Source organism: Liolophura sinensis, chromosome 3 (assembly GCF_032854445.1).
Source record: "Liolophura sinensis isolate JHLJ2023 chromosome 3, CUHK_Ljap_v2, whole genome shotgun sequence".
In the NCBI taxonomy this organism is placed as follows: Eukaryota; Metazoa; Mollusca; class Polyplacophora; order Chitonida; family Chitonidae; genus Liolophura; species Liolophura sinensis.
The window spans coordinates 23,101,296-23,334,604 of NC_088297.1; the positions used below are offsets into that span (position 1 = coordinate 23,101,296).

The 233,309-nt window shown below is 41.6% G+C and overlaps 11 protein-coding genes across 13 annotated transcripts; 5 read left to right on the forward strand and 6 right to left on the reverse strand.

The window, feature by feature from the left end:
- Positions 1–2,218: 2,218 nt before the first annotated feature.
- LOC135463475 (angiopoietin-4-like) lies at positions 2,219–10,131 on the reverse strand. The gene is made up of 9 exons (XM_064740733.1): positions 9,993–10,131; positions 6,599–6,832; positions 6,110–6,174; positions 5,662–5,799; positions 4,866–5,033; positions 4,004–4,357; positions 3,498–3,603; positions 2,945–3,109; positions 2,219–2,588 (listed from the first exon to the last, which is right to left on the reverse strand). The coding sequence occupies exons 1-9, from the start codon at positions 10,129–10,131 to the stop codon at positions 2,341–2,343; spliced, it is 1,617 nt and encodes a 538-aa protein (XP_064596803.1). The 3' UTR covers positions 2,219–2,340.
- A 4,037-nt stretch (positions 10,132–14,168) lies between these two features.
- LOC135464197 (uncharacterized) lies at positions 14,169–24,874 on the forward strand. Its single transcript, XM_064741702.1, has 5 exons — positions 14,169–14,289; positions 17,955–18,114; positions 22,558–22,688; positions 23,129–23,282; positions 24,359–24,874. Exons 1-5 carry the CDS (start codon positions 14,244–14,246, stop codon positions 24,597–24,599), a joined length of 732 nt encoding a protein of 243 aa, XP_064597772.1. The 5' UTR covers positions 14,169–14,243; the 3' UTR covers positions 24,600–24,874.
- Positions 24,875–41,110: 16,236 nt separating this feature from the next.
- On the forward strand, positions 41,111–42,169 carry LOC135463476 (RNA-binding protein 47-like). The gene is made up of 2 exons (XM_064740734.1): positions 41,111–41,512; positions 42,158–42,169. Exons 1-2 carry the CDS (start codon positions 41,111–41,113, stop codon positions 42,167–42,169), a joined length of 414 nt encoding a protein of 137 aa, XP_064596804.1.
- On the forward strand, positions 42,048–50,248 carry LOC135463747 (APOBEC1 complementation factor-like). 3 transcript variants are annotated; one of them, XM_064741168.1, is made up of 9 exons: positions 42,048–42,198; positions 43,202–43,257; positions 43,619–43,717; positions 44,755–44,828; positions 45,863–45,959; positions 46,473–46,580; positions 46,869–47,004; positions 47,496–47,719; positions 48,582–50,248. In XM_064741168.1, exons 1-9 carry the CDS (start codon positions 42,177–42,179, stop codon positions 48,633–48,635), a joined length of 870 nt encoding a protein of 289 aa, XP_064597238.1. In that variant the 5' UTR covers positions 42,048–42,176; the 3' UTR covers positions 48,636–50,248. The 3 variants fall into 3 exon arrangements, with proteins under 3 accessions (XP_064597238.1, XP_064597240.1, XP_064597239.1); XM_064741170.1 differs by having other exon boundaries at positions 47,496–47,601; XM_064741169.1 differs by having other exon boundaries at positions 46,869–46,989.
- Positions 50,249–84,445: 34,197 nt separating this feature from the next.
- LOC135464186 (fibrinogen-like protein 1) lies at positions 84,446–92,569 on the reverse strand. The gene is made up of 9 exons (XM_064741692.1): positions 92,438–92,569; positions 91,414–91,443; positions 89,104–89,352; positions 88,529–88,763; positions 87,664–87,901; positions 86,897–87,082; positions 86,185–86,290; positions 85,427–85,576; positions 84,446–84,767 (listed from the first exon to the last, which is right to left on the reverse strand). The coding sequence occupies exons 1-9, from the start codon at positions 92,454–92,456 to the stop codon at positions 84,517–84,519; spliced, it is 1,464 nt and encodes a 487-aa protein (XP_064597762.1). The 5' UTR covers positions 92,457–92,569; the 3' UTR covers positions 84,446–84,516.
- A 3,303-nt stretch (positions 92,570–95,872) lies between these two features.
- On the reverse strand, positions 95,873–109,151 carry LOC135463722 (DDB1- and CUL4-associated factor 13-like). Its single transcript, XM_064741133.1, has 12 exons — positions 108,683–109,151; positions 107,619–107,818; positions 107,178–107,285; positions 104,944–105,030; positions 104,380–104,535; positions 103,743–103,820; positions 102,933–103,015; positions 100,563–100,630; positions 99,809–99,905; positions 98,825–98,960; positions 97,574–97,738; positions 95,873–96,607 (listed from the first exon to the last, which is right to left on the reverse strand). Exons 1-12 carry the CDS (start codon positions 108,762–108,764, stop codon positions 96,521–96,523), a joined length of 1,347 nt encoding a protein of 448 aa, XP_064597203.1. The 5' UTR covers positions 108,765–109,151; the 3' UTR covers positions 95,873–96,520.
- Positions 109,152–132,397, forward strand: LOC135463721 (T-complex protein 1 subunit alpha-like). The gene is given in 15 exon segments (XM_064741132.1): positions 109,152–109,258; positions 111,481–111,566; positions 118,182–118,310; positions 120,852–120,949; positions 122,353–122,463; positions 123,196–123,377; positions 124,211–124,221; positions 126,171–126,286; positions 126,459–126,540; positions 126,543–126,608; positions 126,611–126,638; positions 127,149–127,272; positions 129,904–130,096; positions 130,478–130,641; positions 131,816–132,397. Coding segments are annotated over 15 exon segments (1,668 nt in total). The 5' UTR covers positions 109,152–109,185; the 3' UTR covers positions 132,021–132,397.
- A 3,074-nt stretch (positions 132,398–135,471) lies between these two features.
- On the reverse strand, positions 135,472–142,371 carry LOC135464152 (uncharacterized). The gene is made up of 6 exons (XM_064741649.1): positions 142,250–142,371; positions 141,110–141,450; positions 139,254–139,806; positions 138,616–138,777; positions 137,961–138,109; positions 135,472–136,041 (listed from the first exon to the last, which is right to left on the reverse strand). Exons 2-6 carry the CDS (start codon positions 141,431–141,433, stop codon positions 135,865–135,867), a joined length of 1,365 nt encoding a protein of 454 aa, XP_064597719.1. The 5' UTR covers positions 141,434–141,450; positions 142,250–142,371; the 3' UTR covers positions 135,472–135,864.
- A 486-nt stretch (positions 142,372–142,857) lies between these two features.
- On the forward strand, positions 142,858–154,512 carry LOC135463861 (peptidyl-prolyl cis-trans isomerase Fkbp12-like). Its single transcript, XM_064741318.1, has 6 exons — positions 142,858–142,986; positions 145,247–145,309; positions 145,988–146,081; positions 147,038–147,071; positions 150,807–150,877; positions 151,029–154,512. Exons 1-6 carry the CDS (start codon positions 142,876–142,878, stop codon positions 151,232–151,234), a joined length of 579 nt encoding a protein of 192 aa, XP_064597388.1. The 5' UTR covers positions 142,858–142,875; the 3' UTR covers positions 151,235–154,512.
- Positions 154,513–166,336: 11,824 nt separating this feature from the next.
- LOC135463996 (diacylglycerol kinase theta-like) lies at positions 166,337–223,142 on the reverse strand. Its single transcript, XM_064741469.1, is given in 25 exon segments — positions 166,337–167,315; positions 167,704–167,827; positions 168,686–168,784; positions 169,199–169,364; positions 174,397–174,552; positions 175,292–175,495; positions 178,756–178,864; positions 179,275–179,423; positions 180,107–180,233; positions 180,236–180,257; positions 182,642–182,799; positions 184,111–184,261; positions 185,371–185,484; positions 186,254–186,347; positions 187,049–187,199; positions 188,930–189,002; positions 189,700–189,797; positions 190,369–190,488; positions 192,958–192,966; positions 194,083–194,224; positions 195,050–195,181; positions 195,864–195,952; positions 196,637–196,739; positions 201,347–201,426; positions 222,732–223,142. Coding segments are annotated over 24 exon segments (2,844 nt in total). The 5' UTR covers positions 222,907–223,142; the 3' UTR covers positions 166,337–167,315; position 167,704.
- A 1,673-nt stretch (positions 223,143–224,815) lies between these two features.
- LOC135463477 (putative surface-exposed virulence protein BigA) lies at positions 224,816–225,187 on the reverse strand. Its single transcript, XM_064740735.1, has one exon. It carries the CDS (start codon positions 225,185–225,187, stop codon positions 224,816–224,818), a length of 372 nt encoding a protein of 123 aa, XP_064596805.1.
- Positions 225,188–233,309: the final 8,122 nt, after the last annotated feature.

The window sequence follows — 233,309 nt, forward strand, 5'->3', positions numbered from 1 at the left end:
AGACATAACCAACACAAAAGACCAGGGTGAAATTTTAACCTGAAAACTTTTTTTCGAACTCGAACAGTGAAGGCATGAACGAATCAACGAATGAATAAATGCATGCTGTATGTGTCCATTATTTTTTTCACGGTGAGATATGTCTCGTCATGACGGTTGAATCACCAAAATGATAGTCCCGACACTGGTCAATGTTTATAACGCACACCACCCTAGTCACCTCCCTGTAAAAACACATAGGTAAAAAAAAAACAAGAATGAATGAAGGGAGAGGGGAAAAAAAGAAACAAAACAAAAAGTGGGTAAAAGTGGGTAAGGGTGGTGCGGTTAAAAAAAAACACTCACTCAGTCATTGTCTGGGTGGCCTGGGCGGCCTGGGTGGCTTGGTTGTTAGGTAGGATTGTAGGCTTATCGTCAGGTACAGGGAGGTTGTTGGCTGTCATCAAATACTCCACGTACATCTGGGCGAATGCCGGGTCCGATCTGTTGATCGGCGTCTCATTTAAAAACTGCCGCAGTTGGTCTTTCAAACTCTTCTCCACAGCCCACGGGAGGGAGGCTGCCTTACGGGCCTGGCGCATGAACTTGACCAACACAGCTCCCTCTTTCAGGTAACGCATACGAGCCTCGTCCACGATACTCAGGGCCAGCTCTCGGTTCTCCAGCAAGGGAGGTCGGGGAGGAGATGGATCATTCGTGGTGTTGGTGGGTTGTTGACCGTACACATCGCGCTGTAACTTGAGGAGGTGGGGTTGGAGAGCCGCATCGTAAGTTTGCCATAGGAAGGCTGTTAGCGCCGTCTCAAGCTCTGGCTTTAACGGCTCCGCCTTTTCCACCTTTTCCACTGGGACGTCGGGGATGATGGGGGCAGTAGTAGCAGCAGCAGTCTCATCATCAGCAGTCACAGCAGCAGTCACAGCAGCAGTCAAAGCGGCACTCACAGCAACACTCACCTCTCCATTGTTCCCCTCCTCCTCCTCCTCCATCTCCATCCCCGGCTCTTGGTTGTCGTCGTTATCTCCAGCCTCTACCACCACCAGCAACAAGGCGTCGATGTCGGGGATGGCCTGGACCAGTTTTTGCCAGTAAGTCCGGTACTTGAGCGTGATAGAGTACTCGTCGGGTAGAGTGGACCGTTCGGACGGTAGGCTCGCCATTTCTTCACATAAACATACAGGACACCCTCCGAGGTCGTCAGCGTGGACAGAAAGTACCCGTTGGATAACGGCTCCCGCACTGGTAAACCCGCCTCAGGTAGATCACCAGCCAGGGTCTTGAGCCGGATCCACCCCTCCCCGTCAAGCCTGACTCGTTTGGGTGGAGCGTTCGGGTTTGTAGGTGATACAGAAGCTGAGCGTTTCATTCTGATGGCAGCATGCAGGGGGTTCACGGTCGTAGAGCGTTTCATCTCGGCAGGCAGGTAGGTAGTGTAGCAGACTCTCTCTTCTCTCTCTCTCCTCTCTCTCGGTAGGTCGGTAGGTCGGGTCGTCAGGAGGCTGGCAGGCAGGTAGGGCGTCAGGTAAATCTGAGGCTGCTGGTCGTCGTCTTCACCGGCTTTTATCCTATCCACGCGGAACTCAAGCACACGCTGATTGGTCCTTTTTTTCTTACATAACCCCCTTCTCGTCCGTTTTGGGGGTTATCCATTGGTCCGTGTTGGGGCAAATCCCGCTCACCCATCGGTCCGTTTTTGGCGACAAAGAGCTGTCCCACTCAACTTTACAAGCCGACGTTTTGCCTCTTTTTTCATTCCCACTACCACCACTACTATACTGTACTCTATTATACTACACTCCACTCTAGTATACACACCCCGTCGTGGAAAAAACCCACCATCACCACTACCTGACACACACTTGACACACCTCCGGGCTGGGTGTGACCCACACAAAAAACACGCTCCTGAAAACCACAAAAACTCACTCCTCAATGCGACACCAATCGCGCATACTCTACTACTTACCTCAAATTCAGCAATATTTCGTATTTATTTATTTGATTGGTGTTTTTATGCCATACTCAAGATATTTCGCTCATATCTCGGCGGCTGACATTAAGAGGAAGAGGAGAGGAAAGAGAAAGACCGTATACCTCGACTGATAAATATTAAACAAACAAAAAAACTCACACATAACCACCATAAACATTTGGTTTATTGAAGTTTTAATGAGCTGAAGTGAAACTTTTCCAGTTATTGATGGAAATTAAGGCATATCTCTCATCACCATCGACGTTAACAACTGATATACAAATCCACTCGCCAACGTTTCGCTTTTGACGAATGCGCCTTTAGCACTTGTCGATCAAAAGTAGTTCGGTATTCCCGCGCAGCGTAGCTGTTTACTGAGTGCGGATCCTCATGAGAGACCAGTTAGAGGCCTGGGACCAAGATGGCGTCCTGGCGTTCACGTTGGTGGTAGAACAGCTGTACTGATAGCGACTACAGGATCCCCACCAGCCAGATTTGGCGCAGTATCTCGTGGTCTTAAACCAAAAGCCGCCATTTTGTGTACTACTACATCTGTTGTTGTTGTTTTCTCTGTCCTTTGTGCCGAAGCTGTAGTTTCGCAGGTAAGTCAATTGATCGCCTGCAAATAAAATAAACCTTCATAAAGAACAGTTGTACTAAAAACAATTAGCACGTGAAGTTTTACATAGGTTTAGCATAGGTTAACAAAACCTACAGACATAGATCTATATAGGAAGTCAAAAATATAACGTCCCCGTTATGGAATATTTAGGGCAAAACTTACTCCCCTTAGCTAATAGCGAATGTACCATATTTCAGCTTGACGTTGTGACTTTTCAAAGAAACATAAATAATTATTAACACTGAACCTTTTCCTCAAACAGAGCTTTGTTTTTATAGTTTTGTTATGTGGTTGTTTTCTGTGAAAAGAATTTGCCACTATAGTGGCACACACTATGTTTGTTTATATCGCACCTGCATTTCCTGCGGTGTAGCGAACTGACTTCAGCTTAAAGTTGCGGCTGCTGGAATCCATCTGGAAATCCCTGTAATGCGAGTATCGGAGCTGACCAACACTCGTCTTGATGTACACCTTCAGTTCGGAGTGACGCGTCGTCAGGGAGGAAATGGCGTCATTACCTGAAAGAGAAGAGAGGGATAAATCACCATGTTAATACTTTAGGCCGAGTCAAGCCAAGGACATATGTGTAATCACTGACGTCATGACTGGAGAGAAAGAGAGAGACCAAAAATTACTCAGCGGAGTGGTTTAAAACTTCTTCTCTGTTTTCCTATTGGCAACTGTCTGCATGATAGAAACCAGTTATCACCTTATTTCTTAGTTCATGAGTCAAGTCACGCCTAGGACAAACATTGAACATTTTTAGAATACTTAGCGGCATGCCTTACCAGTGAGGCGGCACCATGACTTTCTAGTCTAGAATCATGTCTGCTCTTGTGAAATGGCCGAAATAATAGTTGGTACCTCGCATACAGAACAAGAAGACCGGCGACCAGAACAACTTACCCAGCCAATAATCGCTGCCGGCGTCTCCAAATCCGTTTTTGTATTCATTCCAAGATTTGTCGAATTTCTGGGCACATCCACTTGCTATGTCTCTGCGTTGAATAACCTGTGTGGAAAAACAATATGGAATCGAGGCATCCTTATTTGATTCATCATATGAAGCAGTTAGAGATCAACAAATATATCTTTGACTAAATTGATTATAATTACCACAGCAATATTTAACATGGAAATGTACAATGTATATTTATACTCTATTTGCTAAATCCTTTCATATGTTTTCCTGGTATGGTTGTTAAAAGAAATTCTGAGGGCATTTCTTTCCCGAAGTAGTAAACGTTATATTTTGTTGTTAAGCCAAGCAATGTTATTGCTATCATTACAAAAATAAAGTTTGATAAATTGCCATTTAACAGGTTCAGTTGACAGACGCAGTTTACCGTAAAAGACTGATTAGTGTTTGAAATCGAAAAATATTTGGATGGTAAGTATAACTGACGTCTTACCGTCCATCCACCGCCGTCACCCATGTAACAGAAAGCCTTCACAGACTTGCCGGTGAGGCCGAATGGATAGATGTCATAAACACCATCCTCCCTGACGCCATGAAGCTTGTACAACTCGTAACAGTCACGTGCAGTGTACACTTCCGGGTCGTCTGCGGCATCTAGCTCAGTCTCGAGACGTTGTATTTGCTGGTTCAAGCTCGTGACACGTGACTGCAGGATGCTGACCTCGCCATTGACCTCTGCAAGCTCGGCCTCAGTATCGGCCTTGGCTGCGTAGATCTTCCTCAGGGTATCGTCCTTGAACCCGACCGACTCGGTCAAGGACGAGGCAGAGGATTCCAAGTCGGTGATCTGACAACATAAAGTGTATATGTATGCTACTACATCGTAAAGTTTCATTTATAAAATTTGTCAGAATATTATCAACTGGAACAGCGCTGAATTTAGCCAGTCCACTCATTTACACTCAAACATATATGGATCTTTACTGAAGATGCAATGTAGCCCAGTTTTTAATCTTTCACCGGTGAATACTTCTTTTTTTTAAATACAGATGGTTTAAAAAATACAATTTCGCTCTCTCAGTATTTGCTGAGATGAAAAATAGCTGTCGCCGGTTTAACTGGCCGACCATTCACCGGGAGATTCTGATGAAAGGCTCAACGTGATAGGTGAGGCAAGTCAGATGAAACACGGGGGATTTCACATCATGCCCAATCACTGAGGCACTGACTTGCAAGTCGGACGACACCTCGTACTGACCAATCCCCGAGACAGCGTGATGGGAGATACTGATGAGAAGCTTGGCATGCCACACGAAACCACGTAGTGTCCAATCAGCGACACGAATGATTATTACCTGAGCCTCCTGTTGGCTGAGGGTCTCCTCCAAATCGTCACGTGCCTGGGTCAGTTCCTCGTAGGATGCCATCACCTCGGCGAGAGTGTCGTTAGAGGACTGGAGCAGAGCCACGAGGGTGTCCATATCCTGAGCCAACCCGTCCCGCTCGTCCATCATGGTGTCAACCTGAAAAACAGAGACGCCAGGACCATTATTCATCCAGGATTGGACTCGCCCTGCCACGTGTACAGTATATTTACACACACCTAATCACTCCCCGTCGCTAGATGACTGAAAAATTGTTAAGTGCCACGCAAAACCCTGAGCATGCATACATAAATGGTTCGCCCTATGCTGTGGACATTTTATAAACTCTGAACTTGTCTTCAGCTACTATATGGCGTCTATGTAAGCACGTCAGACGCTGAAATGTCTGTCAGTACGTTGCCAAAAGTATTTGGTTCACTTTACAGGCAGTCAGGTTTCCTCTAACCATTAAACTGACTGCCGCGAGGTGTGTTAAAAATCCTTGAGTATGGCGTTAAACAAAATCGAATAAATAAATAAATGAATAAAGAAAGAAATAAATAAATAAATAAATAAATAAAATATGATAGAAAATATGTCGTCACTTAAACCCACGATACAGAGTTCACCTTTTCGTTTTTTTATAAGCAATCCGATTTTAACACAGTCAAGCCTAGTGAAAAATATCATGAAACTGCGCAAATGTTTCATCGCCGCACAATAGCAGTGCAATATCTTACTTAACCATTTAACGTCATAAGCGGAAATAATTATATGACTTCCTAACCTGCGCAGTTGCGTTCTGAAGGAGGCGTTCCGTTTTCTTGATATCAGCTTGGACGCTTTCCAGGGCTGCCTGAAGTTCGGCAGTTTCACTGACGTGAGAATCGATGGTCTTTGGTGAGTTTGGCGACTTGAGCTCTGTCTAGGAATTTGAGAAACATGTCAGCTTTATACCTAGAATATAGTGTCAAAAATCTGCAATGTATTGTGAGACTGAAGTAAGGAAAGTGGCAAACTGTAAAGAAATATGGCGTATTCCAAACAATCCACAAAAACAACAGCAGATGGTTGGTTGTTTAGATCTGACCAACAAGATAAACTGCAACGTCCCAGATTATCCCACAAATTGTACAATAGACTTTCAACGACAAAAATACAAGGGAAGAGGTTGGTGACAAACGGAAACTCGAACATGCGCTATCAGCACATGATGAACCAAACACCATACCAACCTCCCAAACAACGCTGAAACCCTGTGAGATGTTCAAGTTCTCATGAAGAATAATGACAATTGTGTCTAAAGCACCCCTATGTTACAATTAACTTTTACTTCACTTTTAATCCCAAAATACACAGCGTGCTGAGAAATAATGACGTCATTTTGCAATCGATCTGGGAGCAGAAGTCTTATAGGGCCTACAAGTTGTACGTGATTTCATAAACTTTCGAAGCTGAAAACATGCATGTCCAGTCGTTCAACAAAGTCTTCAGGACAGCTTTAGTTTCGCATTAAGATGTCACTAGCATTAAGATTTAAATCCGCTTTTGATTTGCTTATGACAAAACTTGATTTCTCATTGAAATCTGCATGTGATGCGACTAATCAAATTTTGCTGTCATGGATGAAAAGGTGTTATTAGCATCATTTATACCTGCATTTTATTTATTGTTTTTTTATTAGAGATTCTTTTGTTATTATTTTATTTAACTTAATGGTTTACTTGGAAACATGGCGTAAATCTCCCAGCCGTGGACGCTGCGGATCAGCTCATTGTCCTCGATGCGAGCAGACGACAGGTCGTACTTCCGGTGCTCCGCCTTGTACTCAAATGATTGACAGGTGTCTAGTTCCAGACACCTAGCGGCGCAGTCTTCTGGCTCAGCGTCATTCACACGCCCAAGGTCGTTCTGGGCGTCAATCACCGAGTTCCGCACGACAAAAAACTTCTCCACGGCTACACAAAAAATGCATAAGGGAATGGTTACGCAGTCATAATACCAACGGACATACCTTACTCATTCTACAATGGGCAAAGTATGAAGTATGATGAGATAGGCTTATACCCATATGAGTATACATGGAGTGGTTATAGCTTAACGCCACTGCGGCAATAGATCTACATGTCGTTCAACTTGTAACTTAAAACTATAGAACAGGTAAGCTAGTTCTAGTTGGAAATTAGAAGTTACAAGTTGGAGTTCTAAATAAATTATTTCTCTATTATTTCAGCCATATCGTGGCGAGAACAAGTTAAAACCAGGAGATTGTAAACGATTTGATTTTTTTAGAACAAACAAAATCAAACAAAATCATGGCTGTTATGTTCCATAAAGCGATACCAGTGGCCAAGCATCAAGGCCCAGCTGACTGTCAAAAAAGAAAACCAACAGATGCTAACACACATAAAGACGAATAGCTTTGTTCAACTGCCGAAGTACATAGACAATGGAAAATTCGACACAATCAACCTGCATGTACAAATTGTAACAGTATTTACAAAAACAGGCAACATGGAGAAAAAGCATGACAAAAATGAAAGATGATCGACTGGATTTGAACCCCACCAGATATCATATCATATAAAATACGTCTAATGATGAAAATCACCACAGCATGTTTATTGAGTTAGGTCTTGTCGATCACCGCACCTGGTTCTGTGCGGCATTCTAAAGCCCGACTCTTCCTTACGAACGTGTAAGGTCTAGACCTGAATAGAAACTGGAATCCGCGATATTTCTTTAACGGTTGATTTTGGTCAAATAAGAGAACCATGTTTTCGGCTTGTCATGACACAAGGTATTGTGTGGATAGACATTTTTCCTATATTTCGCCTTGGCTTTGGAGTTATATTGGTGATAGCACGGGGTATGGGGGAATGCCGTCGGGATTGTTGCGGATTACCCATGATGCATTGCGAACTGGGCTGACTTTACGTGCAAACATTGAAAATTGTTCATTGATAACTGTAGAGACTGTAAGGAGAGTTGTTCAATTCTCGCTTTGAGTGACAGCCGGCCGATCTATGGTGTAGATTACCTACAGCATATGTTAAATGGACAGGCTTACATGTCTATGTCTGAAGTAGGGTGGTGTCATTTAAATATTTCTAGCGAGAAAACTATAGATCGTATGTAGTTTTGTCTGTGAAGTGGAACTGAAAATGTGCATAAATCGTGCTGAAAGTTGCTCTTTCATATGCGAAAAGGTTGAGGAATTAGAGTAGTGTTGGCAATTTCTCCTCTGACCTAGTTCCGAGAGTACACCATATGATGTCCAGTAGGTGTTTCACCTCTTGCAACTCTTTTAACCCAAGATCACCTTCATCATAAGGATGCAGGCATCATTGCTATAAAAATATTCCATCCAAAGATCAGAACTACGTTCTTTATAGCGAAATATTAACTTGACTGCTGCAATCTTCTTGTGTGAGGTCAACTTTACAAGGACTCCATGAGTCACTTGTGTTACAGCTGTCTTAGCAAAAGATCACCCATTGCTATATCCCCTATAGTCTAATGTTGCGTTTGCTACAACTCGCTTTATAGCCAAAGATCACCTTTGCGACAACACAACTTTTGCTACAACGCCTATCGTCCGACAACGTGTTTGCTACAATTGGCTTTTTGATACAACTTAACGTATCTTAGTCGAACTGCTCCTTAGTAAGTTTCTTTTGCTACAACCCCAGCACAGGGGTGCTTTTACATGTTTTACATGTCTTGCACGCATGAAGCTCTCAGGAGATCTTTAGCCGGCCACCATATGTATACTGTACTGTATGTCAGGTCGCTGGATACTTGAACAGAGCCAGGATTTTACTCCAGTCGCTGTGTTGTTATGCTTTGAACGGGATATGTGGCAATACAGATAGTATACTACTCCCTCAAGTCTTGCACCCGACCAATTCGTATTTGCGGAAAACAAATTAGTGCAATGATATTGTGTTTCCTGCATGTTGTAACTGGGCTAAGAAAAAAATAGATGATGCCATGGTAGTTAGAATCGACTCGGCCTTTGGTCGCCTTGTGCAGAAAACCCCTGAGTAGAACTCTGTAACAGGCCCTAGAGGAGTTTTGGAGGTATATCTTTGGGGGTTGGGGGAGATATTTAGTACTACTGGGTACCGGTACTTGACATGCTGTGCTGTTTTCATACCATACATACATCATCCTGCATCATGTAACGTCATTCTGCATCATGTCACGTCATTCTGCATCATGTAACATCATCCTGCATCATGTAACATCATCCTGCATCATGTAACGTCATTCTGCATCATGTAACATCATCCTGCATCATGTAACATCATCCTGCATCATGTAACATCATCCTGCATCATGTAACATCATCCTGCATCATGTAACATCATCCTGCATCATGTAACATCATCCTGCATCATGTAACATCATCCTGCATCATGTAACATCATCCTGCATCATGTAACGTCATTCATTTGGAGTGGTGCTTAAAATTTTATAAGCTTTTACACTGAGGTAGTGTGCGTAAACTCAGCCTCTGGCTTACAGACGACTCCGCACATTATAATGACCTCGATATCCGCTGGAACAGCTCCCAAAGTCAACCGGATGTATTTTTTTTTCCGCTGCGCAAGTCATGAAATTTGCATTACACTTCACTGAGGATTTCACCAGATTCTGTGACTGTAACATCCCAATTTTTGAGACCTGTTTTTATTATTTTGGTCTACATTATACGTTACATCTGAGAGACTGTAAATTCATCGCTATAATAATTTTTCCTGTGAGGCATTATGTAACTAGGGCTTCTGTTGGGTGAAACTTTCTGTAGCCTAGCAATACCGCTTTTTCTGTAAAAGTCCATCTGTAACAGGCCAATCACACAATCATAACGATTGAGACAAGAGAAACGAGGGGTTTGAACTGAAATTTAAAACAGAATTAAAATGAAGCGTTATCTAGACTACTGCGTTCTTTGTCCTGTGTCTTAAATTTTGAAATAATCATCTAAACCTTGTTTTAAATTTTAAATTGCGTTAGTTTTTTGTTTTTTGTTTGTTTGTTTTTTTTCACTTAGTCCCTTGGTGTGTCTCCAGAAACGAATTTTGAGCTTGAAATTCAGGCTTCCTGTCTTACGAAATGGATAGCGGGACGTGGCTCTGTGAATGGGACTCCCGTAACGACGAGGCACACGAGGGGAAGGTTCAATCCCGGCCTTGGACAAGTCCTTATTGTTCTTTAGGCCTTGGTGACAATAAAGGATCGACGACGGCATTTTTGCCCGGTCTTCTGTTCGCTGTAGACCGCTTGTCTTCCACCAGAGTATAGAAGGCATAGAAGTTTGTCGCACGTGGGAAACGTGTCGTCAGTTAGTTGCCATAGGTAAGTGGTTTACCACGTGGGCACTCCGTTTTCCTCAGACTCACGGCATCCGTGAAAAGTTGTTGATTGTTGCAGGTCATTGAATAATGTGGTAATTGTACTTTCTAAACAAATTCTCACTTTTAAACATCCAAAGCTTGTACATATTCTAGTCAGCAAAGATGTAGTGTGATAGTGAATTCCAACTCCTTTACATGTACGCAATGTATAATCACCAAAGATCCATTTGCTTGTACTTATCTATTCAATATATCATAGATTTTTAAAGGCAACGACAGAAGCATATGTCTGATGAAAGACCATTACAATAGTTAGATTTATATTTTTAAAAAAATGTTCAACCTAGGTATATGCATTTGAAACATTGGGCTCTATAGGGACATTTTCTGACCTTACTGGGGCCAGTGTTGTTTGCCACATAACACGCATGGCAGGCGTAAATTTCAATATTCAAGAAACAGCAAAAATATGCATATGATACCCTCTGGGTCATTACAGACCACTGTAGAATATAATGTTTTAAAGACACCCTATTGGGTTTGAAGAATTCTTAAAATATAAATCGAACTATTTCCCTGGGCACTGTTTAACGGTCCGTCATGTGATATACTTCATTTTAGTGTTTTCTTTGCCTTTATAATGTAACGTAGCTCCCATTTATTTTGGCCTATTTTATTGTCATCGTTTTGAATCTCATGTTTGTAAATACATGTACGTGTACACCAACGCTTGTGTATTTTGTGCATATATATACACATGTACTGTACATTTGTGTACGTGGAACCCAGTTGACTGGATTAGACACATATTAAATTTGGTTGTTGTTCCTTCAACACAAATGTCCGTGTCATTTACACAAACAGCTGTCATCGTTTATTATGCTTGGTCAAGGTTGTAATTGCTTGCCAATTTTGGTGTCAAATAAAACGATTTTTTTTCTTTTTTTTTTTTACATTGAGGTGTTGACAGGTGTTGTGAATGGCGTTGAGTATATAACCACATGTGCATGTATGCTGGGGATTTTTCGATCGTGCTTGACAATTTTGCTGTCATGTGACAACAATGAGGCATCCGATGTGTTTATATATACTGTGTCTTCTTGTGGCAGGGTGAGTCCATGCTGCCAAAGTGCTGCCGTCGGTGAAGTATCATACCGAAGACACCAGACATGACAGCAACAAGTCCCATTTTTTGAAATCTTTGGCATGACCCGACCTTGGTTTGATCCCGGGCCTCCGGACTTCGAGGCCAACCCTAATTTTCGTAGTTCTGCATTACTACCGTCAGCCATATTGTATTGGACTTGAGATAGTGTAAAAAGTCAGAAAGGTCTATATTATAGTTATGAATAGCAGATTGTGGCTTAAAAAGCTGTAAAAAAAAGTGATAGGGTAGGAGATATGGGTGGCGCATAGCTTTATGGGCAGTAAGAAAAGAAGAATAAATATTTAATTTAGGCAAAGGAAGGACCTTCAGAGGCTTTAAAAATGAGAAGTGTGTTCCAGCCTGTGCAAAAAGGGAACGACTCGCACCTTACGTTTTTGAGGCTGAGTAAGTGGCAGCAGGTGAGTTTGGTATCTATACTTCCCCAAAGTGCGTTGTCGTCGTTCAATCAGGAAAAGATCAAGAAAAGCGTAAAGTATTGATCTTCTTGTTAAAAGGCTTTCTCATGTGAAGGCTTTATCATCCCAATATTTTGAGATGCTTTCATGCACGTGAAATTTAAAAGAGCCACGAAAGTTTGTTGTTGAAAATAAGGCCAAGGAATTTGTGCTCGCTCACCACGGTCAGAAGAGCTCAGTCCAGCATGATATATTTATTTATTTATTTACTTATTTGTTTTACGCCATACTCCAGAATATTTCACTTGTGCGACGGCGGCCAGCACTGATTGTGGTGGGAGGAAAGCGGACAGGGCACGGGGGAAACTCACGACCATGTGAAAGACCTCACGTATGGCCGGAAAGAAAGTCAGCATCAGCTGGACTTGAACTCACAGCGGCCACATGGATGAGGGGTGTGCCTGCTAACCTTCCTTGGCCACGGACGCCCCGTCCAGGCTGATTGATTGTCCTGGAGGAAGTTTGAGGACAGTCCTAACAATCAAGACTTTCGGCTAATTCTGTGCAAATAGTTTTATTATTAAGAGGAAGATGGATGCTACACAGCAATTGTGAGATCTTGGCAAACTCTGACGTCTTCAGATGGAGCGGACGAACAGGCACTGGTCAGCGAGTAGGCTAATTTCAAAATACTGTATGAGCGCATGTCATTGGTGCATTAAAAAAAAATGAAGAAAACCCAATATTGAGCCCTTTGAGACACCGTATAATACCCTAAAAAAATTGTCTTAATTTTAATGGAAAGCCTGTTGTCTGAGTGATGCTAAAATGTACTCTGTTATTATAACACAATATACTGTCATATTCCACAAAACATTCTGTTAGTCTTGTAGAATCTTTATGTTGAATTAATGGAATGTGTGTGCTGTATCTAACAGAACAATCTGCTGCAATAGCAGATTACATTGTAGCATCACTCAGTAAACAGACTTTCCGTGAAAAGTAACAGGTAAAATTTTTTTAGTGTGTTGGTGTAAATGGAGACAGAAATCCTTCAAATTTGAATACTGATTCCTGGTTTTAAACATGTTCTCGACACGATATGGCTGAAATATTGCCGATGTGGCGTAAAGCCATAATCATTCATTCATTCATTCCTTCAAATTTGACAGTTTATTGTCTGCCAGCTAAGTAATCCGGCAGCAAATCATAAAATGCAGGGGCCTCCGAGGCCGAGGCAGTTGACACGCCAGCTCTGCACAATGACCCAGGAGCCTTTCACCAATGCTTTCGCTGTAAGTTCAAATCCAGTTAATTCTGGCTTCCTCTCCGGGTGTTCCCGGGAAGGTCTATCAGCCACCTCCCACCATGATGCTGGCCGCTGTCGTGTAAGTGAAATAAATGCTCTTGAGTACGTCGTAAAACACCAAACAAGTAAAACAATAAACATTAGACGCCACAATGAAGCCATTTTTACTTCTTTTCTGTAGGAACAAGGTGTGATTCACTGTATCAAAGGCTTCCGATAAATCAAAGAAGACAATAGCACTAACATGCGTAGATTCTCATGCAGAAAGAAGAAAGTTGTAAAGGAAACAAGCAGTATGTACACAGCTGAATGTTTTTATCCTGAAAACATGATTATCAGGATATCTGATATGATCATACATAATGAGTAAAAACTTTACTCGGTTGAAAAATTCTATAAAAGAAAATGAAGCGGACTCTTTCCCTTAACAGTACTTTATGGTCTTTAACCTGACATGTACTTCATGATAGTGTTTTCTTTGTCTTTATAACACGGACGCTAATTTCCTACACTTTGTGCTAATCCTTTATCCTTCTCGCGGATTAAGTGTATCCTTTCTCACAGAAATATAGACAAAAAACGACATACACTCAAAAACTTCATCTGTTAAGTTTGTCAGTGATGCTAAAATGTATTTGTTATTACAGGGGATTGCTCTGCTCAGTATAATACAAATATTTTAGTAATTCAACAAAAAGATGCTATTAATCTAACATAATATTATGTAGAATATGACAGTATATTGTGTTATAATAACAGAATAAATTCTAACATCACTCAAGACAACAGGCTTCCTGTTAAAATTAGCAGATGAATATTTTGAGTGTAAGAAAGTCACATGGGGCCTTCCACACGAAAAGATAGGCGGTGAGATCATACTTTTTGCTAACAACCAAAATATGACGCGGATATGATATCAGTACCGGTATCCCACAGCGACCGTGTTAAATCGATTTTTTTTTAACCTGAGCAAAACACCAAGCCCGCCACAGCACAGGTGAGAGGTACGGATATATGTAGGTCGTCAAGTCTGTAGAGTGAACAGAGAGAGTTTCGTGATCCGAGGCGGACTACAACACAGGGATTACCCATGATATATACGTGTATATATGTAGGGCTGTGGGTGCGAGAACCATGGCTGTGAGAGTCGGAAATATGCAACTGTTTGTCGGTATCACAGGTAAATGTAATATGAGTATATATAGTATAAGTCCATATTCTTCAAATGTTATGACCCGCACTTAACTATAACGCACATCCCTTTAATATTGTATGTCTTATAGGTCAAAAAGATATGGGATTTGGATAGGTAGATGTAGGCACAGTTCAAATATGAAAGATATCAATGAAGTTCTCCAGCTATTGCCCTATTTAAAACTGGATTATCCCGTTTAGTCCAAAATATGAAGAAAGAGCGATCAGAATCTGGCGCAGAAGAGTCGCATTTCTTCTCGCTAAAGTATGGCTGCAGACTTACATCATGGGGTTTGCAGGGTACCCTGCGGCGTGCAGCCTTCATCCCCTACACTTCCCCTCTCCCCCCCCCCCTACACACACACACCGTTCGGTTTATCAACACCCATTTATCTGATAGCCATCGTATAACTGAACCACGAGTAACACCGTCGAACGTATAAGTGGCTATCAATGTTTGGAAGATACTGGCTTTAGAAATATCGACATCTCCAGCAAAGCATCGATATTGACTTCAGTCTACTAGTTGTTTGGATAGCAATATTGCTGAAGATGTCCTTAGGCTGTCTTAGTAATGCCAAGACTTCACAATTAATCTAAGCACTAAATCCGAAGACCGTATACCACTAGTGGTACAATGCACAGGTGTTCCAACTCGCACGACTCATTCCATTTGCACGACCATCCTCTTTCCTGATATGACAAGATCTACCGAAAAATTGAACTGGACAATCCTGCATTTGATTGGTCAGCTCCTCACCTAAAGACATCATCTAGGATGAAATCGATACTGTACCTTTTTTCTATAATCCCGAATTCCCTTCTTGTTGTTGTTTGGGGGGGGGGGGTCACTACTGAAATAGTGAAAGGCATATATCGGTATGCCCTTTTTTATCGCGATGCCCATCAATTGGTAGGGGACCTTTAGAGGAAACTGATGGTTTCCCAAGGATGAAACCCCCGATATGGATATGCGGTGGTTAAATGTGGTGTAACATTCGATGTCTTCTCTAGGAAGTGTAATACAACTAACGCACCTTCCTTCTCCTTCAAACTACAGTTAGCCTGCTCAGTTCTCACAAAGCACACCTATGCTGTGTATTAACGGAAAATAGGACAGTTTACGCACTGTCCTGTGCGCTGCAAACATGATACGTTTAGCATTGACTAAATACCGTCATATCAGTATGGCCTATATACAAGCTTGTCTCGCGCAGATTATATTATCTGTTTTATGTTTCATGTGCGGTGTGCTGTCATAAATATCACATACAGGTTTTTAGCTCGCACCTGGGCGAGCTGACTCACAAAATGACGGGAAAACACATACTCCTCACAGCGCATGCACCTAAACCGAACGAATATCGATCGAGTGCTCGGCACATCAACTGTTTTAGCAATGATAGTTATAGACGAACAATCCACAGCTCTTTCTCACTAGCTGCGACTCTATGTCAAGGATTATTATTATTCTTATTAATTATACTGAAAAAACTGAAAATCATTAGCCCCTCTTTATTACTGGTTTACGTTTCGGGTGAGACACAATTTAACGATGGGGCGTCAGTGTTCTCAGTCAAGGTATGAAGGTCTCGTGGGTTAGGTTGAAGTGGAGCTGACATCAGTGTAATACGTTTTGATTTATTTATTTATTTATTTGATTGGCGTTTTACGAAATACTCAAGAAAAGCTCCCTAATATGACGGCCGCTAGCATTATGGTGAGAGGAAACCCACGACCATCCGCAGCTTGCTATTTACCTATCGGCACTAAATAGGTTATAAATGAATGACAACATGACAAATGATGGTTCATGTAGTCTCCTAGGTTTTGAAACACTCAATCACCCTATCAAGCATTCAATCAGTCAATCAAACAAGCAGTAAGTAAGACACGGCGGCGTTAATGAGTGCAATATCAATGAGACAGTCTGTCAATCGACGCAGACTTAGTTAGACAATTAATCAATCAGTGCGATAAGCCAAACAATCCACCGATCAGGGAGACAATCCGTCAATCAGTGTGATCAGTGAGACAATCCGTCAGTCAGTGCGATTCGTGAGACAATCCGTCAGTCAGCGCGATCAATGAAACAATCCGTCAGTCAGTGCGATCAGCCAGACAATCCGTCAATCAGTGCGAACACTCAGAAAATCCGTCAATCAGTGCAATCAGTCAGACAATCAGTGCGATCAGTGGGACAATCCGTCAATCAGTGCGATCAGCCAGACAATCCGTCAATCAGTGCGAACACTCAGAAAATCCGTCAATCAGTGCAGTCAGTCAGACAATCAGTGCGATCAGTGGGACAATCCGTCAATCAGTGCGACCAGTCAGACAATCTCTCAATCAGTGCGATCAGTCGAACAATCAGTCAGACAATCCGTCATTGCGAACAGTCAGACAATCCGTTAATCAGCGCGATCAGCCAGAAAATCCGTCAATCAGTGCATTCAGTGGGACAATCAGTGGGATCAGTGGGACAATGTCTCAATCAGTACGATCAGTCGAACAATCCGTCAATGGATAGGATCAGTCAGACAATCCGTCAGTCAGTGCGAGCAGTTAGACAATCTTTTATTCAGCTCGAACAACTAGAAAATCCGTCAATCAGTGCGATTTGTTAGACAATCCGTCAATCAGTGCGATCAGCGGAACAGTCCGTCAATCAGTGCGATCATCCAGACAATTGTCAATCAATAGGATCAATCAGACAATTCGTCAATCGGTAGGATCAGTGAGACAATGCCTCAACCAGTGCGATCAGTCAGACAATCCGTCAATCAGTGCAATGAGTCAGACAATCCGCCAATCAGTGTAATGAGTCACACTGTTTGTCAGTCATTGCAATCATTGAGACAATCCGCCAATCAATGCGATCAATCAGACAATCTATCGACCTGTGCGATCAGTTAGACAATCCGTCAGTCAGTGCAATGAATGAGACAATACACCAATCAGTGCGATGAATGAGACAATCCGTCAACCAGTGCGATCAGTTAGACAATCCGCCAATCAATGCAATGAATGAGACAATCCGCCAATCAGTGCGATGAATGAGACAATCCGCAAATCAATGCGATCAGTTAGGCAATCTATCAATCAGTATCATCCGTTAGACAATCCGTCAATCAGTACGATCAGTGAGATAATCCGTCAATCAGTACGGTCAGTGAGACAATCCGTCAATCCGACGCCTATGATTTTACCACGATCAATTTTCATTTAGGTTTAGTCTCTCATGAACCTCCCCCCCCCGACGCCCCCCCCCCCCCCACACACACACAGCTCTGTGTTATTCCATAAGCTTAGTTTGGCTTTAGTAAACTACTCCTGGGTACCAAATATCTTGTCTGTCCGAAGGCACAGTCGTCTTAGCTATCAATTCCAAGTACATGTTCCCAAGTGTGATCTCTAGTAAATGCACTCAAGCATGAAACTACTGGAATCTGGATAAATTCTAACTCCAACTAAAGCCAGTATACTAAAGCCAGCAAGGGAAACACAGAGGTGTTCAAGATATAATCAAGTATACGTAATCACAGCATTACAGAGCTAGTTAGAAACGTGTGTAGCTACGGCAGCAATCTCTTGACGGTCTAGTCTCTCATGAATTCATCCAATTCCCAATTTCGTCTTATTTCTTCACAGCCATACTGGTCTGTCTCTGTGACGGCCAGTTAGATAGTAAACCAGTGTGTACGTACGACATTAATCAAGCGGCCCAGGGATGCCAGCTCGACATACTTATAATGTCTGATATACTGAAGGACCCTTTGGACGGACAGACGAATAGAGAAGACTTTTGCAGGTAGGATTTCTTCATTTATAACACAAGTACTTCACCTATTACTCAGATGTATGGGCGTTTTAAAAAAAAACACATAATAAGCTTGAACATGTCCATTATTTGGCATGTAAACTATATCTTCGTTCTGCAGGAAACTATGTCTTCGTTCTGCAGGAAACTATATCTTCGTTCTGCAGGAAACTATATCTTCGTTCTGCAGGAGATTATGTCTTCGTTCTGCAGGAAACTATATCTTCGTTCTGCAGGAAACTATGTCTTCGTTCTGCAGGAAACTATATCTTCGTTCTGCAGGAAACTATGTCTTCGTTCTGCAGGAAACTATATCTTCGTTCTGCAGGAAACTATGTCTTCGTTCTGCAGGAAACTATGTCTTCGTTCTGCAGGAAACTATATCTTCGTTCTGCAGGAAACTGTATCTTCGTTCTGACAGATCAACTCCCAACCTAATTTAGTTCGAAGTGGTCCTCCCAGGTTCGAGATTTCTCTGACGTTAAGTTTGGCAAACTTTTGCTGGCCCAAGGATGGCCCCAAACCAACGTCAGAGCGCGCTGCGTTTAAAATCCTGATGCAGTTACCCGTCCTTTGTCAAATACGTCGAGGCTGTCAGTACAGTCGTTCGCTTTTAACATCACCAAGGAATCTCAGACCCATGCTTACGATAAATCGTCAAACGAGAAGATAAGGAACATGAGTGCAAATTTAAGGCTGTGGAAATTTGCTTGATAGATAATTGTTGTCTCAAACGCCGTTACACACTGCCATGGCAACAGCATCAGGTTTTGAAATGGAGCGCGTTCTGGGGTTGGTTTTCAGCCATCCTGGGCGGAACAAAATTTTGCCAAACCTAATATCAGAGAAATCTAGGACTAAACCTAATAGCCCTCACAGAATGTGGAAGGTAACCCTTAGTCTCTGCCAATATTTATAACTGTATGAAGTATTGGCCACGCATAATCTCTTATAATACCTAATAGAACATATCCTCAGAAAGCCTATTGTACGATTTGCAATTAAATGCTAACGAAAAACATTACAAGTCAACGGAAGTAAATGAGTATGTTTATTAACAACAGAAGGGTCGACTTTATGTGGTACTTAACATTTTTTCAGTCATATGACGATGGGGAGTAAAGTTTATTTCTTTTGGAGAGTGGCCTATATTCAGCTCTCTGTAAATTCAGTTATACTCGCTGCCAAAATTGTCTTTAGTCAGTAACACGTAACAACACAAGCTCTACACATGGTTATGTTGGAAATCTATATTATTGCAAAGAAAAGTGAAGCTAGAACATTTTTTCTAATCCATAAGTCCATAAGCTCGGTTTTGACTGCAAGAACCCATTGCCTCGGGTGACGTCATAATTATTTAAAAGAAAAACAATGGCATGCTGGATATTGGTCGGAGTTCAACGTGTTTTGACGGAGGGCGACACCACTTACCTCAACTGCTATGGACTTAACCGTAAACCCTGTCACTGATATAGCCATATTTGAAAATGTTTACACGTTTTAGGATAATATAACCGTAACAGATGAATTTTATTTTATCTCGTGTAGTATATGATCTCACGGCGGGTTTTTTTGGAGATGGAAGCTAGGAAATTAAAGCCATGTAGTCAATTCACAGAGACAGTGGTGTAGGCTGTGTTACTGCGTGGGGTTTGTTCTAACCGCTTGTTGGTTCAGCCATTGTAAAACAAATTACTCTCCACGCCCATTGTCCTGCATGTAATTTGCTTTTCAATTTTTATGACGTCACCCGAGACAATGTTTTTTTTGGTGTATGACTCATTCTACAGACAGCTGAATACAGGCAACTCTCTAAAAGAAACAGACTATAGGTGTGTGTACAAATACTCTGTCTGCTTGTACCAGGACGAGTTTGTTCCCTCATTGTAGACCACATTGGGCCATTCTAATCATTTTCGCCTTTTTGTCTTTTTAGACCACATTGGACCATCCTAATTATTTACACAATTTTGTCTTTGTAGACCACATTGGGCCATTCTAATTATTTACACCATTTTGTCCTTGTATACCACATTGGGCCATTCTAATTATTTACACCATTTTGCCTTTGTAGACCACATTGGGCCATTCTAATTATTTTCGCCTTTTTGTCTTTGTAGACCACATTGGGCCATTCTAATTATTTTCGCCTTCTTGTCTTTGTAGACCACATTGGACCATTCTAATTATTTACACCATTTTGCCTTTGTAGACCACATTGGGTCATTCTAATCATTTTCGCCTTTTTGTCTTTGTAGACCACACTGGACCATTCTAATTATTTTCGCCTTTTTGTCTTTGTAGACCACATTGGGCCATTCTAATTATTTTCCCGTTTTTGTCTTTGTAGACCACATTGGGCCATTCTAATCATTTTCACCTTTTTGTCTTTGTAGACCACATTGGGCCTTTCTAATCATTTTCGCCTTTTTGTCTTTGTAGACCACATTGGACCATTCTAATCATTTTCGCCTTTTTGTCTTTGTAGACCACATTGGGCCATTCTAATCATTTTCCTCTTTTTGTCTTTGTAGACCACATTGGGCCATTCTAATCATTTTCGCCTTTTTGTCTTTGTAGACCACATTGGGCCATTCGAATCATTTTCACCTTTTTGTCTTTGTAGACCACATTGGACCATTCTAATCATTTTCGCCTTTTTGTCTTTGTAGACCACATTGGACCATTCTAATTATTTACACCATTTTGCCTTTGTAGACCACACTGGACCATTCTAATTATTTTCGCTTTTTGCCTTTGTAGACCACATTGGGCCATTCTAATCATTTTCGCCTTTTTGTCTTTGTAGACCACATTGGGCCATTCTAATTATTTACACAATTTTGGCTTTATAGACCACACTGGACCATTCTAATTATTTTCGCTTTTTTGTCTTTGTAGACCACATTGGGCCATTCTAATTATTTTCGCCTTTTTGTCTTTGTAGACCACATTGGGCCATTATAATCATTTTCGCCTTTTTGTCTTTGTAGACCACATTGGGCCATTCTAATCATTTTCGCCTTTTTGTCTTTGTACACCACATTGGGCCATTCTAATTATTTACACCATTTTGCCTTTGTAGACCACACTGGACCATTCTAATTATTTTCGCTTTTTGTCTTTGTAGACCACACTGGACCATTCTAATCATTTTCGCTCTTTTTGCCTTTGTAGACCACATTGGGCCATTCTAATTATTTACACCATTTTGCCTTTGTAGACCACACTGGACCATTCTAATTATTTTCGCCTTTTTGTCTTTGTAGACCACATTGGGCCATTCTAATTATTTTCGCCTTTTTGTCTTTGTAGACCACATTGGGCCATTCTAATTATTTACACCATTTTGCCTTTGTAGACCACACTGGACCATTCTAATTATTTTCGCCTTTTTGTCTTTGTAGACCACATTGGGCCATTCTAATTATTTACACCATTTTGTCTTTGTAGACCACACTGGACCATTCTAATTATTTTCGCTTTTTGTCTTTGTAGACCACATTGGGCCATTCTAATCATTTTCGCCTGTTTGTCTTTGTATACCACATTGGGCCATTCTAATTATTTTCGCCTTTTTGTCTTTGTAGACCACACTGGGCCATTCTAATTATTTACACCATTTTGCCTTTGTAGACCACACTGGACCATTCTAATTATTTTCGCCTTTTTGTCTTTGTAGACAACATTGGGCCATTCTAATTATTTTCGCCTTTTTGTCTTTGTAGCCCACACTGGACCATTCTAATTATTTTCGCCTTTTGGGGGCCTCCGTGGCTCAGTCGGTTAGCGCGCTAGCGCAGCGTAGTGACCCAGAAGCCTCTCACGAATGCGGTCGCTGTGAGGTCAAGACCAGCTCATGCTGGCTTCCTCTCCGGCCGTACGTGGGAAGGTCTGCCAGCAACCTGCGGATGGTCGTGGGTTTCCGCCGGGCTCTGCCCGGTTTCCACCCACCATAATGTTGGCCGCCGTCGTATAAGTGAAATATTCTTGAGTACGACGTAAAACACCAATCAAAAAAAAAAAAAAAAAAAAAAAAAAATTTTCGCCTTTTTGTCTTTGTAGACCACATTGGGCCATTCTAATTATTTTCGCCTTTTTGTCTTTGTAGACCACACTGGACCATTCTAATTAGTTACGTCATTTTACCTTTGTAATAAATTATGCCATTTTGTCTTTGTTGAAAACATTAAGCGATTTCAATTAGTTATGCAATTGTGTCTTTGTAGAACACATTAGACTTTTGGAATTATTTAAGCCATTTTGTCTTTGTAGAGCGCATTAGATCATTACAGTCAGTTCGAACGTTCTTGTCTTTCTAGAAGATCATTTGAGATTCACAATACATTATCGCATTTCTCCATTCGTGAAAAAGTTTGAACTGTAGGATAAGTTATATGTCATGTAGAATCACGAATCCATTTTTGTCCTTAGGAATAGGTTTGAGCAGTGCGTAAAAGCCGTCCAGAGCGGAACGGATCACCAATGTGAGGGAGTCGATGTTAAAGAAGAGATGCACCATGCACGTGTGAACGCCCTCAGGGGGTTCTGTCGTGAAATAGACGGTATGGATGTAGTTTTATAGTAACTTTTTATTGTAGTTTTGCCACAATTTTCACATTTCATCGTTATTTTTTCACTGTAAATACTCAGCTTAAACAGAGCACATTTTGACATGCATTATGCAGATTTTTAGGTACGTTGGAAATTAATGCCTTTTGTGTTACTTACAACATTTGTGGTTACCATGACCACCGTGGCCTAGGTGGTTAGCACCTCAGCACGGCGCAATAACCAGGAGCGTCTCACCAATGCATTCGCTGGCTTCTCTGTTTACCTTTTTGTTTACCTTTTTTACATTTATTATTGGGTGGTGGATATTTGCGTCATTATTGTAGTTACCTTTCCCATTTGTATTATTTTTCATCACTGTTATAATTATCATGACCATCATGTTTATTATCATTATAATTATATTACATTGTATTATTATTGGCACCTTCAGTGTGGCAGAAATACAAAGACTGTTTGCAGGCTCAGCTGCTGGACGCCATCGCTGTTTGCCAACGGGAGCATTATCTCAACAAACAGAATTTCACTAGAACGGAGTTTTCCGGAATGTACAAATCGGAATTTGACAGGAGGAATGCGCGATGCGGGTAATTAAGTATTCTCTTAGAAAAACTTCCCAGAGGTGCATATAATTAAGTATCCTCGGCGGGACGCTTCCTGCAGGCAATTAAGTGTCCCAGGAAGGAGGTCCTGTGCAGGTACTTAGGTTTCTCCAGAGGAACGTTCCCTGTGGGTAATTACGTATCCCTGGAGGAATGCTCCCTGGGGCAATTAAGTATCCCAGGAAGGAGGTCCCCTGAGGGCACTTAGGTTTCTCCAGAGGAATGTTCCCTGTGGGTAATTACGTATCCCTGGAGGAACGCTCCCTGCGGGTAATTAAGTATCCCAGGAACTACCCCTGCAGTTACTTAGGTTTCCCCAGAAGAACGCTCTTTGCGGGTAATTAGTTATTCCTGGAGTAACGTGCCCTGTGGGTAATTAGGTATCCCCGGAGGAAGGCCCGTTGCATGTTACATGAGTTTCAGACTAACTGGAATGATTAAAACTTTCCCACTTAAAGTGCATTCGGGTCCAAGTTGTGTAGTCATGCTATTTATTCATGCCTTGGCGATGATTTGTCGGCAAACTGATAACGTTTATACATGCAGTACTCATGCTTTGCAGCTTGGAACCGAGTCACCATAGCGAGGGAACTTTCCTTAATTAGACTTACGAGTTGTATCTTTATTTGAGACCTATGTACTAGGTGAGGATGACCCATAGGTCAGACTAGTTAGCTATCATTACGTTGGTCGTCTTGGGCTCATTCCCTAACAGTGTTATAGCAAGGACTTCTTAAAATGGGTCAACTGACGTCCGAGGGAGACGATTTGAGATATACTAGAAAGGAACCATTCTCCTATTTTCATCTGCAGTTTTTTCCCTTACAATGCTGGCCGTCGTCGTATAAGTGAAATATTCGACATAAATCACCGACGATTTACATAAATGGTGACAATAAATGTTTCTCCGTTTTCTAAGTACTTTTGAATTGTTCTTTCCTAATATGAAATATTCAGTGAAAATGATATTGTATTTGCATGTACTACAATGTAAACCCTACAATGTTAATCGATGGATCGATCTCAGTAATGCATAAATTTTTGTCTTTTTTCGTCTCCAGTGTTCAGCGCTCCTTCCAAGTATGTACAGAAAACGTCATATACGCCAACTGTCGGGACTATTATTTTTACTTCAAAGACTACCAGGTGGCTCTGCTGACGCCCTATTGCCGCCAGTTATACGATCTGACGTCACGCTACGTCACGGATGACCCAAACAAGGGGGCTACTCCTGGTTCTTCCATTCTTCGAGTCGCATTGGTTGCTGTTGCTACTTGCATTACGTCAAAAATCGCACTTTAAAAAAATATCGTTCCATCCTAGGTAAATTGTTTCACACAAGTGGAAAGTCTTCATAGTATTCTGCGTTTTGGGTTCAAATGTTGATGCACGGAAATAATATGAGCTGTCAAAAGGCAGAATTAATCAGGGGCTCCGAATTCCAATGAGACATAGGGTTGACTTCAAGAAACTGAAGGTGTTTACAGCAATGTACGGGAAAATGTGAGCATATCTCATTCGTTGTGTGTTGTCTGAAATCTAGTAAATTTCTTGCCCAGACCTACGTATATATATATATATATATATATATATATATATATATATATATATATATATATATATATATATATATAACACCCCGTGAGGTAAACATCGTGACCAGGAAACAACCGACTTGCGGACAACGAAGATTAAGTGACACAATATGAATGGCTTAAAACAAACGTTTGGAAGGCAAATCTAATCTACTAATACGGAAAGATTGCTTCCAAAAGAATATACAGTCTACTTTTCACTGAAGTGTTATGTAGAGTTCATATTTCAATAATTTTCCATCTTATGCTCTTTTAAAAAATCCGAGTCGACTTCCATTAGCTCTAAATGCTATATGTTTTTACATCATGTCATGAATACTATCTACTTGAGAATAACATTAGAGATAGACTGATGCAGCGACTGTGTTATGTATTGATGTAGAATATGTTTTTTTTAATCATCACTCATATTTTTAAGGCAAGAGAAACAAAAAACACTAAAATAAAGTGTATATCAGATGAAAAACCATTTAAAACTTTCCAGGAAAATAGTTATTTTTCTTTCTTTAAAGATTTTCTTACAGATTAAAATTGTGTAATAAGATTAGATTCTATGGTAGTGTGAAAAAACTCGTTTCAAGGAATGTTCCGGACATGTATTCATAGATCTATATGTTATATATGCATTTTAAATGATGAAGGTCACCATAGAATCTAATGTTTAATAAGCATTTTACCATCTTGAACAAATTCAAACAAAATAAATCCAACATTTTCTATATCTATACATCATTTTAGTGTTGTCTTTGTTTATAATGTATTTTTGTTGGTTTTGTGACCTTCTGAAAATATTACAAAACTATTTGTGCATATATAGCCTTAAACGTCTTTACATGAGTGCAACTTCTGTACGATAAATTTATGTAGCATAACTTTTATTTGATTACATAATGTTTACTTTTGTACAAGGTGCTTTTGTTAGTTTTGTCATCTATTGAAATAAACTTTTGCTGAAAGGTAGAGAGGTTTAAAGTGCTATCTGCACTCGTGACTGTAAACTCGTGATCAGTGAGGCGTGAGATCAAATCCATCCCTGGCTGATTTGGCTGCAATGTATTGTTTGTAAAATTAATCAAGTACTAAACGCGTGTTCAATGATACCCTCAGACAGGCAATTTACACACTCCCCCTCTCTCCCCCCTTTAGACAATCTAACCATCGCTGATACCACTTATCTTCCATAAATACTGAAACAAGTCAGCTCGTCAAAGGTCGGAAAGTTCGTCAGTAACTTACAAAAGGTAGGTGGTTTAGCACGAGCACTCCGTTTTCCTGCACCATTAAATTTGAACGCCATCGTACAACTGAATTTCAGGCAGCCAAACTGAAAGCTGGAGCCTTTTGTTTTTGGTCGGATTATTATTCTTTTCAAAATTTGATTTTTGTCATCTTTGTGGAAAACTGTAGACCAGACCTGGTATTCATTTACACTGTTCATTACCAAATATCTTGCGCTATAGGCCATGGTATATGGAAGTTTTAAGTACCGTTGACCGCCATATTAAAGACATATAGGCCTACATAGAAATCCTTGGAGAAATTCTTCTCAAAAACCGCTTATCTGGTCGTCTTAAATATAATGTGCAAGTGCAAACCTAATCAAATGGTCTGAAAACTGTTGAAGCTTCGGCTTAAAAACGACCTATACATTTGAATCTTTACATAAAACTATGCAGCGGGGCGTGGTTTGGCATATTGAATACGAATCTGGTTTTTATTTTTGTGACCGCGATTTAGTTTTCTTGTTAATTTTAAATTTTCATTTTCATTTTTTTATTTCACTAGATATGCAGTCGACACAGGAAATCATTTTGCATCAGATGCATACATCAACAGTTATAATGATGTGCCGCTCCCTAATGGGCACAGAAACCCCAAAGGGGAAACTGTGCGGTTCTTCTTTTTTCGCGTTTTTGGAGGTCACGTGACTGAAAGAACGTGAGTTGTAACCCATTGCCTGTATGAAGCTGAAAGAATTAAACAGGAAAGAATTTTATGTTGTTCTCTGCAAACATTGTGGAGCTCTAATAATAAGTTCATAAGGTAGGGCCGTCCAAAATTAAAAGATTGACTTTTACCTCATATACACTCTACATCTTCGATGCATACGCTTTCTCCCTCTTTGTTTGTAGCAGTGGGTAGGAGAAACAGAAGTTCATCAAATCAGCCAGATTCCCCCAAGCTGACAACAATTATGCTTCAAAACCGACATGCTCTAGAGCAAGAGCTCTACCTCAGTAGTAGAGTATGCGTGTTTGGTGTCGCATTGAGGAGTGAGTTTTTGTGGTTTTGAGGAGGGTGTTTTTTGTGTGGGTCACACCTGTGACGTGTCAGGTGTGTGTCAGATAGTGGTGATGGTAGGTTTTTTCCACGACGGGGCGTGTATACTAGAGTGGAGTGTAGTATAATAGAGTACAGTATAGTAGTGGTGGTAGTGGGAGTGAAAAAAAGAGGCAAAACGTCGGCTTGTAAAGTTGAGTGGGACAGCTCTTTGTCGCCAAAAACGGACCAATGGGTGAGCGGGATTTGCCCCAAAACGGACCAATGGATGGCCCCCAAAACGGACCAATCACCGCGCGAGAAGAGGGTATGCAAGAAAAAATGGACGTGTGTCTCAGAGAAGTCAGTAAACAGTACCGAACAGCAGACGTTCATAAGGCCGGATGTACATCAACAACAGACGGAGCAGTTACGTCCCGTATTCCATATTATACTGATCGCAGAGGCCCACTGCATCCACACGTGAGCAAATACATATACATAGCAGTCAGAAAAGCAGAAATTGTAAGTGCATCTACTGAAGAGTAAGCCCAAACGCGGCGTCTTCAGGTCACTGATTCCTTACAGCCATGGTCGATCCCAGAATCAAGCCTGTAGTAATCAAGGCGGGTGTGGTCACCAGGTAAGTCTGACTTTTTCTCAGGCGTGTCATGTATACTTAACAGGTTCTGTATATTAAACCAGCAGTATAATTGATCGATACAGGTTACAAGCCGACGTTTTGCTCCTTGTCGCGCTCATTGGTCTGTCATGTCCCTCGCTCATTGGAGGTGCGAAGGTTTGCCTGGAACATGATAAGCTGTTCTAGAAGACAATGCAGAAGCTAGAACCACGCGAAAACAAAATTTGTTTTTTCTATTTTTGAATATTACACAGGACAATGCCTGTTGTCAAATCGATGTCAGCGATAGTAGATTGGATTTGGGTCATTTTCAACCACCCAGATAGCCTTGGTGTTTTTTGCAGAACTCATGTGATGTTTTTTTTTGTACAACATAACGCTAGACATGCAGGCCGTCGACTAAAACTGACATTTATCATACGAGCATGCAGTATAAAGACATGCCGTATTTCGTTCAGTAGTATACAGAATAGGAGTTCTGGCACACCCTCCCCCTGGGCCCTCCCCAGAACAAAATAGAGGCCCCCAGCCCCTTCTCGTGTTCTATTAGACATACCAATTGCACCAGGTATACGTCGATAAATTCAACAACAACATGCCAAAGGGTAGCAATAATTGCCAGTGGCTTCTCATCGGTTCCACGGAGCTCCGTGGTAAGAGTTGTCTGTGGGAGTACTGCGGGGTTCACCTAGCCCGTCTGCGGAAGAGTCCTGGCACCCAGCCATGTATTAGCTGTAGCCGGGGTGTTAAAAACCGATTTCGGCTTTGCGGGGACTGCGGATACAATTATGTCCAGACGTGTGAAAGGCAGCGGAGGCGCAAGGCTTTCTTGGACGAGTTCAAACGGCTGGCGGCTATCAAAATTCCCTATTAGCAGAGTTCGTACGCTGCCTTAATTTCCTTAAAAGTCTTTAATAGGCCTATTCGTTGTGTTTAATTAAGGACCTTAAAAACCTTAAAATTTGATAAAAGTGAGATCAGGGTCTTTAAAAGTCTTTAAAAATTATAAACTGCAACCAGTGAAAAAAATTATTGCTGAGTAATTAATATTACAAGCTAACAATTAAGAATCATCCACGAAAATCATACGGTTAGACACCATATTTCAGAAACCCCATTTGAGCCCCTTCACACGAAAATTGCCGAGTGTTGCAGATTGTAATATCGGAAACAGAACCACATCATAAGTAGTCATTGAAAAAGCTGGTTTCCGAAACCGGAAATTGCGCGGGTTCTCAGGAAAGTTTTCTGACGGGATTGGTTTGAATCGAGGAAGCCGTAGTATGTGAACTTGCTAACAATGTTAAACATGCCTGGCTATTGTTTGTTCCACGAAATATGGCTGGAAAACAGTGAATATGTCGGGTGGTTGGAAAAAGATCCAGATAAACACAAGGCGAGATGTAAAGTTTGTGTCAAATCATTTGGCCTGGGCACAATGGGGGAAGCAGCATTACGAGTCCACATGTCTGGCAAAAAGCACATTGCTCTGATGCGCAGTAAAATGTCCTTGCGGACCCCATCCATAACGGATTTTATTAGTTCCCAGAGGCCAACAGATGAGGCAGGTAGCAGTCAACCTCCTGCAGCTGCTGGTCCGTCACGGCCGATGCCACAACAACAACAACAAGGTAATGTGTGGTCCATGCTGGTTATATTTCGAATCATGGGGGACAACTTATGACAAACTTGATGTAAATACATGAGTAGTCCCCCCTTAATAATACAGTTTCACATAACAACTATACGTTAATATTATAAACAGTTCTGGGTTCTGCATGCCCTGTATTTGTGCACAGTAGCAAATTTGTTTTATTCAGGGAAGGCACCATCAAATTAAGTTTGTCAATAGTTGTTCCCTTCCTCTTTTTTGTTTTTCAGTATCTATCTAATATTTCAGATTTTAATGGAAGAGAAAGAAAATCATTAACAGGTTGTAATTATTTTTAAATTCATGTTTTTCAAATCGACCAATCAGCTCAACATTAACATCATTTGTGGAGAGAGAGGAGACTGTCAAAGCAGAGATCATATGCAGGGTTTTACCTGGCTGTAATTTTTGTGGGGTCCAATGGACCCCATTCAGAAAAAAAGTGGGGTCCCACATACCATAATGGGGGTCCAATGAATTTTTAATATATAAATGACCTATAAAAACACATATATATATATATTAATGACCTTTGTGCTCTGTTTATTTTTTTCAATGTTACAAAGACTTTTTCTCTATCATTAAAGTCAAACTCTCAATTTATGTTATGATTATCACTTATATAGTCACTGAGTGGCCTTGAGTGACAGTCTGACTAACTGTACACTGAGAGAACTTATTAATGAGGAAGTCTTTTTTTCATGTCAGTGAAAATTTTGGCTGCTCTGGCAAAGTCAAAGTGCTCCACACTGCCACCATTCAGTTTGATAAACATCAGCCTGTTTAGACGTTCTGGGGTTATCCGGTTCCTGGATTTGTTCTTGATTGCATTTTGGATGGAAAATCCCCTCTCACATGAGGCAGAGGAAACTAGAAGCACCAATGCAATTTTGCCAAGTAACACAAAGTTAGGAAACTCTTCATTAAACTCTCTGATCAACACTTTCACAAAAGCTTCAAATGAAAGCACTTGGTATGACTTAGCTAAGTGTTTGAACTGTAGAATGCTAGCTTCCATTCTCTCTTTGTTAACAAGCTCTTGGTAAAACTCTACTAACACACCAAACCGCCATAATCTAAGAGGTTAAGGTCACTAGGGTATCGCCCTGGGTTGAACAGGACATCAAAACATTCAAGCTTGTCTAACATGTCACTGGGAAACCTGTCATCAAGGTTACTGCTGAGCTTATCCAGGTAGGTATTTCTGATATCATTAAACCTTTGCCTGAGAATGTTATTATCTGTAACATTCACATCATGGTACTTGGCGGCCTCTCCTGTTGTTGGCATCTCACCCAAAGCATTGAGGACTTCCGTAACCTTGCTGGACCCTTTTCTCATGTCAGTCAATGTGTTCTTGGCAGAAGTAACACTGTGTTTGATATGAGAAAGGTTGACGGCATCTTTCTGGAACGTAAGACTTAGAATTCCAATGGCTGTTAAAATGTCAATGAGGAGGGCTGTGAACAACAGGAACAATGAATTGCCAATAAATTTCGATAGTCCTACTGCTTTCGGTGATTTTTCCACATCAAGGGAGAGCATAATGGCACAATAACTGTCTAGAATCATTTTCACAGCAGACTCAATAGAAAGCCAACGAACAGATGTGGGTTGCACGATTTGTTTTGCCTTGCCGTTAAGAACAGTTTGTAGCTGCCTTAGCTTATCGTATCTGACAGAAGAATCCCTGTAAAACTGATAGAGTGAGTGGATCATGGCGTGATAGTTCTTGCAATACTCAATCGACTTTCCTGCCTGGGATACAGCTAAATTCAAACGGTGAGCCACGCAGTGGATATGGACAATATTCTTATTTCGACGGCCCAGTTTTGCACCGAGTCCATTGTGACAACCAGTCATTACAGCCGCTCCGTCAGTTCCCAGACCAAGGACTTTCTGCATGTCATCCTGGCAAATGTTTTTCCTTTCCAAAACTAAGATAATGGCAGTTTCAATACCAGCAGCGGTACCGTCTGTTATACGTTCATTGCCTATAAACGACACATGCACTTCTCCATTGTCAATGTATCTAACATAAATGGCATTTTTTTTTCCACTGATACATCACAGGTCTCGTCCAACATTATGCCAGTGAAGTCACTTGCCTGTAATTTGTCAAGAATGCTTTCCTCCACGACTTGTTCTATACACTCCTCCAGTTCGGAGACAATTTGCGGCCGTTTGTAGTACTGCTTCACTTTTACACCATTCAAAACTTGCAAGTCCATTAGGTCTCGAAAATTATCAGCGGCAATGTTATTTTTGGCCATCACAAAAACAGTTCTTAGCTGAATCATTTCGCTGTTCATTTTTTCGTCGTACGTATTTTGGCTGACTTCGCGAACTTTTTTCATGGCCGCATCTGTGTGAGAGCGCATATGTAAAATCTTTACAGCCTCGATGTGTTGTTTAGAATCTTGATGGCGGGACAATGCGCTGAGTTGATAGTTACAACAGCCCTGGTTTGTTGTGAAGGAATAGTCAAAATTTGCACTTTTACAAGTGTTACATATCATACCCGAGGCCTGGGATTCGGAGTTGGCCCTACTCAACCATGGAAATTTCATTTGCCATTCGGTTTGAAACGATCGAGTGCGAGCCCGTTTAGGTGCCGATACCGCGTCTGTGTCAGTGTGTGAAGTTTTTTCAGCTTCAGCCGGCTCAGGTGATTCAGAATCACGCATGATAACAGTGTGGCTAGACTCGGATCCACCGCCGAAAAACTTTGACAACTTGGACTGTTTGCTCATGATTTGCTTTGAATGATAGCCCATTTGCTCAGCGGACCGCTTACACTTTGCAGCGCGTGCCGTGTGCATTGAAGCAGTGCGTCAATTCATTGATCCCCCTCTAGCAGCATACGTCACAATTGTAGGCCACGCATGCTATTTTTAGCGCTGGATGTGCCATGTTGCTACCGTAGAACACGTGGATGCTGGTTTATGAAAATAACTGGATACATGAATTATTTTAGTGACTAAATCAGCTTCCATGGGCACTTGGATGTGGTTGTAAATTTTGGGGGGGGTTTTTGTTGCGTCCCATGGGACCCCTGCCGATGCATTTTTTGCGTCCAAGTCAAAAAACACGCGTCAGAGACGCGTGTTTTTTGCGTCCGGTAAATCCCTGATATGGACGCTTCACACTGACAACATCACCATTCCTACAAATCCAACGAAGGGATTCAAGCTGTTTTCAAAACCATGTTTCCAGATAGTGAAATTGCGAAACGATTTACATGTGGTGAGAAGAAAACAGCATATTTGTGTTGTTTTGGACTTGCTCCACATTTCAAATCCTTGTTGGAAAGTCGTGTAAAACAAGAACAATTTGTGCTCTGCTTCGATGAAAGCCTCAATAAGGTAACAAAGAATGAGCAGCTTGACCTACATGTAAGATTTTGGGACACAAATTGTGTTTCCACTAGATATCTGGGATCACAGTTCTTGGGCCATACAAATGCTGAAGCCCTACTTGAGAGTGTGTGTGAAGATCTTGAGAGGATGAATCTTTCAAATTTACAACAGGTATCAATGGATGGGCCATCCGTAAATTGGAAACTTTTTGATATGCTCCAAGACAAGGTTGAAAAAGACACTGGAAACAAATTTCTGAACATTGGCAGTTGTGGACTTTATGTTATCCACGGTGCCCTGAAAGATGGGTTCTTTAAATCTGACAATGGTGTTCACAATTTCCTTTCATCTTTGTACTGGCTGTTTAAAGATTCCCCTGCACGACGAGAAGACTTCTCAAAACTGACAGGTTCCAACACATTTCCGTTGATGTTTTGTAAGCACAGGTGGGTGGAAAATGTCCCTGTTGCTGAAAGAGCATTGGAGATGTTCGACAATGTGAAAATGTTTGTTAAGGCAGATCAAGACAAAAAAGTGAAAGACCCTGGGACAAAGTCATTTCAAACTGTGCAGGAAGGATGTCAGAATGTTTTGCTTTATGCAAATATCCATATGTTCCTGACAGTAAGCAAACTGCTGACACCATTCCAGACCATGTATCAAGCAGAAAGACCACTGCTGCCCTTCATGTCAGATGACCTCTCCTACTTGCTAAAAAGCCTGCTTCAGTCAGTGATCAAAGCAGATGTTCTAAAAGAAATTGATACCCCACTTAAACTAATTAAGCTTGATGTAAGAGACAAAAAGCTGTGGAAAGAAGTATCAGCAGTAGATCTTGGGTTTTCAGCAGAAAATGAAGTAAAGCGGTTGCATTCAAAGAAGAAAATTTCAGATCGTCAACTCATTGAGCTGCGACAGGGTCACCGTGAAGCATTACTTTGCGTTGTCGAGAAACTTCAAAACAAATCACTATTGAGTTACACTCTTGTTCGTAACATGACGTGTTTAGATCCGAGACAGATGGTTCTGGACAAATCTGGCTGTGTAGCAAAGATGAAGAGACTGTTAAAGTGTCTGGTGGACAGTAAGAAAATCATTGAGTCAAATTGTGATGATGTGATTAGAGAGTACCAAGAGTTCTTGGATCAAGAAGTTCCAATGGCAGAGGCAAGCTTTAGTGAATTTAATCCAAAGCTTGATACCCAGAGAGGTGATGTTTTTTTGCATGACCATCTTGCCCACAAAGCCAAAAAGTTATGGCGAGTTGTCAAAAGCCTTCTTATTTTGTCACATGGCCAGGCAAGTGTGGAGCAGGGATTCTCTGTGAATAAAGAAGTTGCAACAGACAACTTGCAAGAAAGATCTTTCGTGGCTCAGAGAACAGTCCTTGATCACCTCTCAGCAGTTGGTGGTATTTCAGGTGTAAACCTTACAAAGCCTCTAGTGCTTGCTGTAGGTAGTGCAAGGCAGAAGTATATGGCCCACCTAGATGATGTGAAAAGACAGAAAGAATCACATAAACAAGCACAGAAAAGAAAGTCAACAATGGACCAGTTAGAGGAATTGAAAATGAAGAAAAGGAGAATCGAACAGAACATAGCAGGTTTATACAAGTCATCAGAAGAGTTTTCAGAGAGGGCAGAGGCAACAGGGGACATTACCTATGTGGCAAGAGCCAACAGCCTCAGGAGAAGTGCTAAGGAGAAATCCAACAGTATTACAGATATTGACAGAGAAATAGAGGAAATCCTGAAAAATCTTAAGAATTAGGCTACAGGCATCTGAAATTTTAGAGACTTTAGTGAGTTATCTAAACTGAGTGAGACCTAATGGACCTCATTAAAACTGTGCTCTAAACCATTATCTGAACACGTACTGTGTGATTGAACTTCTTGTTTTATTGCCTGTTACCTTAATGTGTGTTTGCCTGAATTGGCATTTGAGATTTGAAATGTGTTCAGTTATCTTAACTGACTCATTCAACATTAAAATCTGTGTCTGCTGGAATTTGTCCCAATTAAAAGTGTTACAATTTAACTCTCTGGCTTGCTTCGTATTCAGTATGGTCGCTGATGGTGTAGCTATCTCGAATATAGGTGCTTGTCCATCAACCTGAGGCTGCACGAGCGTGGTTTCAATACCTGTGTCAAGGGATTTTCATGATCCTCATGCTTTCACTGTGTGAGGCCTTGATCGCAATATGCAGTCGGTGTTGTTATTTATATGGCTTTACATGGATGTTGTGACTTCCGTTCGCATTAAGTTCATTACAGATCGCATGCAGTTCATCAATATGTCGAGTCAGTCATACAAGTTCAGCTGGTATAACTCACCAAAGGTCGCTGGTTTACCACGGGTACTCTGCCTTCCTCCAGCCGCAATACACTAGTCGCCATCATAGAAGTGAAAAATTCTTTGTGTGGTGTAAGACAAAGATTAAAGGAATAGATCTTTACACAAACAACTTGATGAAATTGGTCTTTAATTTTGGAGAATGACAGCCTTAAAAGTCTTTAAAAAGTCTTTAATTTTCATAATACCTAAGGTGTACGAACCCTGTATTAGAGAATCACTGTCAATAGGTATAACGATGATGTTGGTATAACAGTGCGTACAATGAAACATCATCAAAAAGCACAAGCACTACGGAAGGAGTTTGAGACGCTCATAGGTGTGTGGCCCGAGTACCCACGGTCCTGCAGTGCCTTGGAAGAACTGCAGGGGATCCTCGACAGGTATAAAACGGCTGTGGCTGAGTTGAAGCGGCTGCAAGACAGCAAGAACTCCCGAAGTAACGAGGAGTTGAAGCAAGACGTCAGTAACGAGGAGTTAAAGCAAGACGTTAAGAACCTCATCAGTAACGAGGAATTGGATGAATTGCTAGGCGAAAAGAAACTAGAATTCATTAACACCGGCAGGGTTATAAGGAATCTCCTCCGGGTCTGGCAGATGAATGTACTCGAAGGCGTTTGGACGGACTCACTAGCCTTCTTAGAAGAAGTTCGAGCTATTATTCGCCAGAAGCTAGAAGAAGAGATCCTGGCACTCAACGGGGTTCAATTCCAACTAGGCCTCAGGGTTCAGTTGCGAAAGAGCAACGCCGATGGCAGTGAAGAGTATACCAGCCCAGTACTACACAACAAACAGGAGGCCCTCTTAGAGGCCGGTGACATTGACGGGGCTCTAGAAAAGGCCTTCCCCACCATCCAGGAGGTGCTAGAAAAATGGACACAGCGAGGGTCAGGGTGGGTTGTCAATAGCGTGCAAACACTCTGGCTTGACATTGCAAGGTATCAGCCACTGAGAGGCGGGTCCTACATCCCCCTACCCGCAGCTGTGAGTAACAAGAAAGCAGTCATCGGTGTGAAGAACAAAGACGACGACTGCCTCCGATGGGCACTCCGGTCTACCTTATTTCCAGCCGCCGGGCACCCTCAGAGACCAACAAAGTACCCCACCAATGATGGTCTTGACTTTTGGGGGATCGACACCCCCACGCCCATCTCTCAGATCCCTAAAGTGGAGTAAAAGAACGACCTCGCCATCAACGTGTTCGGGTGGGACAAGGGCGTGATCGTGCACCGCCTCAGCAAGAAGCCCGGCGACATGCCGCGAATCAATCTGCTGCTGATTGATCATGCAGAAATGTGTCAACCAGTCAATGCCGTTTTAACTCTGTTGAGGTTGACGGCCGCTGCCAAACTCCTCACCTCGTTTTTTGACAGCATGATATCGGCTAAGCATCCGCGGGAGAATATTGACTATAAGTATTTTGTTCAGTCTTAACATTGAAGGCAGTTATACTGAATTTAGTGTCTTTAAAGATATAACTTTGAAGAAACTACTGGTTAACAAAACTTCGCCCTGTTTGTGCAGAAAAAATGTATCTTTGTATGGCAGAGGAATAGTTTGTTTTCTGTCGGACACTCACACGAGGGCCGAATGACTGTTTACAAAAATGGCGTCCCGTGGGAAATGCATATCGAAAAGGTCCATTGCTCTTTGGGAGGACGATTTAAAATCAAGTTTTGAATTTACGTTGGATGATGGAGGAGAGAAAGTAGTGGCTGTAACATGCAGTCTGCTTACATTTATGTTGTTATTTGAGTGCCTCTGTTCCTAATGAATAAATCTGTTGAAATTTTCAACACTGGTTTTAACATCAAACTAAAAAACGCAACTTTGTATCATCAGTTAATAAGGTTTTCTCATATGTTTATCATATGCTGAATTATGGTATTCATTTATTGTGTCCTGTTGCCTGATTGTTAGATGGCACTTGTGACAAGGGCTCGCCATCAATAAAAGTCGATTTAGGTTAATTTGTCACCAAACCGTTTGTGTTTAAAGTTTTGATAAATCTAAATATTAAAAGAGTTAAACTGAATTTTAGTTGTTTCTTACATGTATATACATTTATTTTGAGAATTTTCGTTTTGACTCTTTGGGCTCTCGCAAATGGCAGTAGTGGGAGTCCACCTGGACTCTCGCGTCTCCGCACGAAATTCTGACCCTGGAACGCCCCGTGGAATACAGAGGCCCTAACGCGACAGAACACTTCCTCAGAGCTCTCCAACAGGAGGAGCGGGAAATCAAAAATGTTCTAGCCAACCTTATACCCATGAATATGACTCCCCAGGACTGGCAGGCCCACAACAATGTGTGTGAGAAGCCTCTAGGCGCCGATTCTGTGCGCGATCACTGCCATATCACCGGCAAGTACAGAGGCGCGGCCCATAACGCATGCAACCTAAAGTTGCGGCTGGGTCCCAAGACAGCCATACCAGTAGTCTTCCACAACCTACGGGGCTACGACGGGCACCTCCTGATGCAGGCCATAAAGTAAGGCGGAGGGCCGCATCTCCTGCATCCCCAACAGCACGGAAAAGTACATCTCCTTCTCACTGGGGCAGCTCCGCTTCATCGACAGCATTCAATTCTTACCGACTTCCCTTGACAATCTGGTAGAGACCGGAGGCTTTCCACATCACAGCCCTGTATGAGCCCGCCGAAGAAAAATGAAAGCTACTCATGCGTAAGGGTGTCTACCCCTGTGAGTATATGGACTCCTGGGAGCGCTTCGACGAGTCAAGCCTCCCACCCAAAGAGGCTTTCTACAGTAATCTCAAAGTCAGAGGCATTAGCGATGAAGACTACATCCACGCTCAACAGGTATGGAAGGTATTTGACTGCACCAATCTGGGAGACTACACAGGCCTTTACTGCTGCACAGACGTGCTCCTGTAGGCCGATGTGTTTGAGGCCTTCCGGAAGACGGCAGTATGGATTGGACCCTGCACACTACTTTACGAGCCCAGGTCTCTCGTGGGATGTGCTGTTCAAGAAGACCGGGGTAGAGCTGGAGCTGTTGACAGACTACAACCAACATCTCTTCATTGAGAAGGGGTTGCGCGGAGGTATCTTCATGGTAAGTAAGCGATACGCCAAAGCCAATAATCCGCAGGTGGAGGGATACAACCCAGAAAGTCCAAACAGCTACATCCAATACCTAGACGCCAATACCTTCCAATGGGCGGCTTCCAGTGGGTAGATGACGCACGGCGTCTCGGCGAAACGATTGCTACCCACCCCCACGACAGTCCTTCAGGTTACATCCTCGAGGTCGACCTAGAGTATCCGGCCGGCCTACATAACGCACATAACTGGTGGTCCAGAAGGAGTGGATGTCAGGCTATCAGCACGGCCTTCTCGGTAGGTCTACCGAGGTCGAAAAGCTGGTCCCCAACCTCCGCAACAAGGAACGGTACGTCCTGCACTACCGGAACCTACAGCTGTATCTATCTCTGGGAATGTTCACCGGGCCCTGAGATTCGCCCAGAGCCCTTGGATGGAACCCTATATCAGGATGAACACCAAGCTCCGAAAAACGGCAACGAGTAAATTCGAGAAGGACCTGTACAAGGTAATGAACAACTCGGTCTTCGGAAAAATCATGGAGAACCTTCGGAAGCGTGTGGACGTCAAGCTGGTATGCTCTGGAGAAGACGATAAGATCCGGCGCTTGATAGCCAGCCCGAGCTTCGCACGGGCGAACATATTTGATGATGACCTCGCAGCGTTTCAGATGCACAAGACCCGTCTAGTCCTAAACCGACCTATCTACGTGGGCATGAGCATTCTAGATCTCTCCAAGCACCTGATGTACGACTTCTACTACAACCACATGAAGGCCCAGTACGGAGAGCGCTGCCAGCTCCTCTACGCTGACACGAATAGTTTGCTACTCGAGATTCAGACTGAGGATGTTTATAGGGATATGGCTGAGAATGCAAACCTGTACGACACCTCAGATTACCCACAAGACCACCCCCTGCACAGCGTAGCAAATATGAAGGACAAGTGCGCGGGGCGGCAGATCGCCGAATGCATGAATCGTCTGCGCCCCAAGATGTACTCCATTCTGGAGGCAGGTGGAGCCAACATTAAGAAGGCCAAGGGCGTGAAAAAGGGAGTTGTGGAAAAGCGCACCCGCCATAAGCAGTACAAAGAGGCCCTCTTCGAGAAAAAGATCTTCCAACGCAGTATGGACGTGCTGCGATCAGAGCGCCACCATATCTATGGGCAGCACCTGAATAAGGTCTCACTGTCCCCCTTCGATAGTAAGCGCTGGATAGCCGAAGATTGTGTCCACACTTTGGCTCACGGCCATGCGCCTCCTTGACGGCAGGATGGGACTTCGAGGAACTACCGTAGAAGCCCATCCGGGGAAAGTTGAGTATCAGGAGGCACTATAAGCAACTCCTCACGAACGAATCCCCGTCGCGAACCATCTGACGTATCGTCTAGATAGTACAGCACGGGTTCATTAGGCTTTGTGACAGAGCGCCCAAGCCGATATATCTCTAGAGACCAGACATGGTCAGTCGCGCGACGGCGGTCGCCCTCCAACTCTCCAGGCTGATAGAGATAACGAGCGCCAACACCCTCAGGGATCTTCCGCTCATTAAGTACCAGCGCAGTGTCTTAGCCGCCGAGGCCCTTGATTCGGCCATGCTTACGGCCGGTTTGGGACTAGGGGTTGCAGGTGTGGGACTACTCACAACAATAATTGCAGCCCCTGCTGTCTTGGCTATGGAAGCTGCGGCCATAGCTTGCGGTGTCTTAAATACCGCCGTAAAATTCGTTAGCCGCCGACTTCACGCAAAGGCCAAGAAACATAACGATATACGGCTGAGGCTAAACTTAACAGCATCTGTGCGCAGGTATCTACGGCATTATCTGATGGTGTTATTTCGGACGTAGAGTACACGCAAGTCGTTCAGGAACACCAGAACTACTCTGATCCAAAGCAGGAGACAGTGGTAAGTCTCGTAAGACATTCACCGCCGTAGAGATCGATGAAAGCTCGAAAAACAGCTTATAGATCTTGGCCGAAAACTAGCTCGGCAAGAGCTGAAAAACGCTCTTTCCGAATGATGTTCTAAGGGTTAGGGTTGTTGCCTCATTAGCTCGGGCAACAGCCCGTTTTCATAATACTGCCGGATTGGCTCGGGGTGATCCACCGAAGCGCACACGTCGTTGGTGAAGAGCTTCAGCACGAGCAGCCGGCCCGCATTGACGCGTCTGTCTTCAAACATGCTGTGGGTGACTTTTTTGTAGCCTCGCAAGTCTTGCACTGTGCCGACTAACTTCGCCCAAATAGGCTGGCTGGTCGTTTCCATCGCGGGAGATCCCATGATTATTCATTGTATTCGCTGTATACCTAATAAGAAATTTCTATAGCGGCCAGACCCTCCGCTGGGGGGGCTGGGGGCCTCTATTTTGTTCTGGGGAGGGCCCAGGGGGAGGGTGTGCCAGAACTCCTATTCTGTATACTACTCGTTCAGCGAATTTCAGGGGGAATAACTCTGGGCCGCTTGTTGACACGACTATAGACGGGGAACAGCCTTTGGCACTGCATGGCTAAACGAAGCCAACCTGTTTAAGTTGGTATAACCGAACACTCACTGAAGTATAAACACATGCCATATTTCGTACTATGAATGGTTCAATTTTCGATACATGAGACCCCTAGGTGAACTGCTTTCGCAGTGGCACAGCGAGTGCTACATAACCGTATGCCTCCAAGTTATCAGCTTATTTTTTGACCTATATGTTGCCTTACACGATTCTGCGGTCATATTCTCTGGATTTGGTGCCTTTTCTATGTAAATTGGAATAAAACAATAATTATTGGACATCATAGATGGCACTGTATTGCTCTTCTAAGCCCACTCACGTGTGTGGTAAAGTCCAGTTTTCCTACTTTTATTTTGCAGCAGTGAGACCAGCAACAAGGCGTAAGTATGGCATCCGCGGAGAAGGCTTTGCCGTATCATGTGACCTGGGCGCCAAACGAAGCCTTGCTGAAACTTATGGAAAGAACAGGATACACCATATGGCATAAAAAAGGGCAAAGAAAGTACGGCGGTCCACCTCCCGACTGGGAAAGCCCGCCTCCTTTAAAGGGTTGCGAACTTTACATCGGAGGTATTCCAAGAGACTGTTATGAAGACGAGCTTGTTCCAGTATTTGAGAAGATAGGGAAGATTTACGAACTGAAACTCATAATGAGCTACCTCTCTGGATCCCATAGAGGATATGGATTTGTTATATACACTAATGAAGAACACGCGAATCAAGCGGTAAAGGAGCTTAACAACTACGAAATTCGTAAAGGCCAGCTCTTGGGTGTTTGCAAATCTGCCGTAAGTCATGTAATTTCCACTATAGAAGCTTTATTGGTTGTCTCTTCGTTGCAAATTAAAACACATTTAATTGCCAATGTAGACAGCACCAGACGTCGGAAATATTGGTTGGTTAGTTGTAAAATTCACGAGTAGGTATCACAGTCCAAACAAATTTGACCAAATTTGAATTTATGTAAGCCGTTATTTGAAAAGTTATAATTGAACTAAAGTTTTTTGTATCAAAGGGGTATTTTGTGAGGGTGGATATGTGTAAAATGTTGCGTAACTTCTTGAAATTTCTTATCGTCTGCTCTTTCATTTTCTGTCACGAGAAGGTGGTGTGTGCGCGCGCGCGCGCAACATTTCTTACAACAAGTGATTTCTTTTGTGTGGGATGCTGCGGTAATAATTAATATGGTCACTTATGGCTTAAAAGCACTGATGCATCGTCATCTTGTCCATTAATATTGTGCATATTTGTATGACTGGAATAATATTTATGTTGTGCATATTTGTATTACAGAGGAGAGTTTTGTACGTGGGGAACCTTACGTCGAGAATTACAGAAGACAAAATTAGAGAGCTGTGCAGTCAAGTTGTGGGAAGAGACAATGTTGTGGAAAGAGTAAAGAAGATAAGAGGTTTTGCATTCATTCATTTTAGAGACAGAGATGATGCTATTATGGCCATGACTAAACTTAATGGTGAGAAAAATTATTTATTTTGGAGTTGTGTTGATTGGTTTTGGATAAATACAAAATGCATTAATGGAAGTATATTTCTTCTATCGGTAGGCGAATGTAGTTTTTGTGTGCATTTATAGAGTGTGATATATTTCCATTCTGATAGTTCTGTTTCTGATAAGTAAAAGTTCATTTTCGTTTGTCAGTCGCATGTGGCACATTATTATTTTTTAACTAGTTTTTCACTTGATTGATGTTTACAGAAAATTACATGATAGAATATCCACCAACATCTAAGGGAGAGTATTTGGAAAACATGCTAACTCGAGTAATTAAGATGAAACAGTGAATAACTGACACATCGCTTGCCTATAGGATGTTTAATACTCCAACTACGTACAGGAAGTGGCTCACAATTATGGGACAGACTTGCATATATTTACAGAAGAGCACATACAGTATAAATTCACACTTCAAAGCATAAGGTGTGGGCATTCTCTAGAATATTTGTTTGGATAAATTTCTGTATAAATTGGATTTTATGTTAGCATATTATTAACTTAATATCATCCCTCATTCAACATGGATGGGAAGGTCTGCCAGCAACCTGTGAATGGTTGTGGGTTTCCACCAGGCTCTGCCTGGTTTCCTCATGCTATAATGCTGTGATATATAAGTGATATATTCTTGAGTACAGCGTAAAAACGGGCCAATCAATAAATCATTCAGCATGAAAAGAAGCTGTTGAACATTAAATGATCAAATGTTTAAAAGAGGGGAGTTGTTTCAACAGTTACATGTAATAGGCTGAATATTGAACCCGAGCTCCCAGGACCATTTTGCCAGGAATTTTTTGAGAAAATAAGAAGTTTTCTTGGGAAAAACTCTAGGTAGACTGTATCTGGAACACTTTTTAACTGATGTGTAGCATTTGTACTACGTCCTCATTCTTTCAAGAAATAAAACTAAAGGAAGATCAAGGTGAGAAGGCATTATATAATAAGTCATATATATTTCTCTCTAGGAATGAATGTTGAAGGCACTTGCATTGAGGTTGTATGGGCAAAAGGAAGAAATCAGGTAAGAAATGATTTGGTCAATGTTACTGCCACATCGTGAAAGTCATCTCAAATGTGTAATTCAGGACAGCCCAGCGATCATCCTCTCCCATAGGTTAAGTTTGTCTGTAACATAGTATGTGAAGTAAACTGTGTTAAGTTGGAAGGGTTCAAATGTTTTCATATTGAGAGTTTGTGGAAGGTATTTGGTCGGGAACCGGGACCTGTCCACATTTTTCCCCCATCAGCTTTCTTTCACCATTGTAAACTCATCTGTCGTGTATGTGTGAAGTAAGCTTTGCATATAAACACCAAATTATTTATATATATTTATATCTGGTAAATAATTGAATTTTACTACTGATGAAAATTCTTTATTGCAGGCTAATCAGGACTGTCACTTGGATGAGGTTGATAGAGCATACAACAGAGGCCAGGAAGCATTGGAATCTTGGAAGCAGAAAGAAGTATCATATGTCAGGGTAAGAGTTCCTCATATGGTAGGACAGGGGGCTCTGTTATGTCAGGGTAAGAGTTCCTCGTATGTTAAGGTAGGGGGTTCTCATATATCTGTAGGGGGTTCTCATATATGTGGGTAGGAGGTTCTCATATGTCAGGGTAAGAGTTCCTCATATGTCAGGGTAGTGGGCTCTGTTATATCAGGGTAAGAGTTCCTCGTATGTCAGGGTAGTTGGCTCTTTTATGTCAGGGTAAGAGTTCCTCATATGTTAAGGTAGGGGGTTCTCATATATCTGGGTAGGAGGTTCTCATATGTCAGGGTAAGAGTTCCTCATATGTCAGGGTAGTGGGCTCTGTTATGTCAGGGTAAGAGTTCCTCATATGTTAAGGTAGGGGGTTCTCATATATCTGGGTAGGAGGTTCTCATATGTCAGGGTAAGAGTTCCTCATATGTCAGGGTAGTGGGCTCTGTTATATCAGGGTAAGAGTTCCTCGTATGTCAGGGTAGTGGGCTCTGTTATGTCAGGGTAAGAGTTCCTCGTATGTTAAGGTAGGGGGTTCTCGTATACCTGGGTAGGGGGTTCCCATATGTCAGGGTAAGAGTTCCTCATATGTTAGGGTAAGGGGTTCTCATATGTCAGCATAAGAGTTTCTGGTATGTAAGCATAGGGGTTTCAGATCCGGTATGCAAGGGTAGGGAATGCCACTGATGGCTTATGATGTTGAAATTTTCCAGTGTGTAGTAATATTGAAGGCTCATATGTGTAGTATAGTGCCTTAGCCTTTCGGGCAGTTGATTCAAAAATGATTAGAACTACATGCTAAAAATCTTTAATAATAACTTTTTTAATCGGTGTATAATACTATATTCAAGAATTGTCACATTATTCCACCACAATCAGGTTTATGGATGGAGGAAATTGGAGTAAGACCTGGATTTGTACATGAATTTATAGGTCAAGTGGAAGCAAGTCAGCTGTTCAACCGTTTGAGCGAATCTGCTTTTATGCATGCTTTGGTTGTATGACAAGTGTACTTGATACTGTGACAAATTTTTCAGGGCTATGGCTATGATTTTGATCCTAGTTACTCTCCACCATCGTTTTACAACCCGATGTCTCCACCACCCGCAAGGTAAGAACTATTTTGGCCTGAAATCCACAACTCTGTTCACCCAATATAAGAATACAGATGAGAATCCAGCACAGCAGATGATCTTGCAGTCAGAAAAGAGTTGTATTCTTGGAATTTTTATAAAAAATCGGTTAGCTTAGAACAATTTTTGAAGAATTAGGAGCATAGGTTGTCATATTCCACCGTGTGTGTCCAGTTTGTCTTTTTAATATCAGGGTTCTCAGAACTGTCAGATGCTCCGTCATTTGTGTGCTTCAGACCAGGGACAGGATATTTGTCTTTGGTTTTAAATCATTTCAGTTATGATCATCTAAGATGAAATCTTAGATAACCTAAGATTATATTTTACCTTATGATTTGTCTGTAATAACTGTAACTGTAAATAAGCATATGTAAGTGGGTTTTACAAAGTACAGTATTGTAGCTCTCCTGCTGATATGTTAATGGATACAGAGTACAGAGTGAGAACTAGAAAAATGACATGGGCAAGTCTACTTTGGAAACTGAAATCCAAAATGAGGTAATGACGGATTTCAGTTGGAAGGTGCTTCACATGGAGCAGAAATATTTGCAAGACTGTGCAAGGCATAGCTTTATTGAAAACAGGCGATTTTATTGAATGGTAGGGGCTTGCTTTTTGCCAAGAATTAATGTGAACTTCGTACCACCTGTGACCTGTATTCTTTAATTGTCACTCTGTAGCTTTCCATTCATCAGCATACATGTAGGAAAGGTACACTACCATATTTAGTGGTTTTGCCATTGTGGCTGATAGAGTCATTTGACGTGAAAGAAGTTGCATTTATGTGTTATCCATGCAATGTCCTAAAAAAAAAAAAACGTTCTATGAACTTCTTACATGTAAGTATACAAAGAAGCATTAAGTTTCATCAACCGAACCTTAATAGCTCAATATATTTGATTTTATGTGAACATCTCAGGAGGAAAAGCAGGAAGAAGAAACTTTAAGAAGGCTCAGTCACATAATTTTTACCATGAAATAGCTTGAATATTTGTGCTTTTTGTACTGTTAGCAGGGGGTTGGCAGAGCAAGGTCCCATGGGCATCAGAAGCCCTGTGGGAGGCCAAGGGATGATGAGTGGGTGGGGCTTTAGGAAACATCCAGCAGAGGTGTGTATCGTTGTCAATGCAGAAGGTTTCTGGTCCCATATCCCATTAAAAAGTTGCGCATTGCAACATATTCTGAAGCATGCTTAAAGGACTATGCAGTCATAAAATCTACAATCTGCCTACGCCGTACTAAAACACATGAACCGATTGTGCAATTAACCAGAAGGTGAGTTAGTTCAGTTTTGTTGAAGATGGGTGTTTGTTTAAACTTTGAAGTAACAGGTAACATACTTAGAAACTAATTCTTATCTAATATTTCCTATACATGTAATGAGTTTTGAATTAAATTTCGTTAATCAGGTGTGTTAATAGCCAAAAAAAAATTGGCTGTCTTGTTATCAATGAAAGTTGTCATAATGCAAGGCTCTGTGGTTAACCTTTGACCATGATTTTGTTTTGTGGAAGAATTTTTGTTTTACTAATTACCTTTAATTTATAGCCTGATTGCCCGAGTGAGGCTTCAGTAAATCAAGAGTGTCAAAAAGTGTATGCATGTAACGATGTTCACTATAGGTGCTCGATGACCTTTGCCAGAAGAATGGATGGGGAAGTCCTGTATACGAGCTTCAGTCTCCCATGGTAAGGGATGGAAGTGGTGCCCAACAGCTCTTTTTGTACAAGGTACTACCATAGGTTTCAACAAAATGTTGATAAGAAACTTGTTTGAAGAGATAAGAATCAAGTTTTTTTGCTGGAATGTAACTTTTTTTATACACTTAATCATGTCCATGTGTACCAGAAAGAATAAGAAGTAAATTATCTTATAAAAATAAATAAAAATAATTGATCTGAAGTAAATCGAAAAAAAAGAATTTCGTGGTTGTGATTTATACATGTATGAGTGTCATGTAGAAGTTGATGTTAGACATTTACATTGGTAATCTATGGTAAAGTACATTTGTCTTTCAGATCACCATACCAGCTCTCGGTACTCGGTTTCCAAATCCTAACCCATTTACCCCAATTAAACTGTGTTCTACTGTTGAGGAGGCAAAGGTTTTTGCAGCAGAGTACACTTTGATGCAGTTAGGTGTGCCTCTTGAAGGTAAAGTTAGTGTCCAGAGAAAAAAGGAAAGACAAACAAATGCTTCACAGCCCAAGCTCTACCCTTTTTCACTTATGATACATCATTTTATAAGTGGCCATTGTATGCTTTGATTTCTTCTTTCTTTCCTGAACCAGCTTTGCTTCTTGAAAGTTAATTTAAGAAAGTAAGAGCTATCTCATTTTACATGTTTGTAACAGTATATGAAAAGTATAAAAAAACTTCTTTACTGGATAATATGTAATAAGACATGCTGCAAAAACTTAATTGCTGAAAATTGCTATTCATAGCTGAGCTGTTTGCCGTTATGTAAGCACTTGTGACATGCATCAGGTATTCTGTGTCTTAGCAACTCGTTTGAAGAATGAATGGTTAAATACTCACATACATACATGCATGTGGTTACCCAAGTATATTTTGAATGAATATTAGCCAGGAAAGTAACTATTTGCATAACTAGAATTGTCAGAGTTTATTGTTTTGTGCTGCAGCCCTAGAGTACATTGGCCCACCATATCCTTACACCCAGCCCAGCTATGTCACCCACCCCGACCCACCTTCCAACAGATCATGTGAAAAGCCATGGATGGACCTAAGGTACATGTATATTGATCCGGCACTTCAATCTCTAAGACAATGGATATACATGTATAACTTGTACTTGATTAGGGCCTGGACACTAAACACCTGCCTAAACACGGCTCGCGTGAGAAAGGTTTGTATTATAATGTGCCATAATAAAGACCGCATATTGACCGGTCATGTTTTGTGCTATTAATTGAATGGCTGAAGTATTTGCGTCTTATAATATTGTTATTGATCGCCAAAAGTTTTCAAAACCAAGGTGCGTAAAAGCGGCCTTGCAGGAAAGTCAAAGCGCCGGAGCGACATCAGTGAGTCGCCAAACTTGGGGTTTAAGAAGCAAATTCGGAGCGAAGCTGTTGTTTCTTCACACACAGAAAAGTTATCATTTTGTCCAAGTATGTACCGAATAGTTTTGTTTGGTCGATTACATCTTGTGATCCCTGATCATCTGAACTACTGTGTGTAACTGACAGCCGTGTACATGGGCTTGACAGGCAAACATGACTTTTCACAAGGGTTTAATTCACCCGGCACAGAGAGTCATGTTTCACCAGATTGCTTCTATCTCCTGAAGTCTCAAAATGGCCGCCGTCGTATAAGTGAAATATTCTTGAGTACAGCGTAAAACACCAATCAAATAAATAAATAAATAAATAAATAAATCTCAGAATGGTTTGGATATAATGTTCTAGCCATTCTCTTGGTCCGCAGTTGTTTTGCTATGTGGTTTGAATCTTAAAGCATTGATGATAAGGCTCAAACATGTTTAGTATGGAGCGAAACATTTAGGACAGTTTTAACAAGGGGAATAAATCTGGGGGTGTAGTATCATGGTATAATGAGTTACTTCCCTTTGAATCTTATGGAGCAAAACATAGGAATGTCAGAGCTTTAATTCAATCAGGCGTTACTATATCACTGTAAAATGTTGAACATCTGGACATTGCTTTGGTTACTTAACCAGCTTCAATTTATGTTCTTTCTTATTTCAGTTTAAACATGGCAACTTCAAGATATCACTTGTTCGATCAGCCAGAAGAAATTGACTTCCTAGCCGTGTTCCTTGGAGCAGGAGGCGGAACCTGTGAGGACAATGGAAAATAAAAGAATCAAGAGAAAGGTCAATCCTACAAAACACACCTTTTGTGTGTTATGCAAGAATAATGGCGAGATGCTGTCGGTGTATGGTATGCACGTTTTGCAGGATGACTCCGGTCGTGTGACATGTCCAATCCTTTGGCGTTACACCTGTCCTATATGTGGGGCAGTCGGGGATAACGCACACACCGTCAAATACTGTCCCAACAACGTGAACCGAGAAAGGCAACTAAGGAATTACTTGAAACAAAGCTTCTTGGAATTAAAAGACGCAGTTCCAGCGCTCATACAACAGGAAAGGGTACCAAGAGTGGTTATATTGAAAAAAGCCACAGACCACATTCATGATTTAACTACGAAGCAAAATGTTATGTTGACAGAACTGCAAATACAGAGAGAGCGAATTAGCAGCTTATTGGAAAGCTGCGGTTACTACAGTGTTGAAAGCTTGTACATTACCTGTCGTCGTGCCCTTGTGTTCATGTGATTGTCATTGCAAGACGGAGAGGCGTGAAGCGATCACAGTTTGATACTTGGTTACCATTATTACCATGCCTTGCTGCCCAGCTTACCACAAGTGGTAGGGGTTTTACCACTAACAGGACTGACTGATTGTTTCATTATGTTGTGAACTCGTTTTGATTTTCATTTTGCAGAGGTATATATTTCCATTATTGAAGAGAAGTTGTTCTTTATGGTGCAATTTCATACATGCCCTACTTGGGTATTAGTGCTAACATTAACTGTATGGGACTTCGCTGCTCGCATTGATTTAACTGGAACTCTTTATCATCAAGCATTTGAAAGTTGTTGTTTTTGTTTGTTTCCATTTTCTTGCTGTTAAAAGATTCATCTTTTTTTTTACTATTTTTAATCCATTTAAGAAAACAGCTTGCATGACGTTTTCATTTTGCAAGAAGACTAGTTTTTGTGTAGCATTTTATTTTTTTTTCTTACGACAAACAGTGGCTGTGACTTTTTTTGAGTGCGAGACCCATGTACTGTGTACAGTTGACGTTTGTGTTGGAAAACCATTGTTGTATTTTAAATGGCTTGCTGTGAGCATTTCATTCCATTTTTGTCTCATGTTGAGGGTCTGTCCCTGTGAGTGTACATATCCAGGCAGCGAAATTTGGCGCGAACGAAACCGTCGGTCGCGCAACGGTTACGTGCGGTTCAATTTGGCTAACCGGAAAATCGGTTAGGCCAACTGTCCAACGAGAACGTCCTTAGAGTCAGTGTGCATTAGGTAACTACAGATAAACTGGACTGAACAGCTTTCATAATCACAACGCGGCCAGTATGGCAACGCGTCTAAAAATAGAAACATCGATTTCAGCCACAGCCAGCTGCCTGTGCTGGTCACATGGAAATGTAATCATTCATATATGCTTTACAGGCTTTGAGATAATACTCAAATTATTTATTTTGACTTATCTTTTCACGATCACGCAAGTAAATAAAACAAGGTTACCTTTTCATGTACATGTAGTTTAACTGCTACTCCAGCCCAAATTAGTCGAGTCTACCGTACAGATTGATGGAACCCTTACGGGACCTCACCGGCTGCGTTCTGATTTAGAGCACAGGCCTGTGACGCATAGGCCTGTGACGTCAAGGTCTCTCTTGGCCCTGTAGCGAGTATATATATATATATATATATATATATATATATATATATATATATATATATATATTACTGTGGTAAGACTCACACCACGTGCGTTGGAAACTGCGTTAATTATCAGTAATCAGGGATACCAAACTCACTCCCCAATACCGTAATGACACTTACTGGAAGTACTTAATGTTGGACTGGGCATATTGCAAACATATAAGCCTGTATAACGGAATTTCACGTAAAAATGTGCCACAGGAGTCAAGTACCAACCAGGCAACACACAACGTTGAAACACCGTGTGAGTGTAAAATTTCTCTTTCTTTTGTTCACCAACCTTACGGTATGAGCTGCTAGATATAGAAAAGAAAAACAAATATAACATTGAGCTGAATACTTCTATTAATGATCCAGAATGATGCCTGAAACATAAACCACGTAAACAATTAGCGTAACTGATCGGGTTGATAAACATACGTGGCGTAACCGAATGATCGGTTAGGCGAGGCGGAAAAGACGTAACCGATTTCTGGGTTTCGCCGGCAGGCGAAATTTCGCTGCCTGCATATCTGTGCATTTATCACCATTACTGGCCTCTGATTACAGATGTTTAGGAAACCACATCTGTACTAATAGAGCCAGACATTTTGACACCTGCTTTGACCTGTCTTTTCAAAGTCTAATTAGCTGTTCAGTGCAACCATTTATCATTTATTTTCAATATCATGTATTTATCATTTACACGTATGGGTTCTGTTAGGTTCCCCATAGCAAGTACTGCAAGTTTCTGTTGAAGATATTAGTATGTTTCGGTATATCCTTTCGTATTTCAGATTTTTGATAGAAAAGAATAAAACATTGAAAAAAAAAAAAAAAAAGAAATCTTTAATATAACCTGGTAGTTGTTTTCTCCTTCATGGTCATTTGGTTGTCTTGTATATATGTGTTAAGATTAGTTGATAAAGAGTGAGTGAGTGAGTGCTTGGGGTTTAACGTCGTACTCAACAATTTTTCAGTCATATGACGACGAAGGAATCATTAGGGTGCATGCACGTGTAATGTGCCTCCTTGTTGCAGGACGGATTTCCACCGCTCTTTTATTTAGTGCTGCATCACTGAGACGACGTACCGAAGGCAAGTAAGCCGCCCCGCCCGAGCCATTATACTGATACGGGTCAACCAGTCGTTGCACTATCCCCTTCATGCTGAACGCCAAGCGAGGAAGTTACAACTTCCTCTTTTAAAGTCTTAGGTGTGACTCGACCAAGGATTGATCCTGGATCTACCGGTCCCGAAGCGGACGCTCTAAGTTGATAAAGAATAATTGGATTTAACCGTTTAAGAAATGGCTGTTACATATCTTGCTTAAATATGTGGATGTTGGTGAAAATACAGATGCTGAAAATATGTGCGAAATACCATCACATTGATCTCCTCCAAGTTTCTTATAAGCTTCGAGATTTTCTGATCCAAGAGTAGACAACTGGGTCGTCAGTGGACCCTTGAGTTCATTCCAGCCTATTATCCAACCTTTTGACGTAGCCGGTCAGCCAGCCTGACAAACCACATACTACAGTACACAAGGCAATGCCCTACTCTGCTCTGTTCTGCTCAGTGTTGGCGCGAACGGAGACAGAGCGCGGACTCAACGACACCCCAGACTCTGCTCCTCAAAACGACAAGTTCGCAACGCTCTATATTACTGGGGTTTTTGATCGAGAGTGCACTTTTGGCGGGGTGTTACTAAAAACCATTTCTTTTATGGCCATATAAGTTCTATTTGTGCTTCGACCGAGATTTATACTTCTGATCTGGAAATTCACAGAATTGTGCTGGGCTGAAATTTGCACTTTCTTATCGTACCTTTCTGGGACCGATTCTCCGCCTTACTGTACCGGGTGCTTTATCTGCTTAACAATTCGGGGAATCAGCTTCCGGCCAGCTTTCGATTTTCTGACAAAGTAAAATAAACAAATTTCGGTCTAGCAATTGTTCCCCGTTCAAATCCTCCAGTGTGTACACAGCAGGCTGTCGAGGGTGGGAACGAACAATGCGGAACATTTCCGTGCTCCAATTCGGGAGGTATGATTTTTCGAATTTCCCTTTCACTTTACTGATACGCACTAGATCACCGGCCCGATAACGGTGGACCGAGCGTTTGGTTGTGGGTGAACCGTACAAGACTTGCCGGACTTCCTTCTGGTTCTGGGAGGTGACGTCGATAGGGGCTCGTCGTATGCTTCGGTGGTAGGCTTGATTGTAACCGCGGACCAGCGCCGGTAAGGCGTCCAGGTATCGCCGAGTGTTGTGAGCGGTGAAATATTTGTACATGCGACCTTTCAAAGTGCGGTTGAACCGTTCTACCACGCAGGCTTTGGTTTCGTTAAACGTGTGAAAGAAAAACACCCCGTTGTCCTTTAAAAAGGCTTGAAACGGTCTGTTCAGAAACTCTTCCCCCTCGTCCGTTTGCAGGTACAACGGTCGGCGACCCGTCTTGAAAATCTGTTGAAACGCCTCGATCAAACGAGCCCCGGTTTTGGCCCGGAGTGGCATCACCCAGGCGTACTTGGAGAGGACATCGATGCAGGTCAGTAGGTAACGGCTGTTGTCATTCTCTTTGGCGAACGCTGCCATGTCGACCGGGTCCGCCTGCCACTGACTGTCAATATCCCCAACCACCACTTGCTACGCGGGTAATGGCGGCGTGCAGGTCGGTGGAGTGTGTACGTGCCCTGCTGAGCCAGCCAAGCCGACACACGGGTTCGACTCACTTTGAGTCCCCGTTGTCGAGCTGCCTTGAGCAAGGGTTGAACCCCGCTGTAAACCGCTGGACTGTCCGGGTTATAATACAAAGCATGGAGAGCAGTATCGATCGGGTTTAAACCACAACCCGGCGTCACTGATTTTTTTTTCGCCGTCCGTTGATGCGATTGACGCGAGTGGTGCGAGTGAGGCGAGGCATAGTCCGACACGTCGTCCTTGCTGCTTGGTGTCTGTGAGTAATGAGTGAACCCGCCCCAGACCGCCTACATATAGTATAGTAGAGTATAGTATAGTATCCATGTTTGGGTGTAGTAGTATACAGAATAGGAGTTCTGGACCACCCTCCCCCTGGGGCCCTCCCCAGAACAAAATAGAGGCCCCAGCCCCCAGCGGAGGGTCTGATGGCTATCGAAATTTCTTATTAGAGAGACACCGCCACTAGGCATACGGTAATATTGCACAACGGCGCGTACAATGAGGAATCACCAAAAAAAGCACGAGCACTACGGGAGGAGTATGAGGCGCTCTTAGGCGTGCGGCCTAGGTACCCACGGTCACGCATTGTCTTGGAAGAATTGCAGGGGTTCCTCGACAGGTATAAAACGACAGGGAAGGAAGACAACATGCCAAAGAGTCTCAATAATTGCCGGTGGCTTCTCATCGGCTCTACAGAGCTCTGTGGTAAGAGTTGTCTGGGGGAGTACTGCGGCTTCCACCTATACCGTCTGCGGAAGGGTCCTAGCACCCAGCCATGTATTGGCTGTGGTCGGGGAGTTAAAACCTGATTTCAGCTTTGCGGGGCCTGCGGATATAATAATGTCCAGACGCGTGAAAGGCAGCAGAGGTACAAGGCTTTCTTGGACAAGTTCAAACAGCTGGTGGCTATCGAAATTTCATATTAGAGAGACACCACCACAAGGCATGTGATGATATTGCACAACGACGAATACAAACGGCTATCGAAATTTCATATTGGATAGGCACCGCCACTAGGCATACAATGAAACATCATCAAAAAGCACAAGCACTACGGGAGGAGTTTGAGACGCTCCTAGGTGTGCGGCCCAAGTACCCACGGTCCCGCATTGCCTTGAAAGAACTGCAGGGGATCCTCTACAGGTATAAAACGGCTGTGGCTGAGTTGAAGCGGCTGCAAGACAGCAAGAACTCCCGAAGTAACGAGGAGTTGAAGTAAGACGTCAAGAACCCCCTCAGTAACGAGGAGTTGAAGCAAGACGTCAAGAACCTCCTCAGTAACGAGGAGTTGGATGAATTGCTAGGCGAAAAGAAACTAGAATTCATTAACACCGGCAGGGCTATAAGGAATCTCCTCCGGGCCTGGCATATGGGCGTACCCGAAGGCATTTGGACGGACCCAGTAGCCTTCTTAGAAGAAATTCGACCTATTATTCGCCAGAAGCTAGAAGAAGAGATCCTAGCACTCAACGGGGTTCAATTCCAACTAGGCCTCAGGGTTCAGTTGCGAAAGAGCAACGCCGATGGCAGTGAAGAGTTTACCAGCCCAGTACTTCACAACTAACAGGAGGCCCTCTTAGAGGCCGGTGACATTGACGGGGCTCTAGAAAATGCGTTCCCCACCATCCAGGAGGTGCTAGAAAAATGGACACAGCGAGGGTCAGGGTGGGTTGTCAATAACGTGCAAACACTCTGGCTTGACATTGCAAGGTATCAGCCACTGAGAGGCGGGTCCTACATCCCCCTACCCGCAGCTGTGAGTAACAAGAAAGCAGTCATCGGTGTGAAGAACAAAGACGACGACTGCCTCCGATGGGCACTCCGGTCTGCCTTATTTCCAGCCGCCGGGCACCCTCATAGACCAACAAAGTACCCCACCAATGATGGTCTTGACTTTGGGGGAATCGACACCCCCACGCCCATCTCCTAAAGTGGAGGAAAAGAACGACCTCGCCATCAACGTGTTCGGGTGGGACAAGGGCGTGATCGTGCACCGCCTCAGCAAGAAGCTCGGCGACATGCCGCGAATCAATCTGCTGCTGATTGGGAAGGCAGGCAATTTCCATTATACGTGGATAAAAGACCTCAACCGTCTCCTGTTCCAAGAAAGTAAGGCACACCATTGCAAACACCTCTGCGAGCGCTGCCTACACGGTTACACAAGGGAGGATCTTCTCAAGGCGCATAAGCCGGAAGGTGGAAATCCCCCAGGAGGGGAAAAACAAGTTCACCTTTCAGAACCACCACAAACAGCTACCGGCTCCGTTCATCATATATGCCGACTTCGAGGCTCTGACCAGAAAGGTTGAAGGCCCGCCGCCGTCACCTACAGAGAGCAGCACTCAAAAGACTCAGCACCACGAGCCCTGCAGTTACTGCTATGTTGTGGTGCGTTGCGACGGCCGCACAAAACGCCCCGTGGAATACAGAGGCCCTAACGCGACGGAACACTTCCTCAGAGCTCTCCAACAGGAGGAGCGGGAAATCAAAAATGTCCTAGCCAACCCTATAGCCATGAATGCGCGGGGCGGCAGATCGCCGAATGCATGAATCGTCTGCGCCCCAAGATGTACTCCATTCTGGAGGCAGGTGGAGCCAACATTAAGAAGGCCAAGGGCGTGAAAAAGGGAGTTGTGGCCCTCTTCGAGAAAAAGATCTTCCGACACGGTATGGACGTGCTGCGATCAGAGCGCCACCATATCTATGGGCAGCACTTGAATAAGTTCTCACTGTCCCCCTTCGATAGTAAGCGCTGGATCGCCGAATATGGTTTCCACACCTTGGCTTATGGCTATGCGCCTCCTTGACGGCAGGATGGGACTTCGAGGAACTACCGTGGAACGCCATCCGGGGGAAGTTGAGTATCAGGGGGCACTATAAGCAACTCCTCACGAACGAATCCCCATCGTGGACCATCCGACGTATCGTCCAGATAGAACAGCAGTCCAATAGGCCTTGTGACAGAGCGCCCAAGCCGATATATCTCTAGAGACCAGACAGGATCGGTCGCGCGACGGCGGTCGCCCTCCAACTCTCCAGGCTGATAGAGATAACGAACGCCAACACCCTCAGGGATCTTCCGCTCATTAAGTCCAACAGAACGACCTGGAACCGTCGAGAAAGGCCTATGGGGCACCCCTTTTGCCTTGATGGCGTCTTTTTGCTTTTTACCGATCAGTCTCGTTGTCTCGTTATTCAGAGCGGCCACAACAGATGGCAGCCGAGCCACCCATTCAATAGACCGGTGTTTGGGAGGAAGGCGCATCTCCTTGGCGTACTGATGTCCAAAGAGCCGCTCAGCCAGAGTACGGTTGAAACGCTCCACTATGCCTTGGTCTCGGTAGATATCCACGCGGCCTCGGCGGACTGTGACATCGTGTTTGGCCAGCAGTTGGCTCACCGCACCCATAAACTCGCGCCCAGGGTCAACTTATAGAAGCTTCGGCCATCGAAGGGGAGCCCTCTTGTAAATGCAAGAGAGAGCATCAGCGACTTCTTTGGAATCTTTAGTAGCCAGAGGTTCCGCCTCCTTGTAGCAAGAAGCGACCTCAGGGTTAGACAGTATCCATCGCCGTCGGTACGCCTCGTTATGCTTAAGAGTGGGGCACAGGATCACAATGTGATGAAAGAAACCGCGGAAAGGACCCTCAAGCAGGTCCAGCACGAAGACTGTTTTGCCGCAGTTCGTCTGCCCACAGATAATTGCGCAGTGGGCGTCATCAATAAAGCGCGTTAACGAATCTACCATTCTGGATGTGCAGCATTGCGTCCATAATCACATAGAGATATAGTCTACCCACAGATAATCGCGCAGTGGGCGTCATCAATAAAGCGCGTTAACGAATCTACCATTCTGGATGTGCAGCATTGCGTCCATAATAACATAGAGATATACGTTCAACACGCCGGGATCTTCTCTCTCTTTTGTCACCTGTATCGTAATCCCCTCGCTGGCGTTCTGAACGCGCCTCCCACTGCCATGCAGCTCGTCATCGTCGCTTGGCCGAAGGTCAAGACAGAAGGCGTGCTTGTGGGTCAAGAACTCTTCATGGGAGACGTCTGCCAGGCCTAAGTCTTTTACGACCCGGCCACCTCAGGGTCCCGCTTCTTAAGGGGTGAGCTGGCGAAGAACCTCTGGACCTCGCCCCATTGCTGGTACGCCCGCATGCCCTGGCTGTACAGCTGATTGTGGATCCCTTCTATTGTGAATTCTACTTTGGTGATCTTCGGGTTGTAGAAGGATTCCGACCTCCTCCCCCACGGGGTTCTTTTAGCCTCGAACAGCATGAGGATGCCCTTCATTGCTCTCGCTGGAGTGTTCAGGTTTATGTTCCAGAGAGTATCAGACTTGTCCTTAACAAACTTTCGGTGGCGGAGGACGCGATCATACAGAATAGAGACGCCCCCTGAAAACTGGGTGCGGATCTGTCTAGCGAGCTCCTCATCGTTGACCATATCGAACTCCAGGCTGATGTTGTCGATGGTGTAAGTCGTGGTAGAATGGCATGTGGCCATCTAGAAGCTCAAAGTCTAGCGGGATGTGGAACCGGCTGGCAAAGGCGCGAGCGATGGCTTTTTCTCCAGCATTGTCGTCACTTGCGTCCTCCGCTCCGACTCGAAGTTTAGGCATGTTTTCGCTGCCGATGCCTTGGTAGGCCGCATTCCTCCGTTCGTTTTTGGTCAGCCAGAAGTCGCCGTAGCAATGAAACACATCATAGTCGTCGATAGACATTACCTCATTCCCGCTTATTCTGATCGTGGTTTTCTTGACTACTGGGCGTCCGAGATTCCCGACCACTGTGGCGTTCGGGTGGGATGAATTGATCGTGATCGAGAAGGCCAAGCGCACGGTGCTGGGCACAATGACGTCATTTGGGCCGAGGTTGGGGAAGCGGACCAAGAGTTGTTGATTCTGGTCGATCGTACTCGGGTTGTTGGCGACGACTAAGGACTGCCGTACACTTGTGTCCGTATGCATCCATTGTGTGTATTGAAGGTATACCTTGCAATGCTCAATACGAGGATTATGGTATACTTTGACGTTGATGATCCGTTCGAAGCCCAAGAGGACAATGCCCAAGAGGACTACGCCAAAGACGACGTCGTCGAACAGACCCCTCTCTTTACAGGTGATGTTGTTCCCAAGGCAGCAATATTGGGTACGATCTACGAAGCCCAAAAACCAAGGTTGGTCCAGAACGCCGTGATGTCTTATTACAAAATCATGGCGAAGGATGCTTGGTATCCCGACTCCCCCCCCCCCCCCCCCTCACTCCGTTTTAGCGAAGAAAATAAGTTTATACTTGTCAATGGGCGTCTGCGACTCGTGAATTACCCAGAACTGGAACTCACCAACGAAAAGAATGGCGAACCGCTAGCCCTCACAACAATCGCCCGGAGAGGAGGAGGGAGAAGGACTGTTACGAGTGTGGATGGGCTGGGTTTTGTAGACTGGAATGGAAAAAGCAGAGTAAAAAACAGAAAACAGCTATCGTTGCATCCGCAGCAGTTGCAGCCCTGGAGACAGCGAGTTCAGAACTCTGTGCCGCGGCCGCCGAGGCAGATACCTTGGAGCTGAAGGATTTAAACCAAGCAGCAAAAAAGGTCGCTGATGCAGTCCACACACTGGAAACAAGCTTGACGGATAGTGAGGTCGGGCGGGTTATTGAAACGATGAACAACACTCCTCTTCCCATACAAGAGATGAACGACCCTCCTCTTCCCATGGGAGAACTTCTGGGGCTTAACAAGGCACTGCAGACCTTGGAAGGCGAACACGCGTATAACAACGCCAGGCTGTCAAAATTAGATATGGAAATCGCAGAAGAAAAACAGAAGTTGGGAGAGGCCCCTAATGATGATAATAATAAAGACTTGCGGAGGCGGATCGAAGCCCGGATAAAACATCTCGAGGACGATAGGGTGAACCGCCTCGAAGCAACCTCTTTAACGGCTGAAGCCCTGCGTACGCAAATACACGCATCAAGCAGACGATCGATCGCATCCTACACAAGGATACCACTCTGGCCGAGCGCGTCCGCACCCTCTTCCGGGAGCAGGGAATAACAGTGGTCTCCATTCTCACGGCATTTGGGATGGCGATCTCGACACTGGGGCTAGCGATAAAGTTGGCGCTGACTGGCGGGTCCGGCGGGGGCATCCAGCCAACACCACCTCCACCCGACGGGCGTGGTCTCAAAGAATGGGTGAAAAACCATCTCCAGTCCCTGGCGCGCGGCCTTGGCAAGCTGGCTGGGAAGGCTGCCGCTGCGATTCCGGGTATTATTGGCAGTATCGTGTCCTGGCTACTGAACCTTCTCGGGAAAGCAGCTGGGTGGCTGGCCGATAATGTCTGGGCTCTAGTCATCGCAGTAGGTAGCCTAATGCTCGTGGCTGTTCGCAATTATTTAACGCATAGTCGCAGAAGCAGTAAGCCGATACCAACCCCAGCGACGACGATGGCTGTCTTCTCCGCATCGTGATTCTTTAGGGGTTCGGCGGCGGTGGGTGGTGGGACGCTTTCTTGTGGCTCAACGAGGGAAGGTGGTGGGACGCGTTCTTGCAGCTTAACGTGGGAAGGTGGTGGGATGCTTTCTTGTGGCTTAACGATTCCGTGGAAAGGTGCGCGCTTGTGCAAAGTGGGCGGTACTTTAGCGTTCACACCCTCATTGGCGCCTAGCTTCTGGTCCTCTGTGGCCACGACGATTTTGTTGTTGTAGTTCGCCACATGGCCGATCTGCAGAAGCATGTCGCTGGGGGCCATACATAGGCCTATGCCATACAGAAAGTCTACAGCGCTCCCGGCATACTGTAGCACGTTCTGGTAGCGTTTGATAGCAGACGGAAGGTCGATCGAAGAGGAAATAGCGTCTTCAACGTTCGCGGCAAACTGTTTTTGCGCGTCGAAGGCTGTGCCCGTGCCTAGAATACGCGCCCTTGTTTGCGCTTGGGCGCCTAGAAAAGCCCACACGTATGTCCGGATGGAATCGTTTAGGCGCTCTACGCCCGGCTGCGTGAATCCTTGGGATTTGTCGGCAATGAGCGACGCCCAAGCCTCCTCGGCGTCCTGCTAGATGTAGTCGACGTGGAGCGCTGTAGGCTTTCTAGAGAACGACATCCTGCTCTGATCGAAGGTCCCATCGCCAACGGGGCTGTAACCCGTTCTCGTGATATAGCAATATGCCACTCCGAGGCCGTGATTCACCCCCCTGCGCCTCCAGTCTGTGTGCTTATCTACGCGGAATTCCCTACAAATCCTCTCATAGGCCCTCTCGTCGTGGGGGTTTTTGAATGCCGCCCACGCTCTGTCTTGCGGCAGTTGGGCCTGGATCTCTTCCAAGATCCGCCTAACTTGGTAATACACATGGAACGTGTACAGAGCCCTTATTTGTTTGTCGGGGGCGAGAAGATGGTCTTTTACAGAGACGCCGCAGCCCGTGGTTGCGCACCAGACCGCGAAGTTCACTTGGTTCTGCCAGAATTGCATAGGATTGGTGTTCCAGGCCCGAACAATGTCATTGCTGGTTATCTGTGGCAGCCGGTACTTGGCCAACATATCTGTGAACTGGACTGGAAAGGCCTTCTTTTCATCGATGTAGATGTCAACTCGCGTGAGCTGCTCTGCGTGGGTTTGGACACTATGAAATGCCCCGGCCTTGTAAGTGGCCTCTCCATTGAACCTGTAAGCCTCGCTGTTCATCGTGGCTAAAATGTTCATCACATTGTCTGACATTCTAAACGGGGCACAGCACACGCTGCCTCATGCCCTTAACAACCTCGACGGCCGTCTTAAAACCGCCCTTCGCGCGATAACCTTCTACCAGGCCTGGGTGAATAGCCCCACCGGAGTGGGCTTCTTGCTTGAGGGCAAACGTGTGGAAGTGCCGACGGACTACTACAATGTCTGTACGCTGGACAAGGACATATTCCGCCCGCATGGGGTTTCTTTGGGATTGAATGAAGCCACGGGCCGCTTAGTCCTTACCCTCCCTAAAAATTCCATCATAACGCTCCAAGAGCTTGCCCCCATCTTAGGGTTCTCCGACGGGATTGCGCCCATAGGGGGGGCGATGGAGGGTGAAAATCTACCTAGCTTGGTTACATACAAAGAAGTCTTCGTGCATTTAGATGAACTGAGCACCTCAGAAAACGTGAGAATAACCTCAGATTTCGGTGGCGGTTCAACACTACATCAGGCTAACGCCGTGACTGGTGAAGGGATAAACTGCGGGAAGACGGTTTCATTTCCCAACTCACCTTACAAAGCCTTGCGCGCCGAAACTATAAAGCACTTGACCTTATCACTTAGAGATAAAAGCGGCAAGCTTATGCATATAGAGAAGCTTAGTGCTGTCCTAGAAATACAATAAGTATGGAGGACGCAGCCGGTCCCAGGTCTGTGTGCCTGTCTTTAAGCGACTAGGCTGATGTGTCGAAGTTCGAACTTCAAGGTCACGAAGGTAAAATCTAGGCCTTCGAGTTTAAAAGTGGCAATTACATCCGCAAAAAGATTCCGGGGCAGGCAGAACCTGCCACGTTTGCTTCCCTTCAAGATGTTTCATCCTCTGTAGAGCAAGATCGCAGGTCGCCGTCTGAGGTAATTGAAGAACAAAAACTCTCTTTAATTCGCTTTCAAGACCGCTTTGTTCTTGCCAGAGCTCACGACCCCGATTGGTTGATAGATGTAAAGGTGACCCCGATGACGGTCCAGGCCGCTAGTTGCGTGGTGAAAAAAGTTTTCAACTCCGGAGCCTCTTTCATATCGTGGGTACCAGCCAGTGCCTGTCATATATCTTTGGGTGTAAGAGGTTACTTCACACTAGCTGCGGCGCCTGGTGTAGATCCCTTGCGTCTTGCCGCGCAAACCGATTTTAAACCCTCACTACTACTATCCCCTGGATATATACTTATCTTCAACCTCATACTTGGCGCGGCCGAACAACGCCGTTGCACTTTAATTATCGGGGTTAAAAAAAGGTGGCCTGCGAAGCACGATACAAAGGATCTCAGACTCATGATCAAATTACAGGCCCAGGGCGAACCAATCATCCGGAGCTCTCTCGAGGATATACGAGTCGTCATAGGGGGCGTTTTAAATCTCGATGCAATCAATTTAGAGTGCGGTATACGCCTTTGCCGCTTTCGTGTTAGTATTCCCGATGACGATTTAGAGCTTACCGACGTTGTTGATTCATAGGACGGACAATATGGGACGACTGTACCCGGCGATCTCGGATGAAGACCCGGCAATTACTGATGACCACCCCTTGACCCCGACCGCGCCGATGGTTGAAAACCTCCCGGAGGGCGTGGCGCACGCCCATCGCCTGCAGTATATCAGCGAAATACAGAGGCAGCTTGAATCTGAGCGAGATCTCCGCCGGGCCTTGTACAAAAAGTACCGGCGCGGTGTCTTAGCCGCCGAGGCCCTTGATTCGGCCATGCTCACATCTGGTTTGGGACTAGGGGTTGCAGGTGTGGGACTACTCACAACAATAATTGCAGCCCCTGCTGTCTTGGCTATAATACCGCCGTAAAATTCGTTAGCCGCCGACTTCACGCAAAGGCCAAGAAACATAACGATATACGGCTGTTGGCTGAGGCCAAACTTAACAGCATCCATGCGCAGGTATCTACGGCATTATCTGATGGTGTTATTTCGGACGTAGAGCACAGGCAAGTCGTTCAGGAGCTCCAGAACTACTCTGATCTGAAGCAGGAGATACGCGCTAAGTCTCGTAAGACATTCACCGCCGTAGAGATCGATGAAAGCTCGAAAAAACAGCTTATAGATCGCGGCCGAAAACTAGCTCGGCAAGAGCTGAAAAACGCTCTTTCCGAATGATGTTCTGAGGGTTAGGGTTGTTGCCTCATTAGCTCGGGCAACAGCCCGTTTTCATAATACTGCCGGATTGGCTTGGGGTGATCCACCGAAGCGCACACGTCGTTGGTGAAGAGCTTCAGCACGAGCAGCCGGCCCGCGTTGACGCGTCCGTCTTCAAACGTGCTGTGGGTGACTTCTTTGGAGCCTCGCAAGTCTTGCACTGTGCCGACTAACTTCGCCCAAATAGGCTGGCTGGTCGTTTCCATCGTGGGAGATCCATTGATTATTCATTGTATTCGCTGTATACCTAATAAGAAATTTCCATAGCCATCAGACCCTCCGCTGGGGGCTGGGGGCCTCTATTTTGTTCTGGGGAGGGCCCCAGGGGGAGGGTGGTCCAGAACTCCTATTCTGTATACTACTGGTGTGGTGTACAGCTTAGTCGATCCATCCATCGCTACCACAACCAGCAGGTGGACAGACAGGCAGGTCACCCAAAAAATTCCACCGACAGTCTCTACGGTTCATAACACCGACCCTGTGCCTGCAGCAGTGAGCCTTCCTGAGCGAACAGTGTTGCAAAGACACGCTGAGCGATCCTACCCACCAGCCGGCCCGCAGTCAGGCCAACAATGTTGTCAGCTGTACTTTGTTTTGACACGTGGTTTTTGTTTTCATCGGCTGCGCCTTGTATACATTGTTGCCAGCCAGCCAGCCGGTGCACCAGCCAGCCAGCTGGGAAATAGACCCTTATACAGGTCACCTACATGGAGTGGAAACCATATCTACACACCATCTACATGTGATAGAAAACACATCTACATACCACCTACATGGAGTAGACCCTATCCCCTGCGCCTTGTATACATTGTTGCCAGCCAGCCAGCCAGCCAGCCGGTGCACCAGCCAGCCAGCCAGCCAGCTGGGAAGTAGACCCTTATACATGTCACCTACATGGAGTGGAAACCATATCTACACACCATCTACATGTGATAGAAAACACATCTACATACCACCTACATGGAGTAGACCCTATCCCCTCAATGAGGAGCCGATGGGCGAACCTAAATTTTTTTAATACATAATACATATGAGCTATCTGGATAGATATCAGCGCTAGCATGACACACCGACACACTGACCCAGTCCATAAAAAAAAGAAACACAAAAACCGGGGTTGACTCCATAGTAAAAAAAAACGGTATTATTATTTTACAGCAATGTACAGGTATGTAACACGGAGCGTTGATATACCTCTGTGTGGTTGGGAGGGAGTCGGACTTCGTACATTAAACGTGGGACGAACAATCTCTACCTAATACGCTCGAATGGGTCGGGAATCCTTGACATGTTGACAGACGTCTTCAGTGTACGCTCGCAGCACCTGCAGTCGCCCCTCAATTGACCCTACCATCCGCAAACATACTACGAAGTACACCCGTGTAGCTTTGTAGGTCGGTGACGACAGCTACCCAGTCTTTCCATTGAGGCGTTGTACGGAGCTTCGCCAGGCTAGAAAAGACATAAAGAAGACACCGTCGTCATTCTAATGCCGTCACCGACCTAACCCTATCCACATCAATCAAACTATAGATAGATAGATATCACTTAACAACAGGTAAGACATAACCAACACAAAAGACCAGAGTGAAATTTCAACCTGAAAACTTTTTTTCGAACTCGAACAGTGAAGGCGATGAACGAATCAACGAATGAATTAAATGCATGCTGTATGTGTCCATTATTTTTTTCACGGTGAGATATGTCTCGTCATGACGGTTGAATCACCAAAAATGATGGTGCCGACACTGGTCAATGTTATAACGCACACCACCCTAGTCACCTCCCTGTGAAAACACATAGGTAAAAAAAAACGAGAATGAATGAAGGGAGAGGGGAAAAAAAGAAACAAAAACAAAAGTGGGTAAGGGTGGTGCGGTTAAAAAAAAAACACCCACTCAGTCATCGTCTGGGTGGCCTGGGTGGCCTGGGCGGCCTGCGTGGCTTGGTTGTTAGGTAGGATTGTAGGCTTATCGTCCAGGTACAGGGAGGTTGTTGGCTGTCATCAATACTCCACGCACATCTGGGCGAATGCCGGGTTCCAATCTGTTGATCGACGTCTCATTTAAAAACTGCCGCAGTTGGTCTTTCACACTCTTCTCCACAGCCCACGGGAGGGAGGCTGCCTTACGGGCCTGGCGCATGAACTTGACCAACACAGCTCCCTCTTTCAGGTAACGCATACGAGCCTCGTCCACGATACTCAGGGCCAGCTCTCGGTTCTCCAGCAAGGGAGGTCGGGGAGGAGATGGATCATTCGTGGTGTTGGTGGGTTGTTGACCGTACACATCGCGCTGTAACTTGAGGAATTGGGGTTGGAGAGCCGCATCGTAAGCTTACCATAGCAAGGCTGTTAGCGCCGTCTCAAGGTCTGGCTTTAACGGCTCCGCCTTTTCCACCTTTTCCACTGGGACGTCGGGGATGATGGGGGCAGTAGTAGCAGCAGCAGTCTCATCATCAGCAGTCACAGCAGCAGTCACAGCAGCAGTCAAAGCGGCACTCACCGCAACACTCACCTCTCCATTGTTCCCTCCTCCTCTCCTCCATCTCCATCCCCGGCTCTTGGATGTCGTCGTTATCTCCAGCCTCTACGCACCACCCAGCAACAAGGCGTCGATGTCGGGGATGGCCTGGACCAGTTTTTGCCAGTAAGTCCGGTACTTGAGCGTGATACCCTCACTCGTCGGGTAGAGTGGACCGTTCGGACGGTAGGCTCGCCATTTCTTCACATGAACATACAGGACACCCTCCGAGGTCGTCAGCGTGGACCAGAAGTACCCGTTGAATAACGGCTCCCGCACTGGTAAACCCGCCTCAGGTAGATCACCAGCCAGGGTCTTGAGCCGGATCCACCCCTCCCCGTCAAGCCTGACGCGTTTTGGGTGGAGCGTTCGGGTTTGTAGTGATACAGAAGCTGAGCGTTTCATCCTGATGGCAGCATGCAGGGGGTTCACGGTCGTAGAGCGTTTCATCTCGGCAGGCAGGTAGGTAGTGTAGCAGTCTCTCTCTTCTCTCTCCTCTCTCTCGGTAGGTCGGTAGGTCGGGTCGTCAGCAGGCTGGCAGGCAGGTAGGGCGTCAGGTAAATCTGAGGCTGCTGGTCGTCGTCTTCTCCGGCTTTTATCCTATCCACGCGGAACTCTACCACACGCTGATTGGCCCTTTTTTTCTTACATAACCCCTTCTCGGGGGCTATCCATTGGTCCGTGTTGGGGCAAATCCCGCTCACCCATTGGTCCGTTTTTGGCGACAAGAGCTGTCCCACTCAACTTTACAAGCCGACGTTTTGCCTCTTTTTTTCACTCCCACTACCACCACTACTATACTGTACTCTATTATACTACACTCCACTCTAGTATACACACCCCGTCGTGGAAAAAACCACCATCACCACTACCTGACACATACTTGACACACCTCCGGGCTGGGTGTGACCCACGCAAAAAAACACCCTCCTCAAAACCACAAAAACCCACTCCTCAATGCGACACCAATCGCGCATACTCTACTACTTACCTCAAATTCAGCAATAGTTCGTATTTATTTATTTTGATTGGTGTTTTTATGCCATACTTAAGATATTTCGCTCATATCTCGGCGGCTGGCATTAAGAGGAAGAGGAGAGGAAAGAGAAAGACCGTATACCTCGACTGATAAATATTAAACAAACAAAAAAACTCACACATAACCACCATAAACATTTGGTTATTGAAGTTTTATGAGCTGAAGTGAAACTTTTCCAGTTATTGATGGAAATTAAGGCATATCTCTCATCACCATCGACGTTAACAACTGATATACAAATCCACTCGCCAACGTTTCGCTTTTGACGAATGCGCCTTTAGCACTTGTCGATCAAAAGTAGTTCGGTATTCCCGCGCAGCGTAGCTGTTTACTGAGTGCGGATCCTCATGAGAGACCAGTTAGAGGCCTGGGACCAAGATGGCGTCCTGGCGTTCACGTTGGTGGTAGAACAGCTGTACTGATAGCGACTACAGGATCCCCACCAGCCAGATTTGGCGCAGTATCTCGTGGTCTTAACCAAAAGCCGCCATTTTGTGTACTACTACATCTGTTGTTGTTGTTTTCTCTGTCCTTTGTGCCGAAGCTGTAGTTTCGCAGGTAGTCAATTGATCGCCTGCAAATAAAATAAACCTTCATAAAGAACAGTTGTACTAAAAACAATTAGCACGTGAAGTTTTACATAGGTTTAGCATAGGTTAACAAACCTACAGACATAGATCTATATAGGAAGTCAAAAATATAACGTCCCCGTTTATGGAATATTTAGGGCAAAACTTACTCCCTTAGCTAATAGCGAATGTACCATATTTCAGCTTGACGTTTGTGACTTTTCAAAGAAACATAAATAGTTTTTAACACTGAACCTTTTCCTCAAACAGAGCTTTGTTTTTTATAGTTTTTGTTATGTGGTTGTTTTCTGTGAAAAGAATTTGCCACTATAGTGGCACACACTGTGTTTGTTTATATCGCACCTGCATTTCCTGCGGTGTAGCGAACTGACTTCAGCTTAAAGTTGCGGCTGCTGGAATCCATCTGGAAATCCCTGTAATGCGAGTATCGTGAGCTGACCAACACTCGTCCTTGATGTACACCTTCAGTTCGGAGTGACGCGTCGTCAGGAGGAAATGGCGTCATTACCTGAAAAGAGAAGAGAGGGATAAATCACCGATGTTAATACTTTAGCCGAGTCAAGCCAAGGACATATGTGTAATCACTGACGTCATGACTGGAGAGAAAGAGAGAGACCAAAAATTACTCAGCGGAGTGGTTTAAAACTTCTTCTCTGTTTTTCCTATTGGCAACTGTCTGCATGATAGAAACCAGTTATCACCTTATTTCTTAGTTCATGAGTCAAGTCACGCCTAGGACAAACATTGAACATTTTAGAATACTTAGCGGCATGCCTTACCAGTGAGGCGGCACCATGACTTCTAGTCTAGAATCATGGTCTGCTCTTGTGAAATGGCCGAAATAATAGTTGGTAACCTCGCATACAGAACAAGAAGACCGGCGACCAGAACAACTTACCCAGCCAATAATCGCTGCCGGCGTCTCCAATCCGTTTTTGTATTCATTCCAAGATTTGTCGAATTTCTGGGCACATCCACTTGCTATGTCTCTGCGTTGAATAACCTGTGTGGAAAAACAATATGGAATCGAGGCATCCTTATTTGATTCATCATATGAAGCAGTTAGAGATCAACAAATATATCTTTGACTAAATTGATTATAATTACCACAGGCAATATTTAACATGGAAATGTACAATGTATATTTATACTCTATTTGCTAAATCCTTTCATATGTTTTCCTGGTATGGTTGTTAAAAGAAATTCTGAGGGCATTTCTTTCCCGAAGTGGTAAACGTTATATTTTGTTGTTAAGCCCAGCAAAGTTATTGCCATCATTACAAAAATAAAGTTTGATAAATTGCCATTTAACAGGTTCAGTTGACACGACGCAGTTTACCGTAAAAGACTGATTAGTGTTTGAAATCGAAAAATATTTGGATGGTAAGTATAACTGACGGTCTTACCGTCCATCCACCGCCGTCACCCATGTAACAGAAAGCCTTCACAGACTTGCCGGTGAGGCCGAATGGATAGATGTCATAAACACCATCCTCCCTGACGCCATGAAGCTTGTACAACTCGTAACAGTCACGTGCAGTGTACACTTCCGGGTCGTCTGCGGCGTCTAGCTCAGTCTCGAGACGTTGTATTTGCTGGTTCAAGCTCGTGACACGTGACTGCAGGATGCTGACCTCGCCATTGACCTCTGCAAGCTCGGCCTCAGTATCGGCCTTGGCTGCGTAGATCTTCCTCAGGGTATCGTCCTTGAACCCGACCGATTCGGTCAAGGACGAGGCAGAGGATTCCAAGTCGGTGATCTGACAACATAAAGTGTATATGTATGCTACTACTCGTAAAGTTTCATTTTATAAAATTTGTCAGAATATTATCAACTGGAACAGCGCTGAATTTAGCCAGTCCACTCATTTACACTCAAACATATATGGATCTTTACTGAAGATGAAATGTAGCCCAGTTTTTAATCTTTCACCGGTGAATACTTCTTTTTTTTAAATACAGATGGTTTAAAAAATACAATTTCGCTCTCTCAGTATTTGCTGAGATGAAAAATAGCTGTCGCCGGTTTAACTGGCCGACCATTCACCGGGAGATTCTGATGAAAGGCTCAACGTGATAGGTGAGGCAAGTCAGATGAAACACGGGGGATTTCACATCATGCCCAATCACTGAGGCACTGACTTGCAAGTCGGACGACACCTCGTACTGACCAATCCCCGAGACAGCGTGATGGGAGATACTGATGAGAAGTTTGGCATGCCACACGAAACCACGTAGTGTCCAATCAGCGACACGAATGAGTATTACCTGAGCCTCCTGTTGGCTGAGGGTCTCCTCCAAATCGTCACGTGCCTGGGTCAGTTCCTCGTAGGATGCCATCACCTCGGCAAGAGTGTCGTTAGAGGACTGGAGCAGAGCCACGAGGGTGTCCATATCCTGAGCCAACCCGTCCCGCTCGTCCATCATGGTGTCAACCTGAAAAACAGAGACGCCAGGGCCATTATTCATCCAGGATTGGACTCGCCCTGCCACGTGTACAGTATATTTACACACACCTAATCACTCCCCGTCGCTAGATGACTGAAAAATTGTTAAGTGCCACGCAAAACCCTGAGCATGCATACATAAATGGTTCGCCCTATGCTGTGGACATTTTATAAACTCTGAACTTGTCTTCAGCTACTATATGGCGTCTATGTAAGCACGTCAGACGCTGAAATGTCTGTCAGTACGTTGCCAAAAGTATTTGGTTCACTTTACAGGCAGTCAGGTTTCCTCTAATCATTAAACTGACTGCCGCGAGGTGTGTTAAAAATCCTTGAGTATGGCGTTAAACAAAATCGAATAAATAAATAAATAAAGCAATAAAGAAATAAATAAATAAATAAAATATGATAGAAAATATGTCGTCACATAAACCCACGATACAGAGTTCACCTTTTCGTGCGTTTTTATAAGCAATCCGATTTTAACACAGTCAAGCCTAGTGAAAAATATCATGAAACTGCGCAAATGTTTCATCGCCGCACAATAGCAGTGCAATATCTTACTTAACCCTTTAACGTCATAAGCGGAAATAATTATATGACTTCCTGACCTGCGCAGTTGCGTTTTGAAGGAGGCGTTCCGTTTTCTTGATATCAGCTTGGACGCTTTCCAGGGCTGCCTGAAGTTCGGCAGTTTCACTGACGTGAGACTCGATGGTCTTTGTGAGTTTGGCGACTTGAGCTCTGTCTAGGAATTTGAGAAACATGTCAGCTTTATACCTAGAATATAGTGTCAAAAATCTGCAATGTATTGTGAGACTGAAGTAAGGAAAGTGGCAAACTGTAAAGAAATATGGCGTATTCCAAACAATCCACAAAAACAACAGCAGATGGTTGGTAGTTTAGATCTGACCAACAAGATAAACTGCAACGTCCCAGATTGTCCCACAAATTGTACAATAGACTTTCAACGACAAAAACACAAGGGAAGAGGTTGGTGACAAACGGAAACTCGAACATGCGCTATCAGCACATGATGAACCAAACATCATACCAACCTCCCAAACAACGCTGAAACCCCTGTGAGATGTTCAAGTTCTCATGAAGAATAATGACAATTGTGTCTAAAGCACCCCTATGTTACAATCAACTTTTACTTCACTTTTAATCCCAAAATACACAGCGTGCTGAGAAATAATGACGTCATTTTGCAATCGATCTGGGAGCAGAAGTCTTATAGGGCCTACAAGTTGTACATGATTTCATAAACTTTCGAAGCTGAAAACATGCATGCCCAGTCGTTCAACAAAGTCTTCAGGACAGCTTTAGTTTCGCATTAAGGTGTCACTAGCATTAAGATTTAAATACGCTTTTGATTTGTTTATGACAAAACTTGATTTCTCATTGAAATCTGCATGTGATGCGACTAATCAAATTTTGCTGTCATGGATGAAAAGGTGTTATTAGCATCATTTATACCTGCATTTTATTTATTGTTTTTTTATTAGAGATTCTTTTGTTATTATTTTATTTAACTTAATGGTTTACTTGGAAACATGGCGTAAATCTCCCAGCCGTGGACGCTGCGGATCAGCTCATTGTCCTCGATGCGAGCAGACGACAGGTCGCACTTCCGGTGTTCCGCCTTGTACTCAAATGATTGACAGGTGTCAAGTTCCAGACACCTAGCGGCGCAGTCTTCTGGCTCAGCGTTATTCACACGCCCAAGGTCGTTCTGGGCGTCAATCACCGAGTTCCGCACGACAAAGAACTTCTCCACGGCTACACAAAAAATGCATAAGGGAATGGTCACGCAGTCATAATACCAACGGACATACCTTACTCATTCTACAATGGGCAAAGTATGAAGTATGATGAGATAGGCTTATACCCATATGAGTATACATGGAGTGGTTATAGCTTAACGCCACTGCGGCAATAGATCTACATGTCGTTCAACTTGTAACTTAAAATTATAGAACAGGTAAGCTAGTTCTAGTTGGAAATTAGAAGTTACAAGTTGGAGTTCTAAATAAATTATTTCTCTATTATTTCAGCCATATCGTGGCGAGAACAAGTTAAAACCAGGAGATTGTAAACGATTTGATTTTTTTAGAACAAACAAAATCAAACAAAATCATGGCTGTTATGTTCCATAAAGCGATACCAGTGGCCAAGCATCAAGGCCCAGCTGACTGTCAAAAAAGAAAACCAACAGATGCTAACACACATAAAGACGAATAGCTTTGTTCAACTGCCGAAGTACATAGACAATGAAAAATTCAACACAGTCAACCTGCATGTACAAATTGTAACAGTATTTACAAAAACAGGCAACATGGAGAAAAAGCATGACAAAAATGAAAAGTGAATTTGAACCCCACCAGATATCATATAAAATACGTCTAATGATGAAAATCACCACAGCGTGTTTATTGAGTTAGGTCTTGTCGATCACCGCACCTGGTTCTGTGCGGCATTCTAAAGCCCGACTCTTCCTTACGAACGTGTAAGGTCTAGACCTGAATAGAAACTGGAATCCGCGATATTTCTTTAACAGTTGATTTTGGTCAAATAAGAGAACCATGTTTTCGGCTTGTCATGACGCAAGGTATTGTGTGGATAGACATTTTTCCTATATTTCGCCTTGGCTTTGGAGTTATATTGGTGATAGCACGGGGTATGGGGGAATGCCGTCGGGATTGTTGCGGATTACCCATGATGCATTGCGAACTGGGCTGACTTTACGTGCAAACATTGAAATTTGTTCATTGATAACTGTGGAGACTGAAGGGAGAGTTGTTCAATTCTCGCTTTGAGTGACAGCCGGTCGATCTATGGTGCAGATTACCTACAGCATGTGTTAAATGCACAGGCTTACATGTCTATGTCTGAAGTAGGGTGGTGTCATTTAAATATTTCTAGCGAGAAAACTATAGATCGTAGCTCAGATCTGTTGACATGCATCAGAAACTACATGTCTTGGGCTACAATTTGGTGCAAGTCTCAGATTTTCGTAGCTTTCCTAGTTCTCGAGTTAGAGGCCATTTAAATTAAGTGAATGAAACAAGTTAGACCAAATTTCGCGACCTGAGAATAACAGGGTTCTAACTGACATTTTTGTGAAAAATGAGTTTGATGGTGGGTATTGTTTGTGTAACAAAGTTCTATCTACTGAAAGAACTTGATGACCTGAAACCTAATAGTAATGCTGTCTACAACACAATTACAGAGTTCTAATTCACGATTGGACACACTGGTCAGAATAACATGGTTCTATCTGTCGCCTTTGTCCAGTAAGAGTGGGTGTCTTATCTTCCTGAATCGACAACCAACCAGATTCCAGGTTACATTCACAGTAGGTGAACCTCCATCTAGCAGAATAGCTGAAAGCATGGATTTGGCTCGTCTTTTAGCCCAACTTGATCGTCCCAGTGACGAAGAACATGGTGACACCGACACAAGTAGTATGCAGGACAGGTAAGGAAGTGTTTTGGGGTGGATTTGCACATGTAAAGTAACTTAATCTCTCGTGATATATTACTTAATGTAAGTTTCAATGTAGTGTGGACATCATACCATCACCAGATCAACCACATAGAGTCAAATAGAACCTTGTAACTCTAAACTGAACAAAAAGACAAGTCCGTTTTCAGGGTGTCTCCAAACAGAGCTTCCAGCTTAGTTGATGTGTATATAATGCATGAAAGTCATGTAAATAAAAAATACCAATTTTACGATGCAAAAATTATAAAAAAATAAAAATAAAAATAAACATGAACTGTGTTAAAAATGTAAATATATATTGAAATATGTATATAATTATTTCCAAGCTGAAGCAATCGATTTCCGTAAAAAATGTTTTTTTTGTTTTTTTTTTTGTTACAGTGATTCTGCTGAATACGTGACGGTTGACCCTGTTATAACCTTTGATGGAGACCCTTCCTCTGCAACAACAGAATCTCTTGGGGAAGGATGTTCCAGTAACAATACCACAGATGAAGATATTGCTCGTCCATATCCGATGGAGGCCTCTACGATTGCTGACGACTCTCAGAAAGATCCAGATGTTGCTGACTCCTGCGTGGACGATGACTCCTCCACTGATGAATCTGCGTCCCTGGGTGAACATCTTAAAAAGGGACGGTCTCGTAAACGAGCACGAGATCCAAGTCAATGGAAAGCTAATGTACGGAAGAGGCTATGCCAGGAAGGGAAACCCTACCTTTCTGTTAGGAAAAAGATGGTAACAGGGAGAGAAATAAAGAATTTGAAAAACTGTCATACGTCTTGCAGGTTTAAATGCATGGAAAACATTAGCCAGGAAGATAGGGTTCAGATTCATGATGCTTATTACCAGTTGAATCAAAACCGTAAATATGATTTCATTGCTACAACTACAAGTTACGGTAAGACAGACAGGCCCACTGGAAAGGGCCCCTCCCGGAGGAAGAAATCAATTAGATATTTCTTCTTCCTTTCCGAGAAGAAAATGCGTGTTTGCAAGCCATACTATCTGGGCACATTATGTATTAGTCAAAAGGTCATATACAATGTCCATGAGAAAAAAGACAAAACTGGTACACCAAAAGCAGACGGAAGAGGCAAGCATGCCAAGAAAGTCACACATGAAGAGGTTGTTCAGGGAGTAAAAAATCATATCCTGTCTTTTCCGGCTGTTGAGTCGCACTATTGTCGTGCAAAAACAGAAAAACGCTACTTGGAATCGAACTTGAATGTAACAAAAATGTACGACCTCTATGTGGAAAAGTGTAATGTAGACAAAACGGCTGCTGTAAAGCTCTCTTTCTATCGTCATACTTTCAATTCAATGATTCCAGCTCTTGATTTCCATAAGCCTAAGTCTGACAGATGCGACAAATGTGAGATATATGACACTGCCAAAAACAACAACCTCTTAACTGACACGCTACAGCAATCTCACCAAGCCCATGTGAACGAAAAGGAAGCCATGCGTGAAGAAAGGCGAACTGATCGCAACAACAAAGATAAGCTCGTTGTTTCCTTTGACCTGCAAAATGTGATCACATGCCCAAAGGCTGAAATAAGCTCGTTCTTCTACAGGAGAAAGTTAAACATGTACAACTTAACAGGATATGATTCCATTTCTAAAACTGGTTACTGTGCTGTTTGGTGTGAGACAGTAAGTGGGCGTTCTGCCAATGACATAGCGAGTGCGCTGATTCAAATACTTGAAAGAGTCGTTGTTAATCACAAAGGGATGGTCAAACACATCACCACATGGAGTGATAGCTGTGTGCCGCAGAACAGAAACAGTGTGATTGCGTTTGCTGTCGCAGAGTTTCTCAACAGACATCCAGATATTGAAACAGTGACCATGAAATATTGCACACCCAGTCATTCTGCAGTGCAAGAGATTGACAACATCCATAGTGTCTTGGAAAAGGTGATGTCTGTAGCTGAATTTTACTCACCAGTGTCAGCTATTCGAATCATGCTAAAGGCTAGGAGAAAATGTCCATACACTGTCATTCAGATGAGGGGTGACCACTTTAAGGACTACCAAACTTGTGCCAAATCTCTTTCCTACACTAAGATCCCTTTCTCGAAAGTAACCTCATTGAAGCTGTCGTTTGAAACACCATTTCAGGTCCAGTACAAAACCTCCCAGCAATCTGAGAGATTTGAAGTTGGGGATCTAAATCATTTAAGGAGGGGAAGGCAAAACCGGGTAATGAGTTTTGATAATCTGCGGCCAAAAGCTCTGGATAGTGGGCAGTTTCATAAAATCCCCCAAGCCAAAGTAGCTGATCTCAAGGAAATGATGAAATTCATGCCCCTGGTAGACAGAGAATATTACAAAGCAACATTCCGTATCTGATATGTAATATGGAACTTTAATACTGAACTGGTGAACTTGCGTGGTTACGCAATTGCCATTTGCATGTATTTTGTTTGTTCTGGGAGTCTGTTTCTTAATGACACTATCACACAGTGAATGTTCTCAGTAATTACAAGTAAAGCCGATTTGTTTCATAAAATGTTGTTCAGTTACTGCTTTTTTAAAAATTTCTTGACATCAGATAGAACCTTGTAACTTTTAGTGGTACTTTGGCTTTTAAAGTAACAAGGTTCTATTTGTAGCATTTGAATTGCTAACTTCCTAAGTTTTACAGAAAACCCGGAGATCATCGGGCGTGAAAAAGTACACACTACAATGAAACAATATAGGCTCATACTTAAATCGTTCATTTATGACTCAGTGGACGGTGAGCACTTGTACTTTACAAGTCATTTCATCGAAATGACCTTCATGTTAGTTAGAACCCTGTTATTCTCAGGTCGCGCAATGGCGAGCTTCAAAACTTATCAATGCATGTACAAGATATTTTAAAACTTGTTCTAACTGGGATCACTCTGCAAAGTACATCAAATTTCAAAAGAATCCGTTCGTTCCTTCTTGAGAAGACCATTTTTAAAGGTTTTGATCCTTGTTTCTAAAATCACAAAATTTCAACAACACCCAATAAAAACTTTTCTTTTTACAGCTCATAAAGCTCCCCCACCCCCACCCAACAAATAATAAAAATCCGAACCATTTCAATAGGTGTTCCAGCACGGAGTGCTAGGCCAACTAATTAGACGCACATTTCAGAAACCTATATTTCTGCACATGCAGATGTAGCGACATCGTGAAAGCCTGGCTATGACAAGAGTTATTTGTATTATCAAGAAATGAATATGTTCCGTTTGAACCCCAATTTCTACAGTAATAGATGTAGTGAACAGGCTCAGTGTGAAGTCATGCTTCTACAATAACAGCAATAACGACACCAGCGATACCAGTCTATCAAGTACGGAATTGTATGTGTAAACAGTAGAGATCAACAGGTTCATGGTGAACTCATACGGTTGCAGTAACAGCAGTATATACTATACTATATGCTATACTGGTATATCAGAAGAATTGTATATAGAAAACGGAGATGACTAGATTTAATGTAAACCTGTTTAATTCTGTAGTTTCGAGTACACGTGAATGGACTATAGATAAACACAGATGCCATGTCCTAGTCAGGGGAAGAAACCAGTGGTAATAAAAGCAAAAACTCACCCGCCTGGCTAGAAATGACAAAGAGACCTGCAAAATAATTAATGGTAGGGCTTGAGTTTTGAAATGAAACCGCGCCATGAGAAAATCTGGCTAATTTTAATTTTTCCTTGCCTGATCAGTGAGATCGTTTTTTTCAATGTTTTATCATGAACAAGAAATATAGCTGCTTTGCCGTGGATGTTCGATAAATGCGACCAGACTACATGTAGAGGTAAGAGAAGGTGGAGGACCTACAGACTTCAGAACAAGCATCGTCTTCATGTTCATTTTTAATTGAATGATATTTTATGTTGAGGTGAAGAATATTTTTACTTAAACAATGGTTATAAACATTTGTCATATTTCAATCGGAACATCAGATGGAAACTTCTTGCGTACTCGTTACAGCACGTCCGCCGCTTTCTGTTCGTTCGATTTTCATCGCCAGGAGCACATTTTGCATAAAATTCCTGAACCACTCTAAGGTCACTGGGGTCACGGTGATGAGACAGGAAGTGATACCAGAAAGCACAAAACCGTCACTTTAACCTTTGTTTCTTATAATACTTCATATATATGTATTCCCTTTATCTAAAGTATGCACAACGTGATTCTTACCAGCACGTGTAATAATTTCATTACTGAATACTGATTAAATAGTTCCGCGCGAGGACACCGGTAGTGAAGCTTAGCATAAACATGCCTACTTGCGTCGTACAGGTTCCAAAGATCAAGCTTGTCTGGTGGTGACATCGATGTAAAGCGTGCATAGAGAGCGGCATATGCGCTGAAAGAAGTATGAACTTTTTGACGTAAGACGAAAAATACCCGCGTTAACTAGATTCAAACATGCCTACGTGCGTCGTACAGGCTCCAAAGATCAAGCTTGTCTGGTGGTGACATCGATGTAAAGCGTGCATAGAGAGCGGCATATGCGCTGAAAGAAGTATGAACTTTTTGACGTAAGACGAAAAATACCCGCGTTAACTAGATTCGAACATGCCTACGTGCGTCGTACAGGCTCCAAAGATCAAGCTTGTCTGGTGGTGACATCGATGTAAAGCGTGCATAGAGAGCGGCACATGCGCTGAAAGAAGTATGAACTTTTTGACGTAAGACGAAAAATACCCGCGTTAACTAGATTCAAACATGCCTACGTGCGTCGTACAGGCTCCAAAGATCAAGCTTGTCTGGTGGTGACATCGATGTAAAGCGTGCATAGAGAGCGGCGCGTGCGCTGTAAGAAGTATGAACTTCTTGACGTAAGGCGAAAAATACCCGCGTTAACTAGATTCGAACGGGCGACCCAACACAGTGACTATGACTGAGTATGTTATATGCATACATGTACAGAGAACACGGTTCGTTTAGCGACAGATACAACCGGCACACTGAAGAATTAAAAGTTTTAGTCGCATACTCACAGAGGCAGATGAACGTCTTCATCGTGACTGTAGTGGGTCGTCTTATGCTCAAACACACACATCTCAGCCTTATTTATACCTCGATGAGGAGCCGTCCGAAACAAGCAGCTGTAAACTTCTGCCAATTCATAGTCTTTATTGCAATAATCTCTGATTACGGGCTGAAACCTGATCTCTGATGACATGTGCTTTTGACGGTTGTCTGATAATTGCTTTATCTCTGTTGTCGAAGCAGGGTAATTGGTCATTGAAGGCTTTTAACTTCAGAAGCAGCTGCCCAGGTATATCATGTCTAGAGGATATTTAAGATCGAAGACATATTTTAGACGAGCAATAATCTAATCAATAACAGTAAATTCATTTGGCAAAGTTTTCGGTAAGGTTTTTCACAGAGCGGCACACACTCACACACACCCAATATGACGGCCATGTGCATCACTTCTTAATTTACTTAGTGGCTTATTTACAACAGTTTACTTGTTCTGGTTTACAATATTTGTGGGCACGTTTTATTACACCTGTTTTTCCTTAAACAGACTAATTTTTTGATGATTATGAATAAACCACTGGATAACGGACGCATGCTGGTGTGTTTATATTGATGGTTACCCAATTAAAATTTCTCTCAAAAGAAAAATCAGCAAAAGATCATAACAAATTTCATTTGTCCATGTCGAGGAAACCAGTCATTTATACGTTTCAGGTCTGGCCATTGACAAAATGTTAATGTTAAGCCACTGTATATTTTACTCTGGTTAAGAGCCAACTTATATGTTCAATATCTTCAAATTTGACTCGCACTGTCCTAAAACAGCTTATATTCTGAAGGAATCGTTTGTCTAGTATTTTTATACCCTATCTTTTAACATTCTCCATACATTTTAGTTACGAATGCCCTTGTCGAGTATTAGACATGACCTTTTTTGCAGGGTATTACAGCTATCATAGAATTTGTTCATTCTATCACCATAGATTTTTCTCCATCTAATCTTCAACATGCTAAAGCAAAAGCCCGGTGACTATGAATGTATCACAAGATATTGTTGCTATGTGTAGGCGCTGCGATAACAATTCACTAAGCACATCGCTTCTACAAACTGACAAGAGTCAAAAAGTTTGATTTGTCTGAGTACATTTCCGATATATGTAGAGCTGTGATTGGGAAAGGACAGATTTTATTCACCACCCATAAAGGCCAAGTTATATTTGGACGCATAACATTAGCGTTAAACAAGGAGAAATGATGAACTTTGGTATCAGGTTGTGAGAGGTAGGCCTACGATGTACACAGAGCTGGGCCCAGTTTCAGACAGATGTCGCACAGGTACTATAATCCAACATACGACATTAGTGCGAGATGTCGTACAGCTACTATAATCGCATATAGGACAGGGGTGCGAGATGTCGTACAGCTACTATAATCGCACATATAGGACAGTGGTGCGAGATGTCGTACAGGTACTATAATCGCACATATAGGACAGTGGTGCGAGATGTCGTACAGGTACTGTAATCGCACATATAGGACAGTGGTGCGAGATGTCGTACAGGTACTGTAATCGCACATATAGGACAGTGGTGCGAGATGTCGTACAGGTACTGTAATCGCACATATAGGGCAGTGGTGCGAGATGTCGTACAGCTACTGTAATCGCACATATAGGACAGTGGTGCGACATGTCGTACAGGTACTGTAATCGCACATATAGGACAGTGGTGCGAAATGTCGTACAGGTACTGTAATCGCACATATAGGACAGTGGTGCGAGATGTCGTACAGGTACTGTAATCGCACATATAGGACAGTGGTGCCAGATGTCGTACAGGTACTATAATCGCACATATAGGACAGTGGTGCGAGATGTCGTACAGGTACTATAATCGCATATATAGGACAGTGGTGCATTGTGAAACTGGGCCCTGATGAACAGAAAATGGTAAGCTAATTCCAGCACAGGAAGGTTATGCAAGAAAATGGTCAAAACGGGTAAAGGTACACGTTGATCGTTCAGTACTTTACGGTTAGGTGGTTTGTGCAATGAACGATGTACTATAGACCTATTTACTGACCTTCAACTGGCCTTTAGACAAAATGCATCATTGTTTCAGCGGGTAGAGCTCCTATAACAATATCATCTTTATATGTGAGATTTTCTTGATTTTTCTGTGTTTTGTTTATTACTATACTCAATTTTTCACTTATAATTTATTTGATTTATTTGATTTATTTGATTGGTATTTTACGACGTACTCAAGAATATTTCACTTATACGACAGACACCAGCATTATGGTGGGTGGAATCCGGGCAGAGCCTAAGGCAAACCTACGACCATCCGCAGGTTGCTTAAACACCTCCCCACGTACGGCCGGAGAGGAAGCCAGCATGAGCTGGACCTGAACTCACAGCGACCGCAATGGTGAGACACTCCTGGGTCATTACGCTGCGCTAGCGCGCTAACCAACTGAGCCACGGGGGCCCTTTCTTCACTTATAAGATGGTGGTCATTTTTTACAGGTGTAGAAAACCGGAGTGTCCTGTGTGAACCAAGACCATTTGCAAGTTGGTGACGGAATGCCCCACACGTACAGGCATGCATCGCGTCGAACGTAAATGGTCGCGGGATCGATCGCTTATTGTCACCAAGACACTATCAACAGCGAGATTGGAGGGTTCTACAAATTCCCTTAACAACTGCGTAGGTTCGAATCCGCACCCCGTCTGTCCTCGCTATTGAAAGGCAAACCAGGGCCGGCTTACCATGCCTATACAATCTGACGGGATGTACTTAAAAAAAAAAGCGATGGGATGTACTTAAAAAAAAAATAGCAATCGTTACAAAAAAGAGAACACCAAAGCAAGTGTACACATGCACGGAGAAAATATACAGCATAAAAAAACAAGGCTTTTGAAAGGCTTACCAAGCCTATACAATGTGAAGGGATGTACTTAAAAAAAACAAAAAAAAAAACAGCAAAACACAAGAGCAAGCGTATACATACACCGATGAAATATAATGTCTATTATATAATAGTTTCTAACAAAAATCGCAACGTGTGACGGCGGTATAAAGAAATGCAGCAGTTCTATTTCATTCGGCTGGTACAAATCGATAGGCAGCCCCATGTGAACGAGCCTTGAACTGTTTATTATTGTATTTTAATTGAGACGACTAAATTCAAACATGTCCTTCGATCACAGTATTTTTTGGATCTTAATTTACATTCAGGGTAATCACGTGAATTATCATGGTAAACGATTTGAATAATGATTTCATTCATTCGCCTAGAACAGTTGTTGCGTCTTTCCAACATCATTGAAAACTGCTGATTGCTTTTTTTGCATGATTCCATACTTTATTTGCGTACTTTATGTACTTTCTTAGTTTTGGATGGTTCGTGTTAAACGTCGTTTGGAAATTGGCCTCCCCATTCTTGATCCGAAATGCATTTTCGGCTATATATGAATATCTACATTGACATAAAGATAATCACAGCCATGTGACGAAATAGTTACAGCCATGTGACGAGATAGTTACAGCCATGTGACGAAATAGTTCGGCCAATACGTTGGTTGTCAGAACTTGGGCAGGTGTAGAATATAAAATAGCCGATGTGACTGGTACAAAATCAACGAACAGACCTGGGTTCACGTCTTTTCACTATGTCGAGCGCCGAACGAGGGAATGTGAAAAAGACTCAAGTTTGAGGTCGCAGAATGATGAAGATGTGAAATTAAGAGATGCCACAGTTGATGAACCTTACGAGGCGGACACCACAACAACTCGGTCATGGCACCAAGGTCGCAGAGTGATGTAGGTGTGGAATTAAGAGATGCCACAGTTGATGAACCTTACGAGGGGGACGCCACAACAACTCGGTCATGGCACCAAGGTCACAGAGTGATGTAGGAGTGGAATTAAGAGATGCCACAGTTGATGAACCTTACGAGGGGAACACCACAACAACTCGGTCATGGCACCAAGGTCACAGAGTGATGTAGGAGTGGGATTAAGAGATGCCACAGTTGATGAACCTTACGAGGGGGACGCCACAACAACTCGGTCATGGCACCAAGGTCGCAGAGTGATGTAGGCGTGGAATTAAGAGATGCCACAGTTGATGAACATTACGAGGGGGACGCCACAACAACTCGGTCATGACACCAAGGTCACAGAGTGATGTAGGAGTGGAATTAAGAGATGCCATAGTTGATGAACATTACGAGGGGGACGCCACAACAACTCGGTCATGGCATTAAGGTCACAGTGTGATGTAGGTGTGGAAGTAAGAGATGCCACAGTTGATGAACCTTACGAGGGGGACGTCACAACAACTCGGTCATGGCACCAAGGTCGCAGAGTGATGTAGGTGTGGAATTAAGAGATGCCACAGTTGATGAACCTTACGAGGGGGGCGCCACAACAACTCGGTCATGGCACCAAGGTCACAGAGTGATGTAGGTGTGGAATTAAGAGATGCCACAGTTGATGAACCTTACGAGGGGGACGCCACAACAACTCGGTCATAGCACCAAGGTCACAGAGTGATGTAGGAGTGGAATTAAGAGATGCCATAGTTGATGAACATTACGAGGGGGACGCCACAACAACTCGGTCATGGCACCAAGGTCACAGAGTGATGTAGGTGTGGAATTAAGAGATGCCATAGTTGATGAACATTACGAGGGGGACGCCACAACAACTCGGTCATGGCACCAAGGTCACAGAGTGATGTAGGTGTGGAATTAAGAGATGCCATAGTTGATGAACCTTACGAGGGGGACGCCACAACAACTCGGTCATGGCACCAAGGTCGCAGAGTGATGTAGGTGTGGAATTAAGAGATGCCACAGTTGATGAACCTTACGAGGGGGACGCCACAACAACTCGGTCATGGCACCAAGGTCACAGAGTGATGTAGGAGTGGAATTAAGAGATGCCATAGTTGATGAACCTTACGAGGGGGGCGCCACAACAACTCGGTCATGGCACCAAGGTCACAGAGTGATGTAGGTGTGGAATTAAGAGATGCCATAGTTGATGAACCTTACGAGGGGGACGCCACAACAACTCGGTCATGGTACCAAGGTCACAGAGTGATGTAGGTGTGGAATTAAGAGATGCCACAGTTGATGAACCTTACGAGGGGGGACGCCACAACAACTCGGTCATAGCACCAAGGTCACAGAGTGATGTAGGAGTGGAATTAAGAGATGCCATAGTTGATGAACATTACGAGGGGGACGCCACAACAACTCGGTCATGGCACCAAGGTCACAGAGTGATGTAGGTGTGGAATTAAGAGATGCCATAGTTGATGAACCTTACGAGGGGGACTCCAAAACAACTCGGTCATGGCACCAAGGTCGCAGAGTGATGTAGGAGTGGAATTAAGAGATGCCATAGTTGATGAACCTTACGAGGGGGGCGCCACAACAACTCGGTCATGGCACCAAGGTCGCAGAGTGATGTAGGTGTGGAATTAAGAGATGCCATAGTTGATGAACCTTACGAGGGGGGCGCCACAACAACTCGGTCATAGCACCAAGGTCTTAGAATCACTGGGCCATAGCAGCGAGTGTGCGAAATTGTGCGTGTGAGGGCAAATAATTTCCTGTATGAATTTTTGCCATGCAGATTGTCCCAAATCTGCCATGTTTTGTCGACGGGATGAGTTTTGATCTGGATTTCACAAAACAAACTGCAGTTTAACCAAGAGATGAAAACTCAGTTTCCTCCATACAGAGTCAGAACAGTATCTCAGAACGGAGTTGCTTGACCATATTTGGAAGAAGTTAACTTTTGTCGGTCTTTCAAAGTTATGTCAACTTCGAGACATCGGGCTGAAGCCGCACACGGTTAATATTTTTGATGAGGTTTTAATAAGATTTGGTCAGCATTTTAATTCTTCGAAATACCGTATTAACATTTTGATCAAATAGTCAATTGAATCTAGCTTCCCTAGAAATGGCCATGAAGCAAAATTCTTGTCTGAATGTCGCATGATTTTTTATGAACTCAACTCAACTCAAACATGATTCTATTATCCTACGTAGGAAAAGAATTTCTGTTCTCTCACACTCAAAAATGTTTCATATCTATGATGACTATCAGAGAACTGGCATTGAAAGCAAACCAGCCTAAGACATCACGAACGGTTTGACTTATATATAGGTAGTCAGAAGTAGGCAACAAGCACGTCAGGGTAAAACCACGGAACCTAGGCAACTACAATGTATATACAGACATCCGTACAAAAAGTCGTGGTCGAACCAGGGAGGACTTGGTTCGAACGTAAAACTTTATTGAACCGTATTAAAAGGTTACACTGAACCCCTTTTTTTCAACTGGTCCAAAAGAGTCCATGTAACACAATATAAAAACAAGAACGTAAAATGAGCATATATTTCAACAGTCCTGTATTTATTCCTTCATTTACATTATTTGCACGATGTATTGTTTCACAACTCTTTCCCTCGCACGAGATCTCGCTTAAAAGCCACGTGGTCTGATCTTCATGGCGGTTGATCTGGCTTGACTGGACCAGTATGGAGTGCGAGCGTTCAGGTTGGCGGTCGTGCACCTGTTTCTGTAAGAGGAGCACCAGAAGATTATCCTCCTGCTGCAGTACCGGCTGGTCTTGAACCAGAACCCTCCCTGATTTGAACCACTGCAGGCTCCAGAGTTGTTCTCGTGATCTCTCGTTCCAAACTTCATCTCACGCAAACCCGTCAGTTGATTGCCTGTATAATGCGGAATCATTTACATTGATACTTCTTTATTTCATTTTTTACATTATATTTTGTTAATTTATTACTAATATTCAGAAGTAACACCAACTTGTTAGAGTTCTGGGAGACCTCTCACCCCTTACCAAGTTTCATTAACCCCTGCATAAAATATTTCAACATAAAGCTAAAATTGATTCAGATAATTGAAGTTCCATGAGTCACGTGACTGTCAGTAAGCCGTTATACAAGCATCTCACGATTTCACGAAATAAGCATAAGTTCCAGCAACTCTTAAAGTTTCTTCTGTAAATTGCCAAAAACAAGCGTCAAAACTACTGAGTTTATTACGGAAAAAAATCCGTTTCTCCGAGGTTCGTTTTGTAGAAAACGAGACCGGGGCTCGTATTTATCAAGCAACTTAAGGCTGAGGCCATATATTGCAAGTCCCTAAAAGTCCAAACTCAGAACAGGAAAGAACTCATCTTGTGGTTAGTATATTGTTCTGTAGTAAAAAAGAAAAACAGCGTACAAATTTTAAACACTCTAGAACAAAACATTTCCATTCTAGCGGTGTTTGAATTTATCTTAAGATGTTTGATAAATACCAGTAATGGTCTTACTTCAAGGTTTTTAAGTCATATGTATAAGTATAAATTCGCGAAGATAATAACCTGCGTTCCCACTGCTGTAGACGGCCTGCTTCAGTTTGTAGCCTTCTCTCTCGGAGCCCACCTGGAACGAACTGTACGTGGACACTTTAGAATCGACCTCCACGCGCAGGGTCACTGGCGATGATGTCAGAGAGTTGATGATGTCATTTCCTGTAACAAATGTTACTTACGATGACTGACATATACGCTAGCTTTAACTATTGCTGAAAACGAAATTAAAAATCATTTAATGGCTCAATATATCTACGCGTTGTTATAAATAAACGTTAGGGTGCTGATATTTTCCTGCTAAAAATCTCATCAAACTTCACATAAAACTCTTAACTGGCACTATAAGTTAATAAATGATTCAGAATCAAGCAACATGTGTCACTAAAAAAGGCTGAATTTAGTTGAATTACAGTGCAGTTTCTTCTGCGGCCAATCCACTGCTATGTGTACAATGACATTTGCAACTGAAATTAAAATTAGTCACCCTTGCCGCTAAAGTTTGCGACACATTTAGTATGATAAGAGTGTGTTATTCTAGATTTGGCTTTTGTTGCGTTCATTGTTTGTGTGAGCACATCTATATAGGTATATAGAATGTAATTAGATACAATGTGTCTATATACATTCAAGGATAAAGTTGGACTACCGGTAGTGGTGGGGGTGGGTGAAGTGGGTGGGGGGAAAGTTAATAGTACTAACATTAGACAGTGATGAGGAAATGGATAGTAACCAAAGACAACCAACAAGATAAAATCAGCCACGCATACCGATCCAGTAGTCGGAGTCTGGTTTACCAAAGCCAGCTTTATATTCGGCCCAGGCCCGGTTGAAGTCGTATCGGCAAGATTTGGTGGTGTCCCGTTTCTGGATGACCTATTAGAAAAGCGGAAATAGAATATCGCGTAAAAGGATTTTTCGTTTTTTATATAGGTTATTCAGAGCTTTTGTGACACGCGGCAATACATTTTGAAAAGAAATGTTAGGGTTGCTCCCAAGAGATCTAAAAATAATAAACTAACAAATCCTGCGCTTTTCTGCTTTTCAGGCTCCACAAGGCAATATTTGATGCGGAGTCAAAGAAATGCATTCTGTTGTAGAGTGGAATTTCGTGTATGAGGTCTTCGGCATCATAGATTATTTATTTATATCAATCAATTATTTGTCGATCAACGACGTGTTGGAGCAATTTTCACTTAAATGTCCGAGTAGCGATGGTGTTTTAGTGTAGTACAATGTGCTTCAATCAAAATGTGAAAAGACCTCGCTGATACAACTGAATAAAAAGTTGCTCTTGTTAGCAGCTGACTGGTCACTCACCAAGGCGGGAGTCGGAAGCTCGAATCCAGCTCTCGCTATCGTCTTCATGCGACTAAATGAACAATTCTTTACGGCGTTTAAGGAAATACAAACTAAATACATATATAAAATCTGTGAATACAAGGTGATATCTTCAAGGGAGAAAATACGATGCCAACTCACTGTCCATCCACCACCATTGCCCATGTCACAGTAAACTTTGACCCCACTTCTGGTTGGTCCATTGGGGTAGATTGTGTAAGACCCACTCTGGCGGTTATCGTACTTCTTGTAGAGCTCAGCACAGTCGCGTGCCTTGATGACTTCCGGTTCCTGTACCGCAGCAATGTTGTCTTTGAGTTCTTGTACCTGAAGATTGATAATGACATTTAATGAAATCAACAGTTCTTGGGCAAGAGGAGTATTGCTCGACCGTTATCAACTTCCACACTCACAGATACCTCGAATCCTCTCTCTACCAACCATAATATAACTAGTATCAGGAAGACGGATGTACTACAAGTAGTTGTTAGTAAAGACAGAGAGTTTAGAATGTAGCCAGAAATACACAAGTATAACTATGAGTCCAGCCAAAATTGATATAATTAAGACCTACAGCATACAGAGTAAAACCAGAACAGCGACGACAGTATGATAGCTGGCAAATGGTCACACGTAATCAGTGAAATATGGGCTTTTTTTTTCAATTTACCTCAGTCAGAAGTTTATTCTAACTGTTCTGGTAAATGCATAAGTAGTAGCAATTTACATACCCCATAGCACCACGGCTTAAGCACAAAAAGTGCAGTGATGTTAATTACAGTTTATTACACGTCACTGATCTAGAATTACTCGACTTACTCAATTAGATCCCCAAGCCGCTGGTGAGTTGATAGCATCAATTACTCAGATCCCCAAGCCGCTGTGAGCTGATAGCATCAATTACGTACCTTAGCGTTGAGCTGAGTGATGACCTGATTCTTCTCGTGGTGTGAGGCTCTGGTAGTCTTCAGTCTCTCCTCCAGATGGCTTTTCTCCTGGTTGGCCTCACTGATCAGAGTCTCCTTCTCCTTGACTGACTCCCTGAGGGACGCAATCAGCTCCTGAACTTCGGCAATACTCTTGGCTTTCGCCTCGATGTTACTCTGAGTCTGTCCATGACTGGCCTCTGCCTTCTTCAACATGCTCCTGTACAGTAATGATAACAATGATGATAATGATAATAATAATGATGGTGGTGGTGATGAGGTGCATAATGATGATTATGATGTTGATGACGACGACGACAATGATGACGACAATCATGCTGATGACGACTATGATGATAATGATGCTTACTGGTTTATTCTACCCTTACGCTAACGGCCTTAATCCTTATACTGCTTGTTCAACTCTGCATGTATCCCTAATCCCTAATCTCAGCAGCTTATCACTTTACTACGTGTACCCATATGAACTGATACCATCCACAATTCAGCATTCCCAACTAGTCATACCCCTAGTGCCAGTAACAAACATGCTTACACAATAACTGCCTCTAACCGTATTCCGTACACACTAGCTGATTACGCCCCAACTCCTTATAGCAGGACCGTGTCAGTTAGAATTAAACCTTAAATCTGCTAAACTGACAAGAGGCCCAATTACGTGTGATTTGTCAACCATCGCATTGTCGTGACTGCTCTGGTTTTACTCTACATATACTGCCATACCCCCAATTGCTGGTAACCATGATAGTCTATACCGGTGTGCAGTCTGATGCTGACAAGTTTAAATGTACACGTGGTTGTTTACAGAAGAAATCAAACGTCTTACTCGTAGCGGGCAACCATTTCCTCCAAAGTCTGTTTCCGCTCCTCATACTCGGCTTTAGTCTCGGCCATTGCCGTTAGTGATTCGTGCATGTCCGCCAGCTCTTCGGTGGCTTCCGTCATTAGGCTGTGAAGCTGATCGGACACGTTCACGGCGGATGTATGCTGAGCCTCTACTTTGGTCTTCTCTGCTAACTTCTCAGCTACAGTGACCTCCAACTCGGCCAATTCTCTCGCGTCTGCCAACATATAAATTCCAGGCGATGATTTGACATTAGCTCATTGAGTTTCAACGAATTAAGCACTCCGCAATTTTGGTAAAAATGAGATTTTTTATCAGCTGCTTTGTGTTATTTCTTGCATATTAGTTATATAAAATCTGAACCTAGGAGTAAACCCATGGAATGGCGAACCTTCCAACAGGCATATATATATATATATATATATATATATATATATATATATATATATATATATATATATATATATATATATATATATATATATATATATGTATGTATGTATTCCTCGAGTAAAAACGTTTACAGGACGCTTTCTGAGTTGCATTTTCTCTCTCACCTGGGTAGAGGGCGTAGGTTTCCCAGCCGTACGGACTTGTGATGATGGTGTGGTTGGGGTTTTGGTAATCTGCAGTGGAGAGATCACATTTGTGGTGCTCCTCTTTGTACTCTACCGTCTTACAGCGGACATTCTCCCAGCACAGCTTTGCACAATCCTCAGGTTCCACGTTCTCAATCCTCTTGATCCTCATGGAATCGGTGGGATCCCGGATCACTGAATTCACGATCCGGAAAAACCGATCCAGCTCTGCAGGAAAAGATGAGAAAACAGTTCCAAAATATAGGACGCGTTTTCCTAATGTCTTAAATTTTGATTATTCTTTTTTTTTTGGGATAAAGTTAAGCTTTTGGTCGCAAATTTGCAATTGCTCATACATTCAATAAAATTTATTTATTAGTTTGATTGGTGTTTTACGACCTATTTAAGAATAGTTCACTTATACGACGGCGACCAGCATTATGGTGGGAGGAAACCGGGCAGAGCCTAAGGCAAAGCTACGACCATCCGCAAGTTGCTAAAAGGCCTTCCCAAGTACGGCCGGAGAGGAAGCCAGCATGAGCTGGACTTGAACTCAAAGCTACCGCATTGGTGGGGGGCTTCTGGGTCATTGACGTGCTAGCCCCCTTAGCCACGGACGTCCCCCCATTCCGTAAAAAGCCGAAGCCGTAAAGGTTCCTCATGGAGTGCGTAAATGTTTCTCATGGAGTACGTATATCGCGCAAAACCGAATTCATCATCCTAAAAAAGCTACCCACACCTGCTGAAAGAAAGAGAAAATATTCACCATAGAATATTTTCTTAAACTTTCATTCATTCTATTTCTTTTGGAATAAGAAGCACAAAATTGGCCGAGGTCATAAATATCTTTCTCGTGGAGCCCGAATCAACAGTCCTGAAAAGCCGATCTAGCCCCGGGGGAAAAGTGAAAACTCAGTTTCAAGATGTGGAATGTGTTTTTGTCCTTGCATTCAAGCGATTCCTAATTACCATCGTAAATTCATAGTTTTGTCGTGATGTCATAGCTCCTCTCAACCCATCATCAGCAAACTCTTTGGTCACGTGACTACAGAACTGACGGTACAAACAAAGCCAATTTAACACACGTGAGATAGGCACTGAAGAAGTTTTAGAAAACAAAAATGAAAATTGTAGCCTTTAGGTAAGAAATCCTTTCCGGTAACGTAATCAGAATGTTTCTAGCCTTCAGATATGATAGTTTAAATGTCCTGTACAGCTGCTGTTATTTCAGGATCATATTCTTCATCACAACCCTGCTCCTAGCGAAGAACGCTGATGCTCGAAACTATGAATATAATTGCACTCTTATGACTAGAGCTGCCTCTCTGGAAGAAAGATCAGAGACAGCCATGACCGATTCTACAAATTCATTTCTAAGTCATAATTTGAATAACGATTTTAGAGCTTATTTTGAGGCCTTAAGGAATGACAATATTGACAAACATCTGATCTAAAGACAAAGTGCCATACGTGGGAAGGTCTTCCAGCAACCTGCGGATGGTCGTGGGTTTCCCCCGGGCACTGCCCAGTTTCCTCTCACCATAATGCTGGCCGCCGTTGTATAAGTGAAATATTCTGGAGTACGGCGTAAAACATCAATTAAATAAAAGAATAAATCAATAAATAAAGACAACGTGTAAATATTTCAAGTTGAAGACCCGTACAAAGAACTAAACTTTTGTGACGAGGTTTCTAATAGTAATGTGGAATTGTCCTCTGGTCGTTTTGACACTGCACGGAATATTTAATGGCGGCCCGGAACATGGATACCAGATAAACCCCATTGCGTGAAGGTCTTCTCAGCCACAGAAGATTAATTCAACGAGCGAGCTGCTTTGTCAGTGGTTTGTTGTCTCAAACTCGTACTGCTCTATTCACTTATTAAGTTTTTTTGTTTTTTTTTGCTGAGGAAAATATTTGACACATATTGATTTGCGACGTTTTTTTCACAACGCTGCCGTGGCTGAGGTTGTTGGCGAGTCAGCCAGTCGCAATGACCCTGAGCCTCTCAACAATGCCATCGCTGTGAGTTCAGCTCATGCTGGCTTCCTCTCTGGTCGTTCGTGGGAAGGCTTACCATCAACCCCTGATGGGAGTGGGTTTCCCCCAGGCTCTGTCCGGTTTTCTACCACCACAATGCTGGCCGCCGCCATGTGAGTGAAATATTGTTGAGTACGCCCTAAAACACTAATCAAATCAAATAAATCCACAACGCTGCCTAATGTCCTAAGACAAAATGTTCAAGAAATGTTCTACAAGTCATGTATAAACTACCAAAGAAGTACTCACCGGCCGCATGGCTCAAGCCTAGGGCAATGCCTGCAAAGGAAATAGACAAAAATTGATGAAGCTAAAACGATACACTAAAATAAAATAACTTTAATTTGGCTAAATTTTTTAGATACCGCTACGCAATTAGAAATATACTTCGTAAATGTCATCGCCCTAACCGCACAGCATGAGGAGCACTTATACAGGGCATTTTTCTTACTGTATTTGCCATTTAAAGCTTCTACTGGGCAAAAACCAATATGTGCCGGTGCGCATGTACCTTCATTGGTCGGGACTTCACCCCTCGGTTAAGAATATTTCACTTACAGTGTATGGAGGTCGTTAGTTTTATACGTTGCCACAGCAGAGCTCAATCAGAGACAATCTTCGCCAGATCCATTCACTGCCAGGTAAGTGTACTTTCATCATGAAATCTCCTGACTCAAAGCAGATGGAACCAGTTTTAGCCGGATTTCGAACAAGAGATCTCATTGGTGAATGGGTATAGTTGTCTGAACTGAACGAGTATGTAGCGTCATCGTAAAGTGAGAAGTCACAAACATGGAATCGAACTTGGGACCATTCTTGCAAGATTTTTTTTTTTTTTGTTTGATTATTGCTTGACGCCAAACTCAAGAATTTTTCGCTTCTGAGAAGGTTGCCAGTTTTCGCAGGGATGGAAGAAACAAGTTTCCGACGTTTGACAAGTTCCGACAGATTTCCCGAAATGTGTAGATTTGCAAACGACATTGGCGGAAGACAAGTGGAAACTGAGTCACACCAGGGTCCTGGACCGCTTATTATCACAAAGGCTTCACGATTAATGGTGAAATCAGATTTATCCTTCCAAGACAATGGCGGTCTCAACCAGCAGTGCCATCATAACGGTGTCATACAACTTCACATACATCCTTAACGTGTGTATGGTGCTGTTTCTCCCGGACTCTGCCCGGTTTCCTCTCACCATAATGTTGGCAGAAGTGAAATATACTTGAGTACGGAGTAAAACACCAATCAAATAAATAAATGTGTGTATACTTACAGAATACCAAGATCTTCATCACAGACGGTACCTCGAAGACCAAGAAAACAGAGGAGTTTACTTCAGTCTCTATTCATCGGCTTTTATACCCATCTAATCGATGGCTTTGCACTTTTATTAATACGCCATATGGTTAGCGGATTGAATTACATGTACATCAATTTCGTCTAATTGTCCCTAGTTTGAATTTTTTATAGCCCCACGCAAAATTAAATTCTCACTATTTACGCGTGTCAAACAGCTCTGGATCGCTATCAAATAAAAATTCATTGTTTGCTGACCTGGGTTTGTCTTTGATATCGGTTCAGTATTAGATTACGTCGTTTATCTACTCTTATATGATAAGTAATATATATAGCGAGTAAATTCAGGTAAATGTCAGAGAAAATAACATCTGACATTTGTTGACACATCTGCACGATCTTTGATTTTGCTGTATGGTATCGTAGTAAAGGTGGTACCGATTTTTATGTAGTTGCACGTCACAGCAGAATTTTAGACAAAAAATCCTGTACCGTAGCGATTAATCACAGAAGCATTGCGCGTGCGTAGGTGTGGTACCGGACGACAGAAACTAATCACAGCTGCCTGAATCGTCCGAATGATGTTCATACCTAATATATAACAAGCGCCAACTTTATATAACTGGACACAAAAGATGAAAAAAAAGTCCAATCTCAACCAAACGACATTCATTCGAAAGCTGACACACCAAGCTTTACGTTGGTGTGTGACTCGGCAAACAAACATGTTTTCACTTGGCTACACGAAGCCGGAAACCCGCAAGTTGGTAGGTGTTCTTTTGTTTAGTCGAACAAATCGGGTGACGGGGGGAAAAGGCCGTCAAGCGACGAGTCTGGTTTGCTTTCCCGCTGGAGCCACCATATTTCTACCATCAACCAATAGAAATGTTCTTTCATAAAGCAAAACAGCGACCAATGAGAGCGACAAATCGCCCCGAGGGGTTACAGTGATGGCTACAGTTAAGCTGACAGCATACATTCACAGAGTAAGACAGAGGAAGCCGCATCATTTCTGCAGAGCGTAACCATCAATGATATTTCAAAGTGTTTTATTTAAAGAACATTCCAGTTGGTCGATAGTAGAACTATAGTGGCTCCAGCGGTTTTCATCGCTTAGAAATCAAGCTGGAATAGTCGTTAGACGGCCTTTTCCATGTTACCGAATTGTCCTACTAAACAAAAAACCTACAAACTTACGGGTTTCCAGCTACGTGTAGCCAAGTGTGTTTGCGATTCATACACCAATGTAAAATTTAATGCGTCAGCGTTGGAACGATTGTCACTTGTTGAGACTGGACTATTTTTCAAGTGTTTTGTCCAGTTAGGTAAAGTTAGGGCTGCCCTAGGAATTGAAGTTAAGTACTTTGTTATACAGACCTATATTAGCATTCTGACGATTCAGCCATCTATGCTAGGCCCTATATATATATATATATATATATACAAACCAAAGCTGTGGAAGGTCTGCCAGCAACCTGCGGATGGTCGTATGTTTCTCCCGGTTTCCTCCCACCATAATGCTGACCGGCGTCGTATAAGTGAAATATTCTTGAGTACGGCGTAAAACACCAATCAAATAAATAAATAAATAAACAAATCAAAGCCGAATGCTCTAATGATCTGTTTTACATATTTACCCCAAAACGAGAACAGCGATATTCAGATGACCCTGCGACATGCAGTTTAGATTAGAGCAACAAAGTGACATTGTGACGTTAGTGAAGAAATTAAGCGACATTCAGCCGAGAACCTAGTGTTAATCTCGCGCTGTGGTCTGGTGTCGCCTTGTTGACTGAATCTCGTGCTGTTGACTGAATCTCGCGCATGTCTTCTTTGAAACCTGTCTTCCTCGTTCAATTCTCGCCCAATTCTCGCTTATTATGCACTGATTCTACACGTAATCTGCCAGAACGATACCTTCTCCACAAAATAAGTAATTTGGCATATATAAATCAAAGACTATGTTCTGTATTGCACATGGAGACATTCGAACGCCAACGCGATATCGACCAGATGCAAGAATAGCACAACTTTTTGCCTATACATGAGCACAAGGAATGATGGGGTTTTTGAAGCATATAATATCACGTGGTATATTAAATTTCCACCGAATCTCTGACAAGACTTTGAAGACAGTGCGAAATTAGAAAACACCAACTTAAATCTAGCATTGTAAGCTAAATGGTGCCCTAATGTAGGCAGAATGCGGCGCTTGTACGCTTGTTAAATCTCCTACTCTTCTCACGTTGTCGTGCAAGTGTCGCTCTGTCTGACCCGAGTTGCCGATAAGGCTTGGAGAGGGCCCTACGGGTATTAGATCAATCATATCAGACGGGTATTAGATCAATCATATCAGAGTTCAGAAAAACAAAAGAATATTTTGACAAGATTAAGCTGAAAATGAATCCACTCTGCACGAGATTTTTACAAGAATTGAATAACGTTCCAAGACACAACGCGAGAATCAGTCCGCAACGCGAGATTCACATGACAGCGCGTGGTTCAGAAAGAGTACGAGATTGAGTACGCGCCCGCACGTCGTTGATCTTGTCAGGATGTCGCGTTGATGTTCTGATCTCGCCGAAATGTCGCTCACATATCGCTGGTGAGTCTCCTGGGTCATTGCACCGCGCTGGCACGCTGATCACCTCGGTCACATTAACCAAGCCCACCCACCCCACCCCCACCCCCTTCGCTGTACTAACAGAGTTTCAGCCAAGGACGACGATTGATCATCCAGCTGCAGATATTTTTATTTCGTAATGAAGATTGAAGTTTTGCGTTTTAGCCTAAAATGGCTTCGTGAAACAGGCCCAATCTTCCAGTAATCAACCCAATGGTGCGAACAGCCAGGGAATCCTATTGAACTCAGGCATTTTCATGTCCGATGTTAATTAAATCTATTCGCTTTTATAGTGGTCATTAAAGAGTTCACGGTTGCATTCATCGCCGATTTCAACATTAATTACGAATTCTTCCTGTACCAATGTTATACGTACACTGACATGATTGCATTGCTGATACCTTGAAACACTGACGCTTTCTTTATTGTAGTAACGTTTACGGCTGAAGGCGACTTCGCACAGAATGAATTAAACCACCGGCCTGATATACGTACATGACAAACCTCCAGACTTCAAAGTGCACACTGAGAGTAGAGCCAGATGTGTGTTGGGAGGAAAAAAAATGAGGGGAAATTGAAACAAAACCCAATATCATATTTACAATTAATTCCTTTATTGCATTGATAATACACAATTTCCATACATTAATATACAAGTGCATACAATGTACAAGCAATGTAAAAATAACAATTGAACATGTTTGTCAACATAGTTGAACTTCCTCGACAAGTGCACATTAACCAGTCTGTACTGTACCTTCTCAATAATTACAGGACACTCGCCTAAGCGAGACACACTGAAAGTAAGTCCGAAAGTAGATCACAGAAGTCTCCCGCGAAGCGCTCGCAGGGGATGAAATCGGCATGCAGTTGGAGCATAGGTCTACACTGATATGAAAAAAAAGCCTACCTTTCTTGACAGTCTTCACTTCAGATGTATAGATCTGAGGGCTCCTACGGTCCCATTCCTTTAAGTTGACAATCGTCATTTCATTTGTTTTTGTTTTGTTGTTGTTGACTTTCATTTTTTTTTAACAGATCCGTGATCAGGGTGGAAAGTAATGCCACTGTCAAGCCAGCAGAAACTTTAAAGCTTTGGCAGCTGCAAGAGTGAGGTCACCAAATGCTGATATAAATGCATTTTAAGATACACACTCCAGAATCACTGGTCCTCTTTCTGTCACTCCAGGCAAGTGCAAGTAGAAAATCTTTGCGAATGAACGGAATCTTTGACAGTTGTCTTTAAAATCTAGTCTGCAAGTAAGCGGATAATTGCTTATCTGAAACACAACAGTGTTTTTCTCTTCACACTTACTGACCAACAGACCTTACATGGACAGCAAGATGTCCCCTGCCATCAACTTTAGGTGGTGGAGTACAATAGCACCTTCCCCTGGGAGGGAAGCAAAGCCTGACCCGACACACTTTGGTATCTCCTCACTGCTCCTCCCCAACCACAGACTTCTCTCTCTCTGACACAAATGGCACCGCACCCGGCTTACTGTGAGCCCTTCTGTTGGCCTCCTGTAACGGAATGGTTCGTTCATGTCAGTTTGTGAAATAGTCACCCCTGTCTTTTGTCGACACTGGACATCAAAAATATTTCACACTATGTGACCAGGCTCCGGGTTTACACATGGAGGAAACCCGAGTGTCAAAACCGAACTACTCTCAACCGGTAGGAGACAACCTCCTGACTTTGTCACGCTTGAATAAATCTGCATCTTCTTAAAATTCTTATTTGCCTAAGCATAGCCTATCTCTCATTCCAGCCAATCAGCTACGATTTCTGTAGTCCATTAAAAAGGTTGCAGCCAGACTAACGAATAATTGATTGTTTTTTGTTGAATTGACTTCAATAAATTCACGAAAACGATACAAATATATATATAACTGATGCATACAAAACGTTATTTTGACATAAAATGTTGGGAAAGTCTGATGTATCAAAAGACAAACATATTTTACAGCATTTAAGTCAGACAAAAAGAAAAAGATACTTGTAGAAAATATTTAAAACGGTATTTTTAGACAATATTTTTCAGAGATAGTTTATCAGAGTTAACTATTTTCAGAATTTGATGAACTGGGATAAATAACAAAAGTACAGTTACATGTACATGGGGGAGTTTATTGAAGGAGATAACAATTTATGTATTTATATATATATATGCTAACAGAATGATGAAAAATGGCAGCACTACTTGTTATCTACTTTATTTCCTCATCTTTTTAGCGTATGAAGGAGCAAATTCAGTGCAATTTATGCACATTTTTAAATTGATTTTGAAGACAAATGTACATTGGTTGGGTTGGCGATTTCAGGGCTTCACAAAAGTATAATTTTATCGGCCTACAATAGAATAATGCCTTTAGAATATGCTTATATATACACCTTTGCAATCACACGAACAAGTTGAAATATCACAGTAGTCACAGAAAAAGTGGTATTTATCCATGAAGTATAATAATCCAGCCCTAAATACATTACTTTCTCTTCTGAGACTGCCGTATGGTCTGAAGCTCTTTCTTTGCGTTGTAGATCAACTTCGGCACGTGTCTGTGTCGTGCTATTCGTCGGAACTTCGGGTGATGCTGGAACTTTTCCTTTAGTTTCTCATTGTAGTTGAAAGCGGATTTCTCTCGTGGTCGAAGCTGTGGCAGAAATCATCAGTGACTCTTTGTATTAATATATGTATTTCCATCAAAATGCACACATGACAATACTAATGTAAACTCTTCTGAAAAATTCAAATAACTTCATTTTCCTCCCAGTAATCTAAAAACATCCAAGGTGAATATCTTGAAGAAGCTAACACAAAATTTCCAAATGCACTAAATGCAAAACAACAATTCCATCAGAAATAGCTTCAGACAGTTGTAACTTGATGCACCATTAAATTATCTTTGGTTTCCATATGTGGTGTCAATTTCCACTTAACAGTACCCAAGCCATTATGACGTCTTGACTTTCCATATATGTCAGAGCATGTGGAATATTTTGTCAAAATTCATGCCATTTCATCCACTTGGTTTACACACGTGATGACGCTTTCATACTTTACAGCTTAATGGATTATCACATTAATTCCTCTTATCTTTCCAACCATGACAAGTTTTATATTTACAAATCTTCATGCCATGAAATACTCATGGCTTTTAATACATGATGAGATTCACATTTACAAATCTTCATGGCATGAAATACTCATGGCTTTCAATACGTGATGAGATTCACATTTACAAATTTTCATGCCATGAAATACTCATGGCTTTCAATACATGGTGAGATTCACATTTACAAATCTTCATGCCATTAAATACTCATGGCTTTCAATACATGATGAGATTCACATTTACAAATATTCATGCCATGAAATACTCATGGCTTTCAATACATGGTGAGATTCACATTTACAAATCTTCATGCCATGAAATACTCATGGCTTTCAATACGTGATGAGATTCACATTTACAAATCTTCATGGGATTAAATCCTCTTTGGTTTCCAAGAATGGCGAGTTTTACATTTACAATTTTTATGCCATTAAATTCACTTAGCTGTCCATTCACAATGAGTTTTACATTTACAATCTTTATGCCATTAAATTCACTTAGCTTTCCATTCACAATGAGTTTTACATTTACAATCTTCATGGGATTAAATCGGCTTAACTTATACGGCGTCTGTTTTTCACATAATCTTTAGGCCTATATTAAAATCATCTACAACCGACTCACCACGCCAAGTTTGTCCGAGGCCTTAGCTTTCCACACCCTGATGTTCATCTCTGCTGAGCCAGACAGAATATATTTGTTGTCTAGAGACCACTTGACCACCTGCACTCTCTGCATCCTCTTAGTTTGATAAACCTCCCTATCAAACACAAACAGCTTGTCAGTACTCACAATTTTCTCTGCATACTTATATGTTATCACTTATGCCCATGAGTTCAGCACCTGCAGAAGTAGGGGTGATATTTTAGTGAAGTAGATGAGGGTCCAGAGTGGGGGGGGGAGGGGGGTATGCGAGGGGCACCTATATGTAGGTTCAATCCCACTCTGACCCTCTGGGCAATGTGGTAAGCTGCACTATCAAAACAGTTTGGACCAGAATATTATTTAACAGCTAAGGCTCAAAAATTCCTTTTTCAATGTCGAAGAAGTGTATGAAACTAAAAACAGAACTTGAAAATCATCCAATTTGTGAAAAATGTAGAGTGTCCCTGCAAATGTTCCTGCTGAAGACATATTTACATAACTGGAAAGAAAAAACAGAAATTAAAATCATAAAAACATCAAGCCTGAACAAAATGAATAGGTGAATTTTCAGTTTTATATTTATTCCACATCAGGATTTTTTGCGTCGCCTCACTTGTAAAACACAAAATAAAATGGGTATTGTCTTACAGTGACAATAGTAGACTGCAACGGCAACAACAGTACTGTATTACTTTTGATGTTCTGGTCAATTTGAACCCGCTGTGGTTTTGCCACTGACAGCTGCCGAAAATTGCTGCCTGCCAGCTACCAATTAACACCTTGTATGTATTACGAGTTTGATTTATTTATTTGATTGGTTTTTTACGCCGCATGAGAGTTTGTGAATACAGAATTCACATAGTATTCACAGAGAGCAGTTCTGACATAAACAGTTTGTAGGTAAACGTAAGCTCTACTTCTGCGTGCACTACATCTAACAAATATATCACGTAACCTACATACCGGCTTCGGCCTTTTTCAATTGGAAAAATGCGGAGTGTTTTGTCGTAACTAGCTGAAACCAGCTCTTTTCCAGTTGGAGAGAAATCAACATCTGTCACTACAAAGAAAAACATTTTTACCTGAATTTCACCTTTCTACTGTATTTTGTTTGTTTGTCATATAAGCAAACTGTTCAGAGACGAATTTTGATTCGACAACAAACTTTTCAGCATTGAAGTAAACTCATTCTCAACCATTAATTCACAACCCTTTTTCTTAACACTGAAAGTGTATAGTAATATCGAATCTTTGCAATAAGCAATCACTGTAAGTATTTCTGAAAAACATGAACCTGAATCAAGATACTTTATTTTTAATCTCTGTTGGTGAAGTAAATTGGACTTTCAGAAGTGAATAAAGGCCTTAAATGATACTTTTATGTCAACACTTGACATTCTGGTAAGAAATTAATCAAACTTCACATAAAAACTCTTGAAGTGGCCCTATAAGATCGATGCATCAATCAGAATTAAGCAAATGTGTCACTCGAAAAAGGTTAAACTTCAGGTGAATTACCGAAAACAGTAATAATACTGTCCTGATGAGAGTTGTTTTCAACGGTCAATCAAGATCTGTTCACTCAGAGGCTGATACCCTGTGGTGTTGAAAATGCTTAATGCAATATTTCAGTGAGCCACAAATTGTTTTCAGAAGTAAACAATCTTTCTAAAGGGGCCAGCAAAACGAACCAAGAAGAAAAAGTGTCCGTATTTACCTGCTGACACATGGTCCATGTGAATGTTTGCTGGGATCTTGAGATTCCTCACGTCAAAGGTGTACAAACTGAAACAAAACAACAGGAGGACATTGTACGAGCTGAAACAAGACAACAGGAGGACATTGTACAAACTGAAACAAGACAACAGGAGGACATTGTACGAGCTGAAACAAGACAACAGGAGGACATTGTACGAGCTGAAACAAGACAACAGGAGGACATTGTACAAACTGAAACAAAACAACAGGAGGACATTGTACGAGCTGAAACAAGACAACAGGAGGACATTGTACGAGCTGAAACAAGACAACAGGAGGACATTGTACAAACTGAAACAAGACAACAGGAGGACACTGTATGAGCTGAAACAAGACAACAGGAGGACATTGTACAAACTGAAACAAAACAACAGGAGGACATTGTACGAGCTGAAACAAGACAACAGGAGGACATTGTACGAGCTGAAACAAAACAACAGGACGACATTGTACAAACTGAAACAAAACAACAGGAGGACATTGTATGAGCTGAAACAAGACAACATGAGGACATTGTACAAACTGAAACAAGACAACAGGTGGACATTGTACGAGCTGAAACAAGACAACAGGAGGACATTGTACAAGCTGAAACATGACAACAGGAGGACATTGTACCAACTGAAACAAGACAACAGGAGGACATTGTACGAGCTGAAACAAGACAACTGGAGGACATTGTACAAACTGAAACATGACAACAGGAGGACATTGTACAAACTGAAACAAGACAACAGGAGGACATTGTACGAGCTGAAACAAGAGAACACGAGGACATTGTACGAGCAGAAACAAAACAACAGGAGGACATTGTACGAGCTGAAACAAGAGAACAGGAGGACATTGTACGAGCTGAAACAAAACAACTGGAGGACATTGTACGAGCTGAAACAAGACAACAGGAGGACAATGTATGAGCTGAAACAAGACTGCATGAGGACATTGTACGAGCTGAAACAAGACTGCAGAAGGACATTGTACCAACTGAAACAAGACTGCAGGAGGACATTGTACCAACTGAAACAAGACACCAGGACATTGTACGAGCTGAAACAAGACAACAGGAGGACATTGTACAAACTGAAACAAGAGAACAGGAGGGCATTATACGGATTGAAACAAGACAACAGGAGGACATTGTACGAACTGAAACAAGACAGTAGGACATTGTACGAACTAAAACAAGAGAACAGGTATAAGGTATACTTATACTGAAAGTCCTTGTTTGCTCAGTAACAGTGGTGGTATACTTATACTAAAGTCCTTGTTTGCTCAGTAACAGTGGTGGTATACTTATACTGAAGTGCTTGTTTGCTCAGTAACAGTGGTGGTATACTTATACTGAAGTCCTTGTTTGCCACTTTATACTTACTTATAGTCTTCATTGGCCACAGTGAACACAAATGCTTCCATTGGGTTCCAGACGATAGCGTTTGACTTCAACTTTAAGATCACCTTATAAAAATGACATTGTACAAACTGAAACAAGACAACAGGTGGACATTGTACGAGCTGAAACAAGACAACAGGAGGACATTGTACAAGCTGAAACATGACAACAGGAGGACATTGTACCAACTGAAACAAGACAACAGGAGGACATTGTACGAGCTGAAACAAGACAACTGGAGGACATTGTACAAACTGAAACATGACAACAGGAGGACATTGTACAAACTGAAACAAGACAACAGGAGGACATTGTACGAGCTGAAACAAGAGAACACGAGGACATTGTACGAGCAGAAACAAAACAACAGGAGGACATTGTACGAGCTGAAACAAGAGAACAGGAGGACATTGTACGAGCTGAAACAAAACAACTGGAGGACATTGTACGAGCTGAAACAAGACAACAGGAGGACAATGTATGAGCTGAAACAAGACTGCATGAGGACATTGTACGAGCTGAAACAAGACTGCAGAAGGACATTGTACCAACTGAAACAAGACTGCAGGAGGACATTGTACCAACTGAAACAAGACACCAGGACATTGTACGAGCTGAAACAAGACAACAGGAGGACATTGTACAAACTGAAACAAGAGAACAGGAGGGCATTATACGGATTGAAACAAGACAACAGGAGGACATTGTACGAACTGAAACAAGACAGTAGGACATTGTACGAACTAAAACAAGAGAACAGGTATAAGGTATACTTATACTGAAAGTCCTTGTTTGCTCAGTAACAGTGGTGGTATACTTATACTAAAGTCCTTGTTTGCTCAGTAACAGTGGTGGTATACTTATACTGAAGTGCTTGTTTGCTCAGTAACAGTGGTGGTATACTTATACTGAAGTCCTTGTTTGCCACTTTATACTTACTTATAGTCTTCATTGGCCACAGTGAACACAAATGCTTCCATTGGGTTCCAGACGATAGCGTTTGACTTCAACTTTAAGATCACCTTATAAAAATGACAAAACGTGAGTGTCAAACCATACATCATCCCCTGTTTTCAGACCAATAAATTGATTTTTGAAACAAATCAATCTGCCAATACCGTAAATGCCTTTATATTCGAGGGCATAAACTTTCGTGGATTTGGTAAGAAGACACATTCGTGGCAATCAACTTTCGCGGATCTTAACAGAATTATTGGACCACTGATAAACGAAAATCTAACTTCAAAACGTCAAGTAATAAAACGTAATAAAAGCATTCAAGTAACAACATTATCATAAAACTTGTTTGCACGTGTAAGACGTGACAAAAACTCTATACAATACAGTAACTTGATCAGACAAAGGAAGTTAATCGTCCTCAGCTTTTAATCTTTTGAAGACTGTTAATCTTTATAAGACGAAGCCCTTACCTGCCGTGTGAGCAAATATTCATGCCACTCACTCTGGCAGACAACGAAGGATTAAATGTGATATAAATAAATCCCACTGTTTAATTCCCATGCAGGGAATTTATTTGATAGGTGTTTTACACCGTGCTCCAGAATATTTCACTTATAGGACGGCAGCCAGCATTATGGTTGGTGGAAAGCGGGCACAGAGGGAAAGATATGGGTGGGGGAGGGCACATAAAAAACCCACTGTACCTCGCCAGGTCCCTTTAAACACTGACCCTTCTCAACTTGCAGACCACTGAGCCAACTGAATATTTCCTATTTATGAACATCTCACCTTCCGTAATGGAGTTGAGCCTCTCATGTCATAAAGCAGAATACTGCGGTCAGAGGCTGTTGCTCCCAACAGGTGTGTCTGAAACATTCCATCAGAAAAGTCCACCATAAAATCCAGTTTGAAATGCATTTTGCTAGCTTGAAAACAATTCTAAAAAAAAAACCAATCAAACTATTTTTCCAGACAGTGTTTAACAGTCTTTCACCTGACATATACTAAAACTTGGTGTTTTATATTTGACCTGATTACAGCTCTCTTTCTTTAGATGAACTGACAGCCAAAACTTTGGTGCAACTTCTGAGGAACATTTCAACGCATTGTCTGATACCTCTAAACTGGGTCTGTGGCCACTCTGAGAGACCCATAAAAGGCCTGTTTTGCATGAATGAATGAATGAATGAATGAATGGTTGAGGTTTAAATCCACCTTGGCAATACATTGTATTTCAGCCATATTGTGACCAACATATTCTGAAAAAAACAAAACATCTTTTGAACAAAAACATTGTTCTTTTTTCTTTCTGATGCAAAGTAAAAATAGTTTTTAAATTGCACACATTTAACCCTTTCAACACAGTTATAAACCCTCAAACAATCCTGTCACCTATTTTTTGTGGCCATGTTTATTGTGACAGTACCTCTATAGGGTTAAACTTAACGGTGTTGACACTGTCCACTCCCCAGGCAAAACTACGCACAGGCTCTGCTCGCTCCTCATCCCAGATATCCACCTGATCGCCACACGTAGCGAACACAGACTCCTGCCAGTGATGGTCCATGGAGTAGAAAGTAGTCTGTGGAACGAACATGAAACTGTGCCATCAGCAAAACAAGTCGGAGTGAATAAGATATTCATATCTAACTCCTGATGTACAAGTCATATTTTCTCTTAAAACATGTTGTTACCTGGTGGCAAATTGCAACTTGAGCATTACATGCAGTTTTTTTTTTGTGAGTGTATTTTTTAAGATACATAACCATGACTGAAAACAAACCTTTACATTTCTTTTAGAATTTTGAAACAAATGTCTACTTCTAAAAAACACTTAAGTTTATCATTAGCATAATTATCTTTACCTGCAAACACATATAAATACTTCAGTCAGCTGGCGTAAAAATTAAATTAAACTTGAAGGGTAACACTTCACATACATTATACATGTATACACTTTCAAGCTTATTCTGATGAACCTGGTATTGACCTTTCCTAGGACAGTGTTGATTGGCTCAGCCTCCACCTCACCCTCCAATGACATGCTCCACTGTTTTATGGTCTTGTCTGCACCACACTTATAAATCAAACAGTAAAGAAACAAATTACGCATACTGAATTAGGTCATATTCAATTACAAGGAAGGCAAATGTGCAAACTTTGGTGATCTCTACTCAGTCTTCTGAGGACCACAGAGACAGGATATTCAGAGTTAAAACAGGAGCTACAACACGCTGATACTGACTGAAGAACAAAATAAAAACAGGACCTACAACGTGCTGATACTGACTGAAGAAGAAAATAAAAACAGGAGCTACAACATGCTGATACTGACTGAAGAGGAAAATAAAAACAGGAGCTACAACACGCTGATACTGACTGAAGAACAAATTAAAAACAGGAGCTACAACATGCTGATACTGACTGAAGAACAAAATAAAAACAGGAGTTACAACACGCTGATACTGACTGAAGAACAAAATAAAAACAGGAGCTACAACACGCTGATACTGACTGAAGATGAAAATTAAAACAGGAGCTACAACACGCTGATACTGACTGAAGAAGAAAATAAAAACAGGAGCTACAACACGCTGATACTGACTGAAGAACAAAATAAAAACAGGAGCTACAACACGCTGATACTGACTGAAGATGAAAATTAAAACAGGAGCTACAACACGCTGATACTGACTGAAGAACAAATTAAAAACAGGAGCTACAACATGCTGATACTGACTGAAGAACAAAATAAAAACAGGAGTTACAACACACTGATACTGACTGAAGAACAAAATAAAAACAGGAGTTACAACACGCTGATACTGATTGAAGAACAAAATAAAACAGGAGCTACAACACGCTGATACTGACTGAAGATGAAAATTAAAACAGGAGCTACAACACGCTGATACTGACTGAAGAACAAAATAAAAACAGGAGCTACAACATGCTCATACTGACTGAAGAACAAAATAAAAACAGGAGTTACAACACACTGATACTGACTGAAGAACAAAATAAAAACAGGAGTTACAACACACTGATACTGACTGAAGAACAAAATAAAAACAGGAGCTACAACATGCTGATACTGACTGAAGATGAAAATTAAAACAGGAGCTACAACACGTTGATACTGACTGAAGAAGAAAATAAAAACAGGAGCTACAACATGCTGATACTGACTGAAGAACAAAATAAAAACAGGAGCTACAACATGCTCATACTGACTGAAGAACAAAATAAAAACAGGAGCTACAACACACTGATACTGACTGAAGAACAAAATAAAAACAGGAGCTACAACACGCTGATACTGACTGAAGAACAAAATAAAAACAGGAGCTACAACATGCTGATACTGACTGAAGAACAAAATAAAAACAGGAGCTACAACACGCTGATACTGACTGAAGAACAAAATAAAAACAGGAGCTACAACATGCTGATACTGACTGAAGATGAAAATAAAAACAGGAGCTACAACACGCTGATACTGACTGAAGAAGAAAATTAAAACAGGAGCTACAACACGCTGATACTGACTGAAGAAGAAAATAAGAACAGGAGCTACAACACGCTGATACTGACTGAAGAAGAAAATAAAAACAGGAGCTACAACATGCTGATACTGATTTATGTATTTATTTATTTGACTGGTGTTATACGCCATACTCAAGAATATTTCACTTATAGGACAGCAGCCAACATTATGGTGGGAGGAAACTGGGCAGAGCATGGGGGAAACCCACAACCATCTGCAGGTTTATGGCAAACCTTCCAACTACAACAGGAGAGGAAGCCAGCATGAACTCACAGCGACCACAGTGGTGAGAGGCTCTTGGGTCATGACGCTGAGCTAGCGCGCTAACGATTTAAGAAGAAAATAAAACAGCAGCTACAACATTCTGACACTGATTGAAGAAGAAAATAAAAACCACAGTAAATCAGGTGTCATTTCATCAAATTTCCTTAAAATGTAGAGAATGTGTGGTATACTAGAACAGAAATAAACTATCTCTTGCTGTGATATACATCAGTTAAAAAATAATACTTATAAGGGCAGTGCCCATAATTTTAGCACACGTCCTGCAAACTCGTGCTCAAATAGTGGAGAGCTCTAGTTGATGTGTGGTTTATTCTAATTTATGTCATTGAAAGATATGGTTAATTTGTGAACTACATCAGCTCATGGGACAAATAGTGTAGGAACAGACTCACTGTGAAGAAGTAGTTGTTGCTGGGATGGTAACACATGCCGTTGACGAAGCCTTGGTGCGCCTGCACCGTGGACACACAGGTCCTCTGCGCCAGGTTCCAAACCCTAACCTGTCACACACAAAAGCAGACATACATCACTTTAATAATTCATTTGTTTTGGGCTCATTTTTGTTTGTCTTTGCCGATGACTACGAAGAGAATTTTGCATTCAGTTTTGGATTGGCTACAGCTTTATGTTAGGATTTGATTTTATTTCATTGGTGTTTTACAAAGTACTCAAGAATATTTCACTTACGCGACAGACACCAGCATTATGGTAGGAGAAAACCAGGCTCTCCCTGGGGGGAATTTGAAAAGGTGCAGTTCTCAATGATTACTAAAACTCTTAACATCAGATTTTAATTTTCTACCTCCTATCTGGCTGGCCTTAGCCCTACAAACCTCTCCATCACAGGCACCTGACAACAGAAGGGACAGACTACTCGGGTGTTTCAACAGAGAGTGAACGCCGTCTTTATGACCGTCAAGAGAACCCAGAAACGGCTTAGCGAACACACGTTCCAGTTTTGTGGCATTCAGGGCTCTCATGTACTCTCGGGGAGCCTCGAAAGGGTGAAGAGCAGGGTCATAGTTCCTTGGAACTACAAATATAAACCCAAGGGATAATAAAATATTATATTTTCATTAATATTAACGAATATTAAAATATATTTCATTTTAATCCATTGTCAAGCAGTTGTCAGTTTGACAGTGCTGTTTATTTCACTGAATCTTAGCATGCATTCATTTCATGCAAAACAGCTGAAGATGTTACGGCCATTTATGTGTAGCAGACCTCTCTCAAATCCAATGTTTATGCCTGTCCTGTAAGGTTGTAAAAGTATTGGATACTCTAGAATGATGACAAGCGTGTCAACAACAGACACAGGTACCACCTAATACATTAACTCCTGTGGCGGTGAATGACAACACACACACGCAGAACCCTCAACTTCACAACTCCCCACTGAAGTCTTCCAAAATAAAAATATTTGGCAGTTGTAAAGACTACATGTTGGGGTATCCGTGGCTGAGGTGGTTAGCGTGCCAGTGAGGAGCAATGACCCAGAAGCCTCTCATGCGGTTGCATACCGGGTATGTGGGAAGATCTTCCCACAACCTGTGGATGGTTGTTGGTTTTTGCCGGACTCAGCCTGGTTTCCTCCCACCATAATGCTGGCCGCCATCGTATAAGTGAAATATTCTTGAGTACGCCATGAAACAAGAATCAAATAAATAAACTATATGACTATGACTAATGACTTGATGCTTTTGTTACACACAGTGTTAGTCACGTGGTTCCCCAATTAATTGACGTCACTCTACCACCGTCACATCACAGCAGCCTGAGCTTAAAATCTCACAAATATTCAGTTTATCCCTCGCAGTGTCACAAGTATTCAGCACAGTGTGACCGTTGACATGATGTTGTTGTTTTCAGATAGCTGAACTGTGACAAGTCTCACCTTTATGAATATCTCGCTTGGTTTCACGCAGGTAATCGTCTGGGTTTCGAGACAGCAGTTTGACTCTAAACTTGGCAGCCATATTCTGATTATCAGATGCAAAACGTAGTGAAAATTACATAGTTACTTGGTGTTTACATTATGAACATCGACATGCTCTCTGTCCTACAACAAACCCACGTGTTCAGCAGGATAATCCCAGCTTCTTTTAAAATCCAAAAGTACTTAGTGTATGACCTAATTTTTTTAGGTGATTTCTCCTTTCTGTAATACACATATTAACAAAACCACAATGTATATTGTTCCATTTGAACATATGAACCAAAAACAAATTTATGACCGCTTTTGAGTAAAAAATACAAGGAAAGCAGATCGCAAATTTTCTTCGACAATTTTCATGGGTGCGACATGGATGGATCATTTACGGTACTTTGATGAGTTAGACGAAGGGAGGTAACTTTAGGAGACTCAAGTGAAATTCTTCCATTCTTGAAAGGCGTGAAATGGCAGACACAAGCTCAGCCCTTACCGTTGGCGGTGACAGGACAACTGGACAATCCGTGCGGACACAAAATGGTAATTTAGTATACGCGTAAACTCTATTTGATTGCTGCCGTTCGATACTTTTGTGATCTTTGTGGAAAAAAACTGAAATCTTACTTTGCTGGAAAGAGCATGACTCGACGCACATGGTCAAACAAAATGGCCGACATACTTATCGTTCGGAAAACTCCAATGTGAGCTCAATAGCTTACTCTAAAACGACACAGTTTTAAAGGTTTTAATAAAGTCTGTCGAAACAGCGTGTGCTCAAACAAACAATTTCTGTATTGTTATGTCCCACATGGTTACAGGTGAACGGGAAAGATTCTTTTTCAAGCAACCCATCTTTATAAAGCGCCTTGCTGTTGTTGTTTCACATGCTACTAGTGTTGCTGTGGTGACGAAATTTTCTCCTGCTTCATTTTGTCGCACGTGGGGGCTTTGTCTTCTTACCCTTGTGGCTTTCAGATAATGGCTTGTTAATCAAATAATTGTACTGTTATGGCTGTTTTGAAATGATATTGATTTTTTTACAGTCCCGGTTATGCGAAATGTGTATTCAGTCTAGCAAGCACCGTAAAATGAAGTTTTTTTTAGCAGCGTTAGTTAGGAAGAGCTCCCACTCTGTCTTGTCTAAACTTGCGTGAACTTAGGACACTCCTGAAATGACTCGTGGAGGTGACGCTTTTCAGATGTAGTCCACATGACAAAAGCATGTGAGGCATGCGCATTCAACACTTATTATATCCATTTGCCTTAAACAAGTGTAAAAAACAAATTCTGTCACAGAAACTCAAATGGTCTAGTTATCTAAACGCTGGGATGCAGACTTGACATGCTGTCTGATGGAAGTTCAAATCCTGAGCTTTTCACAATGTACAAAAGTTACTACAATGACGGTGTATGAACCGCAACCAGGTGATCTCTGAATACTCGTGGATGACAGTATCACCTAACAGAAAATACCATGAAAAACTTTGTACTTACACTGTATTTTTGTTTTAAATTCTCCCCATGCATTTTTAATAGTCATTTTTTTCCACGACGAAGAGGACCTACGGCTGGATCTCAGCGGACGGAAGTCCTGTCAAGCACACATTTCCATGTTCAGTCTTTGAACAAAAAAAAACCATTTGTAGCAAACCTCAGTCACTAGATAATGTTCAGATCTGACAAATAACGTTTTAATTTTTGCTGCCATTTATCAAAATTCAGTCTCCAAAAAACCTGGAGGCAAACTGCGTGCTTGGCTTCGCAGAAGCTGAAGATATTATTGCACCTGGGAAGGAAACCAGACAGACCGCAGGCGATCACATGCAGTCACTCGCGCTACGCTAATGTCGAAAACAGAACGATCGGAAGCCAAAATAGGTCAGATTATTTGTCAGGACCATTGTGGCAGCGAACAAAGAAGGTTACTAGTGTCATGTTTCATTTCATGACTTCTAATAATTGCCTCCTTAAATCCAATCAATGCTAACGGTCATACATCTTTCTGTAAAAGGGAGACAACTCATTTCGCAAACAGGTTGCTTCGCAGAACTTTGGATATGTTCAAATTGAGTTTATGAAAAATTTTGAGAGAAAGACACCCTCAAATTGAATAAATATAACCAGTTATTGAGTTTTTATTCAATGGACTGACCAAATACTGGCCTGTCCAGACAACTTCTATGAACCTCTGGGCATGCACCCAGGATATTGCCCAAAACACCATAAATTTGGTACCGAGATTGAGTGAATAACTAGGAGCAAAAGCGATGGCTATGATCTTCAGTGCAGCTCCTGCTGGCTTCCCCTCTGGCCGTATGTGAGAAGGTTTGCCAGCAGGCTGCAGATGGTAGTGGGTTTCTGGAGGAATGCCTGTTTTCCTCCCACAATGGTGCTGGCTGCCATCGTATAAGTGAAATATTCTTGAGTATGGCGTATAAAACCAATGAAATAAATAAATATAAGTGAAATATTCTTGGGTATGGCGTAGAACACCAATGAAATAAATAAATAAATAGATCATAAGACTTGTACACCACCTGTAGTTTCAGTACTTTTGGATGACCACTTCCATTATGACTTACAACAGATCACTGGTTCAGCATGGTGGGAGTATTCCAGATGAACAACGGTCTACTCTAGTTGTTTAGACATATTTGTGGGATTTGCTCAAAACATGCAACCCATTACTGTGAACACTTTCAGATCTGTTGGGGGTTATAGTTGCTCCTTCTTTTGTTTTTACAATGTTCTTCATTTTCCAGTGTTGGCGGCCAGCTCCATTGCTAACATCGTCAAGAGCAGCCTTGGACCTGTAGGCCTGGACAAGATGCTGGTGGATGATGTCGGGGTGAGATGAGTGTTCTGTGTAAACTACATTGGACGGGTTGGCCAGTTTCAGGGCTTCACAAAAAGTATAATTTTATCAGTCTAAACAGAACAATGTCTTAAGAATGTAGTAGAATAACCACCTTGCAAACATGGGAAAAGGTTGAAGAATTACAGTTGTCCTCAGTCATACTATCAGTGTAAGGGGTCTCCATGGCTGAGTGACCAAAGTGATCATACTATCAGTGTAAGGGGTCTCCATGGCTGAGTGACCAAAGTGATCATACTATCAGTGTAAGGGGTCTCCATGGCCGAGTGACCTAAGTGATCATACTATCAGTGTAAGGGGTCTCCATGGCCAAGTGACCAAAGTGATCATACTATCAGTGTAAGGGGTCTCCATGGCTGAGTGACCAAAGTGATCATACTATCAGTGTAAGGGGTCTCCATGGCTGAGTGACCAAAGTGATCATACTATCAGTGTAAGGGGTCTCCATGGCCGAGTGACCTAAGTGATCATACTATCAGTGTAAGGGGTCTCCATGGCCAAGTGACCAAAGTGATCATACTGTCAGTGTAAGGGGTCTCCATGGCCAAGTGACCAAAGTGATCATACTATCAGTGTAAGGGGTCTCCATGGCCAAGTGACCAAAGTGATCATACTGTCAGTGTAAGGGGTCTCCATGGCTGATTGACCAAGGGGATCACACTATCAGTGTAAGGGGTCTCCATGGCTGAGTGACCAAGGTGATCACACTGTCAGTGTAAGGGGTCTCCATGGCTGAGTGACCATAGTGATCATACTATCAGTGAAAGGGGTCTCCATGGCTGAGTGACCAAAGTGATCATACTATCAGTGTAAGGGGTCCCCATGGCCAAGTGACCAAAGTGATCATACTATCAGTGGAAGGGGTCTCCATGGCTGAGTGACCAAAGTGATCATACTATCAGTGGAAGGGGTCTCCATGGCCAAATGACCAAAGTGATCATACTATCAATGTTAGGGGTCTCCATGGCCGAGTGACCAAGGGGATCATACTATCAGTGTAAAGGGTCTCCATGGCCGAGTGACCAAAGTGATCACACTATCAGTGGAAGGGGTCTCCATGGCTCAGTGACCAAAGTGATCACACTATCAGTGTAAGAGGTCTCCATGGCTCAGTGACCAAAGTGATCACACTACCAGTGTAAGGGGTCTCCGTGGCTGAGTGACCAAAGTGATCACACTACCAGTGTAAGGGGTCTCCATGGCTGATTGACCAAGGTGATCACACTGTCAGTGTAAGGGGTCTTCATGGCTGAGTGACCAAGGTGATCACACTATCAGTGTAAGGGCTCTACCTTGCTGAGTGACCATAGTGATCATACTATCAGTGTAAGTGGTCTCCATGGCCAAGTGACTAAGGTGATCACACTATCAGTGTAAGGGGTCTCCATGGCCGAGTGACCAAGGGGATCACACTATCAGTGTAAGGGGTCTCCATGGCCGAGTGACCAAAGTGATCACACTATCAGTGTAAGGGGTTTCCATGGCTGAGTGACCAAAGTGATCATACTGTCAGTGTAAGGGGTCTCCATGGCCAAGTGACCAAAGTGATCATGCTATCATTGTAAGGGGTCTCCATGGCTGAGTGACCAAGGTGATCATACTGTCATTGTAAGGGGTCTCCATGGCCAAGTGACCAAGGTGATCACACTATCAGTGTAAGGGGTCTCCATGGCCGAGTGACCAGAGTGATCACACTATCAGTGTAAGGGGTCTCCATGGCTGAGTGACCAAGGTGATCATACTGTCAGTGTAAGGGGTCTCCATGGCTGAGTGACCAAGGGGATCACACTATCAGTGTAAGGGGTCTCCATGGCTGAGTGACCAAGGTGATCATACTATCAGTGGAAGGGGTCTCCATGGCTGAGTGACCAAGGGGATCACACTATCAGTGTAAGGGGTCTCCATGGCCAAGTGACCAAAGTGACCATACCATCATTGTAAGGGGTCTTCATGGCTGAGTGACCAAGGTGATCATACTGTCATTGTAAGGGGTCTCCATGGCTGAGTGACCAAGGTGATCATACTATCAGTGGAAGGGGTCTCCATGGCTGAGTGACCAAGGGGATCACACTATCAGTGTAAGGGGTCTCCATGGCCAAGTGACCAAAGTGACCATACCATCATTGTAAGGGGTCTTCATGGCTGAGTGACCAAGGGGATCACACTATCAGTGTAAGGGGTCTCCATGGCCAAGTGACCAAAGTGACCATACCATCATTGTAAGGTGTCTTCATGGCTGAGTGACCAAGGTGGTCATACTATCAGTGTAAGTGGTCTCCATGGCCAAGTGACCAAGGTGATCACACTATCAGTGGAAGGGGTCTCCATGGCTGAGTGACCAAGGGGATCACACTATCAGTGTAAGGGGTCTCCATGGCCAAGTGACCAAGGTGGTCATACTATCAGTGTAAGTGGTCTCCATGGCCAAGTGACCAAAGTGATCACACTACCAGTGTAAGGGGTCTCCGTGGCTGAGTGACCAAAGTGATCACACTACCAGTGTAAGGGGTCTCCATGGCTGATTGACCAAGGTGATCACACTGTCAGTGTAAGGGGTCTTCATGGCTGAGTGACCAAGGTGATCACACTATCAGTGTAAGGGCTCTACCTTGCTGAGTGACCATAGTGATCATACTATCAGTGTAAGTGGTCTCCATGGCCAAGTGACTAAGGTGATCACACTATCAGTGTAAGGGGTCTCCATGGCCGAGTGACCAAGGGGATCACACTATCAGTGTAAGGGGTCTCCATGGCCGAGTGACCAAAGTGATCACACTATCAGTGTAAGGGGTTTCCATGGCTGAGTGACCAAAGTGATCATACTGTCAGTGTAAGGGGTCTCCATGGCCAAGTGACCAAAGTGATCATGCTATCATTGTAAGGGGTCTCCATGGCTGAGTGACCAAGGTGATCATACTGTCATTGTAAGGGGTCTCCATGGCCAAGTGACCAAGGTGATCACACTATCAGTGTAAGGGGTCTCCATGGCCGAGTGACCAGAGTGATCACACTATCAGTGTAAGGGGTCTCCATGGCTGAGTGACCAAGGTGATCATACTGTCAGTGTAAGGGGTCTCCATGGCTGAGTGACCAAGGGGATCACACTATCAGTGTAAGGGGTCTCCATGGCTGAGTGACCAAGGTGATCATACTATCAGTGGAAGGGGTCTCCATGGCTGAGTGACCAAGGGGATCACACTATCAGTGTAAGGGGTCTCCATGGCCAAGTGACCAAAGTGACCATACCATCATTGTAAGGGGTCTTCATGGCTGAGTGACCAAGGTGATCATACTATCAGTGTAAGGGGTCTCCATGGCTGAGTGACCAAGGTGATCATACTGTCAGTGTAAGGGGTCTCCATGGCTGAGTGACCAAGGTGATCACACTATCAGTGTAACGGGTCTCCATGGCTGATTGACCAAGGTGATCACACTATCAGTGTAAGGGGTCTCCATGGCCAAGTGACCAGAGTGATCATACTGTCAGTGTAAGGGGTCTCCATGGCCAAGTGACCAAAGTGATCATACTATCAGTGTAAGGGGTCTTCATGGCTGAGTGACCAAAGTGATCATACTGTCAGTGTAAGGGGTCTCCATGGCTGAGTGGCCAAGGGGATCACACTATTAGTGTAAGGGGTCTCCATGGCTGAGTGACCAAGGTGATCATACTGTCATTGTAAGGGGTCTCCATGGCTGAGTGACCAAAGTGATCACACTCTCAGTGTAAGGGGTCTCCATGGCCAAGTGACCAAAGTGATCATACTGTCAGTGTAAGGGGTCTCCATGGCTGAGTGACCAAGGTGATCATACTATCAGTGTAAGGGGTCTCCATGGCTGAGTGACCAAGGTGATCACACTATCAGTGTAAGGGGTCTCCATGGCTGAGTGACCAAGGTGATCAAACTATCAGTGGAAGGGGTCTCCATGGCTGAGTGACCAAGGGGATCACACTATCAGTGTAAGGGGTCTCCATGGCCAAGTGACCAAAGTGACCATACCATCATTGTAAGGTGTCTTCATGGCTGAGTGACCAAGGTGGTCATACTATCAGTGTAAGTGGTCTCCATGGCCAAGTGACCAAGGTGATCACACTATCAGTGGAAGGGGTCTCCATGGCTGAGTGACCAAGGGGATCACACTATCAGTGTAAGGGGTCTCCATGGCCAAGTGACCAAGGTGACCATACCATCATTGTAAGGGGTCTTCATGGCTGAGTGACCAAGGTGATCATACTATCAGTGTAAGAGGTCTCCATGGCCAAGTGACCAAGGTGATCACACTATCAGTGTAAGGGGTCTCCATGGCCGAGTGACCAAAGTGATCACACTATCAGTGTAAGGGGTCTCCATGGCTGAGTGACCAAGGTGATCACACTGTCAGTGTAAGGGGTCTCCATGGCTGAGTGACCAAGGGGATCACACTATCAGTGTAAGGGGCCTCCATGGCCAAGTGACCAAAGTGACCATACCATCATTGTAAGGGGTCTTCATGGCTGAGTGACCAAGGTGATCATACTGTCAGTGTAAGGGGTCTCCATGGCCAAGTGACCAAAGTGATCATACTATCAGTGTAAGGGGTCTCCATGGCTGAGTGACCAAGGTGATCACACTATCAGTGTAAGGGGTCTCCATGGCTGAGTGACCAAGGTGATCATACTGTCAGTGGAAGGGGTCTCCATGGCCGAGGGACCAAAGTGATCACGCTATCAGTGTAAGGGGTCTCCATGGCCGAGTGACCAAGGGGATCACACTATCAGTGTAAGGGGTCTCCATGGCTGAGTGACCAAAGTGATCATACTATCAGTGTAAGAGGTCACCATGGCTGAGTGACCAAGGTGATCATACTACCAGTGTAAGGGGTCTCCATGGCTGAGTGACCAAGATGATAGCACAATGAATCACAAGCCTCTCACCAGTGCCATCAATGCGAGTTTCAAGTCCAGCCCATACTGGCATGGGAAGGTCTGCCAACAGCAGCAGGTTCTGCTTAGTTTCCTCCCACCATAATGCTGGTCGCCATCATATAAATGAAATGCTCTTGAGTACGGCGTGTAACACCAATCAGATACATAAACAAAGTGAGATATTCTTGAGTAACCATAATACGCTCATCAAATTAATAGATGCAGGCAGCGAAATTTGGCGCGAACGAAACCGTCGGTCGCGCAACGGTTACGTGCGGTTCAATTTGGCTAACCGGAAAATCGGTTAGGCCAACTGCCCAACGAGAACGTCCTTAGAGTCAGTGTGCATTAGGTAACTACAGATAAACTGGACTGAACAGCTTTCATAATCACAACACGGCCAGTATGGCAACGCGTCTAAAAATAGAAACATCGATTTCCGCCACAGCCAGCTGCCTGTGCTGGTCACATGGAAATGTAATCATTCATGTATGCTTTACAGGCTTTGAGATAATACTCAAATTATTTATTTTGACTTATCTTTTCACGATCACGCAAGTAAATAAAACAAGGTTACCTTTTCATGTACATGTAGTTTAACTGCTACTCCAGCCCAAATTAGTCGAGTCTACCGTACAGATTGATGGAACCCTTACGGGACCTCACCGGCTGCGTTCTGATTTAGAGCACAGGCCTGTGACGTCAAGGTCTCTCCCGGCCCTGTAGCGAGTATATATATATATATATATATATATCACTGTGGTAAGACTCACACCACATGCGTTGGAAACTGCGTTAATTATCAGTAATCAGGGATACCAAACTCGCTCCCCAATACCGTAATGACACTTACTGGAAGTACTTAATGTTGGACTGGGCATATTGCAAACATATAAGCCTGTATAACGGAATTTCACGTAAAAATGTGCCACAGGAGTCAAGTACCAACCAGGCAACACACAACGTTGAAACACCGTGTGAGTGTAAAATTTCTCTTTCTTTTGTTCACCAACCTTACGGTATGAGCTGCTAGATATAGAAAAGAAAAACAAACATAACATTGAGCTGAATACTTTTATTAATGATCCAGAATGATGCCTGAAACATAAACCACGTAAACAATTAGCGTAACCGATCGGGTTGATAAACATACGTGGCGTAACCAAATGATCGGTTAGGCGAGGCGGAAAAGACGTAACCGATTTCTGGGTTTCGCCGGCAGGCCAAATTTCGCTGCCTGTAGATGGATACAGTAGCGTTGATATAGGCTGGACTAATTTTGATAGGGAGATTACTTCCCAAGCACATGAACAGAATATTGTAAGTATTCATGTGCACAGGAAAAGCTGAGACCTCAGAGTACCATGCTCCTCAGAGTTGATCCAAAACTGGGCAGTATGATTTAAAACTCTGGTATTCTGCTGAGAGCTGAAACTTTCACTGTGTGTATTTATTGTTCTAAATCATTCAATGTATCAAATTATGATGTAATTTTGATGGCTCTCGCAGGCTTTTTTTAGCTCAAGCGTTACTAATAATGCCTCAGCTTTTTGTCCGTTGATCATAGAGGGCACAGACTGAATTCCAGTTGACAGTTAGCAAATGGGTTCAGTATCTGGCTCGGGGACATAAACTGGACCATGGTCATATAAATGAGATATTAATGGTTGTGATTTCCCTTACAGGATGTGACAATCACCAATGACGGAGCGACGATACTGAAGCTTCTGGAGGTGGAGCACCCAGCGGCCAAGGTTCTTGTGGAGCTGGCTGACCTTCAGGATCAAGAGGTCGGAGATGGCACCACGTCTGTTGTAAGTCCTCTCCAGAATATCAGACGCTTGTCTGAAAGGGAACTCCCAATGTTCTGACTGTTGTATTGCCAGTAACATAAAGCTGTTATCATTCCCCACAGTATCGTTGCAATGTTGCCAAGTGTGGTGAGTGTGTAACCATTCATCACATTGTAAATGCTTAATGATTCATCACATTGCTGCAATGTTGCCAAAGTGTTGTGAATGTGTAGTTATTCATCACATTATCGCTGCAATGTTGCCAAAGTGCTGTGAGTGTGTACCCATTCATCATGTTATCGCTGCAATGTTGCCAAAGTGCCGTGAATGCGTAACCATTCATGGCAGTTGTGAATGCATAATCATTCATCACATTATCACTGCAATGTTGCCAAAGTGTTGTGAATGTGTAATCATTCATCACATTGCTGCAATGCTGCCAAAGTGTTGTGAATGTGTAATCATTCATCACATCGCTGCAATGTTGCCAAAGTGTTGTGAATGCGTAATTATTCATCACATTATCACTGCAATGCTGCCAAAGTGTTGTGAATGTGTAATCATTCATCACATCGCTGCAATGCTGCCAAAGTGTTGTGAATGCGTAATTATTCATCACATTATCACTGCAATGCTGCCAAAGTGTTGTGAATGTGTAATCATTCATCACATCGCTGCAATGCTGCCAAAGTGTTGTGAATGCGTAATTATTCATCACATTATCACTGCAATGCTGCCAAAGTGTTGTGAATGTGTAATCATTCATCACATCGCTGCAATGCTGCCAAAGTGTTGTGAATGCATAATCATTCATCACATTATCACTGCAATGTTGCCAAAGTGTTGTGAATGTGTAATCATTCATCACATCGCTGCAATGCTGCCAAAGTGTTGTGAATGCGTAATTATTCATCACATCGCTGCAATGTTGCCAAAGTGTTGTGAATGCGTAATCATTCATCACATCGCTGCAATGTTGCCACAGTGTTGTGAATGCGTAATCATTCATCACATTGCTGCAATGCTGCCAAAGTGTTGTGAATGTGTAATCATTCATCACATTGCTGCAATGTTGCCAAAGTGTTGTGAATGCTTAATCATTCATCACATCGCTGCAATGTTGCCAAAGTGTTGTGAATGCGTAATTATTCATCACATCGCTGCAATGCTGCCAAAGTGTTGTGAATGCGTAATCATTCATCACATCGCTGCAATGTTGCCAAAGTGTTGTGAATGTGTAATCATTCATCACATTGCTGCAATGCTGCCAAAGTGTTGTGAATGTGTAATCATTCATCACATTGCTGCAATGTTGCCAAAGTGTTGTGAATGTGTAATCATTCATCACATTGCTGCAATGCTGCCAAAGTGTTGTGAATGCGTAATCATTCATCACATCGCTGCAATGTTGCCAAAGTGTTGTGAATGCGTAATCATTCATCACATTGCTGCAATGCTGCCAAAGTGTTGTGAATGTGTAATCATTCATCACATTGCTGCAATGTTGCCAAAGTGTTGTGAATGCTTAATCATTCATCACATTGCTGCAATGCTGCCAAAGTGTTGTGAATGTGTAATCATTCATCACATCGCTGCAATGTTGCCAAAGTGTTGTGAATGCGTAATCATTCATCACATCGCTGCAATGTTGCTAAAGTGTTGTGAATGCGTAATTATTCATCACATCGCTGCAATGCTGCCAAAGTGTTGTGAATGCGTAATCATTCATCACATCGCTGCAATGTTGCCAAAGTGTTGTGAATGTGTAATCATTCATCACATTGCTGCAATGCTGCCAAAGTGTTGTGAATGTGTAATCATTCATCACATCGCTGCAATGTTGCCAAAGTGTTGTGAATGCTTAATCATTCATCACATCGCTGCAATGTTGCCAAAGTGTTGTGAATGTGTAATCATTCATCACATCGCTGCAATGTTGCCAAAGTGTTGTGAATGTGTAAGGGGCCTCCGTGGCTCAGTCGGTTAGCGTGCTAGCGCAGCGTAATGACCCAGGAACCTCTCACCAATGCGGTCGATGTGAGTTCAAGTCCAGCTCATGCTGGCTTCCTCTCTGGCTGTAAGTGGGAAGGTCTGCCAGCTACTTGCGGATGGTCATGGGTTTCCCCCGGGCTGTGCCCGGTTTCCACCCACCATAATGCTGGCCGCCGTCGTATAAGTGAAATATTCTTGAGTATGGCGTAAAACACCAATCAAATAAATAAAATAAATAAATTGTGAATGTGTAATCATTCATCACATCGCTGCAATGTTGCCAAAGTGTTGTGAATGCGTAATCATTCATCACATCGCTGCAATGTTGCCAAAGTGTCGTGAATGTGTGGTTATTCATCACATTATCGCTGCATGATTTTTCCTATTTGTTTTGTGTATGGTAAGTGACAGATATACAACAAGGATTTTTTTTGCTATATCTTCTTTCTTGGTATACAGAAGTATAAACAGTGTTTTTGTTCATGGACAGTTATCAAAGAATCTCAGTCCACAGACTGGGGAGTTGTGAAAGGTTGACAATCATTCAGTGTTCTGTTCCTTTGTTTTTAGGTAATAATTGCTGCAGAGTTGCTGAAGAATGCTGATGAGCTGGTGAAGTGTAAGATACATCCCACGTCAATCATCAGTGGATACAGGCTGGCCTGCAAGTAAGACCACACGAACATGTCGTTAGCATGAACCCCATATACCCCCCCCCCCCCCCATAAAGCACATAAGGAAGACCACATGGCTTTGGTCTGCTCTTAATATATGCGCATGTACATGTTGTTCATTCATACCTAAAAGGCTTTCATCAGACACCTTGTGCTGTTTTACAGAAATAGAACATTGACATGTAGGCAACTTCACATAATTTGATGAAAAGGAGAGACATTATTTACCTCTCATGTGGCATCCTAATGTCTGTGTGTTCCCTGTGATGGGTGTCATGTCTGTTCCCTTTGATGGGTGTCATGTCTGTTCCCTTTGATGGGTGCTCTGTCTGTTCCCTGTGGTGGGTGCCCTGTCTGTTCCTTGTGATGGGTGCCCTGTCTGTTCCCTGTGATGGTCTGTTCCCTGTGATGGTCTGTTCCCTGTGATGGGTGCCCTGTCTGTTCCTTGTGATGGGTGCCCTATCTGTTCCATGTGATGGGTGCCCTGTCTGTTCCTTGTGATGGGTGCCCTGTCTGTTCCTTGTGATGGGTGCCCTGTCTCTTCCCTGTGATGGGTGCCCTGTCTGCTCCTTGTGGTGGGTGTCTGGTCTGTTCCCTGTGATTGGTGTCATATCTGTTCCCTTGATGGGTGCTCTGTCTGTTCTTTTGATGGGTGCTCTGTCTGTTCCCTTTGACGGGTGCTCTGTCTGTTCCCTTTGACGGGTGCTCTGTCTGTTCCCTTTGATGGGTGCCCTGTCTGTTCCTTGTGATGGGTGCCCTGTCTGTTCCTTGTGATGGGTGTCTGGTCTGTTCCTTGTGATGGGTGCCCTGTCTGTTCCCTGTGATGGGTGCCCTGTCTGTTCCCTGTGATGGGTGCCCTGTCTGTTCCCTGTGATGGGTGCCCTGTCTGTTCCCTCTGATCAGTGACATATCTCTTCCCTGTGATGGGTGCTCTGTCTGTTCCTTGTGATCGGTGTCTGTTCCCTGTGATGGGTGTCTTGTCTGTTCCCTGTGATGGATGTACTGTCTGGTGTCTCTGGCATCATGTTTGTGTTGGTCTGTATTCTGAACAGAACACTGTTAAACACCTTCTGCTGCCACCATTGTAAAAATTCGACTAAAAAAAGTGAATGCAAGAATAAAGACCAGCAGCTTTAAAGACCATTCAGTGCTCTCAAGGAAGCTAGTTTTAAATTATTTTTCAATTTTTCTTTTCTTTTCAGGTGAATTACATGCATTTGAAAGGTTGGATTAACATAGTTTATTTTAGTGAGGTTTTTTTTTAGTGTGTGTTTTATCTTTGTGCCCAATCTTAACCTTGATGAGCTTAGGGCTGGGGATAATTGGTATGTAGATGTTGATTTCATGATATTGCACTGCACAAATCTTAAGTTAACACACTGTTGTTGTTGTTTCAGGGAAGCATGTAAGTACATCCAGGAGCACCTGTTGATCAACACTGACGAATTGGGCAGAGAGTGTATTGTGAACGCAGCCAAAACAAGCATGGCCAGTAAAATCATTGGACCGTATCCTTTCCTCTGTAGTGTACACGCAGACACGTGTAGGTGTTGGATTTTACCCTGACTTTTTACGGTGGCAAGCGTTGTCATTCACATGTGCAGACCCAGTTCCAGGTTGTTTTACAGTGTGAATATATGGAATCTGATACATTTAAAACCTTTAAACTCATTGGATGACCATAGTTTTATCATCTTGTAGAACATGAAGTATAAGGAATTTTTACCCTGGGATTGGCCAGTATTATTGCTCTTTATTCTTTCAGTCATTCATTCATTCACCCAACGGTAATTATGTGCAGATATCTTTTATAGCCAAATAGAATTGTGTCATTGAACAAAAGTGTTTATTTAGTCAGTAAATTCAGTATTTATTGATCAAGTTTAGGATCCTCGCCCGTCCTAGGTTGTAAAGAAATTGGCCAGAGCAGGATTTGAACTCGCGCAGAATCCAAAAAGTAATGGTATCATGGTCTGTTTCAGTTTATTATCAAGAGTTTAACATAAATGTCAATATTATCTTTGCAATGAGTGCAAAATTATTTCTTCGGTTAAACAGTTGCATAAAACGAATGATAAGGCTGCGTAAAACATTGAACTGAAATCCACTTAAATGGCTGTTTGTTATACGCATCAGATGTAGGATAATCTCACCCAGATCGTGGTAAGAAGATCTGATTGTCTATAAGGTGTTTACAAAATCCATATTACCTCTTAGAAACCATCTTAACACACTGACAGGGATTCCGAATTCTTCTCCAACATGGTGGTTGATGCTGCCAATGCTGTGAAGATGTCCGATGGCAAGGGAGGCCACCGGTACCCTGTGAAGGCCGTGAATGTGTTGAAGGCTCATGGGAAGAGTTCACGAGAAAGCGTATTGGTGCCAGGATATGCGCTGAACTGCACGGTTGCATCTCAAGGTGAGTGGGTCACGGTCAAAAAAGTGTCACTGACGTTTCCCGCCAGTTAGAGCATATGCACTCAGCCAGCTGCATATGGTCATTTGAAATATACTCTAGATATGGTGTGTATAGACCTCTTTGGTTATGTTCAAGGTGAAGAAAACACTAAAATGAAGTACATATCAAATAAAAGATCGTTAAAAACTGTCCAGGAAAATAGTTTGATTTATTTTGTGTAGAATTTTTTCCGAGGAGTAAAATGGTTGTAAAACCTCATATTCTGCAGTGGTCGGAGGCAACGTCACATCTATATTAATGGCTTGAAATAGTTTCCAGGTTCATTTGATGAATGCATTTATTCCTCTTGTTTTCATGGGTTTTAATGGAAAAAAAACCTGAAGTGATGGTTACTGCATAATCCAAAGTTTCAAATGCATTTCAGTAGCATGAAAACAATTCTAACTTAGCCAGTACTGTTCAGTTTTGTTGGCCAGGGTAAGGTTTTATGTTTGGGTTAGATATTCCATCAGTTTTCACGTCATCTTTATGAAACTTGGTGGGAATGATGAACAGGATTTGGGGATTTACTCATTTTGATTAGGGATGTTTCCATTTTTATTCAGATTATCAGGTTTTTGCCTTGGCCATTTTATCTTAGCCAGCACTGTTCAGTTTTGTTGGCCAGGGTAAGGCTTTATGTTTGGGTCAGATATCCCAACAGTTTTTACATCAGCTTTATGAAACTTGGTGGCAATGATGAACAGGATTTGGGGATTTACTCATTGTGAATGATTAGGAATATTTGCATTTTTAGCTTTCCATTACAATGTAAGTTTTTTTGTTAGGGTCAGCTGTTGTCAAAGTTGTCAATTGTTCATGAAACTTCTTGGGCTTGATGAACATGCTTTGAGGATGTTGACATTATACTTAAAATTTCTGTTTTGATAAAAACTACCATGTTTTGGACTTGCCGTGTTCACTTCACAGATGTCTATGTAACCTCAGAGTAAGGTTTCATGTTTGGATCAGCTGTTAACAGTTTTCAACATATCTTCCTGAAACTAAAGCTGGCATTTGAACTGAAACGATTACCGGCAAGATGGCAGGTTTCTCTTAACCCTTGTTTTAGACAGTGTTTAACGAGCTTTCATATACTTGTAAATGTTAGCATTTTCTTGTTTTGTTTTTTTGAAGGATTACTTATATTGGGTAAGGCATTTAAAACAAAACAAGGTCATGTGACTGACATCACTAAGTCAATCAGTTAAGTTACTTGTAAATTCTTACCATTAGAATCAAGTGTTCTTTTTTTTAAAGTGACTAAAAAATAGAATTCATTTTCTTGGTCTGCTTAAGGAGAACTTAGTATAATGATTTTCCTATGCTATAAGATTGACTCATGAGTATGAGGCTGCATGTTGTTGTTGCTTTGACAGTTGTGTTCATCGTGTTCGCAAAAAAAAAAAAAATTGAATAGACTTGTTCTGTGCGGCTAGTCTTTTGTGGGTGAACTGACGCTTCCTCTCCAACCAACCCAAACTCGTCTGCCTGTGAAGCGGTGTTGGGTATTTGAAGGCTGGAATGATGTTTTGGTGATGCAGCAGTATAAATATGACAGTATTTCGACTGTATGGCTGAAAGAAGCCATTGTCATTATGTGATCAAAGTAATTGTAAAACCAGTTACACTTGTGTGCAAGGTTCAAGTTTTTACTGTTATTCTTCGTTTTCGCATGTTTGCAGGTGTTTATTCAAACATATTCTGAAGGCATGGTTCTTTGTTTACGGACATAATTATAGTTTTTGTGAAGCCCTGAAACTGGCCAATCCAAGCAATGAAGTTTTGTGTCCAAGATCAAATTAAAAGTGTGAATAAAAAGTTGCTCTTTCATGTGTGAAAAGGTTGGGGAATTAAGGTACTGGTAGCTCTTTTTAGCTGTCAGTTTTGGATAAATGCCCATTTTTTTAAACTCCAAACCGTAATGTCCCCAGTCAACTTGCCTGCAGACTGCGTAAAGTCTGGGGGTATATACACTGGGGTATAGGAAGAGCCCTGGTCAGATCATAACTGCCTGAGGGCTGATGATCTCAGGCTCGTATACAGACCAGGGACACAATAGTGTGGCAGGAACAGCTAGAACACTGCATTCCATATGCATTAAAAGCTGATAATCAAATCATGATTGACATTTAATACTTGGTTATACACCCAACATGTTGATAAGTGCAAGGGAAAATTAACAAAAAAAAGGTAAACGGTTAAAAAAAAAACCTGCAGGCTAAAAACTGCTCTACCCTAATTTTCACTGGCATCAGTTAGTTGCCAGAGGTCAGTGGTTTATGACGGGCAAACTGATTTCCTCCTCTGGTAAAGCTGTCCGCCATTGTACGAGAGAAAAAGTCTGGAGTATCGTTTTAAACAATAATGAAATAAATATAAATTGCAGAGTAAAGGCTGAATATCAAATGTATTCAAGTGAGAGGCTAGTGTCTCGTGGATTATCATTTCATGTGAAAAATTTTTTTGATGTTCAACTTTCACTGTGCTATATTTCGTTAATTATTTAAGTTCTGATAATATCATGATTTTGTGTATTGAACAAGTTAAAGCAATGTGTATTATGACGTCATTCCGTTGAGCTCGGATTGGAACGTCCTAAAACAAAATTGTTTCATTTTTGGCATCTGGGTGTGTAATAAGAAAAGTGATATCCAACTGAGCCAGTGAGATTTCACTTGTATCTGTAAAGGATATTTATTTACATTTCACCTTCATATAAATAATGAAATGCTGTTTTATAGCTATGCCGAGAAGATCACAGGAGCAAAGGTTGCCTGTCTGGACTTCAGTCTGAACAAAGCGAAAATGCACCTAGGTGTGCAGGTGTTGGTGGAGGACCCGGCCAAACTGGATGCCATCAGGCAAAGGTAAGTGGACAGCACATGAAATAATCAGTTCATTCTTGATGAGTTTTTTTGTCATAGTAGTCATAGGCAAACATTTGAGCAGACAAAACTTGTGTACTTTGCCTGATCTTTATGGGCTGATTTGATCTCCTCCTCTCCACCTGTCTCCTCTCATGTAAGCTATGGTTCACAGAGAGGCCGACATAACAAAGGAACGAATCCAGAAGATCCTGGCTTCCGGAGCGAACGTCATCCTCACAACAGGAGGGATTGAATGATCTCTGTCCTGAAGTATTTTGTGGAGGCCGGTGCGATGGCCGTCAGACGGTGCAAGAAGACTGACCCTGGAAACGCATCGCCAAGGCAACCGGAGGTAAGTCTGTTTCAGTTTTAACTTTTCAGCCTTTTGCCAGAAGACGGTTGATCCCAAAAATCAGGCTAATCACTGCATCTTAGGTTATAATTTGCAACCCCTTGTTCTGACTCACAAACATTTTCCCTGCATGGGGGCCTCCCTTTCCGAGGAGGCTAGCATGCCATCATGGCACAATGAGCCTCCCACCAATGTGGTCCCTATGAATTCCAGTCCAGCTGATACTGGCTTCTTTCTCCAGCCGTGGAGTGGGAAGGTTGCCAGCAGTGTACGAATGGTCGAGGGTTTCTCTGAGCATTGCCCTGTTTCCTCCCGCCATAATGCTGGCCGCCGTCATATAAGTAAAATATTCTCGAGTATGGCGTAAAACACCAATCAAATAAATCAGTTGCTGTGTCAGGGAATTGAGAACATATTGCATTATAGTTAATTGTATGTCTAGATACCTTTTCACTTTATCCAGTCCTTCATTGTTATGAGTTTTAACCCTGAGCTTCCACACTATTTCAGGTACGCTGGTGATGACACTGGCAAACCTAGAAGGGGAGGAGTCTTTTGACGCTACAATGCTGGGCGCCGCAGAGGAGGTTGTACAGGAGCGTATTTGTGACGATGAACTTCTGCTCATCAAAGGGTATGTAAACCAAATTTCGGATTTACTTTACCGTGACCTCTAGCAAGCCAGTATTGAGCAACATCAAGGTCAGATGATGAAGGTTTACAGGCTTTGCACTGGGCCTGGAAAAGCCTGGGATTTGAATGCAACCACCCCAGGCCTTGAAAAAGCCTGGGGTTTGAATGTAACTATTCCACACCTTGAAAAAGCCTGGAACTTGAATGTAACTATTCCACACCTTGAAAAGCCTGGATTTTGAATGTAACTATTCCACACCTTGAAAAAGCCTGGAATTTGAATGTAACTATTCCACACCTTAAAAACGCCTGGAATTTGAATGTAACTATTCCGCACCTTGAAAAAGCGAGGATTTGAATGCAACTATTCCACACCTTGAAAAGCCTGGAATTTGATTGCAACTATTTCACACCTTGAAAAAACCTGGAATTTGAATGTAACTATTCCACACCTTGAAAAAGCCTGGAATTTGAATGTAACTATTCCACACCTTGAAAAAGCCTGGAATTTGAATGTAACTATTCCGCACCTTGAAAAAGCCTGGAATTTGAATGTAACTATTCCACACCTTGAAAAAAGCCTGGAATTTGAATGCAATTATTCCACACCTTGAAAAAGCCTGGAATTTGAATGTAACTATTCCGCACCTTGAAAAAGCCTGGAATTTGAATGTAACTATTCCACACCTTGAAAAAGCCTGGAATTTGAATGTAACTATTCCGCACCTTGAAAAAGCCTGGAATTTGAATGTAACTATTCCACACCTTGAAAAAGCCTGGAATTTGAATGCAATTATTCCACACCTTGAAAAAGTCCTGGAATTTGAATGCAACTATTCCACACTTTGAAAAAGCCTGTTATTTCAATGCAACTATTCCATGCCTTGAAAAAGCCTGGGATTTGAGTGCAACTATTCCACACTTTGAAAAAGCCTGGGATTTGAATGCAACTATTCCATGCCTTGAAAAAGCCTGGGATTTGAGTGCAACTATTCCACACTTTGAAAAAGCCTGGTATTTCAATGCAACTATTCCACGCCTTGAAAAGCCTGGAATTTGAATGCAACTATTCCACACATTGAAAAAGCCTGGGATTTCAATGCAACTATTCCACACCTTGAAAAAGCCAGGAATTTGAATGCAACTATTCCACACCTTGAAAAAGCCTGGAATTTTGAATGCAACTATTCCACACCTTGAAAAGCCAGGAACTTCAAAGTAACTATCCACACATTGAAAAAGCCTGGGATTTGAATGTAGCTATTCCACACCTTGAAAGCCTGGAATTTGATTGCAACTATTCCACACCTTGAAAAAACCTGGAATTTAAATGTAACTTATTCCACACCTTGAAAAAGCCAGGAATTTGAATGTAACTATTCTGCACCTTGAAAAAACATGGAATTTGAATGCAACTATTCCACACCTTGAAAAAGCCTGGGATTTGAATGTAACTATTCCACACCTTGAAAAAAGCCTGGAATTTGAATGTAACTATTCCACACCTTGAAAAAGCCTGGATTTGAATGTAACTATTCCACGCCTTGAAAAACCTGGGATTTGAATGTAACCATTCCACACCTTGAAAAAGCCTGGGATTTGAATGCAACTATTCCACGCCTTGAAAAAGCCTGGAATTTGAATGTAACTATTCCACACCATGAAAAAGCCTGGAATTTGAATGTAACTATTCCACACCTTGAAAAAGCCTGGAATTTGAATGTAACTATTCCGCACCTTGAAAAAGCCAGGAATTTGAATGTAACTAATCCGCACCTTGAAAAAGCCTGGAACTTGAATGTAAACTATTCACACCTTGAAAAAGCCTGGAATTTGATTGCAACTATTCCGCACCTTGAAAAGCCTGGAATTTGAATGCAACTATTCCACGCCTTGAAAAACCTGGAATTTGAATGCAACTATTCGACACCTTCAAAAAGCCTGGGATTTGAATGCAACTATTCCACACCTTGAAAAGCCTGGAATTTGAATGTAACTATTCCACACCTTGAAAAAGCCAGGAACGTGAAAGTAACTTTCAGGCCTGGAAAAGTCTTTCCCTCCATTTCCATTATTGCTTGATATGTATATTTTGAGCATTCCCTTTTTTCGGAACTAAGGGGAGGAAGCTTTCGACACTTGAGACATTGTGTATCATGCATGTACCTGTGTCAATGAAGGACTGAACAGTGCATGTCCCATAAGGTGGGAATTCTTCAGGCAGTCACATAGGTGTTAAACCAGTGCAGGATTCATAGCAAACCTTGTGAAGAATGGCTAAACACACCACAAGGATAGGTGGGAGTGGTTTTGTCCGTTACGTCTGGAACCAATCTGACAATGGCAGTTTTGACCATAGACAAGACTAAATTTGAAGTGTGGTAATGAATTACATTAATGAATCAGAGAAATTAAGGTAAGTGGTATCATGTTACAACAAAAGTATCACAATTTGAACAGCCAGTGCCAAAAGAAAAAATAACCACTATCCCTGAAAAATAACACAATTGGTCTTATAACCCTGGATGTCATTTACATAGCCAGCAGTTACAAAAACCATAAAAGTCACTGTGGTCTTAAGAAGACTATCAAATCATCTTGGTTATCCATCATATCAAATTTGGTGTTTCAGACCAAAAGCTCGTACAGCTGCCTCGGTAATTCTGCGCGGTGCTAACGACTTCATGGTGGACGAGATGGAGCGCTCGCTGCACGACGCCCTCTGCGTGGTAAAGCGGGTCCTGGAGTCCAAGACAGTGGTACCTGGGGGTGGGGCAGTGGAGGCAGCACTCTCCATCTACCTGGAGAACTTTGCCACGTCATTAGTAAGTTCCAGTTTCAGTTTTTTAATGATTTGGGTCAGATAAGCCTAGTAGTGGCTTCTTGTGGCCACGATACTTCTGGATCTTTAGGCAGGATTAACAGTGACAGGTGTCCTTACGGTAAAGCGGTGAAACCCTCAGCTGTCGCGGTGATCCAGGAACCTCTGACCAGTGCAGTCGCTGTGAGTTCAAGTCCAGCTTGGTTTTCTCTCTGGTTGTATGTGTAAGGTCTGTCTGCAACCTGCAGATGATCATGGGCAGTGTGGCTGCACACCCAAAGCCCTGAGGTAGTATTTTCACTGGTTATTTCAGTGTCTGAAATTCAATATTGATGAGTTCACTGATGATGATGGAAGCCGATGCATTTTTTGTTTTATCACACAGGGTTCTCGTGAGCAGTTGGCGATTGCCGAGTTTGCACGGGCTCTACTGGTCATCCCCAAACAGCTGGCGGTGAACGCTGCGCAGGATTCCACCGACCTTGTGGCTAAACTGCGGGCCTACCATAACATGTCACAGACCAAGACCGAGCATGCAGAACTTAGATGGTGAGTCCTCAACATTCGGACTACGTGGTAAACGAATTCCATTCTTAACCTCGTTGGTCGACTTCTTTACAGAAGGATATAGGATATTGCAAAGAAATGATTGCATACTATAAATATTTGTTAGTTGAGAGTTGCAAGAAAAACAGTTTAGCTTAGTTGATGTCTTCTATTAAAACTTTTATGGCGATATGGCTACATTGGAGGTATAATCAGCCCTCCATTCTACAACTTCTTACTGAAGTGACTGTTAATTTGAGGGGTAAGTACCATCTATCATGTCACGTCATGGAATTTATCAACAGCTGCATTTAATTGCCATGCTGTACGAACAGTGCAGAAAGGTGAGGCCTTGATGAAAAATCAGGTGAATTTGTCTCATTTACTGAAAAATCACAAAAAGATTTTTCATAAACTATCTACAGAAGGGTGATTAGTTGGTTAATAAAACTTGTTGATTTACCGTAATTAGAATACACATTACTGGTTGAGGAATTACACTCTCTGATTAATGTTTTGAGTGATGATACACTTAATTGAAAACAAACAGTATGTGTACCCTGTTTCGAGGCAGCAAGTTGGGGGTGGCCGGCCGAGGTGGTTAGTGTGCTAACACAGCACGATGACCCAAGAGCCTTTCACCAATGCGGTCTCCCTAACTTCGAGTCCAACCTATGCTTGCTTCTTCTCTGGTTGTATCTGAGAACGCCTGCCAGCAACCAGATGATGGCCATGTGTTTCCTGCCACTATAATGATGGCCGCCATCGTAGGAGAGAAAAAACCATTAGCTACATGGTTCCTCATTGATAAGATAATTAAATATATGGTTTCAGCAATCCTCATATTGGACGAGGTGCCAGGTTACTGACGCCATATATTTTTGTATCATGTCACTGATTAACCATGTAACGAATTTAACCTGTAAAAGACCCATCAATTCAGTGCAGAGGACCGATGTATAGGCGAATCACTTCAGAGATGTGACTTTTGTACTTAGAACACAACAAAGGGAGATAACCTACTCAGCAGGCACATTTGATTCAAGAATATATCTGTACCCCACATGACTGTTGTTGTAGAACGAAAAGTGGAGTATTTTGTCTGATGCAGGATAATTTTGAGAACAACACCGCATAAAACTTTAAATCAAATAACAAGTCTGTTTCTGTCTTCAAGGGTGGGTCTTGACCTCCACGAGGGTGCTGTCAGGGACAACAAGAAAGAAGGTGTTTTTGAACCCGCCATTTCCAAGATTAAGTCGCTCAAATTTGCCACAGAGGCAGCCATCACAATCCTGAGGATCGATGACTTGATTAAGCTGGCACCAGAACAAAAGGAAGGCAGATCCTACCAGGATGCTATGAGGAGAGGAGAGTTGTGATTGGTCCGACACACAGAATAGTATGATTATGATTGGAGAGACTTTCACAACAGCTGATTGGTGGGATAATTTCAAAAGGCTCTGATCTATTCTCTGATTGCAGAGTTGATTCCTTCTACTGATGTGCTAAAGGCTTTGATTGGTCAGATGTGCTGAAGACTCTTATTGGTCATTCTGATTTTGATTAGTCAGGCTTAAATTCTGTTTGTGCCATTTATGATTTTTTTGCATCTGAAGTGCTATTAAGTTATTCCGACATTACATTACGTGCCCACTTCTCCAAGTAGGCTCTGTCGTACTCTGAGATGCACAAATGTAAGTTGGCTACTGCATTCATGTTCATCAGTTTTGGCCAATACATTATGTGTAAACCTGGACCTGAGTGTGCTGTCTTTAGAGTGGCTCCACATGCCATTTTTCATGTGGATCTCTGTATCAAATCTACCATCACTGCAAACCTGTCAGAGCATTGTGTAAGTCTGTTCACCATAATGAATTAAACTTCGTAAATTTTCCTACATCCATTTTCCGTTGGTGCATGATTATGATTATTGGAAAAATGCTGCCACCACCAGCAGTTCTGGTCAGTCTTAAAGGTTTTCTGGTCAATCTTAAAGGTTTTGGACAGTTGCTCACGTAGTGATTGTCTAAAACTATACACTAATGAAGGCCCTGAATCTCATCGAAGCCAGGGCACAGTAATTAACCTGTATGAACAAACATGCCTGAAATACCCTGGATGACTTCAAATTTCACCCACTAAAGTGCATTTTCAGAGGCAAATAAAATGTCACAAAAGATTTTTGGGGGGTTGAAACTTACGATTGTTCAGTAGAATATCATCCCATATCGTCTTATGTTCCTAACAAACCTCAAAACACCTTTCTGAAATAAATAGAACTGTCGGAATCAGGAAAAATGAGCAAGTTAGTCATGGACAACATTTACGGCCATTTAGGGTATGTAATCTACACATCTCCCAGCAATGAATTTGTGGTAACATTTTTATGAGAAAGAAGTTGAAGTTTATAAGTTTAAATAGTATTCCTTTTACGAAGATCTGGATTTTCCCAACAATATAAAAACCTGTGTATATGTCCTATATGAATTACACTTGATTACTTGCTGCTACAAATCCAAGATTAGCCCTAATGCTTACAACAAGTGTTTCACATACCCTGATTCTTTTAAAATTTGGGACAGATATTAGTAGTGTTGAAAGTAGAATATTACATTTATTTACCTGCCGTTTGGAAAAGTGAAGACATGAGTATGTTGTTCATTTATAGATGGTTTAACCATGTGAGAGAAAAGAAACTCAATATTCCTGCTACAATTACACATATATTGGCTAAAATGAGCAGTCAAGGTGTCCCAAATTTTAGAATAGGGATATGCATATTCAGAGAAGGCATGTAGGGGTTTAAGTTTTTCTAGTTTACTTGTACAAGATAATGGTCTGCAGAACTTAGTTCAGCTCATGCTAACCACTCGGACAAAGAGGCGCTGAAGGCAGTCAGGAGAAACTGCTCTACATGGGCTAGTTTGTATGCTTTCTGCCAAGCACAATGACTTAGAACTTCTCACCATTGCAGTCGCTGCGAGTTCAACTCCAGCTCATGGTGGCTTCCTCTCTGGCCCGTACATGGGAAGGTTTACCAGTAATCCTTAGTTGAGGGTATGCTCCTTCACAGATAGGGTTCATACACCAGGACACTTTCCACGGCCGCATGAACCAGGCACAGAGATCCTTCCCTTATTCCCTTTCTCGATCCTAACGATTCACGATTCTTAAACTAGAAAGCATGGGATTTCATGCACTGCGGACTTGATCATCAAGTGCTGCCTCAACAGCGAGTGATCCAAATGTATGCGGACTTGATCATCCAAGTGCTGCCTCAACCGCGAGTGATCCAAAATGTATGCGGACTTGATCATCCAAGTGCTGCCTCAACCGCGAGTGATCCAAATGTATGCGGACTTGATCATCCAAGTGCTGCCTCAACAGCGAGCGATCCAAATGTATGCGGACTTGATCATCCAAGTGCTGCCTCAACAGCGAGTGATCCAAATGATCAAGATTCTGTATTACTTTCGTCTGATCTTCTGAGGGAAAAGGCCTACTTTGAATTACCTCCCTTGTTACATGACCTAAACCTAAAGTGAGATAACCTTTTGAGACAAACTATGAGAAGTGGGACCTTGCCTATTAAAGCAAGTGGTATGTAGGTTACGTCACGACCATGACTATTCCTAGGCTTATCAGCCTTTGAGAGTTGTAGAAATGTCGAGAGATCTTAAATGAAGTAACGTGTTTTTATTTTTTTTTTTATTTTTTTTTTGATTGGTGTTTTACGCCGTACTCAAGAATATTTCACTTATACGACGGCGGCCAGCATTATGGTGGGTGGAAACCGGGCAGAGCCCGGCGGAAACCCACGACCATCCGCAGGTTGCTGGCAGACCTTCCCACGTACACGTGTTTTTTAGTTAAGGTAGAATATACATATCCGATGAAGTTCGCCTAAGCTGTCTGTTGTATCTAAGGGCCAGGATTTTTAAATTACCTTAGGATGGATTGAAACATTTAACCTGGGCTTTCTAAATCAGTTTACAAAATTAAAATCTGTCTTAAGGGTAGATCAGCTAGCTTTACCTCCTCACTGCGAAATCTCCCATTTTCTGAGGTCCCACCTAACCACAGCTTACTCCTAGAAACGCACCTTTTAAACGCTAGTGACAACAAGGGAGGTAATTTGGCGTGGCTCTGTTACTGTTAACTCTTCCTTTAACCTGGAGACCTTAATCTTGACTGTCAAGATGTCGCAGCCAAACTGGAACTTCCAGTGTGCTTCATGTGGATTGCTTTTGTGTGAGATGTGGAAAAAATGGGAAGAAATTTGTACAATGTGTTGAAGAACACTTATCTTCGGACAGTCTTGTGCGCATATCTTTATGTCACTTGGAGTTTGGCAGTAACTTGCCACAGGTTGAGGGTTTATGTCTGCCACTCCGTTTTCCTCTGACCATAAAGGTTTGGTTAGTCTTTATTTATTTATTTGATTGGCATTTACGCCAAACTCCAGTGTATTTCACCTATAGGACGGCTACCAGCGTTATGGTGGGAGAAGGCCCGGCAGAGCCCGGGGCAAATCCATGATCATGCGCAGGTTGCTGGTAGACTTCTCCACATGCGCAGGAAGAAAAAAACCAGCATGAGCTGGACTTGAACTGCACAGGAACGGGCATTGTTGACACTGTGCCAACGCTGGCACATCAACCACCAGACCACGGCGGTCCTTCTATAGTCAGTAATATCAGACACAACACCTTTATGCCAAATGGGAGAGTACCCAATTCACTTTTCCAAACTGGACAATTTCAGAGGATCTCCAGTGAAGACAGTCAATTCATTATTTCCAAATGACACAAAGAAGTTAAGGAGAAAAAGTTTAGATTGTATTTCCTTTATAAAAGTTAAGAATATTTAAACAAGTATAAAATTTACCTGCATTTACCTGGACTTGGTCCACACATTTTGCCATTATAAAAAAAGTTTTACATATAAGACAAAATCAGAAAGAGTTTGTAGGGGTGTAAAATTTCCCTAATTTACTTGTACATAAGAAAGCTGCACATTCTTATGACACAAGTACTATTACATTTACACAAATAAAAACCTTCAAAGTTAGTTTTATAAATAAAATATGGATAGCTACATATAGCATTTCTTTGTCACATTCACAATACAGGACAATGTGTTAACAAACATGACCAGCACTAGATGTAACGGTGTGAAATTACGCAGGACAACTTAAGATGCCACCCCATCTTCTTCGTCGTGTCACAAAATGGAGCAGGCCCTGGATTTGTGAAGACGCCGATTCTGAAGGTGCTGTACTTGCTGAAGCAGTCTGTCCTGTTCATCTCTAAGCTCTGCCTCCCTCTGGCGATAGCTGTCTATCTCCTCCTGAAGGCGGTGCAGTTCTCCACGCCGACCCTTCTCCTCCTGGCGGTGCACCTGGAAAACAAACAAGGGATGTAACTCTGGTAGTGCTACTTGCTGCTATCCAAGCAGACCTGGTCAGTTTCGTGTCCACAAGTGGCCATTTAGTCCCATCAGTATCATCAGTTCATATATGTTCATCAGCAAGGCTAGCTTAAAAAGTCAAATGCCACCATATTTTGCATATGTTCATTGCAAGGAGAATATACATATTTGATTCAAGAAAGAGTTTGTTCATGACATCCCTTTTTGACAAGCTTTCTGTCCTTGTGTGGGGTGGCAAGTAATGTCTAAATTTCTGGGCTCTTACAGACTCGCATCTCAACATTTCCTAGGCTCGAATTCTTTGTAAAAATATAAATAAACTCAGTAAATGTCTATGGAAAGGTGCCTGTTTTATCCACAAAATTGCATGTGATTTCAATTTCTGAAATTATGAGGACGTCAAAAATCAGTCTTTAGATTCACATATCCAAATCAGTGACTGCTGAAACGGACATTAAACCAAAATCAAAGTGTCTCAATTATTTATTGATTATTTGATTGGTGTTTTACGTAGTACTCAAGAATATTTCACTTATACGACGGCATTATGGTGGGAGGAAATCGTGCAGAGCCCGGTGGAAACTCAACCATTCACAGGTTCCTGGCAGTCCTTCCCACGTACGACCAGAGAGGAACCCAGCATGAGCTGGACTTGAACTCACAGCGACCGCATTAGTGAGGGGCTGCTGGGTCATTACGCTGCACCAGCGTGCTAACCAGCTGAGCCATGGAGGCCCCCTGTCTCAATTACACATTTGTTTATTTCACCTACAGTTTAACTTTTTTCAGGTGCCATTTTTTGTTTTATCCCATAAATATTCATTTTTCCAGGGTAATAAAGGCATGACATATCGTTGTGATATGCAGTACGTGTAATGTAAACTCCGACATTTTAATTGGTCCATGTATCTTTTCATTCACTAAACTGACAAATTAAAAGTTACAACTCGGCTGTACAGGCACTACTTTTTTTCACAACTTTTTCATCTCCACTCCACCTTTCCAAAATAAATTCTTGACAGCCATCGCATGTGATGTCTAGTTCCAGTCCTTCCACGTCCCATGTGATAGTCACTTCTTCAACTTCTGAAATGGCGCCGATATTTGGCGGTTCCATATCGGGTGGTGTCTTTCACGTGCATGTTCATTACAATCATGAAGCACCCAAACGACGTGTTTGTGTTATTGAAACGTCACTGGAATCTTCAAGAGAACACTAGTTGATGCCTAAATTCCAGTTAGCCGTTACAACTATGTAGACTCTTCGCTTATTCAATCTTCACTGAATTAAACTGTCAGTTGTTTTTTCAGAGTTGTACAGCGTGTACTCAGCGCACATGAAATCTATCTATTTTTAAACAGTAATTTTTTCCATAGTAAAATGTAATATTCTTGTTATAAATATTAACGTATATGCATGTATATATTGTATAAAGCAAACTTTTGACATATCTATGGTAAAAAACAAGTCGTTATGTAAATAAATATTATCTGTACTATATTATACTCTACTGATCACTTACTGATGACGCTACATTTGACCTTTATATGTGATATCACCACACGGTTAGACGTCGACGCAGTTTCTCAAAAGTTTAAATCGTAATGACTTTTCCGCTTTAAATTTACAATAAATCATTTGTGGGATAAATAGGATATGAAATTCGTGACCCTCAATATCAAATTAATTAAACTCGAGTAATAGTTAGCATTTGTTCCGAGCCTCCAGCGAGGAACAAATGAAAACTACTACTCTCGTTAAATAAATCTGATGTCTTCGGGTCACTTATGACATATCCTCTATTTATTATTAGACAAAACGAAAGTATATACATCAAAAGTATTTCTTAAGGCCTCGTACTTGCTTCTAAAAGTGTCTTACGCCTCACCATTCTGGTCCACTCCTGGATATCGCTTGCTCGCAGTGGGCCCTGCACGGACCCGTCACGCCGGATGTAGACTTCCCCACGCTGTGTCTCGTACAGACGATCTGGCTTACCCACAGCCTCCACATGGATCTCAATCACCTGGACATTTGCTGTGGGCACGACAGAAAAAGCGAAAGTCTAGCATAGTAACGTGTGATATAGGAAAGAGAAAGTAAAAGTCTGCCTTAACAAAATAACATACAGGAAAAGGAAGTCTGTGAAAACAAAATATCATACAGGAAAGAGCTGTCTGCTTTACCAGAATATTATACAGGAAAGGAAAGGTGAAAGTCAGCTATAACAATACATCATGTAGGAAAAGGAAAGCGAAAGTCAGTTTTAACAACACATCAAATGGAAGTCTGTTACAACAAAATATCAACATATCAAATATGTGCTGTAACTGAAATGAAGACGCTAAAAAGGCACTTATTTGAATTCAAGTCAATTAAAATGTTTCAAAAGTTACAATAATTTAAGTTTCATGCCACTTCAACTTTCTCAATGTTTTCGATAAGGCCATGAAAATGTGTCCTGGCAGTAATATGCATGAATTTTGTGATGAATTTGTCCTGGTTTTCTGTATGTGAGACTTACATGTGAGTGTGAAGCTTACCTATAGGTGTCAGGTGCTCCTGCTGTAGTTCCAAGACCGGCACAAAGCTGACGGTGTACTGCTGGGGAAATACCTGAGGCACCATCCCCTTAATGATGCTGTCAATCAAAAGTCTTAGGTCATTTTCCTGTCGGAAGTTACATTCCACGCCCTGCACCGCCCCTGAAACACACGGCCAAGTCTGCATCAGTCACACACTGACTGACATCACACCCAAGATCTTTTCAACTTTATATGAATCATCTCATCAGTGTATAAATTGTAAATATGCGTTTTCCAAGGATGAATAATTCCAAGGGATAAAGCTAAACAGTTAAGTTCAACCTGAAACACTACTTGTCAAAGAGCTCTTAACTTTTTAATTTTTTTTTTACTTTATTGGTGTTTGTTTATATGCCCAGGAATTCTTCCCTTACATGTATACATGTCTTAGAATGGCCTGTTTCGTTGGTAAAGAAAACCAGGTGTAAACCACCTCCCTTTGCCAGGTACCAGACAAACCTTCTGAATTAAAGCCACAGTCGAAACATTGAATCCGAACTTTTTCGTTCCATGCTGTATCATAATCAAGTTCAGGACTAATAGTCAAGGCGAATACTACCGCATATTTTCCCGTTGACAAACTGATCCCAGCATACCATTGTCATCGACGCCTATAAACAGAGACCCTCCCTCTCCGGCATTGAGGAAACAGCACACGTACTTGGCCACATGATCCTTCAACTGTTTCTTCATGTACTGACCCCCGCCCCTCTTGAATTCCACATTTCTCGTCTCGTTGCCCAGGTACTGGCCCATGATCAGGTATTTATCTGGCAGGGAGTGGTTACTTGATCCTGGGGCGATCAGACCTGTTGTTGAGGTCCCAGCATTTCCGAAAATCTTCCGTTTGGCCTTCTGTTTCCGGAAAAGACCTGTGGTGGAGGTGTTAGCATGTCTGAATCCCGTCTGATCGTGGGGTGAAGAGTCCACGTCAACCTCCATAACAGCATGAGTGCTCAGCACGACGGAGGTTTGAGTGCCCAGGTCCTTGTTCTCCTTTGTCTCTGTAGAATCCTCCACGGAATGATTTGCAAGATGGTTCCCAAAAGGCCGCTTCAAAGGTTCCAGCTGTAAAGGCCGTAAAGCCTTGTAGTCTCGGATATCCTGGCTCAGCTTCACAGACGGGTGGGTGGCTTCTGACAGGAGCATCTGAATCATCATCATCATCCTCATCATCATCACAATCATCTCACACACACACACAATAAAAATGAAATCAGGGCCTGTATTTATCAAGTAACTTAAGACTTAAGTCATAAACTGCACCTCCTTAAAAAGTCAAACTCAGAACAGGAAAAAACAGAAATTGTGGTTAGTTCACTGATCTACTGTAAAGAATCAGTGTACAAGTTTTTAAATTCCTAGTGCAATGCATTTTAACTGAAGCAGTGTTCCAATTTCTTACTTAAGTCCTCAGATGTCTGATAAATACTGGAACCCGAGAGCAAGTACACAAAGCACAACTGACACTTAAATAAAAGGAATTTCCGACACTGAAATGACTGTGCAAAGCAATGAAAATGCTAGCTTGGGTGAGATGAACACTCACAATTCGCTGTCTAGCCCCTCTGCTCTACTGACTGAGCTGCCAAGCCAGATGTCAACAGCTTACTTGTATCCTATTCATAGAGCCAAAAATTTAAACCGAATCAAATCTGAATTGGTTTAAACTGAAGCCAGCTGTAAAAATGCATGCGTTCACACGACCATATGGCCAAGCCGTTTTTTTTTTTGTAATTACCACGTCATCCTGACCTTCACGTACCCAGGGCATTTAATCCAGTTATCATTCACATGGCACGGATAAACCCGCTCACGCCCTGAAACTGGCTTAAAGCCAAGTCGATAGCTGGGGCAAATAAACCAGACTAAATGCGCTCACTTTGCGTTCACACAAGCAACGTCAAACTGGCTTAAAGCCACTTTCACAAGTTAAATCAGCTTTACTTTGCCAGTGTGAATGGTGTATTGTTAATGAGTCCAGTGTCTGAAATTCAATACATGCTGTAAATCTTCAACCTTTTCGACCTCCAAAGCATTTCTGTCGGTGCATTTTATGGGTACAGTTATTATGAAAATGACACCAAAGACAATTTGTTTGTGTCATTTAAGATGCAAGCTTTCTAAAATTGTGCAGATGAGTTCTCTACACCCCATAGTTCTCTCAGAATGTTTCAAAATATTGGTGGTGGTTGAAAACCACAGCGGTGATTGAAAACGTTAAAGAATTAAACTGGCTGGTATCGACCAGTCAAATCTGATTAGTCAAACAACAATAGGACAAATATTATTTTATACAATTTGTAGAATTCAGCATGTTGTTCTGTATGTATGCCATTTAAGAAATAGCATTTGTCCTATTTTTGTTGAACTGGTCAAATCTGACGAGTTGATATGACATGTCAGTCTTAGAATAACCCTCGTTTAATTTATGTATTATCATCCTACCCACCTCGTTCCTACTCAACTTGATTTGGACTGACAGACCGTGTGACTGATTCTGTATCTCGTCAAAGTCAAACTCCAGCTTGGCACGATTCTCTGGACTACCAAGGCACTCCAGGGCCATGTCCATTTCCTCGGCAGAGACCAGATAGACAAAAGCAAAACGCTTTCCCGGTGGGGCGATGATGTTGACATGAGAGGAGACTAGGCTGATCCCCAGGCCCATGTTAAACAGCTCAATCAACTTTCGTTTGAGAAAGCTGATTTTCCTGTCACACCTCAGTCCGCCAATGAATAGAGCAAATTCCTCCCCGCCATGATGGTGAGGCATGCTGCACGTTGCCTAACCTGTAAAAAAGAGAACCCTTGTAGAGTAATTTTATGGCAGATTTCAAGGCTGCACCTCATTATTGACCCTTACATATTTTTTTTACTTTGTATTTAACCTTTTATTTACAGGCCAATATTTGCTTTTTTTACTGTATGGTCCCAAAATCCACCGATCAAGTTACAAATATATGTAGCCCCGAAAGACTCCAATTCTTTTTCTTATACTGGCCTAGTGTTGTTGGAGTCTCAGCGCTTAGAATGTTAATTACGTACTCAATGAGGGTCCAGGATTATTCTCTTTGTTATCGAACAAGTCTTGCGCAAATAAAAGACACCAACCTGAAGACCTGCTTTCCGCCCCCATCACACTGCCACCATACATCCCTACTCGATTTAGAATAGATTTATTATAGCCATTAAGGCTTCCACAGTATACACTCTTCGGTGAATGCCGCCATCTTCCCACTGCTCCATTATGAAGCAGGACATGTGCGTAGCTGCTCAACATGGCGGCAGTCGCCGAGGAGCGTATACCGTGGAAGCCTTCATTGCTATAATAAATCTATTCTAAATCAAACAGGGACGTATGGTGGCAGTGTGATGGGAGTGTGACTTTATTTGTGCCAGACCTGTTCCATAACAAAAACAATCGGCCAGGGCCTTCGTTGTGCACGAAATTAACATTGTAAGCGTCGAGACTCCAACGACGCTAGGCCAGTACAACAAAAGGAGTTTGAGTCTTTCGGGGCTAAAATGGAGCATCGTACTTGCATCATTTAGCCAACATTTGAAACTAAACCAGATAAATAACACTTACACGTGGCTTTCCGAACTTCCATGCCGCTATCACTGGCTCGCTCTTGCCCACTACAAGGGCTCACAAAACCGAAGCGCCGGCGAAATCATGGCTGGTCGATCGCATCATACGCCATGTTTGACGACGCTGTCAGTACTGTCCAGTTCGGGCTGGTCATCAGGATGCTCATCTGATTAGTTGATTTTGGTGCAAAATTGCATTATCATTTATTTCAAAACAATTAGCTGTTTATATTCCTAATAAAATGTGACATTAATTTTATATATATATATTTTTATTTACTGGCAATTTGGGCATTGGGAAATTTATATTACGAAGGAGACGCGAATACGGACTTGGCCAAATTTGAAATGGACAGTTTAAGGAAGCCTGAAACTAGATTATTTGTTATAACAGTACAAACAGTTCTGTATGTTTCTGAAACATGGTATATTTTGAGAAATCACAAAGTAATAACCCCATTACATCAGGGGTTAAAGATTACTTTTAGAAGAAACTTTTACATATTTACGGTACACGTGTGGACTTTGTTCCTGACCAACCACACTTCAGCCGAAGCCAGCAACTTCCGCTTTCATATTTCACCCTCGTTTGGTTGTTGTTGTCGTTGCAGTGTCCTTTCAGTCATGCTGGGTGTCAATTTTGAGCATTGTTTGCTTGTCGCTTTAGCGATAACGTTATCGTTGTTGCAGTACATAGATTGTAAGAAGCAGAAGGAGCTTGAAATCATTGTGCAGGTTTGTATGAAGTTGGTGCGATCATTGCAGATAGAATAAAAGCAAAAAGAGGAAAAATGAATAGTTTTATCAGGCCTGCGAGCCGGCTAGACATCCCCGTTGTGCGTTTCTACTCTGAATGCAACCTGTGTGATCCGCGCTTCATAGCGCGTACACGAGCACGTCTGGCGCGAAAAGGATCCCATCATGCGCACACAGTTTGAGTAAAAAGAACAACTAATTGAGAAATTCTGCACACAGCAGAGATGTTGCAGCTGAGTGGAAGGCAGTATTTGTTATTCCTGTAAAGTCGGCACTTTAATCACATAGACAGGACTGTAGCATCGGGAGATATTGTCTCTAGAGGAATTGCTCATGACATCATTACCCTTACAGAATCCTAGACAGTCAGCCATATTGAATCTTGTTCGAATGGGCTGATATAGCCATAGTACTCCAATATGGCTGCCAGAGGTAAGTCATGCAACCGTTTACATCGATCAGCAATATTTATTTAACAATCGAACGTCCTACACCGAACCGAACACCTGAAGAGCCAGAGTTTTTCCTCCTTCTGTGCATCCTCCATGATGTGATCGAGTTTTGTTTTCTTCATGCCGATCTTGGAGTTCTTCCTGATGTGAAACTCTGTTGAATTTGCCTAGCTGTTACTCATGTATAGGTGAAATACAAAATTTCTCTGGCAGTTTCCCCCAGCATTTACCAAAAATTACCAATCAAATATGTCTCCACAGCCTGAAGTTTGCAGATACATATGTTCTTTGTCTTTTCATCTGTCGATGTATCATGCTTGGTCAGTTATTTCGAAGGTCACATGGGGTCGAGAGTCCTTTGCTGATGCTCAAAGTGACATATTTGAAAATGGCAGGTACATGTAACTGCATCAGGTTTTCAAATTGAGTGCGCTCTGACGTTGGTTTGGGGCCATCCATGGCCGAATAAAATTTTGCCAAACTTATTGTCAGAGCAATCTTGGAGTAGTATGGGTGTGGTGGACAAGCATGACAAGTGTTTTGACATGATGTTAATGCTTTCTTCCACATATCATATCCCATGGCCTATTCCAGGTTTCAAATTGATTTATGGAGTAATACCAAGCAAGCAAGAAAAACATGACTGAGACCATTTTGGTCACTTTCCACTCTTTGACTGAAATATCTAAAGTTGTATTATTTGTTATCTTTCTTTCAAGAAGCTTAACTCTTCATCACTTTCTGATGTTATGCTGTCATCATGCAATGACACCAAACTGTTTTCCATAATGTGGATTTTTTCTGTGTCTTGCACAACAGACAATTTTTATCTGTGAACAACCATCAGTGTGGTGAAATGTCTCCATATTGGAGAACACTTGGCAAAGCTTTGAGAAGGCAAACATTTCTGGCTAAAGGACATGTATTATTATAAGCCTTTGTGTGCATCCACAAATGTATTTTCACACACCAAACTTCATGTGAAACCCATGTATGTATTTTTAGGGCACCCAACTTCAGGTGAAACACATGTATGTATTTTTAGGGCACCCAACTTCAGGTGAAACACATGTATGTATTTTTAGGGCACCCAACTTCAGGTGAAACACATGTATGTATTTTTAGGGCACCCAACTTCAGGTGAAACACATGTATGTATTTTTAGGGCACCCAACTTCAGGTGAAACACATGTATGTATTTTTAGAGCACCCAACTTCAGGTGAAATACATGTATGTATTTTTAGGGCACCCAACTTCAGGTGAAACACATGTATGTATTTTTAGGGCACCCAACTTCAGGTGAAATACATGTATGTGTTTTTAGGGCACCCAACTTCAGGTGAAATACATGTATGTGTTTTTAGGGCACCCAAGTTCAGGTGAAACACATGTATGTATTTTTAGGGCACCCAAATTTAGGCGAAATACACTAGTTTTCTTTGCAGCACAAAACGCAGATTGTCATTAACAGGTGACACAGCACAAAACGCAGATCATCATTAACAGGTGACACAGCACAAAACACAGATCATCATTAACAGGTGACACAGCACAAAACACAGATCATCATTAACAGGTGACACCAGACTCATCAGATGATTACGCTATGAGGCACTTAGTTGATTACAGGCATTTAGAAGCCTTACAGATTGATAAAATCTAATTTTTGACACAGTTCGTTTCTTGTTGAAACTTTCTTGTTCTTCAAATTATACCTGGTAATATGTTTGAAATTGAAATATTTTGTTGTGTGACATAAAACACCATCTTCCTTTTCTGTTTCCAGCACAAACCAGACGACTGCTCGACAGTAGCTGATAATGGAGATGAAGTGGCAGTTCATTATACAGTGAGTCACTAACACTAAAAATGTGGCTTTCTAATTTCTACACCCTTGTAGTTTAAAGTTAATTTGGGCTAAAATATTTGCAAAAGAATCTGAAAATAAATGTCTTATATACTAAATTTTAGTGTAAAAATTACAGATATATCCTTGTTTAATCAGTACACGTGAATATATGGAGTTTTTAACAAGTACTCAGGTTACATTTGTCGGGCAGTATTCCCCATGATTTGGGCATTTTTATGTGGTAAGCTGATATTTGGTCCCCTCTATAGTGTTTCAAAATAACCTGACATTTGGTCCTGTAACTTTAACCACAATCTTTTTCCTTTATCAGATAACAGTTTTGATTCGTTCCCATAATGGCCTACATTACAGTAACATATGGTTGTTCAGTGTACAACAAGGTCGTTCAGTGTACAAGGTCGTTCAGTGTACAACAAGGTCGTTCAGTGTACAACAAGGTCGTTCAGTGTACAACAAGGTTGTTCAGTGTACAAGGTCGTTCAGTGTACAACAAGGTCGTTCAGTGTACAACAAGGTTTGACCAGTGAGGATGTATGCTTGAACCCTGCTCTTGCTGCTTTAAATCAGGAGATTATATCAGGTACCTAGAGAAGGTGAATGGCTGGTTTCCTTTTGGCACTTCGGTTTCTTCACTGATAAACATCATACATGTTTCAGGGCTACCTGGATACAGGGGCTGTCTTTGATTCATCGGTCCAACAACAACGTGAGCCTCTAAAGTTTGTTCTTGGACAGAAAAAAGTCATACAAGGTGGGTACAGGTTGAAAAGTGGCCCTCACAACAGTTTCCTCCACCCATAACTACATCATTGTGTAAGGTACACTGTTTTTTTTTTTTTTTTTTTAGACCTGCCAGTTTCATTCTGTAAGGAACAATGGCTTCCTCACCCTTGAATTCTGACAATCATGTAAGGTACAGTGGTTTCCTCACCCTTGAATTCTGACTATCGTGTAAGGCACAGTGGTTTCCTCACCCTTGAATTCTGACAATCGTGTAAGGTACAGTGGTTTCCTCACCCTTGAATTCTGACTATCGTGTAAGGCACAGTGGTTTCCTCACCCTTGAATTCTGAATATCGTGTAAGGTACAGTGGTTTCCTTCAACCTCCACAAGTTTCTCCATCCTGTAATGTGCTGTGTTTCTTCCAAGGTTTCTCCTGTTTCTTCCATCCGTAAACTTGTTCTTTGAGCATAGGACTCACACATGTAAGATTCTGTCCATTGATAAGCATGAAGGGCCTCCGTGGCTGAGTTGGTTAATAAGCCAGCGCAGCGTAATGACCCAGGAGCCTCTCACCAATGCGGTCGCTGTGAGTTCAAGTCCAACACATGCTGGCTTCCTCTCCTGCCGTACATGGTCTTCCAGCAACCTGCGCGTGGTGACGGGTTTTCCCTGGACTGTGCCTGGTTTCCTTTGTACTATCCACCATAATGTTGGCCGTCGTCGTATAAGTGAAATATTCGTGAGTACGGCGTAAAACACCAATCAAATAAATAAATAAATTGATAAGCATCATCATCCCTCAGTTGGCTCCAGGATGACGTGTTGGTTTTATAATGTTTGTATAAATGTGTGACAACTTTGAAGATGTCACAAAAATTGATTGCTGTCTCAGAATAAATTTGTTTGTCTCACAGCAGGTGAAAAGTAAGATTTCATTGTGTCTGTGCACTCGTTTATTTCTCTTCTTTTCTTCGTCATGACAGGATGGGAACAAGGTATTAAAGGGATGTGTGTTGGGTGAGTGTGTGTTTGTTTCTTTGGTTGCGCCTTAAACTTGAAATAAAAGTTTGAATCATCCTGTAAGTATGTGAAAAAACTATGCTCACATATATCTATTTATTAATTTATTTGATTGGTGTTTTTATGCCGTCATCAAGACTATTTCACTTCACAGCGGTCATCATTATGGTGGGAGGAAAGCGGGCAGAGCCATGGCCGTCCTCTTGTTGGTGGCAGACCTTCTCCCATACGGCCAGAGAGGAAGCCAGCATGAGCTGGACTTGAACTTACAGCACCCGCATTGCTGGGAGGCTCCTGGGTCATTGCGCTGCGCTGGCATGCTAACCCCCTCAGCCACAGGGGACCCCGCTCACATATAATACAATGTTTGTGTGAAAAATAAAAGTACAATTAACGCTTCCTTTGCAAAAGTCTCCAGAACGAGTGGTTTACAGGTTATATCGACAAAGAGTAGTCGGAAGTTAATGAAAGTTCAGAGGCAGTGTTTATTCACACACGTAAACCTCCTGATAACAATTTAATTCTCCTAATTAGCGGGGACTACACATGCCTGCCTATGTCCACCAGCAGTGCTTTTGAGAAATGTTGGAATGTAGTGTTCAGAAAAATCAAACTTGGTTAGAAACTGCTTATGGGGACCTGAATTGCCACGTGTGCACATTCAGTTAAGTATTTCCGCGATCTTATTTTTATAAACAGTACATCGTTAGTTGTGCAGACATGTGACTTTATGGAACTCAAACATGATCAGTTTTGGATATTTTTGAAAAAAGCCCATGTATTTCAAATTTTCAATCATCATTTTAAAAGCAATGAGATCCAGGGCCCATAACCCGTCAGCACCAGGTAAATCGCACAAACTAGCCCTAACTGGAAAACATAATTTTATCGTACTAAGCCTGCCGGAAAGTAGCGAAAAAGTACAAAATGTTCCCCATAGCTGAGTAAATATCATTGTACAAACTCTATCTTCTGATGCAGTAGTCCTGTAGACGTGATTAAAATGATCACTTAGACCCAAAAATATGATCATGTTACCTCTTCGTTATGCGCAGTATTCGGAATTGACTCTTTTTACTCAAAGATAATGGGCATGATGGAATACTTTTCCTGGCAGTTCACCCTAAGCCTGGCTGGGGTACGCACAGTGAGGCATGGGATCTTACATTTGAACATCAAAGACTGCATGGCCACGGGAGATTTCATACAGCTGGTATGTCTGTCCGGCTTGCTGGGCTGACTGGGCGAGTTGTTCCTCCTTCTGTATATACCCCCATGCCCCAACAATATTTATCAAATAAACAGGCCTCGTGTTGAGGTGAGCTGTGAAAAGTCATTTAAGCCATGTCGACTGCAGATAGTGCTGATATGGTGCCATCAAGTCACCAGGACAATCATGTCGACTGCAGACAGTGCTGATATGGTGGCATGACGTCAGCAGGACAAGCCATGTCGACTGCAGACAGTGCTGATATGGTGGCATCAAGTCATCAGGACAAGCCATGTTGACTGCAGACAGTGCTGATATGGTGGCATCAAGTCTTTAGGACAAGCCATGTCGACTGCAGACGGTGCTGATATGGTGGTATGACGTCACCTGGACAAACCATGTGGACTGCAGACAGTGCTAATATAGTGGCATCAAGTCACCAGGACAAGCCATGTCGACTGCAGACGGTGCTGATATGGTGGCATGACGTCACCTGGGCAAACCATGTCGACTGCAGACATTGCTAATATAGTGGCATCAAGTCACCAGGACAAGCCATGTCGACTGCAGACGGTGCTGATATGGTGGTATGACGTCACCTGGACAAACCATGTGGACTGCAGACAGTGCTAATATAGTGGCATCAAGTCACCAGGACAAGCCATGTCGACTGCAGACGGTGCTGATATGGTGGCATGACGTCACCTGGACAAACCATGTGGACTGCAGACAGTGCTGATATGGTGCCATCAAGTCACCAGGACAAGCCATGTCGACTGCAGACAGTGCTGATATGGTGGCATGACGTCAGCAGGACAAGTCATGTGGACTGCAGACAGTGCTGATATGGTGCCATCAAGTCACCAGGACAAGCCATGTCGACTGCAGACAGTGCTGATATGGTGCCATCAAGTCACCAGGACAACCATGTCGACTGCAGACAGTGCTGATATGGTGGCATGACATCACCAGGACAAGCCATGTCGACTGCAGACAGTGCTAATATGGTGGCATGACGTCACCTGGACAAGCCATGTCGACTGCAGACAGTGCTGATATGGTGGCATGAAGTCAGCAGGATAAGCCATGTCGACTGCAGACAGTGCTGATATGGTGGCATGAAGTCACCAGGATAAGCCATGTCGACTGCAGACAGTGCTGATATGGTGGCATGACGTCAGCAGGACAAGCCATGTCGACTGCAGACAGTGCTGATATGGTGGCATGAAGTCAGCAGGATAAGCCATGTCGACTGCAGACAGTGCTGATATGGTGCCATCAAGTCACCAGGACAAGCCATGTCGACTGCAGACAGTGCTGATATGGTGACATGACGTCACTAGGACAAGCCATGTCGACTGCAGACAGTGCTGATATGGTGGCATGAAGTCAGCAAGATAAGCCATGTCGACTGCAGACAGTGCTGATATGGTGACATGACGTCACCAGGACAAGCCATGTCGACTGCAGACAGTGCTGATATGGTGCCATCAAGTCACCACGACAAGCCATGTCGACTGCAGACAGTGCTGATATGGTGGCATCAAGTCACCAGGACAAGCCATGTCGACTGCAGACAGTGCTGATATGGTGGCATGACGTCACCAGGACAACCATGTCGACTGCAGACAGTGCTGATATGGTGGCATGACGTCACCTGGACAAGCCATGTCGACTGCAGACAGTGCTGATATGGTGGCATGACGTCACCTGGACAAGCCATGTCGACTGCAGACAGTGCTGATATGGTGCCATCAAGTCACCAGGACAAGCCATGTCGACTGCAGACAGTGCTGATATGGTGGCATGACGTCAGCAGGACAAGCCATGTCGACTGCAGACAGTGCTGATATGGTGCCATCAAGTCACCAGGACAACCATGTCGACTGCAGACAGTGCTAATATAGTGACATCAAGTCACCAGGACAACCATGTCGACTGCAGACAGTGCTAATATAGTGACATCAAGTCACCAGGACAAGCCATGTCGACTGCAGACAGTGCTGATATGGTGCCATCAAGTCACCAGGACAAGCAATGTCGACTGCAGACAGTGCTGTTATGGTGGCATCAAGTCACCAGGACAAGCCATGTCGACTGCAGACAGTGCTGATATGGTGGCATCAAATCACCAGGACAACCAATGCAGTCACAAACAAAACTCACATCAGGAGAACTAGCCATTCTTATTCTTGTGCAGAAATTCAGCTGCACAGGGTTTAAATTATTTAAACCCCAAGTTTGAATCATACGCTGTGTGTGGGCATGGCCTGCAGCTCTGGCAAGTGTATGTCAAGATGTTAACCCATCTAATCAGCCAATGGCATCAAGAATGACTGATCATGTAGAGAAAAAAACTTGTTGTTGTTATTACTTCCATTTCTACTGATTTTATGACAGACCCCTTGTCAATGGGCTAAATGTTCATGTATTTAAACAGTTTTGTTAATTTGACAACAGCATGTTCTTGTGTAGGTCGTGTATCCAATCTTGAAGAACTGTGTGTAAACTTTTGTTTTCAGTGAGAAGCGTAGGTTGATTATACCTCCTCATTTAGCATACGGCAAACAAGGTCACCCACCTGTCATTCCAGGTGAGTACATCAGCCTTCCGATAACAACTACCTTTTTTTTAACACATTACATGTTAAAATTTGTGACAAACAGCTTTGTAACTGGCTCTGTCTGTAATCTCCGTATTCAGAAATACACATGACTTAAGTTGCTATGTTTTATCCTCCACAGCTTCAGCGACCTTGACCTTTGAAACCGAGCTGATAGAGTTGAAACAACCTGGTTTTGAACAGATGGAGAGAACAATATTTCAAACAATACAGTTCTTGGCTTTCCCAGCAATGGCTCTTTATGTGATCTACTATCTGTACAACAGGTATCGGCAAGAGTCCATTGAAGACAAGGCCAAAGATGGACGCAGAAAAAAGAGGAGATAAGCGTACAGTCAATGAGCCCTGTAGCAATTTTGTCCATAATATTATTTCCTGGTACCTTTTTTTTTTGGACCATCCATGTTGATTTTAAATTAAGAAAGCTAAAAAATCAAGAAAAGTTCACCAGAAGAGCAACTGAAAACTGTTCATAAATTTTTTTTCAGATTAATTAATTTATTTGATTGGTGTTTTACACAAGAGTACTTTCACTTATACACCGGCGGTCAGCACTATGGTGGGAGGAAACCGGGCAGAGCGTGGGGAAATCCAAGACCATCCGCAGGTTGCTGGCAGACCTTCCCATGTAGGGCCGGAGAGGAAGTCAGCTTGAGCTGGATGTGAACTCACAGCGACTGTATTTTTAAGATTAAGGAGAGTTAAATGCATTCAGATGTACAAATTATATGGTGCATTTTAAAAATCTTATATCTGGTGAGTCAGAACTCTGATGTCACAAGTAGTTTTCCCACTCCAAACACAGGTGAAAAATTGTTTAAATAATGCTTGCAAAATTTGTAAGAAAAAAAAAGAAGAAAAACAGGATGATATGATGTCAAAGCAGGTTGCCACGGTCCGCATGCTGCATAAAGCCCACCTTAGAATTCAAAACGGTTAAATTCAATTAATTCCATTTTTCTGTTTTTAAATCTAAAACATATCAATAAAAGTTTTGGTAGCCTGTCTGGTGAATCTTACTTCATTTTTGAGCTGTCTTTTCCATTTTATGCCATCACTTTTTCCTGGTTTTGTACATTTTCTTGAACTTTTTCTTTTCCAACCCAAACAATTGTAGTGCTCAACAGGGTTTTCCCAGTATTGTTGTTGTGTACATTTAAATGTGATTGTTCATTTTCCTGATTTTCATGTGGGTTTTTAAAAGGTTTGTGCCCTTCATCAAAGTGCTGTTTAATAGCACCTGGTTCATCTTAGCTACGGTGTATAATTGTAGACAAGATTGTATTTGCTGTAAAATAACCTTTTGCAGTTAACTCAGGTTTGTAACTGTTTTATAAACTTAGATGAATATGTGTTGTCAGGGGTTTATTGTAAAGGGTATAACAAAGTGCTATCAAGTCCATGTCAACTTACATGGAATTCAGAAATAATGTTTGTAGTGAGGATATTTTCTGTTGATTGCAAATTTTTGAAGTTGTTTCTCTCTTCTTCCAAAGACATATCTAGATTACAATATTTTTAAGATGACCTGGTTGTCATTAACAACCAACTGTTACAAAGTACACTGTAGCTCAGAATGACTTTTGCTATAACATTAGGTTACTATAGTCAAATTTTATTCAGAGAAACATAGCTCACGTACGACTTTGGTATGACTTTTAAGTATTGAATTTTGATCCACAATATTTCACACTTTTGACACCAATTTTACATCTCCAAAGTCTAACTCCAGTGGAACATTTTCCATTTCTGACTGTATAGAACATCTTCCACTTCCTACCTCAGTGGAACATTTTCCATTTCTGACTGTATAGAACATCTTCCACTTCCTACCCCAGTGGAACATTTTCCATTTCTGACTGTATAGAACATCTTCCACTTCCTACCCCAGTGGAACATTTTCCATTTCTGACTGCATAGAACATCTTCCACTTCCTACCCCAGTTGAACATCTTCCACTTCTGATACCAGTTGGGCATCCTGCACATCTGGCACTAGTAGAACATCTACCACTTAACACCAGTTGATTAACTCCCACTTCTGACGCCAGTTCACAGCATCTTCCATGTCTTGACACCAGCAATCTTGTATCTGACATATTCTTGTAACCTTTCATGTCTTGATACAAGTACAATATATCACACTTTTGGGATTGTTATGGCATTTTTAGTTTAACATCATGGTAATTTTTTTTCCACATATCTATCCTCAGTCTTTTTTCTCCCATTTCTGATATCAATTTACATTGTTCTTCTGTTACATGTACATCAGTTAATCATCTCATACATCTGAGGACACCTTTGTCATGTCTATACAAATGTAACCGACACAAAGAAGATGCTTTGCTCCAATTTTAGACCAGATCAGATCTTCTCAATGTATTGTTGCCTTTAAATTGAAAACCATGTGCGTTGCAATCAAGTGAATACATGAGGGCTAACTCCATAAGGTAATCTGCTTAAATCAAAAAATTCACAATACATTTTAATACTTTAGCTTGTCTTACTAGCAGTTCAATTTTGACATTTTTATTTTATTATTTTTTCCAGGATCCCAAAACAAGAGCTCAAAATTATGTTTCGATATTGACATAAACCAAAGTCTTGTTAAAAAAAATTGTACTTGCTGCGTGCTGCCTCGCTTGGCGCTCAACACTGAGAGGTTAGAGCAAGGAAACAAGGCTGATAGGTCCGGTGTCAGTATAATGTGACTGGTTGGGGTGACATGTCTGGTGTCTTCGGTATTATACTGGCGGCAGAACTTTGGGGGCATAGACTCGCCCTGACACAACAAGACACAGAATATGTACACGCCGTCGACTCCTTGTAGTCATATGACTGAAAAATTGTTTTTGACCGAAAGGATTAGTGTCCAGATTTAGCTACTGGCCCTAATTATAAAATTATAACCTGTTTAAGCAGTATTATACCAGGTGAGCTTTTAAGAAACGTAATGATGGCTTTAAATCCATCAAAAAAAAAAAACAACAGATTTTCTGCCCTAGCCGATCTCCAGCCGGCCTCGTGGTCTGGCTGCGCGGATGACGTCACAGATGGCCGACTCTAAGTCTAGCTGGCCAAAACAACATGGGAATTCCTTTCAAAACGATGTCATTTTTAGTTGGATTGAAATCACACAAACGTAAGTATACTGCAGCATCAGTTTGAACCCATAGTGGATGATGTTGAAGTTCCGATTTATGATACTGAATTCTCTGGCCAGACCTCAGATAACGATTTTTCAGAAGTTGAATTCGATCTATGCCCAGGCATTTCCAATAGCACTGACAATACGGGCTGGTAACCAATAGCTTCACCCAGTGTTTCACTGAACATTTCGTGTGTTTATTTACTATTCTTTCCCCTGTGTCCGCTTCACAATAAATATGATTTCTATTCCCCGATGGGTTCTAAATTCATAACTCTATGTGACGACAATTACCTGTACGTGTTATTGTCGACATTCCGGATAGAGTCGTGTACTTTAGAAGGTACAGAAATTTAGGCTACTGTCTATCAGGTTTCGTTTAAGTTAATATTATTTTATAAGTTAAAAGGGGGGCAGGTACCATTTTGTGGAAATTCGGCTGTATTCCTGTCGAAAGTTGAAAATCAGTTGAAAAATGGCGAGAGCGGACACGACTGTTGTGTCGTGGGCACAAAACCATTTTTTCTTATGTTATAAATGCAAACCTTCCTGAGAGCCAAATCGTCTGGAAACTTGAAAAAAACAAACTCCAGGGTTCTTCGACGACCTATTTTTACAAACTGATGTAGAACAACAAACCATTTCGGGGAGAAATTCGATATGCTTGTTGTCAGACTTGTAGGTTGCTTCGACACTGAACTAAATGGCGAAGTTCTGACAGCTTCTTATGTTTGGATTTGTATGACATACATCGGCGGAGACAACCGAGTGTAGGCGGAAAGAATGCATAAAACCTGCCTCATCATGTATTGATTTTAAGTGCCCTGTTAGTCGGATTAATGTATTGATCTTGTTTGTTTTACACTCAGCTTAACAAGATATACAAGGGTAGCTAATGATGAATAAATAATGAATCTGGACACTAATCCTTCCGTTAAACCCCAAGTACTCATTCACTCACTAATCCTTTAAGCACAACGTAAAAGCCCCAAGCATGCAAATATACGTACATACACATTGTACTGGATATACAGTTATACATATTTATGTAATAGTATGAGTCACATGGCAGTTTGATATGTATATGATTGACAGGCTGAAATTTTTCTTTTACACATAATGTGAATTTACAACTAAATGCACACATAAATCAGAGCTTTAAATTATTGATTATATGTGTTGTGTTGTAAGGTAGGTTAAGCAAGTATATGTACTGTTTTTTTTTTGTTGTTGATATAAATGCACATTTGCAGTAATGCTCATGTGTATTCAGCACAGACATATGGTGCCAGTATCATTGTGAATGAAGTGCATATTGATCCATGTGACAGCTTACAGGATTTTATACATCATTTTCTTCTGTAAAGAAATTCCTGTGAAGGATTGTGCAAAATTTTTGTTTGAATTTCCTACTTTCAGTAATAGAAATGCAAATTAAGTCAGATTTTTTTTTTCATAATTTGGGATACTTCTTTTCAGTTACAAAATCAAAAATGGTTATAGTTATTAAAGAAAATAGATTTTTCACATGCAACATTTTGAAGCTGATGTGAATTGTTTATATTTAATCCCATATTACAAGAGCACAGTTCTGTCCAGACCACAAACAGTTTGTCTTTGAACCAAAATGATCAAGTCATGCTAACACAACTTTAATTTTGTATGAATGGAATGTTTATAATGTGAGAGAATGTTAAGTCACATGTACTTACATTTGATGAATACTTTTGATATTATTAGGGAAAATGGCCTTGAAGGTTTTATTCTCAATGTATTCATTTTACTCTGTGTGGCATACATGCTATGTCATAGCTTGGTACATTGACTCTCTACCAATACCTGTTTTTCTTTTAAAATAGACAAACTGTAGAATAAATAATATATTGAATTGGAATGTATGAAAACTAATAATGCTGTTCTTGTGAAAGATTAATATGGTAACCATGGCAACAGATATCTGCCAGATTTATGTTTAATTGTATTTTTTGAAAATCACTATGCAATTTTCACTTTAATCTGGTGTCAGGTGTTTTTTTTTTTTAATCACAACTTTGAACCTAATTATCTGAGAGTTCAATTTTAAACATTCATCTATGGCGGCCAAATATTTTCCCTTTTAAATATGTTTGTTATCAGCTAAAGTGTAAGATAAATCAGTTGTGTTGGAATATTTACTGGCCATAATGTTGCCTGTGTGAAGGTTGCCATGGAAACAAGAACGTTTTGTCAAACAATTATTGTTGTTGTGATATCAAAGTAGTAAATAAGTAATGTAAAATTATTTCTCAGTGAATTTCCTGTAAGAAAGTTGTCATATCATATGCGTTAAATGTTGCTTGATTTTGTTGTCATTTGTGATTTTATTATTGTCTTGCAATATGTCTGGTGTATAAGTGGAAATAATTACAGAAATAATGGGTTAATTCATTTATCTGATTGTTGCTTTACACCTTACTCCAGAAAACTTCACTTATATGACAGCAACCACAAAAATAATTGAAAGAATCACACGTGTTTGTATGGGCTATTTCAGCTTTGCCAGTGGGAGTTCTTGCCACTTTTGTGGTTCTGCTGGGTGTACATTTGTGCCTGAATTTATATAGAGGAATTGGAATGTGTGGGGATTTTCCCCCTTTAGCTTACTGTAGTGTATGTACATGGAGATGGGATAACAATGGACATGTATTGTAAGGCAGGGGTAGTGTGATATGAATTGTATTACAGAAGTGTGGTATTGAGACAAGTATTGTACTGCAGAAGTGTGGTATTGAGACAAGTATTGTACTGCAGAAGTGTGGCATTGAGAGAAGTATTGTACTGCAGAAGTGTGGTATTGAGACAAGTATTGTACTGCAGAAGTGTGGTATTGAGGCATGTACTGTACTGCAGAAGTGTGGTATTTGATATGTGACAAGCATTGTTACAGAAATGTGGTATTGAGACAGGTATTGTACTGCAGAAGTGTGGTATTGAGACAAGTATTGTACTGCAGAAGTGTGGTATTGAGACAAGTATTGTACTGCAGAAGTGTGGTATTGAGACAGGTGTTGTACTGCAGAAGTGTGGTATTGGATATGTGACAAGCATTGTTACAGAAGTGTGGTATTGAGACAAGTATTGTACTGCAGAAGTGTGGTATTGAGACAAGTATTGTACTGCAGAAGTGGTATTGAGGCATGTACTGTACTGCAGAAGTGTGGTATTGAGACAGGTGTTGTACTGCAGAAGTGTGGTATTGGATATGTGACAAGCATTGTTACAGAAATGTGGTATTGAGACAGGTGTTGTACTGCAGAAGTGTGGTATTGAGACAAGTATTGTACTGCAGAAGTGGTATTGAGACAGGTGTTGTACTGCAGAAGTGTGGTATTGGATATGTGACAAGCATTGTTACAGAAATGTGGTATTGAGACAGGTATTGTACTGCAGAAGTGTGGAATTGAGACAGGTATTGTACTGCAGAAGTGTGGTATTGAGACAAGTGACAAGTATTGTACTGCAGAAATGTGGTATTGAGACAGGTGTTGTACTGCAGAAGTGTGGTATTGAGACAGGTGTTGTACTGCAGAAGTGTGGTATTGAGACCGGTATTGTACTGCAGAAGCGTGGTATTGAGACAGGTATTGTACTGCAGAAGTTTGGTATTGGATATGTGGCAAGCATTGTTACAGAACTGTGGTATTGATACATTTATTGTAGTGCAGAAGTGTGGTATTGAGGCGTATTGTAGTGCAGAAGTGTGGTATTTAGACGTGACAAGTATTGTACTGCAGAAGTGTGGTATTGGATATGTGACAAGCATTGTGTTACAGAAGTGTGGTTTTGAGACATGTGACCAGTATTGTACTGCAGATGTGTGGTATTGACACGTGACCAATATTGTGACGGGACTAGTATTGTACTGCAGAAGTGTAGTATTGAGACGTATTGTAGTGCAGAAGTGTGGTATTGAGACAGGTGTTGTACTGCAGAAGTGTGGTATTGAGACAAGTATTGTACTGCAGAAGTGTGGTATTGAGGCATGTACTGTACTGCAGAAGTGTGGTATTGGATATGTGACAAGCATTGTTACAGAAATGTGGTATTGAGACAGGTATTGTACTGCAGAAGTGTGGTATTGAGACAAGTATTGTACTGCAGAAGTGTGGTATTGAGACAAGTATTGTACTGCAGAAGTGTGGTATTGAGACAAGTATTGTACTGCAGAAGTGTGGCATTGAGAGAAGTATTGTACTGCAGAAGTGTGGCATTGAGAGAAGTATTGTACTGCAGAAGTGTGGTATTGAGACAAGTATTGTACTGCAGAAGTGTGGTATTGAGGCATGTACTGTACTGCAGAAGTGTGGTATTGGATATGTGACAAGCATTGTTACAGAAATGTGGTATTGAGACAGGTATTGTACTGCAGAAGTGTGGTATTGAGACAAGTATTGTACTGCAGAAGTGTAGTATTGAGACAAGTATTGTAAGGCAGAAGTGTGGTATTGAGACAGGTGTTGTACTGCAGAAGTGTGGTATTGGATATGTGACAAGCATTGTTACAGAAGTGTGGTATTGAGACAAGTATTGTACTGCAGAAGTGTGGTATTGAGACAAGTATTGTACTGCAGAAGTGGTATTGAGGCATGTACTGTACTGCAAAAGTGTGGTATTGAGACAGGTGTTGTACTGCAGAAGTGTGGTATTGGATATGTGACAAGCATTGTTACAGAAATGTGGTATTGAGACAGGTGTTGTACTGCAGAAGTGTGGTATTGAGACAAGTATTGTACTGCAGAAGTGGTATTGAGACAGGTGTTGTACTGCAGAAGTGTGGTATTGGATATGTGACAAGCATTGTTACAGAAATGTGGTATTGAGACAGGTATTGTACTGCAGAAGTGTGGAATTGAGACAGGTATTGTACTGCAGAAGTGTGGTATTGAGACAAGTGACAAGTATTGTACTGCAGAAATGTGGTATTGAGACAGGTGTTGTACTGCAGAAGTGTGGTATTGAGACAGGTGTTGTACTGCAGAAGTGTGGTATTGAGACCAGTATTGTACTGCAGAAGCGTGGTATTGAGACCGGTATTGTACTGCAGAAGTTTGGTATTGGATATGTGGCAAGCATTGTTACAGAACTGTGGTATTGATACATTTATTGTAGTGCAGAAGTGTGGTATTGAGGCGTATTGTAGTGCAGAAGTGTGGTATTTAGACGTGACAAGTATTGTACTGCAGAAGTGTGGTATTGGATATGTGACAAGCATTGTGTTACAGAAGTGTGGTTTTGAGACGTGTGACCAGTATTGTACTGCAGATGTGTGGTATTGACACGTGACCAATATTGTGACGGGACTAGTATTGTACTGCAGAAGTGTAGTATTGAGACGTATTGTAGTGCAGAAGTGTGGTATTGAGACAGGTGTTGTACTGCAGAAGTGTGGTATTGAGATGTGACAAGTATTGTACTGCAGAAGTGTGGTATTGAGTCATGTTGCAAGTGATGTGGAAATGAAATATTTAGATATTTAACAAGTATTGTACTGAAGAAACCTGGTATTGAGACATGTGACCAGTATTGTACTGCAGAAGTGTGGTATTGAGACATGTGACCAGTATTGTACTTCAGACGTGGTATTGGACGTTACCAGAATAATACTGCAGAATCGTAGCATTGAGTTGACTGGTTAGTGGTGTACTGCTGAAATGTTGTATAGAGTCATGTGATCGTACAGGTAGTATTATGTCATTAGACATGCTGTATTGAGAAAAATCCTTCAAAACACCTGTTGATCTGATAAATAAAACTCAGCAGCTAAACACAGTTGTTACTTTTTGTAATTTAAGCACATAATTAGATTTGGGGGCTTCCATAGCAGAGTTGCTTGCATGCTAGTGCAGCATAGGGACTTAAATCTCTCATCAGTGTGGTCACAGTGAGTTTCAGTCCAACTCAGGCTGGCTTAATCACCAATCGTTCGTGGAAATGTCTGTCAGCAACCTGCAGATGGTTGTGGGATTCCTCTGGCTTCCTCCCACCACAATGCTGGCCACCGTGTAATGAAACGTTGTTCCGTACGGCATAAAACTTCAATTTAATGAATAAATAAATGAATTAGACTTGAGCCATAAAGGGAAGTAATGGGACATTTTGATCTGTATTTATGACAGTTTTTACCGGTCTGCTGTGAAACCTTTAAGAGAACCTGCTACAGTAAGGCAGAGAATCGGCCCCTAAGAGGTTCGATAAAGTGCAAATTTCAAAATCCCAGCACAATTCTATAAATTTCCTAATCAGAAGAATAACAGTTGGTCTAAGCACCCGCAAAAGAGGTTGCTAAGTAATAACCCTCCAAAATTATACTGTCTATAAAAATAAAAAAAACACTGATTTTTTGTTTAAACAAGGCAGTTTTTTTTTATTTATACTATGAAGATTGCCGTTAACCAGAAAAATCTATACTGAAATTTGGTTAACCTTTATCTTCGTATGTGAAACAAACTTTATAGCGATCAATTTTGTCACAATTAAAATTTGTACCTCTGCAATAGTGTCTCATGAATTAGAATGAATAATGGTGTTAAGGTTTTGTACATGCCTGTGTAACATGGTAGAAGGCAACTGACGAAATCCTACGTGAATCCTGGCCGAGAGCGCCTATAGACGACCTATAGACGAAATCATACATGAATCCTGGCGGAGAGCACCTGTGGTCGTCTATGATTAACATGTGACACGTAGCTGAATGATAACACTGAAAGTTACATTTGTCATATATTTAACTGATTGGTGCCATCTCTCGCTGATGAATGAAACAACAGATGTAAAATTTGTAGCCTGGACCAGACTCCTTTGAGAGGAATTCTTCATATACAGGTGTATTGTTATACGTCTGAAGGAGACTTCAGAATTGGGTTTTCCAGCCCCCTTCAAAGAGAAACAAATCTAAATCTAAAACAGCGGCGTCCTCCACCCACTTCAATAGTAATGCCAGCTATGTATGTATGTGTGTATGTATGTATGCTTGGCGTTGAACATGGTGCTTAACAATTTTTCAGTCATGACGAGGAGGAGTCATTAGGTGTGTGTGTACATACGTATACACGCTACCCACCAGCCCACCTAAAGGTTGATTAACAATTTCTACAATACAATAAGAACAGGAACTCCATGTACATTTGACATTGTCTAGTTTATTCACATATACAGATCAGTTACAATCAATTAACCTTTGTTGTTGTTGTTGTTGCCAAGAACAATCTCAGCCAACAAAGACGAGAAATTTGGAACCATGATGTGCAATAACTACGTCAGTTGGGGGTTGGGGGCAGAAAATACATACAGATCTACGGATTGGTCGAAATCAAGAATATTACTAAAAGAGACTCGACATGTAACCGATATGCTGTTGTACAATAGTACTGAGGGGATTGGGGGGGGAACAGTTGTGCATGGTTAAAACGACCAAGATTAAGACTCAATGAGGGCCAAATACAGAGAAAAAGCAGTGAAATGCACGAGACATCATTGGGGCTACAAGTGAATGTGCATCAATAAATAAACAAAAAAGTCCAGTGTTCCAACATTTTTGCACGATTTTGGTAACGGCAACGTGCTTATAAAACTGGGCAAAAATGGCAGTTATAGAGACTTTTTTAACAGCAGGGAAGGTATAACAACTGGATAGAAATCATCACAAGAGCACTGGAAGTGGGAGAGACAGCTGGTTGTGGCAGAAGACTGTTCACATGTTTTTCCATATACAGGCTTAGATGAGTGGGAAATCCCACACCTGCTGCATGGATGTCAAATGTTATACCCATGTACCCCATCAGAGAATCAAGAAAAGTCTGGAAATGGCCAACTTAAATGCAGAATTTACAAAACTTTCTATAATTTCCCTGGGTTAATTTTAAGACTTGTATTCAGAACAAAAAAATCTTGAATTCTGATAAATCTGGAAAATTTAATCTCTGATAAATTCTTAATCCTTAAAATGGAATTGTTGCTTGCAAAGAACACCAACTTTTTTTTTTTCTCACTGTATTTTTGACGTCTACATGGCATTGAATGGGTTGGTTTACTTTTAAACTCCAGAAGTATTTATTTGATTAGGTTTATAGAGCACTCAAGAAAAGAGAACTTACATTTGTAAACCGAGTACACATCATGCAAACCGTTGGAGTTGATCATCATTCATCCATGAAATTAGTTAAATTCACCAAAATGTGCTAATATCCGTGACGAAATTGTATACATATTTTATCTGGTTCAGGGAGGTTCTGAATTGGTTAATCTTTTGCCACAAACAGGTCATGGTTAAGTCTGAAACTGGTCTTGTCTTTCCTACAGAAATTTATCTGGTTTAGATTTTCACTACAAGTAACCCAAACATGGAGAATAAAGCTGTAGAGAGAGAAATTGTTTTAAAAAAAAAGAACGAAAAAAAAAAAAAGAAAGGCAGCAAATGCATTTTGTGAGGGGTGGAGGTGCACTATTAATTTCAGGTAACAGACGGAGCTTTCTAAATGACACATAAAATCCACGTGTGCACCAAGAAAACTTGGCTCAGAAAATAATGTCTGAAAAATGCAAAAAACACTGCACATGGTTGGTGTTATAAATATGCCTCAGAGCCGAGGACTAACAGTGAAATGTTCAAAGAGTTAGGAAATGTACACAGCTGATTTTCCCCCCGAGGCTCTATTGGGGGGGGGGGGGGGAGCCCCCTCCATGGCGGGCAGGTGGGCGGTCCAGCCAGGGCACTCAGCCTCACACACCCTGTAGAGCCTCTTCAAAACTGGAGGAATAGATTGGAAACCTCGAAAAAAAACTACAACTTGTAACACTTTGTCAGAAAGATCCTATAGTCGGAACGTTACTGCTTATATGAAAATTGCAACAAATGAAATAATATATTTATATTATATATATTTTTTTTTTCTTCATTATCATCATCATCATCATCATCGATCAACATGTGTATAAACAAATACAATACAGAGATTTATATGTGAATGTTATGTAGTATAACATAAATACGAACACGCTGCACCAGGCTATTGCACACTTCAACCTAGCTACCACTGAGCTCCTGCCTCAAATACAGGACAATATACAATGGAGTACCAACACTGTGTACCAGATGAATAAATTAGTCCCCCTGTCCCCGACAATTCTCCCTGGTCAAGGGAGTGGCCATATACACAGGAAAGCTTAGCCAGTCCACCCAAAACGTTGGGTAACATAAATACGACGACGACATTCCTGTCTGCATCATTCAGCCTGCAGGATGCTGCTTGAAACCACATTCAGCAACAAACTAATCTTGGGGGGAGGGGGGAAGGGGGTGGAGTAGGAGAGGGGAGGGGGATAAATAAATAAATAAATAAATAAATATTATATTAAATCCTGACTCACCATGGATCTTAGCCAGCCAGACACACAGACGGACATACAGACATGTGGACTGGGAACACAGGGGTAATGCCGTGTTCACAGATGACCTCTGCACTCTTTTTCTCAATCACCTCGAACAGGAAAACAAACAAGTTGTATGAAATCAGTCAACCTATATAGGGACATACAAGTATCTCCAGTGGCTGGTTTATCAGGAGCATTTGAATATATATATATATATATATATATATATATATATACATATATATATCTTTTCTGTATACCACTTCATGGATCAAAATTCCATCCCTAAACTGGATCAACGTTTTACCATATCAGAAGAACATTTCCCATCCTGGTTTGGGCAGTTTTTCTCCCTCCCCATGGGACAGTCTGCTGACAGGGGAAGAGGGTGGGAGGGGTACTGTGTAATGTTACCAGACTGATGTGTAGCAGTGGTCCCTTAATACCTGGTTACAAGCTATAGCTATTCCAGGACAATACCAGTCAACATAAAATGCTTCATACATACTGCAATATAATAAAAAAAATAATAATAAAAACAATGACAAATAAAAACAAATGAAAGAGTTGGATGGACAAAATTAAAGTTTTTCAACAAACAGGATTTTTTAAAAAATCTGAATAAAGCGTTATTTGGTGTAATTAGTGTTTTGAGTTTTTAGCCTATGTAGAGTAAATTTTTAGTACGAGGATAACACATACAAACTATCTATGTTCATCAGCCTTTTTCATCTTATTTTTTTAAAGACATCTGTTTGTGCTTAAAGCATTCACAGCTGAAGAATCTGTCATGCTGTCAAGTTTCATACTGTATCATTTGCAGTGTCTCTCTTTTCATGCACATGATACATACATATCTGTAGATAGGCACATATCTAATCCATTAAACAACACAAATGTCACCTTTATACCAAGATTTTATGACTGAAGCCCAATAGAGGGTCAGTTAACACAGAGAAATATCACTCCATATAACAAGTTTGTAATGCACAGACTTCAGCCTCTCCCGCCGAAGGTCTGCAGCACCCTAAGCCGTCGTGAAGGTGAAATGTTGTTGAGTACGGCGTATAACACCAATCAAACAAATAAATAAATCCTACCTCACAGGACACCACACTGTATGATTGTCGCCAAAGTTTCAAACCCTGAAATTAAGCTAGTATTAACCTCCTACGAAATCAGTTCCAACTCTGTGGTCTTACTGCCCAAAATCGTCCTACAGCCCCAGCCTAGGCTGAGGGCATCAAGCCAGCCATTCTGCAAAGATTGCAAGAAATGTTTATCTGAACTAAAAGAAATCTGGCCTACCAAACTACATCTAAGTGATCCTAGCAAAATCAGGCCTGATAAGACTCCACTGACTATTAGAGCAACTGTCGTTCCTTCCGTATGAAACTCAGGAGACAAAGAAAAATTGTCACATGATGGAGTATGGGTAAATTTGGAGACCAACCAACCAACCCAAACACCTGCCCACCATCACAACTAGTACCAATTCACACGATCTGAGAAATCTTTTCCTTGGCATCGCATCAATATTTCAGTCCATAAAGCAGTCTCACTGATTATTCAAGTGATCATTCATTAACATGTACAGTCTTGTCACCGCTCCATTATTTCAAAGCTAGAGTTACATCCTTTTGTCACTTTCTGCCTTCTTCGGGTAGGATTGCCAAATGTCATCTTCAGGAGGTATATGTTTTAAACAAGCACAAATTCGCTACAGCTGAGATATCTCGCAAAAAAACTCAAGCTCTTGTACTGAGGACTCTCGTTCAGTGAAGGACCATTGCTATAGTAGCAATACCAATCAAAAATCAGACCAACAGACAGACTTCCACAATCAAAAAAATTCATTTGGAAATTCTGTCATGACATCCTTTAAGCACGATCAATTTTTAAAGAAACAGGCAAAAGCAGTAAAAATTTTTGCAGATCATATCCAAGAATTATCAATGAATTTCAAATTATTGAAAAGTGAAACCTTTTCACACTTCACTCGCCTTTCGAAGAAAATTTAAATTTCCCTAACCTTACAAATTTGGGCTATTGTTAAACTGTCCAGAGTAAAACAATTTAAAAACCTAACAGCACGTTGTCTTTCATGGTACCTTTTACATTTGTGAAAATAGTAATTAGGGAGCTAAAGGAAATAAATACATATTAATACCATCAGTTGAATATCTGCTATCTTTAGTTCGTACACAAGCCAGCAAGGAACTAAAAATACTAACCTTAAGGCAGATTAATGACTGGAACAATTGTCTGGTTGTCATCTATTGATAAAACGAATGAACAGTTAGGGAGTTGGGAATACTTCAGCCGTATCATCGCAAATGATAGAACAGATGTTAACTTAGAACAAGTATAAATCTATATAGTATAAATATAAAGTAGACAATATATCTTTATCATTCTTGTGCACAGTGAGTCTAAAACGACTTGCACAAAAGAAAATCTTTCCTACTTAAAGAAATTATCTAACTTGAAACTTGAGGAATCAATAAATGCCCATATAAATACCAACACCAACACACACATACATATATATATACATATATATATATCTATATATATATATATATATATATATATATATATATATATATATCAAGATCACATACTGAGCTGGGCCATAGTGTATTGAGTTTTTCCTACAGCGCCCTCATCCAAATAGCTTGAATGCACTAATGTCTGGAACATGGCCAGAAGAAATAGAACTGTGACCCATAATGGGAGGGGGGAGACAAGACTTTACTAACGGCTATCACATCCAACTGTGTTCTGTGCAAGTACATAACAGTATGATCACAGCTAGGTCATCTTACCAGATAAAACTTTATTCGCTTAAGTTGATCCATGAAAAAAAAACAAACAAACAAACAAAAATTAAAAACAAAACAAAAAAAATATGAATAGAACAAATAAATAACAACAACAAATAAACACCAAAAAAATGTATAGAGAATAAATTAATTTTTCTTCTTTTTTAAAAATAAGTTATAAACCAATGTAAACTTTCTGGTTTACCTCATCCATTCGGGTTCAACGAAACAGCCAACAAACTGGTAATAATTCAGAGAGGAGATCAAAGGGTGTAAGGGGGTGACAGTTTGTAGTGCACTCTGAAATGGCAAAAGCACAATGTTTGAATCTGCTATAAAACAGGGGTAGGGAGTAAAGGGAGAGAGGGAGGGGTCAGGCAACATTTACACACTTTTCCGTTTTCCCATGCCTACATACAGCACAGCCTCCACATATACCCGAAATACACCACAATTTAGGCCCCCTGGGGTGACCTGCCCAGGCCTCAAGCCTGGAGATGCATCCAGTCAAAGACCAGACCTCTGTGTATGTATGTGAAGCTTGCAGAGCAGCCTCGACCCACAACATACAATGCCGGCTCCAAGGTCAAACAAAGGGTGACCACATAAGGCTTGATAATCGTCTAACTTCTCCCACACTGCCCACAAATACATCACTTTGCCTCGACGCGCCATGCGGCACCTGCCAGGCCAGCAGCTCAATCCAAACCCATATCAAAGATCACACAAGGCTGTGAAGATAAAAACTGACGATAGGAAATGCTTCCCTGGAGGGTGAATCTCCGTGGGTTTTCCCCCCAAAAGCCTGCCTAATTTCTCCTTCTGCCAGTGTCAGACCAGGTTCGTGAGGCCGTCAGCCGGTCCACTAAGTTCCGCTGACCACTGCCCTGGTCAGCGCAACGGGCAGATTAGGTGTGTGTGGATGGTCGGTGCTGTTCCTTATCCCAGTCCCACAGCCCGCCCTAAATAATTCTGTGTCTAATGACAGCTTAGCTATGTACAGACAGTGTAAAGCTAGCCGGCCGTACCTGTAAGAACAACAACAACCTGCATCACATAACCTGGCTTTTCTGCAGAGTGACTGTTTACTTATGCATGGCAGTATCAAGCTGTTTCTTTTAAATCATTATTAGATTTTAAGGCATAACATTTTTATGGCAACATCTTAGGCAAAAAGACAGACTGTAAAAGTTGTCTAAATAGGATCTAAGTGAATCGCCCTCAGGATGCAAAAAAATCTAATCTTATTGGAATTGTCTGTTTGATTTTAAGAGTTTTCAATAATTCTCAAGAAACTCTGAACCTAGTAAAAGTGCTAAAAAATGACGTAATAGTCCAAAAGAATTTGTCGGAAGTGGGAGGGCACACTGGAGGCTGAGGCATGGCCGAAGCTGGCCTGTTCACTGGGGAACTCACCTTATAGAGGTCCGCTCTCCTTGTTCGGGGACTGGGCTATTAGGGGTTCATTTTCAGGGAAGAAGATACTTGGCTCTGTGTTTCTCCTTTTGATTTTGTTTTTACTTTTCTTTAACATAGTGGCCTGAAATACACATTTCAAACCAATCATAACATCTTGCAGGAACACAGTCTTGACTGACATTGGACTGAGTTTTCAGCTAATGACTTTTAGTCAAGTTTATCTACCTGATTCTAGTTATTTATTTATTTGATTGGTTTTTACGCCCTTTTGATTCATGTTCAGCCCTATACTTTAGAACTTTTTGGTCACAAGAGGGAGGTCAATTCCACTGGAGGAGACAACAAGGAGTTGCTGGGATACACCCACTGCCGTCCACCAGGTACTCCAACCGAATCAGCAAAAGCTGGATCCAAACACACAAACCCATTTGTCAGCGCTTTATCTTCAGTATCAGCCGACTCAAACCAATGTAAGCCCTTACTGCTTCTCATTGAAATAGGGTTTATATGTGCGAGCAGAATGTAATCATCTCTTAGCATAAGTAGAAAGAGCGTAATTATTTTATTGCCAATTGTACGATGGCAGCCAGCATATTAACAGATGACATGTGACAAAATGTCACATAATTATAAGGCAAGTGATCTCTTACAAACTTCATACCAGACTGCACGAAACAGCCAAGGCTCAGAGAAGACTGGAAGCACCAAAATCGTTGAAGGAACACCTCATGTGATCTAACAGTTGAAAGGTAATGCACCTTAACCACTCAGCCACGACTCATTCAAAGTTTAAAAATAATTTTTCAGTGATCCTGACATGATTGTAACTTTTTTTTACTAATATGGATAGCTGGAATATTGGCCAATGTTATTTTGTCATGTACCAAACAGCTGTCCCATGTCCAAATACTTATACTTTTGTCAATAGCTGCTCTTCCAGTCAGAGGAAGGAGTGTGCACGTAGGAAAATGCAAAATACCTTAAGAGCTGAGCGGAGAACAACAACCTGGCCTGAGGGTTGGATCCATGGCTCCCCATCCACCTGTACCGGGACATCCTGCAGCAGTGTGATCCGCAGCTGTAAGAAAACACACCCGGCCAGGTATTAGCAGAAACAAACATTAGCCACAACTCAAACACTATCGGGGGAGAAATTAACAGTCAGGCCAAAATAAGACGATTTACGTTTGCTAAGGAGCATACTGATATGGTGAATGGCCTAAAATTTTTATCCAAGCACCTCAATACTTTTTCAATTAAAGTTCAGGTAAAATGTCCAACTTAGTGTTGAGCAAAATTTTCGGTCATTTATGGAACATGCACATAAAACATATATTCTTTTTTTTTTGTTTTCACAATTTTTTTTTCCCTCCGTTTAATTTTAATACATTTTTTTCCTAAATTCTGTAAGCCTGGAAACCTGTTTTAGCTGCCTTTTGACTGCCAACTGAGTATCTCTGAACATTGTTACTAGCTGAGTGAACACGCTTACATGTCCTCCCTGAGCAAGCCTCATGCCGGTGCGTAGCCCACTGAAGATCTGACCCATGTGCACCACGCCCGTCACCCCCACCACCTCCAGCATACCGTCGTAGTGGGTGGGCTTGTTGAACTGGTCCTCCTTCTCAGGACCCCACGGATTGGCCCCAGAACCCCAGCTATAACAACAACAACATGTATCATAAGGCATTCAGCTTTTCAGGACTGACTGCTTGACAACAAATTCCTAGCTACAACTAGCTGCGACAACAACAACAACATGAACAAAAGGCAGTCATGCCGGATTGACTACAAATCCGTAGCTTCAACAAACAGTCACTCCAAAGCAAGTCTAGTTGATGATAACATTTTAGTTTTCTATGAAGAACCTGGGAACGCCTCACACTTTAAGGAAACCAACTAAGTTTGGTGCCTAGACAGTGTGTAGATTTTAGCAAGGCAACATAAGAATATTTAATACTGAGGAATTCAGAAACTATGCCACACATGCACTTCATAGTCGAGCAGACTTACATGAGAATATTGACTATGATACCCTCCACAGGAGAACTTACCTGAGAAAGTTGAGTATAATGATACCCTCCACAGGAGAACTTACCTGAGAATGTTCAGTATAATGATACCCTCCACAGGAGAACTTACCTGAGAATGTTCAGTATAATGATGCCCTCCACAGAAGAACTTACCTGAGAATGTTGAGTATAATGATACCCTCTACAGGAGAACTTACCTGAGAATGATAAGTATAATGATGCCCTCCACAGAAGAACTTACCTGAGAATGTTCAGTATAATGATGCCCTCCACAGAAGAACTTACCTGAGAATGTTGAGTATAATGATACCCTCTACAGGAGAACTTACCTGAGAATGATAAGTATAATGATGCCCTCCACAGGAGAACTTACCTGAGAATGTTCAGTATAATGATGCCCTCCACAGAAGAACTTACCTGAGAATGTTGAGTATAATGATGCCCTCCACAGGAGAACTTACCTGAGAATGTTCAGTATAATGATACCCTCCACAGGAGAACTTACCTGAGAATGTTCAGTATAATGATACCCTCCACAGGAGAACTTACCTGAGAATGTTCAGTATAATGATACCCTCCACAGGAGAACTTACCTGAGAATGTTCAGTATAATGATGCCCTCCACAGGAGAACTTACCTGAGAATGTTCAGTATAATGATACCCTCCACAGAAGAACTTACCTGAGAATGTTCAGTATAATGATGCCCTCCACAGAAGAACTTACCTGAGAATGTTGAGTATAATGATACCCTCCACAGGAGAACTTACCTGAGAATGTTGAGTATAATGATACCCTCCACAGGAGAACTTACCTGAGAATGTTCAGTATAATGATACCCTCCACAGGAGAACTTACCTGAGAATGATAAGTATAATGATGCCCTCCACAGGAGAACTTACCTGAGAATGTTCAGTATAATGATGCCCTCCACAGAAGAACTTACCTGAGAATGTTGAGTATAATGATACCCTCCACAGGAGAACTTACCTGAGAATGATAAGTATAATGATACCCTCCACAGGAGAACTTACCTGAGAATGTTCAGTATAATGATACCCTCCACAGGAGAACTTACCTGAGAATGTTCAGTATAATGATACCCTCCACAGGAGAACTTACCTGAGAATGTTGAGTATAATGATACCCTCCACAGGAGAACTTACCTGAGAAAGTTGAGTATAATGATACCCTCCACAGGAGAACTTACCTGAGAATGTTGAGTATTATGATACCCTCCACAGGAGAACTTACCTGAGAATGTTCAGTATAATGATACCCTCCACAGGAGAACTTACCTGAGAATGATAAGTATAATGATGCCCTCCACAGGAGAACTTACCTGAGAATGTTCAGTATAATGATACCCTCCACAGGAGAACTTACCTGAGAATGTTCAGTATAATGATACCCTCCACAGGAGAACTTACCTGAGAAAGTTGAGTATAATGATACCCTCCACAGGAGAACTTACCTGAGAATGTTCAGTATAATGATGCCCTCCACAGGAGAACTTACCTGAGAATGTTCAGTATAATGATACCCTCCACAGGAGAACTTACCTGAGAATGTTCAGTATAATGATACCCTCCACAGAAGAACTTACCTGAGAATGTTCAGTATAATGATGCCCTCCACAGAAGAACTTACCTGAGAATGTTGAGTATAATGATACCCTCCACAGGAGAACTTACCTGAGAATGTTGAGTATAATGATACCCTCCACAGGAGAACTTACCTGAGAAAGTTGAGTATAATGATACCCTCCACAGGAGAACTTACCTGAGAATGTTCAGTATAATGATGCCCTCCACAGGAGAACTTACCTGAGAAAGTTGAGTATAATGATGCCCTCCACAGGAGAACTTACCTGAGAATGTTCAGTATAATGATACCCTCCACAGAAGAACTTACCTGAGAATGTTCAGTATAATGATGCCCTCCACAGAAGAACTTACCTGAGAATGTTGAGTATAATGATACCCTCCACAGGAGAACTTACCTGAGAATGTTGAGTATAATGATACCCTCCACAGGAGAACTTACCTGAGAATGATAAGTATAATGATGCCCTCCACAGGAGAACTTACCTGAGAATGTTCAGTATAATGATGCCCTCCACAGAAGAACTTACCTGAGAATGTTCAGTATAATGATACCCTCCACAGGAGAACTTACCTGAGAATGATAAGTATAATGATACCCTCCACAGGAGAACTTACCTGAGAATGTTCAGTATAATGATACCCTCCACAGGAGAACTTACCTGAGAATGTTGAGTATAATGATACCCTCCACAGGAGAACTTACCTGAGAATGTTGAGTATAATGATACCCTCCACAGGAGAACTTACCTGAGAAAGTTGAGTATAATGATACCCTCCACAGGAGAACTTACCTGAGAATGTTGAGTATAATGATACCCTCCACAGGAGAACTTACCTGAGAATGTTGAGTATTATGATACCCTCCACAGGAGAACTTACCTGAGAATGTTCAGTATAATGATACCCTCCACAGGAGAACTTACCTGAGAATGATAAGTATAATGATGCCCTCCACAGGAGAACTTACCTGAGAATGTTCAGTATAATGATACCCTCCACAGGAGAACTTACCTGAGAATGTTCAGTATAATGATACCCTCCACAGGAGAACTTACCTGAGAAAGTTGAGTATAATGATGCCCTCCACAGGAGAACTTACCTGAGAATGTTCAGTATAATGATGCCCTCCACAGGAGAACTTACCTGAGAATGTTGAGTATAATGATACCCTCCACAGGAGAACTTACCTGAGAATGTTCAGTATAATGATACCCTCCACAGGAGAATTTACCTGAGAATGTTCAGTATAATGATACCCTCCACAGGAGAACTTACCTGAGAATGTTCAGTATAATGATACCCTCCACAGGAGAACGTACCTGAGAATGTTGAGTATAATGATGCCCTCCACAGGAGAACTTACCTGAGAATGTTCAGTATAATGATACCCTCCACAGGAGAACTTACCTGAGAATGTTCAGTATAATGATGCCCTCCACAGGAGAACTTACCTGAGAATGTTGAGTATAATGATACCCTCCACAGAAGAACTTACCTGAGAATGTTCAGTATAATGATGCCCTCCACAGAAGAACTTACCTGAGAATGTTGAGTATAATGATACCCTCTACAGGAGAACTTACCTGAGAATGATAAGTATAATGATGCCCTCCACAGGAGAACTTACCTGAGAATGTTCAGTATAATGATGCCCTCCACAGAAGAACTTACCTGAGAATGTTCAGTATAATGATACCCTCCACAGGAGAACTTACCTGAGAATGTTGAGTATAATGATACCCTCCACAGGAGAACTTACCTGAGAATGTTCAGTATAATGATACCCTCCACAGAAGAACTTACCTGAGAATGTTCAGTATAATGATACCCTCTACAGGAGAACTTACCTGAGAATGTTGAGTATAATGATACCCTCCACAGGAGAACTTACCTGAGAATGATAAGTATAATGATGCCCTCCACAGGAGAACTTACCTGAGAATGTTGAGTATAATGATGCCCTCCACAGGAGAACTTACCTGAGAATGTTCAGTATAATGATACCCTCCACAGGAGAATTTACCTGAGAATGTTCAGTATAATGATACCCTCCACAGGAGAACTTACCTGAGAAAGTTGAGTATAAGGAGAACTTACCTGAGAAAGTTGAGTATAATGATGCCCTCCACAGGAGAACTTACCTGAGAATGTTCAGTATAATGATGCCCTCCACAGAAGAACTTACCTGAGAATGTTCAGTATAATGATACCCTCTACAGGAGAACTTACCTGAGAATGTTGAGTATAATGATACCCTCCACAGGAGAACTTACCTGAGAATGTTCAGTATAATGATACCCTCCACAGAAGAACTTACCTGAGAATGTTCAGTATAATGATACCCTCTACAGGAGAACTTACCTGAGAATGTTGAGTATAATGATACCCTCCACAGGAGAACTTACCTGAGAATGATAAGTATAATGATGCCCTCCACAGGAGAACTTACCTGAGAATGTTGAGTATAATGATGCCCTCCACAGGAGAACTTACCTGAGAATGTTCAGTATAATGATACCCTCCACAGGAGAATTTACCTGAGAATGTTCAGTATAATGATACCCTCCACAGGAGAACTTACCTGAGAAAGTTGAGTATAAGGAGAACTTACCTGAGAAAGTTGAGTATAATGATACCCTCCACAGGAGAACTTACCTGAGAATGTTGAGTATAATGATACCCTCCACAGGAGAACTTACCTGAGAATGTTGAGTATAATGATGCCCTCCACAGGAGAACTTACCTGAGAATGTTCAGTATAATGATACCCTCCACAGGAGAACTTACCTGAGAATGTTGAGTATAATGATGCCCTCCACAGGAGAACTTACCTGAGAATGTTGAGTATTATGATACCCTCCACAGGAGAACTTACCTGAGAATGTTGAGTATAATGATACCCTCCACAGGAGAACTTACCTGAGGATGTTGAGTATAATGATGCCCTCCACAGCAGAACTTACCTGAGAATGTTGAGTATAATGATACCCTCCACAGGAGAACTTACCTGAGAATGTTCAGTATAATGATACCCTCCACAGGAGAACTTACCTGAGAATGTTGAGTATAATGATACCCTCCACAGGAGGAAGGTCAATCTGTTTGCCGTCCACTTCAATGCGAACTACTTTGTGAAGGTCCTTACACAGACGCCGATTTACCATCTTACGAATTCCCATTCTTAAATACACACTTTTATTATGTAGTCTGAAACACAAAATCATTTCAACACGGTTTAGTCAGACAGAAAGGATGGCCATATTGAATAGCAGACTGTTCATACAGACTTCAAGAATGGAAAATAAAAAAAGTTTCAACTTTAAATTTCCTCAAATGTGTTGTTTTCCAAATCCTGTTTTCATTTATTTATTTGATTGGTGTTTCACGCCTTACTCAAGAATATTGCACTTATACGATGGCGGCCAACATTATGGTGGGTGGAAACTGGGCAGAGCCCGGGGGAAACCCACGACCATCCACAGGTTGCTGGCAGACCTTCTGTTTTCATTTATTACCAGATTTACTGATGGAAAACTGTTATCCCACCACCGTCTGCAAAGGCTGTAGTATTATCACTCATAGCCATAGCTAAATAGATTCCCTATAGATTCATGTTATGGAATCTACACGAATGATCTAGTACCACCAAGCAGTTACTTCATGTGAATGTTCAGATACCCAGAACAGTAAATGATTTGGGGGATTCCCGGTTTATTACCGATACTTCACTTTGATACGAATCCATGTGTATTCTACTGCAATCTCTCTAGTTATGGATTAAGACATAATATGCAAATCCAGCTCTGCTATTCTTGTCAATAGCCCTGTCTGAGTTTTGAGAGACTGTATATAAGCAGTAGTAATAAGCTTACAACAACCTACATAAGCCAAAATTTCAACCCTTCGGTTGATCCTCTGTGCTGTACACTGCTACTGAAGTACTCACCTGCTATTAAATTTGTCTGGATTCTCTTCTCGTGCCATATGAAAATCTCGCGAGAGTTCCGCATCAATGCCAAGCCCAAAGTAATTGTTCATGACAAAGATGCTTGTAGTATCTTCATTGGTGTTCGCTGAGTTTGTGGCGTTGGCAATTTCCAGTCTGGCCTCATTAGGTTTCTCTTCATTCGGATGAAATATCACTGTCCATCTGGTGAAACAAGAGAAACTACATTTAGTGCCTTGTAACCGATTGGTCGTTCCTATATTCTGTTTTCTGATTTATTTATTTATTAACTCACTGGTGTTTGTTTACTCGTCTGAATGTCATCAAGCCTCATACTATGAAATGTATTTTTGTATGCATGCTTGAGGTTTTACATCGTACTTAACAATTTCTACAATGCGACAGTAAACCTCTGACCTTTGGTAAGTTACAGACAAACTTTCCCATAGTAGGATGCACCAATAAAAACATTATAATGGAGAAAGAAAGTCGTCTTTCACCCTTTGAACCCTGGCAAGGTTTTACATAAGTGTACCCCTGACCCTGGCCTCGCTAGCTAAAATCAATAAATTTTGTGTTTTGTAATAACTGTTGACATTATACAATTACAGCCTAATAGAGTCAAACCTTGGTAGTAATCATTGGCAATGTATCAGCATACATAGATGTATATATATTTTCCACATATATATGGATATATACAAAATTGATAAGCTGTATTTTCAGCAACCTACTAACAGCAGGAGAGATCAGTGTAGCATTTTGTTACTTCGTTTATATATCCAAAACTTCACTTTAGTGTGATAGGAGCCAAAACAGTTCTCGGTACCAGTTCCAACACACAAGTAAACATCACATGTGGAACACTTATATACAGTGAGATCCTTATATGGTAAGTCTGGATTATGCTGTCTAAAACGGCAGATTTTCTCCAGGCACACAACACATCTGTGGTTAGTTGATGTGCCCTGTGACCTCTCCACAAAATGCATAGGTGTATCTGCACCACTCTGAAGGTGAATATCGCTGTGTGCAACACTGTCTGGGGTATTGGGCGCTTTTGCGCCAAAAGTTGCCCACAAGTTCCTGACACAGACTCAATGAAAGCATGGAAAGTCAGTTTCCTTTTGCCCGGAGTACCAGTATTAGAAGGGGACAAAGTCTGATGGTTTACAAATGAATTGTGTACTGCCCACATGAAGAATTTTATAGTTAGCCGTCTGGGCCATCTGTAATGTTGTCGGCACCACTGATCATTCTTATCTGTCCCGTCTATAAATTAGTTATGTGTTTTTACAGGTTTTGAACAATTCACCTCAACACGCCTGTGTTCCTGGGTGCTGTACCTAAGCACAGTTAGCGTCACAGTCAACTTGTGTTGTTGTAACAAAATATATGGGCTTTTTGTCACACCACACTAAAGCGCCACATTTACCATTGAATAAGATGTCAGATGTCCCACATTGCATTTTTTTTTTTTTTTTTAATAAGAACTTTAGGAAATCCCTTTCTATTTGGTTGCACTGTTCCACACATCAAGGTTTTTGTCTCCAATAGTTTTTCACACAAAATAACCGACGTATAAAAATGATCGGTAAAGAGACAGTACTGCTGATCCTAATACGGTGCACCAAGCCGAACGAGATTGCCAGTAACAACCACGTCAGCAATTGCATTTCCATCCTGTATTTTACCTGTATATATCTCGGCATTTACTATGTAATCTGACTTGCCTTCACACAAGAGAAATGACTTTTATTCCCCACTTTATGGGTGTAGCATTTTCACAAAAACCTTGAGGTAAATTTTTTACTCCAGTGGCTTTATTTGGTGAAAACCGTTTCTCAACAAACTCAGAAGTATCCCTTTTCCCTCCAGCTGGAGATAGACTATATGTATTTACTGCATGCCCATGCCCTTCTCGACCCCTACCATGAGTAGGCCTACTGCATGCTCTATCTAACTTATGACGAGATACGGGAAGGGTTTTGTCACTGTCTTCACTATGATCAGCCACGGATCACTTTCAAAGCTCCGAGAATCTGCATTATTCACCTGGATGTTGTCATTACTCCTATCGCCTCTCTGATCAACAATATACAACTCAGCATGCCTGTTGTTGTTGTTTTCTGAAACCGAATTCTGTGAGGAAATCATCGTAATGTTCATAATTTACATTACCTAACTCCTCATCAGAGTCACTTTGGCCTAATAGTTCTAGCAAATCACTTATTTTCAGTCGTTTAGCCATGGTTGTGGCCGTTTTTTTTGCCATAAAACGGAACAAGTCATGGACAAGTTATGCAAGGGGTTTGTAACACATGTTTACATCAAACCTGTCCGGTGGAAGTTGACAGATGCTGGATAGTGCCACCTGTAAAACAGCTTCTTATTTGCTGAAGAGGTTCGCAACTTTCATGTGACTGACATCTAAATCATACACAAACTGTACTTAAAACATACTGTCATAAGTATATGCTAGGGCTTCGTCGATTGGGCCATTCGTTGCTAGGTGCGATGTAAACAAAAACGAAAGTACACATGATGGTATACCGGCCTGTCAGGTGTACGACACAGATGTATGTAAGCCGGAAAACCTGCTTGTCGGGTTCAAAGGATTAACAAAGGTTGACTGTAAAAGTTAACATGGGCACCGCCGCCAATTATCACCAATACCCCAAAAGCAGTGAAAGAGGGGGACATTGGTGTTAAATTCAGTTCTTGAACATTTCCACTCATAGAACGGCTGTCTGGTTGACAGGTGGAGGAATTCGGAATACCTGGAATAATTTATCATCATTTTCGAGGTACCACACAAATTTCATAACAAACCACCACTGGGGAACCAGCAAGCCATTTTTCACACTGCGATAAAAATTTTGCAAAATTCCAACCTATTTTTCCTGCATCAGGAGGCAGGCATATGAAGCGACTAAAAACAGACTTCTTCAAATGACTGTTTGCTATTTATCCAAAGGCAGCCTTGTTTGTTTTTCTATACAGGAACCCTGGGAAAACCACACGTCTTTGGCCACAAAATTCACTGCCCAAGACTGGGACTGAAACCGCACCTTGTTCACCAGAAGTTACTGTCATGCACCTCTCCACTGAGCTATATTCTGCTCCCCATACACACATTATTTTGATTTATCTGATTGGTATTTCACTTATACAACGGCGGCCAGCATTATGGTGGGAGGAAACCGGGCAGAGCCCAGGGGAAACCCACGACCATCCACAGGTTGCTGGCAGACCTTCCCACTTACGGACGAAGAGGAAGACAGCATGAGCTGGACTTGAACTCACAGTTACCGCATTGGTGAGAGACTCCTGAGTCATTACGCTGTGCTAGGGCGCTAACCAACTGAGCGACGGAGGCCCCCATACACATATTAAGATCATTTTGAGAAAATTCCAACCCTGATTTAAGGTGCCACCATGAAGGGAAGCAACCCTGCACTCACCTATCTAGTTTAATTTCTTCTGCCTCTATGACATCCCTCAGTAAATTGAGCGGATCTTCCCCTCCCGTGTAGCCTGGTCCCCAGCGCAACACCCTGGCTAAATCGTTCCCTGGAATCCACAAAACAACAACGTATTACACCACAGCATAGGAAATATATCACCAATGTTATGTTTCAATCAACTTTCACAAAATACGTTCTCCTTACGGACCCACTTTTTTGAGAACTTCAACTTGTTCCAGTGAAGGATCCTTAGAGCACTCCACTCTTTAGCTCAAATCCATTCATGACAGCTGATTTACCCTCTCTTCTATGTTTTATTAATTGTTCACTGAGAGGTCATATGGACTGAAATAAAAATAACTTCCAGTCTTTAAAAACACTAAAATATTATGTTTTACCAGAAATCTACTGGAGCCCATTGTTGACATTTCAAATAGTGGGTAAAATATCTTTCAACCTCATATCTTTTTATACAAGGCAGAGCGAGGCATCTTCTGATGAAGGGGAGGTAACTACCTGTTCCCAGTGGTACAATGGCTAAGGGAGGCGACTGACAGACAGCATCCTGGCCCACGTTGTCCAGACAGGACAGCACCCAGCCCACTGTTCCATCGCCACCACACACCAGGATCTTGTAGTAGGGAATGTTGCGTGCAACATATAACCTGTCAAAAAAACACTCACTTGATTCAGATTTGTGTAGAATGCCACACTCAAGAATCTTACAACGCCGTCAGTTTTAGGTACTGAGAGCCACGAATAAGTTTTAATCAGCTACCTGTCTAAATTGCTATGGAGACAGATGAAATAGAAATCACACATATTTGGACACCCTGTTTTCAACATCTTTGGGATGGCAAATGAATTAAATCTTGACATCCTACTCAAACAAAACAGCCTCAGGAAGACACCTTCATTCACATTTCCCTGTTGCCCGGGCTAAACCACTTTTATTCGCATGGTGAGTAACAAACAAACTTTCCTACATGTAAGGTTGCACTGGTGGAAAGCACGTTCTCTTCAACGCAGGCTGAAACCTAAATGTCATCATGAACCTACATGAAAAGTACAAGAATATAGAAATTCCCTGTCCAATGTCATGATCGATTAATTTATTTATTTGACTGGTGTTTTCATGACATACCCAAGAATATTTCACTTATAGGACAGCAGCCAGCAGTATGGTGGGGAGAAACTGTGCAGAGCCCAGAGGAAACCCACGACCATCCGCTGGTTGCAGGTAGACATTCCCCCACAGGGCCAGAGAGGAAGCCAGCATGAGCTAATTCAGGATTGAGCCCTTACTTCCTGCAGTGAGGGTTTAGAGTAGGGAGGAGGTAAGACTCACCCTGGTAATGGTCCTCCGGTCTCCAGGTTAAAGACCTGATGAGGGTTGAGCAGATGTCGGAAGGAGGTGATGAGCTCCAGGCCCTGACACCCGCCACTTTTCACATTAACAAACACCAGCAGAGAATCGTGTTCTCCGGAATCATGTGTGGCTGCACAATAACAAAGGAACAAATTTATTTATTTGACTGGTGTTTTCACCATATTCCAAAAATATTTCACCTATACCAAGGCAACCCAGCATTATTGTGGGACACGAAACCCAAGACCATTCGCAGGTTGCTGGCAGACCGAATACACAAAAGCATGTGAACATAAGCTAAGATCATTGTAGCATTATCTGTACTACCATCATGGTGCCTTAGTCGTTATGTTTTTTGCCCTGTTTATGTGTCTGTCAGCAGTTTTATGGACAAGTTATACATGGAGTTTGTATGCACAGACTGGCGTTGGTAAAAGTACCTTAACAGGATATTCTGGTGGGATGAAGGATTCTTCACCATGGAGTTCCGCGCTCATGCTAAGTTATGTCAGTCATGGGGTATAACACCATACTTCTGAATATTTCATTTATAAAAAAAAAAAAAAAAGTGGCCCCTGAAAACTACGTTTTTGAACGGTATATGACGTCCATGACGCATTTGTCACGTTGCTGAATGGTATATGATGTCCATGACGCATTTGTCACATTGCTGAACGGTATGTGATGTCCATGACACATCTGTCACGCTGCTGAACGGTGTATGATGTCCATGACGCATCTGTCACGCTGCTGAACGGTATATGATGTCCATGACGCATCTTTCACGTTGCTGAACGGTATATGATGTACATTACGAATCTGTCACGTTGCTGAACGGTGTATGATGTCCATGACGCATCTGTCACGCTGCTGAACGGTATATGATGTCCATGACGCATCTGTCACGTTGCTGAACGGTATATAATGTGCATGACACATCTGTCACGTTTCTGAACAGTATATGATGTCCATGACGCATCTGTCACGTTGCTGAACGGTGTATGATGTCCATGACGCATCTGTCACGTTGCTGAACGGTATATGATGTCCATGACGCATCTGTCACGTTGCTGAACGGTATATAATGTGCATGACACATCTGTCACGTTTCTGAACAGTATATGATGTCCATGACGCATCTGTCACGTTGCTGAACGGTGTATGATGTCCATGACGCATTTGTCACGTTGCTGAACGGTATATGATGTCCATGACACATCTGTCACGTTGCTGAACGGTATATAATGTCCATGACGCATCTGTCACATTGCTGAACGGTATGTGATGTCCATGACACATCTGTCACATTGCTGAAGGGTATATAATGTCCATGACGCATCTGTCACATTGCTGAACGGTATATAATGTCCATGACGCATCTGTCACGTTGCTGAACGGTATATAATGTCCATAACGCATTTGTCACGCTGCTGAACGGTATATAATGTCCATGACACATCTGTCACGTTGCTGAACGGTGTATGATGTCCATGACGCATCTGTCACGTTGCTGAACGGTATATAATGTCCATGACACATCTGTCCCGTTGCTGAACGGTATGTGATGTCCATGACACATCTGTCACATTGCTGAACGGTGTATGATGTCCATGATGCATCTGTCACGTTGCTGAACGGTATATGATGTCCATGACGCATCTGTCACGCTGCTGAACGGTATATGATGTCCATGACACATCTGTCACGTTGCTGAACGGTATATAATGTCCATGACGCATCTGTCGCATTGCTGAACGGTATGTGATGTCCATGACACATCTGTCACATTGCTGAAGGGTATATAATGTCCATGACGCATCTGTCACATTGCTGAACGGTATATAATGTCCATGACGCATCTGTCACGTTGCTGAACGGTATATAATGTCCATAACACATTTGTCACGCTGCTGAACGGTATATAATGTCCATGACACATCTGTCACGTTGCTGAACGGTGTATGATGTCCATGACGCATCTGTCACGTTGCTGAACGGTATATAATGTCCATGACACATCTGTCCCGTTGCTGAACGGTATGTGATGTCCATGACACATCTGTCACATTGCTGAATGGTGTATGATGTCCATGATGCATCTGTCACGTTGCTGAACGGTATGTGATGTCCATGACACATCTGTCACATTGCTGAACGGTGTATGATGTCCATGATGCATCTGTCACGTTGCTGAACGGTATATAATGTCCATAACGCATTTGTCACGTTGCTGAACGGTATATGATGTCCATGACGCACCTGTCACGTTGCTGAACAGTATATAATGTCCATAACGCATTTGTCACGTTGCTATATGATGTATATGATGTCCAACCTTCATGTAAGACCGATTCTATTTGCAGAATGTCTAAATGTCAAACACTGCATAAAGGTCTGAATGTACCTTCTAGAAGCAAACTGATTATCATATTTATACCATACTCAGGTTGTTTTTTTACAATGATCATTATTAAAATGAATATTATTATTATTATTATTAATGCGTTAACTTACCTGTATATTCGGCAGCAACATAACAAGAAGACCCTTATAATCGAAGTAGCCATCTTTAAGGATATTGAAAGCACGTGCAGCTTTTTCAGCATTCATGTAGACGAGGACCAGTGCACCATATTCATAATATATCACATCAAAGCTTGACCATTTATTAGCTGAAACCAAAAGCATAATGATCCAGATTAGTCACTGTACGAGCTGAAATGTCAAACTAAACGTTAAAACACTTGCTACAAAGGGATTACAGATGTAACCATCTATACAAAACGCCATACAAAAGTTTAAAACAGGAAAAATGAGCATATAATTTTGCTGCTGTGTATTGCCATACTGAAGAATTGGCGCAACGGCAGACAGTTTCATGAGTGACGGGAACTAGAGTGCCCAGCATAAACCACTATCCTGTGGCAAGTTACTGACAAACATTCCCGTGACGTACAGAATATGCGCACAATGTCAATCCTATCTCTTGCTCTCACTTGTAATAGAAGGCTATGCATGTGTGGTTAGTCCAAAGGGCCATAACCCTGAGTGTGGGAAGCTGGCCAGTAGAGGGCTCAGGGGAAGAGAGGAGCATGGGAGAGGGAGAGGATGACCAGCAGTTTTTATGTGTGTATGGTGGTGGCCACATGTGTTTTGTAGTGTCTTGTAAAGGAAGTCTTTTGTGGTGAATACAAGGATTACATGTACCCGTACTGGATGTGTTGTTGACTCTTTTCATGGTAGCAGAGCGTGGTTGCGGATTCCGGAAGAAAGAAAAAGTGGAGGACATGTGGTAATAAAAAAACTGTTGTTGTTGCTGGAGCATAGGCTAGTTTTACCCACTGCTGAAAGAAAAGTCCTCCACACGTGTTAGTTTGCACAAACTGCCACATGAGGTTACTGTCACCAAGGATCCACAAGCAGTGGGGGGAAAAGAAGAGAGCACATGATAGGATAAAAGTTTACCAGATATACAGAAGAAAACTGCTCACATACTGTGAAACACTTTTTTTAACCTGTATTATTTTAAAGCAAGCTTACAGTCAGAGGAAAGTTGACACTTGCGTACATCCTCCCAATTCATAAAGTCACCAACAAGCCTCAAGACGCTGAATACAACACCACCTCTGATCTTGCGGCAGTTCCAAAAGAGCAGGTTCTGGGTCTTGAACCCTCATTCCAATAATAACTTCTGGACCATCATGGACCCCTAAGGCATACCAGAATGTCTATTTTCTGTCTCCTTGTAATGCTAACATTTCCTTTCTGTTTTTTTTTTTTTTTTTTGGCTTTTAACAGAACTTCTTCATTTCTGTCTCAAATGTTAACTTCTTTAAAATCTGAATCTTTTTTCATGAGACAGAAAAAAGAAAAATTACTCTATCAATCTACCCTATGTTTTTTCCTGATAAGAGTTCGGTCACCTGTAACAAAGGATTTCTCAAGGAAGGCCTAACCATATTGAAATGCTTAAGTGAACCAACCTTTGCCAACAATATCAATAAGTATTTTTTCATACTGCCTCTGAGAGAGGCCTGAGGGTAGATTGCCAACGTAAAGCGAGACAGCCGGCCCATGGGGGTCCTCCTTCTGCTGGAGGTAAAACCTGGTCATACGGTTCTGTCGTAGGGATTCCTGAAAAACAAACAAAGAGGAGTTCACAGGTGTTCTATGATGTTACTTTCTGACCTATACCACCTTTCTGGGAGAATTTTCACTTTTATTATTTATTGTAACCTCCTTTGCGAATGATGCCACTTCATGGCACTTTTCTTCAATTTTATTCTGTGTAAGCCATGGTGCTAGGGGCCTGTAATTTGCTATTACACATAAACAGTTGGATTAAAACCCTAACTGAGGTAAATTGACAGGAGGGTAAATTTCACCCATTATGTGTGACCATTTGCCAGCTATCACATTGTCGTCTCTGCTCTGGTTTTACTGTCTATTCTGTAAGCATTCTACAATACTGTAACATGATTCACTATAAACAATATGAAGTTTTATGAGAGTGACCCCTCTACGGGTTGAAGACATTTACATTTCCCTGCAATGTTACACTGGTGATTTTACACAGTCGTCAAGAACATGTCATTCACTGGAAGATTTCATAATGGTTTTACAACCATGAAGAACTTGAAAGACAAAAAACACAATGCGATATTTCAAATGTTTGCTTGCTTTGTTTAATGTCACTTTTCAACACAATGTCAGTCATATCATGATATTCTTATATTAAAGGCCAAGCTCCGTGCCAAGATATTTTCAGAGGTGTCTCACTAAAATGCTATGCTGAAGACAGCAGACACTACATTCCTCTTTATCAGCAGGGGCCAGTTGATCAAAAGCCTATTAAAAGTAAACCCTGGCTTAAATCCTATCCTCGTCTCATTCTAATACAACCACATGAAATTTCAGTCTGGACTGAAGTTAAGACACTTTTGAACTAGCCCCTGAGTATGCAAACCAGTACATCATTTGGTACCAAGATCCAAATTCAACAATACACTTGGCATGAACTAGCATCTGACAAGTTGGAAATGAGCAGCAGGGCAAGGATAATGTCCTGCATGAAATAGTGTTTTGACAGGGACGAACTGTTTGGTACAGGACGAGCTTGCCATGTAACCAATGTTGCAGTTTCGTAATACAGTGGGTGGCTGGGAATATTGCCGGTTATGTCCTGAATCAACTCTAAGGTTTATCCAGATTTGATCTGGATACTAGATGCGGTGGGGACTTACTTTCCTGCTCTGTTGGATGAGTTGCCACGGTTTGTCATTGGGCGCCAATTCCTTCTCGGTGACGCCTTTGTCCAAGAGAACTTCTATAAGGCTGTACTTAGCAGGAGACGTGCCCTGTGAACAAATACGCAAACGATCAGTTCTCTTTCCACTATTTACACACTGATAGCGTACATATCTATACACTGCATTTGCCCTTGACATATGCCCCAAAATGATCAGAAAATATAACTTTTGGTGCTGAAACAGTAGATGTCATGCCAACTTCTAAGCAGACCTCAAAACAGATCAAAGAAGCTCTCAAAATTTGGCAAAATAAGTAATTTAGATATAAGGTAAACGTAACAAATTTATACGAAATTTTGCTGTGAATTACACCATTGCAATGTTTTGTTAAACTTCTAAATTTTCTTACCTACTCAATATTTTATTCACTACACTAGCGGACGCCTTGCAAAGCTGTCACAACGCTATGTCAAGAGCATTTACCATGCTGACTTACACGTATCTCTTCACTATATGTTGCCGTTTATCCTACACCAGCCGCACAATGCGACTGCTTCGTAAGACGGGTACCAGGTATCCTTCAATTTAAGAATGGTAATCATTTATGCCTACAGAAGTACAGGCAGAGCCTGGAAGGAAAATCATCACACCTCCCTGAAAGACAGACTTTCTGATGAAAGCCTGCAAATGTACTGGTCTCAGCTCAATGATTTGGGCCAAGGCAGCCTGAAGCACTAGCCCACATAAGGAAACCAGAAATCTCACTTCACAGGTCCACTGATGCCGGTTGGGACTTTAATCTGCATCTACCTATCTTCAACAACAAGTACTTGTATAGCGTTACATGTATATTGCAACCACTGTTGTACACACTCACCTCAAAACCATATTTCTGCAATGCTATTTCGATAACTTCCTCTGCGGTTGTTTCCTTGGTTACCGGGATGTGTTTATATGCTACCCCGCTCCGACTGTTGGGGGGGAAAAAAGTGAAGGTAGATGTATGTTAGGACTAGGGCTGGATCGTACACAGACAAGCTGCGACAGGTAAAAACATTAAACAGATACAGCCTTGTCTTATCTTTCGCAACAGGTTTTACAGGAAGAACATGTTTTCTTTGATCCCACAGCAATTGTTCCTTCACATCACCAAGTTATTTGAGAATAACTATCACCATAACCTTACAATTAACACAAAGGTGCCTGGTTTATCCACATATGCCAAACTTCGCTAACGGTCATTTTCGACTAAGTTGGATCCACACGGCATAGTTTCGGAAAAAGATGAACTCATGCAACTTGTTTGGGAGCCTTAACTTCAATTTTTCTTTTTAAATATGAACTGAAGAAACTAAAAACAACTAATGCTAAGAAAGAAGATGATCTTAACTTTGGGAAGAGCAGAATCCACCCTGGAAACATCACATCATACGAAAATGAGGGTTTGCAAAATTTGGATGCTTTCTCTGTGGATGCATTGGTTACATTTGTGACGTTATCATGAGACGACAAGACTACAGAACTATTTGGAGATCACTGGAAACGTGTTTTCTCCCTGTACAGCTGTGACATTCTGAGGATGGCACAGACGACAGGACCCAGTTCCAAGTTAATATACATAACTGTGATGTGGAAGCTGAGCAGGAGATCTCAGAGCCACATGTATACTGACCTGATCTCCCCAGGGTAGACTTTAATGTAGCCTCTATCGGGGTCGCGCTCCTTGTAGCGTAGGAAGATGGAAGGCCGTTTGCCGTCTGGGGTTTTGAGCTGGTTCCTTATGGGACTGGTCTCTTCAAGCTCCACCTCTCCTGCAGCACAGGCTATTGACAAATTAGACACAATCACAACATCAACACCCTCACACACAACAGCCCCACAACCAAGCTAACACAGCTGACCTACCATCAGGCCAATAGTAAAAACACGCTTGTTGAGGGTAACCCAACAGACCTTCATAAAAGATTATCATTGGATTTTTCACTTTTCATGCAATAATTTTAAGTCCATATCTTTTTCATTAGGTAACACCAATTCTATTGTGTGTTTCATGGGCAAGCAGACTCTAAAAATCCACAAATGAAAACAAAACTGAAAATCCACCTTTTTCTTCTCTTCGATCTCCATATTTTCTTATATTACTGTTCTTGAAGGCTTTCTGATCACATAAATATAGCTTCAACAGGAAATACTGCCAGGATAACACACCATTTCCACACATTTTTACCCTCCTCTAACATTGAAAAAAAAGTTTATTCTGTCCATGAAACAATTAAATTTGATTTGGCCTCATCAGAACAAATACAAAAAAATTCCCTACCAACCCTACCCTGGTTTTTCTGATAGAGTTGAGTTACTCCCAACAAAGAGTTTTTACGGCCTCCTCACAATACAACATTCACCACTATCCATCAGCACTGAACGCATTACTGTACAAGAGATCATCACTTATCTCACTCTAGGCACTTCAACTCCCACAACAACTGATTAACTCTCAAAGAGCTACTCTAGTTCCACTTCTATCGTCTTTTAATCAAATATGCTTCTGTCACATCAAACAAACTACTGGTACTGCAGATTTTGTTTCCGAGTACACTTCATATGTTCCCCTTTCAGTCTGTTATGCTTTCTTCATATAAATTATGAAGATTCAGTGCAGCTTCTCTCAGAACTGGAGTAGCTCTTTTAACTGCCATCTCATTAGTGCTCAGTTTCACTCTCATTAGTGCTCAGTTTCACTTGCACCCAACCTGCCATCCATATTCAGACTGTCACACAAGTTATCTCCCTTCATTTTGATGGTATATTTTTTCTCAATGATTTCCAGTCTTGCCCATATCCTCCCACCACACCCTTCATACTTCTGAACAAGACCTCAAGGGGCCACTTTCATAAAGCAGCATACAACATTTATTTATGGTACATTTGTCGTACTAAGGTACCGTTGTCCTATATGTGGAATATCGTACAAGTAATATATCTTTGTGAAAGTGGCGCCAGCAGTACATCTACTGATTACACACTGTTACCTCCCTTCATTGCATGGGCACACATTTTTTTACACACAATCGCGTAACCTTCTTTCGTAATACTGGATTTCCCCACCATCTCGCAAAAGATCAGTTATCTGACAATCTTAAGATGTCCTGCATTCATATCAACATGCCTTCTTTGATTACCTTCCCATCAAGACAACAAGTTATCTCCCTTTGTCATGGGACTTCAAAAACAAAAACCAGACAAGGTGGGGTCTCTCACAAACTAAGGCAGCTAAAAGGCGAGATTTTGAGGTTGAATATACATCCTGCACAGTTGTGTCCAACAGCTTAATAGTGCGATTAAAAGCTCACATAAAATCACGTTTTAGCCACAATACCTTGCGAGAGCCCAAACTTGTCACGTTTTACACTGTACTCAAGAATATTTGACAACTATACAACATTTTAATACTTGATTTTCATGAATTTTACTTATTGGACACTATCTTTTCCCGAGGCATCTTGTGATTAACTTTTCAGGAAAGAGAATAAATGTAAATAGATTTTTAGCTCACCAAATTCAGAAGCTTCAGAAATGTAATAGTTCTTTGGGTCATCTGATATGTGGAATGTTTTCAGTGCTGCCTCCTATGATGAAAGAGAGAGAGACGAGGACATGATTACAACACACATCAGCACAACTTCGCTGTTTTCTACACACAAACCATTAATATCAATACAAGATGCGCGTTCAGGTGGGAAATTCAAGCCATTCCCTCAGGTTAGCGAACCATTAGTTTCATTTCATTTTTTTTCAAATCTCAGACATTTCTGCAACACCCAATGGCAGATACAACATTTTGTCACATTCTGTCTCTAGAAAATATTTGTTACTGTCATGACACACAACCCACAAGCTGCACGCTTTAATAGGTGAGGTCCCACTTCTCTTAGTTTCAGGCCTGGAAAACTAATCTTGCGTTACGTCATAGTCGATGCCTTGTAAAAAGGGAGGTAATGCCGAGCAAGCCTATAGTTCATACTATTTTGTTTACTTAATATTTAAAAAATTAGAACACCAGAGAGAGATTCTCATGCATCTAAAATGGAGTCTCTCCACATCAAAAGTAGGCCAAAGTCGTCGGCAGTGACATGTGGCATACTGTCTAATACACTGTAACGAGGCATTTTTTCTTATACAGTGTCAATTCAGGTCCAAGCTGGATTGACAGGAGTTCTAAGTTACAGGTTTGTGCACAAATCTTCACCACAAAGGCTGCAATGAACAAATGACAACGGCTTTGAGTGGAAAAGTTTCCCATTATCCCATTGCCGCAGTCCTTACCAAAATGGCTTGAGCTGGTGCAGATTTGGACACAGAGATGGTTCTATACATCCGCCGCTTCATCGAAGAGTTCCCATCAAACACGCGGATAATTTCAGCTGAAAGACAAAAAACACTGGCAATTTAGTTTTGGCTAAAAGAATACTTGTGAAAGTTACATCTACGGAAACAAGTGCGCTACTCAGTATGGTAGCCATTGTCACACACATGGCTGTCACTGGTACAAAGGTAAAGGTTTCAGTTGCCAGCTTTTGTTAAGGCTTTTCCTCGCTCAAAATTTACAAGCTGCTTGCAGTAAATGTTCTACACTTACACAAGCATGAAGCAATGTAAAACGACCTAAAATTGTTGCGGACTTTCACATATGTAAATCAGTGTATTACGGAAGTTCAAAAATGTTGGCAAACAAATTTCCCCTAAGTTTCCTTGTACAGCAAACGGTAGACTCTGACCTAGATTTTCCATATATTAGCATACAAATAATGCATTTTTATAGTGATCCTTGCCTCTTAAGGCCAGGGCTAAACAGTGGGGAAATCTGACTGTCACTGACAAATGATACACAGCTTAAATTCTGAGACGTCCCAATGGTGCTTATGAAACACAAATCGTTTTTAACATGGTTGAAGAAACTGCACCAGGAAATCCACACGGCAAATGAGGACTAACCATCAGCATCTTTATCCTTGGCGTCTTTGCCGTCTTTCTCTCGCGGAGATCGCCGTTCTCGCTCGTCCTCATCGTTCTTTGACTCCCCGCTGGATGACCACTCCTCCGACACCGTCCGTGCTGCAAGACAGACATGGAATCAACATCTAAAGACACCATTAACACAGAATTAGTACTCTCATCACAGGCCACAGCAAGAGAGAAGTGCACAATGTGAGCTTATAAACAAATAACAACAACAACAACAACACTGAACCCTCTTAAACCTAGCAAGAAAATCATGCAAGGAAAAATCATACGCAGAGGATAAGATCTGTATGTTATCAGATAGATCCCTGTCCACTGGTCAGTTCTGTTGCTTTCAAGAAAATTAACGCTGTAAAGCAGGATTTCACATAACATGAGCTGTATTTCCCTTAAAATCCAAGGCCAACACTTGTACACAACCAATCATCTCAGCATATGACGACACACTCGTCAGCCTAAGAACGAGGCCATCGTATCAAACTGTTGTTTCAACGTACGGCCCGACAGTAAGGGGTCATGCGAAACTGTTATCCTACAAAACCCAATGGAAGTGAATATCTGGCAAGAAAAAAGGCCTGTCTTTATTGTTGTAGGACATGAATTATCACTCACTAAATTTCTCGCTGTGACAGCTTGAAATGACAGCAGAACAAGGTTGCACTCAGCAGTCACATTACCATCGAGGAAACATCCATATTTGCATACTGTCCCTCACCCATGCTTCCAGCAATCTTGTGTGTGCGAGCTGATCTTGTCCCACTTCAGGCTGTAATTCTATGCTATACTATAGGCAAAGGGCAACTGAGACAAAATAGCAAGTCTGCCAGCAAAGGGCAATGCAGGCAAAACAGCAATTCTGTCCGCAAAGGGCAACGCAGTCACAAGCTCAGAAGAATGCGCAGTCTGATTACAAACAATGATTGTACTTTAGCAGTTTGCCAAAGATAACAGAATAAGAGGTAAATGCAGTAAAGTATGGACTGAAGCAGCCGGGAAAATATTTTAGCCGTTGTCGTCCTGTACTGTTCAGGACCTCCTACAAAAATAATACCATAAATTCTGATATCTTCTTTTTGACTCTTTTGAATGGAAAAAAGAGGGAGTGTTTCCAAAATGTGCACTTTCAATGCTAAAACCAGAATTATCATCATCAAATAAACTGCATCTTGAGAGGCTTTTATTTTGAATTTTAACGTTGAAAAGGTTAAGAAATTAGGGTGTGCAGGGTATGCCTGCATGCTATGGGGCAACCCAGGCTTGTCATAATATTGACAGAAATTAGCTAATCGGGTGGTCTTGCCCCGTAATCCTTATAACAACAGGACTAACCTCCCTTGTCCCAGAGCAGAGCAAATCAATACCCAGGCTTCAGAAGCATCTCACTATCCTGGCCTTGGCTCACAACCCTGGCCCCACTCTCACTGTGCACAGACCATTCCTCTCTACACTACTCCTGGTCAGGTCCATTGAACTCACTAAGTACATGTAAGATTTGTCTACCCTAGTGCTCATTTCAAATTTTAAGACATGACCTCGGATATGTACATGTACCTGGTGATATGAAATATTTCATATTTGAGCATAAAGATGCCTTTTTCCCCAAGTTAAAATACCAAGCTGTATCAAAGAACATTTTCAGAATGAAACTTGACTTGCTGAGCATACAGATTTGATTGTGCATCAACCCAAAATTTTATCCAGGAGTAATTTTACCCAATGCGAAGAGTTTTATTGATCTTGGATGCAAGGTAGCTGATATCCCATTGGTAAAATGCAAATGTATGACCTCAATTTGCCTGTAAAATGTACATTTTGGGGCAATTCAGGGAAACTGAGTGGATAAGCAACACTTATACAATTACGAAGCACAACTGATACACAGCTGTATGGCTGGCTTAAAATTTAAGCTTACCAACACTTTCCCACACTGAGACACATGTACAACATACATGCGTCCACAAACACAATGGAACAAACATGTCTAAAAAGAGTTTTTCTCCCAGTTATACAGCATAATACTTATGGCATTGTGGCGTAACGTCCTAATTAAGACTACTTCACTTATCCAAAAGCCACAAGATAAACGAACTAAGTTGAATAGGCAGATCCTGGTCAAAAACCAGCCATCCAACCAAGTACTTGTACCTAACAAACATTTGGACACCAGCAGAAGCACAGTTTCAACATGCACTGACACGGACACTCAACCTAAACTGCCACCAAGGACACCACTGTCATATTTACAATTATCTTGATAGAATAACGTAACTGGATCATTAATTCCTAAATCTGAACATACAGAATGTACACAATAATGGTCAACAGAAAATGTATTTACTTATTTGTTTGGTTTTTTAACTCAACAATACTTCACTTATAAGCTGGATGGAGCCCGGGAAGAAATTATAACACCCTGCAGGATGCTGCCAGATAACCTGAGAGGAGTCCAGCAGAGCAGGACTTGAACTCACAGTCACTGCATTGGTGAGAGGCTCTAGACCATATTGCCTTGCTAGCACCCTAACCATTACAAAACAGAAGAATAAACCAATTAACTCTTACCTGGCACAGCTGAACCAGCAAAGTGGAAGAGAAAAGGAAATAGAAAAGCCACATCAATATTTAAACAGACAAGATGATTCAAAAAGAAATACTAAATGTACACATATATTGACAAGGTTGCAGACACGATATAGTATTTGACTCTAGCTAGCTGTTGTTAAAACTCTGAAGTGTTTGAAGATGTGATTTACCACAGGCTGGAGTGCAAGTGCCGGATTAGCTGAGTCACTTAAACTCTGACACAGGTTATATACTCAACCTGAAAACGTCTCTGTCTTATCGGTGTTAAAGTAAAAGAAAGCTAAAATGTAAAGTAAGGTTCATTACACAGACAAATGAGAACAATGTATTAAAACACTTTCATTTATTTTTTTCAGATTTTTTTTTATGAGTGTTGAAAGGCATTCAAATATTGGAATACAATGGTGGGCTTTATGAGCCATACTGATGGTATCTAGAAACTCTGACGTCAAATCACATTTTTTTCCTGATGTTTACCAGAAAAGAAATTTTTGGGATTCTTTTACTCCTGAGTAATAAGTTATTCCAACATTCAGTGTCATGAGTTGAAAAAAACATGCTTTCACACCAGAGTTCCTAAACTGTGATACGACTGGCCAGAAACCAAACAAATTTTTCCCACACACTAGTGGAAAGTAAACGATCAAACAATGAATTTCATGCAAGACCGCATCAAAAGTCGTCAAGCAACGAGCCGAAGATTCTTTGTCATAGGTTGGGATTTATTCATTTATTGTTGATTTGATTGGTGTTTTATTTCAGTTTAACGACAACCCAACAATATGTCGTGAGGAAACCGGGCAGAGCCCCGGAGAAAGCCCACGACCATTTGCAGGTCGCTTCAGGCCTTCCCACGTACAACAGGAGAGGAAGCCACCACGAACTTCACTGGACTGGAACTCGCAATGATCACACTAGTGAGAGGCTCCTGGGTCAATGCTCTGCACAGGCATGCTAACAACTTGGCCACGGTTGCCGCACAGAGTGGGACTGAACCAACACCTTGTATGCGTGCTTGTAACTATGGAACAGGCACCTTAACAGCTCCAATCCACCATTCTCTGTTACAGTGGGATAAGGAAGTGTTTGTATGTGGAGACTTACTGCCTTTCATGTTGATTCCCAGCATGACCTCTGTACTGATGTCCATCCGTGGGATGGTCAGGCAGGAAGGAGGGAGGAGGATTTCCCGCAAGCTGCCAAAATTGCATTCTGCTGGTAAAGACTTGTAGCAATTTGCATGTGCCTGGAAGATAAACAAATCATTCACTAGCATGTTTTCACTTTTTTTTGTAGCAATATCTATGCATGGATTTAATAATTTTTGGTATTAATCTTCCAGTCCATGAACCCATGTTGCAATCTGCACATGCCTGTAAAGTGAAACAAACGATTCACAGCTGTGCCAGTCCAGCTGTTTGGAAATAGGTACGGATGGATTTCAACCTCGACTTAAAACTTTCATATTGTTTTGATTTCCAGGATCTGAGTCAATCACCTAACAAATGCGAAGAAAATCAAACTACTGCATATCTTCAACCTTCAACCACTAAAGCTCTTTTTTCAGTGGAATTTACGCAAACATTTACTGCGAAAACATGACCAAAAATGATCTGTTTGTGTCAATTAAGATTATTTCTCTAAGCCCCATAGTTCTCTCAGAATATTTCAAAATGTTGGTCGCAGTGGTGGTAGAAAACAAATTAAAACAAACAAAGAACATCATCAGTATCAAAACTTTCAGTATCAAGACTTGGTCCATTTGTACCTGTATGCCGGCCACATCAAACATGAACATAAAGGGCCTAAAATTTGGCCCAAGTAACTGCATTTTAAGAGGCAAGTCAAAGTTATACAATAGAACTTTTAGTGCTGATACATTTTTCCAGCAGAACATAATTTCAGCTTTTAAACAAACTTATTAACAGAACTCCCAGAATCAGGAAAAATGAGCAACTTGTTCATGGGTGAATCTACAGTATGTAAAACTCACATTAACAACATACAGTAAATAGCACATAGATAGATGCATGGACTGAAGCGTATATTGGTTTTGTAACACTGATCTTACCGTCACACCACACCATTCACATCTCATCCCTGCCAGGCACTCCGATGACCAGCAGGTCTTCTTACAGGCCACACACTTGGAGTTGGCTGGTAGATTTCCCTCCCTCCAATGGTGGTAGTGGACTACTGACATCTACAACAACAACAACGCATAGTACAGTTGATTTATCTGGAGAGGCTTGTTCCCGAAACAAAACCAGACACCTGCCAGGTATTCACTTCTGTACTATTCATAAGGCAATACATGTGACTTCTTGGAGATCCTCTTGAGCAGTAAATTATTAATGATGAAATTTAGCTTCATTTAAACCAACATACATAATATACAATTTCTTTACTAAATTGGTGTTTTACGCCATATTCAAGAATATTTCACTTATACAACAATGGCCGACAATATGGCGAGAGGAAACCAAGCAAAGCCTGGGCAAACCCACAACCATCCGTAGGTTGCTGACAGGTATTTCCATGTACAGCCATCCGGGGAAGAAGCCAGCATGTGCTGGACTTGAACTCCTGGCGACCGCACTGGTGAGAGGCTCCTGGGTCATTACCCTGTGCTGGCACGTTGACCACGGAGGCCCCAACAATACACAAATCAACATGTACTCTGAAATGGAACTAGAACATCATCACCTCCAACATTATTTTTTTAGTACAGCACTTATAGAGCACTGAATGGATAGTTCAACTCCATGCTTTCACAAAACACTGGTTTTATCTGTCCACACAAACTCCTATTCTCGCATTATGCACTTTGTAACTGTGCAGAAAGTTTGAGGAAATACAGAAGACAGACAGGCTGCTTGGCTTACCAAATCTCTGTGGGGCACATAAGTCGCACATTCTTTACAGTCGCTTACAACGAAATCTTGACAGTCCAAATGTGCATAATATTCACAAACTGAAATGGGGAAAAAAAACAAGAGTGTACAATGGATACAGACATTCGCAAGAAAGAGTGAGGGCTTGGAGTTTAACTTTGTACTTAACAATTTTTCAGTCATATGACAACAAAGGAGTTCTTAAGAGTGGATTTCCACTGCTCATTTATCTAGTGCTGCTTCATTGAGATGACTTACCCAAGGCAAGTAAGTTCCCCGCCCAAGCCATTATACTGATACCGATCAATCAGTTGTTGCACTATCCCCTTAATGCTGAACTGGAAGTGAGGAAGTTACAGCTTCCTCTTTTTTAAGGTCTTAGATGTGACCCAACCCAGGATTGACCGTGGATCTACCAGCACAGGTAAAATATATTAATTATATCAGCTTTCTTTCAAAAACTGTACTATCTACTGAAAACTGCACACAAAAACTGGTTATAACTTCTTGTGTATCTGAATGGTGTTACAGTGCAGTAAATCAGTCCTAAAGCTAGAAAATTTGTAGTGCTGCCTCACTGGAACATCATGCCAAAGACACCAGACAAGACGTAACACTTTATGATGACACTGGTCCAAGCACAGTCTTATTCCAAATAGCAGTCAAATGCCAGGCTGATGTACAAGTAGTATTTGGTCATTCCTTTATGCAGTATTGACAACTCTGACATCTTACACACACATACAACAATAAAGAAAACTTACTTTCACAGTGTATTGCCAGGCTATCTTCTAGCCGCTTTCGACAAACACTACAAAATTTCCTTTTGAAATGGTGAGGCTCTGACCAACAATGGGCTACAGGATTCTGTAAAAAAAGCAAGCACTTGACCATGATTTATTCATTTATTTATCTGATTTGTGTTTTCCAACGAACTCAAGATATGACAACAGCCAACGTTATGGTGGGAGGAAACCGGACAGATCCCGAAGGAAACCCACGACCATGCGCAGGTTTCCGCAGACCTTCACATACAGCCGGATAGGAAGCCAACATGACTGCTGTATTGGTTGGAGGATCCTGGGTCATTGTGCCTTGCTGGCATGCTAGCCCCCTCAGCCACAGAGCCCCCCACCCCCGCTCCCATTTTACCATGAGGTTATATTAATAACTTATTAACTGAAATACAGCTCCACATCAAATTATAAAATGATTTCCCTTTCTGACACTGTAAATGTTGCTTTTATTTTCTCATTCCGCTGCAATGGGTCTTGGGAACGTCTACACACAGCTAACTGTGGTCCCCTTCCCCAATCCAACCCTCTCTCCAGACCCCTACCCTCATAAATTCATGTCAATTTTTCAGTTTTCATTCAACAGCAAGAGTTGCATAGGAGAGGTACAATCCAATATTCTGCAGCCAATGCCACATACATCTGTTGACAATGCTTATCTCCCTTTGTTTGGTCGCAAAAACATTGATGTTGCTGAATTCATTCCTTAATACATCAGGATTCTGCTCTGAATAATGGGTCTTTTTGCAGCATAAATTACGAGGTTACTAAACGACAAGGAACCTTAACTATACCATAACCCTCATTTTGACCTCACCTAACATCTTGCCCAATATGAGGATTACTGACATGATATTTTCCCATATCCTGTCACTGAGAAACCATGTAACTAATAGCATTTTGTGCGTTCCAAATTTTGTACTTTATGCACATTTACTAATGCCAGCAATTTATCAATGACAGTGAAACATTTTGACAACTTCTGGTACAAGGTGGGAAATTGACCTATATCATTGAAAGTTTCATATTCAATGTACCAGCTTACTTTACATAATGTGATGACATGTCTCTATCAGGAGAGCAGTAATCTTGACATATAAACATGTCTCACAGTGACTAGTAGGAAAACTCTAGTTTAATGCATTTTTGCACCAGAAAAAGAAATTGAGAAAATCTTTCAAACTGTCAAAATCTTTTACCATTATCCACAGAGTCCACAGTGACCGAGCTCTGTGGCCAGCAGGTAAATAAGGACAAATATGGTCATGCTGAATTCCAAATTGTAACTGTAGTATAACTAGATAATCTGACTACTGGAGGAGATAACACAGGTAAACGACAAACGTCCTCTCCAGATAAAAATTGCCACAAAAGCATCCGCATGAAATAAAGTCAAGATGTTCTAGTAAAACACACCTAACACAAAATTAAAAGTCTTGGGTGAATGAAATCAGGTGTGCTTATAACACCCCTTCATGGTGTGATCGTCAAAGACCGGTTACAGGTGTACTGAAACTGAATACCTGCAACTCCACAGGTTTAAATACTTTGTTCATCTATTTATGATTCAGTAGATTTGCAGACATGTTCATGTACCTGTTAGATCGCAGGCACACCAACTGTGAGTTATCCCATGAATAGTCATGATGTATACTGTACTACACCCAGTGGTACTCCACGGGACAAATGAGTCCAACACCCTACTGAACTCTCCCTGGTTTAAAATATGATGATCCTTTACCACTGTACATAGACTAGTATGGGATAATGTCCCTTCATAAGTCAGTGGCATAAATTAAAGCAATGGTTTGGTACATGTGCAGGGACCTTCTCAAGTGAGATTCACAATGACCCAGTGTAATTTATTACCCATCTTTCAGTCATAATAATATATAATTGGGTCATCTTAAACTTCAGAGAGTTCAGAGAAGTCATCTGGACAGGCCGATATTCGGTCCGTCAACTGAATAAAAAACTCAATAACTGGTTATGTTTACTCAATTTAAGGATGTCTTTAGAAAGAATTATTCAAACCTTTACATAAACTCAATTTAAACATATTCAAAGTGACGCTAAGCAATCTGCTGGCATGACAAGTTATCTCCCTTTTTCGGAAATCTTCATGACCCTCTGCATTGATTAGATTTAAGAAGGCAATTTTTGGAAGTAGAGCATGAAATGAAACACATCACATAGTAAGCTTCTTTGGTCTTACCAAATCGGTCCTCACAAAAAATTTGACCAACATGGGCATCCGATTGTTTTGTTTTAGACATTAGCATAGCATGATAGACTACACACGCCTGACCTGTTTCCTCCCCCTTGACGTCAGGTGGAGCTAATATCTTCAGCTTCTTTCAAAGAAAGCATTCAGTTTGCCCCTAGGGTTCGTTTTCGGAAGCCTGAAGGTTGATAAATGGCTTACAGCAGCAAATTAAAGCCTTCTTTGCCAGATATGAACATTTACTAGTGACACGATTTGCTATAAAAGCACCTTTTTTGTTTACAGTTATGGAGATGTGTGCCTGACAGGATTTCAGTTCAGGCCATTGAGATCCAGCTGTATTTGTTGTGGAAAAAGTGACAATTCACTGATACATATAAAGTAGCAGTGTATTTTATTTTAATTATAGTTACTACTAGTTGAGATAAATCACTAGCTGTGAGACTCTGAATTTCTTATTACTGGTGGCTGATTTTGACGGTAAATTCCATGTGATTAGTACCCTGTCCATATGTCCAATCTGACTTCGTTTTGAACTGCTTTTGTTGACTGAAATCTTCGTTTATTTTGACAAATAAGGGTAATATTTCAAGATAATTTAGATAACGCACAGAACATTTATCTGGGTGCACTATTCAGATTAGTTTCTAGTACACATGTAAGGTGTTGTTGATTTTCTCAAACATTTTTTTTTTTTTGTTTTAGGTAATTTTTGTCACCTCTTTTTACAGACTGAGAGTGACAACCACATATTCCATAAGCCATTAATGCAAGATCATTCCGTCTTGATTCATTACTAGTGAATATTTTTAAAAGGTGATGTGAGAATCAACTGCTTATGTTGTCAATTTCAGTCGTTGAAGCTAGACTGATGCTCTAAATTTTAAGCTTTCTGGGCAGGTCTTGCGCATCGTTGTACTGGTATCCTGAAACACATGTAACAATAACTGCAAGGTGCGCCGATTATCTGTTTGCAGTTATCAACCTAGGAACCAACTTGAGTTCATACATAGACAGCGACAATTACTTTGATCAGTGGACGATCATGATACAAAAATATTCAGTTTTGGTATCTCAAACAGTCAGTCGAAACAAAAAAAAAAACAAAAAAAATCAATTTCAGTTGAAACAAAAACTCAATTTCGCCCAGACAATGGTGCTCAGAACATGGAAAAATGACTTCTAAGAACCCCCGTCATGTCATCTTTGAGCTTTGATAATGTCAACAAAAGATTCATGTATCATATGGTTATCATGCCTACAGTATGTAGTATGCGGTGTAGATGAGTGTGACTGGCTGACAGACTACTACTAGGCCACTACCTTAGACAACCTATTCCCACAATATCAGCAGGTAGATCTCATCATAGATTATTTCGTCAACCTGTTGAGAAATATTGAGCCATTCTCCGTCACAGGCCGACTTGATGAATTCCCCATAACAAGAATAAATCACAAGCTGCGTCAACCAATGAAATTCAGCTACACATTGGATCTGCCAGAATTTATTTATCTGATTGGTGTTTTACGCAATACTCGTATTTCATTTATACAACATTGGCCGGCATTATGATAAGTCAGAAACTGGGCAGAGGACTCTTACAGAAAGAAAATCATCAAAGCAGCCACAATGAAATCCCTGATTAAATTCCCCATCACACTTATAGCTAGAAACCTATTGATACCCTAATTCCTCAACCTTTCGCATATGAAAGAGAAACTTTCAGTGCAAGTCATATACCCTTTTTTTCAGATGATTTTGGAGATAAAACTACATGAGCTAGTCATGTTATTAGAGCTTTAACTTGGGTCACATGATGTCAGCCATCCAGTATTACTCTGTACAGATTTTCTCTGTCTCCAAGGAATTTTCGGCCATTTGATCGGCTTCCTGATAACTGGGTCACCAACATGTTTTAATGGAGAATGGGCCTCTATTAATCAGCAGGTGATCAAAGGAGTAAAGTAACACAAAATACATTCCATGATGTACTTTAGTGAGTCTTTTCTGCCGATACCTACTATTTAGATACTGACAATTCCCACCTTCACAGTTTGCCCCGGCTGAAGATAACTGGTATTTTGGATAAAGGTAAGTGCCCACCGACCAAACTATTCACCACAGAGGTAACATTTGTATCATTTGAAGCCGTATTTATCCACAATTCATTTATTCATTTATTTGATGGTTGCCCAATGCCATACTCAAAAGATAATAATAGATGTATTTATTTTTTTGATTTTTGGATTACACCATGATAAAGAATATTTCACTGATACGACAGCGGCAAACATCATGCCAACAGAAAACCCGGCAAAGAAAGGGTGGAAACCCAAGATCGCCCAAAGCTTGTTACCATACCACCCCACTCCATACTTATCTACCAATTATCATCACTTAACACTAGACTGTACTAATATCATACTTGCAGAGGCGCAGAAGGTGAATACTTTACCTTGATGAGGTTGGTGGCAATACTGGAGCAGGCCGACACCACGGTCTTCAGACAGCGATCATGGACCACAAAGTTACACACTGTGGACAGAAGAACAAGAACATCAGTAAGCACAAGCACGTCATACAATTAATGTTCTTTATTTATTTGACAGTTTTTAGACAAGAATTTTCCACTCGGTATACAATGGCGATCAGTCTCATAGGTGCAGGAAACTGAAGCACCCAGCATAAACCAGCGACCCTTTGGAAAGTTGCAGATGGACTTTCCCACATGTGACATACAGATACAGATAAGAAGACAATCAGTCTTCAACAAATCAGTGGTATAACTTAACACCTGCCCGCTCACCAAACGCAAGTGAAATCGGCACTGGGCCAGTAAGTCATGTTTTTGGGTTGTGGGGCAGCGCAAGAGACTTGCTAAGAGCATAAAAATAATCTATGATCTGAATTGCATATGTTCACAATCACTCGCTAGCTTGAATCTTTCGACTGCACTGGTAAAATATTTGCGTAACATCGCGAACTTCATTTCAGCCATGCACAGCTTTCAGACGGATGGATGAATCAAAGCGAGGCTTTTGCCTAGTGCGCAGCTCATACTCTCCCACACATGGATGTTTTCATACTGTAAAAAATCAGAAGCATTCTCCGCGTGTCGCTGAGAAGGCTCAGTGGAGGCTGGTCGCCACGTTGTTTACCTTGTGTTTGTCGCAATGGAGAAGATTCAATGGAGTCTTTTTTGACTAACCACCGGTCAAAAACAAATCCCAGTAGCCCTTCTGTCAGATAGAAATAAACTTTACGATAGCGCTTAACATTCGAGACTTGGAAAGAAGAATATTCGTGGGAAAGAAGAATATTCGTGGGCTTGAATTCTTGCACTAAGCGGACAGATAAGCCGTGTAAGCGCTCATAATCTTAGAGTGGATTAAAACAGTTACATCTGACAAATTATTTCCAAACTTTGCACTCTAATATATTAGTATTTGATTAGACTTTAGTCTATGGTTAATAACTGAATACATAAACAAGTTACATAAATGAAAGTCACATTTTTTTTTAATCACTTCAGTGTAGCATCAGAAAAATAAAAATGCATGAATGTGAATTGAGACAGATGTATTTAATTCAAAACAATTTTAATATTAATGTTGGCAATAAATTGTGAAACAAATGGTTGCGTTGTGGCATGGCAAGTGAAAATGAGTGCGGACAATCAGTTTTCTTTGTCAGCTTGCCCTGAGAGCTGGCACCTAAAAAGTTAAGTTACACCACTGCAAATGTTAGACTGCAAGGAAATCTACAAAAGTACATTGTCTAAATAGTTGTACAAAAGAACGGATTGAATATAAACATACTGTGTTAGGAAGTACAATAGCCCTGGTTACAGTTAGTGAACACAGTATCTACTGGGCAAAATTATTTTCCTGGAACCTTGCCCAAATAATATCTTCAGACCGTTTTACAAGAATATTTGGCTTCAGAGGCATTTTCCCTTTACTCAATATTGACAGGATCTGAACTTGTGCCCAGTCCATCAGAACTACTCATGCTTATTTATTTTTATTTATTTCATTGTCGTTTTACACCGTATTCAGCTGTTCATGTTTAGGAAATCTGAAGTCTGTAAGTGCATTTCCCATCTGAAGTCGATAACCTATCCTACTAACAACCATCTGGTCAGTGTGTGTACACATTTTAACGCTTCTGTCCGAGTTACTTCCCTTTACACCCGCCACACCAAGTGTAGTTCTTGAGCAGGAAAAGTTACTAATGGGGGCACTGAAGTGGTATTACCTGGAAATTTTGGTGGGGGGGGGGGGGGGGGGGGGGGGTAGAAGAAAAGCGACTGGGACTATAAAATAAACTTCACATGTTATTCACTCATTAGAATAGTTACTTCTGCTTTAGTGCAAACACTATTTTGCTTTAACTTGCTGTTCTTAAGTTGTGAATTTTCTTGTGCAGGGTTCATACAGAAATGGGTTTTCAAAATACCGCGATATTCCATGATTTTCCAGTCCATTATCACTAAAATGCCATGATATTCAACAGAGAGGTGTTGGTGGGAATGTTAGTGTAAGTTGATGGAACAAGCAAGTTTGGATGGTTGTGTATGCTTTATGCTTTCATCATTATTTCACTCATATCACTTTATCTGATTAGTGTTAAACGTCCTACACAATAAATCATATGCCAATGGTTCTCGTCTGTTCTAGCAAAGCTGCTATGTTTAAATAGTCATGCAAAACATGATACAATATAACAATATACAGACTTTGTTCTATTTCTGACAGCAAGGCCTAAGCAAGTAACATTATTACACATGTAGTATCAGTAATATTAAATAAGGCACTTGGCATGGCCTACATCAGGTGACAGGGCAAATGAGGAAAATATATTTATTTATTTGATTCTTGTTTGGCATCACACTGGTGAAGTTTTCACTTCATGTATGCTGTTGGTAATTAAGATTTAAGAGTGGAGTAAACCAGACTCCCTGGAGCAAACCATTAACCTCTGTCAAATTACTGATAAACTTCCCACATGCAACATTCACATAAATGTATGTGCATTTTTTTTTTGGAAGGGGGGGGGGGAGGGGAGAGGAAGTGATCTTAATGAACAATAGACTGTGCAAGTAGCCACACAAACAACATTAACTGCTCTGGCTTACTATCACTAAGGCACCATGATGGTACTAATAATAACAATATACCATGATTCATAAACACTTGTTTAATACTCTGATCACTGAAGTTGAACAGGAGGGAATCCAGGGTAATCCATCCCAGGTACAAACAAGGAAGAGGAAAAAATAAGTTACATGCATTTATGTTTTTGTATAAGGTCTCCAGAATATCTTCTGTAGTGGCTCATCGCATGAATCCAGAGGACGTATTTAGCGGTGACAATGTCACCTTCCCACAGCCGAATACTAACATCCATCTATTTGTTTTGTATCTTCATATTTTTGCTTTCATGTGGTGTGATAGGCTATATATTTCTTGAAATGTTTTGCGACACCAAATGTAGTCGTGTGTGCAGACTTTCCCTCCCCACACTGCAATTGTGCGGCAATGAAACCGTCTGGGATGGTTCATCTGAAGAGCTTTCCCAAAAACAAAAAATTTACATGAATAAAATAACACTAAATATTAAAAACGTATATATGATATACACATATAAAGCACATTTTATACTTTAAATTTTCAGAAAAAGTGAACAGTCTCTGTTTATCATATTAACTTTATTTAAAGTTAAGAAAAACAGTTTCTTTTAAAAGAAAAAAAAAAAAGAGTAAACCTTTTAATGGTGCAATAATCATGTTGGTCTAAATAAAACTTTATGAGAAATCTGTCAAGTTATTGATACCTGAATAAAGATACCAAAATTACCAGCAGAAACAGTAGGCCGCAAGTGAGTACCTGTATCAGCCAGCCAGTTGTACGGGCAGTGCAACTGGATTGATTTCAGGCACAACCAAATCTCCGCCTCAAATGTTTTGTTGCTAGATGCATACTGGTCAAGTTGTTGTTGTCTTTGCTGTCTACGAATGTACAAGGTCAACTGTCAGAATTGACAGTTACAGGTAGTGGGATACTACAAGCTCAGTTTCAATGTCCCGAGCTTCTGCGAGTTGAACGGACTTTTGATGCTGATCGACTGATGGATACAAACCACAAGGCAATGATGGTGTGGAAGTATAGTGAGGTGTTATCCCCCTTAGGATACTTTTCCGAAACCCTATCCAAACCTTCTACATTACCAATGCAATAGTTTTGGCGTTTCTGAAACCACTTCATTAAAAACACTGAACAAATTTCGAGTACTGGTACGTTCAAATTTTATATTTTATCACAGCAAACACCAAGGAATCTAGAGCCATTTCACTTTTGAAAATTACAACAGCATACTTGACATTAAAGTCCTCTATATTCCAGGACAAAACCATCAAAATTTTAAATTCCCTGATATTCCAGTGTCTGGAACAGAAAGTTTCATTTTCCCTGATCTTTGTGAACCCTGTTTGTGACTAGATGAATGTCAAAATGCCTAAACCATTCAGGCCAGGTTAGTTAAAGTGGAAATTAATAGTAAAACAATTTATAGGCACTGTTGCTATATGCCAGCAGACCACAACAATATAAAGTAATATCATGAAGGTACATGTGTCATATTTTGATATAAAAGATAAAATACACATTTGACCCACATACATGTATGCATCTGTATGCTAACAGAACAAGTGTCAAAATCCAAATAAATATAACAGGATTACCACAAATATAATCAACAGAAAAGACTATTGAGCGGGTAGGTAATACAACTTTGTGCTGTATCTACACTAGCATGTATATGTGCAATTAATGTACATAACACTACTCACTTCACAACCAGCTTGCCAACACAGTGACAATAAACACTGTATGTATGTATGTATATATGTATGTAAATATGTATTCTTGGGGTTTAAGGTCGTACTGAACAATTTTTCAGTTATTTGACAACAAGGAGTCATTTAGGGGTCTGTACATACATAGTGTGTTCTTGTGGCTGGGCAATTCCATGCCGCCAAAGCATTAAACACTGTAATGTGATGATGTCATGCTACAGCGAACATGCCTTTTCTATACAAAGGAAAGAGGGAAGCTGTCTTATCGCACTACACTGTAGGTATATGAAGATATATACTGTACAACATAATGGGCAGAGTTTCCTAGTGCTTTCACCAGCTGTAGCCCTTTGGCTCAATTGTTTAAGTGCCCACTGTGACCCACAGAAATGACAAATTAAATCCTTCAGGCATCACAACTACCCCTCAAACACGAGCAAGTCTACAGTAAAAAGAAACATTACAATGTATGTGGTAAAACAGACATTCCTAACACCCATTCCTGAAATAATGAATGCCTTTATGTGAAGGTTGATGACATTTCTGTTTGCTACAGGTTTTGTGTCCATTATAATCTGACCAATAATAATGGTAGTTTAAACATGATGGTACCGTATGTCCTAGAATCAGGACTACCCCCTATGTTCCAATATTTATACCTGCAATGTTAAGGCATCTAAAGTAAATGTGTGTAAAACCTGAGCCCAGTTTTACGACGCAGAGTACGATGTTTTTGTACATCACTATTACCGTACCATCGTACATGTACAACATCTTTATGAAAATGGCTGAGTAACAGAATTACCACTTTACACATGAAAATAAGCATACAGAATCTGACAAGCGCTTGCAATTGTGTGTACAAAATTGACAGTGCAACTGTATACAACAATATGCAAATTCAGATACTGATCTCTGAAAAATTTCTAAGATTCATTCATGGAATGCTTTGCAGCACATTCAGTGTGAGTGACAAAACACACAATGAATAGTTAGGAGATAATCCATGATGAGCAATGCTTGCATGGTTTTATATTCAGTACATGTGTAGATTTCCATGCTGAATCTTTGTGTATCCACATGAAAACTGATGCGCATTTAGTCATTGTAATTACAGTATACTAAAATCAACATATTCATGTACAGAATGCAAATGGGATGCAATGTAAGATGGCTTAAGCTGCATCCACACAGTATAATCTGATCAATTGTCATATTAACACATTAAATTTGAGTAGTCAAATTAAAACAGAAAAACAGGACAAATCGCATCGTGTTAACACCGCTTATGAAACACTGTTCATCTTACTTTTGATTAACTGGTCGAATTCTACGAGTTCATATCATGATAAATCAAACCGCACGCACGCAGCTTAATAGTGTATCCGAAGAAAATTAGTTTAGCTAAGAATGCGTAACAGCAGATAGAGGTGGGCAGGGATTAAATCTCGAAGCAAAAACTCAAAATCTGTGTGTCATGTGTACTGGCTTACGGGAGGATGGGGTGGAGCACAGGTAAACAGCAGGGCAGGGAATGTATGGTGATGAGTTTCAGAGGTTGAATAGCAACAGAGCTAAGGTTAGAAGTTGTAGTATTGGATTTGTAAAGGGAAGATGGAGGGTTACTGACGAAGATGAAACTTGTGTAGGGGTGCAATGCAAGTGGTGTTAAGGAGACCGAAGAACTCACCAACAGCGTTTGACAGTAGTGGTTTCGCAGAGCTTGACAATGTATGCGTGGAGGTGGAGCTGGTCAAGAGAAAGGTAAAAGAACTGTTATGGGAATGAGTGGGTTGTGGATGAGGGTTGGTGGAGGGATTCTCTGCCTTGAGCGGTATGGTTATCTGGTATGGATGTGAGGCTGTGTGGTATTGAGGCCAATTGATGCAGGAGGGCCTGTGTGGCAGAGTTGTGTACCTGTGCAGTGCAGGGTGTGGGGCAGTGTGACTGTGGAGGTGAGGCCACACAGGGTAGAGGAGGGGTCGCTTGTGTGGGGGAGGAGCTGTGTGACTGTGTAGTGTGGGGGAGGGGGCAGTATAGCTAAGCAGCGTGGAGGAGGGGCAGTGTTGCCGAGGTGTCGGAGGGGGGAGACAGAGCCAGTTGAGGAGTAGCACCACAGCAGGAGCCCTGGTGAGCCAGCTTCGCTCTGCCCTCAGCAACACCGACCAAATTTATAGATAAATCCAGTGGCTCTATACACAGAGCCCGGCTGACTATGCTTGTACGCTGTCAGAGCTATGCAGTCAGAAATTGATTCCCAGTCCACACACATCTAGACAAGCTAATTACCCATAAGGCAAAGCGTAGGCTGCCGACATCGCCGTCATACGTGTAGCATCCCTGCTACAGCCCCTGCACACTCAGACACACATACAGGCCTCATCCACAGAGGTACATTGGACACCGTTAGAATGGCATCCTCAACATCACACTGGGATCATAACATCAGCCACTCTCAAGCCAACACCTGTGTAATGTACAGTGTAATCCTCACATACTGTGCCAAACACTGTCACTATAATAGCCCTACAACTCACAGGTTTAGTAAATCCTGCATGTAGATAGGCTATGTTGGTTTAGCCTATGATAATGTACAGTAGATGTTCCATTCATGCACAGTATGAAGCCAACAGTCAGTGGATACATTCAACCTAACTGTACATGCTGACTAGGTACATCTTGCATTCATGTGGGTTTGTTGGTTTGATTTGTGTTTTACGTCATACTCTTCACTTATACAACGGCGGCCAGTATTACCGTGGGAGGAAACTTGGCAGAGCCCTGCGAGAACCCACCACGATCCGAAGGTTGGTGGCAGACCTTCCCACTGACGGCCGGAGTACATGTGGGTTTAGCCTGTGGAGCTGGAGATGTATCCCTGAAAAGCCTTTAGACATACACTGTACACATGTAGAGATGTTCTCATTCATGTACATTAATTATTTACATCAACCACAGTCACTATACATTATCAGCCATACTGTAGATATGATGATGTAGATATGATAATGAACCCCAGTTCAAGGTTTAGACACTGGAGGTACTGATGTTTCATTCATGCATAGTAACAAGTCACAACTCTGCATGTATGTTCATTCCTGTACACAGACCACAGTCGTCACAAACCTTAAACCATAATGTATGGGAGTGGCCAGTCATGGCTTTAGCCACCGGAGGTGTAGTAGAGGTTTCAATCGTGCATAGTAACAACAGTCACAACTCTGCATGTATGTTCATTCCTGTACACAGACCACACAGTCGTCACAAACCTTAACCATAATGTATAGGTGTGGTCAGTCATGGCTTTAGCCACCGGAGGTGTAGTAGAGGTTTCAATCGTGCATAGTAACAACAGTCACTGCTGTGCATGTATGTTCATTCCTGTACACAGACCACACAGTCGTCACAAACCTTAAACCATAATGTATGGGTGTGGTCAGTCATGGCTTTAGCCACCGGAGGTGTAGTAGAGGTTTCAATCGTGCATAGTAACAACAGTCACTGCTGTGCATGTATGTTCATTCCTGTACACAGACCACACAGTCGTCACAAACCTTAAACCATAATGTATGGGTGTGGTCAGTCATGGCTTTAGCCACCGGAGGTGTAGTAGAGGTTTCAATCGTGCATAGTAACAACAGTCACAACTCTGCATGTATGTTCATTCCTGTACACAGACCACACAGTCGTCACAAACCTTAACCATAATGTATAGGTGTGGTCAGTCATGGCTTTAGCCACCGGAGGTGTAGTAGAGGTTTCAATCGTGCATAGTAACAACAGTCACTGCTGTGCATGTATGTTCATTCCTGTACACAGACCACACAGTTGTTACAAACCTTAACCATAATGTATGGGTGTGGTCAGTCATGGCTTTAGCCACCGGAGGTGTAGTAGAGGTTTCAATCGTGCATAGTAACAACAGTCACTGCTGTGCATGTATGTTCATTCCTGTACACAGACCACACAGTCGTCACAAACCTAAAACCTTAATGTATAAGTGTGGTCAGTCATGGCTTTAGCCACCGGAGGTGTAGTAGAGGTTTCAATCGTGCATAGTAACAACAGTCACAACTGTTCATGTATCTTCATTCCTGTACACAGACCACACAGTCGTCACAAACCTTAAACCATAATGTATGGGTGTGGTCAGTCATGGCTTTAGCCACTGGAGGTGTAGAGGTTTCCATCGTACATAGTAACAACAGTCACTGCTGTGCATGTATGTTCATTCCTGTACACAGACCACACAGTCGTCACAAACCTTAAACCATAATGTATGGGTGTGGTCAGTCATGGCTTTAGCCACCAGAGGTGTAGTAGAGGTTTCAATCGTGCATAGTAACAACAGTCACTGCTGTGCATGTATGTTCATTCCTGTACACAGACCACACAGTTGTTACAAACCTTAAACCTTAATGTATAAGTGTGGTCAGTCATGGCTTTAGCCACTGGAGGTGTTGAGGTTTCAATCGTGCATGGTCATCATTATTCACTACAATCCTTCCACTGTTCATGTACATTAACAATACAGTCACTATGACCCCTCAGCCACACTTTATAGGTGTGGTCAGTCAAAGGTTTAGCCACTGAAGGTGTAGAGGTTTCATTCACGTATAGTAACCACACAGTCACTATAAACCTTCAGCATTACTGTATAGGTGTAGTCAGTCATAGGTTTAGCTACCAGAGGTGTAGATATTTCATTCATCTTCGGTAACCACACACCATAGATGGTGTCACCATAAACCTTCAGCCAGTATGTAGGTATACATATAGGTTTAGTCTATCATACGCTCAAACAAATTTAGATGATCTCCTTGAAACATGTGCCGTAAGTTCCAATGTCAAGTCTAACACTAAAGTGCAGCTATGCAGAGGCTGTACCAAACGTTCATACGGACGCCTTTTAATCTTGAAGGATTCGTCCAATGTCAATATATTTGTTTTTGCAGACCCTGTAACACCCTAATGGGTTTGCCTCTCCCTCCACTAGAAATGTAGCTTTCCCACTATACACAAGTACATATAAAGTAACAATAACAGATAAATCAGACATACCACATTCAGGGCTAAGCCCATGGTAAATACTAGATGAAACCCAGAAGTTCAGATGTTAATTACAGGTAAACCATACCAAATAAGGACACCCAGAATCTACACAATGCCCATAAAATGAAATGGGCTTACTTTTTTGACAGGAATCTAATTCTCACCATAACACAAGTAAACCAAAACTATGAGAATCCAATCAGATTCCTATAAGGTCAAAAAATAATTTTTTAAAATGAACAAGGTGTTTTCCAATTTCCAATTTTTTAAGAACTCTTACTACTTTGTAGACAAGAGGTTTGGCATCATTTAAGTTTTTAAAACGGAATCAACAAAATCTGTTTTACTTTTAATACATACATTAAATTTTCACTTAGCGCAAAAGCTTAAAGGTACCAGATTTAGGCTGAAATCTGGTAGATTTCCACTGAACTTGAATCTTCTGAGATTGATAATGAATGAATGAATGAATGAATGATTATGGCTTAACGCCACATCGGCAATATTTCAGCCATATCGTGGCGACTGAGATTGATAGAAATTCTGGCAGAAAAATTCAAGCAGAGAAAGGCCTTTTGTGTACGTGTACAAGTATATCAAAGATCACCGACACACAAATTCATGGACAGCACCTGTGCCTGCCCATACCAGAAGTCTATTGTCCATGAATTTTCTGATCCGTAATATTTTCACGCTAATTCCACACTACAATGTCTTGTTCAGGTTTTATTATTCTAGCACGTTTGCCACCAGATGTCACCACTAGTCAGAGATAGCACCTGTCAGGCTGTGGCCTCAGCATAATGAGGATGTTAACATATCGTAAGTTCATAAAAGTACATTTGTACCCAATCAAACCATTCCCAACAAAAACACTGACAACGCCAAATAAACCTGTTAACTTCACAGCACTGAATAACATTTTCCTCGCAGGCAGAACCGGACATGTGCTTAGGCAAGCAATACTCTTATGATTGCTTGTCACATTGTGGATGAAATATTACCAATGAGATTATAAATCCTAATCATTCTTTCATTTGTTTATTTGATTGATGTTTTATGCTGTATTCAAGAATATTTCACTTATACAGCGGTGGCCAGCATTATTGTGCGAGGAACCCTAGCAGAGACCTTCCCAAGTACGGAAAGAGAAGAAGCCACCATGAGCTGGACTTGAAGGCCACATCATTTTTTCACATGGATTATGAAATTTTACAGAATGAATATGCAGAATAACAATCATCCAGTGTAAAAAAATTTGTATATTATGTCGTCTCTAAATACAGTACTTCACATCTGGCACCTGGTCACAACAAATCGATTATAAATAAATGAAAAATATGAGGGAAATACTTCTTAAAAGTTTCTTTTTCTCATTTCTTGAAAAGATATAGTGAAAATCCACATGCACACATATAAACACGTCCATACTTACAATACAGGAAAAAGCATAACAGAAGTGTGTCTTACATGTATAGGATATCATCCGGAGCATGGGACCCAGGAGCACACACACAGCATGGGACCCGGGAGCACACATACACAGCATGGGACTGGGGAGCACACACACAGCATGATACACGGGAGCACACACACAGCATGGGACTTGGGAGCACACATACACAGCATGGGACTGGGGAGCACAAACACAGCATGATACGCGGGAGCACACACACAGCATGGGACTCAGGAGCACACATACACAGCATGGGAATGGGGAGCACACATACAGCATGGGACTCAGGAGCACGTACACAGCAAGGGACTCAGGAGCACGCACACAGTATGGGACGTGGCAGCACGCACATAGAATGGGAATCAGGAGCACACACACAGCATGGGACGTGGAAGCACACATACATACACAGCATGGGACTCGGGAACACGCCAACAGCATGTGACGCGGGAGCACACTCAGCATGGGACTCGGGAGCACACACACAGCATGGGACTTGGAAGCACACATACACAGCATGGGACTCGGGAGCACACATACACAGCATGGGACTCGGGAGCACACATACACAGCATGGGACTCAGGAGCACGCACTCAGCATGGGACGCAGGAGCACACTCACAGCATGGGACTCAGGAGCACACAAGGCATGGGACTCAAGAACACGCGCACAGCATGGGACTGAGGAGCACACACACAGCAAGGGACTCTGAAGCACACACAGCATGGGTCGCAGGAGCAAACACCCAAAATGGGATAATGTAACCCTGACACTCAAAGCCACTGAAAATTCACAGCTTTACACTGTTCATATGCAAATGTGCGCCGTAATAGGCGTATCTATGGCTATTTCAAATCTTTGAGAGAAAAGAAAGTAATCTACCAAACACTTGCACAAAGCACTTGTGACATAAACGTGATCTACATGTATTTGACAAAACTATCTTGCATAAACATAATAAACAAAGGGGTTTACAAATCTGCAACTTTCAAACCACGACCATCCCACTAACTCTGCAACTGCACTGGAAAGCTTTTCCAAATGTTTGTAAACTATAACACTGATTTAAGAAAATGTGATGAATTTTCAACACTGTACACGTATGTGTTTGACATGGTTAAAAAGACAAGTAGTAAGTAATTAGAAAACAGTGTAATGGTTAATACTGTGTATTCCATGTTTACATGTCCAGGCACATGTAATTCCCCAATGAACATGGATCTGAAGACGTAATAAAGGTTCACCAACATTGCTATTGAAATGTTACACTACATGCGTGTCAGACAGATAAGACTGATATCATAACCTTTTACAGGACATACAATAATATCATGTACACACAACCGTGCATCCATGCGTTCAGAATTCCCTACCTTGAATATCATGGCATACGAGTATATACAGCTCTTATATCATTTCATCACATATACAACCCACCAACGACAACAGGTAAACGATACTGAGGACCTTTTGAGAATCGCTCTTACTGCTCAGTCGGGCAGAACAAGGATACTTCTTTTCTCTCCATAAAGCCCAGCTAAGGCACCAACCTGTCTATTCTTTCATGAGTTTACCATGTCTCACATTTATATCTTGATCATTTCATTGTTGGTTAAAGCTATACTCATACATATTTCACTCATACGGAGTGTCCTTGGTAAACCACTAAGTTTTAACTATATTGGTGGAATCCCAAATTGATGGAAGTGGTCTTCAACACATGCTGTCTTGCACTGACCGCTTTATATTGTCATCTAACCCTACAATCAGTGAAGCAGTAGAATCTACGAATTTTTCTGTACCATGGATTTAATCCAGTAAAATCCCTTTTCGTTTATTGTAACTTAACATTTTTAGTTGTTTCAATGCAATCGCTAGAACCTATCTAGAGTTAGAAAATTAAGCAAAATCAAGCTTTACATAAATCTCCATAAAATAAAATTTAAAAAACATGTCAAAATATGCCAACTGATCATGAAGATGTACGAACCGGTCGAAGACCTGCATTGGCCTGCACATATGCATACATATATACACACACAGAGGCAAACTGTGCTTGATCAATATCTCTGGAGTGAATACATTGACACAGTTGTGTGCACCGTTTTTCAGATGCCTAAAGCAGCGAAGTGAGAATTGAGAAGTGAGCTTCTCAATATACCAAACCAGAATTCACACACTTTCACAAATAAATTGTGGGCTAATGTGCACTGAGTATCAGGATGGCTGCAAATATTCAACACTAAAATGTGTAATATGAACATGTATTGTAAACCATAGTCCAAATGGAAATAATAGCTGCAAGGGAACTGATCCAGTATTTGTCCTTCACCTAAATTGAGTGAGTGAGTGAGTGAGCGTCGTACTTAACGATTTTTCAGTCATATGACAACAAAGGAATCCTTAGAGTGCACGTAATGTGCCTCCTTGTTGCAGGACAGATTTCCACCATTCTTTTATCTAGTGCTGCTTCACTGAGACACCTTACCGAAGGGAAGTAACCCGCATCACCCAAGCCATCATACTGATACTGATCTCTCACCAATACAGTCGCTGTGTTTTCAGGCCCACCTCACATTGGTTTCCTCTCCAGCCATACGTGGGAAGGTCTGATAGCAACCTGCAAATCTTCCTGGGTTTCCCTGCTGGCTCTGCCCGGTTTTATCACACCATAAAGCTGACCATCCTCATAAGTGAAATACTCTTGAGTATGGGTTAAAACGCCAATCAAACAAACATATCAAATAAAAATACCTTGTATAATAAACAAACATCTGCAAATATGGAGCCCATTTTGACTCCACTTTTCAGGTTGATATATACATGTATATATTTTATTTTCTTACTTACTTATTTTTTGGCGTTAAATCACATACCAATAACGGTAAGAATAAGTGTACACAAAGTTAAGGCCAAAGCAAATATAGTACATGATAATGTAGACACTTTGGAAACCCTTGAATTTAATCTCTTCTTCTTGTAATTCTTTCAAAATACTGGTGTGTTGTTTTCAAACCATACTCGAGAATTGTATTTTTTCACTCATGTGACAGTGGCCAGTTTTATGGATGGAGAAAAACTGGAGTGCATAGGGTAAACTATACCTTTGGCGAGTTAATTGCTAACTCACCCATGTGTTAATGTTAATATTTTACTGGACATCAATTGGTACCGGCAAACTTCATGTTACAACACAATGCGTGCAAGCAAAGCTAAATGCTTCTTTAGGCCATCAAAGCCTAAAAAAAAAACAATAGAAGCCAGGCAATTTTGAAACTTCTTCATCCAAAAAGGAACTGTACCATGATGTACATGTGCCAGGACTTTTGCACTAACAATTTTCTGAAATTACTCCTTAAAACAGCCCAAACTAACATGGAAAAGATGGGAGATATATACATGTATCAAGAGACCAAGCTACCAGCGAGGCCATGACCCAATCTTGCTGAAACATAAGCATTTAAGCGAAATTGGCCGACAAGAGACTTTGTTGAGTTGGACCCAGATTCTCATGATCTCAATTCAACGTCTGTGCCAGCTTTACAAGCTGATGACAATATCGCTAACATTAGTATCGCCAGGATGTCCTACAGAAAGAGAAATCAAGAGAGACAGTTGGAAGAGACATGCCACAGTTATGCCAGAACTCACTTCAGCTGTATGTCTGTACGCTGGAGTTTTTACACCATTTTTTCAGTCATAACACGATGAATAGTCAGGTGTGTGTACACGTGCTTGGGTTGGGGGGCGAGTCAATGTCGTTAATATGCTGCAGCAATTAAAGTATAAAGTAACATGGTGCAGACGCCAAACATGACACCTCACACAGTCACATCATGCTGATGCCAGACTAAACAGTCCTGTATCTAAACTATCAAGCTATAACTATTAAAGTAACATGGCGAAGACGCCAAACATGACACCTCACCCAGTCACATCATACTGATGCCGGACTAAACAGTCCTGTATCTAAACTATCAAGCTATAACTATTAAAGCAACATGGCGAAGACGCCAAACATGACACCTCACCCAGTCACATCATACTGATGCCTGACTAAACAGTCCTGTATCTAAACTATCAAGAGCCAAGTGTCAAGCAAAGGCAGCAACAAGTAAAACTTGCAAAGTCCTTGATATGACCCATTCCCAGGTCTCCCTCAATTCAGCTATAGAAGCTACATTTTTCTGGCAGGATATCATCCAGCCTAAAAACTTCAGAATTAGGCAATATGTGCAACTGAGTCAGCGGCAAAATTTGATGTCATTTACTGGAATTCACACCTGATAGTCTTGTTCAAAATAGCTTATTTCTCATCAGAGGTAACCCTTCAACTAGTGGACAACATGTGAAGAGCAGACTATACAGATTTCTGAAAATTCGAAAAAATCCACCAGTACAAGCCAATAAATCCACCTAGAATGCTGCTGAATGTACCCAAAAAGCTCAGCAGTCAAAGCAATATGAGTAGTGAAAAGGATACATTTGCAGAGTGCATACATGTGTCACAACTTATGGATACAAAGTCCTCTGCTAATCTGAATTGTTTCTACATGTTATCAATTGTTTCATGTAATTGTCAACAAGTTACAACATGTATGACAAAGATTAGTCTGGTAAATGTTGCATTGTTCATAATGAAAAACATCTTTACTTGTACAACATCATAGAATCCCTTTTATAGATATAACACTACCCAGGGCGACCAATAAACTAACAAATGCTTTCTTGATCAGTATCCCATCCCCTCAACTCCCCCTCAGTTTATATTTATCCAAATGATGCCACATTTGACAAGGCGTTTCCTTTTATCACTTCATTGAACATCACCATAATGATTAATTTTGCTGAAATCGGGTGTCTCATTTTAAATTTTTCTTTCATCTTCCTGATCTGCCCCATGTTAATTTTTGCATCTCAAAGACATCGAGACGCTCTCCTAGCTAAACCTATGGTGAGCACCAAACCCAAAAGACTGTCTGTACTAAAGCACTGGACATGACCACTCTCAGAGCTGAAATCAAGGCAGCCTATTCAACTTTTTTATCACACAGTGTACTATTAGTTACACGGTTACTCAGTGATAGGATATGCAAATACATGATGTCAGTAATCCTCATATTGGCACCACACTGACACCATATATTTGCGTATCCTATCACTGAATAACCATGTAACCAATAGTACACTGTGTGACGGAAAACCAAACTTCCACCACCCCGCCACAATCTATTTCCAGACAAATAAATATATGTATTTCCCAATAAGTAATATTAATGGTGGTGGAGGGGTAACACCAAGCCATATTCGGACGTTAGTTCAGCGAGCTTCCCTGTAGAGGGCTCTTTGACGGTAAAAACTTCCACCGTACAAACATAAAATTGTATGGTTCATGACCAAGTTACTAATTTTTCCTGACTTTCAGGCGAGTAGCAGGCAGAGGTAGATGATAAATACAGTTGTTCAACTGTATGCTGTGTTGTGTGAATGTGATAGAATATCATGCACTGATTGCCATGTCATCAGAAACGACACATCAATGCAGTATTCTACAACTAAACACTGTCTGGTATCCTTTAAAAATACTTTTCCATGAAACTCAAAAGGCCAAAATCAGATAAAATCAAAAATGACATGAAATGTCACCTAGTAACATTAAGCTTTTTATTGGTCTGAATCATATATTAGAATTGATTTCTTCTTTTAAATGCCATTTCTACACAAAAATTGTGCTATTTTTCTTGTTTGAAATGACCATTCTCAATCCACATTTTGGTGTACTTTTTTTTTTTCGGTCTCAAAAAATTAAATATGGACTCTGGATATCACATTACTCAGTGTGAATGTACATCCTGACATCCTGCTAGATTAGACAGGATGCAAAAATATGTATGCAGAGACTTTGAGGGAGAGTCAGAGATAGGTGGAGATGTGGAAGGTAGTTAACCGAGAGTATCAATATCTGTGTGTAATAATCACAACGCTACACTCATTCAACACTACATATAGAGTGCTGATCTGCCTGTAAAGTGTGGACACCCTTCTGATTCACAAATTTGTCAGTTTCACCACTTCTGTGTATGCAAATTCTGTACACCTTCAACCTTTTCAACCACTAAAGCTCTGTTTTCATTGGATTTTATGCATATAATTATTATGAAAATGATGCTACAAATGATTTGTTTGCATCATTCAAGATGCAAGCTTCACAAAACTGTTCAAGTTATTTTCTCTGCACTCCGCAGTTCTCTTAGAATGTTTTGAAATATTGGTTGCAGAGGCAGTTGAAAAGTCTGAAGAATGATGGTAATACAGAAATATGAAAATTTTATTATTTCAAATTCCAAACTTGTGACTCCCAAACCCTTTTGAAGTTATACCATTAGTCTACCAAATTCATCCATGCCTCTTGGGTAGAGCAAGATGTGGAAATATGAGAAAAATGGTATGGTTATCTTTCCCATAGAAATGACCCGTACGTGGGAAGGTCTGCCAGTCACATGCGGATGGTCGTGGGTTACCCCAGACACTGCCCAGTTTCCTCTCACCATAATGCTGGCAGCCGTTGTATTAGTGAAATATTCTTGAGTATGGCTTAAAACACCAATCAAATAAATAAATAGAAATAGAAATATTTTATGAAATGTTTTCTTTGTATTAGCACACTGTTTTTACACCTATACATATTTGCCTAAGCCTGTATGTACCTCATGAAAACATACCAGCGGGGGACCCAGCGTTTTACTTTGCACTGGAGAGGATCACATTCCACAATATGACCAACGAAGCAAAATTAGTTCCATGACATTACCACTTCATTCTAATATGTTTTTTTTTTGTTTGTTTGTTTGTTTTATTCTTTCAGCCTTAAAATGTATTAAATGTAATTTAAAATAATTAGCTCTGATGGAACCTTCAAAATTGAATAGGCAAACCAGTCTTAGCGTATATATTCAAGACCGCGGATATTGGGACAATTCACTTGTACGCCGCAGCGGCAAGCAGGCAACAACATGAAAGATAACATGGGAAGGCAGAGGGAAATGAACAGACAACAGAACAATGTGCACAGCATACATACATTGCGAACGTCAACACAACCTGGTTTTAGACCTATGAGACTTTCAAGTAGATTTTTAACTCCTATGTTATTTAGACAACAATTTCACTTTCTTATTTGAGCGAGTAAGCATATTGGCGCCAGAAAATGGCAAATGCCCGGATGACGCGGTGTCGAAAATGGAAGAAAGTCCAGCCAAATAAGTTAGTAAGTGACCTAATTTTATGATGTGTACTGTAGAGTGTGCATCATTGTGTTTGTTAAACATTTGCAATTTTGCATCCAACTAAAACCAAGCTTCATGCTTGAGAAGCAGACGTGTCAGAATACAGGAAGAGGATGAAGTATAATGTAACCAGAACCGGTTTTGAACTCATTTCACATCACACAGGCCTTCACTTAATAACCAAGATAACAAAAATGTAATGACAGATCACAGCATAATCACAGATTTTAAAGGGACAACAACTGTTTTATGAATAAAAAAAATTATTTTCTGATAGAAATTAAACATTGTAAAATGCATATATATATGTGTATTGTTTTTCCCTTCATATAATTAGGTTTTTGACATGAGTTTATTTTGGTCACAAAATGTTTTCTGAGCACTTGACAGCCATCATGGTAGACTTAGGCCTATACATGTAGTGTCCCGAGTGGCAAGGTCAAATTGAAAACGAAAAAAAGAAAGACCCTAATCTATGTATTGAGAGAACATACTCTTTTTTCATCCCAAAGGACGCTTTGAAAGGTTGTAAAGGCTAATGTTTGTCTTTTTTCGGGCCTAAAATGGGCTCTTTCTTCTCAATATTTGGAAGGGTACCACCTCTGTATTGGACTCTGAACAGCCCTGATAAAATAACGTATATTTACCAAGACTCAACCAAGAAATACTGGTTTTTGACATCCCATTTCAGACTAAAAGAAGAAGTGCTTCCAGTACAAGGCAGATTGAAAGTCAGTGAACATTTTCAAGATAATGGGGCATGATCAAACCTAACCAGAGCATGTTATTGGCTACTGCAGACCAATTGAGGCTGTCCAGTCATAATGTCTGATCACATCGTATTTGCGTTTGACACCAAAAAATTAACTGATGTGTGATGAAGTTTCACACATAAAATTACATACAGATAGAGTAAACAGGCCATGATTGTTTTCCAAAATATTAAAACACCACTGACCATTACTGGTCATTACCACCACATTATTCAAACAAGATACTCATTATGATCTAAGGTTCATATATATCAAGCAACTTAAGACTTAAGTCATAAACCTCCAGTGCTGTAAAAGCCAAACTCAGAACAGAAAAGAATTCAAATTGTGGATGGTACAAATCAGGATACAAATTTTAAACTTCCTAGAGTAAAACATTTTAATCGTAGCTGCGTTTGAAATTTTTACCTAAGTCTTACGAAGTTTGATAAATATGGGTCCTGTACTACAATTTTCACCACAGATGTTTACATTAGATAGGGTTAGCCAGAAACCACTTGTCTACATAGCCCTTTTTCAGACCATTTTGTCAGAGAACGTTTAAAGACAGGGAGTCCGGTTTGTCAAATACAAGTGCATATAGCATAAATATCTTGTTCATGATCTACATGTACTTGGGTGGGTGGGTGTATGAAGAGCTGGTTAACCCTATAAGCTGGATCCCACCAAAAACAGTTGCTTCATTACTATGTTCTGTCTGAAGCTAACATACTATCCATGTCAGATTCTTGTTTGCAGATTATGTAAAATCATAAATAGGCTACTAACTCAGGGGAGATTTGCATTCGTTCATCTCTACTTGGTTTATCCAAAAAATTAACTTACCATAAAATTGCTGACTTCAAGTGTAAGGCAAAAAATTTGTTTTTTTGGCAGTGGCTAGGCTGAAACTGAAGGTCAGTTGGATGAAGCTAGACGACAGGGTTTGAAATTTAAGGTGGACACATGCTTCCACTTTTTTTGCCACACAGTTCAACCAGAAAAGTTTATCTTTACAGCCATTTTGTAAATCTGGGTAAACTCCATCACCTTCAATTTTTTTTTTTTTATTATTATTTCTCATTTCACTCCTGGACACTAAATGGTTCTTACATGTATATCCAAAATATAATATGCCGATTTCAATGCCAACAATGGTTCTGACTGAGTAATGCAAACAAGAAACAATCAAACCTTCCTGGATTCAGTTCTTTCAGGTCTTGTCTATATGTAGAAGTATTTATAAATAAATTGTGTCTTACGAGAGCATGTCAGTATAAAAATCTCAGATCAACCATCAAGATACAGTGAAACCAGTAAGCCTAATCAACACAACTCAGATTTTTATACATGACTATTGTCCACTCCATAAATATATACATTACTGCCTACTTAGCACAGATCAGATTCACTCACAAAGTGCAGTACAGTTGAGTCATAACGAAAAGACAAGCCATGTCCAGCATTTCTTTATTATATTGTTAATTTTATTACATACAATCACATGCAAACTCCTTGATTAAACTACACAGAGACAGAGACAGATACATATTCATAAACATACATTGACAAGTTAGGATAATATGCTACAATAAATAAATCAAACGCAACCTGAAATAGGGTTATAACATGCAAACATATGCCTTTGCCGTCATAAACATTTTCACAGCTTGGGAAAAGGTGGATGACTGATTTTGCATGAATTCATGGAGTGTAAATCTAGTAAATCCCCAGGAGATTACAACGTGTACCATTGCAGACTGAGTTAATAAACAAACAAGATCATGTCAAAAAATTAAGATGCATTCACAGCTTTGGGTCTAAAAGTCACTGCAGCAATGCATGCATTCAGCTGTGCTAGCATGATGTCAAATTGCAGTTGCATCTACACATGATGTAAGTTAATACATGTGTCTGTTATGGAAGGCCAGTGGCATCACCCTTGTTTGTTCGTCACATGTATGAGACTGTCAAACATCTCTTGACAATTAAATGGACCCCCATAATCTAAATATTATAAGAAATCAAAATCCTGACTTCAAAAAATATCAATATACATACACGTCCCTCTGGTAGAGGAAGAGATAAATTCTTATAATATGTAAACTGTAAGCCGTAGCCGGCCATCATTGAATTGTTTGCTCTATGGCACTCTCGATTCACTCAAAGCCTTCCCATGCAGCTTAAAATAATGTATTTTCCCTTCGGTTAAAATTATAATTGAAGGGACAAATTCCGCTTATTGACAACGTAACGACGAACCTGGGGCGAATTTGTACGCGGAATAGCTGACATGATATTAAAAATTGGTAAGTGCGGCGGTGGGTATAGAAGCGACTGCTTCCATTGCCGTCATAAATTACCAGATTCGAGAGGGCGGCGTACAGTGCGAAATCTGCTAGGCATTGGTGGAAAGATGGCAAAATAAGAGACGTACCTTCACACACATAGCCCTGGCCGATCAGCCCCCACAGCATATCTGTACAATGGTGGCAGTATGTGGGCTTGTGGAAAGTCTTCTTGGTGAAAAAGTGCCCATGGCCAGCCTCCGGAAAAAACTCCGAGGAAATAACGCTGTCGGACTGTTCGCTTCCCTCTCTATCTTCGCTCATGGTTTCCCTTCGGAAAGTCGCTTCACCTCGCTGAAGTTCGCCAGTAGTCACGAGCCGCTGAACGACTTCCAGAGCCTCGGTACATGAGTAATTACTAATAGAAATATCACAGAATACAGGAATATCCCACGAAAGTGGCTGGTGTTCATAAATTCGCTAGAAGAAGGCCATTTCAAAGGGTAGGTACGGTCTCGGCCCGGCCATACACAATTATATGACAGTTCAGCCAGTGGCCTTCAACGATGGAGACGAGAGCCGATGAAGATGCGAAAACGAGGCTTCCAGCTCCGCGAAGCATCGCTGTCAAGGTGTGCGAACACAGCGACACCTGTCGGGAATCTGCGGTTAGCGGCTGCAGCATTGCTAAGCGGATGAACATCATAAACACTGTATCGGTTCAACCGATACATGAGTAGGCCTACACTTTGATGTGGTAAACAGAAACATTTCTTATAGTTTTTAAAATTCATCACGCCCAAAATAGCTACAATGTACAACATTTGACGTAGGCAGACGGTTGACATCAAACAAATACCAGTACCTCATTTATAATGAAGTTAGCCTACCTAAACAAATGACACTCACAGTCCAGTTTTAAGAATATACACCCAGACCTAGGTATATACCGGTACTAAAAAAAAACATTGGCTGAGTTATAACAAAGGTACACAGTAGTAATTAAACCACAGATAAGAATACGTAATGATATTTATTTATTTAAGATTACAAATACAGATATTACAGTTTAACTGACATTTGTCACGCGACTGACATTTGGATGTACCCTTGACGTTTTGTGGTGGACCTATATATACCGATATATACCGCATGTCCGACAACTGTACTTCTGTGACTATGTCACTTTCGGGAGGCTGTATAACTATAAGTATCACGGTCTGGAAGCTGTATGACTATATCACTGTCGGGAGGCTGTGTGACTATACCACTGTCGGGAGGCTGTATGACTATAAGTATCACGGTCTGGAAGCTGTATGACTATCACTGTTGGGAGGCTGTGTGACTATACCACTGTCGGGAGGCTGTATGGCTATAGGCCTATCATTGTCGGGAGGCTGTCTGACTATATCACCGTCGGGAGGTTGTACGACTGTATCATCGTCGGGAGGCTGTATGACTGTATCAATGTCGGAGGGCTGTATGACTATATCCCTGTCTGGATTTATTTATTCATTTATTTGATTGGTGTTTTACACCGTTCCCTGTCTGGAGGCTGTATGACTATATCACCGTCGGGAGGCTGTATGACTATATCACTGTCGGGAGGTTGTATGACTATATCTCTGTCGGGAGGTTGTATGATTATACCACTGTCGGGAGGTTGTATGATTATACCACTGTCGGGAGGCTGTCTGACCACATCACCGTCCGGAGGCTGTATGACTATATCACCGTCGAGAGATTGTATAACTACACCACTATCGGGAGGCTGTATGACTATAATCACCGTCGGGAGATTGTATAACAATACCACTATCGGGAGGCTGTATGACTACAACACTGTCGGGAGGCTGTATGACTATATCCCCGTCGGGAGACTGTATGACTATATCACTGTCGAGAGGCTGTATGAAGGCCGTATAACTATATAACCTTAAATTTAATGGGCTGTATGACTATATCACTGTCGTGAGGCTGTATGACTATATCACTGTCGGGAGGCTCTATGACTATATCACTGTCGGGAGGCTGTATGACTATATCCTTGTCTGGAGGCTGTATGACTATATCACCGTCGGGAGGCTGTATGACGGTATCACTGTCGGGAGGCTCTATGACTATATCACTGTCGGGAGGCTGTATGACTATATCACTGTCTGGAAGCTGTATGACTATATCACTGTCGGGAAGCTGTATGACTATATCACTGTAGGGAGGTTGTATGACTATATCACCGTCCGGAAGGCTGTATGAATATATCCCCGTCGGGAGGCTGTATGACTATATCCTTGTCTGGAGGCTGTATGACTATATCACCGTCGGAGGGCTGTATGACTATATCACTGTCGGGAGGCTGTATGACTATATAATCGTCGAGAGGCTGTATGACTATATCCCTGTCGGGAGGCTGCATGACTATATCCTTGTCGGGAGGCTGTAAGACTATATCACCGTCGGGAAGCTGTATGACTATATCCTTGTCTGGAGGCTGTAAGACTATATCACCGTCGGGAGGCTGTATGACTATATCACTGTCGGGAGGCTGTATGACTATATAATCGTCGAGAGGCTGTATGACTATATCACTGTCGGGAGGCTGCATGACTATATCACTGTCGGAGGGCTGTATGACTATATCCTTGTCTGGAGGCTGTAGGACTATATCATCGTCGGAAAGCTGTTTGACTATATCACCGTCGGAAAGCTGTTTGACTATATAATCGTCGGAAAGCTGTTTGACTATATCACCGTCGGGAGGCTGTATTTATGACCATGCCACTGTCAGAAGGCTGCACATCGATCACTGTCAATATACGTTGGTTAGATAACTACAGTGACTACAAGCCTGTCACTCAGAGTTTGATCCATAAAGACTACCTTGTAATTCAAATATTTGAATGCATTTAACTCTCTTTAAACGCTTGCTAAAAAATAAATGAAATTATTTTTGCGTATAGAATTATATATACATGGTTTACTCCGGTTACCTTAACCAGAGCCTACCTACCTGACCGCCGCCGTTCACATAGCACAGGTAACAAATTCCTGACTATACCATATTAGTGACCAATCAAATAGATAAATAAATATACACTCAAAAAATTAATCTGCTGATTTTAACAGGAAGTCTGAGTGATGCTTTACTCTCTTCACTGGCTCGGTTTATCTCTCCAGTAACTGTATTTTGTTGCTCACACTGGTTTGGTTTATCTCACAAGCAGTTGTATTTTACTATCGACACTGGTTTGGTTTACCTGCCGAGCAGTTGTATTTTACTGTCGACGCTGATTTGGTTTACCTCTCAAGCTGTTGTATTTTACAGTCGACACTGGTTTGGTTTACCTCTCAAGCTGTTGTATTGTACTGTCGACAATGGTTTGGTTTACCTGTCAAGTAATTGTATTGTACTGTCAACACTGGTTTGGTTTACCTCTCAAGCAAGTTGTATTGTACTATCAACACCGGTTTGGTTTACCTCTCAAGTAGTTGTATTGTACTGTCGACACCGGTTTGGTTTACCTCTCAATCAGTTGTATTGTACTGTCAACACTGGTTTGATTTGTCGGTATATAATAATTGGTTAAAATAATCTTATTGTAGGTTGAACATACCTCTCTTTGAAGATAAATGAATAATAGCAAATAAAATAAAATGAGAGACTGAAAATTCCAATTTTTAAATACTTAGGTGGATTTTATCTGCTGTATTGATAATGTTAGACGGTAACGTGATACCAAGTTTTTCTTCTGGTGACTATATATAGCGCAATTTGCACGCAGTATATGAATGTTGTATTGCATCGAATATCGGCATTGCGTTGTGAAATTACTATGTCGATATAGGCCTACGACCTGGACAAAGAAGGGACTGCAGAGGACGCAGACATTTGAGTGAATGCTAATGGTTTAACGCAAATTCTAGAATCAGACAGCGATGGTGGCGAGTCAAACATTTGACTGCGTACACTTCATTAACAAATGTATTTCCAGATGTGTTTTCCAGTGATATTTCCACTTAAGCTTACATTGTTATTCTTCACACCCTTATTTCACGAGGGGCCTGTATAATTCTGTGACCCATGAAAACTGAACGGCAAGAAATCCTATATACGGCGGAAGTCGCAGACGTCTTTATTGCAAATTAGCGCTTAAACTGCGAATAGAAATTGGATCCTTTTCATTTGTCTGTGTAATCCTTCTTTTTACCTTTTAAATGATCGTTTTCGTGTACTTATATGGTACATGTGATAATCCGTTGTTAATCATGCTTCAAAGGAGAAGAAAACATAAAAATGATGCCAGATGAAAGAGTGTCAAAACTTATTTGCATATATGATCTTTAATATTTTTGGGGATTTTTTTTTTCAAGAGAAAAAGGTATTTGAAAATATTTTTTGTATGGTGGGTATTTGGGATCAACTTTTGGTGTTTATTGTTGTTGCATATTAATGTTCTAAATAAGGATGTGATGCTTGTCTAATAAATTTATTTTAATGTAAATTTGTAGTTTATGTCGAAACATATGCATTTAACCTAAATTATGATAATATTAATGAATATATTAAAAATATAAAAATGATCCAAATTGAGGTGTAATACATTTTTTAGCTGAAAAGAACAAATTCTAATGCAAAAATATCTATTACACGTGTCTTACATACTCATTTATGATTTTATTTAACAATGACTATAAATACCAAAAGGTGGTCCCAAATACCCACCATACAAAAATTATTTTCAAGTGTCTTTTTCTCCTTAAGGAAAAATCGGAAAAAATATTGAAGACCACATTTAGGAATAACTTTTCGCACTATTTCATCAGAACTTTATGTCATTTTTAAGTTTTCTCCACCTTTAATGAAAGAAAAGGATTATTGGATATAGAGAACGGTTAACACAGACATAAAACATGCACAGTTCCACACGTCCAAGCATTGTCATTACCAATACACATTTAACGTATCGTTTGAAATTCGGAAAATAAAATGTCAAAGTTTTGGTAATATATGCCTGTGTCTTTAAGCTGTAAATACATTTGTTCGAATTTCAATAGCTCTGAGAGCTACACGCTGTTATTTATTTATTTATTTGATTGGTGTTTTACGCCGTACTCAAGAATATTTGACTTATACGACGGAGGCCAGCATTATGGTGGGAGGAAACCGGGCGGAGCCCGGGGAAACCCACGACCATCCGCAGGTTGCTGCCAGACCTTCCCACATACGGCACACTGTTATTAAATAGGGCATTGTGTCTGTTCAGTATGGGGTACATCTGTTGGCATTAATTCTGTCACAAGGATAATACATAACGTTGTAGTCTGACTGAAATATTGTTAAAAACAGCGTAAAACTTCAAGCGAACTAACAAACAGTATTTTTAGCGTTCATTTGTCGTAAATAAAACCACTTAAATAAATATAAATGCATGTGTATCTTTTCTTCACATCAGCTTCAGGCTGCAGCAGCTATGGAGGGGAGACAACTCTACGTGGCCAGTTATACGTATACGACATTATTATAATGAGCTGCACAACATAGCAAATACCTCAAAGCCAGTGACGCAACGTTCACCATAGACCTTTAACCCCGAATTCTCAAATTTTGTCTACTATACATTATTAGACATAACAGAAAATGAAGAATAAGGATTAATTTCATTCAATTAGATCGTGGCTGGCCCATTCGCAATGTCGCTGTTGTCGCGTCGGGCCTTGGGTTCGAATCCAGTTCATTCTGTTTAATCTGCGGCTTAAGGTCAGGGGTTTTTCGGTTATGCACGACGAAAGGGGGCGGTGTTTACTCTAGGCACAGCGGATTTAAACTCCATTCATGCTGACCCGACCTCTTACATAAATAAATATACAAATATGTGACTCCGTGATTTCCCACAATAATGCTGGCCGCCGTCGTTTAAGTGAACTCGTTTTGAGTATGGCGTAAAACACCAGTCAGATAAATAAATAAATAAATTCCATGGTTAAAATTGCCCTCTTATTAAATCTTAGTCATAGTCGAAAATAGTAATAAACTCCTATAAGCGTGCACATGACATTTTCAAAAGGTCTACCTCCACCATATACCTATTTAGACAAATATTCCACCTTGCCTATAGGCCTATCTATTTATTAACACCAGACTCATAAGAATTTGTCACTTACACGGTGGCGGTCGATTTCACGGTTGGAGGAAACCAATGGGCCCGGGGCGAACCCGCGACCTTTGACAAGTAACTGACAAACTTTCTCACATGTGACTTTCAGAAGTGGTCTTCAGAGAGTGTCAGAGTGCACAAACGGGCCACGCATGCGTCGTCATCAGCTTATATTGTCACCAATATAGTATAGTATCAACACAATTAGAGAGAGCGGACATGACCGGATTTGAACCCGCACCTCGTGAAATCTAGCGATGGAAAGACCTCCACTATACCATGGACGGGTCTTGAATGTATTCATTCTATAACGTAACCCTTGAAACTTGTGGACGGATCCTATATTGAATCCTGGACATGATATACAGCCCACGTATTCTGAGTATAATAAGAACCCTTGACTCCTACAGACGGAACCTAGCTATACTGTATCACCGAACCCTTGAATGTTGCGGACATGCCCTATATTTAATCCTGGACATTATATTTTATGTAGAATAAGAACTTTCCGTTGAATCCTATAGACCGTTCCTAGCTATATCTACCACGGAACCCTTGATAGCTGTGGACGTAGCGATACTCTATATATAACTGAACACTTGAAAGTTCTGAACTTATCGATATTCTATCTATAACGGAACCCTTGAAAGCTGTGGGCCTGGCTATATTCTATGCATAAAGGAACCCTTGAAAGTTGTGGACGTAGCTATATTCTATCTAAATATAACGGAACCCTTGCACCTTACAGACAGATTCTATATTTTACATATCTACGACGGAATCTTTGGACATTTGGACGGTTCCTATATAATTCCTCTGTTATGGAACCTTTGTGCCTCACGGGTGGACGCATCCTGTACTGTATCTGTAAAGGAACCTTTGGCTTTAATATAGTGTTGTTTATAGCGGCCTGGCTGAACTCCTGTGACCTCGTGTAGACAAATCGTGTTCATTAGCTAAACTGCTGTGACTTCATGTAGAAATATTGCGTTCATTAGCTAAACTCGAGTGACCTCAAATAGACAGATAGTGTTCACTAGCTGAATTCTTGCGACCTCATAGACAAACGTTGTTCACTAGCTGACCTCATATAGACAAATGGTGTTCGCTAACTGAGCTCCGGTGACCTCATACAGACAAATAGTGTTTACTAGCCGAACTTCTGTGACCTCATATAGACAAAGAGTGTTCCCTGGCTGAACTCCTGTGACCTCATGTAGACAAATCGTGTTCCCTGACCGAGCTCCTGTGACCTCATATAAACCAATTGTGTTTACTAACTGAGCCCATGTGACCTCACACAGACAAAGAGTGTTCCCTGGCTGAGCTCCATGACCCCATATAGACAATTAGTGTTCACTAACTGAACTCCTGTGATCTCATGTAAACAAATCGTGTTCCCTGGCTGAAATCCCGTGACCACATGTAAACAAATCGTGTTGCCTGGCTGAACTCCTGTGACCTCATGTAAACAAATCTTGTTCCTTGGCTGAAATCATGTGACCTCATGTAGACAAATAGTGTTCACTTACTGAGCTCCTGTGACCCCATGTAGACAAATAGTGTTCACTAACTGAACCTATGTGACCTCATATAGACAAAGAGTGTTCCCTGGCTGAACTCATGCGATCTCATGTAGACAAATAGTGTTCACTAACTGGGCTCCTGTGACCCCATGTAGACAAATAGTGTTCACTAACTGAACCTATGTGACCTCATATAGACAAAGAGTGTTCCCTGGCTGAACCTATGCGACCCCATGTAGACAAATCGTGTTCCCTGACTGAGCTCCATGATCCCATATAGACAAATAGTGTTCACTAACTGAACTCCTGTGACCTCATGTTGACAAATCGTATTTCCTGGCTGAACTCCTGTAACCTCATGTAGACAAATCGTGTTTCGTGGCTGAACTTCTGGGCCTTACAGAAGAGTTATGTTCCCTAATTAACAGAATTCTCTTGTCTCATATACATGTTGATTAAAATATATTCTCTTTAACTGATATTCTGAACCTCATACAGATACATCCAGTATTCAGGTTGAATCCCTGGATTGGAAATCCCCTCTCCCCTCCATAAAAAAAAAATGAAAAAATGAAAGAAAAAAATAAACTTATAATAATAAAACAAACAAGACAATGAGTAAAAAAGATTTTTAAAAAATTCTTCCCAGTTGTAAAGGCGAGATCAAATAAACCCCTTTATCACCTTACTTATATGCTTCTTCCATACATATCAAATGTTACAGAGAATATTTTGCGGAGTGGCCGCTAATATTGATATCTGAAATTTCGCCAAATAATAAAAGCCTATATTATAATGTTAATGTGTGTTCACATCCCGTGAAGATAATCGCATGTGCATACGTGCAGGCTTATCTTTACATGTATATGGCTAACTCATTCTAAACAAACGTATTCCCATTTTGGAAGCTAAAAATAAAAGAAAATACGTTAGGCCGGGCTATTTTCATCTACTGAATAGGAAGACGTTCCAGAAATAGTGCTCGTTTTTACCAATAATAGTCCACGCTATACTCGATAGGCCAAGGCATGCCGAGCCGGCCTCTCTTAGCGGGGATGACGTCATCCTTGGCGCGAGGCGGGAGACCGTGGCTCGTATTGTCGGCCCGATGGCATCTCATTTCAGACACACTACAACCGCAAGAGCGTTTCATTGTCGACGAGGGTGTCCTGTACGGGCGCCTGAATGATCGCCCCTGCGGGAAAAATCAATCCTGGGCAATTTACAGTGTATTGTCAGCTACTATACAAGCTCACCAAAAATAGTGGTGTAGAGTAGAATTTCCCGATGGTTATCACAAGGGTTACACGCGTATATATAATGCGCGCATATTTTAATGACTCCATTCGCAACGGGTTGTAGAGCTACAATGGAAAGGTTAATATATACAGTCTTCGTCCTAAAAATTCGCCAAAAGAAATCCACTTATAAAGGCAATTGAATGTCACAAGATCTTGCTCTTGGCTTTGAAACTTCCATTATTCCAGTATACCTTCCCAACAACACTAAAAACGCCTTTTTACGATCACTAAAATTGTAAGAATCAGTCAAAACGAGTGGCTGTCATGGACGAAGTTTTAGGTCATTTACGGCACTCCACAGCACCACGTGGCTAAATTTGAAGTACTCTATACATACTGGAATTTAGTTGAAGTGCTGCGTATACATGATCAAAGGTCAACTTGACAGGCTCATTATTTTCAATATTAGTGAATAGGACTGGGTATATTTATAACATTAGTAACGATATAAGCCATACGGCTCTTTAAACCGGTCTTCATTTGCATTACCAGTTTCAATCATCACCTTTAACTGTTCGGTGAATACTTCTAATCTGTTTATTATTTTTCCATTTCTACTTTTTTTGATCAGTGTTAATCAACGTATCCTATAAAATAGGCCTGTGTGCTTTGGATTTCCCTACTACATGCAGCCTTGCGGCTCCTCGTTCTAAAATGTCAACTCGTCCACAATTACTTTATTCAAATGAACAACAATGACTACATAAAGAATCATTATTTCTTAAATATAAAATGACTACAAAGTCAAGGTTTCCCTACTGCCATGACTGTTGATGCTTGTCACTGGCAGTGGTGTTACGCTCCTACCTCCTGTGCGATAGATGCCTCACTGGAGATCTCCACCCCACCCCTCCTCTGGGCCCGCTGCTAGTTGGGGCCTGGCTGGCTGGGACATTCAGCTCCCCCAGTAAGGTCACGTGTTCAAATCTATAGCTCAAGCTGCGGCATTTGGTTTTGGCCTTATTTCTATTTATTTATTTTTTTATTTGATTGGTGGTTTACCCTTTTGGCATTATCCTTAAGTCATGTGTCGGAAGTCAAGTCGGAGTTTTACTCCCGGTTACTTCCGGTTACCTCATCCACAAACATGAGCCCTGTCATATATATAAAGTGAAAAATTCTATGTTTAACACCATTCGAATACTAAATGTATAAAACGGCAGGAAATCTGTTTCATGTCTTGTCATCGCACAGGATTGAAATGAAATTATGGTTCCCTCCAGTCCTCATCTTTCACACACTCTGCCCTAAGCCTTCGTCACTCAATAAGCCCAGCTAGACAAAGTGTATAGATCGACATATGATGGATATTCCTAGCTTCTCTGCAAATCTTGACATGTATTTCCTGGTTAAATGTCAATCTAAGCACATTTCACTTTCGGTAACAGTGTACCTTGTAACCCAACACTACAACACCTCACTTTCACTAAGAGTGTACCTTGTAACCCAACACTACGACTCGTCACTTTCAGTAACAGTGTACCTTGTAAACCCAACACTACAAAACCCCACTTTCGGTAACAGTGTACCTTGTAACCCAACACTACAACACCTCACTTTTGGTAAGAGTGTACCTTGTAACCCAAGACTACAACACCTCACTTTCGCTAAGAGTCTACCTTGTAACCCAACACTACAACACCTCACTTTTGGTAAAAGTGTACCTTGTAACCCAACACTACAACACCTCACTTTCGCTAAGAGTCTACCTTGTAACCCAACACTACAACACCTCACTTTTGGTA

Coding starts and splice junctions, on each gene's coding strand:
- LOC135464152 (XM_064741649.1), bottom strand. CDS start 141,433: ATGCCTCACCATCATGGCGGGGAGGAATTTGCTCTATTCATTGGCGGA. Junction 139,807..141,109: donor TCAAGTTGAGTAGGAACGAG/GTGGGTAGGATG, acceptor ATGATGATTCAG/ATGCTCCTGTCAGAAGCCAC. Junction 138,110..138,615: donor GGAGCACCTGACACCTATAG/GTAAGCTTCACA, acceptor TCGTGCCCACAG/CAAATGTCCAGGTGATTGAG.
- LOC135463747 (XM_064741168.1), top strand. CDS start 42,177: ATGGCCATGACTAAACTTAATG. Junction 43,718..44,754: donor AAGAAGTATCATATGTCAGG/GTAAGAGTTCCT, acceptor CAAATTTTTCAG/GGCTATGGCTATGATTTTGA. Junction 47,720..48,581: donor ACACGGCTCGCGTGAGAAAG/GTTTGTATTATA, acceptor TTCTTATTTCAG/TTTAAACATGGCAACTTCAA.
- LOC135463475 (XM_064740733.1), bottom strand. CDS start 10,131: ATGCCGTCGTCGATCCTTTATTGTCACCAAGGCCTAAAGAACAATAAG. Junction 3,110..3,497: donor CGGCAGCGATTATTGGCTGG/GTAAGTTGTTCT, acceptor CTTCTCTTTCAG/GTAATGACGCCATTTCCTCC. Junction 2,589..2,944: donor CTACACCGCAGGAAATGCAG/GTGCGATATAAA, acceptor TTTTATTTGCAG/GCGATCAATTGACTTACCTG.
- LOC135464197 (XM_064741702.1), top strand. CDS start 14,244: ATGGCTGTGAGAGTCGGAAATATGCAACTGTTTGTCGGTATCACAG. Junction 14,290..17,954: donor ACTGTTTGTCGGTATCACAG/GTAAATGTAATA, acceptor ATTTCTTCACAG/CCATACTGGTCTGTCTCTGT. Junction 23,283..24,358: donor AGGAGGAATGCGCGATGCGG/GTAATTAAGTAT, acceptor TTTCGTCTCCAG/TGTTCAGCGCTCCTTCCAAG.
- LOC135463861 (XM_064741318.1), top strand. CDS start 142,876: ATGCTGGGTGTCAATTTTGAGCATTGTTTGCTTGTCGCTTTAGCGATA. Junction 142,987..145,246: donor AGCTTGAAATCATTGTGCAG/GTTTGTATGAAG, acceptor TTCTGTTTCCAG/CACAAACCAGACGACTGCTC. Junction 145,310..145,987: donor AAGTGGCAGTTCATTATACA/GTGAGTCACTAA, acceptor TACATGTTTCAG/GGCTACCTGGATACAGGGGC.
- LOC135463476 (XM_064740734.1), top strand. CDS start 41,111: ATGGCATCCGCGGAGAAGGCTTTGCCGTATCATGTGACCTGGGCGCCA.
- LOC135463722 (XM_064741133.1), bottom strand. CDS start 108,764: ATGGCTGCCAAGTTTAGAGTCAAACTGCTGTCTCGAAACCCAGACGAT. Junction 107,819..108,682: donor CAAGCGAGATATTCATAAAG/GTGAGACTTGTC, acceptor TTATATTTGTAG/TTCCAAGGAACTATGACCCT. Junction 107,286..107,618: donor CAGGTGCCTGTGATGGAGAG/GTTTGTAGGGCT, acceptor TGTGTGTGACAG/GTTAGGGTTTGGAACCTGGC.
- LOC135463477 (XM_064740735.1), bottom strand. CDS start 225,187: ATGCAGCCTCCCGACAGTGATATAGTCATACAGCCTCTCGACGATTAT.
- LOC135464186 (XM_064741692.1), bottom strand. Junction 87,902..88,528: donor GAAATGGTTGCCCGCTACGA/GTAAGACGTTTG, acceptor ATTACTGTACAG/GAGCATGTTGAAGAAGGCAG. Junction 84,768..85,426: donor CTACAGCAGTGGGAACGCAG/GTTATTATCTTC, acceptor CGCATTATACAG/GCAATCAACTGACGGGTTTG.